General features: G+C 34.7%; 1 protein-coding gene and 1 long non-coding RNA gene across 13 annotated transcripts; both read left to right on the top strand.

Moving 5' to 3' along the window:
• The first annotated feature begins 64,850 nt into the window (after nt 1-64,850).
• Nucleotides 64,851-230,813, top strand: LOC129240155 (poly(rC)-binding protein 3). Of its 12 annotated transcripts, none has more exons than XM_054875724.1 (12): nt 64,851-64,915; nt 126,577-127,141; nt 127,522-127,973; nt 181,741-181,797; nt 181,867-181,983; nt 184,655-184,748; nt 184,893-185,056; nt 185,243-185,362; nt 195,639-195,779; nt 204,321-204,405; nt 204,492-204,762; nt 213,001-215,519. In XM_054875724.1, exons 3-12 carry the CDS (start codon nt 127,893-127,895, stop codon nt 213,722-213,724), a joined length of 1,854 nt encoding a protein of 617 aa, XP_054731699.1. In that variant the 5' UTR covers nt 64,851-64,915; nt 126,577-127,141; nt 127,522-127,892; the 3' UTR covers nt 213,725-215,519. The 12 variants fall into 12 exon arrangements, with proteins under 12 accessions (XP_054731699.1, XP_054731697.1, XP_054731698.1 ...); XM_054875722.1 differs by having other exon boundaries at nt 126,577-127,282; XM_054875723.1 differs by having other exon boundaries at nt 126,577-127,282; nt 127,395-127,973.
• Nucleotides 166,008-166,392, top strand: LOC129240156 (uncharacterized). The gene is made up of 3 exons (XR_008582034.1): nt 166,008-166,081; nt 166,199-166,272; nt 166,329-166,392. It is a non-coding gene; the product is annotated as an uncharacterized LOC129240156 (long non-coding RNA).
• Nucleotides 230,814-288,358: the final 57,545 nt, after the last annotated feature.

Raw genomic sequence — 288,358 nt, 5'->3', positions numbered from 1 at the left:
TTTATGCTTTTTATGGATTACCCAGTAAACACCTAAATGATGTGGTTGTATGAGATCAACAACCAGTCGTTCCTTTCTCATGTTAACTGCGGCAAATTAGATACACCAAGTCAAGCAAAGTCTGTCTCTACTTGGTTGTTTGCAATTATAGATTTGTAACATCCTTCATTCGTATATCCAGACTTATAAGGCGTCCACTGTATGCATAAATCTGTGATGTCAATGCTTGCTGCTTTACGTATGCGCTACATATAGTGGCAAATATATATTGACGTATGTATGTAGGTAGCTTGGGCAATCGAGGAATTGCCAACTGATCTAACAGGTCCAGTCGAAGCTACTGCAATACCAAAGCTGTACGAATAGCACTGCAGTGCAGTGGCTTTTATATACATATATACCTATAAACTTATAAATATGTCAGCAAGACACATACACACACACACACACACGCGTTCACTTCTCTATATATGTATGTCCAGTAAAAATAACAATTTTTAGAAATTATTTACTGCTACGAGTTTGGCAGCAAGCACGCACCACCACAAGATGGCATTGCAGCGCTTGAGGATCTGTTCATGTTGAATGTGGTGCTGAAACCATGTGGCAAAAGGCTATAAAATAAGAGCGTGTCATATTAGTCGGGGAAAAAGTGTGCGTATGCCACAGGAAACGCTATATTTTAGCTATAAAAATATCTCTCTATCTGCTTATTTTTACCTGGTGTGAGGTGTTTCGGTTAGGGAGATAGAAGGACTGGTTGTTAAGAAGAGAAATGAAGTGTTTATATACAAACATTAGACAGGTGTGCAGTGAGTTATTATAGTTATTTTTATACACTTGTGTGTATTTATTGTGTGCCGAGGCGCCAAATGTTTTCATTGCAGCTTATCACATCGAAGGGGTATCTTGTTGCCCGGGGAGTTGCTAATATTTACACTTTTTGGAGGGCATTAAAGTTCGTAGTAATCACTCAAAAGCTTACGAGCCATATCGATTACCAAATATAGTTCAGAGGTGCGTTTGTATGGCTTAAAACACACACCAAGTCCAAGATTTCGTCCATAAGTGCAATGAGAATTGCGAGGATTGGTCAGGTCGCTTAAGCGTTAATGCATTTCAGGTGCCATGGAAGTGCACAGCGACACAAAAAAATAAAAAATAAAAAAAAAATTGGTCGTGTGCCCATAAATACCGTAAGAATCCGAATCATAAGACGTGTGAATAAATCCAGCACGTCAAAGTTTGGCCATAACCTCAAAAAGTACTCCAAAATCCATTCCACTGAAACCGTTAAACCCGATAATCCAAAACAATGTTAAACCTAAACCCTTAGGCGTGCGCAAAAAGGAGATATTCTCGCTATGCCAGAAGCAGGCCGTCAATAACCGGTTACTGGTCTTGGGGAGACCATGGCAGTAAGATGGGGTGGCCATACAATGGTGGCTGTAGAAGCTGCAATCAAGAAGAATCTAAGGAAACAGTATTTCACTATCTGTTTGAGTGTCCAAGTCTGAGTGCTCTACGACACAGAATGGCGGGGGAAATTCTCGACGCTTAAATTGCAAAAAAGAAAATAGACAACATGGGCAGGTTCATAATCAAATCAAGATGGCTTGACTAGTAAAAAGTAGTGGTTCTACAAGTGGTGTATCAAAATGCCTCATTTGGCACTCAGACATCACCCCCACCACCACCAAAACCTACTCATATAAAACTCTAAATCTTTATTTTACGATATAGAAAAATAATTGTTTTCCTGTCTACTTTCCATTTTATTTATTCATTTTTGTGTTAAATTTTTCACAAAAATTTATTTTATTTGTAATTCTTGAAATTTTTGTTTGTTTTGTAAGTTGTTAATGTTAGTTTTTTATTTATTTCTTTTTTTTATTTTTCAAAAAATTGTATTTTATTTGTAATTCTTGGGATAAAGTTTGTTCTGTCATTTTTTTTTTATTTATACTTTTTTTTATTTATAAATTATTGTATTTTTTTGCATAAATTAAAAAAATATTTTTATTAATTTGTTTTTTGTTTTTATTTTTTTATTTATGTTTCATTTGGTGTTATTCATTTATTTATTCTTTTTTTAAATTTTTTTGGTTGGTTATATGTTTTTATAGAGTTATGTTTTTAATGTTTTATATTTATTTCCTTTTTTATTTTTCTGCAGTTTTTTTTCCAAATTTTTTAATTTGTTTTGTATTTTTTTTCTATTTTTTTGTTTTTGTTTTATTTAGGTTTCAATTGGTTTTAATATTTATTGATTTATTCTTTTTTCGTTTTTTTTTTTTTATTTGATTAAATATATATTTAATAATGGATTTAATTGCTTTTGTTCATTTTTTTATGAATTTTTTTTTTTTTTTATTTCCTTCCAAATTTTTTTTATCGTGTTTTGGATATAGGTATTCTTTAATTTTTTATTTCCTTCCAAATTTGTTTTGTATTTTTTTCTATGTTTTTTCTTTTGTTTTGTTTTGTGTATATAGGTTTCGATTGGTTTCAATTATTTATTGATTTATTCTTTTCATTCATTTTTTTTTATTAAATATATTTTTAATAATGGATCTAATTATTTTTATTATATATTTTTATGAATGTTATTTAATTTTTTATTTCTTTCTTAATTTTTTTTATCGTTTTTTTGATATATTTTTTAATTTTTTGGATATATTTTGTTAACTAAATTTATTTTTTATTAATGTCTTTAAATTGATTATAATTTATATGGATACATTTTATTTGTGTTTGTTTGTTTTTTGTTTTGCCCCCATGTCACGTATCTGCCTCAAGATCTCAGTCGGCAGGCACATATTATTTCAATAAATTATTTCATAAGCCTGTTGAGAATTTCAATGTTTTGCCCCGGAAGAGTATTCGAGTATGAAGAAACACTCATAGAATGGGACTTTTGTTCGACGAGCGAAATCTTAAGTTGCCTTGGTTTCCAGCTCAAACCTTTCAGCAGCCACAGAAGAGTATATATAATTCCCTGAATTTCCAATTCACAACCAACTAATGTACTTATGATTGACCTGTATCTGGTAATCGGATTACATATTCAAAGTCACAGACGAAAACCTAACGTTTTTTTATGGCATATCACAGTGGGAACGTATATCCAGGGTGCCTTAGAATTTGTACTATCCCTGTTTTACTATGGCAGGTAAGATGACTTCCGTGATGAGTCAGAGGCTTAGTTTACATTCAGACATTTGCAAAATAGGTCACATCGTTCGATCGAAGTAGACGAATAGTAAAAACTTTTAAAAAATCGAATAGCAACCGAAACACGGATCTCAATTTGTCACCTAAAAGCTGAGATTTTACGTCATTAGACTATTTTTGGTGACGTGCCGTTAATATTAAATGTTCTGTTAACCATCCATAAACGATTCAAGAGTTAAAAAATCAAATCTATGTTACCATTAATGAAATAATTGCCAAAACTCGGGAAAATATACTGAAAAGTTCGTTTTACAGAATGGATTATTTTACAACCAGTCGTGAAAATCATTGGAATGAAATTCTAAAGAAATTTATTGCAAAATAGTAATTACATTACAAGAGGAGTAAGGCAACCAGCAACTAAAGCTATCGGTGGACATTGGAATAAATTTATGCGTATATAATTTAAAGCTCAATTAAATTAAATTCTAAAAGCTAGATGAACCACCCTGTATATATTATAGATATATACTTTTTATGCTTGCCTTTTCATGCTTACCTACCGAGGTGTCAATCTGCCGGAAAATCTATTTAGTCTCGTAAAAATATTTTTTTCTTTGTTGTAAAAATACCGTAGATGCTCTGTAATGGTTTCCTTTTTTTAATTTTTTAGGTTTTTTTAGATTTTATTTCTGTCCACTCGCCCATGCTATTGCCGTGTCAATCTATCACTACCTCAGCACTCAAATGTCTATCAATAGCTGCTACAATTGCCTGTATACGTATGTATGTGTGTATTGTACGCTCGCCGTTCGTCAATACTGTCAAGACTCTTTCTACAAATATTTCTTCTTTACTATTGTTTGCATTTCCCTTTTTTTCATTTGCTGCAGCCACACAACATTTCTGTTCTCGCTATACCTAGGCAATGCAGTTGCAAAAACACAAGAGAACCGTTAAAGTAATCGCGCGAAAGGCCAACCAACCAACCAACCAACCAACCAACCAACCAACCAACCAGCCAGCCAACCAACCATCACGCAGCAAATTCGCGTCCACGTCTTCAGCTACGTGCACAGTAGAGTTTTCTTTGCCATTACAGGCCTTGTCTCGCTTTTGTTTTTCCTATTGTTGCTAAAAATAAAAACTCGCTGTGCAAAAACAACGAGAATAACAACAAAAAATCTACATGCTTTTGAAATGTGCATAAATTTTCCGTTCGCCGAAAGGCAATGCACGCCAGTGCATGTGAGTGCATGAGCAGCGAGCGAACATACGAAGACGCATACACCATCACCATCTCTCTCGTCGGCCTTTCAATGCGTAACTCATACGCCTGGGTGCACGGTGAGTTGAGAGCAGCACAGGCGACTGCGATTATTGCGTGCATTTGTGTGTATGCGAGTAAATGTGTGAGCTGTGCGGATGCATTCATTGCGCTTCTTAAGTCTGCAGATATATATGTATGTACATGTGAGTATACATATCCATTGCTGTAATTGCACTTTTCGCTGCTTTCACGCTGCTTGCAGAAAGTAGCAAAAAGAGAAGGCCAATGAAAAAATAAATAATGCGATTGCAATTCAATCGCAAGACACTCGACACTCTATATATACTCCGTCGCGGCTACAACAACCACACTGGCAACTGTTCAATATATTAAAAGCAAACGACGACACAACAATAACATAATCACCAACTCGCCCAACAGCGGCTCACCACGAACCGAGTCATTGCGCCAACTCGCCATTGACTCGGTTTGTCGCTTTCTTCTTCTGTCGCTGCTTCTTTTTTTTTTTGTTTTGTGCTCGCTTTGATTTTCCAGTTGTCACTATAGTTGTTGCTGTACGCGTTTTTTTCCTCTGTTTGTTGTTGCTGTTATTGGGTTGACTGTTCTTTCGCGTTCGCGTTCGCATTTGGTTTTGTTGCTGTTATCGTTTGCTTTCTTTTTTCTTTGGTTTGCTGTTTTTGAACGATGAAGCGTTCATTGCCCGCCCGGCATTTTGCGCGTTGTTGTGGTTATTCTTGCGATTCTGCGATTACTTTTTTTTGTGTTTATATACAGTATTTGTTATCATTCTTTCCACGCAAATAATTTTCCTTGCGCGTTTTCGCTGATTGGTTTTATTTTTTCTTAATTTTTCTCAATCAGTTAATTTTTTTTTTAATAATTTTACGAAATTTTTTCACTCAAAATTTTGCTTGGGTATTTTTGCTCACACGATATGATGACTTCACAATATTAAAAAAAGTAAGTGTTTGTGAGAGCTTAGTTAGTAGTCGAGTTAGAGAGTTAGTAGTCGATAGTTTCTCAATTTTGGTTAGCGAAGTTTACCTAAGTTTTTTCATTTATCAATTAATAATATTTTACCTCCTGCAGTTGCCGAGCTCCGTATAAAAAGTTTTCATATTCGCTACGGGAAAATCAGAATTCAGTATTAGGTTTATCGGCTTTTAAAGGTGACATTTTACTTAAAGCAAAAAGTTCTCTGACAGTTTTGTGTTTGTTGAAGGCAGTTGTATGTGTGTTAGACCTTTCTAAAAGGTTGCAAAGAAAGTGAAAACTCTTTATGACATTCTGCTGAACCGCTTCGACCAAGGTGGACAGGCGGAGCAGGCAGTCGAAAAAATATGTGCTGCCTATCAACCCAATACACTTTCGAATACAGCAGTAAAGTTGCGGTTGAAACAATTCCGTTGTGATAATCTGAATATCGTATTTGAGCGCTCGTAAAAAAGTAGCTGACCCCACGAATTGGTAGCATCGGCATGTGAGCACTTATTTAATTGCTCAAGAATTGAAGACTATTTAGAAAACCATTTGCATAAAGCTGGCCCCAAGAATTTGCGCAAAATTAGCTGTAGGATCGGATCGAAGTCCAATCATTTTTGCTGAAAGGTAACGTAGTCGAACTTCAAACTCAATTTGTGCAGCCGAAAAGGATCGTAATCAAATCATAGTAAGCTGTCTCAAACGATTCCCAGCCCAAGAATGTTCTGCAGTGTGTTTGGTGTAATTGGAAATGATAGATTATTAGATGGATCGAGCTGCTTTCACCCAGCCAAACACTCAATTCGGATCATTCCTTCAAAAATTAATCATATTGAAGCAGGCGATCAACCAGAAGGGGACAGAATTTGCGAACTGGGGAAAGTATTGTTTTCCATCAAAGCAGGCTAGCTGCACACATCCTTAACAATGGGGTGCTTAACCGTATTTTACTTACCTTGGTCTACCATAAATGATTATAGATTCGATGAAGTGTTTTCAAAAAAAATGTTTACAACTGGAAAAAACAAAATTTTTGATAGTTGAATGTTAAAAAAACAGTTTTTAGGTACACAAAGACATAGCCTTACACTCATTCATAGCCTTTGACCATGATCATACCACAAATACATGAAGAAAAAAAATGTTAGTTGATGTCGTCATGCTGGTATTAGTGCGCACTACAATGTTAAAGACGCACTCCAGGAGAGCCATGAAGTTCTAGTTCGTCTGCCGTATAATTCAGAGCGATTATCCACTTTTCAACATTCGAAAAGAATTTTTGATACGAAAGTGGTCTTAAGTGAAGTTTTCTTTTACCAATGGCGGAATTATGAAATTACGTTTGATGAAATTTTAATATAACTAACTATGTCTGGATTGGCTTTAGTATAGTGGTAAATAGCAGAACTTAGTGCTCCAAATAAATAATAAATAATCAAATTTCGGATACTTCAATTTGACTACAATTCGCCTAATAATTATTTTATAAAAGGTGGTTAAATTTCAAGGGCCGACGTTAAATGTGAACCACAGCTAAACGTCAAAGACACCGTTGGACTTCTTTCTTTGGAGTTATTTGAAAGAAAAGGTGTACGTCGATAACCCAGCAACAATTCAAGAGCTAAAGGATGAGATAATTCGGCACATTAACGGCATAGAACCTCAATTATGCCTCAGCGTGTATTTTATTCAAAATCAACACCGGCCCTTGAAACTTAACCACCCTTTATATATACTTACATACAGATATTTAATTTTTTTTTGTGTGGTATTTTCGTATTTGCTTTATTATTTTTTTATAGGATTTCTACATTCTTGTTTTTTCTTTTGTTCTTTTGTATTTTATTTTGTGTATATTTCAATTTTACCTGGTGTTTTTTTATGTATTTTAGTATATATATTTTTGTTTTGTATTTTTTTATCTACAATATTTTTTGTTTGTATTTTTTTGTTTTATTTTTGTTTTGTATTTTTTTATATTTTTTTGGTTTTGTTTTATATTTTTATATATCTTTCGTTTTTTTTATTGTCTTGTATTTTTTTATATTTTTTTGTTTTTGTTTTATATTTTTATATATCTTTCATTTTTATTTTCCTATATTTTTTATTTTTATTTCCGTATATTTTTTATTTTTGTTTTGCATTTTTATATATTTCTTATTTTTGTATATTTTTTATTAATGTTTTGCATTCTTGTATATGTTTAATTTTTGTTTTGTATTTTTATTTATTTATGTTTTAATTTTTTGGATATATTTTTATTTTTGTTTCGTATTTTTGTATGCTTTTTTATTTTTCTTTTGTATTTTTCTATATATTTTAATTTTGTTTTGAATATTTTTAATTTTTATTTTGTATTTTTGTATATTTTTATAATTTTGTTTTGTATATATTTTAGTTTTGTATATACATATTTTATTTTTGCATATGGTTTTGTTTTTTTTTAATATATATTTTTTTTATTTGTCTTTTATATGTCTCGTTTTGGTACTTTTAAAAATTTTGTTTGCATTTTTTTAATTATTTAATTTTTTTTTTAATTAGTTTTGAATTTTTTTAATATTTAATTTTTTTATTTTTTTATGTATTTTTCTTTTTCTTTTTTTACAAAATTTTTTTTTTGCTTTTATTTGTATTTTTTGCAATTTTAAATGTATATTTGACTTTCCTCCCTTTTTTGAAACTTACCTTAAACTTATTTATTTTATTCGGTTCATATTTCTAACCCATACAATTTTCATCTCTTCGTACTGTAACTTATAAAAAACCATCAAAAATGCCTGTTTTTCTGCAAACACCTCAATTTGGGGTCAGCTGTGTTATCACTTATCAGCTTCGCTCCTCAATATATTACCTACGCAATCAGCCAAACAAAGGCTGTTTGATTTATTTGCATTGGAATTTATCGAAATGATTTATGTGTTAATTTATTTTGATTCCTCACCATTTGTTTGGATTTTATTTGCCTTTAAAATACCATAAACTGAGTTAAGCAAATAATGATTAAATTAAAATAAATATAAAAATAACTCACAAATAATTTACAAACCTTTTTTAAACGTTTATAGCTTCCTATACTCGCCATCATTTTTGCTTGTTTTATGATATTTTTTTTTCATTGCTTCCCTTTATAGTTCTCATATTAACGATCATTTTCCGTCTTTTACAATTCAGCGTTTTATTTTCCGCAATTTTATTGTCATATAATTCATTGCAGCAACGACCTCACCATGCAGCGTGTTGCTCGTCACTGCCACTACTCTACTTCGCTTGTTGTTTGTTGCTTCGCTTCCAGACGCCCCCCACCGCCACTCTCTGCTCGCCCCACCGTTTGTGTTCACCTTTCATGTTTGCTTTAGAGTTCATTATGCACAATCACAATATTCACTCCGCCAACAGCCACCAGCGTCAATCCATGTGCTCTCTTCATTCTTAGTGCTCATTTCGAGTTCTTCGTTTAGTTTCTTTCTGGTTTTTTATTTGCTTGAAAATTTTCAATGCTCCGCCGGCCTGTGTGGTTGTGGTTTTTTTTTTTTATATATAATTTACACTCAACTCTTCGCTCCTCTACAAACATATCGCGTTCGTATGTATGTATGTGTGTATGTTTACTACATAAATGTGCTCATGTGGGCTGGGCTGCTCCTGCCGTCTATTCTATAGTTAAACCTGCTGATTTTGCGCTATGACAAGGCGAGCAGCGGGACGCAAAGCAGCGATTCCCGACCTAGCCAGCGATATAATTGTTGAGTCGAAAGCGTAAAGCACCTATAAAAACACGTATGTACATACATACACTCATACCATTTGTATGTTGGTTTGACGACTATAAAACAGGCTATGAATGATGTCTGCTAGTATGGACATACATACATAGATGTATGTATGTTTGCACTTGCAGTAGGCACATAGTTGTTTTAGCCAGCGATACTACAGTGTGAAAAATTAGCTTCAATTCTGAGTAAAAATAGCAAAATTACAACAATGCTCTGAAGTACATTTTCGACGCCTACCAGTCTTAATTGGCAGAAATCTGAGGATTCATGAGACTATTAGAAGAAAAAAGAAGAAGAAACTTTTTATGAACGAACGAACGAAGTTCAGAAAGTTCTCGGTTAATTATTTTAAGCTTAGTGAATCGCGAGTTGTAACGTTTAAATTAGATCGCTCATTTTTGCAATATTTTCTTAGACGGACTACATAACAAAAAAATTAACTGAAATAAAACAACAACGGGTGAGGCCGGTCTAAAATTGATTTGTTGGCATAGTTAAGGACTTTATTGAGTGATGACAAGTCGCATAAATGGGCCGGCCAATAAATCAACGTTCGCCGTGAGATGACCCATCTGTCAAATCTTGCCTTCACCACTTCAAATATGGCGTCGCTTGTACAGCATATAGCGTCATCTTATTGGAATCACAGTTGGATTATATCACTGTTGCGAGCTCTGGCAGAAAAGTGGTTTATGTGACTATGTGCCGAAGATCATTGATGGTAACTTATTGTTTCGAAAAAAATAAGGTCCAATTAAGCCGCCACAAATTCAACTGCAGCGTCAAGATGAGTTTTTGGTCAAAATCCGGATCTCTCGTCAATATTTCCGGCGCTCAATTAGCGAACTCGCGGCATCGCCAGTGGTCGTCCGGCTGTAGTACGTCAGCGCATTTTCTCCATTAAAATAAGCTTCGTGCATTCGTTATATGGAGAAAATACGCAGCAATGCCAGGGAAAGAAATTACAGAACATTTTTAGGGCCTTCCAACTTGCATTTTATACAAACATTTAATGGGCTATAAAACTGTGTACCCAATTTTTTTTTTTTTTATTCTGATAATAAATTTTGAATTCTGACGATAATTTATCGAATTTTTACAAATATTGTACATGATTTCAAATTTTTTTATATAATAGTTGTTGAAGAATCTCCTGTATTTTTATAACAAATTTCAAAAAAAAAATAAAGTAGTGAAAACTGATCAAATTAACGCAATTTCTAATTAACGCTCAATGTTCGGGCGATCTCAAAAATTTTTTCCGCCATCAGTTTCATCATAATGTGTTATTAATGTGTTAGCGCTACCATCTCCCAAAGTTCAATCACATTTTCTATATTCCCTTAATGGTGTTTTAAATCTGTGACACCTCACTCACACCTAACACTACAGCGCCTTATACTCGTCGAATACCAGCAAATACCCGCTGTTGTAGTTAAGGCAAAGTAAAAACGAAAAAGTAGTGAGCTAAAGAATAACAAATCCGCAGATATCGCAATCAGATTGCATAGATTTTTCATCTTTGACTTATCCGCTTATTCGCGCTTTTAGTGGAGTTTGGCACACAGCGAACATAAACGACAATTTTTTGAAAAGCTATTACTTTTGTTGGGTAAAATGTAATGGTAATAGATATAAATTGATAAACTTGATGGATGCAGAGCGATGGAAAAATTTTGAAAGTTTTATGGGGGATACACAACACTCACACGGTTGAGTAATTTTTGATTTGTTTCAGTTTGAAATTAAATTTTATGGTTTTTTAACACATTTTAGCTAATATGGGCACGCCTATTTTGTAAGTTTATGAATTTAATGATGAAAAGAACCGTCCAGGAGATATTAGCTTCAAAATGCAGAAGAGCGTATGCAAATCGAGGCAGTGCGTGCATAGTTATTAGCTTACATGCATATTTTGGTAGATTAATTTTTGAGTTAATGCAGTTTGCAAATTAATTTCATGATTGCTTAACCCATTTTAGCTAATATACACGCCTATTTTGCATGCTTATGCAATATGTGCCGAACCTTCCAGGAGAGACTAGCAATGAAAAAACCAAAAACTCTATCCATATCGAGGCATTATGAGCCTCGAGTTATTAGCTACATACATGTTTTGCTGGCTTTATTTAATAAGATGTAGAGATTTCTCACAATTTGTATCCTACACGGCTCTCATGTGCACATGCGCACTTACTTTTAAACTAATTTTCACATGTCCCCAAATCCCTATACGCGTTGTTATAAAAATTAGAGCAGTAACTTATTAATATGACTAATATACCAGCCATTGTCCCCAGACGGTGGATGCGTGAGACCCACTGTACAACTTCGCAGTGATAGCGCCAGTGTTGTTGTTCATGCCTGGGCATTCATTACTTTAAGCATAGCAGCGCGAACAAGAACAAGAATAAAAATTAAAAAATGTGCACGCTATCAAGTAAATTTGTACAACGCCCAGCGACTCGGCGCCCAGTGATGGGGGGCAGCGGCGCAGTATGTGGGAGCAGCCAGTGAGTGAGTTCGACAGTGAATGAGTGAGGTGGTGATGAGTGAATGAGCGCGCGCCTGCTTGCTCACTGCCCACTGCGTTTTGGGCGCGATATTAACGCGTATTACAAGCGAGTGCCGCTCAGATTCAGATTCGCATTCAGATTCATTTTGTTGTGGTTGAGCACTGCTTGGGCCTACTATGTTGCTTTAGCGTATGTTGCTGCTCTCTGCTACGCTTCGACCTGTGCTGATTGCTGTATGCTCTTTTTTCATTTTTTGCTTTTCTTTTTTTTTGTTTTGCGCAAAATGTTGATGTTCCCGTTGACGTTGCTATCGCCTTGTTGTGGTTGTCGACTCGTTTGTGGTTGTGCCTATAAATACTTTAGCACTTTGCGTTGCCACCAGGAAACAACAACAACCTCTGGTTGAGCGTCGGGCATTGGGCATCGTCACTGCCAACGTTAACAGCAACGGCAACGTCACCGCCAATGCCAATTTCGCATTACTGCTGCTGCCAACTACTCGCACAACAACTGCACGGTGCAACTTATTGCTTCCGGAGCCTTTGCGGCCGCCTAACCACCCATTTGCCAGCCAGCTAGCTATTGCATCAATGTTGCAGCAGTGCAGTTTTGTAGTTGCTCGTAGAGCGACGTTTTACTTTTTGTACCTACGGTTTGCACGCGCATTCATTCATACATACATACACGTTTACATCTGCTTCAGTATGAATGTATCTGTCTTTGCATTCCGCTTTTGTTGCTATTTTCGTTGTTGTATCTGCTCCTATTGCTGTTGCTGTTGCTGTTGTGTGATGTCGTCGACACCGCAAAATGCAACTCAACGGCATTTTGTGGCTGCGCACCGACGGACCTGCACGGACGGCAAACGGAACCTCATCTCCGCCTCTGCTCCGGCATCGCATCAATAGATGCGAATACTGATTGCCATGAGGAATAACTTGCCACCGCATCAAGTCATAATCAGTAGAAGCAGAGGGCGGTGGCAGCTGCAGTAGCAGCCATCATTATCGTCATCACCGCTCGCTGCTACAATCATTGCCATTGTTATTGCCAAGTCGAGATTGCAAATGCAGGTTAGCCGCTCACCCCGTAATGCATGCTGTTTCAACAACAACAACAACAACAACAGCAACGAAAAAGCGTACCGATTGCATTCGGTGCATTTGTATGCAGGGCACACACATGCGGTTGTGCGTGTGTGTGCGCGCGTATGTGTCTATCAGCATCTCTATATGCAGCTTTCAAGCACAGCATACATTTGCCTGCATGTGTGCATGTGTGTATGTGGCTCTGTCTACGTCTACTTCTATACGTGCATCAGCCTCGTATAAGTAAATATGAGCGCATTTGCTTGTTTTCTTTCCCAGTGTGTGTGTGCCTGTGCGTAATTTTGTTTGTGTTTGCATGCAATTTTTGCTACAGTACAGTTCATTATTTGTTTATATAAGCACCGTGTCTCTGTCTGCTTATTTGTAGCTTATGTCAATCCGCACGCACACACAAACAAATATACATATGTATATGTGTACATACATTTAAAAGCACAATATTTGCCGATTCGTCTGTTGTTTCTGTCGCTGCTGCAAATGAATATTTACGTAAGTTTTTAATAGGAAATCTGCAGCTAAAATGAGGCTTGCCTGTCTGTCTGTCAGCTTTTCTAACACAAGCTTATAAAAATTTACAGTTGGCAATGTAGTGCGTCGGATGGAAGACTTAAAGAGAAAAATTCGCATGGATTAGTAGTTGGTAGTTTTGATTTTCTTCCACATTTATACATCTAAATCTTGCTTTAATGAGGTCAATGGAGTCTGTATTATGTTGAGTACAGAATCTTGAAACGATTTGCTATCGTGGAAAGATTGCACGAGTTCTGGGTTAGTTTAGATTGCTGCGGCTTATCGATATGGAGCTGACTTAGACAACAGAATTGGTTCCATTCCCACGACACTCGGTTCTACGTTACCCGGTTATGTGCCCGGCCAAGGACTGACACCCCGCAAAAATGTATGGGGTTGTGATGTTGCAAAAGCAATGATAACACTGGTGCATAGGGTTGCCAAGATAATGATGAATAGGCAGTGAAATAAGTTACTTTACACTTTGAGTTCCGCGATATTTAGTAACCGGAAAAGCAGCGGTAATGTCTACCATTTCATCTACGTCGAGATTAGACCTAAGAAACCAGGATGAATGAGACACATATTTTAGAGCAAAAGTTAAGGCTGAGTCCCAACTTCTTTATCTGTAAGTACGGATTTGGTCTGGCTATTAGCATATCAGTCATCTGAAATCAGTTTTTGAGCTCCTAAATGTCTGAAATTTCCAAAAAGTCTGTTATTTTATATGACTATACCTAATCTAACAAGCCCAGAACTGGTGAGAAATAATCTTATCTTTTGAATAAAAATAAGCCTGAATAAGAAAGAAAATACAGTGCCTACTTACCTTTTTAGAACCCTTTTTATATTTATTTTATAGCAATTCGTTCTTCAATCGATATTTTTTCGAAAAATGGAAAAAGAGCAACAGTGTTCGTCAAGTGTTTGTCAAAGATTACTCATTGAGGATGAAAGTCTTAGTATAACGTGACCTTTTGAGCCTCATCTTGGGTGAAATTTCTCCCCCATTGTGCAAGTCCTAATACCCTTAAGCCCCTTTGAATATCCGAAGTAGGAAGAATTTTGAAATGCCATGGCAAACCATCTGATGAACGCTAAGTTCAGTGCTGCAAATATCTTTTGAAAAATGGCACACACTTCGCAGAACACAGGATTCTCATTGATATACTTTTCTCTACCAAGGACATCCGCGCCGGTCGAACGAGTCTTTTCGGTAATTAATCGAAACCCTGGACGATCGAAAAAATCCGCCTGCAAGTCAACGTTGAAATCTATTTTGTTCTACGACTACGAGGGGTGCCTTTTATAGTATATGTCGGGATTAGAGAACAAAAACAAATTTTAATCATCGAAAATCACTTTATTGTTTTTCAAAATATTCTCCATGAAGATCTATACACTTTAGCATGCGTTTGAACCAATTGTCGAAGCACTTTTGCCATTCTGAATGAGGGTACCTCCAAAACATGCATTCTGAATGCTGCAACCGCTTCTTCAGGTTTCGAAAAACGTTGACCTCTCAGTTTGTTTTTTACGTACGGGAATAAAAAGAAGTCATTCGGTGCCAAGTCAGGACCATACGGCGGATGACCCATTAATTCGATGTTTTGGTTGCTCAAAAATGCAGTTGTTTGAGGCGATGTGTGAGAGCTCGCATTGTCCTGGTGAAGAGTGATCCGTCTTTGGTGATTGGTTTTCCTAATTTCTTGGAAGACAACTGGCAAACAAATGGTTGTGTACCACTCAGAATTGACTGTTCTGCGTGGTTCTAGTGGTACGGTTGCGACATGTCCAGTTTTTCCGAAAAAACAGGCGATCATTTGCTTGGAAGTGCATCGTGCAACTTTTGTTGGATTTGGCTCATCTTGAAACACCCATACAGTCGACTGCTGTTTACTTTCGGGCTCATACGCGTAAATCCATGATTCATCACCTGTCACGATGTCATAGACGTGTTTCGAAGCCCCGCGATCGTATTTTTTGAGCATTTCCTTCGACCAATCGACACGAGCCTTTTTTTGAGCGATTGACAAATTGTGTGGGATCCAACGCGAACAAATTTTTTTGACAGTCAAATGTTTATGCAACATTGAATGTATGCTGGTCCCACTAATGCCTAAGATTGTCTAAATCTCATGATAGGTCACATGACGATCTTGCAATATCAGTTCGCGCACAGCATCAATGGTTTTCGGAACAACAACTGATTTTGGACAACATTCACGAAATTCGTCTTGGAGTGAACTACGACCACGATTGAATTCACCATACCATCGATAAATACTGGTCCTTGATGGAGCTTCATCTCCAAAAAATTAATTAAGTTCATCCATGCAATGTTGCTGAGTTAATCCACGTCGAAAGTTGTAAAAAATAATCGTATGAAAATGTTCACGATTTAATTCCATTTTTGGACCGAGATGAATCTTTTAAGTTACTGTAAACAACACAAATAGCGTTGGTATTTCAAAACGTTCTGAGTACGTAAAAGCCAGAAAAATGTGAAACTTTGCGATACAGCTGTCAGTTGCCAGATTGCAGCACCAGGGTTGCCAAATCCCGACATATAAAAGGCACCCCTCGTATTTGAAAGAAAAACCAAATTTGTTGAAGAAAATTTCATCGCAGCAGAAATACGAGTATCAGCGGGCCCTTCGACACATCGACTACTTTCGAGGAAGAAAACTCGATTCAGCTTTCATAAAATTTTAAAAGAATTTATTTGAAGTGAAATATATAGTTTTTCGTTTTTAAACATTTGTTACGAAATTAAATTTGTAGCACTAAATATTTTTGTACAAACGATTTCAATAAAAAAGAATCGTCTCACACGTTTGCTCTAAAAAAATGGTCACGCTAGGTTAGTATCAAAGTTTTCACTTTTTTCTCAAGATCTTTTTTTTTCATATAAAAATTTATTTGATTCAATTAAGGTTTTTACTCATAAATATTGGCATCAAATACAATTACAAGCAAAGACAAAAAGTGTTTGTTTTTTTTAAGTTTTTTTTTTTGAGAAGTTTTTGAAAAGTTTTGTTTATTTGCATAGAAATTATAATATAATTGTTTTATTTATTAATAAATATCAATTTAAAAGATTTGATACTTATTTCTGCTCAATATTTTTCGCTTAATCTTCCAAAAATTAGCTTTTTCACGGATGCATGACATGATGCGGACATGTCTTGCAATGTGTCTTGTACGGGCAAAAACACTTATTTTGCTTAGTATGTGGAAAATCATTCACTTTTAAGACACGTGAAATGTTACGGACATGTCTTGCATGCCGTCCACATAAATATCCGCTGCTTCTTGCTTTTATTTGCTTATCAGCTTTTTCACGGATGCATGACATGATGCGGTCATGTCTTGCAATGTGTCTTGTATGGGCAAAAACACTTATTTTGCTTAGTATGTGCAAAATCATTCACTTTTAAGACACGTGACATGTTACGGACATGTCTTCCATGTTGTCCCCACGAATGTACGCTGTTTCATGGCATTTTCATATTCATTAACTATTGAAGTGAAGAACTCACCTTGAAACTTTCTGAATTTAAATTGTGGTTTATACCCAAAACGTTCTTCTTGTCATTCAGTTATGGTTTGCCCACTATTGATAGCCAAAATGAAGTGTCTAATTGTATCAAAAACCTTCATATGTACATATGGCGAAGGGCCAAGCACTGTAACCCACGTTCCACGCTTTGTTCCATGGCCTTATAATAAAAATAATAATAATATTGCTTCTACTACTCAGCTTGTGGTTTAAATACAAGTAACAATATTTAAAAGTAGATAGTAAATGTTTATTGACTCACTGTTTTTGCACTCTCTCTCCCCAAAGCACTTATTGGTTTTTGATTTTATCTAATCACAAATTTAATATCAAATAAACGTATACAAAGAATATTCAACGAATTGCCAGTATTACGCTACTAAGTTTTTATTATTTGTTTTACCTAAAGCCACGGATTAATTAAAATTTAAGTATTATTGAAATTTTCTTAAAAAGTTGTATTGTCGTATTTGTGGACTAAAAAATTTATAAAAAAGTTGTTCACTATCAGCAGGCTTTATATGATAAGCTGCTGTTACCTGTTTAATATGCCTAGTTATTTACGCTTTTAGTGGTATTTAGTTTGTTGTTGTTGTTGCAGCTTGGCCGGCTATAAATCGCTCCGGGGAAAACTTACAGAGATATAGGACTTAAACTGTAAGAAATCAGTAAAGGCAACTTTGAACTAATGAGACTTTAATCACATTTTACAGACTTTTTTTCAGAAACCAAGTTTTGGTTTTTTGTTTTTTTGCATTTTTAGAAGGCCTAACTCTTTCTTCCTATTTTGCCAAAATCGACTGTGCACCGGCTGTTGTGGGAACTCAGTCTTTCTCGCCTATTTCTTTTTAAATTAACTACCAAACTTCCTTGACGCCTTCCCAGAGATCACCGAAATTTTTGTATTGTAATTCCGTGCCGTTATTTAAATTTTTTCATCGTTGCATAAATTGTCCGTAGAATTAAGGACGGCATTGCATTGATCAATCCAAAGTCTGTGTCTGTTTTTTTTCTGCCTAAGCCATTGCCGTGTAACCTTCGGGCTATGCTACACGAGAGTCCAACGGTGAAGGCAAGAAATTGAAATGATGGAAATAGCTACACTAGATTATAAAACATTTCTAGATATTGGTAATTATCCATTTTCCCATTTATTCTTACGATAGGCCCCACCCGATGGTAGATGCTTACTCTCACACGCATGTTTTGTGGCCTTTTTTATACGGTGAATTGAAAACCTGACCTTTAGAATGATGGGTGGTGCATTTTCCCTCTGGTCCCATTCAATTAATTTACGTTTCATCCGTACAAGTACAAAAAATTCATGTCCTTACCCTTAAATGCCTTTGCGAAACCCAATAGATGTGTCTTTAATATTCCTTCTGACAAAAGTGGTTTCTTGCGAGTGGCACACCCTTACTTAAGCGTCTTCCCTCAGTACTTCTAGCGAAAAAGGGTTTTTCAAAAATGACGCCTAGATGTTAGTAATGAATAATTCCTAGACCCTACTCCCTTTTTTATGCCATCTTTGACATATGTCAAGTAGGTAGATGTACAATTTTACGCGTTAAAACAAACAACGCCTTCAAATTATTGAAGCTTCTGAAAATGGCCGACCCTTAAGAGCTTCATATCGCGAAATTCGTGACTTTTTTGGTGGAAATAATCGTCCAAAAGCGTCGACAAAAACAAAAGTTAGTGCAAAAGAAACTGGTACTGTCGAGAATAGAAAAAGAACTGGCACACCAAAAAAATGGACGTTTTGTTGCGAATATTGCTGCTGTTGCTGCAGCGCAAAGTGTTGCTGAACAACCTTCAACCTTAAACATCGATAACTCGACGTTCTCAACAATTCGGCATTCATGAATCGACTGTTTGGCGCATTTTACCTGTACGCGAGCGCATCTAAGTGATGGCATTTTTCATATAGAATTCGTAACAGCCGCATTTTGAATAGAAATAGTGAAACCCGAAGAATCTAAATTTTTAAATATTTTTTAAAACAACATCAAGGCGCATCTTTTGAAATACCCTTTGTTTAATTAATTCGTCATTTATTTGCTGCGTAGTTTGTCTGCAGACCAAGTAATTGGTATATAGGCACCTCAAAAGTAGTCAGTTTTTCTCTGCAAAAACAACCTTTTCCACGTTTTATAGCCCTTGTGCTATTTGTGTGTGATATCTGTTCCAGCGCCATTAAAGGGTTAAGTTTTAAAACACATAAATATTTATCAGTTATGCGCTTTCTTCAATTATATTTTCCCATTGTTGTTAAATTTTTATGAGGTTACACGCCCGCTACATTGCGGGCATTTTTTTTTTGTTATTTTTTTAACCTAAGGCCATTGCTTTTCAGTAGAACACCGAAACAAAAAAAACGTAATGGTGCAAACTATGTGAAAAAATGTGACGCATTCCCTCACTCACTACGCTGATTGACTTGACTGGCTATGCCGCCTGAATAACTGACTTGAGTGCATTTTGTGTGAATTTTATAGATAATGAAAACACATACACATTCGCATGTGTATGCGTGTTTTTGCATGCTACTAATTGTGTTTTTTCGTTCATTTTATTTGGCATGCAAACACCTACATACACAAGTATGTACGTATGTATGTGTATGCACATGGAAATCAAGCGAACAGCGAGCAGACTCCCACCCACATGGGGCTTTCATAACTGAGCACATCCCCACACACTTGCACACACGCACGTACGTACATACACCTAAGTGTCGAGTGCATTTTATATGAAATTTCAAATGCATCGCCACACAGCTTACATATACGCAGGTACAGTGCAGTATTTTGCTTCACTTTTTTTCGCCACCTGCCATCCGCTCACCGCATGCCTCAAACGCTGCAACTTTGCTTATTATTTTATTTAATTTTTTTTTTTTTAGCCTTTTTCAGTGATTTCAGTCGCTATTTTTTTTTTTCTTCATATGTTCACATATAATATTTGTGCAAGTGCATTCTTCCCTTCCATTGGCAGCGACAGCCGTGGCAGTAGAAGCAGCAGCAGCAGCGGCAGCGGTAACAACGACGAAGCGTCTCTCATGTGTGGCGTAAATGCTGTCATTTTTACGTTTAATATTTTTCATTGCTGTTGTTGTTGCTATTGCAATTTCAATGCGCTGCCGGGTTCTTTTTTTTCTCTTAGTTGTATGGCCGTGTACGTGTCAGTGTGAGTGTGTAAGTGCTCTCTGCTTGCTGTTGTTGTTACTGTTATTGCTGCACTTTTATGGTATTTTTCAATGTATGCGTTTTTTTTTTCTTTGTTCGCTTTTCCTGCCCTACCACGCCCTACACTTTCCCATTTGGAATTTCCTCTTGTACCTCCGCCACTTTTCTTACCACACCCGCCTTTGCCCTGCCGTTTTTCGGTGAAAAAATCTTTATTTCTGCTCTTGCTGCTGTCACTGTCGCTGACATTTGCTGATTTTTCTCTCGCTCTTTTTGTTTTGACCGTTTTTTAAGCATATTTTTCAATATTACACGCCCACACACACAAGCACACACACCGCAGCAACACACTCACCTACTATGTGTATGTAGTAGATTTGTATTTGTGCCAAGTTTGCATATGCAATGTTGCATTTTTTTGCACTGCAATAGTCAAACAATTTTTCGTACTCAACGCCCCCCGGTGTAATGTAGTTCCCGCGGGTGGTTTCTTAGTTTTTATGTGTAGCTACTACTGGCCTTTGTGCAAGAGTATTAATATTTTATTGCTATAACGGTTGCATGAAACGAGAAGGAGTGACGGAAGTGAAGTACGAAACCTTCATAAATCATCAAAACAACCGGCTCAGTGGGTTTTAGCAAATCCTTGTGCTTGTACAAACACCAACTTACATAAATGTTATGCTAATCTACATCAACAAGGAAGAACTATGACCTCTTTAGTATAAATGTTGCTGAAATTGAAATTATTTTGTAGGGCTTACAAAAAGTACTTGGCTTGCTATGAATACAATGTTTTTTTTTCAGATCTTTGAAAAAAACATTAGTAGCTTATGCATGCATGACATATTGAGGACATGTCTTGCAGGGTGTCTTACGTGAATATTTTAATTGTAAAGGGTGCGCATCACGTTTTGTTCCATATCTTTGGAAAATAATTACGATTCTATCCATGCATGACATATTGAAGACATGTCTTGCAGGGTGTCTTACATGAATATTTTAATTGTAAAGGGTACGCATAACATTTTGTTCAATATCTTTGGAAAACAATTACGTTGTCATCCATGCATGACATATTGAAAACATGTCTTGTAAGGTGTCTTGCATGTATATTTTAACTGCAATGGGTACGAATAAAATTTTTTATATCTTTGAAAAAAAAAAAAAATATTTTATCCATGTATGACATATCGAGGGCATGTCTTGCAAGGTGTCTTGCATGGATGTTTTAACTACAATGGGCAGGCAAAAATTTGTTTCCCATATCTGTGGAAAATAATTGGATTTTATCCATGCATGACATATCGTGGGCATGTCTCGCAAGGTGTCTTGCATGTATATTTTAACTGCAATGGGTACGGATACAATTTATTTTACATATATCTTTGAAAAAAAAAAAATGTATTTTATGCATGCATGATATATTGAAGACATATCTTGCAAGTGGTCTTGCCTGAATATTTTAACTGCCGCGAAGATCTTTTTTCATATATTGCAAAAAACTTAGGATTTTACCCATGCATAACATATCGAAGGCATATCTTTCAATGTGTCTTGCATGATTATATGAAGTACGAATACTAACGGTATGAATACCATTTTGTTTTTTTAATCTTTGAAAAAACTTTGTATTTTATACATGCATGACATATCGAGGACATGTCTTGCAAGGTGTCCTGCATGTATATTTTAACTGCAATGGGAAGATACAATTTTTCCCCATATCTTTGGAAAAAAAAATGGAATTTATCCATGCACGATACATTGAAGACATGTCTTGCAAGGTGTCTTGCATGAATATTTCAACTGCAGTGAGTACGCATAACATTTTTTTCCACAACTTTGGAAGAAAATTAGGATTTTATCCATGCCTGCCATATTGAGAACATGTCTTGGAAGCTGTCTTGCATGAATATTTGAACTGCAAAGGGTTGCATATGTTTGGAAAAATTTAGTATTTAGGATTGGGATTTCGTTTAAATAAGCAAAATTACCGTTATTGGTCACCTAACGAACAGAACGCAGCATTAAAACATCAGCAGGCACTTCGCAGTCCCAAAGTGACGGTTTGGTGTGTATTTTGGTGAGCTGAGGAATAATTGAACTATATTTTTTTAAAAAGCATCGAGGGCAAGCCATTTCCTCGGACGGTGTCTCGTATCGGTACATTCGAAACGATTATTTTCTGCCATTTAATGAGAGAAAATCCTTCATGGTTTCAGCAAGATGACACTGCGCCACACACGGCCAAAGAGACCATGCCGATACTGCATGATTTCTTCGCTAACAAACTGATAAGCCGTTTCGTTGGCATATCCTTTTTACCCAGGATGACCGATCTTACTCGTATGAACTTTTTTCTGTGGAGTCTAGTCTATGAAACCACCTCAGCGACCATATCAGCAATGAAAAAATATCGTTCGCGAGTTTAATGGCACCCCGACATCACTTGTGCAGCGGTCAACATTTAGAGGCAATTATTTCAAAAAATATAATCTGCATTTATCCTCTTTGTTGTAATTATTTGGATAAACCTTTATACTTCGTACCTTTTTTTTAAATTTAGCTTTTAATACCTAATTTTTCCACCGGACACCCGGTGCCTATGTCGCGAATTGCCCGGTTTTGTGAACTTTACTGCAGTGTAGAAATGTCAACGGTACTCTCATTAGGTTTCTCATTATTAGCGCGTGCTGCATGTGATCTCAAATATTTGCTCTTCTGCATTTACTCGGCTTTTCGGTGTGCCAGGAAAAAAAAAACTGTAACTTCATGAAATATTTTCTAGCATAGCTATTTTACCCTTCCTATGAATTTTGCCACTTATTACGCATCTGCCGCACATAGCTACATGGCATTCAAAAATTGTATCTAGTTTTCGTTATTTTTTTTTTATTATTCCTTCCCTCTGTCGCCCGCATCTTTTCGAATTCTGCCCCAGGTTACCTTTACTTTAGTGAAATTGCATGTTTATCTCTATATTGGGCTTGCTGCGTCCTTGTTACACGAAGTTGCTGTGTAAGCTTAACACATACATAAATTCACACATAAGGGCATGTTCACGCACATTTACACGCTACGCTACTAAATATTTGGCAACTATTACTGTACTAAGCCGGTAGGTTGCATTCTCATGCATGCGCCACCAGCAGCACACCTTACATGCGTGCAGTTCGTTTGTGTAGTACTTCCTACATTTTGGGCGTTTTTGTTGCTCCATTTACCTGCCAACTGACCACAAATTCCATCAGTTCATCAGCGTGGCTTCCAGCATGCAGCTGTCCATCATTGCTCCTTTGCTACGAAGCTATAAGTAGCTCGCTGTGCTATCCTGTGGCTCTCGTTGTGCTATTCGGTAACTCTCCCCCCGGTTGCACACATTTCATGCGTTTGTCTAGCATTTTTAGTTTATGCTATATTGTTTTTTTTTTTAAGCTCCATATTTCCTTTTCCCTTTCGGCCTGCATTACATTCTTTTGCACCAGTACTCTCGCTCGCTACTCGCTTTGGCTGTACCTCGAAGCGAACATTTTTTCACTAAATGGCAGTCCTTAAATTCCATTATTTTGGCATTTTCTCCGCTCAATCACTCACAAAATTTTGTTTTCGCCTTATTTTAGTGTCCTCACCCAGCAGCAGATCCGCTACGCCCTCCTCCTCTGCAAACTTTTGACTCAAAATTTGTCCAAACTGTTTTTCAAATTGTTTCTCCTCATTCCCTTCCACTATCCACTATATCCCTTCATCTCTGTTGCTCTCATGCATCCATCATGTGATTTGCTGAACTGGACCTGTGCGTCGCTATGCGTGTGTACCTGCGTGACTGTATGTGCGGTATGTATTTTCAGCTGTCGGATAGCCTATTCCCCGCAGGCAGTCACTTTCCTTCTTGACATGCTTATTTTGATTTAATATTTTGGCTGCAAATATTCAACCAACCAACAGCCCAGTCCGTCCATCCATCCATCCAATATTGCTTATAATGTGACCTCAACCGTAGTGTAACCTCTTCTCAGCTCCAAACCGCTGCCATATTTATTTTAACTACCACTTTTGGCTACACCAACAAAACATGAAATACGGAAACCGACATTTTCATTCCATCTACTTTGCTGCTGGTCGCTTTTCTCTGACAGTTAAATTGACTTGAGTGTCCTTCAGTGAGCTTTGCTGTACCCGATGCCATGTTTGTTTTTATTTTTGTTCTTGTTTTCTTCTTTACATGCACCAATCTGCATTTTTTAATATCTGCTCTCGGATTTTGTTTGCATTTTCTAAGAAAAATCAAATGCACTTTAGTTACCTTTTTGTACCTGCACACATACCTACAAATTTTTTATTTCTGTGTTTTATTTGCTTTTTGTTTTTGTATTTTGTTTTCACAGGTCATGCAAGCAAAAGGAATGCATATTAAAATTGTTTTCCATGCCATACAGCAAATGTCAAATGGTACACAACAGAATAAAGTTAGTTCGGTCCTTGCATTGAATCTCTTTCCTCATTTATTTGATGCGAACTTTCTGTACCTGAAGTTTTGGTGCAAAAACTAAGTTTTCTGCGCGCTAGCTACTTGACCGTCTTCTATTTGTTTTGTGTGTTTGAGGGAATTACAAGAAATTGCTGATGATGGTTGAAAAATCAACAAACACTTTGCATTCGTTAGCTCTTAATTGAATGTCCGTAAGGTGGTTTTAAAAGTGGAGCTTTCTGGAGTTGTATACAGTGCAATCGGTATGAAAAGTGGATTGCTAATGGCACTAAGTATTTAGAAATTAAAATCTGCATCTGCATAGTAATTAATCTGCTTCCACATTTGCTCGAGGTAGAGGTCCAAGCCGGCGTCCTAAGAAGGACACAGTCAATTACTCAGCCTGTGTCCCTGGTCGCCTGTTTTGAAAAGCAAATGCGTAATACTTTTCAGCATAAGTATCACGCCTCTGTTTTTGGACAGCATTCCATTTTTCTTCATCTATCATCATCACCACCTGTCATCATTTTCTCGATTATTTCTTTAGGTGTACATACACCAATAGTTCGTTGCAGAGCTTCTCTTTCTATGTTTCACCTCTCGCATTTGAAGAAGCTGTGCTCCGCATTATCATATTCAGTATCTCCTTAAATGCCATTTGGTAGGTTCACCTTTCCCATTCCCATACTTGTGTCCTCACCAAAACTGTGTTAGGCAATAGTTAACTTCGCCGTGCTTTCTTTCTACTCACTTTTTTAAATCGGGTATTAATCTCGCTGGCATATCTACTGCTAATCGGGCACGTCTTTTGGTCAGAAGAATTAATTCTGTCTTCTCTGTGACCAGTTTTAATATGTATGCTCTAGCCATGTCTGCACTCGTATTATCACCCGATTTAAGTTGCTTTCGGCTTCGTCAGTGTTTAAAGCGATCATTACTGATGGGCAACGTCGTTTGCTTTTCCAACTAAATGCACATCCTCAGGCATCTCTGTTGGCAGGATTTCATCGTAGCTTATATTCCAAAGTTCAGGTCCGATATTTTTTCCGTAGGGTCGTAGCTATTATTTGCTTCGTCTTCCATCCTTCGTGGATTTTCGCACGCTATTGCTTAGATGGCTGCGATATTTTTCAATGAATTATTCGGGATCTTGAATTTTATCTTTAAGACTTCAATTACGTCACTGTTGAAAGTACATCTAATATTCAGTTTGGCTAGTAATACTAAACGTTTGGAGTGTCGATTAGTTGCCCGAGCATGTTCTACGCTGGCTATTACGTCTTGTATGGCTTCTATGGTAGAATCTGTCAGGTCTTAAACCGTGCTGCCTATCAGACAGACCACCACTGTTCTCTACTGCTAAGTCTACGCTTTATCCGTTTCTCAAAGAGTTTTCCTGCGCTATCCAGCATATCTAGCGGGCGCTAATGTTGCGTCTCCCTTTCCCATACTAATTAGTACTAGTTTTTGTTTTTTTTTCCATATTTCTGGAAACATTTCAGCGTTGTACATACATATTTATCAGCAAAAGAGGGCGTTCAATTGCCAGCATTCCTGATATTTCTGCAATTATGCTAACAGGTCCTGGCGCTTTATTGCATTTCATTGCTTTTTCAGCATCTATTACTTCACCTTCTGTGAATGGGACACGTTCCGTTGACTTCATACTCGAGTTCCTCCCTCTCAACACAGTGTGTTGGGAAAGGTGTGTCGACAATTTTACTTACTTTCACTAGCTTGGATGCCTCTATATGGCGCTCAGTGGTTCAAAATCCACGAAAAGCGAAAAAATTCAATGGCAAATTTGAAAATTGGTAAAATAAAATTTCTTTCGCTATATAATCTAATCATGCCAGAACCAATTTTAAGGTCAAGGATAGCGTGAACAGTCGGATTCATCAATATTTGCATTGTTTTCAATACTCACACCTGCAAAACAACCAAGTATTTCCCTGAAAAGACCTGATGGGGGTTTTAGCAGAATTCCTTCTCAGTCAGAGAAATATTCAACCACGAGCTGTGATAAAACTAATTATGAAGCACATACCTTGGGCTCCATTGGGCACTTCATATGGAACCTGAAGTGACCCACACACTCTGGATATTGTAATAGACAGGCTAGACTCGTACTTGTCCAGACACGACGCCGCCAACCTCAATATATGTCCGACATGAGAAGTTACCCCGCGCAATACCAACCACCTATTCACATGCCTTCTTGAATTCACTCGCTTAATACCGCTGTCCCTCTGGACACAACCTGTCGAAACTGTAAGTTTCCTGGGACTGCCGTTAAATGTGTTCGACGATGACAACAACAATCGACTTTGTACTTTATTAGAGTATGAAGAACGTACAGATCACTCTCTGCCGCTATTCGGTTTTCACCAGATTTATAGAATTTATGTTTGCGTTAAATGTATTGAAAATGGACGAATCACATTCCTTTTCTCTCGCCAAACTGTTAAGATTCATAAAATAGTATGAATAGTTTGCAAATGAACAATGATTTCCCTCATCATCTGCCTCACATTATCCTTTAAATGCTCTCTTCAGGCCTTAAGTATAATGGGAAATATTGTCTGAGGGCTAAACCATCCAATATCAATATTTTCATATTAAATAAGAAAATATACCAACACGTTCAGTAGTTTGATCGATATCAGCCATATATATTTTTTTTTTTGTTTTTCTAATGTTCATACCATTTTGCTCTATATTCGTAGATAACACATGGGCAGAAAAGTCCCGGCCCTAACAAAAAAAAAACACGTTTTTTCTTTTTGTTCAAAAGTAGCTTTATTCATCAACGTAATTTACATCAAGAATAATGCAATCGTTCCAGCGCCACTCTAACATTGCACTACCACTTTTGTAGAACGATTTATTTTTTGCCTCAAAATATACCTCATTTTCAGCGATAACTTCTTCGTTCGAGGGTAATTTCTTACCGGCGAGCATTTTTTTAGGTCAGCCAGTAGTCGCTGGGAGCCAAGTTCAATTCATGTAATTTTGCCATTGTTTTGATTGATGAAACAACATTCTTTTCTTTGCCTCATGCGGACATTTCTTTACAAATTCGGCCTTCATATGCTCCAATAACGCTATATAACATTCACTGTTGATCGTATTTTCCTTCTCAATATAGTCGATGAATATTACGACACGCACATCCCAAAATACCGCGGCCATAGCCGTTGCAGCCGGTTGTTGTGCTCTCGAACGCTTTGGACGAGACCACTGGACGACGATCGTTTTTAGTCCTGACTGAAGTAATGGATCCATGTTCGGTTTATTATGTTTAAACATGGCCAACCACTGGTCAGAATCATCAACGCGTTCTTGTTTCTGGTGAATAATGAGCAAACGCGGCACCCACTTTGAAGAGAGCTCAAATGCTCATGCAATATAAGTAAAGCCAAAACGTTTTTTGATGTCAGATAACTCACGTAATTTCACTTTTCGATCGTTCAAAACGATTTTGTGGATTTTTTTGTTTTCTGGTGTTACCGCCTCATTTGGACGTCCACTGCGTTGGGCATCATCGGTATATCTGCGACCACGTTTTAAATCAGCAAATCATTGTTTTATTGCTGTTTCTGACGGAGCGGAGTCTCCATGGTCCGCATGGTCCCCATGAATAGAATATCATGAAATGTTAAGAAATGTTTTCAACTGAAAAAGAGGTGAATGCAACAAAGCACTGATGCCATTTTTGTGTTGGGTCTGGGACTTTTCAGTCCATGTGTTATTTAAAAAAAAAAAAAAAATATCTGAAAATTTAAAAAACAAAAGAAAACTGCACAAACCTACTCAAACTATCGCGATTCTATTATCTTTTTCGTAAGTGTATGCTTAAAACGATTTCTTCAATGCGCACGAAATAAAATTAACCCTTACACACATTTTCAGTTTTGCCTTATATCAGGCATTTAAGTTAAATTTTGAGCTTTGGTGTATTAAGAGACGCATAGTAGAATTTTATGACAAATATTTCTGTGATACATTTTAACCCGTTATATCGGTCTGTTATGAATATTTTTGGCACTTTCCCGCAAAAGAAGCACAAAATACCGCTCTATTAAGCAGTTAGAGGGTTAAAATGTTCCACAAAAATGGACTCCGTTACTTTTTACATATAACTGCTGAACACATCGTATGTCTAAAATATAAAGATCACCTAGTTTCTTATGCCGATTTACCATAAAAATGTGTAAGAGGATGCGAACTTTCGTCCCTCTATCTACATATGTATAGAGCCATAACAGGATACAAATCGTGTATGTGCGTACGTATGCGTATTCTACGCGTTGTATTCGTTTTTTTTAGGGTTCACAATATCAATAGTGACCCTCGTATATTTACAGAATTGCCTGGATGTAGAAAAATAATCAATTTCCCTGCATATTAAACTGAAATTATTTAAAAATGCTCAAACACGAAAATTCAATTTATGCAAACTCTAAAAATTTGAATTTCAAGTTTATTAAAATTTCATAGAATTAAATTTTTATAAAAGCTTCATTTCATTATTTTACTGTTATTTGTTTTCTGTTTGTTTCTATTTTTTGCTATCATACAACAAAAGCGCTTCCCAGCTGTTAAAAATGGAATCCTACGCCGCTACTTGATATCTGCGTAGGGCTTTAAAAATTGAATTATGAAAAATTAAAATACAATTCCATATAAAAATGGAAATTTCATTCCAGCTTTTATACAAGTTTTTCAGCATATGTATGCATTTTTGTGAGTGTGTGCATTCTGGGTTTTACATTTAAGCGCGTGGCAAGTGTCAGCGGCATATCCTAGCAGATTGCCGAGAATTAGTGGGCAAAGGACACTATGCAACACACATACGTACACATACACATGTAAGTAACGCTTCGTCCCGACTGCCACACAACTTTTGGTTGATGTGCTAGGAATGAAATTGAATAGAGGGAGCGATTAGTGTTGGCTTATGACAGTCGAGAGAGAGAGACAACGTTTGTCGGCAGCAGTAGCTTCGAGACAGCCAGGCAAGCAGGCATTAGCAGCCGTGCTTTCTTCGTTTTAAATGAATAAATAAATAAATGTGAATAGCAAAATGAAGTGACAGCGCGTTTCAGATACCCCAACCATCGGGCAATCGTAAAAAAATTGTTATTTTCATTTTTATTGTCATAAAGTGGAAAAAATGGAATGAAACATAAACGACGATGCCGCATTCGTCTTGGCCTTCTGACGGCTAAGTATAGTAAAAGCTCGCATTAAAACGAATGGCAAAAAAGCGCTGCTAAATTAAAATGGAAATGATGGCAAATAAAATTAAAATGATCCATTTACGACAAACAACAACAAAATGCCATTGTTTAGCGTAAAGTAAAAAAATGAGTGCTCAAGTTTTTTAAGCTCCTTACGGTACATAGTAATTTTGTGGTAAATATTCTTGTATGATATTAAAATTTGTATACGACTCCCTATGGAGTGTCGTCAAACATTCATCTACCGTGGGCGGACGTTCCGCAAATCCCGCCGACATCTGCTTCCCATGTGCGTTTACGATCGTTTTGACGGGTCATGGAGGAGGCTATGACCCATCCCGGACTGTAATGCCAATATGGCGACGATGATGCTGACGGGTCGTGACTGTAATCAGAACTCTTCACTACTAGACTCGTTTCTTTTGCGAAGTTGAGAATGCAGGCAGTTTCTTCGAGAATAATCTGACCATCCGTGAAGAATATTTCTACCCGCCTAAGGGTGCGTGCATGTCAGAGCTGTGATAAGCGATAAGAGCGTCGATAAGAGCGAAGCGTAGAAAATTAATGCATGCATTTTAATAGAAGTGTGCATGTCGGAGCAGCGCGCTAACTCACTCTTCGCTCGCTATCATCGATAAGAGCGTAGAAATTGTAGGTTAGTAATTTCTTCGCTATTATCGATGATGGACACAGAAGATTTTATAAGTGCAGTATTTTTAAAACCTGCAATTTGGGATCAAAAAGATCCAAATCACCACAACAGGTTTATTTTGGATAAATTGTGGCAAGAGATATCCAAACAATTCAATACAACAAGTAAGTGCAATAATATGTTTTCATGTTTTTTATTGAAAAATTTGTGCTCAAATATCAATAATACATAGTAATTAATACTAATAGTAACAACAAAAATTTACCGTTTACTTTCGTTTGAGCATGTACAAGTACATATTTCTTTTTGTTTGTCGCATTAAAACGGTTATTTTTTTGTTATTGTGTCATTATTTCATATTTATTAAATTGGATTATGACAAAAGTACAGTTTGAATATATCGCGAATATTTTCTGCATTGTGATTCTGTCGCCCTACAACAGTTTGGTTTAATGCAATATTTCTAGGTACTGAAGTCCAGTTTTGAGTCAAATGGTGCTCAATTCCTTCTCTATCAATAATTATATTATGCAGTAAGCAAATGCACTTAATTATAACGTCAGCTAAGGTTGGGTTGGTTTGAATGGCTGTAGCTAAAATTCTCCATTTGGAATAAATTATACCAAAAGCACATTCAACCGTTCTTCTCGCCCTTGACAGCCTAGCATTATAATATTCCTTGTCCGCATCTAATTGGTTTCTCCTATAAGGCTTTAATAAATAAGGTAAAAGTGGATAAGCTTCATCGCCTATAATTACAAAAGGTGCAATGATGTCAGAATTTGGTAACGCACAGGCATCAGGAATTTTGAGTCTTCCGTCGGTTAAATATACAAATAAATTCGAAGCCCTAAATGTTCCACCATCACTCTGTTTACCGTAACCACCAACATCAATGCATATAAACTTGTAATTAGCGTCCACTAATGCTTGTAAAACAATAGGAAAAAAATTTTTATAATTGTAGTACATTGTTCCAGAATGTGCAGGGCTTTGTACACGAACGTGTTTCCCGTCTATACTCCCAATGCAATTAGGGAAATCCCACAACTTTTTGTATTCCTCCGCAATTTTTAAAAAATCACTTTCGTTTGGAACTTTCATGTGGATGGGATGAAGCACTTCCCATATAACGTTAACAACTTCTTTTACAATTTGTCCAACTGTTGAAGCACCCATGTCTGATATAAAATAAGTTCTATTTACTCTTCTTAAATTTATATAAACTTTTCCAGGCGAAGTAAAAAAACTGACATATATTTGCTTCAACCGTATATTTGTGAGTACACAGGTAATATGTAAATATATGAATGATATAGGTAATATCTCATATTAGCATAACCTTTCTGTAAAAAATTAAGGAAACGATCACCAATCACGCCGGCAATGATACAATGAATTTTTCACTATAGCTGACTGCAGATTAACGTTTATATAATAAGTGTATATGTAACATTTTAAAATTTTTTTAGAATTTTTTTTTTTTAATTTTTAATAATAAGTGGTCTTCCTCTTTCTCTTCCTCTTCCTCTTTCTCTTCCCCTTCCTCTTTCTCTTCCTCTTCCTCTTCCTCTTTCTCTTCCTCTTCCTTTTCCTGTAGCTATTCCTTTTCCTTTTCCTCTTCCATCTCCAGCTCCATCTTAAAAGCTTTCATCAACAGCTTCCATCTGATACCCATATTGTACAAACACATCCAAGGGTACCTTGGTCCACCTTTTCGGCTATATCTCGAGACCCTGGTCACTCAGAGATCTAAAAAAACTTAAATTTCAAAAGCAACTAACGCTCTTATCGCAGCTCTGTTGTATACACCACACAAAACTAAAGCTCGACGCTATGCTTTTGTCGCTGCTCTTATCGACGCTCTTATCGCTTATCACAGCTCTGACATGCACGCACCCTAACTTATGCCATGCCCAAGCCGAGCCGTCAGTGTTACTTTTATGCCTTTTAAATGCTCCATTTCATTATGAAGATCCTGTTGTACACCTGCAATCTTCTTAACCAATCGCCGTCCATTCAGTTTATGCAGTGTAGCACGCTTAGCATAGTTCTCTTAGCTGCCCATCCAAGTTTCAACGTCATAAGACGTGTGGAGTGTGAAAATTTATTCGTCACATTGCCAAAACTTTGTACGTGTGGCAACTACAGTTTACTTTTCTGAACTTGAAACTGTCTTACGCCTTTATTCACAAACCATTTATTTTCTTGGTGGAGAGCAGGGCGGCATATTTACACATTTTTTAATCAAAGCCAGAATGTAAAAATCTACACTTGTGTTCACATAAGGGGTTAGGGGTGGTCAGAATTTTCAACAAATTAGGTTTTTTGTTTTTGCATTTTCCCAAAGTATAATATCTTTAAAGTATTGTGTGAAAATTTGAAGTGAACTCGACAAATATTTTTCGAGTTATTCAACAATAATCGAAGGTATATTTCAATAAAATTTATACTCCTTTTGAAACACATAAAAACTCATGCCTAATCGAAGGATTTTTTTCTCAAAAATTTCGATTTTTTTAAACCATTAATTGCCGGTTTTTTTTTGTCTCGAAAATCTGAGAAATATTTCCAATCAAAGTTTTCAATTTTTAATCAGAATTTTTTTAAAAACTTCTGACTATGGAGTTTTATAGCCTATTGAAAGTTAATAGAAGAAAGTGTAAGTTTGAAGTCACTCCAAAATCGCATTTTTTTTGTAAACGATATTGAGAATTTTGTTTCAGGCTTCCTTACATAGTAATTCATATGTAGATTTATTTGATACCGCGATTCTTGAAATTTATAGAGTCGCTAAACTAAAATTTCCAGCTTGAAACTCACAAAATCGCCGTCGGTTGCGAAAGGCAAGAAGACGAAAATTACTTCCAAGAGTTTTCAACTATCATTGCACCTTTGGTTGAGTGCAGCGCCAGAAAAAATATGGCGCATATTATTCGTATACTTTGTGATAATAAAACTCATAGCAACTAGCAGTCGGATTCAGTGTAGGATTTAAGCATTCCGCAAACATTTGGTTGGTGCGAGTTTAGATTAACAACTAAACCGCTATACTCCGTTATAAAATTACAGAGTCACCACTCATGGACCATCGAATTTCGACTATTTATTTGCATATTTTTTTATTTTGAATTATTATCTTATAAAAATATAGTTCATTCAACAGCAAATACCTTATTAATCCAAGTTTCAAGCTTTGCACAAGAATTATAAACATTCATCATCACAATTTCAAAATTAAGAAAAAATTAGGATACCCCGCTTTTTCATGCCACAAAATTTTAGTACAACAAAGTGAAAGCTTGAAATGGCTTAAAAATACTCTCTCAGAGCGCGCGACTATAGTCGATTTGCGGTTTTGAAATTTAACGGCAATCGAAATATAGAAAAGCCGGTGTAAGAAACTCTCAATAGAAGCAAAGGACACAATAGGCATAGTGAAAAAATTCAGTGGTCCATATCATGATGGAAAGAAAATTGAGAAAATTGGCGCCTAGCGTGGTACTGTTACCTTGCTCCCAGCTAATTTGACAATAAGCGACGTCATATTAGCACAATTGGTGACCAGTATGGTCGGCTTACCATTTTCGTAACTTGATTTAGCTTGTTTTTTTGTTATTTAGTCTCGAAGTTTTAGTTCTTGACATTTTTCTTACCACTTAAAAATTTTCGCATTTTGAGTATAAAAAAGCACTAAATTGATTGCGAAGAGCAAATGGTTGGCAACACTGCACAACTCAGCTAATGTGACGTCACGCACTCTCTTATGGCTGCAATCATGTTTCTATCATTCTTGGGATAATATTAGACTATTAACCGGCTCTTACCGAAATTGATAGAATCAGCTTATTGGATTATGCAATAGGGGTCATGACAGCGGTTTGTTTACGAAAAAACTAGGATTATGTTGGTGATGTACGAAAACAATCAACACAGTGCTCGCTAAGTTGCTTCGTTGCCGTCTGAATAACGACTGGTTGAATGAGTGTGTGAATACGTGTGAAATGAGAAAGCAGAATTTAGTTGCGGGTCCTCGACAGCCAAAGTCACTCGTTCAATTTCGTTTTTCACCATAGATGATGGCCAAACCTAGTAATTTATCATCATCTTATTATGAGCATAGAGATATAAGTTTTTAGTCTCATAATAACAAAATTGCGGCTGTCAATATTAATCGCTTGTCCTTGTAAACTAGGTAGTACCATTTTTTCCACTACCTAAATCTCCTGAACTTATCAAGGACTTTATTTTCATATAAAAAAAAAAGATGATTATCACTGCTTCACAACTGCAAGTCGACGGCTCAATGCATTTCAATCAAATGTCCTTCGGCATAGTTTCTCGCTCCATTTAAACCCCTTGTCATCAGATGTGCTAAATTTCCGATTTCGTAACTTTGAACTTTTCTCGATAAATGCTCGCTAAAGTGCTTGATTCGATGCGGTTGACCGAGTGTAGCAGTGCTACCTATTTTCTTCTATTCACTGTTTTCTTGACCGTGCCATATATTTGTGATGGTTGTTCTGTTGAAATAATCTATCTAACTGTCATATTATGATTAAAATGAGTTAGCCTTAGGTCCTTCAGTCCATACTACCTTCAAATTGTGTAATGGTGACCCGGATTTTAATGCTACTGGTACCGTGCCTCACACCTTACGATGGATACATGTAATTTATATCATAAGCCTTCGCTCATGACCTACTAGATGATTTTTCATCGACCAACACTTCCTTCCTTCCAGAAGAACATCAAATAAGCTCATAAACCTGAAAAGAGAACGGTTACAAACTCTGGCTTACGAACGAACTGGATACTGTACGGGCATTGACGTCTGCCATTTTTGCGGATTGGATGATGAAACTCCAGAGTACATTTTCTTCTAATGTGCAGATCTCGCAAGAGTAGGTACGATTCTAAATACATCGAGGATATGGAATAAAAAGTCTGTGCAGGTACTTAAATGCATCAGAAGCCTCCAATTTTAGACTTACGGTCTAACACAATAGGCCATATCAGAGGTCGTAATGCGTTATGGCGCAATAATAATAATGGTCATGAAGCATCTGGAATTCGAACAATAATTTTTTATTTAATTTTTTTTTAATTTAACTTTTCTTTTTTTTCTATTTTTTGTTTTTAACTTTTTTTTTTATTTTTTTGTGTGTTATTTTAAAAGCTAAATTAACATCCGTGATGTGTCAAAAGTTAAGATTATGGCCAAAAATTTTCAAGTGGGTCGATTTCCGCTTGAACGTGGTGGGGAGCCGAAATGGTGTATCAATTGGCCACCTAGGAGCTTTGATGAGACTCCAGAGTTGTTTTAGTTTTGGAGCTAATCATAGTGACAGGTAGTTACTGTCGTTATTAATTTACCTAACAATAATTGTATAAGCTGAAATCAGGAAACTGCATTTCGGGTCTAAAAAAAAAGGTTATCGGCTTTATGTGGTCTCTGCCTGTGCTGCGTGAATTCCACTTCATCGGTGTCCCTCATAGGCCCATGCCATGGCATCTTTTGTAAACTTAATAGCAATAAATCGAACGTTTTCTTATGAATATGAACCTTATCTGGCAGTAGTGCTGTATCTGATGCTTTCCAAGGTGGCTGTTTCTCGAACTTGTTAAAAAAATGAGGATACCGAACCTTATTCAAAGTCTTAAGTTAATCGGATCTGCTCTGCACTCGAATTTGGTCTGAAATTTGTGTTGGCGGGTTTCTTATACCAAGTATGAAACTATGTGAAGTATCTATAAAAATGATTCCTTTCATTTCTATAACTCAGGCGTGCCACTGTTGAAGAAAAACATTACTGAACCAGAATAATGGACAAATTTTTCGAAATCACAACATTGTAAAGCAAGGCGATTCAATCAAATCCCCCCAAGTATTTGTAGTTCAATAAAAAGCTTACAACTTTAGTTCAAGCAACAACCCCCAGCAACTTTCTGTACTTGGATCTGATTCCTCTCTACTCACTCTTTTCTCCCTCTACCAACTTTTTCATATCTTACTCTGCTTCTTCACTTCCCCACTATTTTTGATTTTTTTTTTCATGTTTCTAGTAGTCTAATTTTGTTATTTACGTCACCACAGCCGTCATAGCCATGGATATTATGGCTCAGTAAATTTTATAACTCCGGGATAATTAAAAAGGCAAACAAAGTAGCAGAGCTTTGCGCGCTCAGAGTGTTTTTTTCTGTGTTTTTTTTTTTTTTTTTGTTTTTCATTTAAATTTTAATTTTCATCATAATATTTTCTCCAGTTGCTTAGCCGCTCATTTTTCACCACACCAGTCGCAATCCGTTCTGTGCGCTGTCATCATAGATAACAGAAACGCAAATAAAACACTTAATATTGAGCATTTCCGTTGTTGCACACTTTTGCGTCAACCGCCACCCACCCCCAACCGCTTCCAGCGACCGCCCATCATGTTTTCGGTCAGTAGTGACTGACTCGCAAGCATTTATATGTTGTTTCTGTTTTTTTTTTTTTTTAATTTTTTTTATTGCTTCTCCGCTATAATAATTTCAATTTCATTGCTTAAGCTTGCTCGCGCCGCATGTGGCACTTTAGAGAGCGCTTAAATTAAATTCGCGCACATAAATTCTTAATAAAGCAAATAATATTTTATTTTGTGTCCCTTTCCACATTTCTCTTTTGCTAATTCTCAAAATAATTACCTTAATTCTCCCTTAAAAGGAAATGGAGAAGGCGGGGAGGATAGACGGCGGTGGAAATCTCTGCTTTGATAATGTTGCCTTACAACGTTCCAAAGTTTGTTGGGGCGCTGCCAGGAAATATTGTCGGTGAGTGAGCAATGGTTGCTTTTCAACCGAAAATTTGATTGATTGCTGTTTGTAGGTTTTCTTTTACTTTCTCTTCCGTAAGTGTGTGCTTGTTGTTGTAAATTTAATAATTTCGTTGCTTTGTTGTGTAATTTTTTGTTGTTTTTTTTTTTTTCTTCGTAGCCCGCCATCAACCACATCATCAACTGTGCAAACATTTGCAACTTCATTTTATGTATTAGCATCAGTTTTATGCTATTTTACTGCCCCACGCTCCTCTGCTCCAGAACGAACACTGCCACGTTTTGTTTGCCTCTGATTTCCTTCCGGCACGCACATTAGCACGCATATAATTTCTTTAGTATAACACACGTACAAGTATTTAAACAATTTGGCTGAGCAAATAAATGGAATTTGCGGCACCAGCACCCATTCATGCCCGCCCGCTCGCTCAGTCATGCTCTAATTTGATTCTCATATTTGTATTTCCTGTGCCTGTCGCTCGCCTTGAGCGCAGATTTTATATCATTGTAGTGCATGCATAGTGAATTATATCTAGCATATCGATTTTCTCATTATCCAGCCACCCTCTTCTCCCACTACGAGCTTACCTTAGCTTTCACATTCAATGTATTGGAGAATTTCTGCTCTTTGTCCCTTTCTCTGCGCCAGCAATTCTGATCACCATTAGCTCGCATGAATTCTTAACTTTCTTCCAAAAGAACTTTGTTATTCTTTATCCAACTATGCATTTATCTTTGTCTACCTTTTTCTTACTTATGCGCAGCGTATATGTGTGCGTGTTGGGATTAGTAGTTAGTACTATACATAGTTACACCCACCCGATTTTCATATTCATATTTTCACATTACACACATTTACTTTCCAACTCTCTCGCATCGCCTCACTTTCTCAGCGCAATTTGTTCGCATCAATGCCAATCTATGCATTGTTGAACTGACAATCAAATCGCATTATTCCCAACTGCACCCTGTCCCGCATAAAGCTCTCATTTGTCATAAGAATATAATACATATGTATGTATTTACATATGTTAGCATATGTATGCGTGCTCAGCGGCATATCAGAGCGCTAGTATCCCATATGAGTTTAGCGCGGTAAGCACTTTGTAACTGTCTCAGAACTGGTGCCAAATAGCTGCATTGTGGTACAGTTGGTATTGAATTTTGCGTCACCAATATCGATAGTAGTTACTGGTGTGAAATGAAAAAAAAGTGCAGCTCTTCTCTCTCGCATATGCTGATAGTTAATTGGTTCGGGTATTTACTAATCAATGTTACTGATTGCAATCGTCACAGTGCTATCTTTATTGCGAAAATAACCACAGGTATATCATTTCAACATTTTTGCTACTTTGTTTATTATAAGATTATTTTTTCTTTTCAAATATATTTCATTCTACAACAAATATCATATAAATACTTATTTAGAATTATAAACAAAAATGAGAAAAATTTCACAACATTTTATTACAATACCACGGTTTTTAATTAGAATTTCTAGAAACATTTTTTGGTATGCAGTTTTATAGCTTATTAAATTTTTGTGCAATAAAGTGCAAGTTTGAAGTTGCTAAAACATTCCGTTGATTTTTTGTAATTTTTTTCTTGACGGTGTTGCGCATTTTCTCCGTGTAGCAAATGCACCGCATTTTATGTGTGTTTTTTCGAATATACAATTTTTGTAATTTATGAAAACTTTTTGCAATTTTTAAATTTTGTACAAAACATCAAACTGTTAGTTTTATGACATCTGTTGTAGTTTTAACTATATTAAAAAAACAAATTAAATAAATAATAGTGCCTACAATAGTATTCACAATATTTTGCGCTATTATTATTGTGTGCACAGGTGTATATAATTTTAATATTAAATACATAAATTTATTCTAATATAAATATACTTACTTTTTGCCCTTCTGCCGTAAACAGGACAACAAAAATATTTGAATGTAAATAAACAAATATTTTTCAAATGACTCTAGAATATAAAGAATGCACACTAAAAATATTGGTCGAGCGAAAATCGTTATAACATCTAATTTATATAAACTATCCAAACAGTTTTTATTTTATTTTTTCGTTATTAAGCCCACTATGTTAAGCAAAAAACTCTTATCAATTCTCTTTGTTCCGTGGCAACGAACGTTTTGATTTTCATATCACATTGGCACACACCGGCTTGGTAAACCAAATATTTTTCGCTTAAAGGCACCTGGAACTCCTACTCTCTCTTCGTTGCACTCCTACTGCTCTTTGACGTATGTTTCATCGTCCATAACCACCCAGCCATATTTATGCATATCTTGGCTGTATAATTTTCGCGCATGTGTTTTGTCGCTCTTATTTTGTTTATCATTTCAATTGAGTCCTACCAACTTTTTACATAAACTTTTTACGTAAACCTTCACCTTTGCGCACTTTTTGAACGCTTTCTTCCGACATATGCGTATGTTTTGCAGCATCTCGTAGACAAAGATCAGCTTTTTTCGAAATAATGACACCATTCTTTGGCTTTTGTTTCCGGGGGCAAATCCTTGTTTTCTGCCACTGTCAGGCCTTCGTTCCACCAATTTTATGCAAGTGATGAGGGATCATAATACACTTTTTCTTCATGTTCATTCTTTAATAGATTTATATCAAAACTGATTCTTGCTAAAACATAGTATTAAAGCGACTGTGGCAGTAAAGAAAATAAATTCAGTTGGGCTGCGGACTAACAAACAAAACAAAAAAGGAATGGTTAGCAACTAGTCCAAAGTGAACACAGAGTATTGCAATTGCCCCATCCATTTAAGGGGGTATTCTAGTCTAGAAATTTGAAAAAATCGAACATTTTTTTTTTCAAAATTCGATAGTCTAGGTATTCAAAAATATCTCCCTAAAAGGATTTTGCAAAATTCGAATTATTTTCGAAATTACAACTATTTTAGTGACGCGACAGCTAGACTGGTTTGAGCGGACGGCGAAATTCAAACGCGTTTTTCTCAAAACTCCTTTTGCTGAGGTGGTTGACACGATATCTGAAGTTCTATCTGACCGATCCCTTTGAAATTTGGTGAGAATCTTTTTCATACATCTCTTTATCACTGGAGCATTGGATTTTGAAAAATTTTAATTTGAAGTATTTTTAAAAAATTCGTAAAGGTCAAAAAACAGGGGTAAAAAAATTTTTTTTTTTCAAGTAGGCGCCATTTTGTGAATTTTTATTTTTTTTTTTCGGCCGAGGCTCAAGATGTAGCGACATCTTTACTAATTAAGAATTTTCTTTGTTTGTTCGATTTAGATCACTACAAGGGTTGGAATCATGTCAACCAGGAAGCACTGTTTGACTAGCAACCCCTACTTCACCGACCTGTCACTGGATGAATTTTTGACTTTTTTTTTTTTTTTTAATTTTTTTTATATACCTTAAACATCAATAAATATTATATAAAAAAATGGATAGTAAAAATGTTTTTAATTTTTCTTTTATCCTAGTTTGAAAAATACCCAAAAAGTAGGGCTCTAGACCAGAATACCCCCTTAAATCAGCATATAAAGCCATAAAAGTTAAAGGTGAAACTTTTTGCGCACTGAAGAGGACTAGGTAGGAACTAGTCCAAAATAAGTACTGAATATGGAAATTACCGAATATTGCAATCCATTTAAATCAGCGTATAAAGCTAAACTTTTTGCGGACTGAAGGTGACTAGTTAGGGACTAGTCCAAAATGAATACTGAATGTTGCAATTGTCGCATTCATTTAAATCAGCGTATAAATTTATAAAGATAAAACTTTTTCCCTACTGCAGAGGACTAGTTGCGAACTAGTCCGAAATGAATACAGCATATTGCAATTGTCCCGTCCATTTAAATCAGCGTATAAAGCTATAAAGGTGAATTTTTTTCCGGACTACTTCCGAATTAGTCTTAAATAAATACAAAATGTTGCATTTGCCACATCCATTTAAATCAGCGTATAAATGTATAAAGGGGAAAGATGGATACTAGTAGTTGAACAAAATTTACTAGTCTATACATACTCAAATTCACTGTCATATTACACGCTCATTTTACTCACTTCTGGGGGCTTTCAAATACATACTCCTACATATTGGTCTTATCAAAGCCTTTATGCAGTAATAGTTATAATCAGCGCAAATTGAATTAAATTGCCATTAATACTCACATAAATCCCACATAAGTATGTATAAATACTCGCATACATACACACATATGTATATGATCAAATAGTCTTACCAAGCATATTTATATTAGCACATACATACATGTGTAGGTATGAGTGTATGACTTAAGTCAATATGACAAATTGCCTGGCCGTACGTCCGACCGACCGACCGCTTGCTCGCATGCCCGCAGTGCCACATGAAACTATGTCTGTTTATCTGAGATTGACGGCATATCTCCACTCGGCTTTGTGCAATATTTCAGCTTTGCTAAGTAGTATATCGAAAGCTTAGCTGTAGGAATACAATAATTTTAATGCTGTTTGACAGTTTCAATAATTATCACAACATTGTTGCTCTTCAACTGATGCACAAGATAAGATTACTGACTTACCTACGAAAGTCGATAAGCGTACGTACAGCATTAATTGATTGATTGAGAGGAAAACGAGTTCGGTATCAGATTCTAGAAAACAATCCTTATTTTTCCTCTTACTACTGGCGCTTGACATGCCATCAAATATGTGATCAGATGAATTTCGCGTTTAATTTTCATTGAAGGCATTTATGATATACTGATATACGATAAGGGAATCAGTCGAAACATACGTACACTGATGCAGCATTCAAAGACATTATTGACGAAATGTACCGAAAGTCTTTCGCTGGTTGAAGAAAAACTACGGGCTCTGCTGGTTAACTGGGTAACTCGTTTACAGCCTATCGATCAGAAATTCGTGCGCAGCGCGATGAAAAGGCGCCTCGGTCGCAGTGTTCTTACTTTCCATCAGCACTTGATGGCGAGTTGGGTGGTGCAAGGAGACCTCGTTTTGACGTCCTCCAACAATCCAATATCATATCCAGACTCCTTTAGCTGACAGCTCTAGTAAATATCTGGAAGTCCAATAGTTTTCTGGATTTATGACATCAATCGTTGCTCTGGAATGATGATGAGTGTGGTTTTCAGTTATTAAGAACATAAATTCTAACCCTAAGCCATAGTTCATTAACTCTTTAATGAACTCTATAACCCTACACAATTTGTATCCTTCACTTGGATAGTTTTTGCAAAAAAGAGAGTGGTTTCTTTCGAGAAGAGTTTATTTCGAGTGGTAACGGGGCGCTTAATCATGTTGCTGGACGGTCACGTGGTAAGATCAATGCAACATCATTCAATAGGTATTCACGGGAATGACCTTGCCAGTGTTTCTTGAGTACTTCTTTAAATACGCAACCTTTTATATGAAATCCAATACTCGCACAGTGATGCATAAATCTATAGGATGGGACATAATGTGAATATGCCGTACACTTTTCAAATGGCGTTTAATGTTGTGTCATTGCAGCGTGAATTTTGTCGTTATTTCCTGCAGAATGTGCGCGGGCATTTATGGCTTGAGCCCACTCGAGTTGTCGCAAGAATTTGACGGTCTCGCACCGCTTGTTCGGTCGATAACATCACTGCTGAGACGTTCCCACGGCAGTCGGTTCTACGTCACCTGAACGACCACGATTTGTATCCGGCCAAGGAGTATTCCACTCCGGTAGCATTTCACGTACGTGCATAGTTTCTAATGACACGAAGTTAACTTCTTTAGAATCTTAATATTTGAAAAATTGTGAAACGAGACATACCTACATTTACAAGTGCACCAGAGTTTAGTATCACAAATACTTTCGATAGCAGAGTTTTCTTCCGACGAAAAAAAAAAGAATGCACCACAAAGTTCTCATCAGGCTCATTCTTTTACATGACGCAGAAACAAGGACGGTGTCCAGGGAAGATGAGAAAGATTTCAGATCATTCGCGATGTATGGGATGTATGGCTCAGTTCGTGCAGACTACAGGTACCCAAGAAAGCGGAGTAATGAAACTGCAACGACTGTGACGGATGGAACCCTTCGTACGTGGGTAATGATGCTCGGGTGAAAAAATCCTTCAGCTTGGCTGTAAGGGCTTTTGGGCACTTAATATGAGTCACTGGTGGAACTCCGCAAAGAACAGAGGCAATTGGCGAAGTCTTTTGGTACCGACTGGAATCGACAAACGGTTGTAGTGACAAATAGGAAGAAACAAACGAATGAGGAGACTTTAAACGACTTTCATGAAAACGGCGTTAAAGCTAGTGGGTAATTGCAATCTTGTTCTGCACCAACTGTACACTGACAACATTTTCACATTAGAGGTAGTTAGTTACAAGAGCATTAACGATGGAACGATGAGTTGTATGAGCTTTACGATGACATAGACATACCGCAGCGAATAAAGATCTAGCGGCTCCGTTGGCTGGGTCATGTCGTCCAAATGGATACAAACGCTCCGGCTTTGAAAGTATTCGATGCGGTACCAGCTGGTGGTAGCAGAGGAAGAGGAAGGCCTCCTCTGCGTTGGAAAGATCAGGTGGACTTGGCTTCACTTGGTGTGTCCAACTGGCGCCGGCTAGCACGAAAAAGAAACGACTGGCGGGCTTTGTTAAACTCGGCCAAAATCGCGTAAGCAGTTATCGCACCAATTAAGAAGAAAAGAAGACAAGAGCATTAAAAAATGGCAGGCTGAGGAGTGGCTGTTCATCAAAAAGTTGCTCTGAATAGGTGCAGAACCCAACTGACATCATCTACCACATAGCAGAACTACCAAGGAAGTAGAAAAATCGCAGCTGAACTCAAATTTTTAAAGGTCAAGTAAAAGAGATATGTTCATAGTATCTCACCGGAAGTCTTTGATCAACTCAAAGAACACAGCGGAGTGGAGGGAGTTTTCGAACTCTTTCTAGCCAACAGGGAATATTCCGAAAATTAAGTTTTCATCTGAACAAGATGTTTAAGGTCTTCTGCATGGACTTGCAGGTATTGTGGGTTGGTTTTAGAAGTGTTTAGTAGGTTGCTTGGTTAAAGTGGTGATTTATCCAGAATACAACTAGCGCTTCCGCATCACTTTGTTGGCACATCCTCGCTACCAACTTGTTTAACGGTTATTTACAGCATGACTATAGCCAGTCTGTGAGGCTCATGAACCTTATTAGGTTGTTGACATCTAAGCCAGGTAGTTGCTTGAGACTCTGGAACAAATGTTTTCCCAGGGTTGACATTCTCTCCTTTCATAAAGCAGGCTATGCACAAAGGAAGTGGAAAATCGTTTCCTTTTTAGAAGTCCATAGAACATATGCTGCGTTAGTGCTGGGCTTAAAGGCTTCGAGTTGCATATAGGATACAGATTAGAGAGCGATTAACCTCATCACCGCACTCACTGAAACACTTCACGTCTTAGCTAACAACAATAATTAGCCGAGAAATAAGTAACTATGGGCAGAGAAGAACTTCTTAGCTTGCATTAAATTCATTTGAGCTGCCATTTCAGCTAACTTAGTTTAACGGATTCTAAAACAATCACTCTTGACATATATACGTGGATGTGTGTGTACACTCAAACCAACGGTAAATTGACGACGCAACTTTACGACAAACTGAAAAACGTAAACATTTCAATTTGTTTCTCTAAGTTGCGCTCCGCAAAAACTCAAGTCTCCGCTATTGACTTTCCAACCATGAGCAACGCGCCTCGGTAGTTGGTAAGACGTAGACAGTCAGACACACAATTTAGACACAAAAAAACAACAAAAACTTAGCTTAGTGGCGACAAGCGGGAAAAGATTTTTAATTTCTGTGCCAAAAACCGCAACAAAGGCGAACTGAAATAGGAAAATAGTCAAAGAAACAAAGAAGCGAATTGGTGTTGGCTGGCAGCGGTTTTTCTTATTTTGCTGGAAAAACAAAGACATCCATTTCAAGTGGAAGATTCACTGCAACAGCAACAAAAACAACAACATCACACCACCGCAATGATGGAGAGCAATGACTTCTTGCCGTTTTTTGTGCTGCTGCAACATTTCCAAAAAAAACCAAACGCGCTTCACTTCACTTTCCTCCCCCTGCTTCCACTTGGTGTTTGGTGTTTTCGCAGAAATGATTTTTTCTTTTGCCACACAGTTTTGCGCACTCACATACACATTTATATATCTTTACAATTCGCGTTGCACAAATGTACAGTACAAAAGCAATACCGTCCTCCGTTCGCTGTTCTCATTTCACACTTGAATGAAAAATGGCAACACCAAACACACAAAACAATGCGCGATTTAAAACAATAACAGCCACAATGAATAACTAAAGAGCAAACACAACAACAATAGAAGTGTGCAAAATACACATTTCATTGATCAACGATGGCAATGTGGCAATGTGGCAACAAAAACAACAAGAAAAAACAATACACAGCAAAAGAAAGATGTCAGTCAAGTAAGGCGTAAAAGAGTTGGTGGAAAAAAGTCTAGAGGCTGGAAAAAGGTGACACACAGCGCCAATAAGCTGTAAAGTGATAAAGACCGAAATGCATTTAGATGCAAAGGGGCGTTTTAGAAGAGCATTTATACAGATACACACATGGCCATTAAAATAAGTACGCTCCCTTTATCTATTGATTTCCTTAAGCCTCTAGGAAAAATTTTAACCTATTATTGAAGTTTCGCTTTTTCTACAAGTGGTATCACTGTTTCGTTGTGAATTTAAAAGTCCTGTTATACCAAAATGCTGTATTGGTTGCACAAATGCGGTTATTTTCATAAAGAGTTATTTTGCGTGGCTACTAAAATAGGGGCTTTGCGGATAACTCTTGCACTTTGACTAATTAAGTGAAAAATATTGAATGTAAGTACCGAATTAGATTTAATAACTGAATTTTTTCTGAATTAAATTTTTCTGAAAAATTTGGTAAATTCCCTTTAGCCCAAATAGGCCAAAAACCGATGTGTGGTGGCAAAAAGAAAACGACTTTCACTTCTAATAATCTAAATGTGACTCTTGCCAAGAGTGATTCTTTTAAGTCATCACAAGCCATTGCAGCTGACATCAACAACATAGTATTAGCGAGAACTGTACGGCATCCATTGTACAACCTGAGCCTATCAGACTGACAGACTCGTAAAGTTCCTCTGACAAAACAAGCCAATTTAAGGAAGAGGAAAAATTTTGTTCAATATCACAAATCATGGTGTGGACCAGAGGTCATGAAAGAATGGTATAAAATACTTTGGATCTATGATATATTACAAAAATAAATGTATCTGAAAATGTTGCTGGGCGAAATGTCAGGCGTGCTAGAGCACAAGACTTCTCACCGCGATTCACAAAAACAAAAAACAGTGAAGCACGGTGGCGGAAACATAATGTTTTGGGGTTGCTTTTCTTGGTTTGGAGTAGGACGCATTCATCTCATAACCAATAAAATGGGGACGTTTATTTATGAAGGGTCCGGCACTTAAAGTATAATCAATTAAAAAACCCATAAATTTAGTTTGAAAAATTACTTTTATTCAACTCAAAGTAAAAAATGTGTGAAAATAAAACAAAATTAAGAATCAATTTACTTTTGCTCGATATGACCACCTTTTGCTTTGGCTATTGCCTTGAGATGGCTCAGAAAGAATCGCAAGCTGCCCGAATGTGACTTGCAGATATTTTGGCCCACTCACGTACATGGACCTTTTCAGCGTCTCCAGACTGGTGAATTTTTTAGTTCGGGCCTTGCCCTCCGAATGGCCCAAAGATAATAATCCATCGGATTCGGGTCTGGTGAATTTGAGAGCCACTGTGTGGACGTTATGAAGTTCGGAGCGTTGTTTTTTAGCCATTCTTGGTTTACTCGATCTTTGTGAGACTGTGCTAAGTCCTGTTGAAACGTCCAGGGTCTTCCATCGAAATGTTTGTACGCCTACGGCCTCAAAGCAACCTCGAGAATACTTCCCCGATAATATTTCGCATTTCACCTTGATTCCAGGCTCGATAAAAACGATGGGGGCCCATCTGTAGTTACCTGTGGCGGATGCTGCCTCCTGGTAGCCAATCGATCACTCAGATTCTCGAATGAACGAACGATGAAATAAATCATATCGTTTCCTTCGCTCTCTGAAGTCTGACTTGTTGCTACTTTGGTCTGAGATCATGCATCTTTTGGATCTTGTAAGGATTGACTTTGAGATCATTTTTCAGTATGTGGCGGATGCTACAGTCAAATAAGGCACTTCGTCGGGGATTTCGCTCAGTCGATTCTTCACTTTTTGAACCATTTCACGTGACGCTGCAGTCTTGTGATAACCACCTCCTACCCGTATCACTGTAACGAGTAGTGGTGCGATAAACAAAAACTTTATTTACTTTAAGGTGCTCGAACTCACGAGCAATCGATGGTTGTGATTTTGCAGCCAAATATAATACAATCAGACTATTACGTTTGAAATCCATTACTGATTTTCTTCTTTCGCATTTACTCTCGGCAAAATGCTTCCGCGCGCTTGTAAACAATACTTTGGACTGTCACTTGGCCAATTAACAGACACCTGTTGCCCGTGCATTAGTTGCGCCGTCGGTCTGAAGTTGGTTACACTTCAAATGCCGAACTCTGCAAAGACATACTTGAACAAGAGAAGCTGTCATTAGCTCGATAATAACTCAAAACGCTCCTTAATGAGATTTTGGCGGTCGTGGAGATCTCGTTGTTTCGTGAGGTCATTGTTTCTTGATATGTGTTGCAAGTGCAAATCCGCGTCATCTAATTCGGGCCATCAAAAGTTTGCTACTCTGTCGCTATAACGTTTACCGTACGAGCATTACCGTGATGATTTTCGATGAAGTTCGATTCCTCCGATGACTCCGTCAGCGCAAAAACCGCACAAAGCAGTTACTCGTGTTTATTTTTCGGATGACGGCCGTGAAGAGGAAACTCACATAAGTACTGTCATACCGGCATAGCAATATGCACGACTTGTAACCTCACAGCTACGCCTATGTAGTACTAAACAGCTCTCCACAGTCTACCACTCATCCCGCAGAACTGCCTAAAAGGTATTACCTCACGGCTGACGGCTGGTTAACTCAAAGGCTCCTAGTTGTTTTTTACGCCTACGAGACTCCGCGCATCTTAGATCATTATGAGTATGTTTTACATGCTCGTTGAGGGTGCGTATGAATGTCATGTGGATTTTCGGCAATCACGGCATCTGGCTTATCGTTCGTCATGATTTTTTTTTTTTTTTTTTCCAATCATGAAATGCGTTTCTTACAGAACGACCATTTTCGTGATACGTTTGGATCACTTTTACGCTTTGTTCAACTAAGTATCGATTAAGTTTTCTTCGAATAAACAAAAAAATGAATATCGCTAATACTTTCTGTCAGATATCTGCTTCTTATGAATCTGCCACCTTATAAATACTACATGGAATAAAAAGTCCCTAGCCTGAAAAGGAAAATTTTGATAAAACTTCAGCATGTCCTCCAAGCTTTTGTTACCTTCAAACAAAAATTGTGGAGAGTTTGAAAATAAGCATCCGTTTCTCCGACAATATCTGCATTCCACGTAATATTTTTTCTAGGACAAAGCTCTCCATATATAACTAGAAAAAAAAGTAGCCGTTTGTAGAAAGGTCCAAAGAATATGGAGGTTAGTGAACCAAATTGTAACGCAATTCCATTAATTTGGCTGTCGTCTACATCGATGAATGTGCCAATGCAATGTCATGTACGTGTCGTGGCTAGCTTTCTCATACCCAAATTTTCGTCTCACGGTGAAATGAAAAATTCAGATGTGGCCTAACATTTATCCGGCCACTTTTTTCTGAATTATATTCTTCCTCCTTGATAAAAAAAAATTTGATTAAAACGCAAAAATCGTAAATAGATACAACTTCTCTTACAAATCCAATCGTAGTTCAAATACTAATGAATGAAATTTCATTAAATATTAAAAGAAGGCTTTAAAAAAATGATTCTCAACGAAGTTGAACACAATTCAATATTAGTGGCGATATTTTCTCTTCGAGGCTTAAGGCTTTTCATTCATTATAGAATACAAAAATTGTTTATTAGCCCGTTGAGAATTGCAAATCCTCATGCGGAGGAATAAAATGAGCTCCTGAAAGATTTTGCAATATAGGTATCAATTGAGAGGTATTTGAAAATGCTTTTCCTTCGAAACTTTTTTGAATTCCGTTTCGTCCAAAATAAAAGCATTTTAAGAAATCAGCAAGAAAAAATCATGAATTCTTGGCGGCCTGTTTTAATTTAAATACATTTTTTTTCTGTCAATGTGCAAATATCTCTCATTTTTCATATTCGGGGTTACTGTTGGTTGACTGAAATTTGTCGGCATATTTCAAAAATTACAAATGTATAATTTGAACTAGGATTGCCAAAACATTTTCAAAGAAAAATAGTTTTACGACACAAATTACAAAAATTAAAAAAGCTAAATTTTAAGCAGGGTTGCCCAACCATTCTTAAAGAAAAATAGTTTTACAATTGAGAATTATATTGTTGTTACAGACACAAACTACAAAAATTCAAATGTATGTTTTGAACTAGTGTTGCCATAAGCATCCTTGAAAAAAATTATGTTTGGAATTATGTCGTTCGTAGCTGTATTGCCTCTGCTTGTTAAATCAAAAGAATTCAAAAATGCACAACGCATAATTTGAACTAGGGTTGCCATATGAATTTTTGAAAAAAAAAAGTTTTTTAGAGTTAATTCGTTTGGAACAGCAACTTATCTTGTAACTAAATTTATTTCAAAAATGTGAAATACTTAATTTGAACTAGGGTTGCCATGGGAATTTTTGAAAGAATTAATTTTTCAATTAGAGTTGCATCGTTTCGAACAGCAACATGTCTCGTAACCAAATTTATTTAAAAAATGCAAAATACTTAATTGGAGGTAGGGTTGCCATATGAATTTTCGAAAAAATTAAGTTTTCAATTAAAGTTGTATCGTTTGAAACAGCAACTTGTCTTGTAACTAAATTTATTTGAAAAATGCAAATTACTTAGTTTGAACTAGGGTTGCCATGTGAGTGTTCGAAACAATTAATTTTTCGATTAAAGTTGCATCGTTTGGAACAGCAACTTGTCTCGTAACCAAATTTATTTCAAAAACACAAAATACTTAATTTGAGCTAGGGTTGCCATATGTATTAGTAAAACATTATTTTACTTATACAATTGCCAGTTACTTTGAGGCTTGTACCATCCTAGATATTATGCTCTTCTAACCCATTGTCTATTTTTTCCATTAACATGATTGCCATCACAAGTTTAACATATTTTGTTTAATTTGCAAATGTTCATATTTTTGGTATAATTTAAGCAGTCAGAAATTAAAATACTCTTTTAAAAGCAGAATAGTATTCCGAATGTTCAGTGCAGCTTTAGTCGTTTAGGTCTCGTTTGGGCACTGCATCATATTTCTATGCTTCCCTCTATTGCACACCGGTCCTAAGAGGCAACTAAATATTTTAAAGCAAACAAGTCGCATAAAACAAATGAAGGAAACCTTACACGAGCGGAAAGGTAAACAACTTATACCTACACATAACAAAAACAACCACAATAGCGACTAAGCGCAACTCACGTATTCGTACCAGATACCCATTCAGCCTACTCCAGTTACAATTTTCTACTACACTTATTGCTTTATACGTACACACTTGCTGACAAAGAGGGGGAAGTATGTGTGTATTACGTATATATATACATAAATAAGTAGCGGATGCATATGTATGTGCATATATCGAACTTAAGCTCTACACACTCAATGCGCATTAAAACCTTTCAAAAGTAAAGCGTACAACAGGCACACATCACTCGTACGTACATATATACATACGCACATATGAATAGGAGGAGCAACGGTCTGAGGTGGGTGGCCTCTAAAGCAGTATTGTCTTTAGAAAAGTTTTTGGCCAGGTGACATTCATGGACTGTCGTTTTGAAAAAGCTTGAAATTGTACGGGCGAGTATCGGATGTGTATATTGATGAAAATTGTGGCGCGTAGGGAGTGAATACTCACTCTAGCTTGCTTTACGCGTGGCTGGCTGCCAGACACGCCTGCCGACTAAGTGACTGCTGTAAACGCTCGCTAGACGCCTTATTGTTACTTTTTTTCTTTCTTTTCGTATTGCATGTGTCGTAAAAGGTTTTAAGTACTGTCCTCTTCGTTTCTCTTGCTGTACTCCATCATCTTTTTGAGATTTTTTATGGCCGCGCAAAGGAATCATTTTACATCCCTATAAGCTATGCAGCACATGTGTATGCATACTAACCCTGCCATCAAAAATATTAGGTCTGAGTTGCTTTACTTGCAGTTGGCTTTGCAGTTGAAGTAGTACGTCTTCTATTTTCTATGTAATGCTAGTAACTGATATTTTTAACATGGTAATGTATGCACTACGAAATGGCAACTGTCAGCTTATGCATCAGCATCGCACCACTTAGGGAACTACTCAGTTACTAGTTACTGAACTAGTTCATAATACACACAGCAAATACTAGTGCAATTTGTGACGAAAATCATGAGTTTTGGACCAGTTGGAAAAGTCAATAGAAATTCATAACTGAACGTTTAGGAGTTTAGGAAATATTTGATTATGTCGAATTTGCTACGAAAATCACGAGATTTGGGCCTGTTGAAAAAGTCAATAGAAATTCATAACTAAACGTTTAGGAGTGTAGGAAATATTTTGTATTATTTTATTTATAGTGCCAAATTTTTTGTAGTCCAATTTGCGACGAAAATCACGAGTTTTGGACCAGTTAAGAGAGTCAATAGAAATTCATAAATGAACGTTTAGGAAATATTTTATTATGAATTGTTTGTCCTAATCTCTAAATTTGTTGTTCAAACTAATGATTTTATTTTTAAAAATTATATTGGCAAATTATAAATAAAAATTATGGAATATTGCTATTTAAAAAAAAACGAATGTAATAGACAAACAATTTGTTTCCATATCATTCAAAGTGATAATTTTGCAACTAGTACTATTTTGGTCCCTCTCGTACTAGGATGATTAGAATGTCTGCTCAGTAGCTCTGCTTTTTACTCCAATATTGTTTAAAACAACAATAAATAAATTTCCAAATAAAATTAAAAATTATTAAGTTTTACCATTTAAAAACAGCAAATTTAAAGAATAAAACAATTTTGTTTTCCATTTCATTCAAAGTAGTAATTTTGCAGCTAGTACAATTCTGGTCCCTCGCGTACTAGTAGGAGACTACTTCCAACTAATCCCAGTTCTTGAATTAGAATGTTTGCTGAGTAGTTATTAATTTACCATTACCGTTTAAAAACAACAAATTTAAAGAATAAAACAATTTTGTTTTCCATATCATTTAAAGTAGTAATTTTGAGACTATGTGGTACAATTCTGGTCCCTCTCGCACTAGTATGAGACTACTTCCAAATAATCCCAGTTCTTGAATAAGAATGTTTGCTGAGTAGTTATTAATTATTACCGTTTAAAAACAACAAATTTAAAGAATAAAACAATTTTTTTTTGCATTTCATTCAAAGTATTAAGTCTGCAACTAGTACAAGTCTGGGCCCTGGCGTACTAGTATGACACTACTTCCAACTAATCCCAGTTCTTGAATTAGAATGTTTGCTGAGTAGTTCTGCTTTTCACTCCAAGATACTTGCATGCATACATATGTGTGTATGTGCAACTGTACTTACGAACGCCGCACATGCGCTTCCCGTTGCCTTTTTTGTTTTTTATTCTGTATTTAAAAAGTATTTTGCCAGTATTTCATGTTTTTTTTTCGTATTTGCCACTGCCAAATGTTTTTGGCCTTAACTGACTGTTCGGCAATTGCTTTTACGACTGGCCACACATTCACTACTCGCACGTTTTGCAACCACCCAAAGCTACTTCATTTTAGTAACTACGCCCATCGACACATACTGCATTTGTGAGATTTTGTTGCACAGTTGCTCACTTCGGCAACAATGTAAAAAGAAAGAACGTCGTTGGAACAGAAAAGGGCGAGGGGAAAAGTAATGGTAGTAATAATTTGACAACTTAGCAAGGTTGCATTTGCAACATGTTGTTTGTTGTCTTAAGGAGTCCATAGAGCCTTAGGATGACGTTCTAATCAATACGTCTGCGTCAATGCTTCAGCGGTGGAACCTAAGTTATTTTGTGTTGCAGGAGAAGACGGCCCATTAAATTGTGTGTATTGAGTTAGGTTTCGTTCCGTTTGATAAATAGCAAAAATTTTGACCAGCTCTATTTCAGTAAACCTCTCCTGTCGTGCTTTTGTAAAAAGGTTGGAATTAATTTCAGCTGGCAGTGTAGCCAATTTGAAAGAAAAATTGCGAATTTTCAAAATCGCTCCAATTTTTCATACCTTGTTTCTATGCTCAAGGCATTTAACGGTCTGTACTTAATACAGTTCCCGTATATTTCCCATTTTTATACTTCAATGCGTTCCCGCTGAAGTAGTGATTGGGCCTTTGGCTTTAGCCTTGATGGGTGTGTGCAGTGCCCTCCGTCCGTAAAATAAACTAACAAAATCCAGTGCATGGTAGCATGCAACTTGAGTACCTTTGCAGCCGCCGCATTTACTTCGATTTATTTCTCGTTGTACTTCACTTCACTTTACCTCCTTTGCACTTTGCTGCCAAAGGAATTACCAAATTTGCTATTATGTTGAGTGTAGTTCACAATTTTGTGCCATAAAATGGTTTATAGATTTTGCCCGTAAGGCAGTAAAACACACATAGAAAGGACAGTTCGTCAAGCTTAGTACGATATTATGTAGGCAGTAACTAAAAGTATTTTAAGGTGAAAAGGGCAATTTTAAGGTTTCTCTTTGTCATTTTAAAGCAAATATTTATTTTGTAGTCAAATTGAAAATGTCTTTTGGCAACATTGACTTTTTTACGAGCGGAAAGAAAGGTCAAATTGTTCGTGGATCGAAGTAGTTGGAGCAGGAAGAGGAAGCCTATTTTTACTTAGCAGACTACTTGGTGAGACTCTATACAACTTTAACCCTTGAATTCGCGTTGTTGCTCATATGCAATGATCTGATAATTCGTTCGTACCACCGCTTTGGTTAATTTTCTGCTGTTTAAACTGAAAATTCTTTAAGTTGGGAACAGTAGGAGCAAATAAAATATTTTAACAGTTGCCTATTGTTGCTTTTGCAGTGAAATGCTGCCAACAAGTGAGAAAGTGTTAACCGCAATTTTCGTAAGCGGCGATAAAACTGTGGTTTGCAGTAAGTTTGTGAAAAATGTGATTCTTTATTGCAAAACACTTTCAATTTAATAACGCGTGGATAACTGCAAACATTTTTTATTACTATTTCTCAATACCATTTTTCGCCTAAAATAACTCTAAAAGTGGTCAAATTACTTTTTTATTATTGCACTATGCAATAGCATTTTCGGGGGCGTAATAATTAAGGATGAAAGACTTGGGCCCCCCATATAGTCTTTCCCATGACCATTTTAAATTTGCAATATTTTTCCAAAGTGCTTTTAAAATAAATGAAAAAAGACTTAATGTGCATATCGAAGATAAATATTTTATTAAGGTGCATATAGTAAAATTTGACAGGAAATCATTTTGTAGAACATTTTAACCCATTTGCTCTCTCACGAAAGGTTCGTTGTGGCCCCTTTTTGAGAAGGTCTGTATAAAATGTCATTTTGCTGGTCGCTAAAGGGTTAAAATGTTTTAAAAAATTGTTTGCCATAAAATTTCACCAGGGGTTCCTTCAAACAAAATAAGAATTTGTAAATATTGGGTATGGAAATAAGTTTCCGTCCTTTCTTAGCCAAAGTTGCGAATTATTTCAACAATTAAATAATCAATGATATTATGTGAAGCATGTGCCATGTAAAGCTACACTTTTACTCCATCTTTCAGTCAGCATACGGATTCCTCTGACGGAAAATTCGAGCTCTTTTGACTTGATCCATTCATAGAGCCACTTTGTGATGCTCTCGAGGAACCGAAGAAGTGAACGACTCTCCAATAACTGCATTGATCGGAATAGATCGTAATCCGAAGGTGCAATGTCTCGGGAATACAGCAGGTGGGGCGAGATTTCCCAATTCATTTTCTCTAAACATTTCTGGACCGATTTAGCAACGTGTGGCCTGCCGTTGTCATGCAGCAAAATCAGTTTGTTGTGCCTACCATCCCATTTCGGCCGCATTTCTTTGAGAGCTCGCTTCAAACGCATTAGCTACAGTCGGTAACGATCGCCATTGATGGTTTCAGATTGTTTAAGGAGGTCATAATAGATGAAACCCTTCTGCTCCCACCAGATGCACAACATAACCTTTAAAGCATAAATATTTTTTTTCGCTGGCGATGGACCTGGTTCACCTGACAGGTTCCAACATTTTTGACGGTTAGGGTTATCATAATAGATCCATTTTTCATCGCCATTGACGATGTGATGCAGAAAACTTTTTCTTTTCTGCTGTTTAAAAATCATCTCACACGCCACTAAAAGTCTCTCGATATCCCTCTCCTTCAATTGATATGGCACCCCGTTACCTGCTTTCTGGACCATTCGCATCGCGTGGAAGCGTCTACCGACGGTTGATCTGTCAACATCCAACTCTTTAGACATACCATCAAGGGTTCAACATGCGTCTTCATCCAATAATTGTTGTGTTCTTCAATTTCAAATTTCAATTTTGGAAGCGTCGAAACCACTCTTTACAAGTTGTATTTGATGGAGCGTGATCACCGTAAATATTGATCAATATACGACACGTTTCAGCTATAATTTTCTTTAAAAGATAATAATAATGAAGAATGACTTTCCGCTAATGCAAAGAAACACAATACTTCCTGGAACTCGGGCAAATTCATTGCAACTCTTATAATAATAGCAATAAACCAATCGATTACGCTCCTTTCGCCAACCGAAACGAGTGTCCGGTTGATGTGCGGATCGTTTGGTTAAGCAATGTTAAGACTCACCTAAAGAGTATCCGAGTTCTGTCAGGAGGTTTGAAACCAGGTCGCCAGCCATTACTGAAAAAGTCGAAAAACTTGTGGTGGAAGATGAACTCGCGCGGCGCGTGGAGTGTTCAAGAGTCTGAATTTGAGCACAAAGGCAATACTGTTTAGAGGCGCCATTCTTATTCGTCTAAGAAAATTTAAACATTCAATTCTCTTTTCAGTCCAAAGCTAGCCAGAACAATTCTTAATTGCAGTTTAGCCATTGACTAATTACTTCAGAGTGGTCTCAGTTAACCAAGCTCCCCATTACAATATTTCGAAATTATGCAATATTGTTTTACTGTTTTTGTGCTATAATAATATTCGATTAAACCAGTATTCGATGGCTACCCACTGCACAGTGTACTGTGGACATAAATCGCAAAACGCGAGAAAACCAGGTTTTTGTATTTTGTGTTCATCAAATATAGTAGCTATCGCCTTCCAGTGGTTTGCCATGACCAATCTTCTCATAAGAATCATTTCACTTTTCTGAATGAACGAAATATTCTTTCCTTACCAACTCCCTTGGCGTAGAAATCAATAGCTATGCTTTGCAATGCGTGTCGGATCGTGGGCATGGATATCGCTAACAAGCTATCGAAGATCGTCAATCCTTCAATCCAAACTGAAACCAATATTTGGCCCTATGTGGTTGTCTTCCCGATAATCCATTACTTACTGTAGAAGGAAACCAGAGGAAGAAAGAGAGTTCGTTCAGTGGTTTCAATTGTTTAGTTTCCAGATTAATAATTAATTTAGGAGAAATTACGTACAAGGACTGGCAGATAATACAGAGGCTTCAATCCTTGTTAAGCAGCATAATATCATGCTCAACAAGTTCTCCCTTCTAGGGTGGGTGTTATGGAAGAAACCGCCACAATAGTCATTTGCTGCAGGCCGAGTCTCATCAGCAGCCATCTCCATCAACTAACTGAAGAGATCCAGACAGATAGACAATCACTGGATGGCATAGTATACACACAGGCTGTCAAAGCCATTCACCGAGAGTCCCCCTTATGAATTCTCGTCTCCCGAATGTCGTTATCGGAGCTTAACCACCACCCATCGCATCGGATGAGCTTTAGCTGTCGCGTGAAACTCGAGTTATTCTGACACAATTAATTTCTGCATGTTGTAGCATTTTAAATTATTCATACGCACGCAACACATATAAGTCCTGGCATGTGAAAGTACACCGCATGTCACTAACCACCTCCTCAATAGTCCGTTTAAAACCATGGTGAAAAATATTGAGAAATGTGGTCAAGATCGGAACTTTAAGAATTTCAAAGAATCAGCTGATTGACTGACATTACCGAAGTCATAATAGCGGCTTATTTATGCAAAAACGAAGGTTGTGCGGCGATAAGTAAAAAAATCATCAATGTCTTCGCTCATGTTGCTTCGTTGCCGTCTGGATAACAACTGGTTTGACGAGTGTGTGAATATGTGCAATGATCGTGTTGCATTCGGTTGCCTAACCCACAAATGACGGGGCAGTCAATGTTCCCCTCACAATTTTCTTTTTCACGATAGCTAAATAGCAAACAATGGTAATCTATTATCCTTGACTGCCGAGTATCCGGTGACGTGGTAGCCAAAGTTGCTTGCACAATTTCGTGTCTCACCGTAGCTGATTGGCCAAACCTGGTAACCTATTATTCCGCTGACTTCACCGCAGTGCGTACGGGTTTGTAAATTGCTACAACAACAACAACAAGGCGTTTGTAATACGAAGATATTTTACCACTCCGTAGAGAGAAAATTATTTCGCTCTGTTTACAGGCAGAAATTTGCAGTTCTAGCTTGAACAAGACAAGATTTCCGATTGTATTTCTGTAAATGCTCACTTTTGGTCAAGCAGAGATTGAAACACTTGCAGTCCCACACAATCGAAGGAGTTCGTCTAACATTAGTTAGAGCGATTAGAGGTCTCTTAGTTAATAATAATACTTCTTTTTTAGTGTTCTAAAAAGAAATACCACTCATTTCTGGAATATACAAAACATTTCTAGTTCACAACTGTTCTACCTTCTGCAACACCCTATATACTCTATATATTTGTAAGCACTTTAGCACACAAAGGGGTAGAGTGAATGTCTAGGAACACCACAAGAATGCACCATAAAACTTTCGAAGATTTTTTAAGACAAAAATGTTGCCAAAAACTGCAAATGCTTAAAGATATCAAAAATCTCTAATGAAGATCATCTTCTGGAGCATACACACATATGCATATTATATGTGTATGTGTGCGCTCAGTTTGCCAGCAAAATCATATTAGCAAGTCACTTGAGCCATTGCAGTTTGTGCATTGAAAATAATATGCGCAAGAAAAAAAAAACGTATAATGTAAAAAAAAAATGTTAACAGAATGAATGCATAAATAAATATGGTAAAAAGAGATGTTGCGCAAAAATCGACACACACACATATATGCAAGTTATAAAATAAACCGGTGTTAGATGCAGGAAAGAAAAAATTAACAACAACAATAACAATAAAACGAATAAACAAAGCACATGGCCGAGATTGAATTAGACTGAAACGAGTCGAAGAAACGGCAAAAGAAAACTGCAAAACATATTCAATGCAACGCGCTGCAGTGACGGCGAAGTAAGGCAGAGTTGCAGCAGTGTAGAAATTTGATCGGCAAGCGGTGTAAATTGGCATGTGTTGCTGCGGTTAATTCGTCAGTCTCGCTGACAGCCAAGAAAGTGTCGACTTTGTGTAAGCTAAGATGCAGCTAAGAAGCTAAAGAAGGGGATTGAATGTACAAACACATGTGCGCGGGTGTACACAAGAGAGCAGTGATGAGCCAGCCAGCTAGCCAGCCGTTGCTTTCGGAGCGAAGTTGCCAGCACAACCGTTAAGTTAAATCCAAAATCGGTAGCTGAGATATTGAATTGCAAATCTTGTCAAGAATCTCTAAGCGTGTGTTGTGTGCGTTAGTATGAGTGTGAGTAGCGCTACGTGCATATATATCTACATACGTATGTGTGTACATACAAATACGTGTAGCAAATTCCGTACTGTTCGTATACGTTTATAAGTCATCAGATGACATTTGAAATATTGTTTTTTGATATTTTTTTGTCTTGTTTTCTAAACTTAAGACCTTCCGCAAACAGCAGTTTCTTGTACCAAAACAAATAAAAAACAAAACTTATATATTTTTTCTTAATTTTTTTCGTTTTGCTCTTTTGCATCTCAGCGTACGACTTTGAAAAAATTTGGTTTAAATCATAAATTTATATTTGCATTTCTTTGCGCTTGGTACCCTTGTAGTTATTAGAATTCTATTCGTTGCTACAAAGTGCTGATTTGCATAATGTAATTCCTCTCACTTTTGCTGTATCTTGAATTCTTTTCAGTTGTGTAAAATTTTATAATCTTTTTTTTATATTTTGTTTTAAATACTCGTAGTATTAAGTATTCATTATTCTGTCATTTATTCGTCCATCTTTCTATTAGAACATTTTTCGTCTTAAGAAAATTCTGCTTCATTTTGTCCCAAATAAACCATTAATAAATAAAATAATAAATAATTTTTTTTCTGATATAAAGGGTGGTTAAGTTTCAAGGGCCGGTGTTGATTTTGAATAAAGTACAATTTTTTTAGGAAATTATGGTAATTTCTCTTTATTATGATAATATTGGTATTGCTCAATTACGCATGAAACAAAATATCGGCCAAATGGCGGCACACCTCCATCCAATGGTCCAATTTTCGATGACGCTGAGACATAATTGAGGTTCTATGCCGTTAATGTGCCGAATTATCTCATCCTTACGCTCTTGAATTGTTGCAGGCTTATCGAAGTACACCTTTTCTTTCAAATAACCCCAAAGAAAGAAGTCCAACGGTGTCAAATCACATGATCTTGGCGGCCAATCGACATCGCCGCGACATGAGATTATTCGGGCATCAAATTTTTCGCGCAAAACAGCCATTTCGTTAACTCTGTGACAAGTGGCACCGTCCTGTTGAAACCACATATCGTCCACATCCATATCTTCCAATTCGGCCTATAAAAAGTTCGTTATCAAGATCCAGTGCATATGGCGATGGATGAATTTTTCAATGCCTAAAAGCAGAATAAATCATTTCAGCAGTGTGAGCTGGCGCATTTATGTGGTGTATGCGACGCAGTTCCTCGTATTTTCCTATTTTCAAATAAATTTTAGCAACACTTTTGGCAAACTGTTCTCAGTATACCATTTGGCAGTTACTGTCTGAGAAGAATCTAACGGAATAGCAGCAACTATTTTTGCTCTGCTGAAGTATGTGGAGATCATTATTTTTTGTTGCTGACTTCTGCCGTCTGACTTTCGGAGGTGGGTTTGTTTCTTTTGGGCTCCATACCAGAAACTGGTGTTTAGTTTCCGGATTACATTTAAAAAAGCACGTCGTCACCTGTTGCGGTCATATTAAAGTTGCTAGAATCGCTGTTTTCAAATTTCTTTAAAAAAAATATTGAGCTCTAACTTTTTTTTTTTTTAGTTGTCATTCAAAATTCGTGGAACCCATCGAGCAGATTTCTTTGTGTATTGCAATTCCCAATACTCTCATAGCACTCAAACGCAATTCACTACATATAATTTCCTGTGCCATTTGTGGGTCTCCGCCAATTTTTCGCTTGACCAGCGCCAGATTTATCTCGTTGGTCGACGATTTTGACCGTCCTTCTCGAGGATCGTCCTCCACAGAAAAATGTCCCGTGTGGAAGATTTGATACCACTTACAAATAGTCTTAAGAGATGGAGTGCCTATTTAATATGGAGTTTGGAACACCTTGAAAATTTCCACAGCTTTGAGTTGACGTCAGAAGCCGTAAAGTATTGAGTAAAAAATTTCCTGCTGTAAAATCTGGTGATAAGCGAATGTGATTGTCAAAGAGACAGTGCCTCCAATCTTTTCTTTTTCCTTGTTCACTCCGCTCGGAAGCACAGGGCCTCGACAAGACTCTTCCATCGTACACGGTTCTGTGCTGTTGTTTTTGCACCGTCCCATGAGATGTCGGCATCTGCTAGTTTGCGCAGCATCGACCTTCTCCAAGTGTTTTTTGGTCGACCGCAACCTCTGCTCCCTTGCGGGTTTCAGTCCAGTGCCATTCGTGTGGTGCTATTTGGTGCTTTTCTCAGTGTGTGGCCTATCCATCGCCACTATCTGCGTTTAATTTGTTTAAGGATGGGTTCCTCATTCGTTACTCGCCACAGTGCGTCGTTACTGATGCTGTTTGGCCAGAATATTCTGCAGATGATGCGGAGACAATTGTTGATGAAGGATTGCCACCTCTGTGTGATGGTGTTAGAGACCAGCCATGTTTCGTTTCCTCACAACAATACTGCCTTTACGCATGAGCCGAATATTCGTAGGTTAGTGCGCGTGGAGATTTGCGAACTCCCCGATACTGTATGCATTCGCCCGAATGTCGTCCTTGCTTTGTTTAGCCTGCAGTTGACATCTTCGTCTTCTCAACTCTCATGGCTTTGGTCTTGGCGATTTTGACCTCCAGTCCGACAGTGCGTGCCAGCACGACTAGTTTCTCCGCCTTCGTTTGCATGTCAGAGAGTTTGTGAGAGAGGAGGCAGATGCCATCGGCGAAGTGCAGGTCATCAAGATGTCTGGTGAAACTCCATACAATGCCTTTTTTGTGCAGGGTCAGTTGGCCCATGACATCATCAAGGAGGATGGCGAAGAGAAGGGGGACAGTCCTTGCCTTAGGCCTGTGTTGGTGGTGAATGGATCGCTGATATGGCGGGAACTCCCTTTCTACTTAGTACCAGCCATATTGCGTCTCGTTTGATAGTTTCGACCGCCTTCTTAAAGTCTACGAACAGCGTTGAGAGTGGTGCCTCCAATACCACTGTGATATTCTTTAGGAAATTCAGCTAAACACACAATTTCGCTTACAGAGCCATATTTGCCGGTTCTTTAATTGACCAACATTAATGGCATATGTTTGGATATCACACTTGCCCCACACCTCTTGAAACAATCGATAACTTGGCAACTACTCCTTCGGTAAACGTGTTATTTTAGCCGTCTTGGCGATGCCACATTTGTCACTTCGGGATTTTAATTAGACACAGTATTTTATTTGTGTATTAGAGATAAATTTATGATTACGTGTTGACGTTAAAACTTGATGTTATTCGCATTATCCCAAAATGCTTCAGACCTTTAGAAACGCAAATCCACAAAGTCTTCTTCAGATGGAGCCACAAACTTGCAACAGAGTCTCAGCAAATTTAAGCGCAGTTGTACTGCTGCTGGGTTGAGGTAACAACTCGATTGATATGATGTTCTACAATTGATCGCAAAGTACACCTTCATTAGATATTTGGCTGAGCATTTCCGCCTGCAAAGCATGGCTTGTGATTTTGTTTTTTCCATAAGTGGAGGGCCCACAGTTTTTCGTTTCCTCCGAACAACAGAAGGTTTGTTTGAGGACAAGCTTTTTGATGTCAGAGGAAGAAAATAGAAGAAAATATTTTCTATAATTGGGCTTTACTCCAGAACTCATCGAATGTTATTCCCGCTCAAAGCCACTCGGCTGCAAAATTTACTCGCTTTATTAAAGCTGGATTCCTTGAAAAACATTGATCTTAGTTTTTTGTGCCTTTGTGCCGAACTTAAGTATTATTTTTGTGTAAGTTTTTTATTTACTTTGCTAACTTTCTTAATTGAAGGAAAAAAGAACGATTTTTTTGTTTGTGTCAGATTTGTTGGTTATTCTTCTTTTTTTTTTTTTTGTTTAAATTCTTTTCTATGTCAGAATTCGCTGTCACAATATAAATTTTTTTTTGTCACCTAGTTTTTGCAAGTTTTCGGCGCTACTTTAATAGATTTTCCTTTGCAGCAAAATATTACGTTTTACTTTTTAATTTTTTTTTTCTACTTGGGGGTTTTAATTTTATTTTATTTTTGCTACATTGGAATTTAAAGTTTTTTGTTGTTACCTTCCGAAAGTCGTTTTTTTTTTTGTTTTTTGTTTTTTTATTTTTTTTTTATTTGTTTTGTATTGTGTTTTTAATTCAGTTTTTAATTTTTCGCCCTAAAAATGCTTTTTCCTATCTGCACACCAGATTTGTCGCTGATTCTTCTTTTTTGTTTAAATTTTTTTCTAGGTCAAAATTCGCTGTCACAATATCAATTGTTTTTTTTTTGCCACCTAAATGTCCAAAGTTTTCTTGCCTTTTGTGATAGATTTTCCTTACAATTTTTTCTTTGCAGTAAAATATTACGTTTTGCTCTTTTAATTTTTTTCTACTTTGTAGTTTTAATTTTATTTTATTTTTGCTATATTGAAATTTTTTTTTTTGTTTGTTATTACCTTCCGAAAGACTTTCGTATTTTTTTTGTTTGTTTTAATTTTTTTTATGTGTTTTGTATCGCTTTTACTCAGTTTTTAATTTTTCGTCCTAAAATTCTTTTTTCTACCATATATGCATGTCTTCTTCTTCTATGACAAAATTCACAGTCACGACCTTTTTATTTGTCACCTAAATTTCAAAAGTTTTCTTCCTTTTTTTGATTGAGTTTCCTTATATTGTTTTCTTTGCAGTAAAATGTTACGTTTTACCCTTTTAATTTTTTTCCTACTTTGTAGTTTTAATTTTATTTAATTTTTGCTAATTGAAATTTATTTTTTTTGGTTGTTACCTTCCGAAAGACTTTCTAATTTTTTTATTTTGGTTTTTTTATTATTTTTTTATCTGTTTTCTATCAGTTTTTAATTTTTCACCGTAAAGATTCTTTTTTCTACCTGCACGCCCCATTTTTTTTTTTTTTTTTGTTTTTCTCCTCAATTTCTACTCCTCACAACTTTCAGCTCACTTTTTCACACACATTTTGCCTTTCGCTGTTTGACAGTAACGCATCGTTAATTTAAGTAAGGCAGTCAACCGACCGCGGCATCTTTAACACGCCTCTTCTGGCGCCCAACCATGCCTGGCTGTCAACCATATTCATCTTTTCTATTGCTTTGTTTCCCTTTTTTATCTGTGAAACATTACAAGTTCACCAGCTGCTTTCTCGCCTGTCGCACCTTGCCCTGTGCCACCCAAAACCCTCTTCCTTACATACATACATACATACATACATACATATAATTTTCGCGGTGATGGAACAAGTTTGTCTCTTCTCTGCTTCTGCTTCTCACCTGCTATTAGCTCAGAATTTTGCGTCTGTGGACCAAAAACAAAATTAGCTTTGAAGATTTTTGCGACATCCTGCGCTACTCAAAAATAAATTCTTTAGAAAATTCTCGAAGCTCCCTTTCGTTGCTTGTACACAATCTTCGTGGCAGCTTTGCAAAGTTGTTCCAAAAAAGTTTCCTTTTTGTGCTGCGCATTAATTAGGAATTCGTCTGTTTTATTATTATAATTTTTTGGTTTTTTTCATAATTTTTTTGTTTTCAAAATTAACCTTTTTTATTCTTCTTTACTCTTTTACCGACACTCACTTTCTCAAAGCTTTCTTGTGCCAAGTTTAATTTCCAAATTAATTAAAAATTTTCTCTTTCTCTCATTGCAGTTTAACCGTTTGAATAACAGTTTATGCAGCTTGTAAAACTCACGCTGAACGTTTAGGAATTTCGTAAGTACCGTAATATTTTATATTTTGCATAGCTTCATTTGATTAGACGACTATTTCAGAGAAGGTTAACAAATTATGCTAATTGCTGAAAACATTTAGAAGCTATAATATAGTTTTTTTTGTTTGTTTTTTAACTACGAAAATACTTTTGCGATTTTTATGTTCTACGTGTCTATGAGACGGCGCCAACTTTATTTACCTAATGCTGGTTTTGCATTAGCATTCGCATTTAATGGCGCAGAAAATTGTCCAATCAGCTGCACTTATCGGACACACAGCAACAACATCAGTTGCTAGATATGCGTGAGAAAAAAATGAAGGAATAAAAGCCATACGTTGCATAGCTGCTATTGAGTTCGAAACAGGTTCGACTGGGTAAAAGTTTATAGTTTATTTAGCAAAGTGCTAGCAATAATTTTTTATATCTCTTAATTGATTTGTGGAAAAATTACCTTACGACTATTTAACAAATCACTTATTTTACCCAATGCTAATACTCGCAATAAAACTGTTGAAGCAACATTCATCAAGCGAGCTTGCGCCGACCGAATAGAGACCGCAAAAAATAAAGAGTTTTTTAATAAGAGGTGTTATTTTGATATTCAAAGAAAAATGCTATATTTTAATAAAAATGATCAGATGTTTATTTCATTATAAGGAGGAAGGTGCACCGTTAATAGTTTCAAATAACATCAGGCAAATGGCCACCACGACCACGCTTACAGGACAATATCCTTTTCATGAAATTTACCATAACCGAATTGCAAAGTGACTGCCCTATGTGCTCGATAGCCTCACGAATTCCATCTTTGAGGTCTTTAATCGACCCTGGGCTGCTGGCGCAGACCTCTTTCAGGTGACCCCAAAGAAAAAAGTCACAAGGTGTTAAATCACAAGATCTCGGTGGCTAATTGTGATCACCTCTTTGAGAGATAACACAGTCCGTAAACTTATCCCGTAATTGATCAATAGTTTCGTGGCACGTAGCGCCGTCTTGTTGAAAATAAACGTTGTTCAGATCAATACCATCCAATTTCGGCCATAAAAAATCGTTAATCATCTCTCGATAGCGCAATCCATTCACCGATAACATCTGTTATTGGAAAACCCTTTATATAGCAACTCAACATTTTGGCATGCTTTTTGCATGCATTTTTGTACATACTTTTAAACTCAAACTATTTTTTTATTAAAATGTAGTTAGTCTATAATAAATACCACATTAATCCAAGTACAATATTAATTAAAATTCGGCAAATTTTCTTGAAAATTTAAAAACAAAAAAATTGTTTACACAATTTTATGTCCCATTAAATTTTTGAGAGATAAAGTGCAGGTTTGAAGTTCTTGGAAAATTTATAATTTAATTAATTAATTTGATATTAATTTTTTATAATATATTTCGTTGACAGTGTTGCCTATTTTCGCCTATAAAAGTCGAAAGAAAATGTCGGGCATGCGTTGTATGGACCAAAATAAAATTATAAAAAAATTAATGCAAATTTTTGAGCCACTTGAAACTTGCCCAAAATTTCAGAGATTATAAAATTGCATACTCGAAAATTTTTTAAAAATTCACAATAAAAAGTGTTAGATTTTTAAAGATTTTTTTTGTTTAATTTTTTGCACAAATTTCGAAACTTTGGCTTATACATATATGGTTTTTGCTGGACAATGAACTATTTTTCATATGTATTTTTTTTTTTTTTTTATTTAAACAAATTTTTTATAAAAATATAGTTCCCTCCGTAACAAATAGTACATTAATCCAAATTTCAGTCTTTGCACAATATTTATTGAATTTCGACAAAATTGAGTACGCAGTTTTATAGCCCATTAAATTTTACTCCAATAAAGTGCGCGTTTGAAGTTGCTAGAAAATCTAGTTTTTTTATAATTTAACTAATTAATTTAATTTTAATTTTTTATAATATATATTCTTGACAGTGTTGCCTATTTTCGCCTATAAAAGTCCAAAGCAAATATCGAGCATTCGTTGCATGGACCAAACTAAAATTATCAAAAATAAACGCCCTTTTTGAGCCACTTAAAACTTGTACTTTATTAGCCCAAAATTTTAGGGATTATTAAATTGCATGCTCGAAAGTTTTCTACAAATTCAGAATAAATTGAAATAAATAAAAAAAGAAAAATTATTTTAATTTTTAAGATTTTTGTAAAGGTCTATATTTTCGTAAAGAATTTTTTTTTTAATTAAAGAAGAAACAAATAATTTGACAAACTTCTCAATAAGCCCCAGCACTATAGTTTCTTAACGCTGTGTGTGTGCAAATATAGCGTATTTTCCGTTTTTGGTATGCAATAAATTTACCCATTTTCAAGTCCAATTCCATAGCTTCGAAATCGACGACGAGCTCATTTTGTGTGTTAGAAAACGCTTGACTAGCGCATTTTTACAAACACCTTTTAGGGCCTGCGAAAGCTATGGAATCTTCCCTTAAAGCTTTTACCGTTTCCATGGTGAAAACATGTTTCGAGTTGTGGCCAAGATCAGACCGTTAAGCGGCTTTCAGCGAATTTTAAAGAATCAACTGATTGGCTGACGTAACAGGGGTCATGACAGCAGTTTGTTTACGAAAAAACTGAGATTGTGTTGGTGATATACGAAAAAAACAACACACCCACCTCCCATTTTACTTCGTTATCCTCTGAGACTGATTGAACTAATTGGTGAATACGAGTGAAATGAGCGGGTAGCATTGGCCGTCGAACCCCCTGTGACCTGGCACTTTTGTTTTTCATCATAGCTGATTTCCAAACCTGGTACTCTATTTTTCTTGTAGAGTTTTTAATTAAAAATTAATTTGAAGTAATTTTTTCGACTAGAGTACTCGCCATTCTCATTACTTGGACCACACTTAGTAACTTCCATAATTTAAGTGCAAAGATAGGAGTCGGTAAGATGTTAAATTAATTACCGAGATATGCTATAATCACTGGGCCAGTGAATCTTTTCTCTGACCTGAATTTAATTTCATTTTTTTTTTAATTTTCCTCGAATGTTTTTTAAGCATGCCACAGCCCCGTGCACTTTTAAATATCATAACACATAATTCACACTGATTGAAATCAGGCCTACTATTAACAGAAAATTTCATTAAGTTAACAACAACTTCGACTTAACCCCCCAGGCAACCATCAAAAATCTTCAAATTTCTCAACTGCACGAAAAAACACTTTCGAGTGTGCCAACCCAGTAACCTAATAAGTGACGCATGCAGTCGCTAGAGTTACCTACTCCAGCTTGGCACCGACATTCCATTGACGCGTAGCAAAATAAGAGAGGAAAAAAATTAACAGAGCGCTTAAAGGCAAAAAATAGGTATTTAAAAGCGAACCCAAGCAAACATTCCATTTTTTTATGAAGCTTAAAAATAAATTAGAAATTTTAAATTATCTTTTTAATGGCCAATAAAAAAGATGTTTTAGTGACCTAGACATACCGACTGGGCGCGCACAGCGTGTCAAACGTGATTTCACAGAAAAATTTAAAACAAAAAAAAAATACAGCAACAACAACTATAAACGTTTACTGCTAGCAATGCAAACAGCGAATAAAAGAACAACAACAATATTGCTAACCGTTTGGGGGCAAAAAAAAAGGTGCACTTGTAACTGTAACAGTAATTGCCAAATGTGGTTAGGGCGCGGATTTGTTGTTTGTTATTTGCTGCTGTCAACACGTTGATATTTAGTGTGTGATGGCATGACGTCATTAGGGTGGATGGGAGTTAGCAGTTTTTGCTTGCCGCTCTGATGCTTGACGAATTTTGTGTTGACAGCGCCACCTTGCCCTATTTTGAAGGAAATGACAAAACATTTCTTGGCGCATAAGTGAGAAAAACACTGGTAGTCTATAATTTGCATTGCAGCCACTCTTATTCGTTTGTTCATTATTTTCATAGTTTGTAACTTAGCTTTGTAACTATTTTTTCATGGAATTAAATAACTTTATTCTGTAGTGTATTGCCCATTTTGATCAATGGCCTTTTGCCATCTTTCAGGCTGCATCATAATCCCACGTTCATAAAACTTCTGGTTTTCATTAGCAAAAAACTGAATCAGATACGATTTGACATCATCATCATTATTGAAATTCTTACCATTCAAGGAGTTTTGTAAAGATCGAAACAATAAGTAATCAGTAAACTGCTGTCAGAACTATATGGTGGGTGTGGCAAACATCGGAACCAAGCTCCAATAAGTTTTGCCGAGTAGCCAAAGATGTGTGTGGCCTTGTATTGTCTTGATTGAATATAATACTTTTTCGATTTGTCAATTCTGGCCGCTTTTCTTCAACATTGTTTAATTTCGTTTATTGTTCAATGTTCAACAATCATAATTGATCGTTCCGTTGGGTGGTAAGAGTTCAAAGTTGAGAATTCCTTTATAATCCCACCAAACTGATAACAAAACCATCTTTTGATGTTGTTTGAGTTGGTTCAACTGGTCTGTTCCACGATTTTTCCGCTTGATATTGTTGTAAATAACACATTTATCATCGCCAGTTATCAGTCGTTTTAAAAATGGATCATTTTCATTACGTTTCTTTAGCAAATCGCAGTTATTAATGCGTTCCGTTAAATGCGTTTCTTTCAGTTCCTTTTTGAACATAGCCAAGTTGTTTTAAGTCATTTTCAATGCATGTAATACTGTGGACAAAAAGTAAGGTGAATTTGGTTGTAAAATGAAAAATCTTTATTTATTCTTGTAAATAAATTTCATCCCCTTCAAAATAATCCCCTCTCTATGAAATACACTTATGCCAACGATTTTTCCAATCCCCGAAACATGCCAAATAGACAATTTCCGGTATAGCCATCAGCACCTTCTTCGCGTTCCCCGGAGTGGTCTCTTGAGTTCTGGGAATAGCCAGAAGTCACACGGAGCCAAATCAGGCGAATACGGTGGTTGCGGAACGATATGCGTGGAATTTTTGGCGAAATGGTCACGAAGAACGAGTGCAATGTGAGACGGTGCATTATCGTGATGCAAAAACCAAGAGTTGTTGGCCCATAATTCTGGTCGCGTGGTCGGTTGTTTCAGGGTCGTAAGCATAAATCCAAGTCTCATCTCCCATAATGGTGCATTTGAGCTTGTCCTGATAGTCTGAAAGCAATGTTTTACACACACCAACGCGACAACTTTTTTCCAAGAAATTGAGAGTTTTCGGTACCAAACGAGATTTGACTTTTCGTAGGCCCAAATGGTTTCCACAGATCCTTCTGATATTCCGATCAGTAAGGTCTTTAACAGTCAACCGACGATTTTTGAGCACAAATTCCTTCACTTTATTGACGTGTTGGTCATCTGTTGACGTCGATGGTCGTCCGGAGCGCTCAAGTCATCAACACGTTCTCGACCCTCTTTGAAGTCTTTGTACCACTTATAAACATTTTTCTGTGACATGGTCGAATCACCAAATGCCTTCTGCATGCTAAACGTTTCCGCAGCCGAAATTTCATTCCGCAAACAAAATTTGATGGCACTTCTCTGCTCTATCAAATCAGACATTGTAAAAATCGAAAAATGCACTCTTGGTCGTTTGGTAAACACAAGCGTAAACATATTACTGATAATGACATTCACATGAAAGTTGGCCCAGATGTTATTAACAGTGCTGCCAACTCATGAAAAAAATAACTAGAGCGAAATTTTAATCCCACGAAGTTTGAATCAAATTCACCTTACTTTTTGCCCACAGTAGTATGTGATACATGAAGCTTCTCTGCAATCTCACGTGTTGTACTGTGATGATCCGAATCGATTATTGCTTGGCGTCATCAACTTTCATCTTTGAGTGAAAAGTGACCAGAACGATTTAAAGGTTTCGTCGCCATAAACAGCATACAACTTTTTATGAGCTTGCGATGCGATTTTCCTTTTGCGGAAATAAAAAAGCAAAATATGACTAAAATGTTCCTTTTGATTTTCCAGTTTTCAACCAACGCCAAACGAAAACTACGCAACCGATCTAAAAAATTTGTTTGCTGATTGATAGCTGAATTGCAAACTATCAAATAACAAAATGTATTTTACATTTCTGCAAACCTAAAAATTTAACTCAAGCCATCTATGAGTGGAATCCGCAATTACTTAGTTGCCAATCCAATACTTAGTTCGTTTTAGTTGTTGTTGTGGTGACTGAAATTAGTTAGGCATTTTCGAATGCAATTTTCTCAAATGATGATTTTCAGTACTCGCACTCAGTCCTCAGAAACGGAGTAACCAACTTTATATACAAAATGGCGCAAAATTAATCACCCTATCGGAAGATTCAAAATTTTTTTATATTTAAATTTTGTTAAAATTTGATTTTATTGTCATATTTGACACTTGACACAACTAGACAGCTGCAGCAGTATACAAATAAACAAGTAAAAGCTGAAATAAAGATTTGTTGAGCCAACCAGATTAGACTGCCGTGTTTTGCTTTCTTAGGATTCAGTTTGATTTTATTTCACGTCGATTTTTTTTTTTTTTTTTTTTTCGATTAATTCCGCCTTTATTTTATTACCTGTTATTGTTTTTATTGTATGATATTTTCTCTCATTTTATATATTTCTTGTTTTAAATTTTTCATATAATATTTGTTAAATCTCTTTTCCAATTTATTTTATTTTTTGGTTTTTTGATTGTTATTTTCATTTTCCTTATTTTCATCGCAATCAAATTATATCACCACCAGAGGGGCATTTATGTTGTCTGTGGTATTGCTGCATTATTACTTCTAGTTTTTTTCTTGGCCTACCACATTTCATTCCTTTCCAAAACACATCTATAAATGTCCGACTTCATTTTCACCTGTGATGTTTGCCTTTGTGGGGCTGAGAAGATGGCATTGCCAGCGTAGTTGCTTTGTTGCTTCATTTTTCCTTTAGCACTTGCGTTTGTACTTTTTTCTTCTATTTTTCATGTTTTCGTTCCAACGCTTTGCTTTGCCATTGGCAGCACTCGCGTGCATATGTGGCTGGACCAGTTTCCCCAGTGACTAACTTTTTGTTATATTTGTTTTATGTTTCCTTTTGTAAGGCTTCTCTACTAAACCTACTACGTTTCTTCTGTTTACTTCTTCATTTTTGTGTTGGCGCTCACAGCGCTACAATTTGGTGTAGGGTAGGCCTAACTGGCGTCGCTTCTATCGGCAGGAAAAACGGGGCTTTTCTACTGCTACCAAACGTGAAACTAACTGTACACAGTCATATGTAAGTCAAATGTACCGCATTATAGCACACACACGCAAACTCATGCCGCCCACACATGCAACACATCTCCTTAGTTCACATTTCTATGTGAGGTGGAGGTGTTGGAGGGGCTTCCATCATCTTTGCGATGCGTGAAAATTAAAGTACGCGAAGTAGAAAAGCTGTAATGTGCATGTGACTGTAGCCACCTCCTCTGCCTCTACTTACATGTTTGACTTTACAGACGTCATTGCTTTCCACGTTTTCTTCGTACTTCGTAGCGTTTCGTTGCGTGCTTGTATTCGTGCGATAGCGACTGCTTGTCAGCTTTCTGCCTCGCCGCTCAGACAATCATATTTGCTAAACGACCGGTGCGACACAACTTGTGCGCGTTGTTGTGCCTATTTTAGGCGAAGAGGAAATGCGGTATTTTCACCTTTTATTCAACGCCGACACCGCCGTCATTATTGCGTCGTCCCTCGCTCTCCGCCACCCTTACTTACTGATTTGCCTACTCTTCCGCCGCTGCTTCCTCTTTGCCACTTTTTAAAGGGGCATGTTGACTTTTTCGTGCTGTATTTCATTCTAACTTACTGCACGGCGCGGCCGTCCTTTTGTAAGCTCCATTCATTCTGGCAGAATATTAAGTCGCGATTCAGTTGTCCTGTCGACTTCATTTTACCGCTTGTCCCGTACACTTACTGTCAATATTGCGTGCGTTTAATCGCGGCACTCACTTCAACCACCCCGCCTTTGTTGTGCCACAATCATCCGCCAAACACACACTCATAAGTGTCGTTTCGCCTTGTACCCCCCGTCTGCTCTCACTCCGTGTAATACATTTTTAATGGATTCGTTAGCTCGCCTAGGTTTGTTAGTCACAAATGTTCTTCCACCTTCGCTTGGCGCAAAGTACTCACTCCACTGTCACCGCTTTTCATATTTTTTGTTGGATTTTTTTTTTTCGTGTTTTTTGTTTCTGTTTTGTTTTTTTGTCTTTCGTTTTCCCTTCCTTCTCACACTTGGATTTTCTATTTCCGCCCTGCTTTCGCCATCCGTCTTTTGCCTTCCTTCATCGGCGATTGGTTGTTCTGTCAGTTCACTAGTCAGTCACCTCAAACACTTCACCTGTCAGTTCACATTCTCGTTCGCCTTCCTCAACCTACGGCTGGCTCCTTCTGCACTCTTCGCCGTCTCGCGTGTAACGCGCCTGTCATGCGACATAATGCACTTCGCTGGCCCGCTTAATGTATGTGCGCGCTTTAAGCTCTTCACGCTCACATTTTTTGTATTCATTTCATACTATTGCGTACCCCGCCCGTTCTTGTCGAAAACATGTCACCACCTAACTCCTACCCCCAATTGTTGCCAGAGTTGCGTTGCAGTTGCTCCGCATTTTCTCGTTCGTTTTTCGTATTTTTACTCGTCATTTGTTGTTGTTGTTTTTTGTTCAATGTTTTCTTACAACACATTACAAATATTTTACATCGTTTTAATGACATCACTTCGTCCTGTTCCGCTCAACAAAGTGCGTCCTGTTCCATTAGCAGCCAGCTATACCATGACATGGCCTCTACCACCGTTCCTATCGTTCGTTTCAACTCGCTTCGTATACTCCCATCAGCTGCAATGCTTTAGCTCCATTCGATGCCCTGAAAGCTGAAAGCTTCTCTGTGTTTTAATTACTCACATGTTTCTCCACTCCCCCCTCTTTAGGTTGCTGCTTTTGCATGTTGTATCTGCACACACATCGATTACCATATAAATACAATTTGTCATGAATATATTATACATAGATTACACGTAGATACTGGTTCATACTCGTTTGATTTTCAAGCATATTTATGAGTACGTGTTGACACTTAAGTGTTTCGAACGACTGATTTTATGTGAGGCAACTCGAAGGAGTACATCCTCCTTTTTTTATTACTTAGCAAGATTTCATAATGAAATCAATAAAATGTACTGCTTGTCATAGAAGCAAATTTTCTTAACTGGCACATTTTCTTAACGTGAACAATCTTGTCTCTCCAGGTCTTCTCTCCACGGTGACCAAAGGAAAAAAGTTCTGTGCGGATTACTGCTATACATGTTTCACGAGGTCTTCTCTTCACGTGATCCAGATTATCTCAATACTTGTTTTTTGACGTCTTCTTTCCACCTCGGCCAAATGTGTAACGTTCTGTCTGGAGTATTCCTATATATATCTAGCGAAGTCGTCTTTCCTTGCGCCTTGAACATTCCTTTACATGTTGTGCGAAGTCTTCGCTCCACCTTGTCCAAAGATGGAACATTCTGCATTGATGATTCGTGTGCGTGACTAAGAAGGTCTTCTCTCCACGAGAGCCAAGGATAGAACATTCTATCTGGCCTATTCCTATACATATCTCCCGAAATCTACCTTCCGCGGGCTCAAAAGAATAACATTCCTTTACATGTTTTCCGAAGTCTTCGTTCCACCTTGTCCAAAGATGGAATATTCTGCGTGGATTATTATTGTGCTAATAAGGTCTTCTCTACGCGTGAGCCAAGGATAGAACATTCTGCCTGGATTGTTCCTATATGTGTCTTGCGAGGTCTGTCCTCCACGTGATGCAAAGAGAGAATGTTCTGCCCGGATTATTGTCATACGTGTTTTGTGAGGTCTACCTTCCCTACCTTGACCAAAAGTTGGACGTTCTAACTGGATTACTCTCTCTAAAAATTTCGCGAGGTCTTTTCGCCACGGTTACCCAAAGTGGATCAATCTCTCTTATATGTACATTTGTGCACAGATCTTCCCTCTCCACGGTGAATAACGTTCGGTCTAGTCTGCTCTTGTCCATGTTGTCGAAAGTCTTTAGTTCTCTTCATAAGCCCCTTGTCTTTATGGCGTCGCATTCACTACTTCTGTAAGAAGCAGAACTACGTGCAAAATTTAGTTGAAAAGTTAGTTTTGGACGTATCTTTTAATATTTATTATCTGATACCTTCAATATTCCCATCTTTACAGCACAGTATAGGAGGGAAAAAATGATAGCTTTAAACGAGTGAGCTCCAGTTCGCGCTGCTCTTGTCGCTATTGCACCCACTTAGCTAAATTTCTAGGCGTTATTCTTTATTTCAAGAGCACGTAAAAATTTTCTCTGCATGTTGCTCATGTGAGCTTATCCGCCTGGTTCTCGCATTTTAGTCCACTTGCAGGATGTGACAAGTAAGTTCCGGGAATTGGTTAATAAAGTACAGGGAAATTAGTTAAACAACTTATCATGCCGGTGAAGAGATCAAAGAAGCTATAACCGCGCACTGTAGCAAAGGATCATACTAGAGGTGGATAACCCAACTTGATCGGTAACCCCCACGTCCTCTAGAAACAATGTAACTGAATGCATCTTCTATTCGCCATTTCCCGGCTCGCTATCTCTTTGCTCGATTAGCTTGACGAAAAATTTGCATGCGATAGCAAAAACAAAGTTATCGAGTAAGATTTGCCGGTAGTGAGTATGGATATAGCTCATTAGGCCTACCAGCACATGTAATTTAAGGCAGCTCTCTTCCCGCGTGGCCGACATATAGTTATTTCCTTCATCTATTCGCCACTTGCTAAGTCTTGGCGAAAAAAGGAGGCCTTTAGTAACTCAGTTGATGTTCCGTGAATTATTATTATATAGTTTCTTGCTGTTCATACAACTCACTCACTCCACCACAGAGGTTAATATGAAAAGTTGTTCTACTTCCTCACATTCACATTTTGCATCCGAGGAGGTATGGGCATTTTTATCATCCGGATTGATTCTTATTGGCAATTCTTCCCTGACAATTCTTTGCAGAATTTCATAGTGTCATTTCTATAGGTACAACTGTTGGATCCTAAGTTCAAACGTATTCACTTTAGGGACACCGTTGCTCAATTAAAAGTATACCAAACGATTAGAGAGTAAATCTGAATCTCAATGCTTCAAGCAATAGTGAGCTGGGTGAGAATATTGTGATGACTTATGAGTTTTGAGCGCAACACCGAAGATTCTCGCTTGAGGCAAAGAATGGGAGGGACCTGCCGTTTTATGCCACTTCCGAACAGCAGATCGTTTTGGCAGATGAGGAGCTTTTTCATGGCAGAAAGTCACTCGGAGGTTTTCCTACTGCCTGTCAAGGAGTGATCGCTATTGGAACAAAAGTTTTTCTTTGCACTACCGATCACGCATCAACCCTTCGACTACAGCTGCCACACATATATAGCGGCACCAATGGTAGCCTTAAAGAGCAACCGTAGCAAGTTTGGGACGATTTTAAAGACAAATTTCTCATACTTCACAAAATAGCTAAAAGATTTCTCTGTCTGTTGACCACAATTTGGCTTAATATTTTCTGTATGTTTGCTATCAGTTCGAATAAATAGCGAGTATAAGGATCAAGTACATGCGAAATAATATTAAATTGGAGTCGGGGGGAAAAGTACTTATTTCCAGGATACCGAAATTAATTCCTCAACAAATTGCATAAAAATCATAATACGCTACGCACTCGTAGCCACACAACTCCCATGCAAAATGTCCAATACAATATTTCAGCTTAAATTTCCCACAGAATTCAAAAATATTATTTCCAATGTGTTTATTAAATTCTCTCTTCCTCTGCTAAAACTAGCATCGTACTCGCATAAATAACTGCCCAGCTTTGGCTAATCCTCTGTTTCCCTGCATCCCTGCATCCCGGTATCCCTAATCCATATACAATTTTAGCAGTGGCTTGATTGACCCCAACCGCATATCTGCACAGCTGTGCCACTAATTCGCTTAGTTAATTGCGTTGTATTATAATCCTGTTTATACGCTTGCCCTTGTCTGCTCTCCCTTTGCTTATTATGCTCCTACACATTAAACCCCCGCCCCCACCGCTACTCAGCTTGTGTAATAAATATTATGCAAAAACCGCTTTGTGAAGCTGGACTGGACTCTTTTTGACATAATTCATAAATTTGAAATGAAGTGCGAGTGGATATAGTAGTACAAAATCACCTCACTCACATACATACATACATATATACATACCCATACACACACTTGCATGCAATTTTTCACGACTCAAATTGTTAGGATTTTCATTATGATGCACCCGCGCGTGTGCACAAAAGGCAAATATAGCAACGCAACGCTAGCCACAAAAAGAAATAAATACAACTAGCCCTGCGTTCGTTCGCTTTTTTTAGTATTATTTACTCTTATACAAAATTAATTATTCACAAGTGAGCGCTTTGTTATGGTAACCAGACGCCTAGAGTTGGAGTGGACGGGTTTGTGGGTGTTATGGGGAACGTTAGTGTGTTTGTGTGCGTGCCTGCGTTTGTCTGTTTGTCTGTGTCATTCCTGCGAGCGAAATGTGCGTAGGGAGAAGGCATTCAGGTGTCATGGGCACGTAAGCGAACTCATAAAATTTAACACACAATTTGCAGCATTTAATAATTTACAATAAATATTAATTACTAGCAATAAAATTGCGTGGCGTTAATATCCAGCTGCTTTGTGGGCTGCAGACGCACGTACAACTTTAATAACTATCAGGAATACACAGTAAATAATATTTTAAGCGCTTAGTATGGTTTCAAACTAAATACTTGCATTTTCAGTTATACTAAAGTATATAAATGTGGTCATAATATGCGAGTATGCGACCAGGACAATGAAGATCTTTTTAGAAAAGTTTGAAAAAAACATTATTGTATATTTTAAAAATTCTTAATGGTGTTATAATTTATTGTATTTTTAAGGATAAAATCATATTCTTCCTTTTTTTTTTGTGGTGAAAAAGTGTTATCTTTTTTAATATAATATATGGGAAATTTTATATTAAAAAAAACGCCTCTGCAGACATATTTTTTTTTTTTGGTAAATTCATAATCTAATCTTTTAGGATAAAATATTTATTTTTTTGGGGTAAAAATTGTTTTTCGTATTTTTAGAAAAACGCCTCCACTCAGATTTTTTTTGTTATATTTATAATCGAATCTTTTGGGATAAAATAATTTTTTTTTTGTTTTGGGTAAATTTTTTTTTTTTTGTTTTGGTATTTAAAAAAAAACGCGTCCACAATTTTTTTGACTAATTAATCTTTTAGGATAAACTATTTTTTTTAGAAAAACGCCTCCACTCGATTTTTTTCGCTATATTTCTAATCTAATATATTAGGATAAAATAATTATTTTTAAAAACAATGTTTTTGTTTTAATTTGTGGACAAAATATATTATGATAAAATATATTAAAAAAACTTATTTGAGAAAAAAAATTTTGTTTGGCAATTTTAGAAAAATGCCTCCACGCAGAATATGTTTTTTGGTTAAGATAAAATATACTTAAAATCAAGCACTTAATTAAGAAAAAAAATTGCTTAATTTTCTTAATATTTTGTTTTGCTCAGTTGAGGAAAACGCCCACAATCAGAATTTGTTTCTAATTTTTTGTTCATGCTTTAGGACGAAAGTTACTTAACAAACTTATTTAAGAAAAATCTATTTTATATTTTTCTTCCTTTTTTGGAAAAATGATTTCAACTGTAAAGCCTTCGAAGCAGATTTCATCACGATTTCTTTCCATCGCCCAAACCATCATCCTGGAGTGAGTTACTTTAGTTTCCGACCGTCGACAAAAAGGCAGACATAGCCAGCATAAAGCATTACCCATAAATTTTTAGCAAATGCTGCTGAAGTCGCAATCCGTGGCCAAATATAATTCGGACCGTTTCCGTAACATAGAACCGACTGTAAAGGGACTGGGGCATGCGGATGTGGACACATTCCGGAATTGTTTTTATATATTTGTCAATAATGATTTTATTGTTGTAACGTCTCATAACATCTGTTTCTCGTTCACTACTAGTAGTCGCTTTCGAAGGAATTTCTTTCACAAAATACCTCCATCAAAACATCTTTGAGTCGCCTGTATTCACTGAAGTAGTTTTTGAACTTTGGCTTGTGTTTTTGCTTCGAAGATTATGAATAAATGTGCATGTTTTACTCAAAAACCCATATCTTGTCGCTACCCGACTAGAAATTTTGGTAAGGCGGTGATTAGGCGTAAATAAGGCTGACCGCATTCCAAAATTGCGCCTCATAAGGCAGCCAAACTAGGCCCAAGTCCCGAAAGGTATCGCCACACATCTGCCTCATTAGGCGCAGGTTCGAAAAACCGAGCTTCGGCAATACTCCGGATGCACTTTTACAAATCAGTTAGGGATTCCAATTTATGCCTAAGTGAGACACTGCCACAGATTTTCGTGACCACAACCAAATTTGGTATTATTCTGGCATGCCAATCTTTGCCTTGCCTAACGTGGGCCTGGTAAGGTAATAGTGAGGCGTGCCTCAGTAAGGCCTGTCTAATTCGGGCCTAACTGATTCTTCGGCATGCCTCACTGTAATTCTAGTCGAGTAATTATGATTACTTTTGATGATGAAGTCGGTAGAACCCAGAGGAAATCATAATTTCAGGCTAAGTAATGTCAGTTGAGCTTTTGCGATGCCTAGTCAGAACTTTCATAGCTCCAGTCATGCCAGGCGCGAAACAAGTCTGATTTTTTGAAGAACCCGACGAGTTCTACGAACTAAATTGTCTTCATCCTGGCAGAAATGGTGCTACATAAATGCGAAGCGTATTCTTCGTAGGGCGGAGCATTCGCACAAGTAGTGCTTAACTGATTCTATCTTTTTCTCCTCCGTACGTCTTCTAAAGGAATTAATAGATCAGTATTGGAATCTGGAGATCAATGACCAAAATGAACCCGAATGAATGGAGAAGCTGCGAACTGGAAAGCCAGTGTGGAAAGCCAGTCTCTATGCTGCGTCTCAGTTTCCTATCCTGCCTCATAACCTTGATTTTAGAAGGTACTCTTCGTTTTTCCTCAATTGTGAAAAGTGATAACCCAGAGGGCCTTCTCTGTTTGGGCTCAGTTTCCAGTAGCTCTCAGTAGCTACTCTACTTTTTTCGTGACCTGGTGAAGACTAATAACTATGTTTGGGCTTAGTTGCTTGTTCTGTCTCGAACTCTTTTTAAACACAATTTTTCGCAATATCTGGTAAAAAGGATCATCTTATTATTATAGAATCTATAAAAAAATATTATTTCATGTTGGCATTCGATATTTCGAAAAAAAAAAAAATTGACAAAAAACTCACAAAAAATCGTCTATGCTCTCTGTTTAGTTTATTTCTTTTGATTAAAAAAAAAGAAATTTTCTCTCACTTATATACCTCCCACTCATGTTTACTGGGTACACATCCAGTAGTCAGCAAAAATGGCATACAGTCACGCATACAATGCAAGCCCATCATTAATTGCATTTACAAAATGACTCCGCACTCAATGGCACTGTGTGTGTGTGTGTGAGTATGTGGGTGCCTGAGTGACGAGGAGAGGCTCGATAACTGAGTGGCAGATTCAGTAATAATGAAAGGTAGCGAGTTAACACTTGCGAGGCTGCCTGCCTACTTTATTGTGCCGTTATTGCGTATAACTTTTGGAGCAGATCCGCTAAAAGGCAGTCAGCCGCAAAGAAAAACAATAGCAAAAAAAAAACAACACGCAAACAGAAGAGTTCATCAAACAATTGTTTAATTATGAACAGCAGAGCTACACTACAATCGTATAAGCGCAAAAGCTTGTAGGCAATTATTGCCTGCTATAGCACCGCCTGCTGTCTGCCCTCTGCTTACCTCTCTACCAGCAAGGACTCTGCCGTCATTTACGCAAGTGATGAATTGCCTCCTGGCTGACAGATGCCAATGCATATACAGTCGCTGGTGTACGTATTTACGTGTGTGTGATTGCGTGAATTGCGTTAATTCTTAGCTTTAATGTGCAGCTGTTTGTGTTTGTGTATGCGAATGCGAATGCGAATGTGTAAATACCAACACATTTCGTCTTAATTTTGTGTCGAGTCAGCAAAAACACAATTTCAAGCAAACACTCATTTAAACATTCATGTATATGAATGCACGAATGTGTGTGCATGTACGGCTGGTAAATAGGCATATCACAGGGCAAGGATTCAACTGAATGTAATGTGGAATTTTGCAAATAAGCAGCCATTTTTTATTTTACTAACAGCAATTTTCTCTCTGCACTCGTACAACATTTGCTTTGTTGCCGAATATACCGAAAATAATGCTGATGATAGGTATAAAATACTTATAGCTCGTCGTATTCTCTTACTCGTTTAATAAGCAGTAATACTACTAATGATTGTATTGTTGCCACTGCTGGATGATGGTAATGGTGCTGCTTATGCTGATGACCTATTAAAACATTTCCCCAATTCTCAATAAGCAAACAACAGAAAAAGAGATACAGAAGCATTCCCACACGTGTTGCGATAATCGAGCTTTAATGAAAATCTTCAAATATGCTGAAATGGCCTATTACATGCAATGTGACCCCGAATTTAGCTTAACTTGTGTATGTATGTATGTACCTTTGCCTTCATGTTTATGAAAATATTATCAACATATAAGCAAATTAAGTTGCACATGCCCTGTAGGAATTTCATACATTAAATAGTAACGAAATGTTGAAAAAGTCACTTTCGAAAAGGGCAAGAAGGCGCGCGGCGTAAGCTCCTGTCATTCAGATGGGTGGTCGAACACTGGAATGCTGTACTTGGCTAGAAATCTGTTGATAGAGAATGAATGGATGAAGGAATCAACATATTGCATTGGCTCAGATGCATTGAATTTAAGAAAAATTGGTCAAATTTGTATAAGTTGGGTTAGGGAAAGGGGCTGCCCAAGCGCGGGTCCATTTGGACAAAGAATCAATTTATATATATGAATAGGATTGACGACGGGGCTTTGGATAGGAACATAATGATGGCCAAACGGAGACTAATTACATTACGCTAACCGCTTCAAGGGGCCGCCGTAGGCGAATCGTTGTTGCGTGACTAGCATTCGGGAGTGCGTGGGTTCGAATCTCCGTCCATGAACATGAAATAATAGTTTTTTTCTAATACTGGTCGCCCCTTCGCAAGATCTTCATAAAAACCATTTCCCGTTTCGAGTCGGTTTGAACCTGTAGGCCCCTCCATTTGTGGAACAAATCATGACGCACACCACAAATAAGAGGCGAAGCTTGGCCAAACACCTAACAGAAGATAGGGCCCCAATTATTTACTTTATTTAACCGCTTCAAGTTGCTGATGTAATTCAACAGGTGTGTGATGTTTAAATTTGGTATATCCGCAGGTGTAGCAAAAGGTGAAAGCCCAGATATCTGAATCTTAGCCCGACAAGATCAGGGCAGGGAGAGAGGGGAAGGTGCTGAGCTGATAACACCTCATCCTCTAGATAGTTTCTGTAAAAGCACTGCAGGCAATACCAAATCTCACCGCCTGCTTAACTAACGGACAAATCCCGGTAAGTACACCCACCAAATTCGTGAGCTACGGCTTTGTTAGCCTCACAAATTGCCTCGAGCGCTTCCGATTTACCCGTGGTCAGAAGCATCACACGACTTTGCACGTTTGCGCACTAACCCAGCGCTCGCTTAGCCTTCCAGAGAGGGAGACCCAGCTTTCCATGAGCAGGCCGTAGGTTCTCAAGGAAATACAATTCCTCTAATTTCAAATTTTTATAAATGTGGTACAAAGTTTAAAACTTAGTACAAAAAAATTCACGGAAATTAAAAAAAGGCGCTATTATTTTGTCCTTTTTTTTGTGTTTTGTGGATGAGGTAAGTTTCGAAATGCCTTCGCACTTACAGCGACTGTCGTCTACTGCGTCGAGTGGTGTGGCCACTAAAAAAAACCTCTTCTGGTGAGACTCCCTTCCCGGTACTACTTTCTGCATTACTGCAAGAAGACGCAGAACGACGTCCATGAAATGGATCAGTTCTATTCACCCACATCTGGGTCCACCATGCTTGTGCTTCGTGCTATGGGCTCGTCTTCCTATGTGTCTGTCTGTGAGGCTTCGCCTTGTGATACGTTGTCGAGGTCTATCTTTTTTCTCCGTAAGACGCCTTCAACGTTTCGTTTGACCACATTACAGTTATCCTCGAGTTTAAGCACCTTACCGATCACATTGTTTGGCGCGACATCGCCAATCTGCTCCCTTAGAGCATCTCTATGTACGAGCCATCTGTTGCAACTAAAGAATGTGTGTTCAACGTCATTGCTCAGTGCCTGGCAGTACATGGGGTCGCTTACCTTACCCATGCGGTATACCCATTTTCGGAAATATCCGTGGCCCGAGAGGGACGAAGTCTTGAAATAGCCCACTTACCCGAAGTTCCGTTGAACCCATTTGCCTATCGTAAGCATCAGCGCTATCCGTACATCTGCCACTCTATTTAATGTCCCCTCGGCTTTGCCACGCCTGCATGGTTTGGCATCTTCGTTCTGCGGTGTTAGTGGTGGCGTGTTTTTTTTTGTTCCTGCAATCCCATGTATCCGATGGTTCCCGCTTATCACAAAAACTGCTGCATCTGAGACCGTCTGGTAGGTTGAGGCAACTCTGAGCGCCACTGTTCGTTGTACAACTTCCAGTGCTTTGCGCTTGGTTTTGCAATGTTATGTTATGTAATGTACTTAATTCCAAGAAAAATATGGGTCTCACGACAAATCGATAACAACGGTACCAAGGATGTAGCGTAAAGAAAAATTTTGCATATGGAAATAAATGAGAAAATTGAACAAATCCAAATTGCATACCCTAAAAAGGTATTACCCGTATTAGAAGAGAAGAAATAAGTTAAAATAAAAATACACACATACTTAACTCCCTGTGATACTGCGCAAAATAGCTCGCAATCGCGAGTACAGCATCGGAAATTTTTCATTCACTGCTTCAGTTTTTCCTACGTGGAATCTCATTGAAAAAATTAAGCACCTTCGAAAATAATATCTAGAGAAAAGTCACCCTACCATATTCAGTTTTTGTTTTGCGATATCTAGCTTTTAGGCTTTTCGCACACACATGCACATTCCGCTGCCTACTGTAAGCAGAGCACAATGTAAAAATTGTACCATTGAAATTTCGAAACAATGGCTAGAAAATGAGACTCAGCAACAGCAGCAGCAGCAGAAGTTCCAACCCACCCCAGCTTTGTTGTGTACTTGTATAGACCAACCCCATCATTTTATTCCCATGTCATACACAGTAAGCTATCCTCCACCTCCACCGCCTACGCCGCGCCAATTTGGCACATAACTAAACTTTGGAATTTATTCGATTAAAGTCACAAACAACACACACGCACACACGCCGTCATTTATGGTACATATACCCTTCATTGTTTGCTTGCATGTATGCGTACATACACACATACATACATATATATGGCACGCTGGGGACAATTGCTCGCCAGTAGCTTACTGCAATGCGCTACACAGCCCCACTCAGTAATTCATGAACTATAAGCAACACATTCTTGTGGACGCACAGTGGCATGCATATGTATATGTCTGTGTATTTTCGTATGTTTGCATAAACTATGTACATACAAACACACTATAGTTTGGGTTTCGTGTGCGTCCTATGAGCGTCATAAAATCGTTTGGATTATGGATTATAAATGAGCCATATTCATTTATTGTAGAGGCATTCAATGAGAGAAAATCGAAAGATGCTTGTCATTATTAGCAAATTTCTTATAATAATGCCTATGTGTAGGTATATATGTATGTATTATGGCTAACTGTATATACATAGAAACACTGAAGCACAAACTTTTATTGTTAAATCCTATAAATTTCAAATTAACTCCCACACTTCTCATTATTCCTGCTTAATTGAAATTCGCGGGTATGTTGCGGCTCTAACAAATTTGTTGTGTCCTTAAACTCTGTTAAATGCACCAAAAGTGCCGCGAGAAAGAGTGAATGTTGTTAGTTCAAGATCAGGCAAAGTTTCGCTATGGTTTCTAAAGAGGGAACAAAGTGACTTCTACGTGTTCCAACGCTGGCGGGAGTATCGACATGGAGCGATGGTACTTTGCTTAATGTAAATTTCTCTCGTAAGTTTAAAGTGGATCCAGAATGAACACAAAAGTGGGTCAGTCATTAATCTGGACCGATGTTCCTTAGTAGTTGGTAGCATCATCATCGGGCACTGCCGAATGGGTATAGGGCTTCGCTCTAATGGCTTCTGTCGCTGCTGCTGCGGAGTGGAGTGTATTTAACACTATCCTCGTCCAGCTCTTGCCAGAACTCGAAATCGCTGTCCAAACTCTTACTTTTTTTTGTTGTCTGGACGTCTTAGAAAACGCAGCCGCTATCCACAATATTTTATCGTTTATTACAATGGGCTGGGCACCACACAACTACCTCTTATAGCAGGGTATAGGTAGGGTTTGAGCTACTCTTAAAAAGGAGTTCATTTCGTGGGCAAAGAGAAAAATTGGGTTAGCTGAAATCGACTTCTTCAGTCCTATCCCTAAATGCGCTTAAGCTATGCAGATTTTTTGGCAAAACATATCATACAATCAATCGTAAGCTTAAGCATGGATGATGGCACCAATTATTTGACTATTATAAGGTCGTTAAAGATAGATGATAGTAAAGTCCTTTCTCAACAAACAAAACTAACACATCATAGGGCCCTCATCATGCCCGTCCTAACGTATGGTGCAGAAACTTGGACGTTGAGACATCACCTCGAGAGAAAGTTTCTGCAGAAGATATTTCAACCTTAGCGACAATGAGACATCACTTGGAGAGAAAGATTCTGCAGAAGGTATTCGGACCTTGGCGACGACGAGTATTGTAGGCGATGAAACAATGAGCTATACGAGCTTTACGACGACTTGGACTTAGTACAGCGAATAAAGTTCCCACGTCTTCGTTGGCTGGGTCATGTCGTCCGAATGAATACAAACTCTCCGGTTCTGAAAGTATTCGATACAGTACCAGCTGGTGGTAACAGAGGAAGAGGAGGGCCTACTCTGCGTTGGAAAGATCAGGTGGAGAAGTACTTGGCTTCACTTGGTGTGCCCAACTAGCGCGGGTTAGCAGGAAAAAGAAACGACTTGTTAAACTCAGCCAAAATCACGTAAGCGGTTATCGCGTCAATCAAGAAGAGAAGAAAGATAGATGACGGGCTTAGTCCTGTTTTAATACATTCTAGGATAGGCCTGCCCAGTTATCTCACAGGTAGGCTCGTTAGTTCATCTATCCATGTCATGCGCGATATAGACAGATCTAATCCAGAGCTTGTTTGCGAACTGCTACAACTGTAACAGAGGCTACTCGAACATAGAAGGATGTCTACACACTGAGCACAGTTTATGCATTTAAGATGAGTAGTACCCCTTCTAACCAGCTCACCCGCGATACAATTTTCAGGATCTTTTGTGAGTCCAGGGATTCAGACATCATTCGTAGTGCGCCGCTTACTCAGCTTATTTAGCAATCCATTCAATGGCTGCAGTATTTTGGTACCGTAGAGTTTTGATGGCAGCGTAACTGTCAGATTAATTAGTGATCGCTTGTGCCTCCCCGGGCGAGTCGTTAACCCACAACGGAGCTTCTTTCTAGCAATTAGGCCAACTTGAAAAAGACTGCGATGAGGTAGGTGTAGCTTCCGAGTGAATGCCACTGCCGCCTTTATTATACAGCTTTGAGTCATTCAATGGAGTTAGTCACTGACTCAAGGTCAAGATTTTTAGCGGTATCTCTTTCAAATCCTAATAGGATTCTTGTGAAAATTTTATTTTCGAAGTAGAATTGTGGAACGGTGTAATCTACCTTATGTGTTCACCCCAAAACTTTATAAAATTTCTTAAGCACAAATCTGAAGTCTCTTCAGTGTTGGCATGCTTATTCTGATTGCGTTGCGATTAACCAGGAAGATTGGAGTCTTTAGTGGCAGTCAGGCTAGAGAACGCAAAGCAAATCTGAAAGATTGTTCAAGAATGTAAGAAGAAGCTTACTTTTGTTGGAAGGCGAAATAAGCTAGGCCTTTATATGGGTTGCAGAACACCGCGGAGGAAGGAAATGAAATAGCCGATGCAATGGCACACTGTGGATCAGTGGTTATCCCACAGGGACCAGAGCCAATAATCGGAATCAGTTCTATAGGAATCATGAATTGGATTAGCTATTATGTATGCAATTTAAACACAGAGCAGCAGTCCAGTCTAGAACGTTGCAGAAATGCAAAGCGTTTTGTGATAAGCCCGAACACAAAACCGTCAATTTTTCTTCTAAAACTTCGTCGAAAAGACGTTCGGTTGATGGTCGGTATTATTACAGGATACAACCCATGGAGTCAGCATATGAACACCATTGGAATCATTGAGTACCCGATGTGACTGCCTTGCTTAGAGGAGTCGGATAGCACTGAGTGTCTCTGTTAGTGTCCTCCCGTTGCTAGAGCAAGGCTACAAATTTTGCGAAATCATGAGAATGAGTAAAAATCGGTTCTCTCAATTTGGAGGATATTTTCAGATTTTCCAAAGAATTTTGAAAATTCTCACAGAACTTGCTATATCTGTCTCTGTTTTTATTCTATCCTATCTCTTTTTCTCTGTGACTTCTTTTCTTTGCGCCTTGACTATCTAGCCTTTTACTTTCGAGAGCTTCGAATATACGGGGCTGTTCAAGCTGAGTGTTTTAGAAGTTACCATTCTTTCGGTGCTTCTTGGCTCACCTTTTCAAATTTGAAATTTTAGCCCGGAATTTGCCAGAAATATCCATGGGCAGACGGTCCAATAGAGTATTCAGAGCCTTGGTGGAAGTAGAAAAGGCGCGTTCCTTCAATTCATTTAACTTTAGCAAAATCTCACAAGCTGGAAAATTGTAACTAATTAATTTGCAATTCTGCCTTCTATTAGTTTAACTAATTTTCAGCATACTCAGGCACGCCCACACATGTTCGCTGTACCAAAACAGGATATCTTAAATTTTTGAGTTTATAATTTTAATGACTTTCTATTTTCTAAAATAGCTAACAGCACACTTGGGATGGCTAAAGTAAACACTTTTTAAAATATAAAAAGTGCAAATAGAAATCTTGACTTCTCACGCAAATATTTACCCATTCGATACGCTCCTATGCGCTCATTTGTCATTAATTAAATGATATTTTTTTACAACACCAACTTTATTTTATGTCTGTCAGCAGATTTGATTTCCCAAGTACATGTATATATGTATGTATGAATGTAAGTATGTACATAAGCATAAAATTTTGCATAACTAAGTAAAATATACAAACCATAAAATTTAATTACCAACACCAGCTATGAAATAACTTTCGATATAAAATGAATTGTGTAAATCAAAGGACAAAGCAGAGGTGTGGTCCAATAGGCGGCAATGGAAGCAGTCAGTAGAAGTCAGTGCGGTTCAGTGTGACCCATTTGGGGACACTGAACAGATAATCGACGAACATCGTGTAGCCAACTAAACAAGCAGAGGCAGGACAGTTGAGAATGCAAACACACAGCCACACGCTGAGGCGCCCGCATAGTGTGCCGAAAGGGCACTAGCAAACTTAACTATAAGTATGCATGTGTGTGTGTATGTACAGGAAGTTTGTCTTGCTGCAAATTGCATTGCTTAGGGTTAGGCAAAACTAACGTAGTATTTGTATGCGTGTGTGTGTGTGTGTTTGTAGGATATCGGTCCATTGAAATAACGAAGACTTGATGTCAGAAATATGAAGTGGCATTTAATTAAAACTTATGAGCAGACGACACTGAAACACTACGGCATCAACATGCCGTTATATTAGTGCTGTCAAACGCTATAGATAGGATGTGCATGTACATACACTAGTGTTCACGTAACTAAGTCACTTCACTGTCCAAGTTTTTACAATACTCGCAATATTTTGCATGTACAATTTTTTTCGTTAATTTTTTATAAAAATGGAGTGCAATGTATAAATCTAAATAATCTAAACCAGAGTTCCAAACTTTATAAAAAAACTCACAAAAAATTAAAAAAAATTATTTCATCAAAATTTCATACTTTTTAATCAGAGTTTAAAAAAAAAATCGCGTATTTAGTTTCATAGCTCTTTGAATTTGAGTATAGTTTACAAAGTTTTGATAATTCATTTATTTTTTTAATGTTTTCTTTTATAAAAGCAAAATTCATACTATACCAGAAACCATATAAATTAAAGTTTAAAATTTCTCACAAAAATTAAAAAAAAAATATTTCATCAAAATTTCACAATTGTTGATCAGAAATTTGAAAAAAAAAAGAATTCGCTTATGTAGTTTTGTAGCTCTTTGAATTTGAGTATAACTTAGAAAGTTTTGATAAATCATTTATTTTTTTAATGTTCTTTTTTTATAAAAGCGTAATTCATACCATAACAAAAAAGATATAAGTTTAAGTAAAATTTTGCACAAAATTCACAAAAAAGTAAAAATAAAAATCATCAAATTTTCCCACTTTTTCAGAATTGTTAGAAAAATTTGATGAAAATTTCACACTTTCTAATCAAAAACTTAGAAAATTTTTCAGTATCCAGTTTATAGCCCTTTAATGTAAATTAAAATTATTCAAAATGAAGAAGTAAATATATTTTTTGTTTCAAAATTGGCGTACAGTTTATTTATACATTAAAATAATATAATTTTTTTTTTATTTTAATCATTTAAAATGGCGGATGTACACTCAATCCTTCCAGGACGGTCGCAGCGCGGCTACTCAATCGGCGGGCATTGTAGCATCGGCGTCTGTGGCCTGAATACAAAAAACCAAACATTTTTTTCTTTATTAAAGTCATCATTTCTATATGAATTAACAATAAATGGAAAAAAATCGCGGAATAAAAGTTTAAAATGAGTTTTGGGGCGAAATTTCCTACTATTTTTACTTCGAAAAAAATTATTTTTTCCAAAAATTTTCGAAAACTTGAAACACATAGAAAGTAATATCATAAAAAAGATGTGTGTAAAATTTCAGTGAGATCGGTCAATTACTTTTCGAGGTTTTGTGTACGCCAATTCGAAAAATATAGTTTTGAGAAAAACGCGTCTAAAGTTGGAATATTACGAGTATACATCGTAACTATACCTCTCCCAGTGCTCGAACGCAAAGAATAGAGTCGTCACGGTTGACGATCTACAATACATATAAGAAATACTTAAATTTACGCTCTAAATATTTTTTGACATATTCTTAGAGGATTGTATTAACATTTTATGAAAAAAAATTCTTTTTTCCAAATTTTACAGGTATCTGTCCCCTTAAGTGTACGTTTCAAGATGCTCAAAGGTCGCGTTGATTTTTGACAATTTTTTGTTCCTACAAAGTTGAAAGTTTTCTTCCATGTTCGTGCCAGTTTAAAGTAGCTCAAAATTCGGGTAAACTTTGTTTTAATATTTTTTAGCCAATGCCATTTAATTCAACGAATAGTAGACCTTTTTATATGGAGAAAATACACAAAAATAGGAAAATACCAGCAAAACCAAACAAATTGTCACACATCAATTCGATTTTTGAGCCATTCACACTTGCACTTTATTATACTAAAATTAAAAGGGCTATAAAAGGTCATACTCGAAATTTTCCAAAATTTTTTTATTAAAACTTTTGAATGGTTTTTGTTATAGTATGACTTATACTTTTATAAAAAAATGCGTTAAAAAATTAATTAATTATCAAATGTTAGTAAAAATAGAAGGACTATAAAATGCATACTTGAAATTTTTATATTAAAATATGTTTGCCGATTTGTTGAAATTTTGTTTAGTTTTTCAAAAAATTTTAAACTTGAATTTATAAAGTTTTTTTTTTGCTTATTACATTTTTGTTTTCTTTTATAAATATATAATTGTATATTTGTTTTACAAAAAATTCATTAAAAAATAAATAAACTATCAAAACTTTGCAATAAGTTGCGTTACTATTATTGTGCACACAAGTGTACATAACTATGCATATATGTATGTGTGTGTATATGTGTGCGTTGCATTGAATTGAATGGCCGATTTGTCTCATTGCAGTAAGGCCGAGAAAGGCTAGAGGACTCGGACAAGAGTTCCACCTAAGTTTGTGTAAATTTTCGAAAAGATAATGAGCGTGTGTACTTAGAGTACATTTAAATATGCACGTGTGTATGTGTGGTGTGTGTGTGCTTCTAAGCGTACAGGTAAATTTGAACCTTGTAGAACATTCTAAATATTGCTGCTGTCAGCTGAATCTCTCGACACACAAATACATCGGCATCGGCATCTATGCATGCGGAAAATTGCCGCTATGTGTGGGTGGTTGGATAATCCAACTTTTCGTTTAGTAGATTGAGAGACATAACTAGATCATATTTGAATGGGATTATCAAATTAATTTGGTACAAATATGCTGCTGGCTTACAGATTTCCCCTGTTGGGTTTTATGCCTGAAAAATTTGTAGTACTCGCATCACTGCCAACCCCCTTACTTAGATACTTACGCCTGTTAATAACAAAACGCTTGACCTCTTATTCGCATTCTCATTCGGCTTCGCCTTCGTTCACTTGCCAATTGCTTTATACTTTTCCTCCCGCACCCGCCGTGCCAGCCACACTCGCCATACCTTTGGTCGTTCGTATATATATTTATACTTAACTGTAAATATATTATTTATGAATTATTCGCTCGTAGTCTCGTTGCTGGTTGGTCTCTGGTTGATAATTTCTTACAGCGTATATATGTATATGTATGTATATATGTGTGTATGTATGTCTGTATGCAGTGCCACACAAAAGCACAGAAGTGAAGAAAGGCAAAGTGGAGCAAAATTTGGTAAATTTGCCATTGTAAGCATAAAACTAGATTAAATATTGTCAACTTTAAATGACCGCAAAAAAATCTACACTGGACAGTAGCTGGCATTCCATTCCGGCTGCGCTCAAGTGCACCCTGGAGAGAATGAATTACAGAGGCCAAGCTTAACAGTTAGTTTGGATGTAGTTTTTCTATTAAAAAGGATAATCAGAAAATTTGTGCTCAGTGGATTATGTTGGTAAATTTGGTACTTACACAGTTTTCCACATAGACTCATATGTTTGCTTGAAAATATGTCTTCGCAACTGTGTGTGATAATTAAGTGTATATGTACGTACTCATATACATGTGTGCGTGCACAAAATTTAAACGAAATCATTTTGTGTCACTTTCACGCAAATTCCCAAAGCAATTTTGCACGTCGTAAGTACAGTTTGTAGGAGGTACATTTGGAAATAAGGAAAACTAGATTTTACTTTTTTTTTTTTTGTGAGCAAATAGGAATTATTTCATTTGAGCTTTGAGCCGCGGCGGCCGCCGTACCTGAATGGATTGGTGCGTGACTACCATCCGGAAGTGCACAGGTCCAAGTCTCCGTGCATAAAACACGAAATGAGAGAAGAAGTTTTTTCTAACAGCGGTCGCTCCTTGGCAGGCGATAGCGTACTTCTGAGTGTATTTCTGTTAAAGCTCCTCATAAAAAGCCAGTAGGTCTCAACATTTGTGAAACAGCATCAAAGCTCACATCACAAATAGGAGGAGCAGCTCGGCCAAACACTTAAAAAGGGTGTGGGCGTCAAATACACACGCAAAAGTGTGCGTAGTTGCCATACTATTTTGTTTTTTGAGTGTCTACCTTTTTCGATGCGTTCACTGTTGGCAAGAAACACGCCAAATGATTATTGTTTTTATGCTTGTTTCGAGTTTTTATTTTGTGCCATTTTTGTTTTTATTCAATTTTTTTTTTAATAAAAATTTATTTTTGTTAAATTTTTTGTTTATTAAAATTTTGTTTGATGAAAATTTTTGTTTTTAATTTTTTTTTATAAATTTTTTTTTTGTTTTGTTAAAATAATTTCGTTTATTAAATTTTTTAATGTAATTTTTGTTTATGTTTTTATTTTATTTACTTATTTTTATTAGGTTCTAGGTTTTTCAATAAATTTTTTTATTTTGTTAAAATTTTTTTTTATTAAATTTTATAATGTAATTTTTCATTTATTTACTTTTTTATGTTTATTATGTTAAGTTTTTGTTTTATCCATTTTTCTTGTTGTTTATAGTTAATGTTGTTTTCCGTTTTCAATTATATATTATGTTTTTATTAAATATTTTGTTTTTAGTTCAAGTTTTTGTTTAATTTTTAGTTAACCTTTGTTTTTTTGTTTTTGTTTTTGTGGTAGTGTTTGTTTACGTTTTCCTCGTTTGATAGCAGGGACCAAATTGGCACCTCGTATCTACTTCTTTGTGTAGCCTACCATTTAAGTCCATTTTGTTTGGATTATCATCCTGTGTCACATTTTTAGTGCAGATCTTTTTGAAGTCCCTTCGAGTACTGCACTCATAGATTTTTTGTCGAATGTTCGATTCTGCGCACCAGGTGGAAGGAAGTTTGCCATTTCAGTGCATTTTATTTTTAATAAATGAATCGATTGGCTCCTTCCGCTTCCAAAATTCTTATTCAAAAGAATTCAATGGAGGCATAGCATGACTTTTGTAGACTCAATCGGATACTTTCGTGTTATGTTTAGTTTCTTAACCCTTAAAAGTGACTATAATCTCAACTTAAACTAGCTTTTTATCACTATAGGGACATCAATGCTATGATTAAGGTCATGCGCTCACTTCAATTCCGCGATCTGATATTCGATACTTTTTTCTCCAAGTGAAGTAACTGGTTAATTGATTTTCTTTTTGTTTTTGCCAGTGTAATTGGAAAACATTCGCCTGCTAAGATACGACTAGCAATTTACACATATGCAAATTTCACTCGCTCGAATGATTTCCGTTTACGCCTTTCCATTTACGAAAATCTTACTTTTGTCGCATCATGAAGCAGCACATTGAGCCGGTCGCTTGTGCATTACTCGACATTTATTCAAGCTTCGCTACACTTTGCGTAATCTGCGCTGCCGTAGGCCAACAGCCTTCAACTGTCCGCGCTACCGTCCGCATAGTGCACTGTAATTTTATCAACACGCACAAAACACCATTATTTGCATGCAGCGAAGCAATGCAAAACTCATTGATAAGTTTGCCCAGAAGCAGCAGCAGCAACACCAACCACCACCCTTCGCTGCAGCAGCATGCCATTTGCAGGCAGGCATAAACGCACACATATGTATGTACACATGAGTGGATGGAGTTTCACTTAAAATCTTCTATTCCAAAAAAAACATTTTTTTATTAAGGTACTTGACCACCTTGGAAAGCTAAAAAGTACAACATATTCAATAATTTTTTTTTCATGTTCTGTATAATATATTAAAATAAATTTTTTTTTTTAATTTTTATTTAGAGCTTATATAATACAAAAAAAAATTGATTTATTAAAATTTCTTTTTTTAACATATATCCAGGAGGCGCCAAAGTCGAGGCCTGAAGAAAATCATGTCTTGCGGCGGACAGTTAATCTTAGAAATGGTAATTCTAAAACAAAAGAGAGAAACAAAATTTTCAAAAGGAAGGTTCCTTGCGTGAGAATTTACCACAAACTGACAAAAAAAAAAAATAATAAAAAAATGGCGGATGTTTGAAAAAAAGTTAAGAAAACACCCCTGTTTTTCACAATGTTATGCTTAAAAAGCAATACTTTATTAACTTTTTTTTTGCAAAATGTGGTAAATTGGCATACAAAACATCTTAACAAATAAAACAAGACCAAAATCATTAAAATCGACTAAGCAGTTTCGGAGATAAAGTGTCCGCCATTCGAAAAAAAGTAATTTCTGGAAAAACGCGTTTAAAGTTAAAACTTGCTATTTTCTTTCCGCTGAGTCAGCAAGTAATAAGTGCAGGATGCGCCTGCACATTTTCACTGATTTCACTTTGTTAGAATTCGAATTTAAAAAAACAGTTTCAGGTGATGATTTTTAAAAGTATAAGGATTGAAAAAATGTAAAAAAAAAAAATTTAATTTTTTGAAACTTATAAGGTGGTCAAGTACCTTAATAAAAAGTTTATATTGCGCTTAATTTTGGAAAATTCTTAACTTCGATATAAAAATGCAATCAATTTGTAATTCAGATTGCTTGGTTGAGTTATCACAGCTTACATATATCAATCTCTACCTTCTTGCATCTTTTTTTCTTTCATCATATTTTTTTTTAAATATGGCCCTATGCTCTAAGGGGAGAAATAAGAACTTGTATGGAAGAGCAGGCGTGGTACCTCAGCGAAAAAAATTGTCAAAAATCAACGGTATTTTGTAGTCACCTGAAACTTACACTTTGTTGTACTTAAATTCCAAAGACTAAAACTGTATACCCAGAAAATTTCTAAAACTTCTTTTGTTGAAATTTTGAAAAATTTTGCTCAAAGTTTAGTACTTCGTGTTTTATGGTAGTTGTTGTATGTAGTATGAAATATATTTTTATGACAAAAGTAGTAGGTTTATATTTTGTGACGGAGTGTATATGTTATGAGAAAGAGACGAAGGCGTACGAATTAATAGTGGTTAAGGCAGGTGTTATGTTATACGACGTTTACCTGTACCTACTCCAAATAGCTTATGGTGATGATCGTTTAGTCCACACGCAAATATACAATAAGAGCCACAAGCAATTTCAATCAAAATAGAGAAACGCTTAGCGATGATAAAAGACCAGGTTGTCCTCCGAGTGGATTCTTCCACAAATGGAATACAACGAAAACGTGCGTGATTTTTTTTTTTAAATTACAATACAGAAAACAAAAATATCTGAGAATCTGTAAGAATCATTAAAATAAAATTGTAAATTTCTTAAACTGTTGTGAAATGCATTTTGAACGAGTCTGAGTATGAGAAATAGTGCAGTTGGTCACCAAATTCCCTCCATTTTTTAATATAGAAGAAAATGCGCAACACGGCTGAGGGAACAAATTTTAAAAACTCAACCGATTTTTTTAGCAACTTCAAACTTACACTTTATTATAATAAAATTTAATAAGCTATAAAATTTCATACTAGAAATCTTTCTTGAAATTCTATTACAACTCCTTTAGGTGTGATGAGAAGTTTGTGTAATTTTTCTAAATTTTGTAAGAAATTTGAAACTTGCATTTATATGGGGTTTATTAGACAATAATTACATTGTACTTTCATATAACAAATTATGAACATACTCGTATCAAAAAATAATAAACTAACAAAAAAATTGTAAAAATTGGTAAAATTTGTGAGATAATATCTTTTTGTCGTGAGTTGTGTGTAAGAATAATTTGCTATTGTGAATGTAATGATGTGAAATACAACATAGACTCCGGTAATGCATTTTAGATACTTGAATTTCGGTTTTCAAAAATTAAAGGAAAACTAAACATGTTAATAATTGGACAAATTATCTGTAAAATAAAATGAATTAAAGTAAAATGAAACAAAATATACATACAATTAAAAAAAGTGTAATATATAAAGAAAAATATATAAATAAAAAATAAAGAAATATGAAATTAAAAGAAAATTAAAGCAAAAAAAACAAAAACCTGAAATGAAAATAAGAGATAATTAACATAAAGAAAAATTATATGAAAATAAAATAAATGAAAAAATAAATAAATTTTGATTTATTATAAATTCATTTAGAGTGAAATACATTTAAAAAAAAATATGTCCTTTGAAAAATTACCTTTAAATAACCTTCAAATTTCCTAATAAAGTATTAAACAAATATATATGTAGATATGTTGAGGATGTGTATGTGTAGTAGGAGAAAAAGTTATCTTTAAATATCCTTCAAATTTCCTAATAAAGTATTAAAGATATTTATAGATATGTTGAGGATGTGTATGTGTAGTAGGCCGGGTCTATTTGTGGCGAGGCAAAAAAATCGCCCATTGCTCTGTGAAAATCTTATTCTAGGGATCAAAATAAGAAACTTTGCCGAAGGAACCATACCTCTAAAACGAATTCCGATGTCCCCCAATTTGGGTCGAACTTTTTAGTTTCTTTTCTCATGTAAAGGCTAAAAATGGTGATATTTTGAAATGATTGTATGGGGAACCCGCAAGGGAGTTCCAGGGGGTGTGCCACTGGCATGGGTGGATCGGCCGTGCAAAGTTAGTGGGGGTTGGTCATACATTTGGACTCGATTGGAGCACTCTAAATGGGTCAAAGTGGGATTTTTCGTTCGACCCAAATTGGGGGACATCAGAATTCGTTTTAGAGGTATGGTTCCTTCGGCAAAGTTTCTTATTTTGATCCCTAGAATACGATTTTCACAGAGCAATGAGCGATTTTTAAATCGACCAGCCCTAATGTGTAGTATTGCATACATACCTCAACTTCGTTCTTCTTGCTGTTTCATAAAAACTTAAAATCAATAGCTAAATTTAACTTGTATCAAATAATTTATGACCAATAGCCACTATAAAGAATATATATTTGTCTTAGCGAAGAGACAGAAAAAAAAGTTTTCAATAGCTGAATATATCCGTAGCTGTGTGCTATCCATATTAATATCATAGAGGGAATATAAATATGTAAAAACAATTTTTTTTTTTAATTTTATTTATTTTTTTTTTTTTTTGTGGAAATGTGGTTCACGAGACTAGTGATATGATATGAAAATGAAAAATTGATATTACCTATGTATATGAAAATTAAAAATCTATAGTTTCTTGTATATAGGTATTCACTTACTCACAAAATATTTCTATTTATAAAAATTTGGTTTTTTTTTAACAGAGGGTGCATATTTTTTTTTTTTTTTTGACAGAGGATGCATATTCCCACATATGTGTACGCATATAATTTGTTCAATAATCGAAGCAGGAATTCTTTAGCTTAAGGCAAGATTACCCGCCCTCCACCCCATTTGCTCATGCTGCCTATTGAATGGCCATCCGGTCATTTCCGTTGTAACTGTAACTGGATTAAATTGGAAATAAGTTTTCTCGCATCATTGACCATTTTCATGGCGTATTGCTTTATTGTTTGTTTGCATATTGGGTTTGTGCCCAGCCGCTGTTGCTGTTGCTGTCCGCGTCGCTGTCGCTGCCATTTCTTGCTACTCTCCTTCCCTTCTCTCTCTCCCCCTCACGACCGCAGCGACCTTACACACACAAACACGCAAGCAACAAGCAACTACATACACATTTTCATATTTTCATCGCTTTAAGTAGTTGCTGTGTTAGTTGTGCATTTCTCCTTTTTTTCAAAAATTTCACCAAGTTTTTGTGAATATATTTTCATTCCTTCGTAGTCGTCGAATCCTTGCTGTGCCTTAGTTGCTGCTTTGTGATGCGTGTGGGAATTTACGACGATTGCATTGGCAATATTCCACTTTTCCGTCGATTTTCTGTAATTTTATTTCCAAGCTTTGGATATTATTTTTCATTTGGATTTACATGCTTAGCTCTTTTAAGAGCTACAAATTTATGTTAAATTTGAATTTCCTAAATTGCCAATATTTTTTGGCATTTGCATAATCAAAACACATTTCCCCATTGGATGTTTTGCATTTGTGTTCTTTCATAGATGCAAAACGTAAACGAGTGTGCTTTGTATAGGGATGTATGTGTGTGTTTACGTTTTTGTGCAATTGCTGATGGGCAGAAGTTTTCTCAGATTTGGTTTTTGAATTTTAATTATAGTAAGTAGATATTCGAGAGCGAAGGAAAAAGTGAATGTAAATGTTTTTTTCTGAAACAGTTTTTAATGAAGCAAGCAGGTTTGCCAATGCACGAAAAGAACCGAAAGCTATTGGAAAAATTGTTATTGCTTTAATTTCTTTGTTTAAGGCACGTAGTGGAGATCGACTCTGGGACTAGTAATAATACAGGGTGACAAAAAATAACTGTATACAAACTTCTCTGTGCAATTAGATGAATGTAAATTTTGTTTAGCGAATGCTCTTATTTTGTGATTGATGTGTGTATTCTGAAATACAAAAAAAAAGTATTCGTTTCTATTCCAGCTCTTTTTAAATACTTTGTGTAACGATGTCAAGTAGTCGTTCAGCTATTATAGCCCTGTATCAGCTAGGAGCACACAACTGCGAGATAGCACGGAAGCTTGGAATTGCACGTTCATTGGTTTCTCGTGCAATCAAACGATTTAAGGAGCTTGGTAATGAAGATAATGAACTCTTAACATTTCCAACAACCGAAAAATCATCAAAAAAAAAGAGTTCAATGAAATTCTGTGGTCTCGATAAGGAAAATTGCTCGTGAGATAGGCATCAGTCGTGAATCAGTTCGACTTATAGCAAAAAAAAGAGCTTAGACTTAAGCCTTATAAACTACAAAAATGCCAGCTGCTCACGGACGAAAACAAGAAAGTAAGACTCGAAAGATGTCGCTCACTCCAACGTCGGGCCGCAGGTATGGGCTGGGAAAAAATCGTCTTTACGGATGAGAAACTGTTTACCGTTGAACAAGCTAACAATCAAAATTTCACAATTTGTTTTGAGCTACTATCAATGATACATTTTTTTCATTAAAAAACGTTGTTTTTGTCACCCTGTATTTTGTGTTGAAATTCACAATGTAGCCCTTTTGTGAGACAGCTTTTCGCATTGTTTTTTTTTTGTTTTGTGTTTTTTTTATTATTCATGCGCATATTCTACAAAAGAATTAAAATTGTTTACTTATATTAGTGACCTTTTTCTTAAAAACAGAAAAATATTAATAATAAATAAAATAAAAATTAAAAATAATTATAATAATAATAAAAAAAAGATAATAAAATTTAATATTTTAATGTCTTCAAGCGGTGGCCACCGAGGCCAAGTGAGTTTGCCCACAGTTCAATGCTCGTGAAATTCTAGAAAAAGGACTGTTGTGCCTCCTTCGGCAGTCAATTGCAAGCGTCCGGAGTGCATTTCTGCCAAAAATGTCTCGTAAAATCATTTGCCGCTTCCGGCATTAAACTTTGCAACCCCACATTTATATGGCAACGTCAAGACGTACACCTCAAATTGCAGCAGAACAAGTCAGAATTTGTTCCATCTGTTACGTCTGATACCTAGAAAAATAACGTTTTGGAACATTTTAAAGAGTGCCGCGACACATTTATTTTATTTTGTTGGTATTAAATTTTACGAATTTTTGACTTTGAAATATTTTATTCACATTGTGTCGGTTTTTTATGTTTTATATCCGCTTATTTATGGCCTTAAATTTACTCAAAAAAACTTTTATCTGCAGTATTTGCACTTGCTTTTTTTATTTAGATACTGCCGTTCCAAAAAGGTTATTAAAATCGAAAATAAAAGTTCCTTGAAAGCAAATATTTTTGTCTATAAGTTGTTGATAATTGAACTGAAGTGGTTTCTAATTGAAATTATTAAAGATAGTAAATCTCACTATTTTGGTTATTTCATGCAATACAACCGATGGGGAATTAAAAATCTACGCTGATTCCCTCTATATTTTGCGTGCTTGCCTAAAAACTTTGCTTAAAAAAGCTAGCAGATTCTTCCATACTTGGTTCTTCCATTGTATTTGTCGACGTTTCTAGCTTGCCTGGAAATAGCCGAATAAGTTTTATCCATACTGCAAATGATACTCATAATGCCCAGAAACCAATATAATTTTCATCATAAGAGTCTTCATCCGACGAATTTATAGTCTCCTTCATATCTACTTGTATGGCAAGGATTGTTCGTAGCACAGGATTTTGTTCTGTACGCCAATTTCTAGACTTTGTTTTTAGCGATTTCACGAATGCTTTTGAACAGAGTATCAGAAAATTTACGGGCAATCTCTTACGAAATCTTTTTCTATTTGAATTTACTGTTTTTGATCAATTTCGTTGTTTTCTTCCTTTATATATTTTTACTTAATTCCATTTATTTTATTTCATATACACCTATGGTCGATATAATAAATACGCGATGTTTTTGGTCAGTTGTGGTCGCTTTTCTTTTGCGTTTGTGATCATCATTAATTATTTATAAAGATACAATTCATTCTATAACAAATATAATATTTATCAATAAAAATTAAAAACTCTGTACAAGATTTGTAACCTAATCTATCGTGTTGTGTCACAATTTTTTTTTTTTTTAAGATCTTCATATGGTCGTTCGATACTTGCATTGATTAATGTCGTCATACCACGTTCGAGTAATTTACTTATATCTTTTTTCATTTGTTATATATTTTTTAAACTTTTTTATTATGTTTTCCTTATCCTATTGCTTTTGAATCTTCATTTTGTTTAATTTTTTTAATTTAATTTTATTTATTTATATATTTTTTTTCCTATGTAATTTTTTTTACTTAATATAATATATATATATATATTTTTTAATTTTTTCGTTGTCTTATTGCTTTTGAATTATTTTTTTTGTGTATTTGTTTTTTATATATATTTTATTTTTTCTTTATTTATTTAATTTTGTTTTACATCGAAATATTTTTTGTTTGTGTTTGTTATTTCATTTTATTAGAATTCATGTATTTGAATTTTTTTAAATTATTTCAATAGTTTATTTATATCTATAATAAAAAAAAATTTTAATTTTAGTTTATTTATTTTTAATTGTTTTAATTAATTATATTAATTTATTATTATTAATTTTATTATTATAATTATTATTTATTAAAATATAATTCAAATTACAGATTCATCTAATTTATATAATAGCTAGGGCTTACCAGGGCTATCGGCTTTTTAATTAATTTTATTTCCATATAATTTTTCTATTTGTTGTACTTTTTATTTGTTTTCCATATAATTTTTCTATTTGTTTTAATTTTTAATATTTAGTTTTTTTTATTATGTTTTTTTTTTAATTTTTTTTTTTTAATTTTTTTTTTTAATTTTTTTTTTATAATTTTTTTCGTTGGGCCTCTTTGTTTATCTTACTTTACTTCATTTCATTTGGATCTTATTCCAACATATTTTATTTTCCATATTTTGGTTCCTGATTATTTTAAAGTTGTTTAAATTTATTACAATAATATATTTTTAAAACAAATTAAAATTTTATTTTGTATTCCTTTTTTTATCTACATTTTTTGCATATAATTTTTATTTATTTTAATTCTTTTATATTTTATTTCAATTACTATTACTTTTTTAGTTTGCATTCTTTTTATTCATTTTATTCCGATTAAATTTTATTTGAATTTATTAATTAAACATTTTTTAATTTTTTCCACGCGATTTTTATTTATGTTAATTGTATTTTATTTTCATCTTCGGTATTTTTTGTTTTTGTTTTAATTTTCTTAAAATTTTGTACGTTTGATTTTCAAAGAAAAGTATTGGCAAAGTAGAAACGAAAGCATGAATTCGCCTTGGTTCACTCTGGGCTGACAGCCACATGGACACGGCGAAAGAAAAAAAAAAACGAATCAGCTGATTTACCTATACCACCTTTAACAGGGTCGCCCAGTTATAATTTTTATAAACTTTTTTAAAAATTTTTTTTGTATATATTTGTTGTTTTTTATTTGAATTACTCTTTTATATACTGAAACTTTTTTTTTAATTTTATTTATTTTATAATTTTCATTTATTTTGACTTGACATTTGTTATATTCTTTACTAAAGAAACTAATATTTACAGTATTAAAAACTTGTTGCCCCACAATCCTAGTTTATTTAATTTAAAATGCATAAAAACTTTTAGTGTTTGTATCTCACGAAATTGGAGGTAATAAAATTTAGGAGAAAACGATACCAGCTGTCTTGGCTGCGTTTCACCAGCACAGCAAAATGCATATTAAAAACTTTTATCACAAACTTGAATGCAAAGGCTTAACGGTTTATTGCACGTGCAGATTGAAAATTTAATATAATTCTGGAATATAACCATTAGAAATTCCAACGCGCGAATGTTAATTTTCACTAAAAATCCAAGTATTACGCAAAAATAAAGGCGATAAAAATAATCCCAAGCTTAAGATTTTCGCTAAGGAAAATTAAAAATTTTAAAATACGAAAGAGAAAAAATACAACAAAAATGCTGGCGCCACTAATAAATGTGAACCGAGCAGAGAATATTTAAGAAGTGGAAAAGAAGAAGAAGACAAATGAAAAGAAATATTTAAAATTCTCACAGATTTTCGCTAACTGCTGCCGGCAATTGTTGTTGGCATTTATTTTTTGTTGTATGTAGTAGTAAGTAATGAATTTATGCATATTTCTAAGGCTATTACTGCAGTTCCCCTGTCAAAAGCTGGCAGCCAAATCAGAAAAATGTAGCTACGAAGATGTAGAAAAAATAATCTTTTCATTCTGAGCGAAAAGGAGCGAACTGCTGGAAACGATGCGAAATTTATACAATAAAATAGAAAAAGTAAAAATAATAATAAAAATATGCACAAAATCGTACGAGAAACAATAATCCATAGAAAGCAGCTCAGGCGCTGGGTCAAAGCAAGCTTTTGTATATGGAATAACTATTGAGTAAGGCTGACCAGCCATCCAGGCAGCCCGCCTGGTGGGTTGTCTGTTTGTTGAATGATAACGACGGACGGTAGCTGGCTAGCTGCAGCAATTGTAACAGCACTGGGTTCAGCCGCCAGCCATTGCCAAATTAAATGCATTTAAGAATAATGGAAATTCGCTGCTGTTGCCTGCCGCGCACTACGCCACCTTACTTACCTATTGTTATTCCCTCGGCAAATGCAAAGCCACTCAAACGTTGCACACAACAAAGCATAACCGCAAAACCGTTAGAGCAACGACGCCCAACAGGCGCACACAAATATCCAGCTTAGAGCAAAAGCGGCAAAATGCAATCATGAGATATCTAAAAATGAGCTTGAATTGGCAAAGCGAATGTCATGATTATGTGCATTTATATGTTTGTATGTGTGCATGTTTAAATGTGCAGTGGTGGACATAAAAATAGAGACTGATCAAGTAGCAGGTAATAAATCAACCTAAAGCCAGTCTTGCCTAACAGTTTGCTATTCCTGCTGCTAAAGGAAAACCCTTCAGATATAAGGGTCTCCCCCACCACATCCCAGTACTAATTTTGTATTGAAGATTATATTCCCGCTCATCAGTGCTGTCGTCGGCCGCAAGCCGCGGTGGTTCGTTATCCGTTTAGATAGAGCCACGTCCGTGGGGCTTTCTAAAGAAGTAGCAATAGCCAGTTTTATACTGGCAGAGATTCAGATCGCCAGAAACTCATTTTGAAATTTTGTTATCCTCGCCATCTAGTAAAAAATCCCTTCCTCATAAATGTATGAATTTTGAAACGAACTCTCGTCAGAGGTGTTTCGGGCATATGCTAGCCGATGTAAAAGTCCGTCCTTAAGCTTCAAAAATTTTGATTTATAAAAAAAAAACACCAAATGCTCCTTTCAAACTCTCTCCCAGTTTTACACGGACGCGGTTTGAGACCGCCAGAAACTCATTTTGAAATTTTGTTATCCTCGCCATCTAGTAAAAATCCTTTCCTCATAAATGTATGAATTTTGAAACGAACTCTCGTCAGAGGTGTTTCGGGCATATGCTAGTCGATGTAAAAGTCCGTCCTTAAGCTTCAAAAATTTTGATTTATAAAAAAAAAACACCAAATGCTCCTTTTAAACTCTCTCCCAGTTTTACACGGACGCGGTTTGAGACCGCCAGAAACTCATTTTGATAATACCGCCTTCTACGAAAAATTTCCCGTCTCGTAATTTTATGCATTTTGAAACGAACTCGAACTCAGCATACATGCTTTAAGCAAATGCTCGGTCGTAGGGCACTTTAGAAGTCCGAAAATAATACTTCAAAAAATTGTTTTATAACAGACATCTAGTATCCCTTTCTAACTTCTTCTAAGTTTTTCACAGCCGCAGTTCGAGATCAGCAGAAACTCAGTTTGAAGTTCTGTTGCCATCGCCTTCTATGTACAATCTCTCTCATCCCACAAAAGTATCAGTTTTGAACCGAGCTCTTCCCTTTTATTTCGACGCACGTTTTTAGGGTAATTTTTTTTCGTAATTTGAAAAACTTGTATTATAGCAGAAAAAAAGTGGCCTGTGTGTGTTCACATTTTCATGTCCACTGCTGTACAATCATATATACGTGAATTCAAAGTACTAATGTACGATTGTCAATGCTTCAACTTGTTCAGCGTTAGTCGGATTGCAAAATACTCGGTGGAATACCTTTAGCCCGAGAATTTCTGCAGAATCTTTTGCGGTGAGAGTGGCGATGTGGGTGCCAGTGGTTTTCTATTGTTGTGCTGTAATAAGCATAGAAAATTGCTGTGAACCTTGAAATTCAGTTGAAATGCAAAGCGTCATAAAATTATATATTTTGCACGCAAGCTCGATGGTAGTCGTTGTTGTGTGACCGCGCTTAAGTGATAATGATGATACGCGCATTGGAATTGATAGCAATGAGATGTTGGAGTGTACTAGCAGGTATTATTTGGGATTTTCTTTTCAGTGGCCAGTTAAGATCGAAATCCGTATCAAGCATCAATTAACTGAATTTATGTAGTGCTTTAGTGCACTAGTCGAGTTCAGATGGATTTGGAATGTAGAGCTTGTGAAAAAAATGGTAGTCGAATATATTTTTGTGTGGCATTTGAATAACGTAATTATCTAAAGGAGAGTCTCGCCACACAAGATTCATTCAGTTTTTCAATCAAGGCTTGGTTACAATGTAATCCTAATTCTTTGGCTGTTGCATCGTTGTTCCTTTTCACCTTCCTGTTCTGTGTGCCAGATCTTGAAATAGATTTTACTGCTCCACGAGTATTTCTTTACTATCTTCAAAAGATCTGAGATTCTGCATTGCGGAGAGGTCACTCATTTCTGTAAGCTAAGCTTATGATATAGTTAATGGTTTCTTCATCTCCAAATGTCCCGTGACTTTGTTCGCTTGGTTTTAGCAGATCTGCTACGATGACTATATCCTTCTTCGCATCTTGTGTGATCTTCTGCTCGCACTTTAACTGCTGGTTAGTAATTATTTTTTTGCTTCCTTTCAAGTATACATTTTCACTGAGCCAAAAATGTTTCTTAGGTTGATGGTTAGAAACTTTTCTCAATGGTATTGCAAAGGTGAATGTCCTCACTCGAGTATCAAGATGCTTTTGGGAATCTTGCTTTGAAACATTGTGAGAAAAAATTGGGTCAAATAGATCTACGTATGGACTATTTATTCTTCTTTGCGTATGTTTGTGGTCAGCTGTCATTCCACTAAGTGGATATATCCTTCTTTGCTGCTTCTATGGTCTGCTGCTTATATTTTAACTTAGGAATTACTTCGATGCTCATTTTCTAGTACACATAAGTCCTGGCGGACTCAAAGAGGTTCGTAAGAAGCTTCTCTATTAGAATTGTAAAGACGAAAGTTTACCATAAACTTTTCAATTGAGAAACTCTTAGAACTCTTGCTCTCAAAAAAATAAGCCACTTCAAAGACTTTGCTAAGATTTCAGCTTGAAGGAGATTAAAAAAATGCTCCATATCTTAAGGCAACCAACAGGCGGCGGGTACAGGTAAGGGTCATACCTCTATAGTGAACAGAACGGGCATCCAAGAAAAAGATGGTACCAATCGAAGATCATCTAGTTAATGTCTCCACTAAACATTATTTGAAAAATATTAATTCTATGCGAGAAAGAGATTCCAATGTTCATAAAAGCTTCAAATGTAAATTTTGGAACAAAATTTTTGGTCTTCCCTTGGCAAATTTGTGACTCAGGGAAGCTTACAATCGTCCTCATTGAAGACAATCCAGTTCTCTCGGGTGTTTGTGCGCAGAAGTCGAAAGCAGATTAGAATAGTGATGACCTGAGGCTGAATTAGGTAAGAAATGAGTGTCCAGCGTATCCAGAGTATACGATTCGCTTTGACCAGCACTGCGTTCAGGAAGTGCTGAGAATTTGAAGTTCTCGAAGACAACCGACTCTTTACAAGAATACAACGGACTACACTGGACTAACCAAACCGAGCAACGCTCAGCTGTTTTAAAACAGCTGTAGAGGTACAAAAGAAGCATCGGACTACCCTCTGGTCGATTAGGCGGAAAATAGGTAGCCATTTGCAGCTCACTAAACCTTACTTACTTACCCTGCTTAGAGTCGTAAAACCATCAATCGTCATTGTCGATATCATCTAACTGTAGGATCCGGATGAGGAGCTGGAACTGAACGACTGTGTGGGTTCAGACTGTGAAAGGTGTTAGATGAGCAGATTTTAAAGAGCACGTGAAAAAGTGGTGAGTGACACCTTCGAAGTCGAAGTCGATTCTTGATGGGTAGAAGTTTAACCAGCCACCTAAAATCCAGTGCCTAGTATTTAATTGCCACTGAGTAACGCGTTCTTATTAGGCAGCTGAAGCTTTTAGGCGGGAAAAGGTGACCGAATTTAGCAAAGGGCGGGAGTCGTTTCTTCTTCATGCTAACCGGCATCAGTTGGGAACGCCAAGTGGACGCAAGTTGGTCTCTACTTGATTTTCCCAACGTAGGGGAGCCCTTCCTTTACCTCTGCTACCACAAGGTTTCGAATTCATTAAGGTGGTATCTTCCGACCAGCGAAGCCGCTGGATCTTTATTCGCCACACTGCGTCCGTGTTGTCGTTCATTGTTTCATAGGCTGTGATATGGATTAAGTAGGCAATTGAGTATTAAAGTTCTCTCTCAACGAACAAAAATTACACTTTATAAGTAGCTAAATCTAGAGCGTGCATGATACGGTCTATTCTATAGCGCAGAAGCTTGGACGAAGACAAAATTTATTGAGGCGGGCCTTGAAGTTTTTGAGAGAAAGATTCTGCGCAAGATTTTTGGACATTAGCACAAAGGCGACGGAAGAAAATAGAATTAGTAAACGAATCCTCTGTTATTCGGTCGGGTCAAGTGATGGTTTAGTGAAAGCCCGGTTCTCGTTGGTGGGATATGAAGGATATGCTTGCTGCGGGATCCTGTTGGCGTTGTTCCAGCGGTAGCATCCCGGCTGAAACTGCTTGCGGAGCATAATGCTACGTATACTCCAATTGCTTTACAACTCTCTCTCCACACATTTTCTGCTCTTCCAAACCAGTCAGCCAAGGGGCTGAAACGACATTGTTATGTCCAAAAGTGTTTCGCGGTAGTTTATCCTAGTTATACCACAACATATTTTGGACACTGTCCAATTACCTAAAAGTATTTGTCAATCAATTAGCTTACAACTAAATTTTATACCACCACTATGACACCTCACACATACATGGGTAAATTGTCATTAACATCTCAAAGGGTAAACCTGATTTGTTATATCTCTAACCCATTTGAGGAAACAAGTTAATTTCCATTTACCAAAATGTGTTGACTGGTTGGAAAAGGGAAAATAGCCGCAAACCAACAGCCACCACATATTTCAAGACAAAACGAAGAAGGAAAGGAAAATTATACTGCAGTAAATCTGCATCGTGTCAATAGTAAGAGGTATTGAAAAGAAAGTAGCACAATGAGCGAGTAGCCAGAAATAGGTTAGTACTCGTGAAAAATGTTACATGTTTATATGCACATACGTACACACAGACATACATACAGATACTCGTATGAGTATGGCTCGACAAGTAGCTGATGATGGTAGTGTTGCCAGCTTGGCGTTTTGTGATGGTTGAAGTGGTTTTACCACTGTGGCCTCAATAAAAAGCTATTCAAAAAAGGCGCTGACAAGCTGATTAGGAATTTGATAGTTGTTGTTGCTGAAGCATGCGGCAAAAAAAAAGCGGTTAGTAGATGAGTTGGGAAATTTATCGATGGAAAAATTTTATTTAATGTTTTTTTCTTTTCTTACAACATCTTTAACTACTTATGGGAAATTTATTGAGTTTGATACTCGATTGATTGGTTGTTGGATATTTAATATGCAATATGTTGCGAGCTCGTCGTATAAATGAGCTGTTTTGTTTTATTGTTTTATTATTTTAATTTGAAGTTTTTATAGATCTTTTTATTTATTTATTTATTGTGTTTTTTTTTTTTTTTTGTTTTGTATTGTTTTTAATTGAACTTTTTTTATTAATTTTTTTATATTTTTTTTTTATTATTATTTTTTATATATATTTTTTATTATTATTTTTTATATATTTTTTTTTATTATTATTTTTTATTATTATTTTTTATTATTATTATTATTTTTTTTTTATTATTTATTTTTTTTGTTATTTTTTTTATATATATTTTTTTTAATATATGTATTAATTTTTTGAAATTCTTTTTTATTATCGCTCTAAATTTGCTTACTTACTTGGGTAATCCTTTACTGGCCTAAACTGAATGTCTCTGTTGGAATAAGCAATCGAGATCCGCATACGCTATATATCGAATTATATCGATATTATCGAATGATAATAGATTATCAGAAAAATTTTCAACAGAGTGTCTAGTTTGTTTTTTTTTTTTTTTTTTGGTTTTGCTTTTTTTAACATCCGGGCGGAGTTAATTATCACTGCGTTAGATAGACTAGAGGTGGAAAGACCTATCTGTATCTCGATCTCGTCACTACTTGGCTGCAGGGAAGTTAATGAGGTCGCAAGAGAGGCTAAAGTCATTAGATTCGTTCACAGGGGGACGCCGCAGGGTGGTGTCCTTTCGCCCCTACTTTGGCTACTTGGTATTGACGAAGTTCTGATAATGCTAAATAAGGGTGGAGTTAAGGTAGTAGCATACGCCGATGACTTGGTCCTGATGGTATCGATACCGTTTCCCTCAGTCATGGCTGAGATTTTGGAAAGGTCACTGGCTGTACTCAGTAGCTGGGCTGTCACTTGTGGCCTTCGAGTAAACTCTTGACAAAACGGGGCCGGTGCTATTTACCAGAAAATACAAACCTCCACCCTTTCGACTTCACAAATTAAACAACCACGTTCTCCCGCTCTCATCGCAAGTTAGGTATCATGGAGTGATACTTGACTCCAAACTCCATTGGAAGCTATACCTACATTGAAAATCGGGTAAAGAAGGCCAGTATAACCTTCTACTCATGCAAATCTATCTTCGGTAAACAATGGGGACTCACACCACAGGTCGTACTGTGGATGTACAACGCAGTGGTTCTGCCAATTTTAACGTATGGATGTCTAGTTTGGTGGGAAACTCTTTGGAAGGGCTATAATAACACTAAACTGGGGAGAGTGCAAAGGACTGCATGCATTAGCATCACCAGAGCATGTAAAACTTGCTCCAATGCTGCCCTGAATTTTCTTTTGCACTTACTTTCCATCGACTTTTCCGTCATTTCCAACACAGCTCAAGGTGCAATCAGGTTAAAGGAGATTGACCTCTGGAGGCAATCTCTCAAGGGACATGGTAGCATTTTAGGGCAGTTAACACCGTATTTCTCCGAACTTCGAACAGATCTCTCCGCATATTGCAGTTTGAGGGTCATCGTAGGGTAATCTTTCCTAAATCAGCCAATTTACTTATCTCTTTAAAACTGCCGAACACAACTGCCTAGACGACTAAGGTCACTGGGCACTCCTTTCTTGACCAGCCTGGAGCAGTGCGCCAACCTAAATCCAATCAATCTTCTCCATTATATCAACAGCTTTGGCTGGCTCTAGATATCTACCTGTTGGAGGTCTCATAATGGTATCAAAACGGCGCTCTAGTGCTACTTGAGGAGTGCCAGACCGGCACCTCAACCATTTCACCTATCTACAGCCAATGTTTGGTCTGCCTGTGCTTTTTCTATGCTCGACAGAAGCAGTTTCGTCAAATTTTTTCACCAACCTTTGAATTGTCAACCCATTCGAACGATTATTTGTCCCAAGAAAATCACGAATTTTGCGATATGCTTTTCTTGAAGATCGAACATTTCCAAAATGGGTTTCAATAATTTTAACGCGTTGTTCTGGTGTGTAAAATAACACATTTATCTACTTGAAACAATTTAAAGATGTCATAAAAATAGTTAGAAATTATTCACGATTGAAATCTAGGCATGACTTTTGAAAGACCCTTCACATCCATGGATGCCCTTTAAGCCGAGTTCAAGATAAAATATAGAAAAATTCTGTAATGCATGCAAGACCAATTTTTTCGAGAAATTTTTAAAAACTTTCAGGGTCAGATATGGCGAATTTTTGGAAAATGTGCTTTCATTTACAGTGGGTGTACGTACAGTGCTTGCTTTTCAATTTTATGTCTCTGATTTCTCTCAATTATTTACGTATTTTATTCCTGATACTATCAACATCCAATCAACCTCAAATTATTATTTTTCTTACTTTTCTTTTATTCAAAAAATTTTCCCATGGCCACCAGTGAGCTGCACAATGTCATACGCAGTGGGTCAATGCAATTTTCATCAAATGATGACGGAATAAACTTTTCAAATGAAAATTAAATTTTTTTTCCAAAGAAATGCGAAAAACATGTTTTATTGCAGAGAAAAGAGAAAATCGGTAAATGTGCGAGTGTGCAGTAGATACCAACAAATGAATAGCTGCACATTTGTTTGTAAATATGGTACATACACACATACATACACACAAAAGCATCGGTGAATAAAAACAAATGAGCAAAACGAGTAGTAGGGAAATTGCACAAGATTCGTTGACAAGCTGACGTGCAATTGGCGATAAAATCAAAACTACTTGTGGAAACCAGAAACTAGTCGTTACGAATATCTGTGCTCCTTCTGTCTATAATATATTGTACACGTGTGAGTGTATGGATATATGTACTTATAAGTTTGTTTGATTTCATATCAAATAGTTGTAATATAAAAACGCAGCTTCCACCTTCTATTTGTCTATCCGCATTTAAGAGTAAGCACAGTCTAACGCAAAAGTAATGCCCCCGCTTACATGGTGTGTTCCAAAGTCAACCGACTTTTAATATTATCTACAATCTCTTGGTCACTGAACTATGACAGATGATGGCACTAAAAAACGGAAAAATGTTAGTTCTCAAAAAAATTTAACCATAACAGTTTTGTTTAAAGAAAATTAAGTGATATTCAGTTGTTTATAGCCATGCTTGGTATGAATTTATAGTGTGCATATGGTATAGGATATAACAAACGTGCTATAAAACTATAGAAAGATGTTCCTTACTTTGAAAATGCCATCAAAATCGTAATGCAGAGAGTATAACGGGGCTTATGGGGACCCGGTGGTCTAGAAATTTCAAAAAATCGATTTTTTGTTTTTTCGATAGTTCTAAAGTAGGGACGGGCAGCAGAGTGGCACGCTCGCAGCAGAGCGTGCTAGCAAGGTGCTTGATGAGGAGGCGACAAACTTACATCAGAAGGGTAAGCAATAGGCGTGTACGTATATTAATCACTTCTGAGCAACGCATATGAGTTTGTAAAAAAGAGAGTGAAGCTTTGCCAATAGCAAAGTTACCAGATAAGGGGACTTCATTCCATGTTAGGGGATTTCGAAGTGTTGATCGTTCATATTAAATAATAAAATGATTTTGGTTTTTTTTTATAGGAAATGCTTCTTTGAATATTACAATAATCTTTGCAAATTTCTATTTTATTTACTTTTATAATTTTTGTAATCAAGAAGCATAGGCGATTTTATAATCAAGAAGTTTGAACATTCGCATGTCAAAGTTTCATAGTTGCTAAACTATGTGGAGAAAAATTTGTACTGACAAATCGGAGTATATTTTTCTGAATGAAAAAATTGTCTTCGTTTACATATAAGTATGTATGTATATCGTGTGTTTTTATGTTAGTGCATTTTTTTAAAGAATGCTGGTCACAACAGCGAACAATAATCTCAACCAGCCATGTTTTATTTAAACAATGCATGTTATACATTTTATATTGTTAAAAAGGACAATTTAGTTACCTGACATTGGTGGGAAAACATGTTTCCATTAAAAAAATAGAGGATTTTTTCAAAAAACATTGGGGAAATTATCTTAGCAGAGTGGGTATTCTTGGTGAGTACTTAGTTGCTCTCAAATTCAAATCACACGCGTATGGCAATGCGCACAGTATGACAAAGTACACAAAAATGATTAGAGAAATTTGTGTGCATCCGCTAATGGATTTCGCACCATCGGTGGCAACGCAAACCACTTTTCGCCATGATACACCCATGCGTTCAGTACATTCATTAACACATTGAAATAAATCTTCACCTTTAGTCGTCCCTTTCATTGGAATAATGTCCAAAAGTTCTTCACATATATTTAGGTGGGCATCAACTCCTCGCATAAAAATCGCTAATTGGGCTTTGTCGGATATATCTGTACTTTTGTCAATTGCCAATGAAATCGCTGTGAATGATTTTATACGCTCTTTTAACTGCGATTCTGTAATTTCCGCCATTTCATCTACTCGTCTGCTTATAGTTCTACGAGATAAGGGGACAAAATTCCTACTGCTTTTAATATACAAGACTTCACCAATTCGCCATCCGAAAATGCACGATTCTCACGAACGAGGTTTAACGCGATTCCATAAGTTGCACGCTTTGCATCTACAACGTAATCTTCGCTTTCCTAAGAAATTAAAAAAAATTTTAATAATTTGAATTTTTCCGACCATCTGTAATTTGGCACATGGCTTACCGCTATCGAATCGGGCTCTTCGTTTAGACTTAAGGATTTGTATATACTTTTCCTTTCTTCTCCTACATATTCATCATATTCACTCCTATGTAGCTCATAATGTCTCTTTATGTTAAAAACCTTACACACCACACGTTTTTCACATACAAGGCATTGTTGATTTTATTATTCATGATTTATATACATAAGTATATACTCTTGGTTGTTTATTTTTATTTGCAGTCGTACATATCAGAGTGTATTGGATTTAAATGGTATCATTCAGTAGCTAAAAATTCTGAAACATTTGACAAACTTCGGTAGCTGAAGAGTTTGCAGTTTTATAAAGTAATTTGCTAAAAAATTTGATTTTCTGGATTTCTTAGCTCAATTTAAAAACATCAATTTAAAAAAAATATATCCGATCTCAAAAACCATTTAAGTAATCATAAGATAAGTGTGAATAATTTACATATTCGTCAGTATATGCAGTGATCAATATTATTGAAGATTTAACTGTCATTGCTTTCCAATATGTAAGATTTTAATTTAATCTCAAATTAAATATCTTCCGAATCTTTAATCTTTTTTATATCTAGCAATTAAAAAACAGGATTACGCGAACTTTTGAAATGTTTAATTGCTTATTTATTGTTCTTCATTATCTTAATTCATTATTATAATAGAAAGTGTAATATGTATTAAATTTAGTTATTGAAGAAAAATCGACCAAAAAAACCTATTTTTTTTTAGAAATTTGTTGATATGAAGTTAAAAGTTGGCATCCCTGGTAAGAATTCATGAATAATTGCTCTCTCATTCAGGATACAAACACAGACACAACTCGCTCAATTTTTCGGTTTCTTCCCTGTGCTTTGTTATCCCGCTTCACCTAGCACTTTTAGCACGCAGAAGCACACGCTGCTGCACAGTGCAAACGTGCTGAGTTTGCCCATCACTATTCTAAAGCATAGTATCTTAAGAATATACTGTGAAATTTTCATGCGGCAATTTCTAATATTATAGCTTCTACAGCCCATTAACTAGGTAGAGAGCGGTGTGCGCGCTCCTGTACCGCAAACGTTAAACTCATTTATCTCGAAACGACTTTCTTCGGCCTGGTGTTGTCAAACAAAAAAAAAACTATTCAACTGAATCGTCTGAAATTGTTCAATGTTAATCACAACATCAATGGCTATCGCCCGTCATATTTCAATTATTTCGAGTTTTTTTTTTTTATTAAAAAACTGAAAATCCCCGATTTTTCGAGTGTCAAATGCAAAACCGCGCCAGTTTGACAAAGTGTGGCCAAAACAAGAAAAATTTTAAATTTCTGATTAAATGGTAACCGTTTCTTTGAATTTTTTTTTGGCAAAAGATCTATAAACTAGCCGCTTCACATTTATTTATTTATTTTTTTTTTTTTGTTTTTTGAAACACCCGCACCTCAATTTTTAACTAAAACGCAACTATTTGAACAATCGTTAAAAGGATTTTTTTTATTTGACGTCCGCTCCACTTCTTTCGGCTAACTTTTTGACCTCCCTCGAAATAAAAATGAAAAATGTCTTCGAAAATCAACTAAAATCAAAACGATGATACAACTTTGAAAAAAAATTGCAAAAAATCGTGATATTTTTTCCCTACTAGAGTATTTAATTTGACAGCTCTTACACTTATTTTCGCGAACTTTTTGACCTACCTCGTATATGAAAAATGTCTTCTGAAATCAGTTAAAATCAAAACGCAATTCAATAAAGTGCATTCTATTCTACGGCACACTGTGTATGTGTATAAGTATGTTCACACATACATATGTGTATTTATGTTTGTATTATATATATGTATATAAGTATATATATATAAATATATATGTGTGTGTATGTAAGTAGGTACATATGCATGGAATCATCGCGCATCCGCTTGCATTAGATATGAAACTCTTTCGTGAGTGATCCACATATTTTTTGTCCAATGGAAATTTTATACGCTCATGCTAAGTTTTTTTTTCTGTTTCTTGTTTTTTAGTTGTTAGCTGCCTGCTGTCTATTATTACAGCGTGCGACAAGTCACACGTCGCTTGCTTTTGCTCTCCCTTGTTATGTATATGTATGTATGTATGCACGTCTCAACTTTTGTTTGCCATCAATATTGTTATTATTATTATTATTACTTGTTTTGTTGTTGGTGTTATTGAAATGAAATCTAGTAAGTAAATCAAAGACGTGACTTTTATTACAATTCCTTTAATAAGTATGTGGCGCACTCTGTGTATAGTTTGTAGCTGCTCTTCGTAACGCTCCGCCCGCACCATGTCACAGCAACTGCAGTTGCAGTACTAGTAACGTTATTTTTATAATTTGTTTCTCCTCATTTTCCCCGCCTCCTTTGATTTTATCTCAAAGTTGCAATGCTATTGATATTTCAATAAGGTTCTCATCTCAACACTGTCATTCTCTTTAGCTTTGTCCCTACCCCACACGCCTACCTACCCACCTACCGACCGGACCACCTTCCACTCCACTTAGCTAGCGCTCTCCATGCCTTCGTGTGTACTTACAATAAGTTTTGTGTACATGACATCTTTTATGAATATTCAGTGATGTTGAAAAAACAACAGCAATGGAGGCAGCAGCAGTCAGTGGTACAACAAAAACACAGTATATGTCGCATTTGTATGCAAATCGCAAAGTAAAAGCAAAATTACTCGTTGTAAGTACTTGAGTCTCGGAGTCCAAGACGAGTGTGTATCATATTTATGCATTCACTGAAATCAAGAAACTTCATGTAGTGACTTGACTTGCGCGACTTGTACTTTGACAATTGCAACAGCAACAACAACAACAGTGAAGAATTATGAAAAAAACACAAAACAAGAACAACTAAAAGAAAACTTCAAGTTCTATATTGCAATTGCAGCTGCAGCAGTTATGACAAGTTTTCAGATACAATATCTTTGCATCTACTCAAATAAACGCATGCACATACAGCTGTGCGCACAATAATAGCAGCGTGGCAAAGTTTTGACTATTTATTAATTTTTGTATTTATTTATTTTTTTTTTTGTTGTAAAAATATAGTTCTTAGGAGTACTACAACACAAACCATACAACTTTAAAGTATCAAACTTAGTACTAAATTACAAAAAAAAAAATACGACAAAGTTTTAAACTTTTTAGTCAGAGTTTTTGGAAACATTCCGGCTATGCAGTTTTGTTGTCCATTCAATTTTGGTCCAATACTGTGCCAGTTTAAAGTGGCTCACAGCTCGCTTTGAGATTTTTGATAATTTTTTTCCTGACACTGCTATGCATTTTTTCTTTGTAAACTGTGCACGGGTGTGCATGTTTACACATGCAGACATGCAGAGTCCATAACATAGTAAGTATGCAATTTTTGTTGTTTGTTTTCTTGCTGTTTGCTGTTTAGTTTCTTGCTGATTGCTTTCTTGTAATTTCCATTGCTGTCGTAGTTATTGTCATATTACAATATTTTCATATACTTGTACTTACAATGTTTGACTTGTTCTTCTCCGAGTACCTGCCGTTCGTCTTTTTAATCTACCAAATTGATTTTGAACTTCAAAAGATGTTTGCCAGCTCGTTTGCCTCCTCTCATGCATCTATGACTAGCACACGAATCCACCACCTTTGATGTTGAAATTTATTTTCTCCACCTGATTTGTCATGAATTGTTGCGCTGATTTAAGTAGGAAATTTAATTATAGTGAGAAGCATAGTAGGAAGCATGAGAAAAATTAATCGTAATAATATTTTTGTAATTGTTTTCAGGCAACAAAAATAGATTGGAAGATAGATGTTCTATTATGCACATAAAGGGTGTATCGAATTTTGAATTGAAATATAACAGCGAAAATTCAAATTGATTGGCCAATCTTTATTAGTTTTGTGTAGAAGAACCATTCATGGAATTCATTTTTGAAAAAGATAATCCCTTTTAAATGTTCGCCTCAACTGCGCCGTAATTCGGTCATCCGTAAACACCAATTTTGCATGACTCGCTGGAGGACTTCGGTCGGTATCTCTTGAATAATTTTAGTCATGCCTCAATCGCAGGTGGTTTATCCACAAAGCATTTAGACTTTACATCCCCACACAAATAAAAGTCCAAAGGTGACATCACTCGATCTGATCCGAGGCGAGAGAAAAATTGCTCACCGAAACGACGACGCAGTGAAGCCATTGTTTCAGAGGCTGTATGGCAAGTAGCGCCGTCTTGTTGGAACCAAATGTTGTGGATATCACGGGCTTTAATTTTCGGCATCAAAACGTCGTTTATCATGGCGCGATAACGTTCGCCATTCACTGTTACATTGGCGCCAGCCTCGCCTTTGAAAACATATGGGCCGATAATTCCTCTAGCCCATAGGCCACACGAAACGATTGTTTTCAATGGATGTAAGGGGCGCTCTGGAATATAAGCCAAATACGGGCTTCATCGCTGAGCGGTAACGTACACCATAACTTGGCCTGATCGCGCGATACACTTTTTACAGAGCGTCGATTTGCCTAATACAATTGTACGATTTGTAAACGTTGTTGAGGCGTAGGTATATCCATGATGAAACGCCAAGGAATACCAAAAAAAAGGGGGTGTAGCGTAGTAACAGTAACAGAAGTGAAACTTTCAAGGCAGACATAGAAAGAGGGTAGACCCGAGAGAGAGAGAAAGAATATACGTCTAAATAAATTCAGAACATTTGCAGAGAATACAAATAGACAAAATTTACAAAAAACGGAGAAGGTTCGACCGGTGAAGTAAGACACAAACCGTGGGCGCACTACTCCGAGCGTTTATCACCCGCATAAACGCAGCGATTCCAGGACTGCTGCAAGGGCACAAATTACCGCAATGCAATACCAATAAATCCGACGCCGCAATAGATAGCACTTTATAGTAAGCACAAGCACTAGCGAGGAACACAGAATACTTCTATAAAACTCTCGTTGATTTTTGACAGTTTTTTTTTCGCTGAGCTATTGAACATTTTGTCCATATAAAAGGCATTCTTAACACCGTAAATGATTATTGACAAATTATGTTGAACACAGGTGTAGGAAGTGCGAGCTTGCATGTAGGGTATCGCGTTGCTCAAGCCACAAATCAATAGAAAATTACGGGAAACGTTTTTTAATAGCCGTCGCCCGCATTAAATTTTGGTTGTGAAAATATTGGCCTTTGTCAATACTGGTCGGAATGAAGCGAAATTTTTCGCTTGCAAAGCTACATCTTTTGGTTCTTCAAGGCAACGATATGCAGAGCAGAATTTTGATAGTCTAACAGGAAAGTGGGAAGTAACTCTGGCCTGCTAAACTAAACACTGAGCGGCGTAGTGCGCCTTTCCAAACGCGCTGTCGCACCAGTCAAATTTAGTCAATTTTCACGCTGGTGACTATTTTAATGAATTTTTTCTCAAGGCCTCTCAAAAGAACATTAATCCGGTATGTTACATTGCATTCATATTCACGTACGTACGAGTATCTCGTTTGCAGTGTCGCTGTCTGAGTGCGTTAATTTAACATTGTTTGTGATTTAATTTGCCACTGCAACCATTTTAATGCAAGTACAAAAAAAAAAATAAAGTTCTTCAGTTATTGATAATAATGAACCCTGGCGACGACAACAGCAGCATGGTCATGGTGTAATGTGCGGCAATGAAATTAAATCAGCAGATTAACAAACAGTGCTGTGGAATGCTTACACTTTTTTTCATATATTTTTTCCCCATTTTGTTTTTTTTTTGTTTTAATTTTTTTACTTTTTTTTTGTGCAACCACTTAACTTTTTCCCGCGGATTGCGTTGCGAAAATGATACATTTTTACTCATTATTTTGCGTGTAAATAAACAGATGTGCGTGATTTTTCCCTGTGATCATTGCAAATACATGCACATTCACACTTGCATACATACATACACCAACATGTGTTGCAAAAAAGTTAGCGGAATAAGTGCCTGTAATGCAGTTATATATAGTACGAGCTTACAAATTTATACGACAAGCTGCACAGGCAACAGTATTTTGCTGAACATTCGTTTTTTAACATACCTATTTACATATATACATATCGCTACGCATGTATTTGCACATGTGTGTGTAGCCTCCTTTAGGTACCCTGCAACCCTGCAGGAAAAAGCCTAACTAAATTTGTCAGCAAATTAGTAAATTGTTTGTTTTTTAGATAAGAAAGTTTAAGACTCACCTGAGGACGCACCAATACCTCGCGATAATTTGAGGTGTATGTATAAGTAGGTGCTGATGAATATACGAGGTTATGTTTAGTTAGTAGCATCTCTTGGAAAAACACACATCAAATTTCAGCCTGATCGGTAAATTTCTTTGCGTTTGGCATTCGTTTGAATTATGGTAGGTTAGTGATTTTCCTTTTCCATCACCGAACACCATTAAGACGCACGCCACAAATAGGAGGAGCAGCTCGGCCTAACATCGAAAAATTGTGTAAGTGCCCCCGGCCGCCGTAGCCGAATGGGTTGGTGCGTGACTACCATTGGGAATTCACAGAGAGAACGTTGGTTCGAATCTCGGTGAAACACCAAAATTAAGAAAAACATTTTCTCAATAGCGGTCGCCCCTCGGCAGGCATTGGCAAACCTCCGAGTGTATTTCTGCCATAAAAAAGCTCCTCATAAAAATATCTGCCGTTTGGAGTCGGCTTGAAACTGTAGGTCCCTCCATTTGTGGAATAACATCAAGACGCACAACACAAATAGGAGGAGAAGCTTGGCCAAACACCCAAAAAGGGTGTACGCGCCAATTATATATATATATACATTAGGGTGTCCCTTATATGACAAAAAAATAAACAAGGCTGAGCTAAAATAGAAATGACAGGAGCTTTGTTCTCATAACTTCGAGTTTATTTATGCAAAATAGTCCCCTCTGGCCTCGATACACTGTTTTGCGCGATCTAATGGCTTTTCGAAAGAGTGTTTCAGGTCAATAACCGGAATGTCCTTCAAGATTACGGTACAAGCCTTTTAGACGGCCCTCACGGACACAAAACGTTTTCCTTTCATATCCAAATGCAATTTTCCGAATAGGTAGAAGTAACAGGGTGCCATATCAAGCGAATATGAGTGGTTGATAGAAAAAATGCGATTTCCAGTCACAAGAGTGGATCGATGAGAAGGTGCATTATCACGCAATAAGCTCCTGCTTCTTCCTTCGCGGTATTCAGGGCGAATTCGACGAATGCGATGCAACAAACGCTTCAAAACGCCAAGATAGAAAATTGTATTGAGTTTTGGAGATACGTTTTACCGATTTTAAAACAAAATTTGATTTTAGCTCTTTATTCGAAACTCACTTTCGTACCGATGACACAAACATACTGACACTTTAGACGCAATAACTTCGCTTCCACTGAACCGAATGTCACCACGCTTCCACCACTGGAAGTCAGCTAGGGATGTAACTTCCAACGTCCTAACTCATTAAATAGATGGCGCCATCGAAAACATTTTTATGAAGCCAGTCTTGTTTATTTTGGACTTCACCTTGTATGTGTATCACGACATCCAGCTCACGCCTCAGCAGTTGTGTTCGCAAAATCAATGGAAATAAGGTTCCTGCCCGTTTTGCACAGGGAGGAATAAGTGGGATTCTTCAAACTTTGCTCTCTCGAATTTCTCAGAATACTATTCGTTGAGAACATAAGGCAGAATCTGATCGATCTAAACGTCGACTAAGTTGACCAATTTGAAGAAATGGCTGGCGGGAAAAAGATTTTATTCAAACGAGGAGGTGATGCAGAAACGAATTGCTATTTTTCAGACTTGAACACATCCTACTATTTGGAAGAGGTCAACAAACTAGAACAGCGTTGAATGAAAATTATAAGCTTTGTGGAAAAATGAAAAGAAAAAGTTTTATCCCAAACAATTTTTTTTTTGGTTTTTGGGACTCGAACCCACAGCCTCTGGGATGGCAGGCAGTGCTCTCACGCTAGACTACCGAGGTCGCAAACGATTAAATAATTTTTATTTTTGCACGGATATTTCAAACGACCCTGGTATTTATTAGGAAACTCCTATGGCTAAGTCTATCATGAGAAATTGGTATGTATTTCGACCTCATGGTATTTCCGCACCCAGTACCTCAATAAACTTTAAAATGAAACTGGGTTGAGCTGAGCGTATGCACCTTTCTTTCAGCTGATTTGTCTAATCCTCTTCTTCTTTCTATCACATTCGAGAAAAAAGTGTGTTGGTGCAGCTTCCGGGGATTGGTCACAGAAACCATATCCCCAGCCCTGTGTAGATGGTTGTGATCAATCTGTATTCATCTGTGAGAATGTCAATGGGACGTTCTCAGTTTGTTCCTATCCCTTGCAAGGGTTATGAGTTGCTTGAACCTTTTTTGGTGCATAGCCCCACAATTTGATTCCGGTTTATCGCTCGTAGACTTTGCTCTTCGATTGTAAACTCCACTTTCATGGTGTGCTGTCGCATGGTAAGGGAAGGCTCGGGTTCTATCAATAACGAGAGCGCAACCTCTCTAACCAACGCATCCCCTAGTTCGTTCCCAGATAGTCGGTTTTGTATTCCTAGTAAATTCAGTTCTCGATGTGCACTGAAAGACTAATGAGTTTTACCGTCACGGGATGGCAATGCATTGAATGCGACCTAATTGTCCGTCAGAAAGGCAATTCGCCTATTTCGCAGGTTCCTATCTAAGTTGATCGCTGCCCATAGGCAGATGGTAAACACTTCCGCCTGAAAGATGCATTGCCGTGTACCACTTGCTTTCATGCGAAAAAGATGGATCATGAAATGGTTGAGCTGAAAAGTTCATTACTAGTAGTTTTCTCCACAGGGTAGTTGTAGGGAATTCGCTGCTGTCGATGCATTACTTCTTGTCTGCTTGTAGTCGACATGCATTTTTTTAATGGTAAACATACGATTGTGCGCGTCTGAGATTTCGCCTCGTCGAACCATATACAACCGACCAAAAAAAAATGTTTTTTTTTTAAATTACAAAGTCCTTAATGCATTGCGTTAATTTTATTTGAATTTACAGACTAAAATTCCTTTGCTGTTTTTTGTTTGTTATTTTTTTCTTTTTGATGTCTACATTTGCTTTTTATTACAGTTTTTCTGTATAATTTCATTGGTGTGTGTATTTTTTTACAAATAAATTGTTTTTTTTTTGGCTGCATTTTTTACTCGGCTGCATTTCTTGTTGTTTTTTATTTTTTGCTTGTATTTTTTGTTGTTGCTGCCGCTTTCCTTCAGCATTCACTTTGTCATAGCATTGTACTAACGTTTGCATTCCTTTAATCTATTCATAGAAGGTATAATGCGAGTACTGGTACTTGATGCAATGCATTAACGCCAGGAAATGAGAAAGCAAACGCCGGAATTTTTTAATGATTTTTCTTTTCACGAGAATAGCAGAATAGCGTACATCGCCTAAGCTTTAATGTGCTTTCTTTCTGTCTTTCTTTTTCTAATTTCGCAAAGGGAATACACGATTTCATGCTAAAATGGAGGATGTGCAGGCTTGAGAATTTCAAGGGTTCCTGTTCTACTTTATTTGAGGGATTTTAGCCGTATTTATCAAAGCGCGCGCGGCGCTAGTCGTTTCTTTCGCATCCTCATTGGCGCGAGTTAGAAACTCCAGTTAAAACCAAGTCGAGACCGACTTGGTCACTCGGTCTTTTTAAAGCCGAGAGGCTTTCCTCTACTCCTGCGACCACCAAAAGGAGCCTTCAATAGTTTGTCGCTCAATTATAACACAGGCGACACAAAGCGCTAGATTTTCAGAAACCGGAACTCGATTTTGAGGTGGTTCTGAATGTGCTGGATTTGTTTGTGAGTAGATCCCGCACTTAACTTGTTTGAGGTATTAAGGCTTAAAATTGCACGGCACTCGATTTATGCTATATCACGAAAAGTTTTTTTCTAAGTAACCGTACGACAAAGTCAGTTATTTGCCCTTCAAACTGGATTTTCAAATACAAAAAAAAAACTATTTGTCTATAAACTAACCTCTGTTGAATTGGAAGTATTTACATAGCCAATTTTATGCGGTTTTTTTTTATTCTCTTCATACGAATCTAACACCGTTAAGGCCTTCGTCTCATTTGAAATTGTGGTTTTTGGGTGTTTCTTTAAAAGCGTGTAAAACGGAAGCGAAAAAAGATTTTTTATTTTTGTTTTTTGTATTTTATTTTTTGATCCAAAGTTCGTTCAAAAAGTTGTCAGCCTTCAAAAACTGGTCTTCCAAAAAAAGGTATGTCGCTGGCGACATGGATTCCGAGACTCACAGGTGTCGGAAATCAAAAAGGTTCTTGTTCAATATGAATGTGGTTATCTTAAAGGTGCGAAAAAAATACTAAAAATAACGATAACGACTGAATTTCTTCAACATATATTTAAATCAATCGGTACGAGTTCTATATTCGACGTTCTCACGACAGTCGTTTCTGCGTTACCGGAACATCCCGGATTTATATCGGGCAAGGACTGTCACACTAGAAGCACTTTGTCTACATGTAAGAGAAATGGTGATGCTGTTACAATAACATCAGCTGTTTTTTTGGGCGATTACCAAATTATGCGGTATCCAATAAGAACTAATCTTCTTCACGCCAAATGTTCGCGCCTTATTGAATGTATGCTGGCTTCACTAATGTCCAAGGGTGTCTCTATCTCGAGATATGTCAGATGAAGATCTTGTGTTATCATTTGACGCATAGCATCGAGTGTTTCTGGCACAACAACCATTGTAGGACGGGCTTCACGAAATTCATCCTGTATGGATTCACGGCCACGTTTGGCCTGTTTGTACAGTAGCTAAGTGTGATGATTGAAGACCAAAAATCGGAGTAAGTTGATCAATGCACTCTTGTCGCGATAATCCACGTCGAAAATCGTAATAAATAATCGCACTAAAATTTTAACGAATTAATTCCATCTTTTGGGCGAGTGAACTTTTCAACTCACTGAAAAAATAAGAAATAAAGCGCGTAAGTGAAAATGTTACAACTTCTGCTCAAATATGAACGAGACGGTATCAATAAAACGGTCCGCGGATGACATATGGCATCGAATTTAACGATGGAAATGCAAGTTGAAGAAAGAATTTGTTTGACATTTTGTTATTCCAACAAAATTTCGGCTTCAGACGCCTTAAAAATGTTGCAGACAACCTATGGGGACTCTGCTCTATCGCGTGCACGTGTTTTCCAGTGGTACAAATCGTTCAAAGAGGGCCGTACATCGGTTGAAAACTTGCCTCATGAACGTCGTCCAGCAACATCAGTAAACGACGAAAACATCGGAAAAGTAAAGGAAATTGTGCTTGAAAATCGCACAAATCGCAAAATCGGTTAACGCTGAATATTATTTAGATGTTTTAAAGCGTCTTAAAAGGAAGGAATTGTGGGACAACAACTCATGGTTCTTGCATCACGATAATGCACCAGCTCACACATCACGTCTTGTTCGCGATTATTTGAACAAAAATAATGTTAATATCGTTCCGCAAGCACCGTATTCGCCTGATATGGCTCCATGTGACTTTTTCCTGTTTCCCAAGCTCAAGTTGCTGCTCCGTGGAAAACATTTTGAGACAATTGAAGTCATAAAAGAGAATTCGAAGAACACACTCGAGCTTGACTTGTTTACAGTAGCACAGAAAACAAACTATGTTACATATCACGCTGAAATTTGCCATGTAAGCTTATAACAGTCCTACCAAAAAACAAAAAATTTATTTTTGCCATATGTCATCCGCGGACCGTTTTATTGATACCGTCTCGTTCATATTTGAGCAGAAGGTATGCACTTTTATGCTCAAAAATACCAAACTGTTATTACTATTAAAGGAACTCAAATTGCAGCTCATCACATATAGTGTTAGGTTAGGTTGAAGCGGATGTCCTGTGAAACACACTCAGGCTCATAGCTCATTGTGATGCCGCGTCGGGAACTTGTCCCTATCTCTCCTAACACCAGTGCATGCATCTTAAAAATTTTAGAGTATCTCTGATTTCTGCAGAACTGAGATCCTCCCATTCGTTAAAAAATGTGTCTACCTAGGCGGTGAATCTGCGTTTGGACAGAGCAGGACAATGGCAGAGAAGGTGCAGGATCGTGGCTTCCTCTTCCTCATCTAGACAAATTCAGCAGAAGTCATGTGTTTGCACACCCATCCTCTGAGCACTGTCTGTTGAACTGGCTCTGCAGTTAACCTCCCGTTAAGAGATGGGCGGCATTGCATGGCTACCTTGGAGGTTGTCGACTGTTTTGTGAGAGATCTCATCGCCGCCTGGCTATCAGTGAAAATGTAGATATCCTTTCCAGGCACCAGTGTCGCAGCTTTCATTATTGCCATCAGTTCAGCCTGAAAGACACTGCAGTAGTCGGGCAGCCGAGAACTGAAGGAGATACTCAGATGTTCGGCATATACTCGTACACCTCCACCCATCCTACCCTCGGTCTTTGAGCCATCTGTGTGTATATGGATGGACTCTCGCGCTGTCTTACATCGTCCTTAATGCATTGCAATCAAAATTAATGTTCCAAAACGTTTTTGACTGGCTGTGTAAGATGAAAAAAACCCAAAAAGATCGCACAAAATTGAAATGAATTTAATTTTTTCGCACTATTTTTTTATTTTTTTTTTTTTGGATTGTCATCAATTTTCTTATAATCCTCAACGCTCTTAATGCTTTCTAAGCTGCCGGAAACATTTGCAAATCCAAAGCGATTTAGCCACTTCCTAGCGCTGCTAACTGTCGGTGACAGTTTCTAGAGCGTACTTCTGCGCGTGTATGTGTGCAGGTATGTGTGTTTTTACTCAAATTAATTATGTGCCAACAAGGAGATCAACCGCAGAAAGAATTTTTGAAATAACAAACGACCTTTCTCATGCACTTACGTCGTACGCACCCTCAAATTAGCCTCCTCTCTTGCAAGTGCACACATTTTTGTAGCAAAAAATTAATCTGTTCATAGTTGACATTTGACAGTATTTTATTATTAGCTTTAATGTGTATTTATACACATATTTTTATACGTATTTATGTATGTATTTGTGTATGTATGTTTTATTAGTAATTAATTATCACTAATGAGTGTCTGTCTCTCTGCCATTCCTTTGTTGCAGGATTTTTGAGGAATTTCTCTACGCTCAAGTACCACGACCACGTCAGCGCGCGCACTCAACCGCCAAACTCAATAGAGCCAAAAGAGTATTTACAAGCAGGCGCCTGTACATCCCGCGGTATTTTTGCTGAAAATTTGTTGGTTTTTATGTGTTGCGCTACGTTTGCAAGCGAACCACTCAGCGTGTGGAGGCCAATAAAAGCGGCAGCAAGTTCAAATAATTAAAAACTAAATAAACAGCAAATTACTTCGGTTAATGATTAACTGAGCTGATAACATTCGAGAGCCGGCAAGGAGAACAACGTTTAGTTTTGTTGTTTCGTTTTTTCAGTTTTCTGTTTATGTATTGCGCTCGTGAGTTCAATCATCCGCAATCGTCGAGCAGCGCGCAATCAACCAACTAACCAGCCAATCGACCATTGAAAAATAAATATTAAATTAAATTAACAATAACAACAAAATACAAAACACTGGTGTAGAAAAAAAAACACAAAATAGCTGAGAAGTGGCGAACAAAGTGATTAATGTGCATTTTTTTCTTAAATAAATCAAATAAAAATCTTGAAGTAATTCAAAGTGAAAAAATTACAATAAATACATAAAAAATCGATTATTTTGTAAAAATTCTAAGTAAACAGCCAACTCAGCATAACTTAAATGCAAATACACACACACAAGCACACAACCATTTACTAGATACATTCAATGTAAGAGAGCTTAAGTAAACGTTAAAAGACACCACCACCAATTAATTAATTCATTAACTAATTAACTTGTTTTTACTTTTTTTTTCACTGTATTGTATTTTTGCTCTATCAGCACCCCGCGTTTTACATACAAACAAACTTCCATACGTATTGTATATACGCGTAGAGGAATTCAGTGCAACTCAAGAAGATATTAAATAAAATACAAATTCTAGGTATTTACAATTTATATATTACAGGCAGTTAGTTAAAGAAACATAAGAAGAAGAAGAAGCAGCAGCAGCAATAGCAGAAGTAAAATTAAAACAAAGTAAATAAACGCCATTAAAAAAAAGGTTGTTCAAATATAAGAAATCAAGCAAACGGCAAGTGAAAGATATTGTCTGCTAAAAACGGAAATCTCAACCATATACTCGAACCGCCGCAACCCCCCCGCCCCCGCAACTAAATCAATAGTGAAGTGTGAGTGTAGCGGTGAAATTTGCAGCGAGTGTAAAAAAGGTGAAAAATAAATAGCAACATTACAACCGCAAATACCACAGCAGCAAGGAAACCAATAACCGCTAAAATAACAGCAGCAACCACCACAACAACAACAACAAAGGCAAATATGGAAGACAATAACACAAGTACGCCAATGAAGACCGACGAATCAGTCACATTAACAATCAGGCTGATAATGCAAGGCAAGGTAAGTCGATCAGCATTTATCCGATATGCTTATATGTCTAATTAAATTTGTTTGTCTGAATGCGGAATTGACAGAAAGAAAAAAACACACACAAATGCAAATGAAATACTTGAATAGAAGATTTAAGGCAGTGAATGCATTATTTAGCTGCAAGTAAGTAATTGAAGTTCAGCTGACAACTAGCAACTAAATTGAAAAGAGCAAACTCGCTGGCAAATATTGAATACAACACATGGACTGAAAAGTTCCGGGCCTAACAAAGAAAACACTATTTTTTTTTTTTTTTTGTTGAAAATTAGCTTTTTTGACGTTGATGATAATTTCCATCAAGAAAAACGCAATCATTCGAGCGCCACTCGAACATTTCACTACCACTTTTGTAGAACGATTTATATTTTGTCTCAAAAGGGCCTCAGTTTCAGCGATAACCTTTTCATTCGAGCTAAATTTCTTACCGGCGAGCATTTTTTGTAGGTCTGCGAACAGCCAGTATTCGCTGGAAGCCAAATCTGACGAATACGATGGATGTGGGACCAAATCATGTAGTTTTGCTATTGTTTTGATTGATGAACAAATTATTTTCTTTGCCGCACGTGCAATTTCGCCGTCAAATGTTCCAATAACTCTAATTTAATATTCACTGTTGATGGTATTTCCCTTCTCAAGGTAGTCGATGAATATTCTCAAGATAGTCGGTAGGGGGGGGTTGTGGAAAATGACTAATGCAATGATATGTCCTGAGACTAAAAACCTCCCCCTCGTTTGGAACCTTCACCCACTCTAGAATCGCTTTCGCATTCCTTCAGAGTGGCGTTCCACCTTCCTCCAGGTGCCGCTTTTTTTTCGGAGAATTCTTCCCGCGAAACCACTGATTATCTCCCCCGTTTCCTCGCTACTTAACGTCTTGTCGATTACATTTTCAGTGGTTATGCCACCGACTGTATTCTCCAGCGTTCGACATGCACTGGAAGAATGTGTCTTTAGCGTCATCTTCGGCGGCATCCCCGTTTATGCATGTGGGATGCTCACATTTTCCTATTTTGAACAGGTATTTCTGAAAATACCCGTGCCCCGAAAGCATTTTTGTTATATAAGTTCCTGCTGTTCCATGTGGCGACGTCTTTTATAAGCCTAGCCGTTCATCTGCCGCGTGTTTCGTTAATTCAGCGTTCTTGCCATTGCCTTTCATAGCGTTTCATCTCTTATTTCGCGCGTTACAGGTTTGCTAACTCTCTCTTCCATTCCCTCTTTCTTTAAAGCTCACAACTTTTTCTTCTCTAAGGCTAGTAAGTCTACCGGTATTGAACCGCTTATTACTTGAACAACTGGCCCAGATACTGCGCGGTAGACGGACACAACTATCAGGGCTGCCGTTCGTTGTACCGATATGAAGCGCTTGCATCGGCGATTTACCCTTAACGCATTTGCCCACAGTTCAGCTTCGTATAAAAGAATGGAGAGCGTGGTAGCCATCATTATTTCCCGTTTCGTTTGGGTTGGAGGACTCCCTATGTTTGCCATCAGTCTACTGAGTGGGCATGTCATCTTAGCGGATTTCTCTGTTGCGTGCTTTATTTTGGCCCAGAAGCTTAGTCTTGTGTTCAGTTTTATGCCTAAGTACTTTAGAACCTGTTTTAGGGTTAGCGTGTTTGAAAAAGTGTAACAATAAATATAATAAATAGAGCGTAAATGACATTAATAAAAGCGAATACAAAAAATTTACAGCAAAACTTTACAATTAAACTAGATAAATATATTATGCAAGATCTGTTGGTGGCTTTATTTTAAGCCGTCTTTGACAAGAGGCCTCTTCTATTCTCCAGTTCTCTGCTCGCTATCACTCTGCCCGACTCACTTAACAAAAAATTTGCATGTGGAGGCAAAGTTATCGAGTAAGATTCGCCGCTAGCGAGTGCGGTTACACCTCATAAAGCTGGCATGACTCATAAAACTGGCTGGCTCACAAATAAATGTAACTTTATGCAGCTCTATTCCAGCGCTGTCAAGATAGTTTATTTATACGAGTTGCTTCATCTATTCACCACTTGTTAGCGATTCGCGAAAAGAAGAGGCTTTATGGTTCCCTACATTTCGGAGCCTTCTCTCTCATCGCGGGATTTGTGTGCGTCAGTAACCTGCTTTTTTGGCTCGTCACTTCTATCGACCTCAAGATCCCAATGAATATCAACATTAGGTACAGGGTAGGCCATTTAAAGCGGGCCCATTTGTTTCTGAAAAAAAACATTGAAAAAAACATTTTTTTTTGTGTTGATATGAAAAATCATTTATTTTGATTCAAGGAGATTTGTTCCAGCTAGTTTTTGAAAATGATATCCTTCAAATGTTTGCCTCTGGCCTTGATGGCCAAATGTGTCCTTTTTTCGGCGTTTTCCATCGTTTTGGCCAATATTTCGACCGGTATGGCGGCGATTTCGCGTCGGATATTGTTTTTAAGTTGAGTTAGAGTCCTTGGCTTGTTGATGTATACCTTGGATTTCAGATAACCCCACAAATAAAAGTCCGGTGGCGTCAAATCTGGTGATCTCGGTGGCCACGGAAAATCACCATTTTTCGAAATCAACCTTCCAGGGAACAATGGCTTCAAAAAATCGATTGTAGCGCGTGAAGTGTGGCATGTAGCCCCGTCCTGTTGGAACCAGTAGCCTTCCATGTCATTTTCTTCGATGATTGGCATAAACATTGGGATAACTCGATGTTCGCGGAGCCTCCTCAACACTGGCTCGTACAGCCTCGATATTTTCAGCAGAACGTCGTGTACGTTGTCTGGATGCGTGGCTGGTATTGCTGAGACTACCGTGGTTAATAAATTTTGCGTATAAACGCTGTAAAGTGCTTTTGGATGGCGCACTTTTAACTTTATTTTTTTTTTTAAACGCACGTTGAGTTTTCACAATTGAGAAGTTATTTTGGATGTAAAGCTGAATTATTTCAGCGCGTTCTTTTGGAGTGTACTGCTCCATGGTAAAAATTGTCTTGGACTGACGCCTCCAACGCGCTATGTCATTAGTCGATCTGACGTTCCTGTCAAAAGTTATAGGGTTGCCCGATGGGCCCGCTTTAAATGGCCTACCCTGTATATACGACGATGCATTAGTCTTGGTCCTAAGTATTCTATATTGAACTCGTTGCAGTATACTTAAGTTTGATGCCGATGAAAAGGAAAGAAGTCCAAGAATAAAACATGTTTGCATAACTTTTTGCTAAATAGAAAAAAAAATTTGAGTAATCGAAATCTTCAATTTGACTTTTACGCGCTACTCTAGTGCTTGTCTGTTAGTATACTGCAACTGTCTAGTTCAGAAGTGTCAGATAAATTTGACGCCATTTGCAAAAATTATAAAACTTCCAATGGGGCGATTAGTTTTGCGCCACTTTATATTTTAGGACTAATTTCGAAATTTTGTTAGTTAAAATTTTATTTAAATAATATAATTAAAATCAACGGTGTTGCGTAATTTTTCGATTTTTTTCGCGTTCTTTTCTTTTATATTAGAAGAGCTTATTGAGGCGAAAATTCTATAAACTTTTCGGCACAATTTAGTGTGGCTTGAATTAATGTACAATACGTATATACATATACTTTTTTTTAAAAGACTGCTCGCAAACCCTTCGAGAAACACCGAAATCAAATGTTGATGCATAATTCATTTTAAGAAACAACTCTTTTGAAAACCAGAAATTTGAAAATCACGATTCATGGTTCATAGCTTAAAGCTGCATTTTTTTTGAGGATGAGAATCACGATTTATGGTTCCTAACCTAAAGTTACATTATTTTTGCATTAATAGCCCAAGCAGTCCATTACACAAAGGCCAATATTCTATTTTTATCCCAGTCTTGCTCCATAGACGATTTTCATTTATTTTTATTAAATTTTCTACGAGTGATTTATTCGAATAATCGTTTACAAAATGACCCAAAATGATCATTGATTGCGAAGAAACTATTTATACGTTCAGCACACATACTTAGACGCACTAAAGTACATGAACATGCACGCACACATGTTTCTCTGTTATCCCTGCAGGGAAATCTACCGGCACACAATTGTCGCATTTAGAATAAGTTTGCCTAGCCTATATACCCGCACTTCTCAGGAGGCTTATGAAATATATTATAAGGCGCACACTGCTTTTAAGCAATGAGAAAAATCTTCGAATTTATGTAATAAATAGTTGTTAGATAGTAGTTACAGGAGTGTGCCCGCAGGCTGAATAGATGTGGGCTCAGCATACTAGAGAGTATCCCAATAGCACCGAATGAGCTCTAGCTAACCGCTCATGTTACTCAAAGACAAATTTTGAACTCGTTTGAGATCGTATTCAATAATTTTTAATAGTATTCGAGTATAGAAAACATATAAGAAAATTGAGAATAAGTTAAAGCTCAAGGCCAAATAACTTACTACCTCCTGGTATGCTGTATGACGAACGAATGCAGATGAAGTCTGAATAATGTGAATTATTCATCTTATTTGTTATTGTTGTAGCAGTTTAGAAAGCTCTGTTAAGCGCAGTGAAGTTATCTCGTCGTCATCTCATCTAACGGAAGGCAGAGAAAACATGCGGTTTTATGCCCAGGTAGGTTCAGAGAGAGAGATGTATTAGATAAGTAGTGGTGCGCACTTCAAATGCCGGACATTCGTTGAGTAAATCAATCTCGATTCTGGATAATTCAGTGTTTAACCTGCTACAATAACCTGAGCGTATTCGTGTACGGTTCTCACGAGGCATCTGAAGCTCTGCAATGAGTGGTTGGACTCCGATAACGGCATTCGGGGAAACGGGAGTTCATAAAGGTGCTAGGAGACTCGTGCCGAATGTTGTTAATAGCCTGTCTGTATACTGAAAGGTCCATTGGTTATTGTGTATTGGTCTGGATCACGTCAGTCAAGTGATGTACTCGTAAATGTCTGCTCACGTGCCTAGGAGGTAGCTCAGTGGTTGCTGAGCATAAGAGTATGCTCCTCTGAATGGTTCTTACTAAACGTTCATCATTACGTGATTTGCGGCTGGAGGTTGACTACGACTTCTGGGTATTTTCCTGCTGTACGATTTTTAAAAATTTTCTAAAGGATTAATAAATAAAGATAATAAATATTTTCGCTTGATATGTGTCAACTTCTTAGTAACAAAAAAAATTAAATATGTTTAAGTACTCGCCCGGCTCTGGCGGCTAGGCGCTTGAGATTCCTTAGCGTGCCCTTTGGGGATGACTTGAAGAAATTCTCCAGCCTAGATCCCTTTTCTCTCCTCCTCTACATCAACAGCACTGGATGGCTGTAGACGGTTTTGTCTCTTCCCTAAATCCTTTCACAGGTAGTGGTCCACATTATGGTATCAAAATGGCACGTAAGTGCTACTTGTAGTGTACCTGGGGTACTCCTGCCATCTTAGCTACCTACCAAGTACTCGTTCTTTCGTTTGATTCTGCTCTTCGTGTGTCCCGAGTTAGCTTAGCAAGCAATGTAGGGGTCTTCTGATTACGGGTAGAGCCTCTAAGATCACCAAAGCCTCCATGGTGGAAAAAAAATTCAGAAGGTGTGGCCAATATCAGACCGTTAACCGGCTCTCAGCGAATTTGAAAGAATCAGCTGATTGGCTGACGTAATCAGGGTTAGCGATTACCAGGTTGTTTATGAAAAAACTGAGGTTGTGTTGGTGATATATGAAAAAAAAACAACACAACCTTCGTTCATTTTACTTCGTCACCGTCTGAACAACGAGTGTGTGAATATGTGTAAAATTATTAGAGTATTCCTGTGACGTGGCAGCCGAAATTACTCGCACAGTTTGGTTTTTCATCATAGTTAATGGCCAAACCTGATAAATCTATCATCGTTGCAAAGCCTCAAATGTTCTTAGTTTGGAGAGGTCTTAACCGGGTACTGTCCGCTGGGAAGCCATGCGGTGAGACTCAACATTACTTCGAATGGCTATTGCGGTGAATATCTAGTGAATGATTGTGAGATAATCGACATATACTGCTCAGTTGCACTGTTTTAAGAGCTTGAGATTCAGATATCTCGCACCAGGCTATCTATCAGACTTATACTTTAGCCACTTCTGGAATTTTCTTAGTAGTACGCAACGCACCCGCAATTCCTTCTCGTCATTTTTCTCTTGCGTCTTTATCTTCCGCTCCCATTTTGCTTTTAATGTTCACTACAATGTACAGATTCCTAGTTACTCATCCGTGTATGTATTTTTTCCTATGGAGCAACCATCTAACCTAAGCCTCTTTCAACTGGTCACTTCGTCAGTGACTGTCGTTTTGCAGAAAGCTCATCAGTTCTTAACCACAACTATTTTCCCTGCAGAGTTCGCCTGGTTCAGTGGTCAGTTGCTGTATGTGTATGCGTGTGTGTGTTATCTATCACATGGGAAGCGCATTTTGCCGCTGTATTAGTTGAATTATTTGTGTCCTCGCGCGGCACATAACTTGAGTGGCTGCCAAAAACACAATTATTCTTAGGCCCTCGACGTACATACCAATGTATGTAATCGTAATTGCAATCGTCGATGTCGTTGACGTGTTGTCGCTGTTCATTACACGATGACAACAACGGCATAACGACAAAGACGCCGTCGCTGGCACAGTCGAGAGTGTAGTGCTGCCGATACTTACATATCAGCCTGGTAGAAAGCAAATTTTGGTGGGGAAGACGGGCGTATTGTTGCTAGCCGATGACTGCAGGCGATAGCAGCTATGTAAAAATGTCATTTGTAGCTCACTCTTCCCCTCGAACCACACGTCAAATACTTTTGGTGAAGCTTTTGCCAATTCGCCAAAAATTATTTTCTACTTTTTATCATGTTCTTATTTATTTTTACTTTATTTTTGGTAAATGTAAAATTAAATTTCTTACTGCAACTTACAAGGCACTCAGCCGCATTCAACAACAACAACGAGTCGAACTGACCACATAAATTTTGCGCGTCATGTCCACTTTGTGCCGTCAGCCAATACACCTGTCGCCGTGTTTCAAATGTCTTTTGGGGGAAAATGCAAAACATATTGCGAAATGAAATGCACTCAAATCTACCCTAATGCGATTTTCATGGTAGGGTTAATTAAAAATTAGCAGACAGTACATGAAAATATACTGCTTAGTAAATCTGTGGAAATGTGATAAATTATAGAACCAAACAAAACAAAAAAAAAACCTAGTGGTGCGAGTGACGACTTAAAACTCGCAAGGTTTTGTTGTGCAACTATGACAGGAATCGAGATTGAATTATTTTAACAAATTGCATGTGCGCTATTAATTTTAGGTATCTCCAATACAACATTCGTATTCGCATTCGTATTTGTAGTCGTCTGCATACGCACATCCATTTGGTATTCGTATTTGCTCGTATTCGTTCAGGCCTTATTCGTATTCGTGCTCGCATTGGTATTGCAATTCGTATTCGTAATTGGATTCGTATATACTAAGTTGACTTATTTGTTCATTTAATTGTAATAATTTTCTTATTAAAAAAATGCATTCTTCCACAAAAGCCATATAAATCCATGTTTTCCTCTGCGTAGATTAAAAAAAAAAATAAGAAAAATTCACACTTTTTAAGTAGATTTTTTAGAGAATTTTCGAGTATGCAGCTTTGTAGCCTATTGAATAATAAAGTGCAAGTTCAAAGTATGTCAAAAATTGTGTTGATTTTTGACAGATTCTTACTTACTGGGGTAAATTTTTTAAATGGAGCCACTTTCACCGTATATGAGATCAGAGTCTGCAGAGACAAATAGGCTGAACTGAGCACGGGACGCCATATATGTAGTCAATTTATGGTTATCGTGGGTAACATCCCCCAGCCAATATAATACACCTCCTGTCGAGAGGAGGATGATAATTCAGAGTTTTTGCAATTTTTTGTCACATTCTTTGTTTTTGTCCTGCATTCGCTAGACTGAAAAGGCGCACTTTTAGGAGAGATGTGTTGAGTTTGGATCAACTTCGTTATAAAAAATGTTTTCATTCAAAATGTAACTACACGGTTGAAATTTCAAGTCAATCAGTCAAGATTAGTTCGAGTTATGAGGCTGAGCGATTTGGAAAATTTAGTTTCGAGAAAAACGTCTTTACAGTTGACGGTGCGGTAAGCTTACTAACTTAGCCGGGAACTACAACCGCTGGCCGGTCTTAGCCGCTACAAAAATGTTGCTACCATTACTCGCCAGCACTTGGTCTTTCCTCTTTGTTATCGAAGGTAACTCCCTTCATTTCATATCGGTTTGACAGGGAACTGCAAAGATGGTAATCGGTCGGTGCAAGGTTCGGATAATACGGCGGATGCTGAAGGCCCTCCTATTCGAGCTCTTGGAGTTCGGCTTTGACGACTTCTGTAGCATGGGGCCTGACGTTGTCGTGAAAGGTAATGGTTTAATCATGTCGATTAGGACTTTGCAGTCAAATCGCCTCATTCACGCGGTGTAGCTGGACAATGTAGATCCCCTTGTTGACCGTGGCATTCCTTTCGAGCATTTCGCACTGCACCATACTCTCCAAGTGCCACCGTACACATATCATGATCTTTTTTGGATGCCGTGAAGATTCGGTACAAAAAGCACTGTTTATCACCGCGTTTTGCTCGATGGCGTTCAAGATGCTGAGAAGCGATTTGAAGACGACTTTCTTTGTTTTTTTGCGTTGAGCTCGTGAGACACTCTTCCGCTGCGGGACGATACGTCCCGACGTCGAATTCGCCATTTTTGAACTTTGTTAATCATTTCCGTGCTGTAGACTACCCTATGTCACTTTCTCCATACACGTCACAAGTGTCCCGAGCTGGTTCGGCAGCTTTTTGACCGATGAAGCAAAGAAGAACAGGTGTCGAAAATGTTGGTTTTTTTGCCTCCTGTGCATTCCATTTCTAAGCCTTAAAACTAATAGAAAATTAAAAAACTCAAAAATACAATTAACACAGTTTTGTTGAGCAGAAAGAGTTCTATCGAATAAATACTTACCTTTTGCTAAAGAGCAAACAAATCTTTGTAAAATAAAAGAAAATATAAAAACGCTATGAACTTATTCCCTAATCTAATATAAGACATATTTTCTACCTTGTTTGAGATTCTTGAGTACATAATTTTTAGGCTTTTAGGACAGTTTTTAAGCAAACCAAAATTTCCTTTATAAGTATATTCCTTGTCGGTTCCTTTTTCTTATTTCCCATGGCAGCCCACACTTCCGCCACCTCCACTTCAAGCCCGCAAATATTTACAAAAATATAAATTAAAAACACATTAAATACAATTTGAAAATATTATTATAAACAATTTACACAACTTTCTGCTGTTTGCTATCGTCGAGTTCATTACATTTATTAGCTCCGCCTTGTTAGAGGTCTCATGACAAATAATAAGCAGGAACACTTGCACAAACTGCGCACACCCAACTCGCCTGTCTGTCCATTAATTAAAACATGTGCTATTTTGCTTTTGATAATAATTCATTCACCCATTCATAATTTTATTGCTTTACTTGTTGTCTTCATTATTATATTACTTTACCTATTTTTTATTTCGGCTACCTTTTGATTGTTTTTTTTTTTTTTTTGGTGCCTGACGTTGACACAATTCATGAGCGCTGACTCGTACAACTGGTTTCGAAGCATTTTTTGTTGTTTTCTTTTTTTCTTAATTAATTATTTTTCTTTTCGTTAACTCATCTTATTTGTAATACCCACTTGACGACTTGTCGAAATATTGCAAACAACTTCGGGAAAAGGCTGGGCTGGTTGTTCATTTTTAAAAGTTGTTGGTATTATCGACATTTTTGCTCTTCAATAAACGTCAATATTAATTTTATCCAGTTAATTGCATTGTAGTATTTAAAAGTTTTAAGTTACGATCATAAGTCAGCGAGACTCGTTAATCGGCTTAGGCTAATAGGCGATTTAGTTGTAGTTTTTGATAATCGACGTTCATGCCTTCGATTCGTGTGTTAGAGGTGTTATAATGCCGAAAGCTACAACTATCGCACATTCTGTCAAAAAAGTGCCACGAATTGGTCAATCAAATAAAATAAAGTTTTTACTCATAATAATTATAGATATAATGAAATAATAAATGTATGGCAGGCCTACTAAATTTATTTGCTTTTCAGTTTTTGTTTATTTTATTTTACTTTTGTTTGTATATTAATTTGAATTTTTTATTTTTGTGTTTTTTTTTTTGCTTTTTTAACATACCTATGACTGCTTTTCGTCGTATTTTTATGTGTTGAACGATTTCGAGATCCAAAAGCATCCATTGCGCTTGGATGGGGGTAAAAACTTTTCCAACTTTTCCCAAAAACATGACTTGACCTCAGAACTGTGCTCAGTGCACAAATAAACATCGGAAACCAGTATCTTATCAAATAAACCCAAAAAAAGCCATGTACAATTTTATATAAAAAATTGTAAACCTAATTAACGAAGTTTTAAAGTTTTCTTCTGCCATATTGGATCCGCCATTAGGAATTTTCAAAATCAGTTTTCAGATACGTAATCAGAAAACTCATTAAAAATTATATGACAAGTCTTAAGCTAATTAAATTATTTTTTTTGTAATTTTTCTCCCGCCATATTGGATCCGCATTTCTGATTTTGAAAAACTGTCATTGAATTTGCAATCAGCGATGCTGAAGCAGTAATCATTTTTTTGAACTTACATTGCTCAGTGAAATGTAATAATTTGACAGCCCATTTTATTCAAAACTGTTTATTCCTTTTTTTTACTTGCAGAAAACTAGGGGTAAAAATCCTCCAAACACGATTTTGTTCGTTTTTACCGCCAGTTTTCTCAAAAACGTGACCTGTTGGGCATGTTTGGGCACCGGAGTTGTGTTCGGTAAATACGTGTCATATCCAAAAAAAAAAAAACAAACAAACAAACACACGTATAGATCATTGTCCTCCAATCACGGCACAGATGAAATTTTGATAAATTAGGTTTTGAAAAGATAAAAGAAATCAGCCGGATCCATGCAACCGATGGTTGTTCGCTGATATTTGTTGAGTTCTTGGCTCGAGATTTGTTCACAATGACAGTCTAGTGAGATGATTCGGTGTCGTTTTGCCAAATTAATAATTTTTTCTAATCTAATCTGGCCTTTGTCTTAGGATTTTGATTCTCAAACGCTCAAAAAATATTTTGAAATATTTTTTTTAGTATCCATAATTTTTTGTATTCTTTATTCTTTTTTTTTATTCACGATTTTTATTATTTTGTATTAAATTTTTATTTCTTCATAATTTTTTTAATCATTTTTTGTTTTCAATAATTAATAAATTTTTTTTTAATTATTATTTACTTGTTCTTTATTTTTTATGCTTTAATTGATTTTAATCTTTGATTTTTTAATTTTTACTTTATATTTTTATTTTTTACTTTCTTTGTTTGCTGTTATTTTTGATTCGTAATTTTTTGTTTTATTTTTCATTTTTTTAATCACTATGTTTTACCTTCTTCTTTTCTCGCTCGTTATTTTTTTATTCTTTAATTAACTTTTTCCCCTTTTTTGCTTTTATTCTTTAATTGTGATACACAACAATTCTTTGGTTTGTTTTATGGTTTGTTTCAAATGTGGTTTATTTATTTTTAAATCTTAAGTTTTTATTTAATTCGTAATTTTTTTTATTCACTTGTTATTATGTAAGCGACTAAGTTCTCGCTGTTTTTTTTTTATGAAAATACAACTTTATTCTGAAAAAATGGTTACAAGTGAATCATTCCAAGTATTGCCCATCACTGGCTACTACTTTTTCCCATCTTTTTGGTAGATCTCGTATACCGTCGCGGTAAAACTGTTAATCTTTTGAGGCTATCCACGGATCAAGCCATTTTTTGATGCCTTCATATGAATGGAACTGCTGGCATTGGGGCCGCTTCTCGCGCAGTGCTCGGCTCAATCGCATCAATTCAAGTCGATACCGATCCCCAGTGATGGTTTCGCTTGTTTTAACAGTTCATAATAAATAACACCAACTTGGTCCCACCAAATACATAGCATAATCTTCGCAGCGTGAATATTCGGCCGAGGCGACGATGTAGAAGCATGACCGGGTAGTCCCTATGACTTTATTTTTTTTGGATTGCTGTAATGAATCCACTTTTCATCACCCGTCACGATGCGATGAAGAAAACCCTTCCCTTTTTGCCGCTGGAGCAGTTGTTCGCAGGCGAAAAAACGACGTTCAACAGCCCTTGATTTTAACTCATAAGGAACCCAAGTCCCCTGTTTCTGAATTATTTCCAAAGCATGCAATCGCTTGGAAATGGATTGGCGGGTAACTCCTAATACTGAAGCAAGCTCTTCTTGCGTTTGACACGAATCCTGACTGAGCAATGCCTCCAATTCAGCGTCTTCACGCGGACGGTCGTCAACATTAAAATCAACGTCTTTGAAGCGACGGAACCAATCTCAGCAAGTTGTTTCACTTAAAGCAGCATCTCCAGAAACTTTTTGTAGCACTCGATGCACTTCAGCCGCCGTTTTTTTGAATGAAAGAGGAAAATCAACACTTCCCACAAATGACGATTATTCGGCACAAAATCAGACATTTTCACAAAACCAAAAGTATATGATGCCAAAACAAAATCGAAGCAGTTTGTTTACCATATGTCGAAGCTTGGTTTATGACGTTTAGGTTATGTTAGAATCGACTAGCACACACTGCTGGCGGCATCTAGTGGCCAACAGCGGGAACTTAGTTGCACACTTAATAATTTTTTTCGTCTTCATTATTATTTTTAAGAATTTTTTTATTCCTTATTTTTTTAAATTTATTTGTTTATTTCTTTTTTTATTCGTCTTATTATTTCTTTTTTAATAACTTTTTTTTTTTTGTGGTCTTTATTTGTTTACTCATTATTGTTTTTTTATTCACAATTTTTTTATTCTTAAATTGCTTTTAGCTTTAATTTTTTTTATTTTTTAATCTTTTTTTTATTCTTTATTCGTGATTTGGTTTTTATCTTTAGTTTGTTTTGTTCAAATTTTTTAAATATTTTTAATCTTAATATTTTATTTAATTCTAAATATTTTATTTGCTACAGTTTCTTGCATGAATTGTTTTTTCAATAATTTTTTTACGAATCCATTTTTTTTTGTTGTTATTCTTTACCTTTCGTTTTATGATTTCTTTTCCAGTCATGTTTTTATTCAATATTATTTATTTATTCATTATAGGTTTTTTTTCCTAAATTTATTTTTCTTAACCTTTTCTTGTGCTTTTATTCTTCATTCGAGATGTTTTTTTATTATTTACTTAGTTTTATTAATAAAGTTTTTTTTTTTTAATTTTACAAATCCCTTTAAATTTGCTGCTTGCTTCTAACCTAGTTTTAAATTTAAATTTTCACAATCTTTTTAAACGGGTTTTTTCAGTTATAAATTATCGGTACTTTTTTCATAGAATGTATAGTTCGGCTGACGTAGGTTTTGTGCCATGAACACCGATTAAGTCTTTGATTTTGTGTCACATAAACAACAGTTAGCATAACTTTTTAATATTAATAATTGAATAGCAAATTTAAAGCATGTGGAGCCTTCAATCAACGCACTTTGTTGCGAACTGCATTTTTGCTCTTCTATCAGGTCACTAAACCTATTGAATGGGAAGTATTTTCAGTGAACTTGCTTGCCTACGATTTTTGTGCGCGTATACACCGCTATTGCAAAATTATTAACACTTTACCATGTTCTTTATAAAATTGTAGTTAATAAGTGAACTAAATTTAAATAACGTAAAGTTTTTAATTGAATTTTTTTTTTAATTTTCATCAATCAGAATTTGAGGAATTTTCTGAGTATGCAATTTTATAGCCCATTGAAAGTGTAAATTTGAAATGACTACAAAATACTGGTGATTTTTTACAATTTTTTTTTTTTGAGGTGTCCGCCTTTTCTTCCATACAAGCTCAGATTTCCAAAATATAATAAAATAATTTTTTTTAGTTTTTTACTTATTTATTTTTTTATTATTATTATTATTTCTTTAATAAAACACAATTTACTCATTTGCGGCATCTATTAAAAGTAGTAAACAATCCCAATATTTCAAAAAACTTACTTAAAAGTTCATCTATGTCGTAGTAGCTCAATCTTTCAACACAACTTTCACTCAACTTTTTCTTGATAGTTTTTAATTCTTAGATCTCAAATGGCTTGAATGCTATTCGTCCTAATTGTTGGAATCATTTATGGTTAATCAGCGTAGCAGCGGACGACAACATCGTTAAAGATGTAGCAGCGGCCTCAACTAATATTTCGAGCAGTAGTAATAGGAATATATCAAATATGTGAAGCAGTCGTTCTCTTTCCCTTTCATGAGCGCCTATTTTTCATACAAATTTATTTGTCTCGATTTTATAGACATTCTTAGTATTTAAATTTAAGACATACGACCCTATGTACAAAAGTAAGTGCCTATGACTAACCAAGGGTCACGTACTAAAAATTCAATTACGTAAAAGATACATGAAAACTTGCTTGTAGATATGCATTCACAGCACAGCTATAGTTGCAATTTTTTGCATTGACGTGGAAGCATTTTTGGTTTGTTTTGTTTAACAACCTAATTATTTCATACTCTTTGAAATTTACAATTCCTTATTTTGCGTTCATTAAAATACATTTGTGAAAAATTGAACTTATTTGCTAATTTAATTACAATAGAAAAGTTTCCTTGACTAGACTCGCTGCCTAACTGGCTGAGTGAATGAACAACTGGCGCAAATGCTTACGTATAGTACTTGTAAAGGGTGTTACAAAATGCAGGCACGAAGTAATTAAAAAAAAAAAAATTAATAAAAAATTGTCCTTTCTTTTTTGATTGCTTTACAAAGTATATTGCATAGGCAGGGTTTGTTTAAAATAGAATTTCGAGTATAAGGTCACAGCAGACACTTTGATCACTTAAGTAATATCAGTGTGTCTAACTGTGAAGAGCTCTGACTGATATGTGACGCTCGATTTCCTTCTCCAAGGCGTAGATAGTTCTACCCTTGTTGCCGTAAATTTCAGGAAAACCTCAAAGCAAAAAATTAATTATCGTTAAATCGCATGAGCTCTGACTGACTGGTTACTATTGATCACTAGAATCATGCCAGAATCCGTACATAAAAATCTTAATACCACTTAGCTGCTTAGGTACATCATTATCAACCTTACAAAGGCGGCATATCAAAACATTAGCAGCCTACTTAAATTATCTAAAGTGTGTGTTGAAGACAAAATATAAAGTTCTGAAACTCTCCACACAAACACTTGATGCCACTATGGATCAATTTCTGATCTATAGGATCAGCCAAGTCCGGTTTCTATAGGATCAACCAAGTCCAACCCAGCCTAACCTAGCAACATTTTACCGAACAATTTCTGAAATAAGAAGCAGGCAGAATCAGCACTTCCCACACGAATGTGGCACACGCCAAAGAATGTGTGTGTGTGTTCAGATGTCTAAGGAGGCTACTTCTTCGTAGATCCTGACTACTCAAGCTTGGTTTCGTAATTATATTGATTATATACGCCAAAAGATCGGGATAATTTAATAAGATGTAGTGATGAGGAAGGAAGACATTTTATCATGTTAATGGAACTGTGTTGTCTGTCATCGTCTGCGTTTTCTATTTTTTATAGAAGCCCATCTAAGCTCTTTTAACCAATCAATGGCGCTGGGATACTATGAGCCGATTGGGGTTTGTGCCGAGAGATCGGATTGTTTTTCTTTTTGTAAGAATAGCATCATATTCTGACCGCCGCAGCCGTAGCTAAGTAGGTTTGTGCGCGTTTCAGTTCACTGTGGACAAGAAGCATCAATTTTTAGAAAAATTTGTTTAGTAGTAGTGTTGACTTATCAGTAGACAATGACAAAGCCTCGAGTGCATTTTCGTCAAGAAAAAGCTTCTTATAAAAACTATCTGAAACCATCATAAAAACTAACAGTTTGGAGGCTGCATTAAACTGGATCTGCAGGCAAGCTAGGCCAAACACCTAACAAAGGATGCCGGTCATGAAACAGGTGTTTGGCGTATGAATTCGAAACGAATCCACACTCGTTGAAATGGCGCTTCTCAAATGAGCCGAAATACAAAAAAACTTCAAAAGCTCGATTTTAGAAACTGCTGCCGTTTTGTTGTGGTCCACTTTGAACTTCTTCCACAAGCCCCAATAGTGTAGAAGGATTGTTATGTGAGCGCTTTGAAATGACAAAGTATGCGTCGCAAGAGGCCGCAGTTATAGAAAAAGGGCCAGTGGTTTCTTCGTCGCCGCAATTCACTTGCTTACACATCTAATCTTCTAAGGAAATTTTTGCCGCAAACTTCGTATTCACCAGTTATGATCCTGTCAGACCTTCCCTGCTCCCATATCTTTAGTTACCACTTCGCGGGATGCATTTGGAGGTGACTTAAGCGAACTAAAGACGATTTAGTGTCTGAAAATTACTTTGAAGATCTCCAGAAGCGTTGAAATATGTGTAGATTTGACTTTGAAAGGTATTAAGTAAGTTTCAATGGATGTTGGACCATTTTCGTTTAATGTTATTAACACATTACGGTTACTTTTTTCACAGAAGATATTGATTTCCATCCTGTATTGAACTTCTTTTCGTCACTAAATACTACTTTTTTCCATTCAGAGGGATCGTTATTTGTAACAGAGCTCCAAGCCCTTTGGGCCGTTGCACAATCGAAGCGCGTTCCTTGCGAAATTTATTCAAATGTGGTTTTTTTTGTTTGTAATTTTTTGTGCTTCAGATGTGGTGCTTTTTAGATAGCTCCTCGATAGAACAGTAGATTTGCTGGTTGCAACATTTGCTATTTCTATAATTTTTGCTGTTGGAAGGGCGAAATCGATACAATCCTAAGAATTTTGCCGGTTTCCTTCGGTATTAAAGCCATCGCAATTCTGCCTTTGTAGTTCTTAGCATAGCAGGCACTTTATTTCATGTAAAGATCCACAACATTTAGGCTTCGTCAAATCTTTTCGGCAATTTGGGACTTTTAAAGTCTCTTTGAGGTAAAGTTAATTGAAAGTGCCAGCTAAAAAAATGTCCAATAGAAAAAGTTATAATATTAACTGAAGTCTTCAAAATATTATAGTATCATAATTAACTTCTTGGCCACCCTTAACCCTTTCAGGCCTTAGCAACAAGCTAACATGAGTTTCGATAATGCGCAACCAGCAAGATTTGTATCCAAAGGTCGAAAGTAGTTATATTTCTCATCATTCGCTCTCAAAATTGTACAACATTTTTGTTTAAAATGGCTGTTAGAGAAAAAATAAAAATTTGTACATGCTGAGGCGCGCGCAATAAGGCGGCAGAGCGGCATTTTGCAAAGGTTTTACTTTTTATTTATTTTTAATAAAAAGTTTTTTTTTATAAAAATATAGTTTATCCTATACAAAACCAAATAACTCAAATAATCAGGCTTTGTAGAAAATTTAAAAAAATCCAACAAATTAAAAAAAAAATGTTCGACCTTTTTCCGATTTTTTGTTTGTTTTTTAAATCATGGTATGCAGTTTTATGACCTGTTCAATTTTGCTATAATATTTGTGCAAATTTAAAGTGGTTAAAAATTTTGTTATTGAAAAAAAATTTGGATCATTCGTTATATGGGAAAAACTGCAGAACACCGCGACAAACCAAATCATTGAAAACCAATGCCAATTTTGGGCAAAACTGGCACAATATTAAACCAAAATTGAATCCGCTGCAAAACGCATTCCCTGAATTTTTCTAAAAATTGTGTCAAAACAAATTTGAATTTTCGATGAAAATTTATTGATTTGTTTTTTTTTAATTGCATGCAAAGTTTGAAACTTTCAGTTATTTATATGTTTTTCGTTGTAGTGTGAACTATATTTTTATAAAAAAATGTATATAAAATTAAATAAGGGATATATAAATACTCAAAATTTTGCAAAAGGTCGCACTGCTTTTATTCTGAGCGCCTCTGTGTGAGTACCGAAAGACTGAAGAGTTTAAATTTCCGCTCTGAGTAGATTTTGTGTGTTGAACTGCCAAGATTAGATGGTTTGGCCACATTATAAGAATGCCAAATAAAAGAATTCCATAAAAGTGTTTATTTTATCTACAATAGGAGGAAGAAAAAGAGGCCGACCAAGAAAGAGTTTGCTTGATGACGTGGAAACAGACTTGAAAGTGATGAATTTTGTAATTGAATTGGATAAATGTAGCAAGAGAGAGAGTGAACTGGAGGAAGACTGTTGATGAAACTATGGCGTGCAAGGAGCGTGCAAGGAAAGGTTCTGAGCTTGACCTTCAGCGAGTGGTAGAGGACATAAGCATTGCTCTAAACGAATTATACACTGTGATTTACCTGAGCGTAATCGCGGAAACCAATAGAAGGTGGTTTCTAACTGCTAACTGCAAGGTCTAGCCCTAGCCAGTAGAATGGGTGTATCTCACAATGATTTCTGCAGGAGCTGTGGAGATGAAGAAGAAATTGAGACGGTACAAGGTCTCCTCTGTGAATGTCCTGCACTTCAAAGAAGCCGCACCAACTATCTTGGCGATTATTTCTTTCAGGACATGAGAAATTTGCAAAATGTCTCACTGGCGGGACTAGTTAACTTCTTAAAAAGATCCAAGTGATTTAAGCAACTTAGGGGCAGGAAATCAAATGCAGGTATCACAATGGGCTTTAGGGCCACCGAGTATCTTGTTTTAGACAAGCAACCTATGGTCCACCACAAACTAACCACAACACACCACAAGCTAATTAGAAGAAGATCTGCCAGCGGTGGCGGCGATTTTTTCATTTATCACACAAATGACGCAAATATCAAATCTTGCATCAACTATTGAATCACCCTTCATAATATTAGTTGCGAAATCTGCTTTGTTGTTGCGCAAGTACTCGCCTACTTACACACTTTTATGCGCCACTAAATGTCTAACTAAGTCAAATGCATTTTCATATATTTATTTATATTTCTTCATAAACAAAATTTCGCAAGAACCCAGCGACCGAGCAACTGACTCTTTGCTGCCTGACTTTGCGAGATGAGGTGCAATAATAACAAATTATTATGGGTGGGCAATGCAAACTCGCAGACGGTAAAAACAAAATTGTATTGTAATAATAGTGAAAATCTGCAAATGAAGACAAAGTGGCTCACGTACAGTTGGACGGACGGAGGTGGAGACGACAAGTCGACTGTAAAGTTTACAGACGACAATGCAACAAGCCAGCGACGAAAAATGGTGTCTGAGGCGGGGCAATGGGCCTGTTGACGTTTTGCCAAGGCCCAGATACACAATGCTCATTATAATGTACTTATTGGCGCATATATCTGAAAGCAAATTTATTTAACAATAGATGGATTTTTTTTTTGTTTTTATTTAAATTTATTTTTTCTGTTTTAACGGCGAGTACCTGTAACAAGTTTAGCAAGCAGCAGCGGGTATGGCGCAGCAGCAGGCTCATGGATTTTTAATTAGACAAACGGCGACAATATTGACGACCGTCAAGCAGAATAGCAGAAGTTAGTGAGTGAGTGACACCTTTGCGCGAATTTTTCAACTATGTGGCAGCCGCTGTTGCATGCTAAAACAGTGGCGAAGAGAGAACAAGAAGCACAAAAAAAGGGTGCAGGCAATGAGAACAATTGAACAAGAATAATGCAACGAAAATACAAGAAAATGAATTTCTACAGAACACACAAACTGAAAAGAACCAAAAAAAATAAAATGAAAATTTAAATTCAGAGAAAAAACATTTTGAACGACCCAAAACTACAGTCATGATATGCACTTGACTGAAACTAATTAACCAAAGTGTGCGAATAAATTCAATTAACAATGCGCGCGCACTCAACGACGCGACGCATGCAACGGAAAGGAGATGCACACAGCCAACCCTGTAACCCTGTGCTGCGACCGGTAAACGCAACGAATTGAATTGTATGAAAATAAGTTTGGCAGCGAAAAGGAAGACGGGCAAGGCAAGTCATGAATATGCGGCAAGCAAAGAAAGTGGGCTGAAATGAGATGACGTGAAAAATAATTCACACAAAAGTGCCAACGGCGGACGGCGGCAAAATGACAGCAGCAACAGCCGCCGCGCTCGGATAGGCAGGCCTACAGCGCAGTCCTCTACATCGTATGCAGATACTCCACTGAAAAGCGCCTAGTTCGCTGATGAGCAGTTTATCTGTTTCCCATATTAGTAATGTTGCACTTGTTGAAGGAAGGGAAGGCGGCATGGCATGCGCATTTCAGCAACACTCACCGCCAAAAGTCACAAACACTACCTTTTACCTAACAGCCTAACCGATTCGACAGGCTGGCTGGCAGTTCCTTGCTTCATTCTTTGCATGTCTCGCGTTTGGTCGTTTGGTCGCCACATCTCTGCCAGCCATGCGCCTCCTGTCATTTCCATCAGCGAGTTCTATGGAATCTTAAATTGCTTTTGGCTGTACTCGCAGAGTAAATGAAACCAATGTAATTTCATTGGAAAGTTGTTTGCGAAAAGTTCAATTTTTTTATCTTTTGTTCGTGGCGAAAAACTTGTACGAAATTACTTTGTTCTAACAACTTTTCGCGGTCTTAAGAGGTGGAGGTGCTGGGTGTTGAGCGCAGCGCTGATATAATCATTAAATCGAAAACAAATTTCACATTTGAATTTAATCTTTCACTTCGAGACATTATTAATAGAATTTTATTACCCACTTTTTGGCACCACCAAGGCTTTGATACGATGAGGGATATGTAAATTTCTAGACGAATTTCTAATACACTAAGTGAGACGGATTATCGTAAAGAATTCACTCTTAAGTCACAGCGAGCATTTATGATGCTCAGGAAAGATTTCCGTAATTCTGTCTTTTGTCTGGTCTGGTGCCATTTTACCACCTGTGTGTTCGCCCAGAAATGTGAGCTTCGCGTCAACTTAGCCAACGTTGGGCAAGATAATCCCGCTTTCAAAGTCGTGAGATCCTGCTGAGCTACTGGAATGTATCAGAGGCGGCCGAAAAAAGCCGCAGCTCTTGAATTTTGTGAGTGACCTTTCCAAACACTATCTGTTTGTCGTGCATGTAGTGAAACTTGGCATCACTTCGAGTTCTGCACTTCTAAGGCTAACAAAGACGCAGCTCTTGAATTTTGTGGGCATCCTTACCGAGCATTGTCCATTAGGCATCCATGCGACGAGGCTTGGGATTGCTTCAAGTCCTTTCTGCGGCAGCTGCTTGGAGGATGAGGTGCAATTCTCTAGATGTCCTGTGCTCGCAGTGCTAAGATGCAGATATTATATGTTGGGTCTGACTTTTTTTACACCTGCAGATATAGCAGGTTTAATAATCACACACCTGATGAATTTCATGAGTAGCGAGCTGCAATTGTCTGTGGATTGAGGAGGAATTATCTCAACACTTTCTGCTCAGCTGTCCTGCTCTCACGTGGCTAAGTTTTAGACATTTTGCCTCTTTCTTTTTGCTACGCCTGCGGCTATTGCACATTGCGGCTATTAACACAACCGTAATCACTCGATCGTTTTCGTAACCCTCTACCTCTTTTTTTATTTTTCTGCTTTTCTCTCCCTTTCTCCCTTGGCATGGTATCAAAAGGTATAGATGGCCTTGTTTTCTTGTCGAAGTGAGCCTTCTCATGGGCAACCACTTAACCTAATCTATATTTCCAGGTTCTTAAGTCACTCCAATTTTTATGCATATCCAACCAGCATTGAGACTGTGCCAGAAATTTAATGTTTTTTGAAGTGTAAGTATTTTGGTCAAGAAGTGTTGAATGCACCTTTCCGTCTTCATTTCTACAGACCTCGTAGAAAAGGACTCTGTGTTGATTTCTTTTTTAATCAAAAATAGAAAATAATTTGATATACGGAATAAATCTTCTCAGTCAGGAGGTTTTGAAGGTTTCAAAAAAATGTTCTGGCATTTCTTTCGCTCATACCAAGGTCTTGGAGATATGCAGAAATTGGCAGGAGTTCACAACATAAATAAATGTTTAAGTTTCAATGAAAATAAGTTAGTAAGAGGTAGGCAGAGTAATTCAATATTTGGAAAAATGTAATTAACTTTGTTGAGATTATCCGATTAAGATAATTTTGAATCTCATTTCGTGTTTCAATGTTATGGGCTTTCCAATTGAGCTTTGCGTAGTAGGTTGTAGTCATTGGCCACCAGGCTTTCAACTTATCCAGCAGACAAGTATGCCAATTTTTGTTGTTGTAGCAGCATAAATATTGCCCTTACATGTACGAGAAATGCTGTTAGAGTGGCAGCTGTTGGCCGGTCATTCTGGTATCGAAAAACCGACTGTCGTGAGAACGATGCCAAACTTTGGCAAAAAGGCCTTTGCTACGTCAAGATATACAATGTGAAGTCCAAAATAAACAACACTGAGCTAAAATAGAACGTAGAATCTCTCTTGCCAACAAGTGCTACTTTGGACTAAGTAGGCAATTGAGTAGTAAAGTCCTCTCTCGACGAACAAAACTAACACCTACAAGACTCTCATCATGCCCGTCCTAACGTATGGCGCAGAAGCGTGGACGATGACAACATCCGATGAAGCGACGCTTGAAGTGTTTGAGAGAAAGATTCTGCTCAAGATTTTTGGACCTTTGCACGTTAGCAACGGCGAATATCGCAGACGATGGAACGATGAGCTGTATCCAGCGGCTTCGTTGGCTGGGTCATGTCGTCCGAATGGATACAAACGCTCCGGCTTTGAAAGTATTCGATGCGGTACCAGCTGGTGGTAGCAGAGGAAGAGGGCGGCCTCCTCTGCGTTGGAAAGATCAGGTGGAGAAGGACTTGGCTTCACTTGGTGTGTCCAATTGGCGCCGGTTAGCACGAGAAAGAAACGACTGGCGCGCTTTGTTAATCTCGGCCAAAATCGCGTAAGCGGTTATCGCGCCAATTAAGAAGAAGAAGAAGACATAGTGCAGCGAGTAAAGATCCAGCGGCTACGTTGGCTGGGTCATGTCGTCCGACTGAATACAAACGCTCCGGCGTTCGATGCGGTACCAGCTGGTGGTAGTAGAGGAAGAGGAAGGCCTCCTCTGCGTTGGAAAGATCAGGTGGAGAAGGACTTGGCTTCACTTGATGTGTCCAATTGGCGCCGGTTAGCACGAGAAAGAAACGACTGGCGCGCTTTGTTAAACTCGGCCAAAATCGCGTAAGCGGTTATCGCGCCAATTAAGAAGAGAAGAGGTGAAATAGAAACGACAGGAGCTTTGTTCTGATAACTTCAAATTTATTTATTCAAAATAGTCCCCTCTGACATCGATACACTGTTTTGCGCGATCTAAATGCTTTTCGAAAGAGTGTTTTAGGTCATTGACCTGAATGTCCTTCAAGATGTCGGTACAAGCCTTTTGGATGGCCTCTACGGGCGCAAACCGATTTCCTTTCATGGGCAAATGCAATTTTCCGAATAGGTAGAAGTAACAGGGTGAATATGAGTGGTTGATAGAAAAATGCGATTTCCAGTCACACGAGTGGATCGATGAGAAGGTGCATTATCACGCAATAAGCGCCAGCTTCCTCCTTCGCGGTACTTAAGGCGAACTCGACGAATGCGATACAGTAAACGCTTCAAAACGCGAAGATAGAAAATTGAAAAATTACGGTTTGGCCCGTTGGCATGAACTCCTTGTGGACAATTCCCTTGGAATCGTAAAAACGAATGAGCCTCGACTTGATTTTTAACTTCTCCAAACACGATCTTTTGGGTGGTGGCTCGTCTGGCGCCTTTCATTCGGCACTTGGACGCTTTGTTTCAGTTTAATGTTGGAAACTCGTTTCGTCACCTTTTGCAATGTTGAAAACGAAGTTCTCGTCTTTTCTCGCCTCTTTAATGAGGTCGAATGTTGAATTCTAAGCAATTTTTGGTCCTCAGTTAACTTGTGCGAAATGAAATGTGCGCAGACCTTTCGTAAGCCCAAATGATCAGTTAAAATGCGAAAAATTGGTGTTTTGGAGATATTCAACTCCGATTTCATGGTTCAACGATGATTTCGGTTAATTTTTCATAAATTTACGAACAATTTCGATGGAGTTATCGGTGATTACTGATTTTGAGCGGCCCGTATGTTCATTGTCATTTATGTCCTCCCAACCACCACTGAAACGTGTAAGTCACCCATGAACTCTGGCACGAGATAGACAATCATCGCCATAAACTTTTTCCATCTATTCAAATGTTTCGGTAAACGTTTTAGCGATTTTGAAACAAAATTTGATATTAGCTCTTTGTTCGAAACTCATTTTTGTACCGATGGCACAAACATACTAACACTTTAGACGCAATAACTTCGCTTCCACTGGACCGAATGCCACCAGGCTTTCACTGGAAGTCAGCTAGAGATATAACTTCCAACGCAATAACTCATTAAAAAAATGGTGCCATCAAAAACATTTTTATGACGTCAGTCTTGTTTATTTTGAGCTTCACCTTGTAGAACTATACACATTTGTCTGTTGCCTATATCGTCCTTTATTTTATGTATAACTCTGTGAATTTTTTCTACCGTCGAATGATGTGAGACCGAGGAATTATACAGAAAACATTTATTTTGTTTAATCTTAGGGCGACAAGTAATTCACTTACAATTTAAAAATGAAATGTTGGTGAAAAAATGTCAACATTTTAAACTCTTTTATCTCGGCAACCACTAAAACTTTTCCTCGCCCTTTTTTGCACGACACATTTTAGACTGTAAAGTGGAACATATTCACCAAATTTCATCAGAATCGAAGCAATGAAGTTTTTAGGCGTGTACACTCGACGCGTTTTGCCTTGCCCCAAAAATTAGAAAAGTTCCACAACCTTTTTACCTTCACGTTTCATCGATTTTTAATTCTAGAAGCTCTAGGTATGGAGTTTGGTAGAAGGTTTTAAAGCTTATTAAATTTCAGAACAATAAAATCCAAGTTTGAAGTTGCAAAAAAATCCTGTTGATTTTTCATAGTTTTTTTTTGCCGGTGTTGTGCATTTTCTGCTTATAAAAATCAAATATCGTTCTTTCAGATTGGTGAGTTTGAAATAATGATGAAAATGTTTTGAATTTTTATAAATCTTGTACAAATCGCTATTAATTAGAATTAAATTAAAATATTTATTAATTAATTTGACCACATGTGCATTTGAGTATTGTGAACAACAAATAATTTTAATAACTCCTACCATCAACGGCGGCACTTATCACTCAATCGCCTCTTCTCGTATGAAACAAATATGTACGCATAGTTTTTACTACTTCCTTTACAAACGAAAAAAAAAATTAATTCCAAAAATTCTGCTCCTGTGCCTCTCGATTCCCCATTCTTGCAACTGCATTGCGCGCTACTTTTTTAAGGGGGGAAGCTGGTCTAGAATTTTGAAAAAATCGAAAATTTTTTTTTTGTCTTAAAAGGTGCTTTAGGGTCTTAGAAATAATATACCAAATGAGGGATGCCAGCAAAAATGTCTAAATGCCCAAATTTTTCATTCGACGGCAGAGCCTCGCAGGTATGCCCCGAACGCTATTTAAAACTTTAAACGCGTTTTTCTCGAAATCACTTTTTTTAAACTGGCCGAAGACATAACTCGAACAAATCTTTACCGATTCTTACGAAATTTTGACAATACATTCGAAATACCTTTCTCCGGAGACGTACGTAGGATTTTTTATTTATATTACATAGTTTTTTTTTTAATCAACAATTTTATGTCGTTCTTTATAGAGAAAATTGTAACTTTTTGTTCAAACGTGCACCATTTCGCGAAAAAACAAAATATCGAAAAAATCCTACGTACGTCTCTTTCTGTTGTTATATAGAAACTAAAAAAATTGTATTTTTTGATCCAGGACAAAAATTAAGGAGTTTACGTCTTCGGCAATGGACCCACTAGAAAAAAAGGTGCCTTAGGAGAACTGCTGGACAGCGGCCATTTTGAAATTAATTCAGACGAAAAATTTTGTATTTGTACCATGAAAACTATATTATTAAACCTATTTCACAGATTTTCGATTGATTCCTTTGTTGAGTCAAAATAAATTCATAAAATATGCCCATTTTTTGCGCTCTAGACCAGCTTCCCCCCTTAATTCGCAATAATATAATAATTCTCAAGTGCATATTTTTCTAGCTCTGCACTTTAGGGTGACCCACAAAAAATTTAAACTACTGAATATTTGTTTCTTATTGATAGAATTGTCCATATCGGAGATAGATACCAGTATTTGTGTTTTTTCTTGTTTGTGCACCACCCTAATGCACTAAGAAATCAAATAAAAATGCACTTGAGCGAAACGCCAAAAATTTATTCGCGGATTATTGCATTACTTGTTGTTCTTGTATTGTACGAGTATGTGCGTATGTATGTATGTATATGCAGTTGTTTTGCTGCAAATTTCAATCTGATTGCATAAAAAAGGTTTAGGTGTTTTTTTTTATTTTTTTTCATGTTTTCTTATACTCGTAAATATTCATTCTCCTTCGTGTTTTGCATTTTCGCCATAAAAACCAACAGCTTCTCTATATATGCATATATATATATATATGTGTGTGTGTGTGTGTATATGTAAGTAAATATGTGACTTATCTGCCTTCGATGTGGCTTCATATTGGTGCTCATTGCAACATCTGTTGGCCAATTGTTGTCGCATCAATATCGTTGGCGTCACGGTTTCTTCTAGGCTACACATGACTTCAATTTTTATTTTATTATTATGTTTTATGCATTCTGTTTCTCACATAAATTTTCTCATGACTCTTTTTGTTTTAAATTTTTTTTTAGCAATTTGAACTTATCTAGGCCTGTTTTCCCTTTGCTCTATTGCATTTTTTTATGACATTGCCTGTCTATCTGTTTGACTTTTTCTTTTGTTCTTCTGTTGTTTGTTCCTACGAGTGCATAAATATGGCAATGTTGGCGTATGCTATTTCTCAGGGCCTCTTCTCTCGAGAGGGTCGGTATATACTGAAATGCTTTCAGTATGGGAGACGTACCGTCCGTTTCACTTGATTAGATCAATTTTATGGAAGAAAATGGTTGTTAATGCAACCGTATTTGATCTAGTAACACAAGGGTTTCTGATAATTCAAGTGAAGAAGAGGGATAGTAAAACTCGTATACATTTTAAAGAGCCCAATTCGGAATTTTCGCATAGACGACACCGCTTAAGAAGACAGATACCTGTAAACGGCCATATTTTCCCTGATTTTCATTAACATTATTTAAAATGAAGAAGTCAATATATTTTTTTTTAAATTGGCATACAGTTTATTTATACATAAGAATAATATAAAAAATGTTGTTATCGTAATCAGTTAAAATGGCGGGTGTACACTCAATTCTTCCAGGAAGGTTGCAGCAGGGCTTCTAAATCGGCGGGCATTGTAGCATCGGCGTCAGTGACCTGAATACAAAAAGCCAAACAATTTTTTGTTTATTAAAGACATAATTTCTATATGAATTAAAAAAAAATGGGGGTAAAAAAATTCGAGGAATAAAATGCTTAAAAAAATGAATTTTGGGGCGAATTTTCCTACTATTTTTGCTTCGAAAAAATTCTTTTTCACATAGAAAGTAATATCATAAAAAAATGTTTGCAAAATTTCAGGAAGATCGGTCAACAACTTTTCGAGTTATCGTGCATACAGCGTTTGAATACAACGTAACTATACCTCTCCCAGCGCTCGAACGCAAAGAATAGAGTCGTCACGGTTGACGATCTATAATATAAGAAATACTTAAATTTACGTTCTAACAATTTTTTGACATTCCTAAAGGATTATATTAACATTTTATGAAAAAAAATATTTTTTTTCGAAATTTTACAAGTATCTGCCCTGCCCCCTTAAAGGCAACGCATTTGATTTACCTACCTTCTTTTACACTAGGGCACATTTGTACAATGAATTAATTTCTTCTTCCTTAAAAAACCTACCTCTACAAGCTTGTTCACGATATAAGAATGGAAGCTGAGACTGTGTTTTAATATCTTAGTTGATAAAGTTTTCCTAACGCGATTCATCGTTTGGTTGTCCAAAAACTGCAGCTGGTTTAGAGGCTCATTCAATTTTTCTACATCGTTTATCAATTACCCAATAGGGGATGCAAGTCGTATCTGTCTAATTTGAAGAATATTTTGGTGCATTTCAATAGATGAATAATCCTACAGTTACTAATAATTGCCTCTGTAATGTAAGTCTCAAACTCTTACGAATCATGAAATAACGGTTTGGCGCCACATTTTTCGCTATCTACGCGGGCCTAATTCTCTGTTATGGGTACTTAACTCAAACCCTTAGAGTTTAAACGTTGAGCGCAACCCCGGTCACTGGGGGCCGGCGCTGATCTTTCCCTGTGGTCGGCTCCGGTCACTGGGGGCCATCGTTACACATTTCGACAGTATTAAAGTTAAAATCTAAATGTAACCTGATTGAATGTAGTGAAATATGCTTTTAATGAGTTTTATTGATGCATTCTAAGCAAGAGTGTGGCTGGGATTTACAGATGTAACAAAAGGTAACAACTTTCATTTTGTTAAATTTTTGACTTTCTTAGACTCTTCCACTTCTTCACCCACCTTCCTTTTTCTGTAATGTATGAATAATTTTTCATTCCATTTACCAATTGTCTCCGAAATTCCGCAACTGATACCTTTTGTCCTGTTACTTCCTGAAAGAGGAACAGAGAATTGATCGCTGATAGTATTAAATTATCGCATACATCATTTGGTTGGCAGTCATCTTAGGGAAGTTTTTATAAACGTATCAGTGAGATGTGTGCTTTAGGTACTAATAGCCTCTCTAATGTCAGTTCAGAATACTTACGAACCATGAGGTATCGCTTTAGCCTCACATTTTTTCATTGCCGCCGTTCAAATTCTTTCATTGCCGCTTGATTCACTACTCAACTCAATACTTACATATATTACAACCGAGTTCCTGGAGCTCGCGCCATTAAAGGCAATGAGGAATCAAAATAAGGTGAAATTCTTAAGACGCTATAATTGATTTGCTAGATTAGCTTCGAAAGCATTTTCTGTAATAGATTTCTGTTGTGTGAATTATCGATTGGAAAATTATCGAATAGGCTCCCATTGCGATTGATTGCCTAAATATCGTTGACTTCCTAAATTTAATGGAGGGACTCGCTATTTTCTAGAGAACTATGTAAGGGATATTTGCAATGCCTTTCAAATTTCATGCCTTGGCACGTATACCCTTTTTGGGTGTTTGGCCGAGCTCCTCCTCCTCCTATTTGTGGTGAAAAATGTGTTTATTAATTTTGGTTTCACCGATATTCGAGCCATCGTTCTATATGTGAATTCCGAATGGTAATCACGCACCAACCCATTCGGCGGCGGCCTATTGGATTACCCATTTGCAGTTTGTAGACATTTACACCGGTGTGCACAATAATAGCAACGCCTTGTAATGTTTTGACTATTTATTTATTTTTTTAGCTTTGGAACATCATACTCGCTAATGATTTTCCCCGGCTCCTTTTACTGAGCTTGCTATTGTCAAACCCACTGTTAATATAGTTTTAATGCAATTGAATAATTTTGTTTGCTATAAACCTTTCCTGTAGTCATTAATAATTAATTTTCTCAATTATATTCTACAAACAAACAATCATTGTTTACGGCTAATTTCTTACTAGATATTTAGGGAATATTAAAAACTTAAAACGTCACAAACTTTTATTCTCTATTGAGATTCATCTAATAAATTTTTACGAAATTTCTCAGGCAATTTTTGTAATTTCTGTTCGTTTGTTTCAAATTAGCATAAAACATGTATGAAAACAGTGCAAATCGTATTCGTTTATAAAGAATTATTATTAAACTTAGTCTTGAGCGAGCCGCAAACACGCAACAAATCGTAAAAATCGGTTGAAATTTCAAAAGATGGACGTATTTGTGACGTGGTTTGCAAAAGATTGAAAGTAGACAAAAATGTTTGCTTTTCTATTTCTTTGATTGCTATGATCTGTTGCATATAATATTTGCCTTTTTTAAGGAATAAGTTTATATTACTACTTAATTCAATATTTTTTGTTCGACGAATAAACTTTGCACTTTTTACCTGCCAAGCATTACATTTCTTGGTTTTTGTGCAATATTTATTATTTAATAATCATTCACGACTGTGTCTTGGGAATTCATCAGAATTAAAGTTCATTTTGTTTATCAAAAATCAGAATTTACTGCACTAAACTCAAAATTTGCTAAAATCAATAGTTAAGTTAGTTTACGCAAAGTGCGCACGTAAATCCATATTGAAATTTGGTGCTGCTTATTATTATTGCTTTATTTATTTACTTTTTAACTTAATGCAGTTCATCGTCTTTATAGTATATATTTACTTACATACATACATATATGTATGTATCTCAATTTATTGGCTTCTGCGATTGTTTTTGATCGAGTGTGCGTGTGTGCTTAGTTTTCGGGTCATACTCGGCGTAGTGTGTATGAATGTATGTATGGTCTGGATTTGAGGGTTTGCAGTTACCTTATTTGACCGCAACGAAAATCTGGGTCAACATAGAACATTGCTAGTTTCCTTATACTAACAGAGATAACTGTTTTCGACCAGTTTGGAGTTAACTAGCTTCCGAATGGTTTGTAACTAACTAGTTTCCAACTAGGTTCTAAATAACCAGTAGCACAAGGTGCGAAGAGGTAAATTTATTACATATTAACTAACTAGTTTGCCACCAACTAGTTTCGAAGCAGCTAGTTGCAGAAGGTGCGCAGAGGTAAATTTATTATATACGAAGTAACTAGTTTCCGACTAGTTTGAAACTAACTAGTTTCTAATTATCCAGTTACGCCAGGTGCGCAGAAGTATATTTGATATATATTAACTAACTAGTTTCCAACTAGTTGCGAAACAGCTAGTTGCTTAAGGTGCGTAGATGTAACGTGTTTAGTAAACGACTAGCCTCCCACAATTTACACATTATTGTAACCTGCTCCAATGGCCCTAGTCCAATCTTTGTTCTTAATTTACGCGAGAATCTCAGCTATTCCCAACGGGCCTCTGATGTGAGTAGATATTTACGTAAATATTTTTTTATGTAAGTAGTATATGTAGATAGATATGTATTTACTAGCATCTACCACCAAACACGAACACAACCAACTTTTACCCCGTTTCTCAATGGCATTTTGCCAATTATTGTGTAAAAACTGTAATTAGCTTGTTGTAGCTGTACTTTTGGTGCAACAACAAACAAGAAATAAGCGTGCAGTGTACATACTTATATAAATACATACATTCTATATATATTCTGTATATGTGTATGGTTGAATGCAGCTAAACAATTCACTTAGATTTCTCCTTACAAGTAGCGCAGAGAAACTTGTACTTGGATGCGCAGTCATCAATGCAAATACTCACAAATACTTACCTATAAATCTCACGTACTTATGTATGTACATATGTTACATACATACATATATAATTGTGAATACACAACTAAATACATATCTGAGTAAAAAGCTCGCTGTTACTTATGTGCATATGTAGATATGTTTATAAGTAGGTGCATAGTTGTGTCCATTTCCCGTTGCTACCACCCCCACCCACCACTACCGTGCCTGAAGAATGTAGCATTCTTGAACGATTTTCATTCTTCCCTTTTTATTGGCAATTTTCTTCTTGTAAATTATTTAAATTTATTATTTATTTATACCAAAAAGTACTCAAGTTCTGCACTACCTACTTTATTACACCTACCTACCCACCTACCTACATATCTACATGTTATGTATTTACATACGATTTGTGTATATAACTTGTATGCTTACACATTTGTACTTTGATTCATACAATCGTACATACATACACACACACACATTTATCACTCCTTACTTAGGAAAATTTGTTTGCAAAAGCTTTCATTGTAATTTATGTGCACTTACGGGTTAAATATTTGTACTTATGTATGCCATATGTAGACTATATATGTACTCGTAGTAGTTTTTTGCAGCTTAGTGTATTTGCTGTTGTTTATGTGTCTGGGGCATTTTCGCAAATGCAACATAAATTCACGAGCAACGCTAATTTATCTGTCAAATGTTAAGATCTTAGCATTCTGCTTGTTTTCTAAACATTTCGAAATGCCGTAAAAGTGCAATAAAGAATTTTTATGGACTCGTAAGTGTCGGACATTAATCAAAAATTCGAAATTTTATTGAAATATCAATAATGTAATTGCACTAGTTAGGCGGTTAGGCTTATTTTGTGTAATTGTTGCTATTGAGGAAAACATGAACTAATTAACAAAAGTTTGTTAACCCTACCGTTGGTTAGGTAAAGTGATTTTGAATATGTGCAACAGACTGTCAGCGTCAAAAGGAAGTGTACACCGCATGCTCAGAAATGTTCGACTATTTATTTATTTTGTAATTTCAATGAGTTATTCATAAAAATATAGTTCATACTGCAATAAGACGCATATAAACCACAGTTTCGAACTTTGTATAAAATTTGTAAAAATTCAATACTTTATCAGCAAAATTTCAAACTTTTACACAAAATTTTTATAAAAAATTTCGGTTATATAGGTTTATAGCTCATTAAATTTTGATATAATAAAGTGCAAGTTTGAAGAGGTCTAAAAATTGCGTTGATTTTTGATAATTAATTCTGCTGTTCGGTGTTGGCTGTTTTCTTTCATATAAAAAATGTGGAGTAGCCGCTAAATTGAGAAAATTCACAAGACCGTGATCCAAAAAAATTCTAAAAAATCAATGTGATTTTTGACCTACTTGAAACTTGCTCCAGAATTTTATGAGCAATAAAATTGCGTACCTGAAGTTTTTTTCACAAATTCTAAGTAAAAAGTTTGAAAATTTGCCACTGCAAACTGAAGGAAACACATGGAAATTTTGTGTTATATGGTACTTGTTGACAAGTTTTGACAATTTATTTTTTGTGGTTCATTCTCCTGCAAAAATTATATAAATCCTAGTTTCAAACTTTGTAAAAATTAGAAAAAAATGTGTTTGATGAGAATTTTTAGAAAAATCTCGATTTACAGTTTTATGGTCCAGCATGTTTAGAAAAATTTGGAATATACAGTTTTATATAGTCCATTGAATTTTGATACAAGGTGGCAGAAAATAATCATCCAATTTTGTTTTTAAATAATATATATTATGTTTTTTACTAAATGCAAAGAAAAAAAATAAAAAAAGGGAATGAAAATTTCTATTTTGACTTTTACGCGCTCCATTGCTTGTCTCTTTGCACACTGCAGCTGTCTAATTCCAGGTTTTCCTTGAGCAGCGACCCCTTTTATAAGCCACATATAGCTTACTTACTGTAAATCTTTTTTGCAATTTCGTTTGGGTCCATTCTCAGAGCATGTCCAGCCGACTTAAGGCGCCGAAGCTTGAAGTAGTCGGCGATTTGGAAGTCGTTTAGCACAGCTAGGCATTCATCATTATAACATTGGCGATCATATCGATCTATCCGCACCAGTCCAAGGATAAGTCGTTCAAATTTATTAAGGTTTTCTTCATCCGTCTTATGAATCGCCTATGTATCAGAAGCTTAAGTAACGCAAGACCTAATTGTTATTTTATAGAGTCGTCCAGCAGGTGATTACTTTTGTATAGTAAATTGCAAATTTCGAGCAGCTAAGGAGTTGCGTGAGTTTTTGCCAATTTATTTTTTTGTTTATTTATTTAATTTTTTTTTGTTTATTTATTTTGCTGATAGTTCGATCATTTGTTATATGCCAAGAAAATGCATAACGCCATCAACAAAAATTTATCAAAAATATAAATTTTTTTGCTGGACCAAAATTGAAGTTTTTTATTATTTTTGGAAGAAAAATTTGCCTAAATGGCGATAAAATGAAGAGGTCAAATTTTGCATTCAAAAATATAAAAAAGGGCTGGCTACAGGTTTTGATGCAAAATCTTTTTTTGGCGTGGCATGCCTAGGAGATGCGAAAAAAATATATATCTAGTGCCGATCATCACTTATTATTAGAGGTCCACAAAGATTCAACAACGTATTGAAGCGCAAAAGTTCTGATGAGAGCTGTTTTTAGATATGATTATTGAAATTCGAACAGGAAGATTTATGATGTGAGCGAAAGTGAAAATTTGTTTCATTTATAGGAGTGAATAAATGTTAAATTGTTATTGTTTATAACAAAATATACGTACAACAAAGTACAGGGTGCATACGGTATTTGAGGATATGCATATATGTGGCTATAAATTCACGAAACCATTTTCGCTATTTTTTTAAATAAGACACAGAAGACTAGAACTTGACTAGAAAAATTAATTGACATGCAGTTATCGTTGCTATATCTGCAAATCACACCGATTCAAAATTTCTAATTTTCTAATGAACGGACGCACATTCGTTCATAAGGTGCGCAGGAATTGGAAGCATCAGTCGGCAATGCAAAATCTGAATCCAGTTCTCCTCAAATACCGTACCCACCCTGTGCATTCATTCTAACACTTTGAGCAAAATATTTGCTACAACTTTCGAGCTTTTTTATTAAATAAAAAAAAACTGGTTTCATCGGTATACACCTGACATTTCTTATGCACCTGCGTGAGTATCTTATTAAACCGGCCACCACTTCAAGCTATACAAATATACGAGAAATACATGTTTTGGATTAAACCCCATATTATTCAAAAGTAATACAACACTCCATGCCACATGCGTGAAAAATTCAAATTTCAACTGAATTACTTTCCAGCTCAATTAAAAATGAGTAACTCATTAATGAACATATTTATTGACGTTAACATATCATTTTAGCTTCTGAATTATTATTCCCAATATTTACGAAAAATTACATCTTCATAAATCGCCACTGGATGTACGTATTAATTTCAATGAATCGATAAGGTCACACTTACCCGAGACATTGACAATCAACTTTTTGACTGATGATATTTAATCACTCAAAAGCAAAACAAATTTAATGAATTAATGACAGCATTTAAATTTGTTCACATAACATTTTCGAATTGAGCCAAACAATAAAATAACACTTTGCCACAATATAAATTTCGATTTTTAAACAATTTACATTTAATTAACACCTCTTCAACGCCCCAACAAGCGAGTGACAAGCAAATAAACTCATACACGCATGCACCTACATATTTGGCGCAAAAAAGCGCATAAAATACATTGCAAAGTATCGATTGCAATTTGATTGAGAGATTTGTTTGGCAGTAATTAGAGAAATACTCGTAAACTATAATGAAGGCTTGTCCTGGGAGGCGGATATAACAGAAAAAGTATTTAATTGAGAATAAATATTTTAATAAAGTCAAGTACAGGGCGTTTCAAAGTAATATTCTTCTCCGCATATAATACAGAGAGTGTTCGCTTACGGAAGATTTTCATTTGCATGCATAGACACACATGTGTGTCCGTGTATGAGAGCGTATTTTTTAGGAAAACAAAAACAATTATTCCTTCTAAGGTTATAGCTGCTTAATAGAACGTCCGCCTATGTAGTTTGCACTGTATCTACTTTTGTGAGTTTTCTTAGCAAGATTTATTTTGAAGCGCACTGTATTTGCATGGGAAGATTCAACGGTCAGAGAGGTGTGAATGATGATAAGGAAAAAGTAGAGAGCTAGGCAGCTAACGAGAGCTGAAGCCATGCTACTGATTTGCGGTTTTAACGATATGTGTAATATTTTTTTTTTTCGCTATGGCAATAATTTACTGCAGTAAATAAAAAATGTAATGCCATAAATAACGTAAAGTTATATGGAGAGCCTAATTTTTTAAGGTATCTAAGTTAGTGTTATAAAAAAATGTAGGTCAAATGATATCTTTTTTGGTTTTTTTTACTTACTTTTTTTATGGTTTTTTTCTTAATTAACAGAGTTAATCTAACATATTACTTTAAAAAGCAGGCTGCTAAATTCACGGTCCGCTACAAATGACAAAGATGTGGATCAATATTAAGTAGTTTCGCACTTTAAACAAAAAATCCACAAATTTTCCAACTCAGTTCCACGGTTTTTATTTAGAATTGCTAGAAAAGTGTGTAGTGTGCAGTTTTATAAAGACTGAGCTACAGTGCGGTAAATAACTCTAGGCCTAGATTCATTGAGAAGTTTTAACTATTTCTTTATTTCTCATTTAATTTTCATAAATCTTGTATGAAAATAGGGGTAATTCTCCTATATCTAATAAAAACAAATCAAGAAATTTTCATCAAAATCACACATTTTTTAATACAATTTTTAGAAAAAATTCGGATATGTAGTTTTATAGCCAATTGAATTTTGGTATAATAAAGCGTAGGTTTAAAATGGCTCAAAAATCTGGCTGTGAGTTTTAAGAATTTTGTGCGTTTTTGTTTTTTTTTTTTATGAAAGAAAACACAAGAAAAATCAAACAAAAAAAAACGTTAAAATTATAAATAAGATAAGTGATATAGTTAGGTTAGGTTAGGTTGAAGCGGTTGTCCTGCGGGACACACTCAGGCACATAGCCCAGTGAGATGCCGCGTGGGGAGCCTGCCCCTATCTCTCCTAAAACCAGTGTGTGTTTTTCAAAAATTTTAAAATATCTCTGATTTCTGTAGAACTGAGACTCATCAAAAAATTGTTCACCCAGAAGAGTAAACCTGCGTCTTGATAGAGTGCTATAGTTGTTTATACAAAATAATTAAAAATTACATAAATGAATAAATAAAATAATAAATATTCGCAAAAAAAAATTTTTACATTAAAAAAATATTAAAATCGGTCAAAACGTTGATGCGGTATCATTTTGTCGCGGGATATATGTATATAAATGTAGTACCTACACTTTTTTATCTTTTTCCAGAAATTTTTGAAATGCAAAAAAAAAAATTATTAAGTAACTTTGACACTGATTTTCTTTTCTTCTGTTAGTTGTTGTTTTTCTCTTTCATTTAATTTTGTATTAGTTTTTCATTTAAATTTTTTGAGTTCGCTAAATTTTTGCTTTTTTATTTTATTTTTTGTTAATACGTGGGCTGTTTATTAACTATTTTTTCTTGAAGAAAAACGTCATTAACTTATCATTGAATATTAGTGATATTTTTTATGTTAGTTGTTTTTTTTTTTTCATTAAATTTGTCATGTTACTGTTTTTTGTGCTGCTTATGCTTTTTTCTATCTAATTATCGTTTGTTAACACGCGGGTTACTTCTTAAATTTTAAAGCGAATAAGTAAAAATAATTTATAATTCTAAATTTTCGTTGTTTTCCACATATCTTTCAAAGGTTTCCTAGCTTCTTTTCCCAGCTCCAAAACTAGCACGCTATGCATACTGCGCTTGAGCGGTAAAAGTGCAGTCTTTGGATTTATAATAAAATCAATATAACTTTACATGCATTTGAACCAATTTTAGAAGAACTTTAAACACTCTTTTTACGCCTAAATATTCATGCCACATTAAAATCATGACCCTAGCACGCCTCAGTTTCAATCACCACGTCAATCAATCTCAACATCGATTCACACATACTATCGAATTTCTCTGGCACAGCAATCGATCAAAGCAACTTTTTTAATAAAAAAATGCAATAGACATAATTAAGCACCCTTTCTTATGTATGGCAAGCAATTAATATCTTCCATTTCAGCCCTTGGGGGTATTCAATAATTCAAGATCGCCTTCTTAGACTATTTCTCAGGTTTTGACCAGATCATTCTTTGTTTTGCTACTTTTCGTGTTGACTTTTATGGGATTTGGAGCGAAGTAATGTGCAAATGGCAAATAATCAGATTTGAGCGTGAATCAATCACAAACAAGTTACGAATACAACCCTGCACTATGCGTAGGAAAAATTTTAAACTGAAATCGAAAAAGTATTGTCAAATTCAAATGCCCAATTTTGATGTTTCGACACCAACTGGCAAACAAATTTTATGTAAAGAAAAGTAAAATTTTAGGTAAAAAAAATTGAAATTATATTCTTTTTCTTGGGAAAAAAATAATAAAAATTAATTAATTCTAATTTGCGGTAATAATATTTCTGATTGAAGAAAGGCTGCAAAATCTAAAAATACTTCAAATGCTGCAAAATTGTTGAAAGATCTCCTTAATCCTTTTGAAATGGTCAGTTAGAGAGGATAATTAGCGATCCCAGGCTGCTAAGCTCCTCTGTGCTATTTTCTTCTTTCCATATTTGATGTAATTCTGTTCAAACTCTGGTTTTTCTTGTGGTAATTCCAGCAAACGATCGGATTGGTGGCACGTTGTTAAGAAGTTTTGCCTTAAACTGAAAATAACATACGAGCTAATTTACGGTATTTTTATGAATTGGTAATATAAAAGTAGTTATTCCTTCTTAATTTTATTTTAGAGCTTTTCGCCGACAGCCAAAACACGACGTAAAAATTCCTTGGAAAATCTATGAAATGGTGCCCTTTTCGTAGAATCTAAGAAAAACGTACTACGGTGGATTCAATAATGATAGGGATGAATAACTTTTCTGTATCTCCGAAACCAGCCTTCATATATTTTGATGGAGATTCGTTTGTTAGATGCCTTGTTAGGAAATCTATTTAAGTAGCAATTTTTCCTTGGTGTATAACAAAATCGCATTTTATATCACATGATATGATCTAAATTTATCTTAATCCTATAAGTGACCCCTATACCCTACACCAGAAGCCATCCATGCCTGTTATAATGCTATTTTTGTGATTTACTACTCTGCATTGGGTTCAATCTTTCGCTGCTTAGGCCGCGTTTACGCCTTTTTCTGTCACAAGCTTTAATATTTTATATAGATTCGTCGGGTATAAAAATTGCTTTCCGCTTATGAATATTCCAATCGTGGTGGGCTTCATCCTATAAAAGTCTTTGACGATGTGAGAGAAATTTTTCTGGTGATCTGCATGATAAGGCTCCTGTTGGTCTTCTAATCAATATTTATTGTTTATGTATTAATTATTTTTAACTTAAATTATTTTCTACTTAGTCAACAGACTAAGACTTGTGCTAATTTTGTATAATGCTTGTGACTAGACAACGACAGAACATCGGTTTTTAAGGTCGAATCGAACAGTTTCAAGCGCTCAAGTAATAAATAAGCAAAGTTCTTTGAAAAATTCGGCGTTCCTATTTATAAAACAGCAAAATAAGCTTGAATTACATTAATTAACATAAGTTTGAATTTCATTAATTTTAGCACATAACATTAACTTACGCCAAAATGACGCAAAAAGACTATTTTTTCTTCTGTAATTACTTAATACTCATAATCCAATAATTTTGTATTGCAATGTAAAAACAACAACAGCTTATCAGCATTTTCACCTCGCCAGTGGCACTGTCTATCGGTGTAGACTTGACCTGCGTCACTGAACGATTGCTCACTAGCCGCACGAGTTACGTACCATCACTCTACTTCTCTTTTTTTTGCGTTGCGAGAATCTTATCTTACATTTGATGAAATTGAAAGCATAAACGAAAATAATAGAATTCTAAGATACTAAAATTCCACAAAAAGTGTCCCATCAAAAATTGCTTAGTATGCAAGATTGCATCGACACGTTTTTCGCTCAATGCAGTTATGCTCTCAGTTAGCAAACAGGTGTCATAAGAATTAAGAAAATTATTTTAAGTTAGTCTTAAGATTCACATCAATTAAAACGATTGATTTCATTTAAAAAAAAAATTAAAAAACAATACTTTTTATGTAAGTTTGAGGACTTAGAAGATACAGGTCACGCGATTGAACAGCTGTTAGACATTTTAAAGCAATTTTTTCAACAGAAAATTTGGGCTAGTACCAGTGTGCAATAACGTTGCAATCTCTTGACAGATGCAATTTCTTCATTAAGAAAAGTGCACAATTCGTTATTTAATAAAAAAATATTTTTTGCCTTTATTATTACAAATAATATCGCTATAATTTAAATCCCAAGTGCTGTTTTGAATTTAATAATTAAAAAAAATTCAGATAAAGTTCAAAGTTCGAAGTTCGTTAGTCTCTACTTTGCACCTGAACATATAGGACGATTGAAATAATTCTCCAAAGAATTTTTTTCTTTTAATGATTCTTAATTTACCGCAAATTTGTTACCCATATTAATTTTATATGAACTTTTCCTACCATAAATGATCAGGCACCCTAAAATATGATTATTTGCATATACAGTCTATGTCAGAAAACAGGAACCACGATTATTCATGAAATATAAAAGAATACATTTAAATTTTTTTTTACATGAAAGTAAGTATGTACAAAACTACGAGTCGCAATTACTCAATAAGCTGTGTAGCCGTTATCGTTGTCGAGTATAGTCTGGCATCGTCTTCATGCTTTGAACCAGCTTTTCTGCTTAGCTCGTCGACAAACAGGACTAGATTTTGCGACCTTGACGCACGAGTTGCTTTAAATCATGGACTGGCCTTCCGGCAAGATGCGTTCTCATAGTTCCCCACACATTTTCAATGGGATAAGCGTCTGTGACGCCATTTTCTTGTTTTGTTGTTTCTCAATGGGTTTTTCTGAGAGCAGTGGTTTTGATGATGTGGGACGGTAGGATATGTTCGCCTTCTTCAGTCGTCGTTCGATGCATCTATTCCCTTTTTAGCAAGAACTGATTGTGCTTGGCGTAGTCACAAAGAAGGGTCCCGCTTAAAAAGTTGGACTATTACTTTACCCTTCTTTTTTGTCGTCACTCGCTTCAAGCCGTGCTCGGAAAAGTCATCAACATTTTTGTACACCTTATACCACTAACTCCACATCACAAGAAACTATTTTTATTTTTTATTTACTTTGGCAGCCGCGGCGTAAAATAAGTTCGGCCCTTTAGAAAGCGTGCATAAAAATACCTCCTCAAAACGCTTTGCGTACTTCTCTCATTTTTGTTTGGTTGCGTTTACGTGAAAGCTTCGAACGACACTAACCTGATTTAGCGCTGGCGTCGTAACCCATGAGTAGGACTATTATGCGGCAAAAAACAGAACTAAATATAATATCTTGAAGTTACAAAAAAACCGCTTCTTTTCTTCTGACACAGACTGTACTTGTATAACTGACGCTTGCACCCTTCGTTTTATAGCCGAGATCCTCCTCCAATTTATGGTGTGCATCTTGTTGTTTTTCCACAAATGGAGGGACCTGCAGTTTTACGTTACCTCAGAACAGCAGATGGTTTTTCATGAGGAGCTCCTTCATTAGAAATACATTCGGATGTTTTCCATTGCCTACTGAGGGGTGAAACCTTTTGCTGTCATTTAGTGTTTAATGCTCGGAATTTCGAACCCTGTCGCTACCAAATGCTTGTCACTCACCAAGCCATTCGGCTACAGCAGTCTTATCTATAGCTTCAAGAATTTAGTAAAATATTTATTTTTTAATTTTTTCATAAATTCGTCAAATACAAGATTCCAGTTGAATAGAGAAAAAAAAATTGATATTGTTGCCAAAAAACTAATCGAATGTAAGTAAAGAAGCGCCAGCGTGGGTAGTTTTAGTGTTCAACAGTGAAATTTTTCCATGAAATCTTTATATCTCAATTACTCCTTCTTCTGTAGTAGCTACTAACATAAATTTGTGAAAATACTGTTAACTGTTACTGCAACGTTACAGCGGCATTTTTTAACAGAAATTTAGTGAGTGCTCTAGTTGTGACCTGTGCCCATTTCTTTTTTCGATTTTATTTTTATGTATTTATTTGTTTTTATTTTTATTTAAAAAATTTTATAAATCTATTTATTTATTTATATTATAAAGCGCTGAATTCTAGAAATATGGCTCAATAAAAATGTAAAAATATTTACGCTTACAAACACAGAAAACAACAAAAAAAAACACATCTGATTTTATTGATGCTGTTGTGAACTAAAATCTCTGCAAATATTCAACGAGCTCACTCAGGTAGAAAATTTCACTATAACTGACAACATTTGCGTTTCCATAAAATGTTTGCTGTTTCTAGATCAAATCAATTATTTGTTTTCACGCCTGAGCTGATTAAGCGGCTTTTAAATAGATTATTTTTCCAAAATGCTAGAGCTGCGGTTTCCAACTACATCGCTTATATTAGCAGTTTGGGTAAGAAGTGAATCAATGACAGTCACAAAAATGTGGAAAATAATTAAGTGCTGCAAAATGTAAAAACCGATTCCAGCCAATCAAACTCACATACACACATATTGGTACAATGCGACATATAAATGTGTATATAATTGGAACTTACATCCTTTTTGGGGGTTTGGCAGAGCTTCTCCTCCTACCAATGCAGGGTCTTACACTTTTACGCCGCCTCCGAAAGGCAGATGATTTTTTGTGAGTAGCTTTTTAATGACAGAAGTACACGTGGAGGTACGACGTACAAAGCGGTGGTGTAGCCAACATCAGACCTTTGACCGGCTCTCAGGTATTTTGAAGGGATTTGCTGATTTACTTACGTCATAGGGGTAATGGAAGTGGTTTGTTTCCGAAAAAACTGAGCTTGTGTTGGTGATATACGGAAGAAATGAACGCAAGCTCCGTCCATGTTATTAATATTTCGGGGTCGTTTGAATAACGACTGATTGAACGATTGTGTGAGTGCGTGTGAAATGAGCGGGGAGAATTCTGCTGTCGAATCCCCGATAACGTGGCAGCCGAAGTTACTCTCACAATTTTACTTGGGATGGCCGAACCTGGTCATCTCTTGACGCGGAGCTTGACCAGTGCCTGCCGAATGGCGATCGCTGTTAGAAAAATCTTTTTTTATCAATTGGTATTTCATGAGTGGGGTCTCGAAACTGTGCACTTCCGAATGGTAGTCACGCTTCAACCTACTTTATTAAAAAGCAATAAAAGCGCATACCAAAAATTTGCTAATTTAAACCCCTGGAATTGGGATGAAAATTTTGTGGAATTTTTAACATTTTTGTATAAAATTATACAATACAAAAAAAAAATAAATAAAAAATCATGGAAAATAGGCCTACCTGTTTATACTGGGTGGGCCATATAGCGTTTGCTTTCTGAACCACTTATTTTTTTGAGAATGGTAACACAAATGACATGTCAAATGTGTTCATAATTTACTTAAAGGTTTGACATTTACGATATGGGACGCTATACGCTTGAACAAAATTGGGAAATATTGAAAACCTAATTCCAAAATAGTGAGTCTTCTTCTTCTTTTCTGATGTATCTCATTTTCACATCGGTGGCTACGTCAATAAGCAAAATTGTCGGATTTGGGGCTCAGAAAATCCACACGTTACTGTAGAGAAGCAAATGCATCCACGAGTCATTGTTTGGTGCGGTTTTTGGTCGGGCGGCATCATCGGCCCATTTTTTGTTCGAAAATGAGCGAGGAGCCGCGGTTACAGTAAATGGCGAGCGTCACCGTGACATGCTCAACGAGTTGTTTCCAAAAATTGAAGACGATGACATGGACGACATTTGGTTTCAACAGGGCGGTGCAACTTGTTACACTGCCAAAGTTACACTCGAACTTTTGGCTATCGTTTTTGAAAACCGAATAATCAGCCGAAATTCCGATATCAATTGGCCGCCTCAGAGCTGTGATTTAAACCCGTTGAACTATTTTTTGTGGGGAGCCGTTAAGGACAAATGCTATGCGAACCATCCAGAGACGTTTGATGCTTTAAAACACGAAATCGAAGTTGCCATTCATGAAATTGGAGCCCAAACAATCGAAAATGTGCTTAAAAATTGGGTTCATCAAATGGCCTACTGTAAAGTCGTGGCAGTCATTTGAACGATATTATTTTTCATTCATAAATAACAATGTTCAATCTTCAAAATAAAAAAAAAAAGTTTGAAAAAATATTGATTCGTTTTTTTTTATAGCCGATTCAAAAAGCAAATTTTACATGACCCACCCTATATGTTGTCTTTAGTCGTGGGCTGTAAATTTATGTAGATTTGCCACGGAAGAAATATTTCTCTTGCATTTCAGTTAGGTACTACTAACGTAGAAAAATTAAGAATTTACACTTGTTATTCACAGAAAAAATACTTCTCATCTAATAAGTTTTATGAAACAACCTTTTCTTACATTTCAGAAATTCGTTACCGCTTTCTATTTGTAAATTCATTTTTATTATATATAATATAACCTCAAATATGGGCCAATATCGCATTTTTTATATTTCTAGTTAAAATATCTAGCAAACCTGAAACACCAAAGCAAATCTGATTAGGATTCAGCAGTTCGAAAATCTTTGGAAAAATTCGCTGATTTCTGCTAAAACTTTTTGTCAGGCATCAAAAGGCGTTGACAAGTTATACAAAATAAGAATAGTGCAAATGATGAAATTTTATTGTGGCGATTGAAGGTACGGCTATCTCTAATGGAGGTGGCGTGAATTGGTCACTCAGATATAGCTAATTAATCCTACTGAACTTTTTCATGTAGGCTGCTCTGAAGTCGCAGGTCTATTCCCATAAGCTGCAATCGGCCGATGTCTTTACGTGCCGACATAACTCAGATCATTGCTCAAGTTCAGTGAAGGTCCGCAGAACTTTAATGAATTGAACATTTACAGAAATGAATTGTGTGAGAGCGTAACAGTTTCGGCAGCGTAGGGGAATATAGGTAGAACGAAGGTGAATGTAGGTAGAGCGAAGAACGGCAGTGCTCTGGCGGAGCAAGTAAAAGGCAGCGGTATATTTTCAAAGGTGGCGCAACAAAAGCAATAATAAAAATTGCTTGCTAAGAACTTTAATTTTAATGCCAGTAATTTTTAGCAAACATATTTTTTCCTTCATGCAGAGTTAAATGTAAATGGAAAATCCAAATCAACGAAATTCTGTTGCTTATTATTCAATACTCCGTTTAAATATCCATTGCGAAAAGGAGGGGAAAAAGGTTAAAAAATTGGATTTTCATCGCATTCACATTTCCTCAAAATTGTATAGACCAGACGGCCCATCCAAACACCCGCCACCACCCAGAGCCTAAGGTCACTCAAAAAGTCACCATTCACAGTATCGGATGGTGGCAACCTGCTTATGGCCCGTTGTATGTATGTGTGTGTGTGTACTTTGCGCTATGCTGTGCTAAATTTTTGTAAACCCCTGCCACCCCTTCCGCTAGCTATTGACTTTTGTGTGAACCCTAACTAAAAATTAGTGAATTAATTGCTCTACGAATGGATCAAAAACTGAAGCGTTGGTATGCAGGTGGGTGGGTGTAAGCCAAATAATGCATAGACAATTCCCAATTCCAGTTCAATTTGAGAATTTTAATCCAAGTAAAACCATGCTATGCTTTTGTTTGGCTTACACACATACATTTGCATGGACCACAGTTGAATGTAATTTAATTACAAATTTTTGGTATATTGAGGTTAAACCTGATGCTGATTATTTTAATTAATTGAAAGTTATGAGAAAAGCTGAGGCCTATTTTTGTTTGCATTGGCCTTTGTTCGGAAATAAATTTGGTTAAAGCCATCGGAATAAATACGAAATATCAACTTTCATGGGTAGAGCCCATAGCACTAATATTTCAATGAAACGAAGTTGAATGATGAAAATGAAGAAAGAAAAGCAAAGAAGGAAGGAAAAATTAAAATTGATAATAAGTTGTTGAGATGGTCGTTGTGCTGTAACCTATTAACAGTTTCTGCTTTTAAATACATTTTTTGGGATGTCTCTGGATTTTTAATCGAAAGATTAAGCAAAAATATCAATTTTTAACCAAATAGGAAATTGTTAAAAAATCGATCTTTGATAAAAATCTTGGCATTTAATTTTTGTTTAAGAAAGATTTTTATTAGCAACCAAAAAATCTAATCGAATTATTAGAAAAATATATATTTATAAGGCTAATGCAAAAATTTGAGACTGACGGATCTATTGAATCGTTTTGAAGCATTCTTGCGCGCAGAAAAACGCGTTCAAAATTTCCTAAATATTTTATATAATATAACTCCCATTTTTCTAGACCTATTTTTTTTTATCAGACCTTCTCCCCTCAGATATCCATAGTAATCAGTCTAAACGCATGCCTACCCAGAAAAGATCTCAGATTGGGCACTCGAGAATTATCGGATCTTTTCAGGGAACACAGAGTTATATACAATTGCTCTAAAATTCTGTTTTGAAAATTATGTTTCCAAACGAATCCCAGAAAGATGTGAATTGAATAAAGTTAAAAACCTTTACCGGTCAGTTGAGTCAGTATCTATCTTCACTGACGGCTCAAGACTAAATAATAAGCTCGGAAGTGGCATCCACTAAAGAGTATTGCAGCTAGAGCTTAGCCTACGGTTACTTGACTTCTTCTTCTTAATTGGCGCGATAACCGCTTACGCGATTTTGGCCGAATTTAACAAAGCGCGCCAGTCGTTTCTTTCTCGTGCTAACCGGCGCCAGTTGGACACACCAAGTGAAGCCAAGTCCTTCTCCACCTGATCTTTCCAACGCAGAGGAGGCCGCCCTCTTCCTCTGCTACCACCAGCTGGTACCGCATCGAATACTGGTACATCGAATACGAATACGTTTGTATCCATTCGGACGACATGACCCAGCCAACGAAGCCGCTGGATCTTTATTCGCTGCGCTATGTCTATGTCGTCGTAAAGCTCATACAGCTCATCGTTCCATCGCCTGCGATATTCGCCATTGCCAACGTGCAAAGTTTCAAAAATCTTACGCAGAATCTTTCTCTCGAACACTCCAAGCGTCGCTTCATCGGATGTTGTCATCGTCCAAGCTTCTGCGCCATACGTTAGGACGGGCATGATGAGAGTCTTGTAGAGTGTTAGTTTTGTTCGCCGAGAGAGGACTTTACTGTTCAGTTGCCTACTTAGTCCAAAGTAGCACTTGTTGGCAAGAGAGATTCTACGTTGGATTTCAAGGCTGACATTGTTATCGGTGTTAATGCTGGTTCCTAAATACACGAAGTCTTTTACAACCTCGAAATTATAACTGTCTACAGTGACGTGGGTGCCGATACGCGAGTGCGCCGACTGTTTGTTTGAAGACAGGAGGTACTTCGTTTTGTCCTCGTTCACCACCAGACCCATTCGCTTTGCCTCTTTATCCTTTACTTGACTACTGCAGGGTCTTTCAAGATGAGGAAATAGTTATATAAAACGTTGCGTTGTAGGTCAGGATCTCGTACGCTGCAACAAAAGTGATCACTTTCTACTCTGGCAGTCAAGCTGCTAGAAAATCTCTACAGTGCCAAAATACTTCATCCAAACTAGCGCTTGATTGTAGAGCTACTCCCAATTAACTGATTAGTTATGCCCTAGGAGCGTTGTCTGGGTCCCCGAACTTAGAGACATGCCTGGAAATTATATCGCGAATGAGCTGGCAAGGCGGAGAACTCATCTTAAATCAGTCAACTCTACCGAGTACGTGGGCATCGTTTTATGCTCACGCAAGCATAAAAGTCAGATCGTTGACATAAAAGATGGCTTTGTGTCAATTGCACTTTATACGGAAACACATTTAAATCATCCTTTAAAATGCGCCGCATTGTGGTTTCACTGACACCAAAATGCTGAGCACGACGACGTTGATGAACGGTATGTTGACGATCTCCTACTGCCCCGTGCTCAAAAAAATTCGACAGCAAACGACGAATAGTATTGTCAGACGGTGTCTGTTTGCCGCGACACTTTTTGCGATATGCGCGTTGAGTTAGAACAATAGAACGACGAAGAGGAAGTGGACAGCGTTTAACACTTTCTTTGTGTCTATGCAGCTCTTGTCAGAACGCGGCATTGTTGCTTAAACTCTTACTTCTTTTGCTGTCTGGCATACTTAGAATCCGCGGTCAGCCACAGCAATTCATCGTTGGTTAGAAGACGAAGTGATCTCACCACATTGAGAATTAGAAAGAGAACGTGAACCTAAACTAGTGGTATCACCATGGGCCTCCTAGCCTACGTGGGCTGCTTTAGATTCTGTTAGAGAGAGGCAACAACCGTAACCTCTGACCTAAACAGGAATTTAAAATTTTGTATTAACATAAAAAGCAGCTTTATTCTGAAATCTTTCTACAAAAGAACTAGAAAGAGTCTGAGGTTTGTGATAAGGCCTTGGAACACCTTGTCATTGTAATATGCCCCAACGTCTTCCAAATAGTTTTTTTTTATATTGTAGATCTGATGCCTTTCATAAAAAAATACAAAGATGGACAAAACTGATGTTATCTTGCATGTACGACCGACTGTGACAGATCCTCCTGTCATTAATCAGAAGGGACTGTTTGGAATGATGACGGCCCACTTTCTATGGGCAAAGCACGTGGAAGAGGTAGGCATCTTAGAGAGTGTGCTCTGCCATGTTTGTGGAGAGGGGGATGAGACGGCAGACAACTTTCAGTGCGTCTGCCCGGCCTTCGCTCGAATCAGGCTTGAGGTCTTTGGCTCCTTGGCACCACAAGATCTACTAAGATGTCTTTGGAAGTCGGGTAGATTTAAGGAAAATTACAAAAGGAACCCGAGTGCAGTACAACGGACTTAATGTTGTGTGAGTGCTGTATTTGCTAGTTTGTCCCGACAAAAAAAAAAAATAAACAGATACCATGAAATAGATAAGTCCTACTGATCTTCAGAACTGTTATCTTTAAATATTGCGAACAATAAATCTGCCGGCTTGGTTGCATTTTAAGGTTCGGGTGGCATCACAAGTTTTCAATTATTTTGCATAATTTCATAAGCCAACTTTTTGGCAACTAAAACCAAAATATATATGAAACAGCTGTTGCACAAATCAACACACAACTTTTGCAACTAAAGTTTACACAAAGTTTTTAAATATTGACGGAAATGCTTTTTTTGCACTCCAGCGTTCTGTTTCACACGAAAATTTATTCGTGAGTACGTGGAACAAACTTTTTATATGAAGGTATAAATAACAAAAATAAACTAAAAAAATCTTATTTTTTATTATTATTTTTTTTAATTCAGATTTCTTAGTACCCAAGGTGGCTGAAAACTTCTTTCCAATTAAACCTAAGTTAAAGGCAAAAACTTAGCTTAATTTTAACGTAATCCTAATTTCGGCCCACACTTCACCACCATTTTTATTGTTTTATTTTTTTTTTATTGAAATTTGCAAATATATTTGCTGACATTCTTATGAAAAAAAAAAATATTTCACAAGTTCCTCCTCCAGCTTGTAACGCAATACCCATGACATTAGGCGTGCTGTAGAATCTGCGGTTTTGTATTTTCCATTGTATGCAATTGTTGCTGTTTTTGGTGGTGTATAAAACGTAACTGAGAAAGCAAAATGAAAAAGTTGTGCAAACTAAATTTTTGTGTCGCCTGTTATGCGTGTAAGTTTTGTTTAAAATTTTCAACAAAATTCTAGTCAAAATATTTGCACCGTCACAATGGAATTTGAATATATGCTCAGGCGTGTGCACATATACACGCATATATGTACATATCTATGTATATGAAGTTGTGCATGCATGCCCTGCAGAGATGCAATAAATTGGTCATATCAAGTTATAGTTATATATAATTTACGCAAGTGCAACTAGTGTAGAAGTGGTCGGATTTACTCCAGTTGAAAAAATTTTCAAATTATAATTTAAATTAAATGAAACGAATTTGAACAACACCTGTCAAAAGCAGTAAACATCGGTAAATTTTAGCTTTGCAAAACTCACTACAAACAGAGCTACTCACAAACTTTGAAAACGGAAATTTAATGTCATAGGAATAAAGGAAGCCTTAGATACAGAAATCATCAAAAGTGGAAGGACCTTGGAGTTTGAAACCAAACGCTATTAGAGGCGACAGCTTCATATTGCATGATTTCTTCAAAAAGACATGGTTAGTCTCATCATCAGCGCCAGCAAAGTGACCTGCCCTGAAAAAGGCTATAGAAAATGTTGCTTCAGCGCCACTTTCTAGCTATTTTCTGGGGTTTCCAGCATTTGAAGACCTTTTATTGTATGCAGCTATTAATTTAGAGCAATGAGCGATTTTATCTACTAGTAACAAAGCCTAAAAACCACTAATCAGGGTATGCTAAGGATCAAGCGGAGAATGAGTAATAAAAGAACAAAAGTGACGAGTATTGTTGATATTTTTGACTAGGTACACAAGTGAGAAATACAGAGAGACCACAATAATATAAAACTATAGAGAGACCCCAATAACATAAAAATATGGAGAGACCAAACCAAAAAAATTTAACTCACTCTGTCAAATTCATTCTTTCATATTTTTAGGTTATAATTTTAATACATTTTTTTTGAACATTTATAAATTTTGTACAAAGTTTGGAACTTTGATTTATATCACATTTGCAGTAGAATAAAGAGAAATTTTGTTTGAAATTAATGAAAATTAAAAAAGCAAAATATGATAAAAGTAGTCAAAACTGACCAAATTGTCGTGGTCGTATAGTTTTTGTGCGGTCTGCATGTGGTGCTTATGGATACGAATACTGTTACTGAGAGCACTGCTCAAAAGTTGTTTTAGATCTTTTTTATTGAAGATGAGGCTCTTGAAAACACGCCGGTTAAGAAGTTAAATCGGAATATCTTTTTTAATTTTTTACGAGCTACCCTCTGTAGGCCAGTTGTTGCATTCGCCTTCAAGCGGTATCCATCCGTGGACTTGTCTGCTTCGCTTTTCTGAATATTTCGTGCATATGGCTATCCATAGCGTTTGACATAAAATTCATTCTATTTTAACTTCATCACGAGAATGGCACTGGACTAGAACCCGCAAGGGAGCAGAGGTCGCGGTCTGCCAAAGATTACTTGCAGAAGGTCGATGTTGCGCGAGCTAGCAGATGCCGACATCACATGGGACGGCACAAAAACAGCAACACCCCAGAACCGTGTACGATGAAAGAGTCTTGTCGAGGCCCTGTGCTCCCAAGCGGACTGCATAAGGATATAAAAAAAAGACAAAAATATTTTAGCTTACCTAAAATTCATCATATTTTTGGTTTTACTACAATTGCGCAAGTATTTCTCAAATTGGACATTCACTTTCCGAGAGGCTTATACTGCATGAGGCTACTGATGCAAAACTGGTAACTGGCTCGCTGAGTCGAATCCCTGTTTGGCCGTATAACCCTTTAAATGCAGCCTACCAGTGTATCCTCAGTATAAGTCAGTGGAACCACTTAAGCCTTAAATGGAGAATTTTTTAATATTTTTAATACAGTGTCACCTAAATCCAGAATATGAATCAAATCCATCTTTGTTCGCACTTCGAGTTATTCTTATCCCTAAATTCCAAATTTTCTGGTTATTTGAACGTAAATTGCACACTAGTCGGTTACCAGTACGGCACCAGTAGATTTTTCTCAAGGGCACATGTATAATACACATACATATGTGTCTAATAAATGCATACTTATGTATGTACATTGGGACGGGTCAACTTTTTTTCCTAGCGGCTTCGAGTTGTCCATAACATTTTACGAACGTTTCGAGCCCCAAAATGTTAAGGAAATTATTTTTATTCAATGTGAGTGCTCTTTTCTTTAATACAAACTGTTTAAAGGATACCAAAATGGCGTCACAAAGCAAATTTCATGTAGTTTTTTTAATATTATAGGAAATTAATAGGAAAAGTGGAAATAGGAAATATTAGTTTGGAGAAAAAGAAATCCATTATTTTTCCATAAAATTTTTGGGTAAATGATTTACAACTTTTATATGGTCGATCTTTAGCTCCTGGGCGATGCTACGACTACTAACATGCCGGTCAACTACGAGTATTTCTGTGATTTTATCGACATTATGGACATTTTCTTTAACATCAAAAATGCCTAAACAAAATCGATAAAACCAAAACTTCTCTGTGGCAGTATCGGCACCATAAACACCATCCACAATTTCAGCATCCTGGCTTGCATTTTCGCTTTTATCAAAGAAAAACTGTAAAATGCACCTAAGTTGTTATTGTTGTTGTAGCAATACTAAACCCTGTCAGTATAGTGTAAATAACCGGTCGTCTTCGTGTAATTCACTAAAAGGCAGGTCCAGGAAACTTGCTGCTTCCACAGGTTGAGTCCAGATGGAGAGGGGTGTTGGATGAATGGGTTTGGTGGAGCATGTGAAAAGGTGGTTAGTGTCGTGTCATGCAGGACATATGCTAGGTATGTCGGGGTCAATTCTGGATAAGTAGGAGTTTAACCTGCTACAATGTCCAGAACGTAATTGTGCCATGGTTACGCGGGTCTCACGGGAAGCTGGAGCTCTTCATCTGCAATGAGTGGTGGTTGGACTCCGGTGACGGCATTCGGTGGTCGGGAACTTAAAAAGGTGGTAGATTTTACTACCATAACCAAAGGGTCTCTCGATGAATGTCGTTTATTGTCGGTCTAAACACGCTCTGGTCCAGTAGTTGACTGCTAGTTTGGTCCTGGATCTCGTCGGCATAATTGAGGAAGTCTCTCGTGACGTGCCTGGGAGGCAGCTCTGGCTCAAGCAGGTGTCCACATGGGTGAAACCTGCGTTAGCATCCAAGCAGAAACTGTTTGCTGAGTAGTTTGATGTGCTCATTTACAGGTACCATCTGTGCTTCGTTGTGAAAATGTTCCGATTATTCTCTTTGCTGTCCTCCATTGTTAACACCCTGCACTCACAACTGAATGGAAGAAACAAAAAACGGCAAACTAATTTTTTTAGAGTGAAATGTGACCTTCACATCGGCATAAACTTTAAATTGTTTGTCTACCGAGAAAATATTGGATTTCTGTTTCCCAAACTAATATCGGAAATTAATAGGGAAAGTGACGGTGTGTGACTTTGTTTATATGTAAATTAAACTAAAGTTCAGAAAAACTTAAAAGCAATTAAATTTTTCATTACCTAAAATAAAACATATTTTGAAATTTTTTTTTTTCAATGATATTCATGTGTATATATTACAAGTATGCAATATTCAAAAATGGATTTGCAATTATTTTAGATCTTTCTTTAATTTTAACGCGAGGTGGTTTTTACTTTATATTTTATTTCATGGCCATAACTTCCTCTATTTTGATACTACTTAAAGATAGCCGCTTTTAAAATTTGGGGGCTCGAAATCGACTTTAGAGCTATGCTCTAATGCACTTTTTTCTTCTAAAAAATGTATGTAGTAGGCGAATCTACTAAGACCAATGTCGAAAAATGTCCACTTAAATTAGCCCACCCTAATGCTCATACATTCATATACATATATGCATTCTAGTATGCATCAGCAAATTCACTTGTGAGACTTGGCTCTGTGGTTTTATCACTGCATACTTGTAATATTTGAAGAGAAAAACTTTTTGGAACTAAACTTCGAAAGTGCATTCCGATGCACTTTAACGCAAAAGCGCGCACACATATATATGTGTATATATATGCAGATATATACATATATATATGTATATATATATAATATATCAACAACAAATGTATATGTGTATATATTCTCCACACATATATTTAAAATGGCTGCCACACATGTTTTTAGGATGGCAACAACAACTTGACATACCAGGATATGCATTCCATGTAATTTGATGATTTCTGTTTGCCTGCGGCTGTAGCAAGCCCAGTTTCGTATATAAACAATAAGCTTAGTACCGATTACCACCTGCTCTCTGGCATTACAACTAAATAAAAGCCACAAAATTCGACAACAGTATCTTCTTTGACCAATTATTTGTTAACAACAATTCTATTTGAAACAAGTACATGAATTATTTGCGGCTTTTTTAAATATTTGCGTACCTCTGTAATGGATTTTCCATGTCCTGTTTGTGTTCTAAAGAAAGTGTCACCATTTATTGATTACCTTTTTTTGTTTTATCTTTGCAGGAAGTTGGCAGCATTATTGGCAAGAAGGGCGAGATTGTGAACAGATTTCGTGAAGAGGTAAGTTTGATGTTTTTTTCTTTTTTGTTTTTTTTTGAACATTTTTTATTGAACAAAAATTCAACGCAGTCTGGCGCAAAGATCAACATCTCGGATGGCTCATGCCCGGAGCGCATTGTCACCGTGTCTGGCACGACTAGCGCGATCTTCTCGGCTTTCACGCTCATCACAAAGAAGTTTGAAGAGGTAATGTAGATCTTTTTTTGTGCCTCACAGAAAGGGTGGCTGACAATGTTTCAATTTTTATTAAAAGAAAGGAGACATTTTAAGAAAAAATAATTTTTTTAGTTATAGAAACTAGAGCTCCAGAAGTTTGGGTATCGAGCAGTGCAAGTAGCTAAATACTCGCTCAAAACTCGTTGATTGCTCATTTTCTCGAATTTTTGTTCGAAATTTTCGAGCCTATGAATCATTTTAGCGGCCAAACATTTTTAATTTAATTTAATCGATTTTTTTTTTAATTTTCAACGACGTTCGCACTGTGAATAAATAATTTGTAAAACTAAAAGACAAGGTCCGACGAAAAAGGCAAACTTATCGAAAGTATTGTTCATGCGCTTTAACTAATGGTAGTGGCACTAGACCAACAACAATGTTTTGTACGTTTGATTGTCATGGCAAAGTATTGGTAAAGTAGAAAACAAAGAATGAATTCGCCTTGTTTCATACTGTGCTGACAGCCCAATGGACACGGCGAAAAAAAAACAAATCAGCTGATTTACTGATACCACCTTTAATAGATTCGCCTTGGTATTGTTCGAAATATATTAGTCGAAATAAAATTTTTAAAAATTTTAGCAAATTTTTCGAATTTTACGAAAAGAAATGTTGACTCAAAAGGGGTAAGACTACCCGGACGTTGAAAAAATTGGATGGTTGAAAAAAAATTTTTTTTTTTGTTGTTTTCACAGAATCAGAAACTCTCTACTTTTTAGTTATTTTCATCGGATACTTTTTAAGATATTCCTGATATATATAGGAACATAAATAAGCCGAACTCTCCAGCTCTAATTTGTGGTGTGCGTCTTAATATGTTCCAACAGCAAAACCTACAATTTTACGCCGACTCTGACCGCAAATGGTTTTTATGAATAGCAAACGGTCACTGTCGAATAGTACTCACGCACCAACCCATTCGGCTACTCCCTGTTCCGCTCTGGAAGTATTGGAAGTAAAATATGTAGAATAGATATTCTCAATCTAGAGAAAACCTTCAGCAGCATCTACTCGGAAGTCTCTTGCCAATTCTACTTAAAGTGATAGTTTTGCGACATATAGTAGAATGAGGATATAATCATCCTTTCCTAAATGTGTATGCATACATAATTAATCATAAGAACATAAGCTTCTTAAGGATACCGTCCTTGCCACTTTACTCTGTAAGTTAGAATGGCACTAAGGGAGGTTTGCACTTCGATCTAAAAGTATTCTGTGCTCTCTACTCGTCACAATGGCTCGTCCAAACGCAATTCTCTAAGTAAGATGACGCTAAGGAGTTAGGTTTAGCACTTCAGCCAACACGAGTTGGGTTGATAGTCTGACATGTAATGCTAAAAAAATAATTTGGCCAAAATGGGACGCCAGATGCTCAAAGGTGCTGCTTATCGGCCAAGGAAAATCGTATTTATTGTTAGTTGCTTTGATCATAGGCCACTATCGTCTAGATCGAAATGCTAGGATTGAATGTACCCTATTTCATCTATTGCAGAAACTGCAAGCATGAGGAAGACGAAGAGTCTGTCAGACACCTTCTCTGTTAGTGTCCTGCGGGGCATGGCACTAGGCTTAGACACTTTGGCTCATCGTCCTTAAATGATACTAATGACCTTAGGGATATACGTGTCAGCCAGATCAATGAGTTTGCACTTAAACCCAAGTGGTTTAACCACCAATAGCAGGTAAACTTCTAAGGTGGTATCCCAATGGATCGGCAACGGTATAAGTGAGTTGGTTTAAAGACTTACTGCCACTTCTACCTACCAACCTACCTAGGTTGACCAAATGCACCATTCTTTTGGGCGTGCCCTGCCTAGATATCTACTCTTTCTTCTCGCTATAGCACTGGATTCGAGAAGGTGTTTGGGAGTTTCTTGGGATTGATACCAAAAACGACGTGGCTGACAGTGGACCTTTTCTAGAGCCTGTGCAGATGACTACTCAATCTGAGGCTTATGAGCTGCTGAAATCTATTATGATTATACTCTCGCAATAAGAACTTAAGCTACAATTAATGGTGCCGTAGTATTGCTGCCATAGCAATAAACAGCTGATATTGAAGTGGATTTAATGACAACTTTTGTATCGTTCCCACGCCAGTCCGTTCGGTGCAACAGGAACGACCCGGATTTATATCCGGACAAGGACTGCCACTGCAGCAGCATTCCCTGTATATGTATGGGGAAGGTTTATGCTGCTACAACAACAACAACATTTGCAGTTTGTTATAAAAACACAGATAATTTTCCACTAAGCCAATTAATTTTTCGTCGTTCATTTCTAATATTCAAATTTTTATCGCAAATATCAAAACAAATTCAAGGGATTTCACAGCTGCTTACGGTTGTTTACAGTGATGCCCATATGTGATCAGAATAGCTGATTGCTATCGCTACGGTACGGCACCACTGATTGCAGCTTTAAGCTGAGATAGTCCCGCAAACCAATTTTTTTTTTCAATTTCGTGTCGAAAACTGTATTGGTAATGTAAAATAAATTTATAATTAAAATCATCAAGTATTTGAAATTGCATCTGTATTAGTGCGAGGAATATTATCTAAATTAATCTCAATATCACTGCCACCCTTTTAGCACAGAGCCATTACTTGTTTGCATATTTAATACATACAATTCTTTTTAGTGGTGCTCACAGTTCAGTGATGTTGGCAAGGTTGGCAAAACTCAAATACCGATACGTTTAATTGTGCCCGCCAGTCAATGTGGATCGTTAATTGGTAAAAACACATATATACACACACACAAACAAGCATACACATACCTTCTAGGCCCATTTGCACTAATGTAATTGAAATATCTTCTCTTGTTTTCTTTTTTTTTTGCATTTTGCTTTCTCTCTTTCGCTCTGGCCCTTTGTGTAGGCAAAAGTGGCTCAAAAATCAAGGAGATACGTCAATCCACTGGCTGTTCGATTCAGGTTGCCAGCGAAATGTTGCCAAATTCAACAGAGCGAGCCGTCACTTTGAGCGGCACTGCCGAGCAAATAACTCAATGTATCTATCAGATTTGTCTCGTTATGCTGGAGGTGAGTATTGAATTAAAGTGCTGGCTTAATTCAATGACACACACACACACACACAATCATGCATGTATGCTAGGCTAAGAGCATGTATGTGTGTGTATGTGTATGTGCATAAATGCACTTTGCTTAGTTTAATTAAATTTACCATGTTTTGTAACCTACAAATTTTCAATTCATTCAACGAAACAGTCACCACCAAGGGGAGCTACCATACCGTATCGGCCAAAACCGCAAGTATCTGGACCAGTCATTTTGGCAAACGGACAAGCCTATACCATACAAGGCAACTATGCTGTACCCGCACAAGAGGTAAACTAACCATAAATACACACACACACACCTACACATCTGCATAGGTGTAGAAGATATCTTACAAAATAACACATACATATACATACATATATGCAATTAAACACCTGAGCTTATAACTATGTGACTACACACACACACGCGCGCGCACACACAGACTTGCCACTGCGACTGCAGCTTCATGCCGCACAGTTTACCCATTGCCAATTAGTGGATGAGTTAAGTGAAGCGTGTGTTGAGGTCTGTGTGTGTGTGTGTATTGTGGCATTGGTGTATTGTGCCTGTGTTACACACATACATATACATTTACATATTTACAATTATCCTTTCTACTTATACTTAAAACTTATGCATTTATTTAAGTTAGACGCTCCTCAAGCACAAGCATACATACATACGCATGCATGTACATATGTATGTACGTGCTGTGGCATATGCCATTCGCTGCCTTTATTCGCCTTCCACTAGTTTAGTTTTCTTTTCCATTTCCAAATTTCTTTCAGTTTTCGTTTTTTTCTTGTTTTTTTTTGTGTTTTTGGCGTTTACTGACGCGCGCTTTTACTCTTTTTGGCCCAAGTATGGAGGCTAAACAGCCTCTGCCGTCAGCGGCGCTTATAAATAAAATTAAATTTTTAGTCGTCTATGTATTTTCTTAGTAAATAAATACCCACTCTTATTTTCCATTTTATTCTTCTTCTTCTACTTCTACTTCTAAATCTTTACTGTTTATTGCGCTCCACAGTTGCCTTTTATTACATTTTTGCTCCTTATTTGTCCTTTACAAATTTACTTTGTCAACTAAGTTTGTGCTTTGCATATTTATTTATACACATACTTACTTACAAACATATATATATATACAAGTATATATATTTTCGACATACATATTCACAGATTTCCACAATTTTTGCTACCATACGTTTATAAAATACTTATAAAAATATATTTCTCCGCTCCGCTCCATGTTGCTCTCCACTAAACTATTGTCTACTCTTTTCGAAACACTTTGTTCTGCTCCGCGCCGCCCCGCTCCTTTCTCTAAAGTCTTATGTCCATGTGTATTATAAATTATTTGCGCTTGATCTTTTTTCTTTCACCATTTCTAAATTTATTTCTTTAACGTTTTTGCTTATTTCCACCGCCGCTCTCTAACCACATACAAATTACCTTAGTTTTTTAGTGCCTTAAATTTAATTTGATCACCTCAAGTAAAGAAAAAAATGTATATGAAAGTGAGTAATAGAATTATTGAGTGGAAAGCACTTTTTAGTTTTTCATAAGTGTGTGTGTAACCCTTTTGCTATTGGAATATAAAAGAAAGATAAAAAAAAAACAATTTATCTTTTAATATTCAACCTAAGCAATTTTGAAGCCCATATTAACAAACCAATTGCCCGAATTCGTAAAAGCAATACTGACAATTGAATAATGAAGATTGCAACGCTTAGGCAAAAACAAATTTAAACATGAATTTTTGAGATTCCACAAATTTGCAATCAAATTTAATGGTAATGCATTTGTAAAAGCTTCCGTGGAAATTTTCAATAAATTTCCTAAGATTACCATATCATTTGGCACTATTCAGCGGCCTATGCCGTCCAAGAAGGCCAAGTAACTCGAGCATACTCCACTTGCAAAACTTTTATGAAACTACAAGGTGAAGTCCAAAATAAACAAGGCTGTGCTAAAATAGAGACGACAGGAGCTTTGTTCTGATAACTTCGAATTTATTTATTCAAAATAGTCCCCTCTGGTCTCGATACACTGTTTTGCGCGATCAAAAAGCTTTGCGAAAGAGTGTTTTAGGCCATTTACCGGAATGTCTTTCAAGATGTGGGTACAAGCCTTTTGGTTGGCCTCTACGGACGCAAAACGTTTTCCTTTCTTGGCCAAATGCAATTTTCGAATAGGTAAAACTCACAGAGAGCCATATCAGGCGAAAATCAGTCACAAGAGTGGATCGGTGAGATGGTGAATTATCATGAACAATAAGCGCCTGCTTCCTGTTTCGCGATATTCAAGGCGAATTCGACGAACGCGATGCAACAAGCTCTTCAAAACGCCAAGATAGAAAATTGCATTGACGGTTTGGCCCATTGGCACGAACTCCTTATAGACAATTCCCTTGGAATAATAAAAAGAAATGAGTATCAACTTGATTTTTGACCTCTCCAAAGGCGATTTTTTGAGTGGGGGCTCATCTGGAGCCTTCCATTCGGCACTTTGACGCTTAATTTCAGGTTCATGTTGGAAACACCACATTTCATCACCAGTTACAATGTTGTAAATGAAGTTCTCGTCTTTTCTCGCCTCTTTAATGAGGTATTTCGAATGATGAATTCTGAGCAATTTTTAGAGTTTTAGAGCGGAATAAAACGTGCACAGACCTTTCGCAAGCGCAAATGATCAGTTAAAATGTGATCATGATTTTCAACGATGATTTCGGTTCATTTTTCATAAATTTACGAATAATTCCGATGAGCTCTTGTTTATTTTCGACTTCACTTTGTATGACGAATAAAAAATAAATAAATAATTGGCGCGTACACTTCTGTTAGGTGTTTGGGCGAGCTGCTGCTCTTATTCGTGGCGTGCGTCTTGATGTTGTTCCGTCTATGACGAACTAGCGAGTGATGGCACAACTACCCGCATCACTCTTGATATGGAGATTGCAGGTGTGCCTCGCTCAACCTACAAACTACGTGGTATAAGTCGCCTTGTTACTTCAGTGGACGCAAGATGGGGTGATATTTTGACATGTAACGCTACAAAAAGAATGTGGCCGGAATGAGACGTGAGGCGTTTAAAGGCGCTACTCAATCGGCCAAAGAAAAACGTATCTATTGTTACTTGTTTTTTGATCATAGGCCACTGTCTCCTAGGTCGAAATGCTCCAATATTGAATGTACCTCATTTCGACTATTGGGGAAGCTGCAAGAATGAGGAGGAGGGAGAGGGAGAGGGGTCGCATTGCTTTCCAGTAGGTTTAAACACTTTGGCTCATCGTTCTTGAACGATACTGCTGATCTTAAGGATTTAAGCGTCAGCTCGATCAAAGAGTTTGCACTTAAAACAAAGTGGTTTAACGAAAAGTAGCAAGTAAATTGGTAAATTATAGAGGAAATAATTGATGATCTTCTGAAAAATTATAAAAGATCTGAAGATCTCACAGCAATTACCTGCTTTGTAATACCACTTATAATCCCACAATTATGAGCTGACAGTGACCTTGTGGGGTAACAACATATCTCTTCAGGCTCAAATAGTTCGAAGGAAGCTAAACTCGAGGCAGTCAACGCGAAACACATTTCATATTTTCTGCAAGAGGCAGCTTGGACTTTTAAAAGTATTTTCATGATCATCGTGTACTCCAAGATCTTCAGTAAGTAATTTCGAGAAAAGAGCCGGGAATTCGATATCCCCTACAGTCTTATGCATTATTCTGATATCAGCTATGAAAGACTTCAAGGAACTTGGGCCTAAACAGTTCAAATAACAGTTTATATTTAATTGATTGTCTCTCTCGCGAATTTCTGTCATCATATGCTGATTACAGAGACTACTGCTCGTGACAGGCAAGAGCCTCACATTGAAACATCATAAGCTCTACTGCTCCCCGCTCTCTTCATATACAATTCTCACTGAATAAAAGTGCTGGTGTTCCATTATCCTAGAATGAGCAGTAAGAACGACGATGAATACGACGACGGGCGTAATAGAGTTAAGGCGACTTACCTAATGGTTCTGTTGTTGTCATATAAAGTTTTAACAACCCTTTTCTTTATATAATCCAGAACCGACTGTCGGGGTAAAGCTAGCTCAGAAATAATTACATATCAAGAATGATAGCTTACAAAGTCTGGCCATCCGAAGCAAAATTGTGAGAGTAACTTCGGCTGTCGCGTCATCGATACTCGGCAGCAAAATTTTACCCGATCATCTCACACGTGTAGTATTTACAAGGATGACAGATTAAGAGGGTTTGTTGTTGTTGTTGTTGTAGCAGTAACTTTTCCCTGTCAATATAGTGTAAATCACTGGTCGCCTTCGTCTAGTTCATCTAACGGTAGGCCCAGAAAACTTGATGTTTCGACAGGTTGGGTCCAGAGGGAAAGGCATGTTAGATGAGTGGGTTTGATGGGGCATGTGAAAAGGTGGTTAGTGTTGTGCGGGGTGCCTTCACGTGCCGGACATATGTTTCGTATTCGCAGGGTCAAAAATGACCCAGCTTAACTTGCTACTGTATCCAGAACGCAATTGTGCCAAGGTTACGCGGGACTCTCGGGGAAGTTGAAGCTTTTCGTCTGCAATGGGTAGTGGTTGATTCCGATGAGGGCATTCGGGGGTAGGAAACTTAAGAAAGTGGTAATGGTCTCCCGATGAATGTCGGGTAATTAGCCCTGTCTAGTGTATCGTACCCCAGCCCCAAAAGGGTTCGCTCTTTAACTATGGTGAAAAAGAAAATTGTGATGGAAGCTTCGGCTGCTTGGGAGATTCGGAGCCGAATTCTGCACGACCATTTAAGACGTATTCACACACAACGGCAAAAAGTTTTTTATGAGGAGCTTTTTTTGTGGCAAAACTACACTCTCACGTTAGCCATTTCCTGCCGAGAGGCTACCGCCATTAAAAAAAAAAAAAATTGTCTCACGTACGAAGATTCCAACCTCCGTACTTCCAAATGGTAGTCACGCACCAACCCATTCGGCTACGGGGGCCGCGATAACCTACCATATGGAATACCCAAAAACCAAATTTCAATCCATTGTCTGTCTTGCAGCTTCCAACTTCCAAGTGGCAGCCGAGTTTGAACAAGTTATCTAATAATTCGCATCAATCATTTTTACTGTTGAATAAGTTAACCCAAGAAATAGTCATGTACTGGAATAAAGCTATCGTAGGTATACTGACAGGCCACAACCTGCTAGCGGCACGCGCATACAAGATAGGAATTACAAACAGCGATAGCTGCAGATTTTGCCATGAACTAGAAGAGAGGGAAACGTTAGAACACCTTCTATGTTTTTGCCCTGCGTTAGCTAGAACCAGATTGAAATGCTTAGGAGCTCTACAATATGAGAAGTTAGAAGCCTCTCGAGGTTAGAGCTTCAGAATTTACTTAGATTCGCAAAAGATGCAGACGTATTACAAGATTTCTACTACAAAGAAACGTAAGGGTCCAGTCCCATCTGGTAACACTAAGAACCACCAGGTCTATGTGATGGCTGTCAGCCACACAATTCAACTTAACGTAACCTAATCTAATGGCAAAAAATTCTTGAGGCAGAAAAACGACAGAAGCCAAATAGGGCTGTGAGCGAAAAAAAAAATGTCAGCATTGCTTTTAATCCACACTCTACTCCCCTTATCACCCTTTATATCCATGCTCTTGCCGCTATTCTTTTTTTCTCAGGCATATTTTGATTACCCTAAACAACCCATTCAGTGTGTAGAAAATTTCAACCGCCCTCTTCTATTTTTCACTAATAATATCTTTAGACACTAATAACTAATCAAATTTGCTATGTATTTAATACAAAAACAATTGAAAAAACAAAAATAAGCAAGACTATTTTTGATTACTTATACTTTTTTTCTTTTTTGTATTTTGTTTAATATTTTCTGCACTTTCTCTTAGGATAAGTTCAACGTCGTTACACTTTGTCGCTTGTTCGTTCGTTCTCGCTCGCTCGCTAGTGTAAGAAAGCAAAGAGCCTGTCTCACCAACATACATGACTGAAAAGAAAAGTTACAGAAAAGAGTCGAGTCAAAAGTTAAAAAGGCTTTAGAGGTTTTACTTAATCCATAAAATATACGAAAATAAAATTTAAAGTTGAATATATTTTGAAATGCCACCGCAGAATATGTGTGTATCAAGGATTGGTTGAGAGAGAATGCCAATAAGCAAATATTTCGCGTCAACTTAATTAGTTGGGTTCACTCTTGGTTCACTAAAAAGAAAAAACCCCGAAAAAGAAGGATATTCAACACTTGAAACGCTTCACTCTGCTCTGCTCTGCTCTCGTTCGTCTACTTAGTTCGGGGTCCACAGGGAAACTTGAATACTGATTTAATAAACAGAAAACTGATCTGAAAACTACTGATACATTGAAGAACTGCTTCTTCGTTAGCTAGCAGGAGGGCTCGTGTGCAGTTGGAAAGTATGTGTACTTTGTTTACTACTACAACTTCCCCACTCACTACTTGTTTTATTGTTTTGTACCTCAATTACACCTTTTCTCAAATTGATATAAATCAACTTTAAACGAAATTACCACTTTTGCGCAAAAATGTTAAAAGTAAACCACCAAATCACGAACCGTTTAAATTCTAAAAAAAAAAAATATTTATATATTTATATAAAATTACATACCTCCACCAATCCAGCCCACAGCCTGCCTATAAAGGTGCCTATAGTTTTTTGTTAGTAAGTTGCTCATTGCTCCACCAAGACGCAGCGCGTTCATTGAGATCCCTTTAATATCCTCAAACAAAAAACAAATATATATATATATATATATACATATATAAATATAAATACATATTCGTATCATATATTCGAACGGTGCTCCCATGTTTACTGTGCGTTGATTTTGTTAAATGTCAACTATACTTAGTACCCGAAACCTTAATGAAAATTAAAAAAAAAAAAATAATAATAATTATAACATCTTTAGCCACATCTTACTTTATCACCAAAATATAGTTAACTTTAAATATGCATTAATAAATACAAATAAAATTAAAAATAAAATATTGTTATGCAATATTTGCCTGCCCGAGCCCTCACTCGCAATCTTCTCAAATATTATACAATAAATTAACCATTTTTTCTTTTGAAACCATCTCTAGCCATACAAATTCTTTACAATATTTTCAACATGCCTTTATCGTATTAAAAGTTTCAAAAAAACAAAAGCAATGAATTCCCGTACTAGTATTTTACACGCAGTTCCCACTTTATGTACATACATACACTCACATCACCACTAGAAATTTGACAAAACAGCAAGCACACACACACCACACGCAAATCCCGAAGGAAATTTTATTCCAGTCGCCCTTGACCTAACTACTTACACATACACACACGCCAATCCCGAAGGAAATTTTTTTCCAGTCGTCCTGGACATAACTATGTACTTACACATACTGCATACATACATACATACATACATACATAAACTGACATTTTTTTAACAGTCTCTCACTTGTGGTGTATTCCGGTAGTTATCCTTGTACTGTTCTCTTACTCATGACTATCCTCTTTGGGTCGCTAACCGCAATCATAACCTCTGTTAGGTTTGTTTGTATCTCTTGCGTTAACCCTATATACCATTCGATTTCTTTCCCACATTGTGTCCCTTACATTAATGCCTCGATGGTTCGCTTTTAGTCGTTCGCTCTGAATCATATTGTGTTGCTCCTCCCGAATATTTGGTAAGTCCTTCTGTGCCGCCAGGGCTTGGTTCTTGTACGCACCACCAAGCAACTAAAACAAAACCTGTAGTAAGGCTGTATTCTAAAAATTCCCGTTTCATCTCTAAAAAGCCCCACATAGGCTTTAAAGATAATACACTACAAATTTCGTTTCAGTTACGAAAATTTACTTTCGGCATTAGTACTTTTTCCATATTAAAAAATTGCCTTCGCCACATCAAACAAAAACTTTTGCCACGTTGTAATTTCCCAATATATGTATATTAAAAAATGTCCTACCTCGTTTGATAAATGCTTCCCAGAACTTTCTCTCATTTAGAAAATTGTGCTTTGTCTATATATATCCCAACCATTTCTGCAGTTCTCTGCTATTAACTTCGGGAAATTTTCCCAGTACATAAATATAAAAAATTTCCGTTCATTTACTTACATACGTGATATTTCTTTTTTTGAAATTTAAAGAATTCCATAAAATCACCTATATACCCAAAGTAGCTTTTTTCTTTCTCGCGTAAACTATAATACTTCGTTTTTATTACAGAAAATTCCCCTATATTTTTCTGCTATAAGAATTGCTATCTATATTTATGCAATATCAAACTATTCTTGGCTTATATGGATTCAGCCGCGAACTGAAACAAATTTCCCTATATTTTGTAAACATAACATATTTGTCAAATTAGCTTTTTACTACTAACAAGCGCCTGTAATATCTAAAATTCCATATTTCTCGCTTTCAGTTGCTTACTAAAAATATTCCTCTGCAAAAAAAATTCCTATTCTATGTCGACTATCGACACATATTTTTTAATTTGCTTGGATTGAGTCAGAAAAGATCATTAAGCATTTCCCATTATTTGTGTCGTCATACAATTTCCCCGTATTTTGCGAATATAACATATTTTTCATAACTAGCTTTCAGCTACTAACAAGCGTTTATAAAATTCGCAATTTTGCGATAATCTCGTCTCTTTTTTATTGCTGCAAACTTCCCAATATTTTGTAACAGCAAAAATAATTTCCTAATCTATGTAGGTATCGAATTATACATTTTCCAATTTACATCAGTCAGATTTAGCCAGTCGAAAAACATCATTTGCCGTTATTTATGGCGTCATAAAAATCCCTATATTTTTTCAATATAAAAGATTTTTAATTAACTTTACACTTCTAGAACTCGAGTTTGCTGCTTGAGGTCAGTCCTTAATATTTGAAAGAGCATTTCGAAGAAAATTCCCATTTTTACCCCAACTTAAACTACGATGACGGGCAAGATAAATTTTACAATTTAAAATAATTATACTTTTTTTCGGCGGAAATTTTCATTCGACTTTATGCTTTTCAGTATAGATGAAACGGGTTGCCTTTCCCTAAAAATCTTATGACCAACATATTGCGCTACCATTGTTTCCAAATCACCATTATTAATTCGCAATAAAAAGAATTGGCGGGAGATAGCGCGTTACTTTTCAATATCTACTTCTTAGTGTTATTTTTACGTTTCATCGGAAAAATCCTCATTAAAATTTCGCTTTTTGATTTCCACAAAAATACCCCAACATATTTGCCTTCTTTACTGAGCCTAAGAATTTACCACTATTTTTTGCAAAGCCATAATTCTACAAAAATCTCACATTGAATTTCCCGCTTTTACTGAATCTCAACATTTACTAAAATTTTTTTTGATGAACTCTCTGGATCTAACAAATGTTCTTGTGTGAAGTCGTTACCTTTTTCAACTGCCGTTATTTACAACCAACCACAACTGAAATTCCTAAAATTTAATATGTCGATTTTTCATTTACACTCCCGAATCGCTGTACATTTATACTGTCTCAAAACTGAAACTGTAGAAAACCGCATATTCTAAAGCTTTGTTACAAAATTTCCCACTATTTTCTAATTAGAATATAATTCTCTAAAGACTCCAAACTATTGTATTGTATAATTGTTCGTTTGCATACCTGGGTAGTTTCTCTCACATTGAAAACCAACCAACCGACCATCAACTCCCTCACCAATCCTGATTATCACATTCTTTCTGTGGTGGAAGATTTCCCAGTAATAGCCTGTTAAAGTAAACGAGACAATCTCCTGCACTATAACTAGGAAAATTGTATAATTTCCTCCGACCTTTATCTGTTACATTGAAACTGTTTTCTTTCTAATGATAGCTTGGAAAAAATCCCGTTATTTGACAGCCTCTCACCTACTCCACATACGAGTATGTTGTGGGACATTTTTATTATTAAAACACGAATATACGTACTCGTATCATTTCCACTGTTAACTTAGAGAATTTATTTTAATTTTAGTTACCCGACTTAAGTAAATATATAATTTTTTTTAATAATTTCCGTTATGTTAATCTGTCGTACCTTCTTCTAATCATTTTTTATGTTTAATTTGTTTACCCTTTCTCACAATTGTGAGCCCCGTCCACCCCTTAGATAGTCAAGAAAAAATCGAAAAACAAAACTATTTTTAAAAAACTATGTGTCTTTATACTGGCAAACAAGCTCTTTTAATTACAACACATATTTTCTTTATATTCTTTTCTTATTGTTGTAATTCGTGCAAAAACCAAATCGAAAATCGTTTAACTCACCAACAACAACAACAAATGTAATTACTTCTGCTACTACTACTCGTTACTACTCACCACCACTACCACCAACTACTACTACTACTACTACTACCAACGTCAAAATTCGTCTACTGCCGCAACTGCGTTGCCACACCTCGACTTTCTGCACATTGGCAATGAATATCAAACGAACAAAAAATACCATTTATGCACCAAAAACACCAAAAAAAAAAACAACACGAATAATAGACATGCCCAGTATTTCCACTGGCATTGGCCACCGGTGGCCTACACGCTGGTATCTCAGGTTTGACGGATCCTCTCTTGAAAGGGGCACATTTACAAGGAGCGGTGCCGGCAGCCCACCATCACCTACAACATATACCCGATGTGAGTTTCATTTGTATACAACAACAGCACCAGTCCAAGAAGCCAAGCGAGGCAAAAAACAGAAAAAAAAAATAAAAAAAACTAAAAAAGACAGAAAATTTACGGAAGCTATGCTGTATTTGTTATGGTTAAAATTTTATGAAATTATTTCGAAAATGAAAATACCCTCCGCTATACAGGTATTTTATGCGCACCCCTCATTCTCCTCCCTCACACCCAACTCTAGTAACTTACTTATGGTCGTTACTTAAACGGTGAATATCCACAAGAAAGTGTGTATGCCCTCTCACACCCGACCCCGTACCCCCGTATCCGTATAGTTAGTTGTTTTTCCGTAGTTGCCAAACAAATTGACCCCAGCTCCAGCAGAAACGTATTTGGAGAAACATTAAAACTTTCACTCTTGCTTAATGCTTTATCCCCCCCTTTTCTCCCCGCCCGTTGCCATGAGGTTTGTAACAAAATGTTGGTGTTATTTTCACTGGTTTTGTGTTTTGCATTGCATACCCCTTCCTGGAATGGAGTTATGGACTTGTGTTATGTTGAGCATTTAGTTTATACTTAAAGCTACGTAATTAGAATATGAACATTTATGCGCTAAATATTTACGAATAAACTGAGAAAGCATTGAAATTGTAATATGTACATATATACATTAAGGTGGAGCGATAGCATATGGTTTTTTATTTTTATTTTTTTATTGTAATGGCATAGCAATAAATGCTGCCCTTATAAGAGTTAATAAAATTCACAAAATTTTACCCTTTGGATAACGTTTTGAGGGCCCAAGGAAAAATAAATGAAATTTTACACAGCTGAATAAATTTCTTTCAACAAACATTTCAGGTTTTATGTTTATATTTTATGCTGTTTAACTGCAATACTGAAGTAAAATAATAAGAGTAATAATTTAAATATAAAATAATATAAATCAACAAATCTTATCACCGACAATGCAAATTCCTCACTGAAAGTCATTTGATGTCACCAAAAACTTCCTAAACGGTACCTTTTTTATGTCATCATCTCTGGTATTTGTCAAGTAGACAAATGTAATTTGATGCGCGGGAACACCGCGCTAAAATTATTCAAATTAATTATTATGAAAATGATCGATCTTTAGGAGCAACGTATTGCAAAATTCGTCATTTTTTTGGTGGAAATAATCGTCCGAATTAGTAGACAATTCAAAGGTTTGTGAAAAAATTTCAAAAAACTGGTTATATATGTCAAGGATAGAAAAAGGACTGTCAAACCAAAAACTGGACGCTCTGTTGAAAATTTTGCTGCTTTAGCACAAAGTTTTGCTGAATCGTCTTCAGCATCGATAACTCGACGTTCTCAACCTACATTTAGGCATTCATGAATCGACTGATTGCTGCTCTTTTTTCATATATAATTGTGAAGAGCCGTATTCTGAATAAAAATAATGAAACCTGAAATAATCTATTTTTTTTTCTCCATTTCTTTTATTTTAAAACAACATCCTGGCGATTATTTATATCAGTAACAATATAGCGTTATGAGTTACTTTAGGGGATATGAAAACGCTCGGAAATCAATTTTAGCACTAACAACAACAAAAAGTATAAAACAGTACATAATTTTGGGATGTGAAAATCAAATGGTTGCGTTTTTCAACATTAATGGTGTCGGAGCACTCCCTAGTATACGATGAAGCAACTTTGTTTTTCTTACTTCCAACTTTCTATAGGTTTGCCAAAAGGGATTTCGAGAAAATTTGCACTCCACCCCTATATACAACGTGGCGCAAAATTATTCACTCTATCAGGAGATTTACCAGGTGTACTCGTATACCTATGAAATGAGAATTTTTCTTTCGATTTCAAACGTTTATTAACAAAAAATGGTTATAAATTTAATCTTCAAAATAATAGCCATCGCTAGCGACACATTTTTCCCATGTCTCAGGCAATTTGTGAATACCGCGCCAAAAAAATTGGCCGTCTTTGGCCGCAAACCAATCTCGAGCCATTTTTTGGATTCTTCGTGAGAATTGATGCGCTGCTCGGAAAGTGCGTGGCCCATCGATGCAAGCAAATGATAATCGGAAGGCGCCAAGTCTGGTGAGTAAGCCGCATGCACCAGCGGTTCCCAATCGTACGTCTCCATCAATTCCCGGGTCGCTCTTGTGCCATGTGGCGGTGCATTGCCATTAAAAAAAATTACTTTGTGTTGCCGATCGGCATATTCTGGGCGTTTTCGGTGTATAGCGCTGTTCAAATCGGCCAATTGTCGTTGGTAGCGTGCACCGTCAACTGTTTCACCTGGATTTAATATTTCATCACCCGTAACGATTCAATGCAAACAAGACTTCCTTTTGAACCGGGAGAAGCGTTTTACTTCAATTGATAACAGGAAATCAACGATATCGGCAAACCGTATTTTTTCGACATTTTTAAGAGCGACAAAAATGCATTGTTGTATGAAGCGTAACAAACAATGAACTGAATATTGTTGACAGATGACAGACGAAAAAAACAAGACATTTGGCAAGGTTTAAAAATACTCCTAGCGACATCTATGGACTAATAGCTGAAAGTCTCACTTCATAGGTATATACCTGGTATAATTTGTGCAAAAGTTGCTGTACGTCAATCATATTTGACACTTGTGAGCCGCACTATACTAGATATACTTTACAAACAGACGGACAAAGCAGGAGCGCATTACGTTCTAAATTAATATTTCCACCACTCAAAATCATGTTTTTTGTATTCATGTTCATAGTATTCTCGAAGCCCAACTTTCTCAATAAATTTACGCACCAATGATGGCAGTATTCCCTTCGCCACCAAGCCGTTTCAATACGTATTTCGCTCAGCCTATTAGCGTTGAGTTAATGTTCATAACTAATAAACTGAAATATAACTTTTAAACGCCTCTTACTACTGGCATCCGTGAACGTAGACAAATTCTAACCCGCATATCCCCATATGTAAATACATGCATAGGTTAAAAAAAATATTAAAAATAAAAATAATAGATTTCATAAAAAGAATTTTTTATTTACAAAATATCTAAAACAATGTATGTTAAAGAATGGAAAATATTTATAAAAAAAATATTAAAATGTAAAAAGTGCAAAGTAATAATAGGTAAATATAATGGGCTTTTCCACAACTTATTTCTCCATTTAATATAATCAACCCCCAAACTAACGTCTCAAAATATCTCGGCATGCATCTTGATAACAAACTCACATGTTTTCACCAAACGGAAGAGTCTAGGAATAAAACTTAGAAACCTAAATTGGTTACTACATCGAAATTCCCATGTTTCTCTCTAAAGTAAGCTCTCACTTTACTCAGCTATCTTGAAGCCGATATGAACATATGGCATTCAACTTTGGGGCACTGCAGCTGAGTCCAACATTGAAATACGCAAAGATTCCAGTGGAAAGCCCTCAGAATGATCTCAAACGCCGCTTATTATATCACAATCGCCACTTATTATATCATCAAATTCATTGTGATCTCAAAGTAACCGCAATAATTGAAGAAATAAGAAAATATGCCACATCACACAACACAGGACCACAAACGTAATCAAATCCTTTTGTCACAGGAATAAATGCAAATCCCGGAACCTTTACCAGATTCAAGAGAAATTTTACAAAGGCCTCATATATTAATAAATTAGTCCAAATTATTATTTATCATAAAATAGTGAATGGTTGCACCACTGGGCCTATTCTATACTTGTTTTTGTTTTCTTTTAAATGAACTAAATAGCTTTTAGTAAAAAGATTGCTTAATGTTTAAATAACAGATCGCAATAAAAAAAAATTCTCCGCTAAATTGATTCGAGACTGAGTTTAGTAAGAAAACGTTTAACCTGATACCGCAAACTACGAAGCACAAAGCGAACTGCTAGCTTTTTACACTGAAACTATTCTGGTGACATATTAAATTATGCGAAATTTTGCTTTGTTTTCCTAAAAAATAATCTGAAACACCTAAGCATAGTGCCGATTTCTTTGTCCTTCATATCGTTTGCTAGGGAATTAAACTGGCTTCAAAACTGCATTTCCAAAACTTACTACTTTCTAGTGGTAGCAATGTGCAGTTTAAGTTGGAAATCATGCCGAACCTATTCACTGATCAAGTTTATTTAAAAGCTAGAGTGTAGTACGAGGGTGGGATAAAAAGTAATCGGTCTGGGAAAGAAAATACATGGCTGGTATAAACTAGATACAATTTTAGGAGCTACTAAAAGCTAAGAAATGTGCAGTTGCAGTTTAGCAAAGCTCAAAATCAATCAATTGATGAAAAGAAGCCAAAAGTCGCATGTTTATTTTTTTTTATGTAATAATTCGTGGTATTTAATTTTCCCATGACAGCTGGTGACTCGTATGACGCCCGTTCGAAGATGGTTTCTTTACAAATTTATCTTACCTAGTATCTAACGCTCTGTAGATCGATGAACCTAACTGTCAAAGTGCACCGTGCGATATTGATGGAAAATCGTTACAATCTGAATTCAAGGCCTCAAACGAATCTTCCTACTTTATAAGCGTAGCCCAGGCTTGAAGTTATGAATCGCACATCTAAGTACAGTGTACTCTCTCCAAACGGACACCGCTCTTCAGCGGACAGCTACCACAAACGGACACTTTTTCAGTACATACCACAAATGCTTAAGAATTTTTAAAATTTATTTTCTCTTAAGCGGAAAAGCCTTCCATAACATATTACGTTTTTTTACACTTTTCTCATAAGCGGACACCTCCAATAAATGGACTCTTATTTCAGTACATACCACAAAGAATACCTTAATAATTACATACCTTAAGAATTGAAAAAAAAAAATTCTTTAGCGGACACCTCCCTTAAATTGACAAATTTTTAATTCTCTTATTTGTCCGCTTAAGAGAGAGTACACTGTACAAACATAGTTCACTTTAAAGATAACTCTTTTGCTCCATTGCCTCAAGTCAGTGAGTACCTGTAAGCAAATGTTACTCATACGCCACAAAGTTTGTTCCCTTATATCACATATGTGCTTCGTCGAAATATTAATTGCTAATAAAAATTTGTATCATTCAATCAAAATGGGCATATTGCGCGTCAACCTAGCATTTCTTCTACATAATTGCTAAAAAAAATATTGTGTTTTTTTTCACTTTATTACTAACATTTTTTCGGTAATTAGGATGCGTTATTACAATTTCAATGCATATTGTTTCTCGATTAAAACTTAAAATCGAACATAAGTGATGTTAATGATTCATCTAAAAAGCGTAAATTATCATATTTTCTCTCAAATTATTAATCCTCAATTTCCCTGCATTACTGCACTCGTTACCCCTTTAATTGCTCTGTATATTAAATTTAGTACTTTGTTGTTTGTATACTATCTACATATCTACGTTTCTATAGTATGTGTATATACATTCCACTTTAATTGTATGCGCATTTCTTGTTCTTTATTGTTGTTCTTGTTGTTACGTCCCTTGGAATGTGCCCAGTCCCCATTAGTTACCCTCGTATTGTACTTAGTCGTAATCCAAATTATTAATGTGCTATGAACTACTCTAGCCACAAGCCCCTTGCACACACACATACACACATACATTCAGACATAATATATTTACTACTTTTTCTCTTTATGACCGCTATCTACTACATACATACATATTTGTCAACTTTTCCAGAGCGTAAAGATAAAATTTCGCTCTTCTTCACTGCCACTATCAACTCTACAAAATGTAAAATTATATATACATAGCGCATGTGTTTGTTACTTTGTTTTTTTTTTGTTTTTGTTTTTTTTTTTTTTTTACTTTTTTGTTTTTTATATATTCTGTTAGTTCTGATTTAGAACTGTATACTAGTTGGACGTTCTGATTACTACTAAACTCTTCGGCTTAGGCAAAGTTAGGATATTTTATTTGCGCCTAATAGAATTAAGGCATCCCAAGATTGAAGATTCTTTAGGCAAGTGGTTTAAATTGGTTAGGCAGACGTACAAAATTTAATTAGTTTGCAGAAGCAGAAGCGGATAGACTGCAATTTTTCAGAAATATTTTTAAATGTCATAAAAGTATCTTAAACTATGGCACTTTCCCTATTGGGGACTGCAAACTATAATACTTTCACTATTGGGGGCTGCTTTATGCAAACTATAGGATATATTTGATTAGTTGGCTTGCGTAGGTTACGTTAATCAGATAGGGTAGTTGATTAGCCTGTCGCTACCAGTCCTAAGTAGTGGGGCTGCACATTTGTCGGTCGTTGCTTAAGAACAACGCCTTCTGCTGACTAAAGCGCCATCTGAACAAGGAAACAAATATCTATAGGATATAGGGTATATGTATCTAAATCTTTAAGCTCAGGTTGTAGTTGTTGTTGTAGGTGTTATAGGTCTATATATCGGGTGTTTTTTTAAAACTTTAAGGCTTAAAATGATAATACATACATAACAGAAGTGTGGTTGGAATGGGTTTTTTTTATTGTCATCTCGTAGATAGCATATATCCGCCGCGACTACGAGTTGCATGGTCCATTCCGAAAAAAATAAGAACCGATGATGCCGCCGGTGCTCTATGAACTTCGCAAACATATTTATTTTAGTTTTTTTTTTTGCAAAGTAAATTTCTATAATTTGGAAACGGTCTTCTGACGTCAAGCAGTTCAAGATGACTTGCCGCGCCTTACTGCACAGAAATGTAAACACATTTTGCCATTCTCCGCAGTCAAATCATAGTTGTCGATAACTATCGCTAATTCTCATATAGCTAAAACAAAACACCCGATACATATAACTTAGGAAAACGAGGAAAGACCTAATAGACCATCTTTCATTAGTACATTTTTAAAACTGATTTTAGAGTCGAAAGTGCAACCTTATTATCATCTTCCACAAGTTTGAAATCAGCCAGTCGCAGCGCTGCGCCGCAGTCTTGTTATTGAAAAAACAAATATGTATGGCATATAAAAGTACTTTTGTTTTGTAAGTTAACAGAATAGTTAAACTAATTTATTCAACTTTTTTATTACGTATGCGATGTAAATGCCGAATACAGCAGGAAAAAATCAGTAGCAAAAATTAGTTTTGAGCCAAAAAACAAAAAAACTTAGAGAAGTAGATCTAGTTTAGTTCTGCATCGTTCTGAGTACAAAAATAACTCGCAAAAATGGCAGTGAGCATTGAAAACTAGTTGTATATTAATAACTTTTATTTCGCCACCTTCTTCATGTATGGTAATTTAAAACACATTGACACTAGAACAGTTCTACTATGTATTCCTTTCCATAATACACTGCTCCGTTATCTCACTATGTCACAGTGCAACTTACTACGTACAACAACTACTACTAGTTTCTGTAATTTAAAGTTAACATCCAAATGTTACAGCAAACATTGATATGTTAAGGTTAATAATCAATTGTTAAGGTTAACATTCAAAAGTAAAAGTTAATAATAAAATTTTAAAGTTAACATGTCAATGATAAAGTTAACATTCAAATTTAAGTTTAATAATCAACTGTTAAAGTTAGCATTTAAATGTTAAGCTTAATATCAAATGTTGAAGTTAACATTCAGAAGTTAAAGTTAACGTTCAAAAGTTAAAATTAGTAATCAAATTTTAAAGTTAACATTCAAATGTTAAGCTTAAAAATCAAATGTTAAATTTAGCATTCAAATGTTAAAGTTAACATTCAACTATTTAAGTTAACATTTAAATGTTAAGCTTAATAATGAAATGTTAAAGTTGACATTGAAAAGTTAAAGTTAACATTCAAAAGTTAAAGTTAACATTGAAATGTTAAAGTTAACATTCATATGTTAAGCTTAATAATGCAATGTTAAAGTTAACTTTCAAAAGTAAAAGTTAACTTTCAAAAGTTAAAGTTAACATTCAAAAGTTAAAGTTAACATTCAAATGTTAAAGTTAACATTCAAATGTTAAAGTTAACATTCAAATGTTAAGCTTAATAATCAAATGTTAAAGTTAGCATCCAAATGTTAAAGTTAACATTCAACTATTAAAGTTAACATTCAAATGTTAAGCTTAATAATGAAATGTTAAAGTTGACATTCAAAAGTTAAGGTTAATAATCAAATTTTAAAGTCAACAACCAAATGTTAAGGTTTAATCAAATGTTGAAGTTAACACCCAAATTTTAAAGCTAACATTAAAATGTTAACATTAATATCTTGCGCCTATTGTAATTGTTTCAAAGTTAGTTTCTTTTTAATTTTTAACTCTTTCAATGCATTCTAACACTTTCTTTTACAACGAATTCTGTTGCTGCTAAAACCATGTATTTGTTGTGTTTGTTTGTTCTTTTGTAAATATATCTTCGTAATATTTGTAGTGTTAAATAATTTGATTTTTCACTTTTTAATACAAGCAGTGCTTTTTTTTTACTGATGTGGTTATAAATTTTTTTCAAACAATTCTTGAATTATATCAAAAATAAACATAAACTAATTCTTTGCTTTTATTTTCGTTTTCCTTTTTTCTCTCACTCTCGCTCGCTTGCTTGTTGCCATTGGCTCTCTGCGTGCTAGGTTGCAAAGAATCCATTGGCTAGCTTGGCAGCGTTGGGTTTGGCTGGCATAACACCAACCAATACAGGTGGTCTCAATCCAACAGGTTAGTTGTGATGTATAATTTATTTTGAATATTGAAAATTTGCTAAATTTTTTGTGGTTTTTTGCATTTTCTCTTACTTTTTAAAGCAGCTTTGGCTGCACTCGCTGGCTCTCAACTACGTACAGCCAATACAAGTCGCACCCAACAACAGCAACACGAAATGACGGTGTCTAACGACTTGATTGGCTGCATTATCGGCAAGGGTGGCACAAAGATTGCCGAAATACGTCAAATTTCCGGTGCAATGATACGCATTTCGAATTGCGAGGAACGCGAGGGTGGCAATACCGATCGTACAATCACCATTAGCGGTAATCCGGATTCGGTAGCATTGGCTCAATACTTAATCAACATGAGGTGAGTAAACGATATATGAAATTAATACAAAAAAAAAAAGAAATACAAAAAAATTACAGAAAGAAAAAAAAAACTTGATTAATAAAAATTGCTATTAGCTCATAATGTAGTATTTTTAAGTACATATCGATTTTTGCAAAATACCATATTTTTCTAAAAATCAATTAAAGTACATACTATATACAAACTATTTTGTCGAATTGAATTGCAAACCAACAAAAAAATACATACACGATACACATTGTACGCTGTATTAGTAACAAGTAATTGATTCACACAAACACATGCGCACACACCGTACGTTCAAACAATCAATCAATCAACCGATCAATCAATCGAGCAATCAATCAATCTGTTAATAAACAAACGAATCAAAGCAAATCTAAATAATAACGATCGTACTTTCACTATTTGAAATTTATTCTAAGTATTCTGAAGTAACATTATGCGGTATAAGGAGGTTCTTTGATGATGATAACAAAACTAAACAAAAAACAAAGAGACATGATCTATTTAACAATGAAAAAGAAAATGCGTTCAAAAATGTCACAAATACATTTAAAGTCTGAAAAAAAGAAATCTGTACATTATTACCACTAACTTTTAATAAGCCTATCAGCTTAATCTCTAGAGTTGTTTCGCTAGCCTTAAGCGGCTTCATGTTGAGCGCTACGCTTGCTGAAGCAAAAGTAACTACGGTCAAAGGTTAATTTAGTACCTTAAACAAAGTGCACAACTCGTACTCAAACTGTTAACCTTGTACTAAGTCTCTTAAATAACTGTGTATTTTGCAGTGCCACATTGTGCAAAAACTGAATTTTAAATTCACAAAAATGTGCAAATTATTTAATAAACTATTTTAAAAATCTATAGCAAGTAATATTTTATTAAAAAAAAAACAATCAAGTAACTACTTAAAAACCGAATAAACTTTGTACTATCTATATAAACTTCTAACCACCACTCTACCCAGCACCATTTTTCCACAATCGAAAAAAGTGAGAGAGAAAGATGCCCCTTTTTTATAGTTTTTTCCCCCTTTAAGTTACGCACCAATTTAATATCCAATTTTTCCGCAACAACTTTTATATTTGAAAAATGTTGAAACCTACTCCGTATATTTACTATTTTGTTTTGAGTCGTTAAATACATGCAACCTTACTTACATGGTTTAGCCTTTCATTCAAGTAAAACAAAAAAACAAAACATATTTCAAAAATCGAATCATCTTAACCTCACCTCAATTTAAAAAGAAAAGTAAAACAAATAAATAGAAGCCAACAAAACATAACCAATATCCCAAATACATACAAAATTCCTGCGCTTATGCGTTCATTTCGAACATTTAGTTACTGATTTGCAACAAATCAAATCAAAACATCCCAAAACAGTCAATCCAACCAACCCACCAACAATCCTTCGAACACGCAACTAATGTCCGAATACTCTCACATTTGTGCAATCCACGCGCCATTGCATTCGCTCGTACCAGTCCCTACTAATACTGTAAACCATCCAAAAATACATGCCTATGAAAGTTCCCTAGGCACCAACACTAGTAGCCTTCTATCCCACACATTCAGTGTATGAAATAATAAATCAACATATGTTTCTCACCCCCACCACCACCACCACTTCTTTCCATCAACTCCTAAGCTAAAAGTTGTTAGTAAAATAAAATGTCAATTTTCATTAAACAACAAATGATTCATTTAATGAAAAAAATGTATATTTGTAAAAAAAAAAATAACCAAAAACATAGCGTTCTCTCACCACCTCTTACCATTGTCATATAGTACTTACCTACCATTGTAATTGTATATACATACTTCGTAATATTAGTATGTACGCAGAGCGTAGCTGTTTCAGTCATATATCGCGCCGTGCCCGCACTCATAAACAAACAAAAAATAAAATAAAAAATTGCTGCCACAATTGTTGCATCACAGCAGCCGCCAAGGCATCAAAAGAGAGAAACAACGCGCTGCCACACACAGTCGATCTTCTCATACATTAATGTGCGTTGCTGCCATCCATCGAATTGTAGCCCTGAATGCACACCAACGTTCCAAAATACGAAAAAAAGCGAATTATCATTTAATCCATGCCAATAACTTCAGTACCAATCCCCTGAGACCGACCCAACACCACCCACGCAAAATACAAAAGCATCCGCCGAAATGAAATATTTATATTAAAAGCCTAATTGAATGCAAAAGAAGGTGTGGTTTATGCAACCTACACATGTGTATATACATTGTTGTTGTTTTTCTTCTTTTTTTGTTTTGCTGCTTAAATAGCTACAGAGGAGTAATTAGCGGAAGTGCTTTACAAAATATTTATATAAAGGAGTAATTGGAGTCAAGAACGTGTTTGAGTTGTCTATTTAAGACGATTTTACTAAAAACAAAGTGTTATTTTTTAATATATATTATTTTATTTAAAGGAATTCATTGGAAATCAGTTGACGAATGAGTAGTTTTTTCGCCCCTACACTATTTTTTTTTTAACATGCCTCGAATTGTTTGCACATTAAAGGGGCGCTCGCGAGAAACAAAACACTAGAGCGGGTGAAAGAAAAAAATGTTCAATTCTTTAGCCCGCCGTTGTGCACCCAGATCTGGCAGCCGGATCGACTTTGCACGTGAATTTAGCATATTTCCATGATAACTAACGACTTAGAAGCTCAAGCTTGCTAAAATTAAATTTTCTATCAATTTATGGATATAGCCTCTTAAAAAGGAGCCTAGAACAGGACGAAAAAAACACCAGACCCAGCGCCCAACCGAAGATTTAAAAAATGGTGCCTAATGGAGAGTTTATTTGGACATATTTTTTTTTTTTTTAATGAATAACTCATAAAATATGCAATGAAAAATCGAAATAATCGAAATAAAATATTATCAATCAGTGAGTTTTTCTCTGCCAGGACACTGCTAAAAAAATTTACTATGATCTTAAGTTTTCGAAAACTCTTTTTATTTTAACTGGAATAAATAGTTTTTAGATATCGTATTAAAATCAAAATGAAAAATTGTTAATCAGAAAGGTTTTTTTGTTTGGAAGTCTAGAAGCTTTTGCGAACTTTAATTAATAAGCTTTCGTCGGACAATCTAAAGGTGAGGTAAAGTAAAATCAAAATAATAAATTATTAATATTAATCAGCGAGTTTCTTATTTGAGAGTTTGGGAGCTTTTGCAAACTTTTAAAATAAGCTTTCAGAAAAATAATAAAATTTTTCTTTCCGTCTTAACGCTCTTCCATACTGAGCTTGAAAAGGGCCCAAATAATGCGCCATATATATGAAGCACTTATCTCATACTAAGAAAATTATTTAGTAAAATTTTAAAAAAGTTTATCTAAGCTTACCAGCGTTCTTTTGAGGGTGTGAGACAGTATACCCGCCTTCACGGTAACCTTCAGATATCAGTTTGCACTATACAACTCTGTACCCGGAGCTCTGGTCATTGCTGTATGGCCCAAATATACTTGTGCTTTATAAAGGGTTTTTCAATAAGGGCGGGTAGATGTTGAAATGGAATAAAATGGCGTTTGCTGTGTGGCACGTAGCGCCGTCCTGCTGGAACCACATGTCGTCTAGGTCCATATGGTTCAATATGGGCCATAAGAAATTGGAAGGGCCACCACATCTACCGAAAAATGGGCGCAATGCGCGCAACGTTTGCGTTAATGGACACTCATTTTGATAATAAAGTTTTATCATTTGAACGTGCTGTTCAATCGTGTAACTTGCCATGATGATTTGGCATAAACAACTGAATAATAAACAAAAGATTTGACAGATGTCACCAAAACAAAATGGCTGCCACAGGGCGCCAAAATCGACCCGCACCAATTGAAAAACCCTTTATATTCGAACAAGCAGTTATTCCGTATGAATTTATGGCATTTTGCTGCCCTAAATGCTCACTCACAAGCTATTTTAATCATGGTGCTGACTGAGTAATGCCTCGAATGCATCACGACTGCTAACTCTGCATTGCCTAAAAAGTACCTCGCTTCGTCACCTGATCATAGACTTCTTTCTTGTATTTTCTATATCAATTTCTACAGAAAGCAAATACCATATAATCGATTACTTTAAGTTCGTCTTTGGTTGAAGTAAGGATTTATAAGAAAATAGGTTTCATCCGGAGTAGAGTGACTCCTTTTCCTTACGATTTCTAGATATAGGAATGTGATGTGATGTACCTATAATTTAAATACTCTCAGTTGATACATTTTCGATATAACTGTTAGGTTAGGTTAGGTATATTTGCCTGATCTGAATAGATCTCACATAGACCACAAGAGTCCGTAGTCTTACCAGTGTTGTTCGAATCGTGTTAAAAATAGTTCGTGAAACATGTCTTGGCGAGTTAAACAAAAAAATATTTAAACTTTTGTCACTTCAGAAAAAAAAGTAAACCGATACCAGGCAGTTGTAACGAGTTCTGCTTAGTGCAGGGCCGTGGCAAAAGAAGTGTTCTGCTTTCTTCTTCGCATAAGTTACACGCGTCGTTCTGAACCAACCCCATTTTAGCTGCGTGACATGGAGTGAGACAATGCATCGTCAGCACTCCAACCAAGTTTTTACATTCCTACCTTGGGGGTGATAAAATAAAGTTGGTTGTTTTCATGTTGCAAGTTCGTAGCATTATTTTGGTAATCCTGTGGGAAGTCGAGGCTTCTCATATAGACTGTACTTCTAGAGCTAATTCCTCACCTTGTTCCGTCTTCAAGACTGTTAAATAACTTATGAATGAAGAACTTATTTACAAGCTTTAGCCATTTATTTATTTTTATTTAATTTTAGTCATGTTTTGTGTAAATATGGTTCATTCTTCAACAAAGACCATATACATAAATCCCAGCTTCAGACACTGTGCAACTTAAAAAAAAATTCAACAAAATTCTACATTTTTTCTCGAAATTTTTCTAAAAAATTTTATGAAAATTGGTTGAACTTTTATTTTTACTTCCCATAAAGTTTGAAACTTGGATTCATTTTTTGTAGGAGAATACAATTTTTTTGTTTTTCTGAAGAGTTTCAAACTCTATGCAACATTAAGAAAAATTTTACAAAAATTCATACATTTTCTCAAAATTTTTTTCCAAACTCTGATAAAAAATGGAAAATTTTTGTAAAAATTCGTTGATTTCTTTTTTAATTTCACTTTTTCACTCGAAAATTTTCTACAAATTCTGATTAAAAAGTTGAAATTTTTTATCAAAAGTAGTAAAAAAAATTTCTTTTTTTTTTTGTTAATTTGCACAAAATTTGAAAATTGGGTTCATGGTTTTTGTAGGAGAATGCATTTTTTTCATAAGAAAATTATTAAAATTAAATAAGAAATAAATAAATAAAAGTTTCAAGCTTTATGCAGCTTTAAAAAATAGGTTCAAAATTTTTTCTAAAATTTTTTTTTATAAATTCTGATTAAAAAGTTCAAATTTTTTATGAAAATTAGTTTTTTCTTTTTTACTGTGCACGATTTTCGTAGGAGAATGAAATTTTGTTTGTTGTCTTTTTTTTTAAGAAAATTATTAAAATTAAATACGAAATAAATAAATAAAAGTTTTAATTTCTATGCAGTTTTGAAAAAAATTTGGCATTTAGTCTCCAAATATTTCTACAAGTTCTGATTATAAAGTGAAATGTTTTATGATTTTTTTAATTGCACAAAGTTTGAAACTTGGTTTTGCAGGAGAATGAATTTTTTCATAAGCAAGATATTAAAAATATACAAGAATTAAATTCATACAAGTTTCAAACTCTACGCAGTCTTAAAAAAAAATCAACTGATTAAAAAGAGGGAAATTTTATAAAAAATCGTTTTTTTTTTTTAATTTTTTAAATTTCACTTTTTTTTCGAAATTTTTCGACAAATTCTAATTAAACAGTTGAAATTTTTGTATCAAAATTAGTAAAATCTTTTACTTTTTTTTTAATTTGCACAATGTTTAAAACTCTGAGTTATATGGTTTTTGTAGGAGAATGATTTTTTTTGTTTTCAAAAAAAAAACAAATTAAAATTAGAGAACAAATTCTGATTGAAGAGTTAAAAATTTTAGGAATTTTGGTTGAATTTTTTTTTATTTAATTTTTTCTCGAAAATTTTCTACAAATTCTGGTTTAAAAGGGGAAATTTTTATAAAAGTTCGTTAATATTTTTTTAATTTGCACAAACCTTGAAACTTTGATTTATGTGATTTTAGTAGGAGAAGGATTTTTGTTTTTTCAAAAGAAAATTATTAAATTTAAATAAGATATAAATAAATTGTCCAAACTTCTCAGTAGGCCCTTCTATTATAGTTTTTGAGAAGCAGGCGCGGTAGTACATTTCTTTCCTTAAATTCTCTTATCCTTGGGCTTAGATTTTCCTTTCATATTTCATAAGTATAGTACTTCATCATCACATTAAAACATCACATCAAGCAATTCAAACCATTATCGGCGACTGGGTTTTAGATCAACCCCCACGTCTTCTTAATCTTTAATTCAATGAAGTGATAAAAGACACGTAGAAGTATTTTATCTTCGTTTAGACTACACGAGCCTTTCAAAAGCTTTTTCCATTTTCGAGCGACATATAAAGCATTTCTAAAGCTATTTCGAACATAGTAAATCTTCTGAAAATATTACTCCAAATGTGTTTTGATAGGCAGAGATAAAGGAAGTATACTTTCGGAAATCTTAAATCTTTTTTAAAACTGGTCTAAAACATTCACAAGTTTGAGTTGTTAATTTTTATTTTATTTTATTGAGATTTTTAGATATTTAAATAAAATTGAGAAGCAGGGTGGCTCATTTACGTATACCCATGAATTTGTTCGCCCTTTCAAACTCTTGACTTGTAACTGTAAAACTTTCGTAAGTTTTTACAAAGCACTAATTTTTTTGTTTTCATCCACAATCTATCCGCTCGTTCAGACTCAATACTTTTTACTGTAAAAGGTTTCAAAGTTTTACGAAGCACTCAAAAAACGCTGAAGTGTTTTGAATTAAGATCAAGCATAAAGGCCTAAACATGGTTTTATTATAAATCCATTTTTATGAAAATAAGTTGAACAGCCATGTCCAACTTGGAAGTAAAAGGGCAAAAACTGTGAGCCCACTACTTTTTTCACAGTCGATATGCGCTCAGAAAAACAGCGAAGTCTGACTTCTCATTAAAAAACAATGAAGTGTTAAAGTGCAATAAACATTTTTAAAGCTTCATGAAACTTCTATCCTCTTACCTAGATCACTAAACTTGAATCAATGTTACTCTGTCACTAATCATTCGTCTCACAGACTAAAAATGAAGAACGAGAATATTTTTATATTTCCTTTTTTTTATTTCAAACAAATGAGGGTAAATTAAGAGAAGTAGGGGAAGAAGCCATTCATTCCATTTGTGCAACAAAATCAAGACGCACATCTTCAATAGTCAAAGGAGCTTGGCCAAACTCCTGACAGAAGTGTACGCGCCAATTATTATTTTTTTATTATATTTTTTCTTATTAAATATTTATGAAAATTCAGTTAGTGAGGCGCTGTGATGGGAATAAGTCGAATTCGCAAAACTGCAGGCGTGCGTAGTCTCTAGACGATTAGTGATCCAGATTTAGAATAGAATTGAAAGAATCAAATAGAGATTCCTACTTCAACTTAATTTTAGATAGTTGTAGAATATTTAAGTTTTTATCAAAAACACGAAAATTTTATTTTAAGGGAGAATATGAATAGGAATGTCATAAAAATCCAATTTGAAATTATATTTAATAAGTTAGAATTAAAATAATTTTTTTTTTATGTTTTGTGTGACATTTTTAACTTTATTTGTCAGTATTCTACTACACCGTCGACTGCATTCAAAGCCGGCTTACTCAAACCCCCATTTAATACCCTCAAACAAAAACAACCAACGACCACCACCACCCACACACTTGTACCATTTTGAACGCCAAACCGCCAAAACAAAAAAAAATCACATAAAAAGAATCCTCCTTGCAAAACAAAAAATCCAGCAAATTCCCTCCTTAACCCCAAACGCAAAAAGTTCATCAAATTCCAAATTATTAAAAATTAAAAAAAAAAATGCAAAAAAAAACCAACTCAATTCCACAAAATCACCATCAAAAAAGTACAGTCATCACCTTTCAAAAAACAACTAAACCTTATCTCATCACCACATACAAACAATATCCTATTGTCCTTTTTTCTCTTTCTCTCTCTCTTTATCCCTTTTCCAGCGTTGAACTGCAGAAGGCTAATCTACAGGAGGCGAATAATGGCACTAATGGCCAAAGCAACAATGCCAATAACAACAATAGCAACGCCAGCGCCGCAAATGGTGGCAGCAATGGCAATGCCAACACCAACAACAGTAATCACTTAAGCGGCGGCACGTCCAATTTGGGTGGCGGCAATGGTGGCAGCGGCGGCAGCAATAGCACCTTGAATCAGAATAGCAGCAATCACAGCAGCAACAATAGCTTAAATAATTTAAATACAAGCTCAAGCAATTCAAACACCAACAACAACACCAGCAACACACACTCATCAACAGCCATGACAATCACAAACAGCAGCAACAGCGGCAGTAACAGCAATGCCAACAATCTAACCTTGAACACAACTTCCAGCAATCCAACCAATCCATTTTCCAGTTCACTACCATTTTCAAATCCACCAAATCCCTTTGCCACCTCCACAGCGGTTAGCTCGCTAGCTACAGCCATACCATTAGCGCAATTATTGTCCAAGCCAGGCGCTTTGAATGCGCTCTCCAGTCTGACCGCGCTCGGCGGACTTACCGATCTGTTGGGTGGCTTGGCCACACTCAATGGTCCACCCATACAGACAACCGGTGTGCACCGCACTAAAAGCTTTGCGTCGACACGTTTTCGTAGTCATAATCATGCCGATGGCAATACCGATAGCGAAAAGACGCGCAACAAGTTCAATCCCTATTAGAGGCGTGAAGCTTTAAGATATGAAAGTTATGGCAGAGTGAAAGTTTTTTAAATGGACGGGTGAAAGCTTTTGAAATGGAAAGGTGAAAGCTCTTGTCATGGAATGGTGACAGCTTTTGCCATGAAAGCGAAAAAACGTTTGGAATTGAAGGGTGGAAGTTTTTAAAATGAAAGTGAAAGAAATTTTGTAAGAGTATTGCGAAAACTTTGCAATAGTATGATGAAAGGTTTTGAAGGGGTAACTAGATAAGTATGCGCCTTGCAAAAAATCGTAGAACTCAAGTAAGGGGCAAAGTCAACGCGTTATTCTCTAATAGTTGACACAAAAGTAGTATTAGTAGTTGTATGAAATGCGTTTGTGTGCGGCGATTTTTTTCGATATTTTTACAAGCCAACACACACGCGCACTGTTTTTTTTTTTTGCTGTCAAATGTAGGCGTTAGAGATGCATTACTAAAACGGAAATATTTCGAATTTCTAATAAAAGCAAAATAGTTTTCTAAGTTTAAGCGAAAAAATTCAGTAGGCAGAGATCACGTAATAGATAATAGTTTGAATTAATTCTATACTCGTAGTTTGGAATACAAGAATTTTTTTTTTAAATTTGCAAAATTGCGAAGTGTTTAACAAAATATGCAGCTTCTAATTATGACTTTAACAAATTAATATATGACTATAAGGCGAATAGTTTCATATTATCATGTACATGCACACGCCTCCTCGCCCCATCATCATGCCTGTTATTGCCACCAGAACTATTATGAAAGGTTTTCACATTCTACATTTTTTTTTTTTTTCTAACTTTTAGTGGGTACATATTTTTAAAAACAAGAAAATGTTATAGTAATAACAAAGAAAACAACAGTTAGTTCGTCTACTTACATAGACGCTGACAAAAATATAAAAGTATTGTATTTTTTCCAAAATATTTACATCATGAAATATTAAGTTTCCAATTTTTTTTAACAAATTGGCTAGATGCCTCTGCCCCGCACTTACAGCTCTACATATATCATCGTACAATAACAACTACATCTTAGGTGCGCCACATTTATTCACTTAATCCAATAATCATTGCATATTACATATACATACACACACATATACAAGCATACGACTTTCAATAAGTTTTTAAATGTAAGCCGTAGATTTTAAGCGCAAAGAAAATATGTTATTGTAGCCTCTAAGCAAAAAAACAAACAAAGAGAAACTAAGTTTGAAAGCGTTAAGTAAACGAATTATGAGAGAAAAATGTGCGAAAATAACGAAAAAAAAATTGAAAAAAAAATTGTATGTGAAAAAATATTTTGTTTAAAAAAAATATTTGAAAAAAATATGTTTTTTTTTTACAATTTTACTATGTTTTGAAAACTTTAGAGAAGTAAATGAATTAAACATTTCTTTTTATATTGGCGAAGAACAAGAAAGCCGTGTGTTTAATTTGGCAAAAGTTATTTAATGATTTATTTTATCTTTTATTTTTAACTGCAAGAAGTTAGATGTCATTTATTTTTATACGAAAAAAAATGTTTTGTTTTTTCTATTAATTTTTGTGTCGTATTATTTCGCAGAAATATATTATTGGTAAAAAAAATTATAAGGCATTAGTTGTAGTTGTAGAATAAAAAGGTTTACTTCGCGAAGCTACTAAAGAATCTGGTAATAAAATAATTAACAAAAAAAATTAAAAAGCTTTTAAATCGATCAGCGCACATACACACACATCAATATGCAAGTTGTATACGAATTAATCTAAGCTGTTCGATTTTAGTCTAAATAAATTTATGATTTTTTGATTTATTTTTATTTAATTGGGAAAGACCGTAGTGAAAAATTGTGATTAAAAATTGAACTCAAATTACATTATGAATGAAATTATAAACAGAATGGGCAATGAGAGTTGAGCATAAAAATTAAAGTATCATAATGAATTTATATGTAAGTTAAATAAAATTTTGTTTTTCCAAAACCGAACCCTCTTTTTTTAATGCACGCTCTTCAAAAACAATAGTTAAGCAGCACCAAAGCGCAGCTGAATATGTGAGATTTAATGTATAATTTCGAAAAAATTGACCTTTTAGAAATACAAATTAAAAAAAGTTTAAAAAAAGTTCATATCTCCTCTCTATGCCAGAAATATGAATGTTTATAATAAAATTGCTTGGAAATCAAGCTGGAAAGTTTATTGCTCTCATAAAATTAGAAGTTTTGGCTCGTGACATACAATTTTATTTGTGGTTTTGGATTAAGGCACCTTTCTGGTCTAGAATTTCAAAACAAATCGATTTTTATTTATTTATGTTATGATATACTTGAAAATTTTTACATTGAAATTCATTGTAGTTTAGACGTTACAGTCCTTTAAAACGAGACCGGTTTGGAGTACGACGCCCAGGAATAAGCGCGTTAGCCATGTTTTTCTCGCTACTATATTATTTTTTCCGAGTTGGCGTTGGTAATTTCTCAAAAAGTACTGAACCGAATGATTTGAATTTTTAATAGGTTATTGAGTAGTGTGTTTCTCGCGGGTAGCAGCATTATAATTTTATAATCAATTTTTCTATTTTAAGAGCGATAATGTGAAAAAAATCCTTCGTTTTTGTTTTTCCTATAAACAGATAAAATATCTAGGAATTTTTTTTTGTTTTGCAAATCTGCTACCCACCATAGCGACATATCTCCTGATGAATAATCGACCGAATTTTTTTTTCAGTTACGCCAGTGGCATGTGTTACGTCAGGGGAAGGAATTTTTTTTTTATTATTGTCATTGAAAAAAATTTATTTTTTTTTTGTAAATAAAGAATTGATCTATGAATAAAAACGATTTTCAATTGATACCATTGTTTTTCTTCAATTATCAGTGCCTTCAATTTTCACGTCTCTAGACCAGAAAGGTGTGTCCAAAGGCTAATGAAGTCAACATTTTAGCTCAAAATTGAAAAATTGCACATTGGTGCTTCTTCTGTGCTTCTGGCATAAGGATGGCGATCTACAACGCCTCCGAAAGCAAATAAAAACTGAATTAAGGATTTTATTTTTTATCGAAAAATTACTAAAATTGCTTTCTTACCTTGCCCTTACAAATTTATTTTTCTTTTATTTATTTATTATTTTTTTATTTATTAAATTTGGGTAAATCAGCGTACCATAGCCCATTAAATTTTAGTATAATAATAAAAAAAAATTAATATAATAATGAAAATTAAAATCAGATAAATTTTGGCATAGTATTATATTAAAAATGGAAATAAAATAAATTTTAATATAATAATAAAAATAATAAAATTAAGGTTTGAAGTCGTTCAAAATTTTCGTTGATTTTTTGTCAAATTTACCCCTGAAGGTATTGCGATTTTTCCCCCCCATATAATGAATGCACGAAATTTTTTTTATATGGCGAGTTCGTCATGCTGTACCGCCTCTAACGGACTACGAACATTATGTTATGTTTCCACAGAGTAAATTCATTAAGATTTCTATTTCATTTGATACCGAAAAGCTGTATCAAATTTGACTTTCCAAACTCACCTCAACCTCAAATCTCAAACTGGCATTTGTCTTGCTTTATAAACTAATTCGGAAGTATGAAACCTTTTTACAAGCTGTACAGGCTGGTAGCAAAATAATTAAAACAGTTTGATCTTAGATTGAGTTTCTATGCATCATCATAGGCTGATGAAGCCACGAATGGTTGTTACTTGCAGTATGAAGGGGAAAAATTTGGAATGACAGTTTGAGAGAGAGAGAGAGAGATACGACTATTGAGGGGAACAAACAAATGTGACAAAGGGTGAAAGTATATGAGCGCATCTGAGGCACTGCACTTTGCCCACAGGAGAGTGTCCTTTGTGGAGAGCAGGATGAGACGTCGGTTCACTTTCTGTGCGTCTACTCGGCCTTCGCTCGAATCAGGCTTGAGGTCTTTGACACTGTTGTGTTAAGAAGCAACCCCTTTGGCGGCTTGGCACCACTAAATCTACTCAGTTTTCTTCGGAGGTCGGGTAAATTTAAATAAAATTATAAAGGGTACCCGAGTGCAGTACAAAGAATTTAATATTGGCTGCGTGCTGTACTTGCTAGTTGTTGCTGTACTATGAAAGATGAAATTATAAATAATAATAAACAGGAATCGTCATCATCATCATCATCTTTTCGCACTACTGTTCTTTGTGCGCTTTGGCCTCTTGCGCTAGTGTTGAATGCTCTGGCTTCTATAATTTTCTTCTGCGCACTCATACCGTCCATTCTTGTATATGAACCCAGCCATCTAACCTCTCAAACTCTTTGAATGTTTTATAAAGTTCTGACATTTAATTTTAAATTTATTTTCATTTGGTTGGAATTGTAGGAGACAGCAATTACAAATTATTGGTTTGAGTTCTATCTAAACGTAGCATTATGGTGTATTATCATCCAAATTGCGACTAGGCGATCTAAACCTTTTTCTTCGCTTGAAACGAGTTTTCTTTAATAGCTTTTTTTTATTCCTTTTAAAGTTTAAAAAATGTTCGCTCGCCTCCAAAATTCTCGAACAGTATTTGCTCTCATTGCCCTCAAAAATTGACTGATGAGAAAAATTTGATTGCAAGAAGATCAGTTTCTCAAATTTAAGTTGCTTCATAGTAATTGGCTTAATAAAATAATGTTAATATATATAAATTATTGGAAAAATATATATATTTAAAAGGTATTAGGTTAAAACTGTCGTATTCAACTTTTTGCTTTTAAAGTAAACATATTTTAATAGATATAGAATTACGCTCATTATATGTAGAATAGTAGTGGCAAAAATAAGAAGAAGAACGCATGCTTCCGGGTATGTACTTATGGATATAACGTGAAAGCTTTGAGTCGCTTCAAATGCATGTAATTCAGCAATTAATTCTAAAAAAAATTTTTCTATGAGCTTTAAAGTTTCCGAGAGCTCTACTTTTCTTATAAATCAATTTCTGTCTAATACGTGCAAAAATGTTTGATAATAAATTTTGGTCCCCTTTGGTGTTAGCTTCTCAGCGCGTAATTTCTTTCAGATTTTACAACAGAGCTTTTCTATAGGTCACAGAAGTTAATTTGCAAAGCTTTTGAATTGTAAATTTTCCATTTTTCTATTTTCCAATATGCCTTATTAACACTTTTTCATTGGTATTTAATTGCATACTGCCAAATATGAATTGAAAATCTGCTCTCGCCATATATGGTAAACCATAAACCATTCGGTGCTTTCATCATGAAAGCGTCAAAAGCAGAGCTGAGCGCCGTTTGAGTTATAGATCTTTCTATAGGTTAACAGTGGCATATCACTTCGAAGTCTGAAGTCTCAAAAAAACAAAATTCTTCTGGGACAGTCCCCTAAGTTCTCTTCATCACGCAGGCATGAATTTTACATTTTAGCAGCAATTGGAAAAAAAAAATAGTATTTTTATATCACACCCGCTTGACATTTAAAAGCTTATAGCCTATTACGAGCTTCCATTGACATTGCGTTATTTTTGTTTATTGTTTTTTTGAAATTTAACCACCCTTTATAAAAAATACAATACTTAAGTTTACGTTCTAAAATTATTTTGACATATTCTTAAAGGATTATATTAACGTTTTATGAAAAAAATTTTTTTTTTTTTGTAATTTGACGGGTGTATCTGTCTCCTTAAGAAATATGTAGGAATGGTGAAAGCTCTCTCTGTGGTCACATCGTGTGGCTAAACAAATATAAAATTAATTTATTGTGTTCTTGGTAAAAAGAAAAGAAAGTACTTTCTCTCAAGCCGACATTTCTCATATATAAGAATAAAAGCTCTCTAGCCTTGAGTGTCCGATGAGAACTTTCTTTTGTGAAGTAGCAGAAAGTAGAAAAGCTGTGTAAAGGAAAACGTTTTTGAGGGGTTATAGTAACAGTTATTATATAAAATTTTTTGTTTTTCCCAAAATTTAATACAATGAAAAAGTACTCGTATATACTATATATTTCACTCTTTATAACTGCAAACTCTCAAATGCTGGCTTCGTTGAAATGGATTGCTTTAATACTTGAATGAAACGTTGTAATGATATTAAGTACGTAACTTCAGGAAATATGTCAGTCGCAAATGCAGTTTTTATTGCAAAACATAGAATTTTTATAGTAATGAAAAAAAAAAAAAACAAAATAGCAATTAACGAACAGGAAAAAATAATTAATATAATATTTTTTTTTTTAATCTAGAAATATTTTTTAAGCTCCTATAATTTGATTTTCTGTTTTACGATTCAAGTTGATACACATTGGTGCATATTTGTTTAAAAAAAAAGTATTATTAATTCGCAAGTCGGTGCGTGGGCTTGAACTGTAGTCCTGGGGTAGTTAATTGCAGTTCTCATCAATTTATTTGTAGGAAATTTTTCTAATTTTTGAAACTCAAGCACTTATGCTTTTGTACAATAAATTATTATTTTTTATTTAAATTTTTTTTAACTTTTTTTTATTAATTTTGTTTTTAATTGTTTTTTTTTTTTTTAATTTTATTTCTTTTTTGTTTTGTAAAGTAAAATTGAATAAAGTAGTCAAATTCGGAATGAAATTGTTGTTTAACCCAAAGCAACTTGCCATATTTTTTAATTAATTAATTGTCCCCTTATGACCAGCTAAATTTTCTACCTACAAAATTTCTTAACATACTTTTTTTGGCATCGCTAAAATTGGATATCTACACACTTATAAAATATGCACACGAAATTATCAATCACTCATGAAAAAGGCAATACTTAGCATTGAACTTAATAAATATTTACCTACCATATATTCCAATGTGTTCTCTTACCCGTAAATCCGCATATGAAAAATATTCTTAAATTTACTAACCGAAAAACTAACTTGAAATTCACATTCAACGCAAAAATTGCTGCATAGAAATAAATTGAAACTAATATGAAAATGTGTAGCACACATACATAAGCATATGTACTATGAGTATTTATTATATAGGATCCGAAACGGAGCAAGAAAAAAAGAATTACAATATAATATTCCCTTTTCCTACCATTTATACCTAATAAAATGTATTTAATATAAGAAGTAAAAAACAAAAACAAAAAAACATATAAAAAAAAATTATTCTTAAAAGAGGCAAAAATTTATGAAAATCGATTTGATTGCAAAATAATAACTTCTCAAAGAAGTTCAAAAAATTCCACTTTTCAATAATTTGTAAAAACAAATTCGCTCAATAGGAATAGTTTAAACAATCGTAGTTTTAAAACAAGCAATGGAATTATTGCTAGAAAATACAGAAATTTATGGAAATTGTGTTGTATATTCTTATGTTAAAAAAAAATGTGTACTTAGTATTGGTAGAAATTTATTTTATTTCGACTATTTGCAAAATGGACTTTTTGAAAAGGTGATGCACGGAAAGTTAAAAAAAAAAAAACAAAAAAAAAAAAACAATTACAAAATTGCTTACTTGACAGAATGTTAGTTTTTAATAGTTCATTAAAAAAAATTGTTTAAATTAGTATTTGAAAAAAAAAATAAAATAAAAATTCCATAATAAATTGGCATAATGACTTTAAGTCGAAATTTGCGAATAGATTTCAAATTAAATCTAAGCAGCATAAATTTATTTTGAATATCTAACTCTGTGAATATTTTAAGCACAAAAATTTATATATTTTTCGATTTTATTTTAATTTTTTTCTGTAGTTTGTACGTTTTTTTACATTTTGTTTCTTTTTTAGGTTTGCAATGATTTCTGTAATTTTCTTTTTATAATTTTTTATTTTTTAACTTTTTTTTGTGTATACTATTTTTTTTTAATTTGTTTTTTTTTAGATTTGCAATGATTTCTGTAATTTTCGTTTTATAATTTTTTATTTTGTAACTTTTTTTGTTTAACATTTTTTTTTGTGTTTACTAATTTTTTTTTAGTTTTTTTTTTTTTTTAGGTTTGCAATGATTTCTGTAATTTTCTTTTTATAATTTTTATTTTGTAACTTTTTTTTACTTTTCTCTGTTACACATTTTTTTTTGTGTATATTCTTTTTTTGTTTTTAATTTGGTTTTTTGTTTTTTTGGGGTGCAATGTTTTCTATAATTTTCTATTTATAATTTTTATTTTGTAACTGTTTTTAAACTTTTTTTGTTTAAATTTTTTTTTTGTTTTTAATTTTTTTTTAAGTTCGTTTATTTTTAACGTCATTTTGTAATTATATTTTTTTAGTTTCGTAATTTTGATAATTTGTATTAATTCTTTTTTCGTTACAAAAAAAAATTATTTAAATTCAAGGACAGTATTTTTTGTAATCTCTTTTTATTTTCTAATTTTTTCTGTTTATTTGGTTTTTTTGCAATTAAAAAGAAAGATTGTTTTTGGTTTTTAATTTTTTTTCTAACCTAACTTTCTAAAAAAAAATTTTGTAATATGGTTTTTATTTCATTTTTTTCCATTATAAAAATTATTTAGTAAGTTGAAGACAGCGTTTAGTCCGTTTGCTTGGCTTAGTTTGCTTTACACATTAAATTGGGCTATTAAATTTTTTTTTTATTTTTTTATAATGTGTTCGGTTTTTTGAATTAAAAAAAAAAACAAAATGGTTTTTTCATCGTTTTGTTTTGTTTTTTTGTTTTTAATATTTTTACTATTTTTTTTAGTGCTTTTGCTTAGCTTAGTTTGCTGTACATATTAAAGTGGGGTATTAAATGTTTTGTTTTATTGTTTTATAATATTTTTGTAATTGTTTGGTTATTTGCAATTTAAAAAAAGACTTTGTTTTTTTAATCTTTGTCTTTTTAATCTTTGTTTGTTTGGTTTTTTTTGTAATTTATAACGGAAACTGTTTTTGGTTTTTATTTATTTTTTTTTTTTTGTTTTATATTTTTTGTTTGTTTTTTTTTTGTTTTATATTTTTTTTTTGTTTTTTTTTTTTGTTTAATTTTCTGGTTTTGCTTTTTTTGTTTGTTTTTTAATCCAAATCTTTTTTTATTTCTAATTTTACAAAAATTCTTTTTTTAATTGGAATACAAAAAACAAATTTTTTTAATCTCTGGTTTTAATTTTTGTTCATAATTTTTTTTGTAAAAAAATTTTGATTTTAATTTTTTTGTTTCAACTTTAATTGGTTTTTTTGGTTTTAATTTTTTTTGTTTTTTAAATTAAATTTTTTTTTTTGAGTAAAATTGAAGTACAGCGTTTAATTTTTTCTGAATTTCGTTTCCCGATTTTTGTTTTTATTTTTAATTTTTTTTTTTATGTAATTCTTTTTTTTTTTGTGGTTTAATGAAGTTGAAGTACAGCGTTTAATGCTTTTGCTTTTTTGTATTATAATTTATGTTTTTTATTGTTTTTTGTCAAAAGTAGGTAACCCGGATTGCAGTAGTAGTGATTTTTTATTTTGTGTTTTTTTCTGTTCTTGTAAAACGTAAATTTACTCTCGTTTAATGTTTCTTTTTGTGCATTTTTACTTTAATTTAATTTGTTTATTAAGAAATAAGTCAATCGAATAGACAGCTTTTATTATATAATAGTACAACTGTAAATTTTTGTTGTGCACTTTTTTGTTTTCTTTATTTTTTGTTTGTTTTGTTTTTTTTTTTTTGTTTTTTTTTTTGTTTTTTTTTGTTTGTAAAAAAAATTGGTATCTTTTTTTACTTTTTCTAAGTCACTCAAATTTAATGTAATTTTTTTTCTTTTTTGTCAAAATGTAGTCACTGGAATTAAGTAAAAGCGTGTCGTTCTTTTTAGTTTTATTTTCAATTATTATGTTATTTTTATGCTATTTTTATTATAAGCGTTTAGCGTATCTTGTATAGAAAAACATTTGCACAGCCAAAAACAGCGGAAGCTCACCACACTCTGGTGCGTTGTTATACTAAGTAAGCTCGCTTTCTGAACGCAGTGCTTTGCCTAAGTCAAAGCAAGGCCGTCATCGTTGCTCATTCAAATTATTACTTACCATAAATGCTTACTCGAATAATATCTTTTTTCTATAATTACAATACATAGAATTAAATATTTTTTTAAGGGGATAATATACCTAAAGTTATTAAAACAAAAAGAAGACAGCAACAAAAAACCAAACCGAAATTATGCGTAAAGTTCAATCGTCAAGTATTGTGAGTTTTACTCCGCATACGCGTTTAATTCAGTCGAAAATTTTTAAAGAAAAATACAAATAATAAAAACTAAAATAGATCTATACAATATATTAAGAGAAAACTCGTGTATTAAGCGTCAAGCATACCATTTTGTAATCTGTATATTCAAGTAGAGGAAGAAGAAAAACAAGAAAACAGCAAAACTTCTTTCATACAAACAAACGAACACACACACACAAGCAGCGTTAAATATTTATACATAACTAAACTTATTACTTCACTTGTAACTTGTAGTTCTTACAAATATAAAAACAAAAAAAAAAACAAAAATATATTTACTACTACGAATTTGTAATGGAAAAAGTATACTTACACACCTACACTCACTTTATTACATGCATAAACATAAACTACTACAATTTACTAGAGCGTATCGGCAAAAGCGAAAATGCATTCAGACATATACAGGCATACATACTACATTGAAGAATACAAATAAATATGAAAATAAAATATTTTTGACTTTTATTTAATATTTTTACACGAATGTGTTGCTTAAGTTGCAGCAAAAAAATTGTTTAAAACTTCTAGTGTATATTATTTAATAAAAATGTCTGTGCGCTTTTGACAAAACTGCTTGTCATACTAATCAATCATAGAGAAATTCAATATTTTTATACAATTTGGTTTAAGGTGCATACTTCAGCTGCATCTACATCTGCATCTCTGAATAGTGCACTAAGATGTGAATGATTAGTTGTTGAAATATTGCATTAGAACCAAGCAATTTAGGGCTTGAGAGGTAAAACGCACTAAGTCAACTAAAGTTAAGTCAACATTTTATTTTGTCAAAAGTTCACAGTTGTAAACTTATTTGCATAATTTTAAAAATATTTAATAACTTTTTGCTTCCCCGAAATTTCCCCTCCTCGCATTTTCCAAAGGCACGCCGTTCCACTGAACTCACCTGCCTGCAGTATAGGTTGTATAGCTGAAAATAATAAACAGCTGAAAATGTATAGTCTATAAGTGCAACCAGGAACTATTATTAACAAGAAGCTAAGTCAGTGTGTTCACTGAACTCAGATGGTTGCCAGCACAACTTTCTTCAATAAGTAGCCAGAATTGTTCGTTTAAAATAAATTGCGCTTCAGATATGTTCACCTGTGTGTACAATAAAAGCAGCGCGCCATATTCCAATATTTCGAGTATTTATTTTTATTTAACTTTTTTTATTTTTTACAAAAATATTACTTATACAGTGTATATAATAAAACAATAAATAAACCTGGATATAAAATTAAAAAAAACCGCCAAAAATTGTCATGTTGTCATCAAATGTTCAAACTTTTTTCAACAGAATTTTTAGAAAAATTTCGTGTCAGTACCTGCCAGTTTGAAGTGGCTCAAAAATCCAAGGCGCATAAATAAACCTGGATATAAAATTAAAAAAAACCGCCAAAAATTGTCATGTTGTCATCAAATGTTCAAACTTTTTTCAACAGAATTTTTAGAAAAATTTCGTGTCAGTACCTGCCAGTTTGAAGTGGCTCAAAAATCCAAGGCGCATTCACTAGATCAACAACAATGTTTTGTAACTTTGATTATTAAAGCAAAGTATTGGCAAAAACAAAAACAAATAATGAATTCGCCTGGTTTCATTCTGGGCTGACAGCCGCATGGACACGGCGAAAGAAAACACATAAATCAGCTGATTTACCAAAAATCGCAATTTTATTGTTCTCTATATAAAAAAACTTCGAGCATTAGTTCGAAGGAAGTGCATACAACCAGCACTGAAAAAACTTATAAAAAATGCACGCAAATTTGGCCCACCTTAATGTTGGGTGATACAAAAAGCTTTGCGCTTATTGATTTAACTCGTACCGGCCGGGCACTTCATTTTATGACTAACGAAAACATTGAAAAATGCACTCTGATGGTAGTTGTGTGAGCATCTGGGAGATAGCAGAGCCGATATTGATTGGTGTCTTACTCGGATCAGTGCAGATCGCTATGCAAGATGTTTTGGGACTAGGGGATCTTGAGACTATTTAACGCGCATTTTAAACCGAGAAGGGTTGATTTCTTCCATATAGTGCATCTCATGGATTACGATAGAAAATTACTTTCCGTAACTCTCTGTTACTTTACTTTCTGTTTTATGGCATCATTACCGCTGGCGAGACATTTGTTTATGAATATGACGCCGGATCGAACCAAAAATCATAGGAATGAGGCTGCTCAGATTAGCCAAAATTTAGGATCCTTCGATACAATATAAAGAATGTTTTTTGACTGACCACCCGACTAATGTGTGATCTTGTCGAAGCAGCACGTTTGATGCAAATCAGAGATGGATTAGCGCTAACACCTGCGAAATTGCTAGGCAAACATGGCCAAGGCTAAATTTACGTCTGCCCAAGAGTATTATAAAACTGAGTAGACTTCAAATCAGGACCTTAGTAGGGGCCCTCACAGGACATTGTCTCATAGGAAATCATGCAAGGAGATTAGGCGTATACACGCATGATTTCTGTCGTAGCTGCAGAAATGAGGAGGAATTGGAAACAATTCAACTTTTTGCACATGCCCGGCTCTAGCCAGAAGCAGAAACCGATTTTTAAAATCCTACTACGCTTTGTCAAAAGCTCAGGATGGTTCAACATCGAAAGGGAAATGTAGCCCAGCCCCCGCGGCTCACAACGGACCCATTTCGTGGTCTAAGTGGCATCGTTGTCCCTATGTGCGATGCGGCTGCCAAACCTACCTATGGGCCGAGATGACCTTGACAAATGTTGGGTTATGCTTTTAGATTAGATTAGATTTTTGGGGGGCTGGACAAGTCCAAGCACTCAGTCAGTAGACTATTGTACTACTGTATGCTTAGTCAAGACTTCCTGAGAATGCTGGAACAAAAACAAATCCCATCTTTTACGTAATTTCTTTAACTAAATAATTGGCGCGTAAACTGCTGTTAGGTGTTTGGCCGAGCTCCACCTCCTATTTGTGGTGTGCATCGTGATGATGTTTCACAAATGAGGGAACTTACAGTTTTTACCCGATTCCGAACGGCGAATTGTTTTTTATGAGTAGCTATGTCATGGCAGAAATACTCTCTCGGAGGTTTGTTATTGCCTTCTGAGTGGCGACCGCTATTAGAAACAACTTTTTCTATCATTTTGCTGTTTCTCATGCACGGAAACTCGAACCTACGCACTCCCGTCACAAACTATTCTGCGTGACTTCTGACTGAAAACCCGCAATAATTCACTTCCACAAGCACCGTACTCTCGTTTGACCACTTCGCGAAACGCGCTTACAGACGATTGAAGAAGATTGATAAAGGGGAATTCGCAAAAAAAGCCCGGAAGGGTGTAATGTAAATATCGACTAATAAATGCAGCCTATGAATTGGATTGACAATTTTGGGTACTTTTTGACAAGAGTTATTATATTTTTATAGAATTATGATACTTTGTAATAATGCTGGTTTGTAGCTGAAACTGTGAGGTCCTTTAAAAAATTGCTGACCTGACGGTGAAAAACTAAAAACGCATATTTACTACCATTACTACCTTTTTTTTCTAAAGAAATTAAAATTTGTTGTACTGTTGCTGATGCTCAGGAGATTATTTTGAAATGGTTAATAAAAGGGAAGGGAAAAGGGAAGTTAGTGACATATGAAAATAGTCAAGTGGGCATGAAGTAGGACTTTCTCTAAAAAAGTTAAATTTTACGCACATTTTTACTGATGCTCAGCGAACTATTTTGTAAGAGTTAATAAAAGAAGAATTAGGTTAGGACTACTAAAAAGAATATGAAAATAATCAAATTGACATCGTACTCATGAAATATGATTTTCTCTAAAAAAGTTAAAATTTTGCGCACAGGTTTATAGGCACTGATGCCCAGCAGCTTATTTTGGAAGAGTTAGTAAGAGAAGACTTAGATTAGGATTATGAAATAACCTAACTCTAGCTTTTGTTTATAAATAACTTTTTTTCTCGTTTCTATAACCTTCTTTGTTTACATTAACCCCACCCCACCTAACTTTCTACGCTTTGTTTACGAAATCTAACACTTTTGAATACACTCTTCTTAGTTCTCTCACACAACTCACCAGTTACGCGATTACTTTTCCACTTCAGTTTGCGCAATCCTGTACTCGTTTTCTCAAATAACAGTTCGCCCTTATATTAACTATTATTATTACACTGTGGAACAAATTCAGGTTAGCAAAAATTAGGTCCATTCTGAGAGTGGCGGGTGAAAATAGAGGCGAAATTAGAAGACCCGTATCGCGCCGTTTTTTTATGTTAGTTCGAATTTTTTTTTAATCGGCCTTCGAAGTTCGAAATCGGAGCCGATTTTCGGTATATTGTTTCATAAGTACCACAAAAATTTTCGAAATCAATTTTTCAAAAATTGTAATTGTTGCACAGGTCTTTAGCAATAATTTGGCTTTTACAGATTGAAAAAATATCAATTAGTCGACGAGTTATAGCCAAAAAACCATATAAACAATTTTGCTCCGATTTCGAACTTCGAAGGCCGATTAAAAAAAATTCGAACTAACATAAAAAAACGGCGCGATACGGGTCTTCTAATTTCGCCTCTATTTTCACCCGCCACTCTCAGAATGGACCTAATTTTTGCTAACCTGAATTTGTTCCACAGTGTTATTATTGATTAAAATATAATTAAAATTATAGATTAATCTAATATAAAAGCTCTAGCTACCAGGGCTATCGGCTTATATATTAACTATATTCTAGTAAATTTTAAATATTCAATAAATGTACTATGAGAAGCCACACAGGCAAGAAGTCGAGAGGCCTAACAAATAATTTTACGCATTTTTGTAAGAAGCATAAATCGATTTTTTGTTGCTTTGTTTTTGTGCATAAGTTCTCTAACACTTATTTCTCAACTACTCACTCATTGATATATTTTGGCTCTTCAAATTCTCATTACAGAATATCAATGGAGACAGCTGGACTGCCTATACCCGGTTACCATTATATTGCACCGAATGCAATTGTCAAAACGCCAATACATTAAATCGCCAAATAATTTACAAAAACAAACAAAAGCAGAACAAAGAACAACAACAACGCGAAATAAAATGCAAAGTTAATAAAAACGAAATTAAAAATAAACAAAAGCAAAGACGCGCTCCAACAACTCTCACAAAGCAAAAGAGAAAGTGAGTATGTAAGTCGTGAAGAGAGTGAAAGAGCAGAGTACCAGAGAGCGAAGAAAGTATATGGGAGTTGAAAAATCAGAGTCAAAGTCAACAAAAAGGAGTAAGCACCAAACAGAGAGCGAGAAAAGAAAGGCAAGGCAAGGAATATTAAAGGAAAAAAATGAGGCCGCGCATAATATTATTTAATAAAAATAATAGCTACAAAAATGGCAACAAATAAGCAATAAAAAAAAAATAATATTAGAAACAAAACAGGTTTAGTTAAAAAGAGAAAACAAAAACGAAAAAAAAATTAAATATTAATTTAAAATTTTTTTTATTAAAAATTTCTGGTTTCACACACATGCAGTCGGATTAGTAGGGAGCATAAGATTAAATGCAACAAAACAAAAAACACGTAAAAAATAAAGAAATCATTGTTAAAGTAGAAATTACATGCAGTTATTGTAAACTGCTTAGTAAGCAAACAAAAAAAAAAAAACAAAGAAAACAAAAACAAAAACCATAGAATTGGTTCTATTTTATAATATTTATTTATTTTATGCAACTCACATGCAAAAATCACATGACGTTAACGTACCTGTGTGTACGTTTAAATTTTAAAATTTTCATAGAAAAAATTCTTATAAAAAATTATTTATTTACTTACATAATGTACTGTTATTTTATCCAAATTATACGTATGTAATTTTGTGCTGTTTTTTTTTTATTCAACTTAAAAAATTAATAAAATAAATGTAGCAAAACAGTCTACCCTCTCCCTGCAAACACAACACATACACACACACGCAAACAAACAAACAGTAGCACTTTGTAGTTGTAGCCAAACGCCAAAAAAAACAGGGGAAATTAATGGTTTTAAAAATACTCGTGGCGCAAACGTGACAAAACTGTAAGCAAATAAAATGTAATAAAAAATAATAGAAAAATAATGATAAAACCTGGTTGCAAAAAGAAAAAAATGTGTAATTTCGAAAAACTAAATATATTAAAAATGTCATGTAGGAAATGCAAGCAAGAAAAAGTACTGTAAAATGCCATGATTTTGTGTTTTGAAAATCAGCGCGCAAAACGCAGTGCAGAGCAAAAAATGTGAGAAAAAAAGGTTTTGTGAATTTTCGAAAACCGTGTAATATCAATTTCATATCGAGTAAAAAATTTGCTGCAAAGAAAAAATAATTCATATCATCATAGGACAAATCACTGCATTTTCAACAATAATTAAAAAATAATAATTTAAAAAAAACCCACATATACTGGCAAGCAAGCGGACATTTAGTACATTTGAAGATATGAATGAAAGCAAGTGTCAGCAAAACAAAAATTGTATAACAATTACTCACACATGCAAGCAAATATACATACATATTTTTTAATTGTAAGCTATTTACTAATTTACTACCAATTTTCAAAGCAAGCATATGCATATGCATACATACATACATACAAGTACATACATGCAATAACAAAGCAGAGTAATAAAAAGAAGAAGAAGCAGAAAAAATATCAGCGATCATAGTAAACGCATTCTATGGTCGATCTTTGAATATTTGAACATAAAACAACTGACATATCCGCTAAACAAACAAAAGCAAAACAAAAAAACACAAAAACAAATGGATGCGTGGCAATAAGAAGAGAGGAATAAAAGCGGTAACTGAGAGAAGCAAGTGAAAATCTAATAAAAAAAGAAAATCGTAGTTAAAAATAGCAAACAATTTACGTTAAATATTTAAGAAAAGCAAGATTAGTTGAAATTGCATACATACATATATATTTACATAAAAACACTAATATTAAAAAAATAAAATTTTTTGTTTTTTGTTTTTTGCTTAGCAACTTAGCCTTCGCTTTCTTTTGTTGAACGTTACTACTTTTTATAAAAAATTCAGCGTGATTTCACTAATGTTTATGTATCTCCAATTTTTAATGGGATTTTAATTTTGTCACTAATTTTTAGTTTGAGCGTCTTTTATTGAAAAATTTAAAAAAGTTGCGTAAAGGTGGGTCATCAGTTAATTGCTTTTTAAAAATATTGTGTTAAAAAAATTTCGTGTAATTTTCGTGTAAATTTTTTTAGTTGGTGGACATTTTTTGTAAGCGGCTAAGCATTTTCGTGGAAATTGTTTGTAAGTGTACATTTTTTTGAAGTAGAAATTTGTTGTAAGTCTCTAAGCGTTTTCGTGTTTTCGAAATACTTAAAAAAACTTGTTTTATCAAAACCTATTAAAAAATTTTTTTTATGAGTTTGTTAGGGTTTGTCTAGTGTGACTAGACTGGAATTTTGTACTTTTTTAAATATTTTTTTTGACAAAACGGTAACATCAAAACTGTATCGCTCATTACTTAAAAGATTTCCAAAATTTTTTTCACCCGCTAATTGTTTTTTTTTTTTACTAAAATTGATTGACATTATAAATAATATAGCGAAATAATTATATTTTCGAAAAATTAAATTTTTTTTTAGAAAAAGATCCAAAAAAACATAATTAAGTGGCATCATTTTTTTTTTAAGTGATAAGCGTTTTTTTTTTCCAAATGTGTTTTTACAAACCGGTTGTATCAAATTTTTATCTATAATTAGAGCAAGGCTTTAATAAAATTATCCTTTGTTTGTAAATCTTTAAACGTTTTATGTTTTTTTTTAACTTTCTGTTTTTTTTAGAAAAATTATGTCCAACTTTACACCGCCAGATCAAAAAAAATAAATAAATAAAATTACCTCTATTTTCGAAATGTGTTTTTGAAAACCGGTTGGACCAAAATTTTATCGGTTATTAGTTCAATGATCTCCAAACAACCCATATAAGTTTAAAAATAAAAAAAGTTTATAAATAAAAATTATTTCCTATGATTTTTTTTTTGTAAAAATTCTTTTTAGTAAATCTTTAAACGTTGAAATACTTTTTTTTTAGTAAAAGTAAACGTTACACCATCAAATCCTAAAAAAATTAAATGTTTTTTTTTTTATTTGTATTTTTGTTTTTTTGTTTGAGTCAAAACTAAACTCATTTATTTAACAACTGTACGCGTTTTCTTGTTTGCGAAATGTGGTCTTACAAATCGGTTGTACCAAAACGTTAACCATGTTCAATGATCTTTAAAAATATATGATTTTAGTCATAGTTTAGTCATTTTTTTTATTTAGTAAAAAAATTTTTTTTTTTTAATCTGTAAACGTTTTTCTGTTCTCGAAACTTTTTTTTAAATTTTTTTTTGCAGCAAAAGTTATATTCAACTTTAGATCATTAAATCTGAAAAAAACTATATTCGATTTTTTTTTGTTTTTCAGATATAACTAAACATATTTGTAAAATTCTAAGCGTTTTTGTGTTTCCCAAATGTGTTCTTACGGTTGTACCAAAATGTTAACGATTATTAGTTCCATGATCTCCAAAAAAAAATATAATATAATCGTATATTTTTTGTTTTTTGTTAAAATAACATTTTTTGGTAAATCTGTGAACGTTTCCCTGTTTGCGAAAATTTTTTTAAAATACTGTTTTTTAGACAAAGGTAGGCTCAACATTAGACCATCAATTCCAAAAACAAACATTTAAATTTGTCGCATTTTTTTTTTGTGTAGTTATTAAAACCCTTTTTTCCTTTTTTCGTAATTTTTGTTTTAGCCTTTTTCTATTTTCCAAATGTGTTGTTACAAAGCGGTAGTGCCGAAATTATGTTTTTCATTAAATCAATAATAATAGTCGCAAACAAATTTCAATAACTCACATATTTTTATTTTTTAGCTAAATAATTTTGCTTAATTTCAGTTTGTAAATCGTTTAACAAATCTCGGCTTTTCTTCTATAGAAAACTTAATGGTTTAATTTTTTTTTGCAAACTAAAAATCTTCCCCGAACAACAGTTAAGTTTCTTACGAAAACGCAGAGGGTATCAAAAGGCTTAGTCGAGCAGAAAACTGGCGTTGCTTTAAGCTCCATTTACATGGAAATATTTTGTTTCGTTAGAGCTTTTCTGCTGCACTAAAGTTTATAATTTGTAGAAAGATCAGATTTCAATTTTTTATTTACACGTGAATATGTAATTTGTTTCCTATGGCCTTACTAACCTTCGTAAAACTGATGATTGGCTTATTTCAAAGCCATTATTTTCTTGATGATTTGCACTTATGCTGATTATTTACGAGTTCGAACTCTTTAACAAATCTCAATCGAGTAAAATATTTAAGCCATAGACAAGCGTCGAGTGGAAGCGTCGTCAAATGCTGTAGACTTATGTACACATACCGGTAATGGGACTTCAAAGGAAATGTTGATTGAGAAACGAGCGACTCTCAGCATATCACCGGCATACCAAAAACAATTTTGTCAATGAAAGACCTTACCATCCTGCCAAGTGCGGTCCCCTTCCCACTACATAGTGTGTTACAGATAATGTAGTTGGCTATCCGGCTGTTTATGCTGACTGCTAATGCATGCTGAATTAAATGCGGCGACACTTTTTTTTGCACAGAGATGCCAAGAGCTGCGACTCTTAACGAATTTAGGTAGAAGAGGATGATATTAAGCGCTGTTGTTATGACGGTTGAGGATGTTGGTTGGGTAAAAGAGTGGGCAGGCATTACTGCGGTCGTCAGATAAGCTTGGAACATACAGGTTTCCTTTTTTGGGTAAATTTTACAAGACCCAACGGCATGCCTGACGTGGTGATGGGATAGAAAGTCGTAACATATGTATGAATGAATGTTCTATTAAATTTCACAACAAACCAACAGCTTTGAAAGATATCAGTACTGTGGAAATCAGGGAACTTCTAAAAAGTACAAACTGGTTTTAGGAGCGATAAGCGCAAGTTCCCCACGCGACTTCACAATGTGCTATGCGTCTGAATGTGTCCCATAGTGAACAACCGCATCCACCTAACAATTTACAGCAATAAACAGATGATCCAACATTTAGTGGCAACATTTTTTTGTTTTTTGGTTTTTTCTTCTTCAAACTATAAAATACATTTTTCAATTCTATCAACCGGATTTTTCCTTTCGCCGGTTACTTGCAAATCTAAACTCAACTTCAACTTCACTTTGTTGCAAAGTAGTCTCATCTACTTATATATTACATTTTTTTTTTCAACTATTTTACTAATACTATTTTTACTATTTTACGAAATATCGCTCACTTCCTCCACACCTTTTTTATTTAATTGCAATTTTTTTCTAATTTAACTAACCACTTATTTTTGTTGTTTTTCTATGCTTGTTCTTGTTTCTCGAGTCATATTTGCATACATTTTAAATTAATTTAAAGTTAAAATTAAAATTAAAAAAAAAAAGTGAAAAACAACACACACAGATTAGCCAATGCCTAACAAGCTTCCAAAATTTCGTAGAAATATAATTTATTAACATTATTATTATTATAATTATTAAAATTATTATTAAATAATTAAGCAATGTGGAAAAAAGAGATAAATAAGTAGAAGATGGCAAAAGCAAATGCAAATGCGAAATGCGCCAAATACGGCAAAGACACAAAAGACTTTTTTTAATAATTTTACTTTATATACAAATTATTTTAAAACAAATTTTATTTCATTTATTGAAAAGAAAAAAAGAAAAAATTATTTAAACGTTTGTAACGTTTTAGTTTTAGTCAAAAATAATAAAAAAAACAAACAGAAATTTTGCAACAATATACATACATACATATATACATATTTTTCGTTTTGGAAAAATCAAAATTATTGGCAAATAAAATTTATTGTATTAGTGATTAGTTAAATATATAGACATATATATATATATACAGACAAATATATATATATATATATATACAATATTATTCATTTATACTTTCGCATTGTCGACTTTTTGTTGTTGGAACTTTTCAAGCATATAGTTTACATACATACATATAAAATGCATATTTAATAATATCTAAATAATAAAAAACGAAAAAATTCACGTACTGCAAAGTAAAGAGGCGTTTTTTTATTTTTAAGGTTTTTTTATTTTTGATATTTTCAGTTTGGTTTTTTATTGTAAGTTTGCTTTCTCTATAATTATTATAATTTTTTTTTTGTGAGGTATATTTGTTTAAAAAAATGACAAGGTAAAAAAAGCGATAGTCATAAAAGAGAAAAGAAAAATGTTTCCCCAACCCGCCCTTACTCGCGCACTTCATTTAAGGGGTCCCAGTGGTCTAGAGCTCGAAAATCTAAGGTACTTTTAGGAACTTTTTTTTACAATAGAAAAAAATGAAAAACGATATTCAAATTTTTTAGGCTTTTTATTTAAGGGGAGGGAACACCACTGTGAACGCGTGAAAATTAAGTGATTTACATGAATTTTTTTTATAAGTACGGATTAAGATTTGAGGATCAGAAAAATTATAATTTATTTAACATATATTCAACTATACTGTTATTAATATTATATTAATGCATTGACGTCATAAAAAACTGATTCCCCCTGGTGGCCACGATACAGCGGTGAAATATCATCTGAAAGCAAAAAACCAAAAAAAAAATCTTATCTATACATCAATGGCTATCGTCGTACGTGGCGGTTTTTTTTTATCTTTTTTTGAGAAAATGGTGCAGGTGCGAAAAATGAGTTTGTGTTTTTACCCTTTTTTCGTTTTCGAAAGGCTTGAAAAAATATTAATTTTTGGAATTTTTAAAAACGGCTGTGTACGACTGTAGTCAATACATGTACAAAAATTAAAAAAAATGGTTTTAAATCGGTTCATAAGTCTTCGAAAAATCGAGGCCACCGTGTTCAGAAAAGTCGTTTTGAGAAAAACGTGTTTAAAGTTTTCATTGCCCGTTGTAACTCACTTCCTGCACTTATTGTGTTCGTTAAATTTTTTTTACATATTTTTGAATATATCTACTTTAAGAAAATGCAAAAAAATCGATTTTTTTGAAAAATCACAGTGGTGTTCCCCCTTAACTTCTTTCACATACAAAAATTTAAAAAAAAATATTTTTTTAATTTTAATAATTTAAAAAATGGCGTTAAAGTTGATCCTCCCGAAAAATTAGACCTGGACGGTGTTGTCCATTTTGGATATTCTTTTTATCTGAAACACAAAAACCAAAAAAAATTATTATCCAATATGACTGTAGCTATGTCCCGCTACTAGGATAAAACAAAAAATTGACAAAATGGCGCGGTTTCGAATTTGACACTCAAAATCGGTTTTTTTTTAACCAAAAAAAAAACAAAATAATTGAAATATGATTTTAGTACTGACGACATATTAAAAGTTTGGTATTTCTGCATGAAAAGCTCACAGTACTTTTTTAAGATACTATACTTTTGAAATATCGAAAAAACAAAACATCGATTTTTTTTTAATTTTTAGACCCCCGGGTCCCCTTAACACGTCGCACAGTTCAGCGCATGTGGCCAAAAGTAGTAAAACTGAAAGTGGTAAGTTTAGTAATATTTTGTTGAGGACCGTTCACAAATACTTTACTGCATAAGGGGCCGAAAAGTTTTTCACAAAATCCCTCGATTTGTGGAAAAAAATCGTACCACCCGCCAATAGGGGTAGGAACACGGTTAAACGACCAAAAAGGGTGTAAGCGCCAATGATAATAATATAAAAATGTGCGTCTAAAAGTAGAAGTTTAAAAAAAATTTAATTTTTTTCCAAAAATTATTTCTTTGTAAGCTGTCTTTAGATGGCGATAACTTTTTTATTTATTAAGCAATTTTTTTCTCAGAGGTCTGTAAGCCAAGACTTATATAATTTACTAGACAGACGGCGGCATTGATCGGGATTAACAACTTAATTCGGAATTACCTCAAGAATTAAGTGCAACTCACGCGGACTGAGAAGTAGATTTAATTCTCATAATTTAAACGGAATAGGGGAATTTTCGATGGCAACATTGCAGAAAAAAGGCAGTTAATATCTCTTTAGAATGAAAAATAATTAAAGTTTTAAAGAGAAGACCAAGAAAGACTGGTTGTAATGGTAGTTTGTACTAGCACGTTCGAATTTTCATTCATTCTTTTGATATTTCGGAGCAGTTTAAGAAATTCCAATTTAAAATTTTGTTTTAACATAATAAGTAATTCTTTCTTAGTGTCAGGGCAGCTAATACTCAAAGTGGCGCCTTTAAAAAAAAAAATGTCTTTACTCTGACGTCAGCTCCCTTCGCACTACAAAACAAATAAATAAAACAAACAAAAGTGGGACAAATTACGTGTTTGTGAACAAGCAGTGAATAGCTTGGTAATATTGTGATTTGTGAGATTAAAACTAAACAAACTAATGTAAACGAAGTGCCGCGTGTTAAATTGTTAAAGCACATGAATACTACGAAACCTGCAAATGCAGTTTTTTGCGTTTTTATGCTAAAGCCGCCGTGGCGAGAAAGTATGCGTGTGTGCGTATAATTTCTTGGGTTTGGTTGTTTCCATTGCCTTCGCCTACTCTTCGTCTTCTTCACAAGCAACTAGTTCCCCTTCCTTTTGTTTGTTTATTGATGGGCTCTTACGACGCGACGAATTCGGAAGGCGCACTCTTGTATTCTCTACCATTCTTGGCTAATACCCGTATTTATTGCCTACCGTACGCATATTTCACTGACAAAACTATCCACTAAGCAAATCAACTGTTCACTACTCCGCGTAACAATCGCCTGATACACTGTAATTTTAATCAGAATTAACTGCGCCGGTAATCACAATTAACGTCGCCGTCTGTTTAGGCTATTATATATAATTTTGCATAACTTAGGCCAACTTCCGATACCAGCATCGAATATTTTTGATTAGCCTAAACTCTGCTCAACTCAGAAAGCATGGCGCGCTATGTGTTTTAGATTTCTAAGTTATGTAGGTATTTTACCCCCTGTTTTGAATAATATTCCTCCAAATTACCATACAAAATAGATTTTTCGTGCGAATGTAAAATATATGGAAACGCGTCAAAGCGAAAATAAAGGCAAAGCATACAAATAAGCGAAGCGACACATTGGACAATGGAAAATATCACTGGTGCAATCGTGGTGACGTACTGAGTAGCAACCTCTAAGACTCTATGAAAACTAACTCAAGTTTGGGTCTTGGCTAACAGAGCTCTTGGCCTGCCATCGCTTTCTCTACCACTCACTTGTCATTTTCCGTTTCTGAGTGCCGATTCATAAGAAAAAGGCATTCAGCGTAAATATAGAAAAAAAGGCAACTGAAAACATTGTAACACGCTTGAAATTTTTTTGAATTGTTTGGTACTTTGAAACAAAGGCAAATAAGTTGAGTACGATTGAAAATGCCCAATTTACTTTTAGAAGCTAATTTGAATAATTTAAGGATTTTTTTTCTGATTTTGACTTTTTTCATTTTTCATTTAGTTTTGCGCATTTTCAGCACATAACAATTTCACGAAAAATTTTTTAAAAATATAATATAAAATTTTGTTTATAATTTTATATATTTATAATTTCTTTTTATAAAATATAGTTAACTATAAAAAATAGTAAAAACTAGTCAAACTGTTGATGTGCGATCATTTGTCGCGGGCTGTAGATCATACAGTATTTGAGCAATGGCCTGGGTTATGTTAGCCTCTGAGGATATTTTTGCCTCTGAGGATGGGTTATATTGTCTCGAGGATATTGCCTTTGAAGAGATATTTAGCGGAATCAAATTGCACGTTATTTCTGCTTCACTTTATTTCTGCATGAGTTAACCATAAAAAATCATGCCTTACCTAAGTGATTTGATAGCATCGCTGTCGGAGCCTGTGGTCATCGACCTACTTCTATTAGAAACCTCTGTATAAATCACTATTAAGCACCTGCGTGACAGACATACGTGAGTATTCTTACCTCAAGGCAAGAAAAGCTTGATTTTTTTCCTTTAATAACAGTTTTAAAATCCAAGTTTAATCGGATTTAATCTTAGCAACTTTCATAGCTATGAAAGCTGCGTAAAGCTCCACAAGCCTAGTCTTTATTTTAGATATTGCCGTGCTTCGACTGCACACAAAATATAATGCGGTTCAAGATCAATGCCACATCGACCGGTCTCGAGTCTAAGTAAGTTCTCATAAGTCGCAGAGTGTCCCCCTAATTCCTTTTGTATGTTTTCGTATACTTTGCTTTGTTATTTGGATGAGTTGAATATTGTCACAAATTATTTTATACAATTTTTGTCTTTACAAGTTTCAGTACTTTTTATTCTCATTATTATATTTCTTTTCCTCAGTTTAATAACAGAAAAATGTTAGGCTTTCAGCTTTGAGAGTCTCTTTCTACTAACCTCTCAATAAGAAGATTTTTCTCTTCACACATTAACGTTTTCTTGAATTTCTCTTGTATGTAGTTATAAAATAGTTTAAAATTGTTTGCCTACCTTGAAAGCAATTGAACGTTTATTAATCTAACATATCTTTAAACATATTAAAATCAATGAAATACGCATACATATTAAATACATACATATGAACATGTAATGAAAATACATACAGACATATACGCAAACATATTCAAATAAAACATATCGCTAACCTATGAAGAAGTCATACACACCGTGTAAGTATCTACAAATATCACAGAGTAAGCACCCTTTAAACACATAAAATAAATCACAAAAATAGATACATACATATATGCTTGTATATGTATTCATATTTTGGAAATAAAAAATATGGCATGTAAAATATATGAAAAAATAAGTAAATAAATAACACCAAATAAATTTTCATCGCCAAATATAGTGCGAACAACATACAAAACAGGACATTCAGGTTGCTTTAGAGCAAAAGATGATTACATAAAATAGATTACACAAAATACATAAATACATTGGAAGAATGTAAAACAAAAAACGGGCATGGAAAAAATTCCCGACAGGCAAATATACATATAATATATATGTAAGTACTACATATAGAAAAACAAGCTGAAAACAGAAAATGGAGCGCAAGTTGAAGCAAACCCAATACAGCAAACTTAAATGCATATACGTCGAATTGATGCAATGATTTGGTATTTTTTAAATATATCTAAAATTGCATTCTGCAGCCTTATACACAATATTAAAAAAAAACTTTAGTTAATTCCCTTAAATATGTTTTCATCGAATGGACGTATAATTCTTAGTATGCACGTAGACCCAAAATTGCGTGCTCAAACCAACATGCAATAAATAAATAACTAATTTGCATGCTAAGCGACTACAAAAACTTTGCTTTTTTATGCGTCGAATGGATGAATTATTTTCTTTTTCGTGAAATTTCATTCTGAGAACGTATAAACAATAAAAGACATGTTAAATTAGTAAACGACTATTCCACAAACATAAATGTGTATACATCGAATGGATGTAAAGTTTTATTTTTATTTTTAAGTACAAAAAACAATCGGAGGGCACACAAACAAACAATAAGTGAGATGTGAGTTTAAAGGTTCATTACTTAGTTCAACTTTAATGTATAATCATCGAATGGATGACAAGTTTGTTTTACTTTGTATGTATGCATTATTTTACACAATTTTTTTTCAGCCGACGTATTCAGGTGTAAGAGAGTAAATACTTGAAAACTTTATTTTTGAATACATATGTACGTCGAATGGATGGATTTTTGTTTTTTATTTTTGTCATCTAAAATTTAACGCTGCGCGAATAGGTGAAATAAACAGCAAGTTACAAGAGTAATTAAAAAAAAAAAAAAAATAAATAATTGGCGCGTACACTTCTGTTGGTGTTTGGCCGAGCTCCTCCTCCTATTTGTGGTGTGCGTCTTGATGTTGTTCCACAAATGGAGGGACCTACAGTTTCAAGCCGACTCCGAACGGCAGATATTTTTATGAGGAGCTTTTTCATGGCAGAAAAACACTCGGAGGTTTGCCATTGCCTGCCGAGGGGCGACCGCTATTAGAAAAATGTTTTTTTTATTAATTTTGCTTTCACCGAGATTCGAACCGACGTCTCTCTGTGAATTCCGAATGGTAATCACGCACCAACCCATTCGGCTACGGCGGCCGCAAGAGTAATTACTCATAACTTATTTATATATAATTTAAACACATATTCGTCGAATGGATGAAACATATTTTGTTATTTTAAATGAATGTGCATTAACATTTTTTAATCGGATAACAAGCATACGCTAAACAATAGAGCCGATTTTGAAAAACGGTTACTTAACAGCTTAAAATGTATATTCGTCGAATGGATGAATTTTTTATCTTTATTTACTTGTATGAAAATTATGTTACTAAGCCGACAGTCGGTTATATGAAATGTATGACAGCAAGTTACAAAAACAATTACTCACACCTTACTTATAATTAATTCAAATATATATTCTTCGCATTGATGCAAATATATTTTTTTAATTATGTACTTTTGTGCATTCACATGTTTTGTTCCGATCAACAATAAAGCCGAATGTGAAAAACGGTGACTTAACAGTTTAATATGTATATTCGTCGAATGGATGAATTTTTTTTTCAACTTGTGTGAAAAGCTATGACTCATACAACTTGTAAATTATAACAACAAATTTTAAGCTTATTAAATGGATGCCTGTTTTATTGGATTATAGTCGAGACGTTGTAGGCAGTCAAATTTTTACCACCAGCTTAGGAATCTCATCAAAAGGAATAAAATACCAAAATACGGAAACAAAATAAGTTTAGTGACTGCGACCAAGCACATAAACTTTTTGAAATGTTTACATTATTCGAGTAAACGAGTGATGACGAACGTTTTGTACATACATAAGTACCGTTATGGCACAAGTTTGACATTTTTATGGCCGCACATTACTAAAGGGGAAGAGTAAAATTCATGTTGTTGTAAAGCATGTGTGTTTTGCGTTTTGAACCTTCTTCTTTTTTTGTCGAAGAAATACTGATAAAAAGTAAACCAACAACAATCACTTTAAGCATTCAAAAAAAAAAAATAATAATAGTAATAATACATATATTAGTAATTGCATAAAATTGAAAAATTATTATATTGAAAAGAAAAAATTACATGAAATTAAATAAAAAAGTATTACAAAAATAGGAAATATTATTGGCAAAAAGGAATTGAGCATACAAAAAAAAAAAATATTATTAAAATAAAAAAATTATATATATGAATTTGTAGCGATATTGATATTTTTTTTCTAAATGTAATTAACAAAAAAAAATTGAATGAAGTGAAATTTAAACTGATTTTTAGCGCTTAAGCTTTACTAGTTTTTAGAAAGTAAAAACACAGAAGAAAAATTAATAACAACAAAGGGATCTGAAATTTAAATGTGTGACTAAAATAGATGTAGACATGAAATTTGTCTTATTAATTGGCGCATATGCAAAAAAACAATAACAATAAATAAAAAGAAATACTGAAAACAAAACACAAACTTCACTACATGAAAACTAATTTGTAATAAGAAATGAATTGCAAACAGTAAATTTACTTTTTAATGTGAAATGTTTAATGTAAATGAAATTTCCTCAATGTATTTGAAAAGTGTAAACAGTGCACACAAGGAGATACGAAACAACAACACAAAGAGTGGCATTTCTTAAAAATTTAAAGAAGCAAAGGAGAGCAAAACACTGGAAAATGGAAAGGATACTTGGTTATCGGTTTGTCTTAAGTTATCGAGCTTTTGTTTAACTTATCTTGAGAAGTCCATAGCCCTAAAACGCTCTATGCAATGTAAAAATTGGCGTTTTTCTAAAAGCACCTTTAAATATTTGTCCTTGTTAGAGCGTGCGAGCTTTAGCTTTAGATATAGTCCAATAAGGAATTCTTCTCATTTTAGACTATACTCAGCTGCTCTCTTAACCAGCATATAGAGTGAGTGATGATAAGGTTCCCACATATTGAGCAGTTTTAACTATATTGATTTTTTTTCACATTCATCATAAAGTGAAATTTTTCGTCGTCGTTTGGCGCTATAGCCCAGTGTGACCTTTGGCCTGCTGAAGAAAATGTCGCCATTTGGCCCGATCTTTGGTTAATGCCTTCCAATTGTTTACTTTGAGTTTCCTCATGTCATCCTCCAGTCCTTGATTGTCAATCCACTTTTATCATGGTCGACCTTTTGCTTTCTTCGTAAATTTTTTAGTGTCAATTACTTTTCTTTGAACTTTCGTAGGGTCTATTATATGACCTAGTCACCTAATTCTTTGGGCTTTGATGAAGCGCACAACATTCTCTCCTCTTATTAGTTGGTTCAGTTCAGAGTTCTATCTTCATCAGCATTGTTGTCTTTGACTTCTCCGAAGATTTATTTCAAAAATTTTCCTTCAAATTGGAGGGTTTTAAGTAAAGTATATAGTTTTCTAGCCTAATTCTAGCACAAAAAAGCACAAATTTGAAGTGGCTATAAATTCTTGTTGATTTTTGTTAATTTTTTTGTGCTGTTACACATTTTCTGCATATAATGTGGGCACGAAGTTGTTTTTAATGAAGAAAATACGCAACACTGTTAAAGAAAAAAAATTATAAAAAATCAACGAGACTTTATCAATGGTTAAAAATGGTTAAAAGTTTTTAAAATGTGGTGGTAAAGTAACGAAACTCTACTACTAACTCTTCTATGTGCCAAGTAAAAAAGAGGGGAAATAGTCACAAACATTTTTCTGGGTATTTTTGCCGGCCAGTTACTTAAAAGTTTTGCTATTCAAATAAAAGAAACACACACATACATACATATTTACATTCATGACTTAAAAAAAGCTTTATATACGCTGAACTGAAATAAATTTTTATGCTGAATTTGAAAACAGGATCCACAGTCATATTTTTAATGCATTCACATTGCGCAAAAAAATAAAAAAGCACTAAAAAAAAGAATACAATTTTTCATTGGTGTGACTTTGATGTTAGAATATATGAAAATAAGCTAAATACAACAACAACAAACAAAACTTATGAACTTAAAACACTTGATTACAGGAAGAAAATGTTTAAATTTAAAACTGATAACTACTTACTAATAATAAAATAAAAGAAAACAACAACAACAACATACACACACGCCCACACACACACACAAACTAATAAGTGTCAAAAGAACTCAAAAAAAAAGTATATTAGAATGTAATTAGAATTTTTGCAAATTTCCAAATGCAGCAATTGAAAAAAAATGTGGTTGTTGTAGCCCAAAAACATTTTTTCAAACACTTATTACAAAAAAAAAAAAACAAAAATCAAATAAATACCTTACATAAAATTTAATATTATCATAACTCTGAACAGCAGAAGGTGTAATGCAGTAGGAAAATACAGGAACGCATATTGAAGAAATTTACATACACAACTTTTTTTGTTTCCCGTGTAAATGCAGTGCAACAGGCGTTTTTATGCGAACCCTTTAAAATGAGAATATAAAATTCAGAAATTAAACCGAAAAATAACAACAGAAAGCAACAAATGAAAATTATTAAAACACATACATACATACACACATATACATATATATATATATACAAATATATATACACTTGCATACTTATATCTGTACATAAATTTATTATATATATACATATACATACATACATGCTATGGAAGCAAATTGTAGGCAACAACAAAAGGAACAAAACAACCAACCAACCAACAAACAAAGGGGGCGAAACTATTTCGTGATTCAAATGACAAATATTTCGCTTTCGACGACAAACCAACTTCAAAGCAATCATTTTTGAAGAAACAAAAAACAAAAACATATTAAAATAAATAAAAACTTAAAAAATATATTATTGCAATTATATCACAAATATTTAGTGAATTTTTTTAAGAATGTATTGTAATAAAAGTAAAAAAACAAAAACAAAAACTTAAGTAAATATTGCAGCGCAAGCTGGCACTGCGACAGATGTGAATCGCTTTAAAAAGAAGACTCAAAATGCCACAAACTTAACAAAAAGCCGCATAGAGAATATGTGCTGACTTAGGAAAGCATTGTGCTGAATGAACGGAAGTTTTTGGAAAGCGCCGAAATGCAATGTAGGTGTAGACATGACATATGTGTGTAGCTAAAAATGTGCTGAAGTGCTGACTTGCTGACTTAAAGTGCTGAATAGTAGCGAAAGTCGCTAAATATGCTGGATTAAAGTGCTGACTGAAATAAATGAAGCCAAAGCATGTGCCAAGTACTAGTGAAGTGAAGCTGAATAAGCTGACTACGCTGAATAAAAGCTTTAAAATCGGTTTCCTGCAATTAGGCACACAAGCGTGCTGCAAAAGGTATGCGCATTGAGAAAGAGCTGAATTCGCTGCATCCAATCAGCCAGAGAAGAAGTTTTTGAAAGCGAATACGCGTGTTGTATTCTCAAACATAGCCACACGCTGAATAGAATATATGGAAGTGGCGTGCATTTTAAATTAAACAGTTGCATATATAATAGATTTTTGTATGCAATCTTGCAGAAATAAGTACGAATTTTGTGTGCAACAGATTTACTTATGACAAACTGCCATGCAGTTTTATAGGATATACATATATCAGCGCATGGGCTTATGTTGATTGCTGAATACTTTAAATGCATGCTGAATGTATAAAACGCGTACAGCTGGCAAATATTTCCCTTGCAAATAGCTGCTTACAATTATAATTAATGCCACTTATTATCAGCTTTAACATTTATAATTAGCTGAATATGAAGCGCTGAATACAAAGCAAAATTATTAAGCTAATTGCCCTGCATTTCAGCTAAATACAGCAAGTTTCCGCGTAATAGAATACAAATTAATTAGCGGTTTATAAATTGTAAGCGTTTATTAAACACAGGCAACAGAGCTGAATACACTGAGTGCTTGCTTTTTTATGCCCTTTCTGCAGAAAATGTGTTCCAAATCCCCGGAAGTGTCAGTTTTGTGTATTCAGCACTGGCTGAATGAATTAAATGCTGGCTGAATACATAAATCTTCAATAAACCACTTCTGTAATAGCTGAATGCATAGAATATCAGAAAAACATACGCGTGCACTGGCTCAATGCATGTTTTGTAAGCGAGTGCCTCACGTGCTAGCAGAATCTATTAAAAGCTACTTAGGTGTCTATTTAAAAGTTGTAAGCACACTAAGAAACATAGCTGAATACGCTCAGTAAGTAATTTTGCATTATTTTTCTTGACGAAAAGCGTTCAGTAACAGCAAAGATTGTAGTTCTATGCATCAAATATTAGCTGAATGTGTTAAATGCTAGCTAAATATGGTAGCTGAATACGTAAGCTACCATTCAAATAACTTCTGTAAGCATCACAAATCAAAAAATAATGTAAGCGTTTAGAAGACACACTAAGAAACATGGCTGAATACGCTCAGTAAATAGTTTTTCATTATTTTTCTTGGCAAGATGCGTTCAGTAACAGCAAAATTGCTAGCTACATGTATCAAAGACTAGCTGAATGTGTTAAATGCTAGCTGAATGTGTTGAATGCTGGCTGAATGTGGTAGCTATATACACAAAGTAGTCTCGAACCCACTTCTGTAATAGCTGAATACATAAAACATCAATTAAAGAGCTCATACTTTGGCGCACTGCATGCCGCAGCAACCGAGTGCATCCCGTATTAGCAGAATCTATCAAAAGCTACTTAGGTGCATATTTAAAAATTTGTAAGCACACTAAGAAACATAGCTGAATACGCTCAGTAAGTAGTTTATCATTATTTTTTTGGCAAAATGCATTCAGTAACAGCAAAAATGGTAGTTCTATGCATCAAATATCAGCTGAATGTGTTAAATGCTAGCTGAATCTGCGAAATACTCGCTGAATATGGTAGCTGCATATATAAAGTAACCTTAAAATAATTTCTGTAACAGCTGAATAAATCTAGTACTAGCTGAATGCACCATGTGCCAGCTGAATGTGCGAGAAAAAAGTAATTTGCTTGCTAGCAGACGCTTAGAAACATTGAATTTAAACTGATATTTAGCTAAAGTGAACCTAAATATGCGCTGAATGTGTGAAGTACAAGCTGAATATGACGAATTTAAGCTCATAGACAATGGTGATGTAGATTGTGATGCGCACAACAATCAGTGGCGATCTAAAGTGTGATGTTTTTAAATACATACATACATACATACTTGTAAGCATGCATAGGTATAACATACATATATGTACATACATACATAGGTATGTGTTATGTAATACAGTTGGCGGATACCAACGACTGATGCAGCAGCACGCGCTAACAACCAGAAAGACAGGGAAGTAGCAATGAAATGTATACATACAGACACACACATACAAATGAAATATGAAAAGATACGAAGAGAAAATGAATACAACTATAATTACAATTACAACAATACTACCAAACTAAAAACAACAAAAGTAAAGCCAAAAACTTAACTGCAACACAAAAAAGGGATAACCAATATTACAACAACAACAACAATATAAAAAAATAAAAAGTGAATTGCCACACACATACATACATACTATTGAGGAGTTAGTTAATGTAGCAAAAAATTTAAGCAAAAACAACAATTAGCTAAATATGTAAGTTGAGGGGTAGAAGTAGAAATTAAAACGCAAGCGATGTAGAGACAACAGCAGTTGTTAGGTTGACGATTTAAGACAATTCAAAGTGAATTCTTTTAATGAAATTTTTCATTTACGCTGTTATTTTTTTGTTTTGTTGTAATTTAACGGTTTTTACCGCTTGTTTGGAATTTACTAAATAGTGTTCGAAACAGAAGCAAAAGCCGATACCAGAAGATGATTTTGAAAGTGATGACAAAGACGACGACGATGTTGATGATAATGTTGAGGGGGGATAAGGGTGATATTGCTAATGTGTTGATTGACGTTGATTAATTATGATACTGTTGGGAATTTTGTACATTCGCCAAAATATAATGGAAAATACGTGTAAAGAAAGCAATTGTAATGGTGCCTTAATTACAAAGTGTTTAATTTCCTAAATTTAAATATTAAAAATAAAATCGATAATGATTATTATGTAATGTATAAACAACTGATTCCAATAGTCGAACATATGAAAGGCTTCTTCTACTTACTACATACATACATATGTACATACATACATATTTCCCTATGAGCATGCATACATACATACAAATACATACGTATGTATGTATGTGTATATAAAAAACTTGTATTTGAATGCTTCTCCACTGAATGCTTTTCCAAAACTTATAAACAAAAAACCCAACAACTACTCCAAATGGGTACTAAAACAATTTCCGCTGATTTGCCACAAGGCCCAAATATGCATGGCAGCGCACAAAGGCGCTGTCCCCCAGGTGATATGAAACCAAAATTTAGGAACAAAAAACACCAAAAAACAATTGAATGGCCAGCAAACAGTTCTTCCGTAAAATCTACAAAAAAAAACGAGTCTCTTGAAATTTGTAAAAACGAAAAAAATTTAGCCATTAAAATTTCCGCTTTGTGTGCCCCCTTATGCGCCACCACCAATGTTGTTATCCCTCTAACAAGAACGCAAACCAAATATTACTGAGTACTACAGGTAGTACAACAACCAGTCATAACCGTACTTGGCCATAAACCAGAAACCGCAAACAGCAAATACTCTAAAACACATACAGATGTATTTGTAAAGAAAGACCCAGCCAAGCTACGAACCATCAACAGTTACAAACCGACTACCAAATTTGAACAGCTGGCATAAAAGTGTAAGATTTGAAATTTGAACAAAATAAAAAACAAAAAAACATTGCAAGCAAATGAATCCATGACTTTCACAACAAAAACACAAGAAATCCAACCGAAAACAAGAAGAATTTACCATTCATATGCATGCAAAAAAACCACACCAACACTCACCCTGACGAATGATAAAACAACAAATAGAGCTGTCGGCGAATCACGCGGCATCTAAGCGAGTGTAACGGTGCAGGCGAAGGTAGGTGGTAGGTGGAGTCATATACACGAACATGATTGGTTGAGGTTAGTACGGAGCCGCGAAATTAACGATAGTGGACACAGAAACTGATAGTAACAGGGCGCAAATGTCGTTCAGGTCGAAGTGCAAACCTCCGATAAATATAAATCTAACTGATTATTTTTGATATACGCGCGATAAATATAAGATACCGATAGTTTTCGAACCACAATAAACTAACGGGATAATTATACTACCGAATTTCTTCTTATTTATGCACAGTAAGTCAAAAAAGTTTTGACACATTGATTTTTTTTTACAATAACTCGTCATATTTTTCATGGTAATTTCTTTTAGCTAATTTCGTATACAAATATAGTTCATACTTTAAACAAACCAACATATTTTAAAGTATACAACTTTATACTGAATTAAAGAAATAACGCAAATTTGTACACAGTGGGTCAGAAAGGTTTTAGCACAGTGAGTTTTTTTACAATGTTCGCCACATTTTTCATGTTAATTTGTTTCAGTGGATTTTGTATGGAAATATAGTACATACTGTAAAAAAGACAAAGTGGTTTAAAGTATAAAACTTTGTACAGAATTAAAAACAACAATCGTAATTCAATTCAATAAAAATTTAACTAAATTTGGAACGTTTTACTCATAATTTTTTTTGCTGATAGTTTTAGAGCCCCTTCAATTACACAAACAATACAGGAATAAATTGCACAAGTGCGACGTCACTCGCACAGTGATTCTGTTAAATTCGCTGAGAGCAAAGTAGCGGTACCACGATTAGCGCCACCTTATTATTCTCTCCATCGTGCATTTTTATTATTTTTATTTGACTTAACCTGTAGCATTTCAGATCTGCTGTTCATTGCTGCGACATCTGAAAATAAGAATGCGTTTTTATATATTAGATTTTTCGAATAACTTTTTGATATTCTAAATTAGAATTTCTCTTCCTAACCCATAGAAGAAGCTTTAGAGAAGAAGCTGATTAGCAAGTAGTTGGAACAAGAGCAGGAAATTTAGTTTCTGATTATTATAGCAGTAGATACTCATATTACCAACAGCTTCAGAGCTCAGAGCTCAGGTCACTTTGGGCAGATGGAGTGCTACTTTTTTCGGATACTGAAAAATCTAATTATCACCTCGTTTAAAACAAAAGTACACCGGCATAACCAAAACATCTTAATGAATAATTAATAAGTATAAGTCCACCAAAACTCTGGCGAATTCCTAAAAAAAATCGATTTTTAACCAAAATTTCTGCCTTAAAGTGTTTATGCAAAAAAAAATATTTATCGGTGAGAAAGAATCTTCGATTAATTACTAAAAAATATATTTAAGAAACTCATGTTAAAATTTGAGACTAATCGGTTTAACCGTTTTCGAGTAATGTTGGTCACGAACTCTGAAAACACCATTTTGAGAAAAATGCGCGGCCTTGTACTTTCAAGCACTCCGAAACGCCTTTTCAAATTTGCGTGTGACTTCGAAAATATTCACCGGAACGATATTAAATTTACTGTATGTAATCTTAAATATATATACATTAAGAAAATGCAAAAAAAAAATACAATTTTTTGAAAATTCTGACTGCGCCTAACCTCTTAAAACTCTTTTTCTTATTCACCGAATTCATTTCTCACATTCATTCATACTATTTTACCGAATTCATTATAAGACTTTAGTGTTTGAATCGAAATATTTTGACAATTCTTTGTAGTTTTTCAATTGATCCATGTGGACTGTCTACATGTAATTTTTACCGGCAGATCATAAGATATCAATATTTCACACTACCAAAAACTGATTATCAGGTTGTTAGAGAGATCTAAAAGTATCGTGCCGAGCATTTATTTGCGCAGAAAACACTATTCCCTAACTTAGTTACCTTCACATCGGTTAGCACTAGAAAGAATCGCTTAAGTGGTTAGCGCGCCAATCAAGAAGAAAAAAAAATAACCCTTTCAGATGTGATTCTTATCTGAGTCATAGTGAAATTTTTTTAGTGACATGCCGATCATCCTCGATCAGCAAGCATTCGTGCGTTGCTGTTATACACATGAACAATTACACTCATGCTCCTCCTTCGCCTGCATATCTGAGCACATTCCGAATAGATGCCCACACTTACCGCTCGTCCGACAGTAGCAGCTCTCTTTCTCTGACCAACAACCACTGTAGTTAAATGTAAGTAAGCATCTACAAAAGAATAAACCGAAACATACATACACACATTTGAACTTATGTGTACATTTCAACTTAAACATTAAGCGATAATTGAAATTGACCAAAAGTAGAAAAATAAATATATAAATTGATTAAATTGAAGTGATTATAATAGTGCATAGATTTTTATTTTTATTTGTATTGTAATGTAGTAATGAAAAGGGTACGTAGTTGTTCTTCAGGTGTTTAGAAAGAAGAAATAGAAAAATATGAAATTTATAAACTTCAATTGGTCTTAATTGCGCAAAAATGTACACACACATACTTGCAAATATTGAAGTCACAAGCATATAAGCGGTCTAGAAATACCGTTAGTATGCTAAAAGACGTTTAAAATAATTAAAGAATTAAAATTTGCAACAATTTTTGAATGTTTTTTCGGGTAAAACAATTTTTTTTAAGTATCTCAATGTAAAACCAACACCTTAAAAATACATGCATACATACATACGCATATACATATGTATGTATTTATGAAAAAAGTTGTACGTTTACTTATGTAATTTATATGTGTGCGTGTATATGTCAAACACGATTTGTAACTCGAAAATGCAATCTCCCCAAATAAACGCCCACACTCACACCATATAGAAATATCCTGTGTACTAACACCCCCGCAACTTTTAGGTGTATTTCTAAAAAGTAATTACATAATGAAGCGTTAGCATAAATAATTAAATAAATGAAATAAATAAATGAGTAAATGAGTAATTAAATAGTAAATAAGGCATAAAACATAATTTTTAGGTACATCACAGGATTTAAAAATTATTAAGCAAAAAATACTGTTAAAGTTTATTTACATTTATGCATAAATGTGAAAAAGTGAAAAAAGCTACTGAAGAACATAGTGCATAAGAAAACTCAAAGGAAAAACGCAGTGAAAAAAGTAATAAAGTAGAAGTGAAATATGTATAGACAAGTAAATAAAAAAATGTATCTACAATATAAGGTATTTTAGATATTCTTATTTAATATCCAGCAAAAAATATAAATAAGGAAAATTTAGTAGGTTAAAAATGAAATGAAAGAATTTAATAGAAAAAAGTTAGAACTGCAGTGAAGCGCAAAGTAAAAAACAGTAAAAGTATAAACAAGAACAAACAAATAATTGAATAACAGATGAATGCACATGTACCCAAATAAGTGTGTGTGTGCAAGTCAAGTAAATGAAAGTGATGAAGTTGTAGTAATGTGGCCTTGACAACAGGCATAGGCACTAAAGAGCCAATAACGAGAGAAATATAAAAAACGGGATTTCATTGAGAACAAAAACGCAAAGAATTTCTGATTGAAAAAAATTGTTTACTATAATTGTTTTTTATTTTGAAATAGAAAAAAAAACAATTGAAAACTTTTTTTTTTTCTTTCTAAAAAATATGCTTGCAGGAATTTAATAATTTCAAACAATTTCAGATGATTTCAATAACTGCACCCTCGCTTTGGCGCTGTATAGCGGCCAGCTTGATTAAGCTGCAACTGTCGGCTATTGGTGCCCGGCACGTTTGCGAACAGAGCACGGTTGGCCAGAGCACAAACTAGACTAAATAAGTGTTCTCTCGCTCTCTACATTAGAAATGGCCACGATGCAGACATCATTTCATTGTTATTGGAATTATATCGTAAATTGACGTGAAATTACGAGTATTATTGCAATGTTTGCATAAACTTACTTCGCCAACAGCTTTTTAAGGAGTGCAATTGAGTAAACCTGGCCATAGGCATCGCATCTTTGGCAACAACATGGAGAGTATGCATAAAATGTTATTCACTCCATAACTGGTATATTAGCATTTCTTCTCATTTTTGTATTGCACATATGAGCGCCTGCGCATATGCAATGCTCTTTGTACCCTTTACAGGCAGCGCAGTCAGTAATGGGCACCTCTGCTGGCCACCCCTACACTATAAGTGAATTATAAATGTTTCTCAAGAACAGTAAAGTTTTTTAGCATGCATTAAAAAAAGTGAAATAAAATACAAATAAAAAAACTTTTCTAGTAAATTTTGTTGTGCTTCTTTAACGCAATTCATTTGTGTTACTTGGGTGCATTTGTTGAATATTGTCAATAAATGGATCTATATTTCGGAGCAACTTTTTACTGACTGTGGAAGTTACCAACGGGGTTCTTTGAAAATCAGAAAGTTCAAGCGTGGCTGTGCTTTTAGGTGAAACCACGGACTTACTGACAACAACTTATGGCCAAAGCCTGAGCTTATAACGGCGCATTATAATTGCTAAAAACAAACAAGAACTGCAAGAATATACACACATACATGCATACATGTATCGTTAAACACGAACAACAACAAATATACGACTTTCGAAATAGCTATGGTTTCTAAATGATGAAAAAAACAAAAAGAAATAAAATAAAAATAAATACATGCATACACACTTACAAGTAAATATACATAAATATGAATCTAAAAAAACTCATTGCAACCAAAACCACAAAAATTTGTATTAAGATGAAAAAATAAAAATAGAAATAAGATAATGCGAATATGCAAACAAAATGTTCAATATCTAAGGCAAATGAAAAATTTTCAAACCAAAAAAAAACAACAACTTTGTCACAAATTATTGAGCAAAACATATGAAATATGAATAAATTACAAATATTTTAAAATTGAAGCATATTTACAAGAAGAAAATAAAAAAAAACAAAAAGGAGCAACAAAAATGGTTAAGACAATATTGTTTGTAAATATTATATTAAAAAAGAGAAAAAAACAAAACTAAGGAAAAATACTTATTACTAAAACATTGTAAAGACAAAAAAAGCGCTAAAGCAGAGCAGAGCGAAGGTGAAATGATGGAAAAAACGCAGTGAGACTTCAACTGTTCGTGAAAAGTAAAGCAATTTTTTAGGAAGAAAGCTGTTGTTTTTTTATTAAGTTGAATTAGCTGAGAGAAAATGCCATTTGACGATGTATGCAGATCAAATATTGGCACACTTGCTGGCACTCGTAGTCACATACATAAGAAATTTGGCATTTACTTTTTCAATAGAAAAAGTTGCATTAATTAGATTATTATAAAAAAAAGCACAACCAATAGTTTCCTGTTTAATAAGCATGCACAATTAAGGTCATAAACTGCTCGATTCAACGACCCTATTTTGTTAGCGCTTTCTGTTGCTTACTAAGTATGAGGAAGGGCACTTTTTTAGTGCACCAATTGAGGCGGGAAAATTGAAAAGCTTCAGATTTTCAATGTGCAAAGTACTTAGATAACTTGTCATAGAAACGTTCTTTTAAGATTTTTTTTTTTTTATTATTTAATTTTTTATTTTATTCCGCAAATAAACTGTAGCTCATCTAAAATCCCAATTTTCATATTTGATTTTTAATTAGTTATCCACTTAGTTTAAAACCTCAGACCTCCAAAACGGAATGAAAGTTCATCTAGAAATCTAAATTTCTAATTTAATTTTTAACACTTTTGTTTCAATTATTTCTCCACTCTTGCCCAAATCTTCAGGCCTCCAAAAGTAAGAGAGAGCTCAGCACAATCCCAAATTTCCTACTTAACTGCTAAGTTTTTTATTATGCCACTCCCGTTAAAAGCCAAAAACGTATAAAACATCTTGAAATTTGCAAAATTTAATTTTTACTTCCATTTTTGTAAAGATGTTTTTAATCTATTTCAGAGTTTCAGATGTTGAAAAATAAATAGCAGTTCATTCAAAATTTGCCCAATTTGTCCAATTCATGGTGAAAGGATTTTTAGAGATGTACTACCTAGCAGACCTCCAAAGTTCCCCTCAAAAAACATTTTTTTTCACCATACCTAACGAACAAATCTGGTATCTATCATTCTTGGGTCCAATGTAGCTACTCCACTTTTTCTCAATTATTTCTCAACTTATATCTAAATTTTAATAGAGTAATCAAGAATCCCAATTTTCCTACTTAACTTTTCCTACTTAACAAAATTTGCATAGCTCTTATTTCCCTACTACACTTATTCTCAATTATTTCTCCACTTATCTCTCAACTTTAATATAGTAATCAAGAATCCCAACTTTACTGCTTAACTTTTAATTTTTTTCTAGTTACTTTGCCACTCCCGCTTAAAATCTCAGTGTGTCGAAAAAAAGTAAAGCAAAACTTAAAAATTTCAAAATTTCTTTCTTACTTCTATTTTTTAAATGATTTATCCAATCTAGCGCAGAGCCACAGAGCTCAAAAAATAAATAGCAGCTTATTTCAAATTGGCAGAGCTCTTATTTCCCTACTTCACTTGTTCTCAATTATTTCTCCACTTCTCTATCAACTTTAATATAGTAATCAAGAATCCCAAATTTCCTGCTTAACTTTTAATTTTTTTCTAGTTATTTTGCCACTCCCTTTTTACTTCAATTTTTTAAATGATTTCTCCCATCTAGCACAGAGCCTCAAAGCTCAAAAAATAAATAGCAGCTCATTCAAAATTTGCAAAGCTCTTATTTTCCTATTTCACTTTTTCTCATTTATTTCTCCACTTATCTCTCAACTTTAATAGAGTAATCGAGCGGGCGTGTTGGCTCTTTACATACAAACGCATTAATATTCGAACATTGTTGTACTCGTATTAGCGCACGGTGCAGAGTAGTTGTGAATTTTCGAATGTACAATAGTATTCAAATGTGCCAAAATTTTGCATTAAAAATTCATTTCGAATGTTAATAAATACAATTTTCGCTAATCTCTTAAGTATTAATACACAAAGAAAACCAACTTATTTTTAACATTTTTTCAGCAGCATATTTATCTATTGTATATTATAATTATATAAGTATATAGTTGCATATAAAGGAAAAATAATGATAGTGGCAATTTGTTGTGCAATATTTTTGTGGGGAAAAGTGCTTTACAAACTTTGGCGAACAAACAGACATTATTGCATGCAAGAAAAGTAGTGAAAGTGATTTTAGCGCAAAGGGTAATGATTTGATTGGCTTTAATTTATCACTGAAATTATAGAAAAAGAAAAACCAACTGAAAAATAAAAAATAAAAAAATAAATGGTATGTAGGCACCATTTTAAAATATCTTATATATAGCAATAAAAGTTGAATAAAGTATACAAGTCTATACAACTTGAAAAAAAAACAAAAAATTAACAAAAATATTATAATTAAAACACAACAAAAATTTAATTATGTAATGTGAGTGTAAAACAAAAGACAATTTAGTTAAAATAACAACAACAACAAAAAGTAGTGAAAATATTATGAGAGTAAAAGCAAAAGATTATTAGAGTAGCGGAAAAAATGCAAAAATAAATAAATATTTCACTTTGGCAACAACAACAACACAAAGGAATTTCACGAATTTCACTTAACAGCAAATTAGGTAAATGGAAAGTAAGCAAATAAAAGTATTTAATGAAAACAAAAAAAGAAGAGTATTTAAGTCAGACAAAAGCATTTCTATAACTTACACTGAGTGCTGAGAGTAAGGCGTGCAGGAGAAAAAAGTAAGCAAGTAAGTAAGTAAAAAGCAGTGTAAGAAGAAATCAAGTGAATCAATGGAAGTAGTGCGCGCGCAGGTGGCTACACGCCGAGTAGCTGCTTGGCCACCAAATGCGTTTACTGCTTAATTATTTCCTTTTTTATATAAAAAACATTTTTTTTTTAATTTTCTTTGCTGTTTTTTTTTTTTTTTTTTTTTCAAAAAACCCACATAGACTTTTACAAAATAAGCAAATATTTATAACACAATTACAACAACAGCACATTATTATTCAAATACATACATATGTACATACATACTATTTATACTTCAAAACAATAACAACAACAACTTATCAAACCAACAAAAATTTATTGAAAACTGTACCAACACGAATTGTAACTGCTGCAATGAGCTTAATTAACACTTTTTAAATACAAAAACAAAGGCAAAAACCAAAAACTAAAAAAACAACAACAGCAAACATAATATATTATAAATAATTGCGTATTGAACACACAAATAGCGCGTGCAAGTAAAAGCAATCGTATTTAATGCAAATGGAAAAAACAAAAACAAATTTATTATATTGTGCAATAATTAAATTGAAATTCGAAAACACAAGAATTTGTTAAAAATTAAGCATTCAATTGATTTTTATGCTGCGTGAGACTGTGTAGATTTTTTGTTTGTTTTGCAAACTAAAAAATAAAAATAGCAAGGCAAGTATACAAAATAATTAAAAGTTAATATACATTTAAAAAAAAGATATTTATATATTTGCTGCAGTTTAAGGAAAAATGAAAAAATACGCAAATAAATATTTATGGAACGAACGCAAAGAAAAGCAGGAAATGAAAAAAAGAATTTAGAAAAATAAATTTAAAAAAAAGTAGCAAGTCGTGTAAGAATTGTGTAAGCGAAGCGTAGATATTTTGTGCCAAAGCAAATTTTGTCTTTTTAATGTAATTATTTTTAGCAAAATTTTTTTCACAAAAAACAAAAAGCAAATATCATACACACACATATATACATTCATGTATGCAAAAATTAAAAAAAGCACCTAATACACTACCATGAAATTCACACACACACACATTCATACATGCGCAATGAAGTGGGAGAATAAGTAAACGTGTTAACGGGTGTTCTATTAGAAACTGCAATAAGCTGAACAAGCGGCAGTAAATACACGAACTTAAAAACAAAAACAACTGATATAGCAAATCATAAATCATAAAACATGAACATATACATACACACGTAGACCCTTTAATATATCTTTATGAAAATATAATTTTTATTCAGTTTAATTTAAGCTGCAAATAAGTATTTAAAAAAGAAAATAAATATAAAATTTTATTTAATTTACTTTCTCTTGTTAAAGATTATAATAAAGCGATTAACAATGGTTTAGTAAGCCATTATGAATGAATACAATTTAAGCAGTCGTAAATATTCGTGAAATATAAAAGTTTATTTGCTGAATTAACTGAGATAAAAATTATTTTATTTAAATAATTAATAGAATTTTAAATTTAAATTGAAGTTTAAGAAATTTAAATTGTAACCATTTTTTTATTTCCAATTTTAAATTACAATCTGTTAAATTTAAACAATACGTAATTATTTTTCAACTGATATTGGTAAAATTTAAAAAACTTAAATTGAAACTAAATTCAAAAAATTTAAATTGAAACTTAAATTCATCAAATTTAAACTGATTAAAATAAAAAATTTAAATTTAAATTAAAATAAAAAAATTTTAAATTTTTAAATTGTAACTAAAATAACAAAATTTAAATAATTTAAATTGTAACTAAAATTAAATTTAAATTTAAATAGAAATTAAAATTTAAAAAATTTAAATTAAATTAAATTTAAATCAAATTAAATACTTGAACTTTAAATTCTTGTACTTTTTATTATACTTTTTTATTACACTTTTATTAAAAATTTAAATTGTAACTAAAATTTAATAAATTTAGTTAGAAATTAAAATTAAAAAAATTAAATTTAAATTTATTTATTCATTTAAATTTAATTAAAATAATATTTTCATCAAATTAAATACTTCAATTAAATTCTTGTACTTTTTTCTTAGACTTCTTTTTATTATACTTTTATTAAAAACTTAAATTGTAACTTAAATTTAATAAATTTAAATAGAAATTAAAAATTTAAAAAAAAATATAATTAAATTAAATTTAAATTTAAATCAAATTAAATACTTCAATTTCAAATTCTTGTGCTTTTTTATTATACTTTTATTAAAAACTTAAATTGTAACTAAAATTTAATAAATTTAAATCGAAATTAACATTAAAAAATTAAAATTAAATTTAAGTTAAATTAAATACTTCAATTTTAAATTCTTGTACTTTTTTATTATAATTTTTATTTATACTTAGAATTTGCAAATCCAAACAAAAAAAAATTGGAAACATATTAGCTGCAGGGGCTATTGTAATTTTCAATTAAAATTTTCTTAATAAATAAACGACACAAAATTATTTTTTAATTAATTTTCTACATTAAATAAATGTTTCTTGGCGTACCAATTTGTGATTGTTTCCGTTTTTGTTCGGGTTTTTATTTTTTTTAGTTTTACAGCAACGCGGAAACAACAAAATTAAAAAAAAAAAATTGTGTCTCCTAAAAAAACTTTGCCTCAGTCTTAGTAATGCAATGCTTTCTGAATTCGATAATTCGACGTGCATCATTTTTTTTGTTTCAATTTAGCTTTTACGCTTTTTTTAAATTGTGTAGTACTTGGCAACTCTTTGACCCTTTTCTAAATATCCTTGCCGCTCCCTTTTCGATTGTCTCATGGGCATTCTCTACGAATTCGCCTTAAAACATTTATAAATATGAACAAAGAATTATATAAAAACATTTAATAAAAACAGTATATATATAAATATGATAAATTATATAAATACATATAAAATATTATATAAAAATATTTCACATTTTTCTAACCAATCTAATTCAACTCGTTTTTATGCTCGGTATCTAAAAAGTTAAGCGTTGTTATATAATAAATATTTTTTTCTGAATTCAGTGGCCTTACCTTCTCTTACTTAATGTATGATATATATATTTATATTTTTTTTAATTCATTGTACTTGGGAACCCATTAAGGGATTCTTTAAATTAAATTTAAATTTAGTTTGTGTTTAAATTCGAATTTAATTTTTTTATTGCAGAGGGTAAAAAATTTAAATTAAAAATAATAATTTAAAGAATTCACCAAAAAATTAGATGCATATCTTAAAACACATTTTGACAAAAATATTAATTAAAATTTCTCGAAAACCAAACAAAAATTTGTTAAAAAGGTCAATATTCTTATTCGATATGTTTATAGTTTTTGTTTTTTTTTATTTGAAATTTTAAACAACAAATAATATTAAATATAAATTTTTCATTTCGGCCTTTCGAGATAAATTTTATATTTACTTTTTATTAAGACTCGTCCACTGAAATCCACCCACAAATTGGTACGCCTCGCGAATATCAACATTGTTGTATTATTGTTGTATTGCACTAGTCGGTAGTTGATAGAAAATATTCCTTTTCGTTCATTGTACAAATTTGGATTGAGACTGATTTTGTTACGGAAACAGAATTTCCAAAATTATTTCATGAAAAAATACTAGGCATATACTAACAACTATTCATTAGCTGAATTACTGATAAGTTTAGCATTATTAAAATTAAATTAATTATAATCAATAATTTTAGAGCAAATTTGGCTTTAAACCATTTATTTCTGAGCGTAAAAAAAATCATAAAATCTGTGAGTTGAATGAACAAGAAGAGAATAAAAAAACTGGTACAGGAAAAGTATAACAGTCTTCGCTTGCCCAATAAAAATGTACTAATACTTTATCGCATGATTTTTTATTGTTAGAGTAAGCGATTGTTAGTGTAATACGATACTCAAGCAAATTAAACTGTTGCTATATTTGCAAACGAAGTATACATTGATTTCTCAGAGACCTTTAGGCACATCTCATTACTGTGATGGATTACGGGCGTATAAGCGAGAATGTATTGGAATTTTTTGCTTGGCTATCTTTTTCTGGCAATATGCATATTCCAAATGGCAAAAACACCGAAAATGTGAAAAAAATTAAAAAAAGTAATGTAGTAAGTTTATTTAAATGATTACAAAGCAATTAAATTATATAAATAAATATTAGTACATTTGGAGGCATGCAAACGACAATTTCGGGAGTACTGAGAAAATTTATAATTTTCGAGTAAGTAATCTGTAATTTTACTAAGGCAGTTTTTTATATTTACATATTTATTAAAATATTATTGAATCATAAAAGTAAATGAAGGGAAATTGAAAGGATTTTTAAAATGGCATTTTCATGCACATTTGGTGCATAAAAAGTGTTTTCAACATATTTTAATTTCTGATTTTCCTACAGGTAAATGCATAAAACTTAAATGGATTTGCATACTTTCTTAAATGGAAAATTTATATGATTCCCCCATTTACTAAGCAATAAGGGTATAGGTAAACAAAATTATTTGATTGAATATAAGTAAAATCGCGCGAAAATTTTTATTTCTAAGAAATTTGGAAATGTTGTTTTTTTGTTAGAAATGCAATTAAACAATAAATAATAAACATATTTATTTATAAATATGGTTAATAAAGTTAGGAAGCAATAATTTTAAAAAGTATTTTTAATTTACAAATACCTACAATACCTACCTACCTAATGACAGGCAAAATTTCTTTTTTTTTCATTAAGTTTTTCAGCGATCTTTAAAGAAAGCTCATTATTGTGGCATGAACTGGCAATAATTTTGCAAGAAACGAAATTTATTTCTAAATTATTCAATGTAGTTTTCCCTTAAACAAATATGTCTCTAAATTTTTTTATATTTTTTTAATTCTTTTTAATTTTTTCTTTAACAATATTTATTTTTCTAATATTTCTAAAACAAAAATTTTAACATCACAGCAATTAAAAGCATTTAATATGAACAATAGAGCAAATAATATTTTTAAAACAGTTTGACACAGCGAAAACAAAATATTTAGTTTTCCATTTGTCGTATTTTTCCCGCGAATTCATAATATTTTTACAGTTAAAATTTTTTTTTTTGGGTTTTTTAATTTTTTTCTTTAACATCACAATAATAAGAACAATTATTTTTTACTTTTCCTTAGTTTCTCTTAAAACCCAGCTAATATTTCGAAAAACAGTTGTTTAGCAACAGAGCTACAACTAAATATTTATTTTTTACCTTTTTCAATTTTTTAGCGAATCAATAATATCTGTAAAACACAATTTTAATTTTTTACTGTTTTTTTATTTATTTTTTTATTTTAAATTTACTTTTTACTTTTTTTTTAATTTAAAATTTTTTTAATTAATTTTTTTTTTTTAATTTTTGTTTTTTATTTATTTAAAATAGAAATTTTAATTTTGGTATTTTTTTCAATATCTTTAACATTTCAGCAACATTTATACACCCACTCCCACACCCACACTCACACTCACACTAACAATCAACATTGCGCATATGCAGCTATATTAGTCAAGCGGAAAAATATCGGAGAGCACCAAGAAACGCCTTTATTTATTATTGATCAATATTTTCAGTTTTGCTACGAATGCGTACATGCATACATACACACATACATTTAATCAAATTTTTACAACTAAAATGCAATAAATTTTACAAGTATACACACATAAATAAAATATTTTAAAAGCATCCAATATATATGTGTTTGCATACGTACATATTTATAAACATACATACATTACATGCATATGTACATGAATTTTATATGCTACATACATTACGTTAACTTATACAATACATAGAACCTTACCTCAATGGCGAAGGAAGGAAAACAATAATAATAAAACAAAAACAAAAAACCAAAAAATTAAAAATTAAAAAAAATTAAAAAACTGAATTCATAACATACAAATACATACATGCATATATTTATATGGTAATACAATGCATATATACAAACATACATATATAATATTTAATAAATATGGACTATACTATATTATTATTATATTATATTATTATTATTATTAAATTTAAAACAAAGTTAATTGTAGGAATTTTATGTAAAACGTTTAATTTGTTGGATTCAATAATAAAAATTGTGGTTTTATTATAACAAAAAAAAAAAGAAAACAAAAAGAAACGAAAATGCTTTTTTATTTCGGAATTGCTTTTTTCTTCGGTTTCGTGAGTATTTACTTCTATACATAAACATACATACAACAAAACTACTCTCTCTATGTCTCTCTTTTCTCCTTTTTACTTAACTGTGTTTATAAACCTTTTGTTGTTGCTTTGAGTTAAGTGCGCGCTCGCACCAAAGCACTTTTGACGCTGTTGAACGATCGCAATTTTTGTTTGTTTCTTTTTTCAATACAGGTGTCCCTCGAATTACACGATTAATTTGTTCGGCGTAATTGGATACTCAGATTTAGTGGCTTATATATTTGCACTATTCAAGATCAGGAAGCAAAAGGCTTCTGCAGATAGCTTTATTATGTAATATTAGTAAATATATGATAAGTAGCTATTATTTTGCCATTTTATGAAAATTGGTAACAAACCGTGCAACTCAAATACAGTGTAACTTGAGGAAATGCCGTTTTTTCCGTATAACTCGAAAATCGCGCGACTCAAGTACCGCGTATCTCGAAGAATACCCAGGCGGGAAATTATAAATTCGGTTTCTCTAACTTTTCCAAAACTAAGGTGGGAAGTGATTCCAGGAGATACATTACGCCTAAAAAACATAGCGGGCACAGGAGTTCTAGAGGTTATTCAAGGAGTCCTGTAATCTAGAGCTCGAAAATTTAGGGTACTTTCAGGCTTTTTTTTTAAATAAAATAATTAAAAACGATATTTACATTTTTTAGGCTTTTTATTTAACTTCTTTTACATACAAAAAAGAAATTTCGTTTTTAATTTTAATAATTTTGTAGAGAAGAGCCCGAAACTTAAATATTCGCTTAGCAGAACCACTTTTTCTCAAATGTAAATTACTAAACAGTAACGATCCCTCCTATGTGCTTTACAGGCACCGCCAATGCTTTTTTTCATAGTCATAAGTGGTTAGCTTAGCTACTAGATTGATTTGATGAAGTTGCATGTCATGGCCTTAGCCTACTTCGAACCAATCACATTTACATATCAAATCCTGCGCTAGATTCCTGTTACATCCAGATACGAGATAAGTTAGCTAAAGCACATAAAATTGGCAGCAGTCTTTTCCTATCAAAACGACAGCAAAAATTACAAGCTTTTCTTCTCACACCTCGGTGAGACAGCATTTCAAACAACGTCATGCTCGGCTCAAGGTATATTTGCAAACAATTGCATCATGATTCTATTAACTCCAGAAGCGCCGCTCTCATTGTCTGATTTATACAATTTAGAATATACTAAGTGGGTGTCGCATTGCTGTTAGTCATAGTTTATAAATGCGGCAGATCGATTTCATTTGCTTTCTTGCGATCAATTGAAGCAGAGCCCTTCACTAAGCAGGAGAAATGATAGATTGTTGTAAAGCTTGCTTGTTGAGCTATACGTTCATCCATGTTGCAGGCGTGAAGTTTTATGGGGGTAATATTCTGTATATCCCTCTGTTACACATAAAATAAAACAGCAACTACTATAAACTAAAAGCTGCTTAACTCCATGGTGAAAATAATTGAGAAGGTGTGCTCAATAACAGAGCGTTATTTGGCTCTGCGCGAATTTGATGTTTTTACAAAAAAACTGAGATTGTGTTGGTGCTATACGCAAAAACACAACACAATAGCACTTCGTTGCTTTCTGAGCAATGACTGATTGGGAGAGTGTGTGAATACATGTGAAATGGTCGTGCGGAATTCGGCCGCCGAATCCCCTGTGACATGGCAGCCGCTCGCAATTTTCGTTTCCATTATAGTTAAAGAGCAAACCTTCTAAATCATCATTGGCTTAACTCAAGTGAGTTACGTAAAGATAATTGTGGTAGACAAAGTAGTCACTAAGCGAAGAATGTCACCAATACTTATGAAGCTCTCCACAGTTTGATCTGGTCACTATACTCACTCCTCATTATATATCTGTATATATAGCATTCTTTGTTGCATAATATGGCTGTGTCTTCTCCTCGAATATTTGGAGAGCGAATTTGATGACTTACAGTTTTATGCCGCCTCCGAACGTCAAGTGATTATATACATAGATATTCCACATTAGGGGGCGGTATTAGCAGAGAAAGTTTTAATGCTTTAGTTGCACCTTTTCTGTGTTAAACGTTCTCAAGTAGCCTCTCTCCTTCGGCTCTCATAAAGAGAAAAAATTTAATAATTAAACAATAGAAAAGAACCGAGAATATTAAAAAAATAAAATAAAAAATAATTGGGGCGTACACTTCTGTTAGGTGTTTGGCCGAGCTGCCACTCCTCTTTGTGGCGTACATCTTGATGTTGTTCCACAAATGGAGGGACCTACAATTTTAAGTGGACTGCGAATGGTAAAGGGTTTTTAGGAGAAGTTTTTTCAGGGCAGAAATGCACTCGTAGGCGCGGCGTATTGCCTGCCGAGGAAGAGTAATAGAAGACGAAATTATACATCTGGTGGAAATTGTCAAATAAGTAAAATTTGATTATTGTCAGTTAGATTGAGTTAAGGAAAACGTAAGAGAAAATAGAGGGAAAAGTATTGTTGGTTAAGGAAAACAGTAAGCAAACTTCTAAAACAATCTCAGCACAATAACTGCTTCCGACCAATTCACTCAGAATCGAGCAGCAATGCGCCAATATGGTCTATGACAGTTCAATATTTTGCTACTGAGATGAACAAATTGAAAATTAGTGGCATCCGCCCAAAAAATCATTATATATTAATTAAAATGAATTTTAAATTATTTTATCAATTTTATTGCCAACTGGTTTTTGTGTGCTGAAATTTCCTATGTGAGCCATGGCATAACAAAATGAAATGAATGAATATTCACTTGGGTATAAAAACTCAAAGTAGAAAAACTGAGTTATTGAGTTCTGAATTGGTTCTAATTCCTTTTTATTAGATTTTTGCGCCATTAAATTTTCTATATGAGCCTTGTTCGAGAACTAGACCGAAATTTCAGGCTCTTGCTTTTTTTTGAAGTTTAATTAAAATGGCGCCATGAATGATGTAAAACTATACTATACAGACTATCGCTATTACTGCAGCTTCTAGTGTTTTAAGGCTCATCGGGAAGCCATTTTATGACTGAGCTTCTTACCTTGAGACGTTTTTCCAAACAATTCAAGCTGAAGTAAATAGAATCAACTTATAACCAATTAGTTTTTGTGAGGTAATGTTTTCTAGCCGAGTTTTGTTAAAGAAAAGAAACGGAGCTGTAACCGACAAACGTTAAAAGTTTTTGTAAACGTAAAACGTGTTTGTTTTGTTGGAGAAATGGACCGTAATTTGCCCCTTATTTGCTTTGAACGTTTACTATGGTGTCTCTTATAACCTGTTGGAACAGTTTGACGTACCTTTTGAGAGATTCACAGCGAAAAACCTCTCACTTGTGACAGTTGCATCTTTTAGGCGCAATTTTTATTAAATTTACCACAGTACGAAATCAATATTGGCAACTTGGAATATTAGAGCACCACAAGGATGATAGATACCAGGTTTGCTCGTTAGGTATGGTGAAAAAAAAATATTTCAGGGAAATTTTGTAAAACACAAAACAAATGACGTCGTCATATCTGTCAAATTTGTTCAAAGCCGAATAACGGCCTTCTGGGTAGTAGACCTCTAAAAATCTTTTCACCATGAGAGCCCACATTAAGCTCTGTTATTGGAAAGTGGGGTAAAATGGCAATTAAATAGCTACTATTTTTCCGGCTAACTAGCTTATGCTCTATACGTAAACGTGTTCACCTCAGAATTTCGAAGAATATTTCTCATGTTAATGATTTCATTTTTTTATTTGCAAAGAAGATGTTTTTTTTTATTTTATTAATTTTTGTTTTATGTATTTTTTTTTTTTTTTGTTTTCTATATCGTTTCTTATAGGATGTTTGAGTGAATAAAGTACGACAAGAGAGATTCTCAGGAACAAAACGTCCCACTTTGAGAGTTGCATCTTTTAGGCGCAATATTTATTAAATTTACTACATCATGGACGGAGAGCTCTTTTCTGTTAAATTTTGAAATATTGTGTTTGAAATAATTATTATTATTTTGTTGTTGTAACATTTTATCTTTATTGAGTTATATTTTATTAAATTATATTACATTACAAATTACATTGGGGGCTGCCGTAGCCGAATGGGTTGGGGCGTGACTACCATTCGGAATTCACAGAGAGAACGTAGGTTCGAATCTCGGTGAAACACCAAAATTAAGAAAAACATTTTTTCTAAAAGCGGTCGCCCCTCGGCAGGCAATGGCAAACCTCCGAGTGTATTTCTACCATGAAAAAGCTCCTCATAAATATCTGTCGTTCGGAGTCGGCTTGAATCTGTAGGTCCCTCCATTTGTGGAACAAGATCAAGACGTACACCACAAATAGGAGGAGGAGCTCGGCCAAACACCCAAAAAGGGTGTACGCGCCAATTATATATATATATATATATATTTATTAAATATATATATATGTAATAAAAAAAAAACAAAAACATATATTACATATATTATATATATATATATTTTTTTTTTTTATTATAAATATTCCCAAACATAAATATTTTCATAATTTAAAATGTTGGTTTTAATTATTTCTTTTTTTTTAATAATTTATTGTTTTTTAATTTATTTATTTTTTCCTTTGTATATATTTTTGCAATCTCTTTAGAGCTCATATTTCTTAAATTAAATTTTTTTAACTTGCTTTTAACTACATAGTTTCCTCTTTAATACATATTACATAAAAAAGTTAAAAAATGCTTAGTTTTACAAACGTAATATACAAAAAAATATTAACAAAAAGTTTATACATTTTTAGTATATTTAAACTTAATGTTATTATTACTTAAAAAATGTAAAAAAAAGTTTGAAATAATAAAAAATTATAAATTTGAAAAAATATTTTTTAATTTGCGTTTAATTACATGTTTTGCTCGTTAGCTTCCTTGTAAAAGAAAGTTAAACCATTTTTTTACAAACGTAATATAAAAAAAATAGTAAAAACAAGTTTATAAATTTTTTATATTATATTTAAAACTGATGTTATTATACAAAAAAATTTTTTAAATAATTTTTTATTTTTTTAATTTTTATTTTTGACTTTATATAAATTATTTGAATATACTAAAAAGTGTATAATATTTTTTTTAAGATTTAATATTAATATTATTATTATTCGAAAATATTTTTTTTATTGTTTTTTTTAATTATTTCTTTTAACTTTTTTTAATACTTTTTTATCATTTTTTTTTTAAGTATCTTGTATTTCTTTTAACTTTCTATACACTTTTTCAATGTCTTAACTACTTATACCTATTTCTTAAATTAATTGTTTTTTGTAAAAGAAAGTTAAAAAACGTGTTTTTAGAAACGTAATATAAAAACCCCAAAAAATATTGCACTAAAACAAAGATTATAATTTCTTTTAAATATTTAATATAAATACTATTATTTAAAAATAGTTTTTTATATGGTTTTCTTACTATTTTTTTTAATTATTTTTTTAAATATTTTTTTTTTAATTATTTATTTTTTAATATTTTTTTTTAGCTCAACTTTTTTTTATTTGTAAATTTTCAATGTCTTAACTGTTCATATTTCTTAAATTAATTGTGTTTTTAATTTGCAATTAACTAAATATTTTGCTCCCGTGTAAAAGAAGAAGACGTAATATAAAAATATATAATTTTCTTATATATTTAAAACTGACGTTACTTTTAAATTTTTTTTCTCTTTTTTCTTTTTTTTTACTTTTTTTATTTCGTTTTTTATATTTTTTTTACTTCATATAAATTTTTCGCACATAAAACATAGGAAAAAAGTTCTAAAAATAAGTTTATAAATTTTTTATATATTTAAATTTATATTATTATTATTTAGAAAAATTGTTTATGGTTTTTTATATTATCGTTTTTATTTATTTTTTATTATTTTTTAATTATTTTTTAATTTATTTTTGTTTTTTCCCCTTACATAAATTGTATCAATATCTTAACTGCTCATATTTTATAAATTACTTGCTTTTTTAACTTGCTTTTAAAAACATACTTTGCTCGTTAGCTGCCTTGTAAAAGAAACTTAAAAACTTTCTTTACAAACATAATACAAAAACACCTAATACTAAAACAAGGTTTATAATTTTTTTTCATATATTTAATATTAATATTATTTATTTTTTAGTAATAATTTTTTTATTATTTTTTTAAATAATTTTATTTCTAATTTTGTTTTATTATTGTTTTTTTTTAATCTTTTTTATTATTTTCTTAATAATTCTTTTTTTTTCAGTTCTTTTATTGTAATAATTTTTTTTACTTGTATAAATTATCTCAATTCTCTTAAAACATTTGTTTAACAAATGTATTACAAAACGACCTAAGACAAGGATTATACTTTTTTAATATTTAATATTAATATTATGATTAACTATTTTTTTAATAATAATTTTTTTATAACAAATTTTTTTTTATTATTATACATATATTATAATTTTGTTTTTTGTTAATATTTTTTTTTTTGTTTTACTTCATTAAATTTTTTCAATGCCTTAACTGCTCATTTGTCTCAAATTTATTGCTTTTTACTCCACTATTAAATGAATACTTTGCTCTATAGCTTTGAAACATCACACACACACACGCACATATAACTTAAAATTCTTTGCGGGCATAGGCATGCCTGGAGATTTTTATGATTAAGAATATTTAAGTTATGCGGTTTTAAATACGTATATGGGTTTTTCTTATTTTTTTGTTTTTAATTTCTTTAATTTTTTTGTTTTTATTTTTTTAATTTTTTTGTCTTACTTTTCAAATACTTTTTGCATGTAAACGCAGGAGTACGCCAATAATGACTATTATATGCACACATACATACATACTTATATACATGCAGATGTAAAGTACTAAAATATAAGTGATTGAAAAGAATTTAAAACATATAACCAACAAAGCTAAATACCATGATAACAAAAACAAACATTTTTTGAAGAAATGCAAGGCAATCATTAACCTAGAGCTTCGAATAAGAATAATAAAAAATTTAAATGAATGCAGTAGAAGAATAAACAAACCAAACTGACAAAGAAATAAATACAAATAAAAAATTAAAAAGTGATCACAGAAAATAAAATTTTGTTGTAATGTAAGATAAATCTACAAATGCAAAAATTTAGCAGTTATTATTAAATCAATAGTTAAGTAATGCTAACAAAGGTGAAATGTAGAAAAAGTGGCATAAGTAACCGAAAACGATTGCTGAGATGGCATTGCGAAGTGATTGCATTCAGTATTGCATTTAAAATAATTACAGTCGCATATAAAAACGCAAATTGTTTGACTTGAAAAAGGTAGAAAATCTGTTATAACATTGAGTGTGTGCCAAATGAACGTCTAACGCCTGAAATTATGCCTCGATTCATAGCAACAAAGTATAATTAATAAATCCAAAGATGTCAAAGAGCATACAAAAGGATAAATTAGAGGCACTGTAGAAAATTGTTGAGCATAAAAGGTGATTCCGCAGTGAACAACCACCGAACATTAGAAGCAGCCTAAATGTAGGCTAAACTACAATTGCGCACAAATAAGCGCCAATTGCATTGAATTGACAATTGACCGAAGTAAGCGTTTTTATGGCTAGCATCTTTGGAGTTTTACGAAATTACCATAAATGCAAGCAGTTACGCGCATAAGAAAATTTATCAAGAATACAAGCGAATTTATTAGTTTTTTAATGGAAAAATTTAATGGAAATTTAAATTTAAACTTAAATTAATACAACAACAATAAGTCATGGAACTCCACAGCAACGAAGTTTATGGTTCATCACCGAAAATTGTGTACAATAATAAGTAACAAGCAACAGTTACCGAAATAAAATAAAATTAGTAAATAAATTGGTTTCGCAAGCAAGCAAATTATAATTTCAAACTAAAATTAGAAAAAGTAAAAAAATTTCTTTGGTGAATAGAAATTTGCTAATAGTCAAAGACAAAAAAACGCAGCGTGAATTCCAATGAAATTTAAATTTTTTTTCGTGTAACTGGATAACAACCAACACAAAGCACCCTATTAAGCACCCAAGTTAGATATCGTGGGAGATCAAAATTTAATTGCAACAAAAAATCTACATACAACAATCACCGTATATGTATGTGTGTGTAGTTTTAGAAACGTTGTTATCGTTAACATTTAATATTTTTGTCTCCTTCATACACAAAACCAACTATACGAAAGTCAAATATGTATGTATTTGTAACGCAAAAACAAAAAGCAGTTAGTCGGCCACGTTTTATTCAAAACTACGTTACTATTTTACATGTCTCTCCCACACACCAGTCACTTATTGGCACTATTTTTTAGATAAATGAAATCCAAACAAAAACAAAAAACTTTGCAAATTTATCAGTACCAATTTTAAACTTGTTTGCACATTACACCTAACGGCATAAATGTTTACTCGAATTAAGTCCTTGAATACTTATGTATGTATTTGTAATTGAGCACCGCAAATGAAGCCAAAAACAGTAGTGAAAAAATCCAATATAAATATGTTTGCACCCAAACCACAAACAAAACCATGTATTAGAATAACAAAAACTTGGCAAAAATAATTAAAATATAAAGGAACTGTAATTTATTATTGTGAATGTAAAATAAAAAATAAAGACACCAGTAATGCATACTGGGGAACATTCATAGAAATATATATGTAGGTATATATATTTTTTTTTATTTAAAAATTTTGTTTTTTTTATGTCGTAATATTTTGTCAATTTACTTCATGCGGCAGTAACAGTTATCCCAAAAAAATTGCATATGCGAAACTACAGATTTTATGTAGAAATGCTGCATACTTTTTCAGCAACTCAATTTTTTAATGGACTTTAAAGTTTCAAAGTACTAAGTTTTCAAGAAATCGTTTAAATTGCTTACACTCATTTTATTATATTAATATGCGTGTGTAGCATGTGTATTAAGGTACGGAGGTGAAATGGTGGAAGTACTAGACTGGCACTCTCCAAGTAGCACTAATCTCCAACGGGCAGATATCTACAGCCAATCAGAGCTGTTGATGTAACGGAGAAGGTTGATGGTTTTTAAGTTGGAGCACTACCCCAGGCTTTCGAAGAAAGGGGTTACATACGTCCAACAGCGCCAAAAATGCGCTAAAAGGAAAACTGTTTTTTGAAGGGATAACAGTAAAAATAAATTAAAAAAAAATTATAAATTGTTTTTAGTACTTAAACTTTATAAAAAAAAATTATTTTAATTAGTATGTAAAAAATCACGTGGCCCAAAGTGGAATGAAAAACAAGTTGCTTCACGGTCTGCATCATTTTTCCCTGAAATGCTGACGGATCTGAAAAAAGTAAAAAAATTCTGGTAAATTAAAGTTCTAGTTATGGTCTGCCGAGCCGGATTTTTGAATTTCGAAAAATTTTGCAATTCACGGCATTTTTAAAAAAAGATATGCTTTTTACGTCATATATGTCACACTTTAACTATGTTTATAAAACTTTTTTAATAAAAATATCAAAAATCCGGCTCGACAGACTGTAGAGAGAACACTTTCGAATATTAAAAAAAAACCGCATCAGAAAAGACTAAAAACTGTTTGAGTTACCATGCAGACCGTGCCAAAAAAAGTAGTTTCGAGAAAAATGAAACTGTGCGCATCAAACTCTCGTCGGGCAGTTGCATTTTCTATCATAACTTTGTATCTGTGGAGAATTTTTACAATGGACTTCCATAGAAATACGCCTAAAACTATAAAGAATAATATTCTGTAAAAAAATAATCGATTTTTTGAAAGTTCTGGACTTATGTAACCCCTCAAATGTATTAAACATATAAAAACATTCCTCAATTTCTTTCTTCTTGCTGTTTTATAAAAACGTAAAAATTAAGCAATTGTTGTTGTACGAGCATATAAGTAGATTGCTAGGCTCGCCCGAATATGATTTTTTTCGAACTTTTCTGGTATATCTTGTTGGTTCGCGAGAGCTATTATTTCACTCTTACCACACGAAACCAGAAGGCATGCCCTGTCCACCGCCGAGAGGCGAGTCTTCTATAGGTTACAAGTTGGACTTTCCTGCTAAGAAATAAAGTATACGCAAAGGAGGCCTCTATTAACATTTCCCCTTTGAAACATGAAAGGGGAAATTTAAAACATTACATTGATGAGTGAAAGCCTCGTTCATAGCATCGCTTTTTTATGTATGCTATAATTAATTGCTATATAAATTATTATAAATAAATAAAAATACAAATAAATTCATGACGAAGTGAATGCATGCAGCACTACTACATCAAATCAATAGCTTCACATGCATATGAAATTTTTTCTGGATAACAAAAAAAATAAAATTTTGTCACATAGTGTTATATTGATTAAATTTTAAAATTTTCCAGTACTCTCATATTACATTTAATTAAAAATGCATACATTTATATATAAAACCTTCCAGCGGAATGCGTGTGAAACAGCATTTGTCTGCTGCTGTCTTGCCTGCTGTTCATGGGAAGGCGGTTACATAAAAGCTGACCTAATACTTAGGCAACGTCTGCAGTTAATGAAAATATATGGGTCAATTAATTAATGTAGGAAGAAAAAAACTATGAAAAGTTTCTGACTCACTCCAAAAATGCACAGATAGCTGACTATGGTAGAACTTTTCCTTTCTGCAGTTTCACTGCACTTTCGATGAAATTTCATGGGTTTGCCTTTCAATACAGTTTATTTTAAAAGGCTACTTTTCAGTAGTAAGAAACTGTGATTGCATAACATTTAACTGACTGACGACTGACGACTTGCAGCCCTTTAAAAAGTGGACATTTTATGAAGCAAAAACTTTTTCGCAGTCAGCAGCAAATTTTGGAAATTTAAATCAGTGTTAATTATATAGAAATTGTGCAGAGAGCGCCTTCTGGCTTAAGAGCTTTGTTTTATTTGGAACAGCAGAAATTCACATGTGGCTCATCATGATCCTATGCAGCACAAGAAATGCACTACTCGAAGTAATTTGTGAGCCGCAAACACAATAGTGTCCGGTTTTACTTCTTCAAAGACTAAGAAAAGCGAGCTGTCAACATCAAAACTAAATTATAATTTAAACGTCAACGTCGAGCAGTCAGCTAGAATAGCCTGAAAGAGCCGTGGTTTTAGAAAGACAATACCGAGTGCTTGACTACTGTCGAAACCATCAATTTGTTTAAAGAAGTACTCTCTAAAAAGACTATCTCGAAAATGGGTGTATATCCTGTAGTTGTGGCTCTTTTCTCTACCCACAGCAGGTTTTACGTTATAACAGGATCCTTTCTGTAGTCAGTCTTCATTTACTTTCGATGCAAATTGGGAGAATTTCCAGCTACGATGAGGATATTTAGCGTTTTATCTGGTAGAGAGAAGTTTGAGAACATCGTTTCTAAAAATAACCCGAAAATATATGCAGTAAAAGAGTGCCGCATCAGCAGCAATGCTTTTTGTGGGGTTTCTCAAAGTCATAAATATACGTGAAGCGTACGCAGCTATTGCGGTATTTGATACCAAAGCCCCCAACACCATTTGATCCTTACTTTCTCTCGAAATTCTCTTAAATTCTCAAAACAATAATAAAAACTGGTTGCTTGGAAATGGCTGTGCCAGCTTTCAAGCTGATGGGTAGATTTCGCGCTGCAATGGGGCTACGTAACGTATGAGTGATTTTTTCAAATCCAAAAGTATAAGTAGAAATGGCAAGATGGTAAACTCCTGTAACAGCGCATTCATTTGGCGCTCATTTACGTAAAACCCAGCAAAAACATCCTTCTTCATCTGTACAATACTAATTCAGCTTGTGAACGAAAGGGCTTGTAAATAAAGAGCGAGAGTGCACCTTACTACACTGCACTAAAGAGAGACACATGTTTGCTAATATAATAAACTTACGCCTGCTTCTATTATTTAAAAAACAAAAACACATAACAAGCAGAACACATGCAACGGTTCAATCGAATGAATCGTGCTGCTTATTGCATTTTCTCATGCTGTAAGTGTTACCTCGCTCTGTACTCGGACGGCAGTGAAAATAGTTGCAAGGCCAGCCGTTCATGCTTTAGAAGATAATAGTGAACTTCACTGCTCCTTAACTCTTATTAACATTTTTGAAGGAAAGCTAGCATCGGCAAACGCGCAGCAACTGTTACTGAGCTTTGCACTCGAAAGGCAGTGAAAATAGTTACAAGGCCAGCCGTTCATGCTTTAAAAGAGAATTGTGAACTTCATTGCTCCTTAACTCTTACTAACATTTGTTGTCGAGTACAACACTCTCTCTACATTTGTTGGCGAATACAAGTTGATCGGCTGCTAAGCCGAAGCAAAACTAGAATCGGCAAACGCGCTGTAACTGTTACCGAGCTTTGCACTCGAAACGCATTGAAAGTAGTTACAAGGCCAGCGGTTCATGCTTTAGAAGAGAATAGTGCTCCTTAACTCTTACTAACATTTGTTGTCGAGTACAAGTTGATTGGCTGCTAAGCCGAAGGAAAGCTAACATTGGCAATAGTACTAAATCACAATGTGTGAAAGAAAACGAATGAGTTTGTGTAGAAGTTTGAAATTAGGAAAATTGGGGATATTAGAAATATTTAAGTAGCTAATATTTAAACGGCAGAAAAATATTTTAGTGAACTTATGAAGAATATGCAGAAAATTTAATGATAACTATTAATGAATGAATAATATGAAGAAAATTTAAAATAAACTAAAAAATACAATATTATATAATTTTTTTATTAAAATTTAATAAAAATATGAATTGTTATTTTGTTTTTTAAATTAAAGCTAAATAAAAATATTAATTGTTATTTTTTTTTTATTAAAGCTACATAAAAATATCAGATATTTTATTGCTGTAGAGCAATTAAAGTTTGACCCATTACTACAACTTGTTACGCTGTGGAAGTACAGTTCCAAGTAAGAAACAAAATCACACACACACATTTCGTTATAGCTCCGTGACTCTAATTATTTGTTGTGCACTCTTTGAAAGAGAAAATGCAAGTAAGTAATTTCTATTGATGCTACATTTACAATTCCAACATTTGGCATTGTACGGAGTTGCATTTCCACACAGCTTTTAGTTTGAGAGTACTGGAAATTAAAGTAGTAAAAAAAAAGTATTTGCAGTTACTTAATAGTTTCCTGCTTCTAAATCAATTAAAATTTAAGAATTTTTTTTTAAGCATATTTGACATCATACATTTTTTAACGGGCACCCTATTTTTAGTGAATAAAAAAATATCTCAAATGTCTATAAATGAGATCACTCGCTAACCTCACACACTTACATATGCATACAGCATATGAGTAGGTTGATGCTGAAAAAGTTACGCGTGCATTTGCGTAGCTATGCTACGTAATGTTGTATTTAACTGCGCATAGAAACGTTGATTTTTGTCAAAAAATATTAAAGAAAAAAAAAAACAAAACTAGATACGTACATATGTTAGCGAACATCACAAGCAACAATACAATAAAATTGAAAATTTGTAATATTTAAAATCTATGGTAAATAACAGGCAAACATTTATAACTTAAGTACATTAATCGATTAAATGAAATAATTGCGGAAGGAAAAATATATTTACAAAACATTTTGCAGTCAAGTGCATTATTGCTTATACTTATACACATAATTACGTCATACATACAAACATACAAACATACAAGTAATTAACAGGCATGCTTACCATACATAATAGTGCATACATATTTATATTTATTAACGCATTTAGCCAAAGAAGCGACTATTTAATTATTTACGCAAATATACAGACACATATACCAAATATATTTACTTAAAACTAATTCTCATTGAAAATATACTCGTATTATTAGCTTTTAAGCTGCAAACCATAAGCTCAATAGCGTTTTTCTTAAAAATTAATTACAAAAAAATATTAAATTATAAATATGAAATTTTTTCTCTAGATGGACCGAGCACAATTTTTTGCACAATTCGGCAGAAAAAATATTTTAATTTACAATTACACATCTGGTGGATTAAAAAAAAAACATTTTTGCTGCTTCCATAAATTATTTGCTATTCTGTTTCTCACAAGTATTTGTGTGGAATTTTTTGGCCATTACTGATTATTGAGAAAACATAAATTTTCATACTCTAAGTTGAATGACTTGCGGATCGTGTATGTATTTTGAAGGATATAAACAATTTATTGTAATACTGCACTGCGTACTCTAAGACATTTGAATAATGTATAAATAATTAGATTTAAAAAGTAAATGAAAAACAAAAACAAAATGTTGTATATGATACAAAACACAATTTTTGAAGCAAGTTAATAAACGTATGTGTTTAGATATATTAAACAACAAATAAAAAATAAATGTTTTTTTCTTATGAAAAAAGGGCAGTAGCTATGTGAAATGGTAAGGAAATGGTGAGATACAATGAAAAGAAATACGTGAGGCGTCACTAAGGCATCCTAACCTTATTAGTATTTTCTAACAGCGCACATTGGGGCCGTTTGGGAATTTAGCGAAACTTTTTTAATTTTAAGGTCATAGATAAACAAATATCGAAACAAATGATTGTTCCTATATGGAATTGAGTTGCTGAATTCGAAAAAGTTTTCCTTTTTTTTGTTAGGTATGCGAACCGGGTTTTTAACGAAGCCGTTTTTGAACCACCCTGAAAATTGTACGGGGTTTAGGCCAAAGCACATACAGAACCGTTAGTATTGTGATGTTATTGAGACATTTATACGTAAATTTTTATATGTAGAAAGGAACATTTTATTTACATATGTATATTATATAATAAAAATAATACACTTTTTCATGTTAAGTTTAAACAAAATAAAAATATCACAATATTATATATTTCAGTATAAAGAAAATTATTGGAAGAGACTTCTCTGTCTTATATGGAAGTGAACGTAAATTGTTTATTACTGGCTCCGATGAAATTAGTAGCGCGTGGAAATGTATGTATTGGTATCTATTCTAAACATTTTTCTCGAGTATCTTTCGCGGTATTTTTTGAAATCCTTCTGCCTTGATTCGTGCTCATCCTCGGATAATTCACCAATGGGCATTAGAAAACTATTAAATATATCCGCACCGTGCAACAAAATTTTATGGACTCTTGGTGGCATTTGGAACCACGGATACTTTTCCACATACAATTTTGCTGTATTTCAACAATATGGGCGAAACTTCTCTACATTTATTTGTTATGCGGAAGACAAAGTCTTCAAAACAATAGCATACCGCTCTATTAGCTCAGGTTCAATTCCAAGAATTTGAGCTGATATCTTTTGATTGTCGAAAAATGTTCTAGCAGTGTTTTCATCATTAGAATTTCCGCCTCCTTGCTTTGGAAAATCTACTAGTAAACCCAGCTCTGATCTTAATTTGTTTTGCAGCGACTTCTTTTTTTCTTCAACACTTTTCTTTGCTAATACGCCTCTAGCTTGCCAAGTTTTTATACAATATCTAATTTATGTGCAATATGAATGCAACATTTCATTTTCAATAAAAACAGCTGTTTCGCGAAGTTCGTTAATTTGTGAGTCCAAACGCTCAAAGAGCTCAGTGATTTTTTCCAAAGTTTCTTTTTCAAATGCAAAGCATATCGGGCGACAATACCTCGTAGATGAAGACCTCTGTTTTTTCCATATTGAGACATTATTATGCTCCGTTTGTCACTTAATTTCTAAAGGTACGATAGAAGTCATCAATACATTTGAATCATTATCGTTGAAGGTTCCTGTAAAAGCTGTTTTATATCGCGAGTGCCCACTGCTTTCATTGCAACCCCATTTCCAGTAGCACAGCAAACTATTTTCGTCTTCGTTCAAAGAGCTAAAAACATGAAGTTCTGATTTTGATATGCGAAAGTTTCTCTGCACTCTTTACCGACGAAATAGGGGGTAGCACTCTTGTTTTATTTGCTGAATCGATTTATAAGATGGATAAAGATTAACATTTTTCATTTTGGCACTTTTCCGCAGAATTTTATATTGGTGTTTTGTTAACTTTAAATCACTTATTAAAGCTAATCCCTCTTCAGGCGTGAAATGTGGGGGTTGGGCTGATGGTACGGACTCTGTTGGATATATCATTAATTTAACCGATTACACAGGTCTGCAAAAAAATGGGTTCGGAATGTTCTATAAAAGTGTAGTGTCATTTCCGAAATAATTTTTTGCGTAGAATCCGAATCCGGGGTTTAAATTGCTCTATCACGTCAGGACTTTGAGATATCCTAACCTAAAAGTGCAAAAAACGCTGTTTTTGCCCTTTTTTGAGGTTATGTAGCTACGAAGATTTTGCTCTTCATAAAAAAGTAGACATGGTATTTTAAATTATAAATCTTCCTCTTTTAAATGCCGTTGAGTTTGCTGAAATATCTTTATTTTTCACTGAGATATCGTATTTTGAAGTCTCCATGCTATTTTTTTTGTGCGACTATGTTTTTTTTTTTTTTTTTGGTCGGGACAACTAGCAATTTTTTTTCTTTAAATCTACCCGATTTCCGAAGAAATCTGAGTAGGTCTTGTGGTGCCAAGGAGCCAAGGTGGTCGCTTCTTAACACACCAGTGCCAAAGACCTCAAACCTGATTCGGGCGAAGGCGGGGCAGATACACAGGAAGTGGTCCGCCGTCTCATCCTCCTCTTCACAAGCTGGGCAGAGTACACTGTCTGAGATACCCAACCTTTCCATGTGCTTTGCCCACAGAAAGTGGCACGTCATCAGTCCAACCAGCCGTCTGCACTCCCCTCTGCTTAATGACAGAAGGGTTTGCGACAGTCGATCGGACATGACAGGTAACATCAGTTTTGTCCATCGCTTGTGGGTAGTAGTTACCCATTTGATAACCGTGGCCGTGATGGCCGCAGAGGGGAGTGCGGCTATGTAATCGACCGTATCACGTCTCATGTTATCTCAATGGATTTTCGAATATCGAAAAATTCACTAACATGGAAACTTGAGATTTTATTGGAGATTTAATAATAATCCTCCTTCGAGATTGGACCTATACGAAATCCAAACGTACGTAACACCAAGATATTTTTTTAACTAAACTTCATGAATTTTTTCGTGGCTTACAGCGCAACGGAATAGTTTAATATAGAAGTGACACCTAAATTGCGGGGGAAATGCGCTTATACATATTATATATATATATATAACTGGCGCGTACACTCTTTTTGGGTGTTTGACCGAGCTCCTCCTCCTCCTAAATGGAGGTACCTACAGTTTCAAGCCGACTCCGAACGGCAGATATTTTTTATGAGGAGCTTTTTCATGGCAGAAATACACTCGGAGGTTTGCCATTGCCTGCCGAGGGGCGACCGCTATTAGAAAATTTTTTTTCTTAATTTTTGGTGTTTACCGAGATTCGAACCGACGTTCTCTCTGTGTGGTTTCCGAATGGTAGTCACGCACCAACCCATTCGACTACGGCGGCCGCCTGCTTATACATATTGGGTAGTCGAAAAAGTCTTTTCGTATTTCTAATCAAACTTCAACTCCATTAAATAACAACTAACTAATTAAACCAAATATGTATCATTTTGGTCGACCACCTTTTGCCATTTTTCTTCTAGAGACATTATTCCATCAGTGTAAAACTTTTGTGGTTTCTCGGCGAAAAACTGCGACAAGTTATTTTCACAGGCTTCTCTTGAAGCCGACTTTACTCCATTAAGGGAGTTCTGCATTGACCGAAACAAATGGTAGTCCGATGGTGCAAGGTTAGGGCTATATGGCGGATGCATCAAAACTTCCCAGCCAAGCTCTCCCAGTTTTTTCCGAGTCATCAAAGATGTGTGTGGCCTAGCGTTGTCGTGGAAGACGACGCCCATTATGCTGATCAGTTCTGGCCGTTTTTTTTATTGCTTGCTTCAATCTCATCAGTTGTTGACAGTAAAGTGTAGAATCAATCGTCCGAGCAGGCTGGAGCAGCTCATAGTAGATGATTCCTTTCCAATCCCAGCAAACACACAGCATAACCTTTCGGGGCGTCAATCCTGGCTTTGCGACCATTTGTTGAGCTTCACCACCCTTGCACCATGATCTTTTTCGCAAATTATTGTCGTATTTGATCCACTTTTCGTCTCCTGTTACCATTAAATTTTTCACAGACAATTCATGTGGTACCCAAACATCGAGCTTCTTTTTGTAGCCAGCCTTTTTTAAATGGTTCAAAACCGTTTGATGATGAATGTTTAGTGCCTTGGCGATGTCATGGCAGCTTATGTGACAATCCTGGTGAATCTTTCCCATAATTTCGTCGACTTTTTCAACGATAGGTCGACCGGAGCGAGGTGCATCTTTCACATCGAAATTTCCAGAACGGAAGCGATCGATACAGCATCGTCTCCGTAAACTTCACAAATTTTATTGGTGGCTTGCGTGGCATTCTTCCCTTTTTTATACAAAAATTTCTAAATATAGCGAATTTCTTCATTATTTTCACTCATGTTTGAACAGCTATAACTTTTTTTCAACTTCTCCGAATTTAATTTTTTTTTTGGTTAAATGAAGCTTAAAATGTCACCTTTCTAACACCATATGATATGACTCAATGTGATTCGTAGCACTGGAGATAGATGACTCCAACGACATCTATTGACAAAATACGAAAAGACTTTTTCGACTACCCAATATAATCTAAAAGCAGAAATAGCAATTTTAAGCAGTTGTCACGCCTAAACAACTGTAGTTATTGAAGAAACCTATCTAATGCATTTTTAGTCCTTAAAGTTTGTATCGCCTAGTATAAATTTCGATACAAAAAATCACAATTTTTTCTGTTTTTGTTTTAAGTTCCGTTACATTGCTCTAGCGGACCCATTGTGCAGCACAGCCACCGTGGCCGAATGCGTTAGTGCATTCCTACCAACATATGAAAAATTGTTACTCGCCTAATTTTTTTTTTTTTTCTTAGGTCGCCACACTCTTCATATGGACGTATATGAAGTTTTATTTCAATCTGTCAATTCATTCTTTGTTTATAAGCCATTCCGTATCGACGTTTCACGGAAATTTCTACAATGGAAAAAATCAAGTATCGTGCAGGGATTGAATTTTTATTTTTGGAACACTTACAAACAACATAAAATTGTGAAAGTGTACCTATAAAGATTGTTCGCCATCAATTAGTAGAAAGATGGATTTACTTATTTGAACGTGGTCGTAGAAGCCGTGAAGACGATCCACGTCAAGGACAGCAACTACGTCCAAAAATAGCAACAACAACAGAAATCGTAGAAGAAATACAAGGCAGTGTAAGCAATATTTTGGCTGAAGTATTAAGTTTCAGAAAGCTGTGTGCACAATGGGTGCCGCATTCGCTAACAACGAAAAAACAAACCCACATTCGAATGCGACTTTCTCAGAAACTTTTAGAGCGTTTTCGAAAGGATAAAGTGATGTTGATTCATCACTGTGGATGAGACTTGGGTCTATTATTGTAATCTTTTAGAGCAGTGAAGAAAAAAATTCGTGGCAAAAGGCCCAGTTTGCAAAAGAAACAAATTATTTTTCATCAGGACAATGCACCGCGCCACAAGAGCACTTTAACCATGGCTAAAATCCATAAATTAAAGTTCGAATTGTTGGAGCATTCACCGTATTCCCCAGATTTGTCCCCTAGAAACTTCCATAAAAGAATGCCTTATTAAGTAAAAATGTTCGTGTGAGATAAGAGCAAGAAGTACATTTTAGAACTAGCAAAGTCCAATTCTGCATTAAAATTTCAACGTAATTTTTAGTTACCATGTAGCTGAATAACAAGTGTTGTACAAGGTGGCGCAAAATTAATCAATCAATTTTGTTTTTGAATCGTAATTTTGAGTGATGGAAATCTTTATATGACCTATACGCACTCCATTGATTTTACACTGCAGCTGCTTTGTTCACAAGAGTCAAATATGTCATAAATCTTCCTATAGGATGATTAATTTTGCCTTGTATAAGCAACTCGTGATAGTTGATACTAGATTTCGGTTTCATGAAATGCCCTATTTGAATCACAGAGATAGGAGTGATTATTCACGAATTTTCCGCACCTTCAAATCTAACCTGCCTTAGGCAGAGAGCAAGAAATGTACCAAGTTTATTTTTACTCGATCTATGGCGAGCACTAAGGGCATTTCGCTCGTCATTATATATAATTCTCGATGCTGTTAAGCTGTTATAAGCGGCTGTTATGTTAATAAAGTACGCACGTGTGGTATGTACATAAATGTATTTTCTATCATGCGAATAATATCGCTCAATCTGCCATGGCAAATAAAGGCCTATCAGGTTAGATAAGGAACATTCTAATCCACAAAGTACACTAGTAAAATGTTACGAATCATAAGCAAAATATTAGATTTTTATTGCACTACTTTACTACATCAGATAAACAATTACAATGTATGTTTGTTTGTACGACTCCCATACTCGGATACCTTCAATCAACAGGCGCTAATAATTTATTTCTAATAGCTAATTAACATGATTTTCAGACTACTACAAATTAATTTTCAGCTGTTCCTAATCTCACAATAATGCCGCTTGTTGATAACATTTATTAGCATTCATTAATGTTTATCAGCATCATTTAATAGGTTTTCTAAAGGGTGGCTTATTTGGAGGGTTTCGTTTAAACAACTTTGTATTAGCCACTGACGCCGACTTCTTTTTCGCAATAAAAATATTGCCAACTAAAAAGTACTAAAGTACATATTTACAGGGTGAGCCATCGATTGGTTTCTTTTTTGAAATTTTATAAAACAAAAGTATAATTTTATACTTCTCAATGATTTTTGCTTCAAAGGAAAGAGCAATTGGATTCATTTCTGAATGCAGTTCTACTCGATTAGTTATTATCGCTACCAAACCAAACTGTCAACGCAAGATGGAATGTTAATAATTTCATGCGACTTCTCTAAAATGTTAATGAGGCTAGTGCAACCCTGTATGCCCATATTCGACGGACCCGACGGATATCGATGACTCTTTGCGCCCATTCCAATCGACGAGGCTTGTCCGCAGGCAACAATCTTTGCGTCAATTGAATCTTATACGGGAATAAATGCAAATCAATGCGGATAATTCGTTGTAAAGTGGTCCGAGCAATGCCCAACTGCTGAGAACGGCGATTTTGGGATGTCCTTGGCGACGCCTTGGTCGCTTTTGATTTGGCCTTTTTGGATTAGAAAGAGCATCACCAATCGAAAACCTTTCGTACAAACGTTTAATGGTGTTCTTAGAAGGCGCACTTTTCACATTATTTAATTTTTTGTACGCACGTTGAGTTTTCACAATTGACTTCTTTTGTTGAATGTAAATTTCAACAATTTGGGAGCGCTCGTGTGGCGTGTACTGTTCCATGATAAAAATCTGCTTGGACTGACGCTTCCAACGCGGTATGTCATTAAGCGATCTGACGTCTTTGTCAAAAGATACAGGGTTGCCAGGTGGGCCCGTCGAATATTGGCAACCCTGTACCAGGTTGTTCAATAAATATTGCGGTTCGATAAGAATATATGATTTTATGGTTTGAAATACACCATACTCACTATAGGCTGCCTGAAAATCAAAATACAACGAGATACCAATTTATGAATTCCATCTCTGAAGTGAGAATTTGGAACGCAATCTGGAGCAATATGCGCTTTCACAGTTGTTATGACCACATCGTTTGCTGAAAAACGTTTTGCGCGCGTAGATTTTTTTGGACTGGAAGCATATGGAAGTTTCTAGGGGACAAATCTGGGGAATACGGTGAATGCTCCAACAATTCGAACTTTAATTTATGGATTTTAGCCATGGTTAAAGTGCTCTTGTGGCGCGGTGCATTGTCCTGATGAAAAATAATTTGTTTCTTTTGCAAACTGGGCCTTTTGCCACGAATTTTTTTCTTCAGAGCTCTAAAAGATTACAATAATATTCAGAATTTATTGCTTTTCCAGTATGCAAGTAATCTACAAATAAAATTCATCTGCATCCCAGAACTCGTTTCGGAGCCGAAGAACCAGGTTCACAACACTCTTTTGTCTCATGTTTTGATTTAAGATTGTGGTGATAGACCCAAGTCTCATCCATAGTGATGAATTGACACACAAAATTCACTTTATCCTTTCGAAAACGCTCTAAAAGTTTCTGAGAAAGTCGCATTCGAATGTGGGTTTGTTTTTTCGTTGTTAGCGAATGTGGCACCCATTGTGCACACAGCTTTCTGAAACTCAATACTTCAGCCAAAATATTGCTTACACTGCCCAATGAGATGCCTAAGGTTTCTACTAAAGCTCTTTCAGTCCCTATTTCTAATACGATTTCTTGTATTTCTTCTACTATTTCTGTTGTTGGACGTAGTTGCTGTCGTTGATGTGGATCGGCTTCAAGACTTCTGCGACCACGTTCAAATTCAGCAACCCATCTTTCTACTGTACTAATTGATAGCGAAAAGTTCTTATACACTTTCAATATTCGTTCATAAATTTCCTTTGTTTTTAAACCTTCCAAAAAATAAAAATTCAATCACTGCACGATACTTGATTTGTTCCATTGCAGAAATTTCCGTGAAACGTCGATACTGAATGGCTTATAAATAAAGATTGAATTGACAGATTGAAATGAAACTTCACATACGTCCATATGAAGAGTGTACCAACGTTAACAAAAAAAAAAATTGGACTAGTAGCAACGCCCTCCTTATTGAACAACCTAGTTTATGAAATATTAAAAATCTTTAAATTTTAAAAAATATATTCTAAATAACGAAATATATCTCTTCTGAAGAATTTATAAAGTTTATTTTTTATAAACATTTATGCGGATGCATTGAAAAGCTCAGATAGCTTCAAACTTTTTGAAAGGATCAGATTAAATTTTTGTTCGAAATGTGAGGTTTTTAATTTTTCGAAGATCTGATCTTTGATACCTCTATTATATATATATAGATATATAATTATATATATATATATATATATATGTATATGTTTGCACCGAAACCGTTCCATTTCGTTTGAATACAACAAATATACATACTTCTTCCCTCCCGGCTCCTTCCTTCCTTCTCAATAGTTTCCTTTTCTTCTTATTTCCTTTGCAATAGTATCACAAAGGGAAATTTGATTTTCGTCCAGTGGCAACCATTTCAACCTAACCTGACCATTTGAATAAGAGGAAATGGCGCGTCACATCTATATTTGTACTTTTTTAGTTAGTACACAGAAGCGGTGCGCCACCAGATTGTTCATTGTATTTTTTTATGTGCTAATTAAAATAAAATGTGTCGGGCATTCAAAAACTGACAGAACTGGAAAAACACTAATTTAAATTATTTAAAACAAACAATGCACCTCCTCTTCTTGCAGAAATCAGTAACAAAAAATCGTCATTTTTATCTGATGACGTACAGTCTGTGTCATAAGAAAAGAAAGAGTATCAACACCATCGAACGACGACTGAAGGAGGCGAACATATCCTACCGTCCCACATCATAAAAAACTACTGCACTCCGAAAGACATATTGAAAAGCAAGAAAGTGGCGTCACAGTATTGGACTGGCCTTCCCAGTCCCCAGACGCCAAACCCATTGAAAATGTGTGGGAAACTATAAAAACGCATCTTCCCGGAAGGTCAGTCCATGATTTAAAGCAACTCGTGCGTCAAGTTCGCAAAATCTAGTCCTGTTTGTCGACGAGCTACGCAGAAAAGCTGATTCAAGAAACAACGATGAAGACTACACGGTTTATTGAGTAATTGCGACTGGTAGTTTTGTACAAACTTTCATGTAATAAAAATTTAAATTTATTATTTTATATTTTATAAATAATCGTGGTTCCTTTGTTTTTTTTGACACAGACTGTATATGCAAAAAGATATGCTCAAAAATTACTATCCTATGCCGCTAATCTGCAACCAATTTTATTTATAATATTTCAGTTGTGCTTTTGTCAATGTAGTAGCAACAACAAGTGGTAAATAAAGCGGTATTTTCAAAGCAAGCAATTTTTTCGTTAGCCTACTTAGAGATATGAAATTGCTTTCTCCGAACTTTTTATGTGAATCAATAAATCTTTAAAGGGTGATCAATTTAGAGGTGTTGGATCCATTCACGACTTCTGTCAGTATCTCGTGAATAACTTTAGTATCGTTGGCTTCCAATGACTCCATCGCAGCTGGTTTATCCACAAAGCATTGAGACTTTACATACGCCAACAAATAAAACTTCCAAGGCGTGGTCTCTCAAGATGTTGGTGGCCAATCCACGGGTCCGACGCGAGTGTAAATCCATCCATCCACGTGATGTGTGGCAAGTAGCGCCGTCTTGTTGGAACCAAATGTTGTAGAGATCACGGGCTTCCATTTCTGGCATCCAGCATCAAAAAGTCGTTAATCATGGCGCAATAGCGTTCCCCATTCACTGTTACATTGGCACCAGCCACGTCTCAGAAGAAATATGGGCCGATGATTCCTCAAGCCCATCAGGCCGCAGCAAGCGGTTCTTTTCAATGGATGTAATGGCTGTTCGTGAATGGCTTCGAGTTGCTCTTTAACGATCTTTTTTTTTATTTCGTTGCCTAGTGCAGTTATATTTAAAAAAAAGTGCAGAGAAAAATGTTACCACAAAAAATTTTTTAAGATTTTGTAACAGAAATACAAGAGAAAAGGTTAGTGCTAATGAAATTTGTTGACTTTTGTAATTATAAATTTAAAAAAAATTCCAGCGATAAAATGTTACGGTTAAAAAAAAAATTGTTTTCTTTTCGATTTTCAAGGGTTGGAGATCGAAGAAGTACATAAGAAAATATCAGCGGCAGTCAATTTTTTTTATTTTGTTGCCTAGTTTGATTACAGATTTAAATAAAAATGCAGAGAAAAATGATATCGTTGAATGTTTTTTGCATGGTTTTGAAATCGAAATATATATATACATATATATATATAACTGGTGCGTACACCCTTTTGGGTGTTTGACCGAGCTCCTCCTCCTATTGGTGGTGTGCGTCTTGATGTTGTTCCACAAATGGAGGGACCTACAGTTTTAAGCCGACTCCGAACGGCAGATATTTTTTATGAGGAGCTTTTTCATGGCAGAAATACACTCAGAGGTTTGCCATTGCCTGCCGAGGGGCGACCGCTATTAGAAAAGTGTTTTTCTTTAATTTTGGTGTTTCACCGAGATTTGAACCTACGTTCTCTCTGTGAATTCCGAATGGTAGTCACGCACCAACCCATTCGGCTACGGCGGCCGCGAAATACAAAAGGAAATAATAGGAACAAATGGATTTTTTTGTTGACTTGTGTAAATATACATTTCACCAAATTTGCAGAGAAAAAATATTTCCATTAAAAAAAAAATCCGATTTGATAAAAAAAGAAAAGATTTTACAAAAAATAGTATGTACTAACAAAATAAGTGTTACATCAACAGCTCTGGCTGGCTGTAGATATCTGCCAACACGGCATTTTAGTGCTACTTGGAGAGTGCCATAGTGGTACTTCAGCGATTTCACCTACCAACCTATTTACTTTCACTCAGCTTTTGGATTTGCATATTCAAAGTCGAGGCAAGTGAAATTAAAAAAGTTAAAACATTTAAAAAAGTCCTTTTTTAATGAGCAGCTTTTCCGTGACAGAATGTCATT

The sequence above is a fragment of the Anastrepha obliqua genome, chromosome 3, assembly GCF_027943255.1.
Source record: "Anastrepha obliqua isolate idAnaObli1 chromosome 3, idAnaObli1_1.0, whole genome shotgun sequence".
Taxonomy (NCBI): Eukaryota; Metazoa; Arthropoda; class Insecta; order Diptera; family Tephritidae; genus Anastrepha; species Anastrepha obliqua.
Note: the sequence above shows the minus strand (reverse complement) of the source record. Positions and strands in the feature narration are given on the sequence as shown.

Bases quoted from the DNA above. Each gene is read 5' to 3' on its own strand.
- LOC129240155 (XM_054875724.1), top strand. From the start codon at position 127,893: ATGGAAGACAATAACACAAGTACGCCAATGAAGACCGACGAATCAGTC. The intron at 181,798-181,866 runs GTAAGTTTGATG...AATTCAACGCAG, and splicing joins TGAACAGATTTCGTGAAGAG to TCTGGCGCAAAGATCAACAT. The intron at 185,057-185,242 runs GTGAGTATTGAA...TCAACGAAACAG, and splicing joins TTTGTCTCGTTATGCTGGAG to TCACCACCAAGGGGAGCTAC.